The sequence below is a fragment of the Caretta caretta genome, chromosome 20, assembly GCF_965140235.1.
Source record: "Caretta caretta isolate rCarCar2 chromosome 20, rCarCar1.hap1, whole genome shotgun sequence".
Taxonomy (NCBI): domain Eukaryota; kingdom Metazoa; phylum Chordata; order Testudines; family Cheloniidae; genus Caretta; species Caretta caretta.
Window position 1 is genome coordinate 20,729,842 of NC_134225.1, and position 249,900 is coordinate 20,979,741.

The 249,900-nt window shown below is 57.3% G+C and overlaps 3 protein-coding genes and 1 long non-coding RNA gene across 20 annotated transcripts; 2 read left to right on the forward strand and 2 right to left on the reverse strand.

Annotated features, from left to right (window-relative positions):
* Positions 1 to 2,511: 2,511 nt before the first annotated feature.
* On the reverse strand, positions 2,512 to 13,792 carry ACP5 (acid phosphatase 5, tartrate resistant). 5 transcript variants are annotated; one of them, XM_075121456.1, is made up of 7 exons: positions 13,698 to 13,792; positions 9,517 to 9,664; positions 7,714 to 7,786; positions 6,621 to 6,890; positions 5,917 to 6,044; positions 4,572 to 4,917; positions 2,512 to 3,979 (listed from the first exon to the last, which is right to left on the reverse strand). In XM_075121456.1, exons 4-7 carry the CDS (start codon positions 6,888 to 6,890, stop codon positions 3,737 to 3,739), a joined length of 987 nt encoding a protein of 328 aa, XP_074977557.1. In that variant the 5' UTR covers positions 7,714 to 7,786; positions 9,517 to 9,664; positions 13,698 to 13,792; the 3' UTR covers positions 2,512 to 3,736. The 5 variants fall into 5 exon arrangements, with proteins under 5 accessions (XP_074977557.1, XP_074977556.1, XP_048687802.1 ...); XM_075121455.1 differs by lacking the exon at positions 13,698 to 13,792 and adding an exon at positions 13,494 to 13,600; XM_048831845.2 differs by lacking the exon at positions 13,698 to 13,792 and having other exon boundaries at positions 9,517 to 9,843.
* Positions 3,060 to 14,579, forward strand: LOC125627593 (uncharacterized). 3 transcript variants are annotated; one of them, XR_007354059.2, is made up of 4 exons: positions 3,060 to 3,198; positions 3,837 to 3,976; positions 6,661 to 6,878; positions 14,103 to 14,579. It is a non-coding gene; the product is annotated as an uncharacterized LOC125627593 (long non-coding RNA). The 3 variants fall into 3 exon arrangements; XR_007354060.2 differs by having other exon boundaries at positions 6,664 to 6,878; XR_007354061.2 differs by having other exon boundaries at positions 14,145 to 14,578.
* A 9,484-nt stretch (positions 14,580 to 24,063) lies between these two features.
* LYL1 (LYL1 basic helix-loop-helix family member) lies at positions 24,064 to 40,628 on the forward strand. 2 transcript variants are annotated; one of them, XM_048831846.2, is made up of 4 exons: positions 24,064 to 24,332; positions 36,858 to 37,278; positions 37,664 to 37,755; positions 39,676 to 40,628. In XM_048831846.2, the coding sequence occupies exons 1-4, from the start codon at positions 24,296 to 24,298 to the stop codon at positions 40,023 to 40,025; spliced, it is 900 nt and encodes a 299-aa protein (XP_048687803.2). In that variant the 5' UTR covers positions 24,064 to 24,295; the 3' UTR covers positions 40,026 to 40,628. The 2 variants fall into 2 exon arrangements, with proteins under 2 accessions (XP_048687803.2, XP_048687804.2); XM_048831847.2 differs by having other exon boundaries at positions 24,065 to 24,332; positions 36,861 to 37,278.
* A 4,987-nt stretch (positions 40,629 to 45,615) lies between these two features.
* NFIX (nuclear factor I X) lies at positions 45,616 to 197,709 on the reverse strand. 10 transcript variants are annotated; one of them, XM_048831830.2, is made up of 12 exons: positions 197,379 to 197,704; positions 173,322 to 173,482; positions 128,097 to 128,628; positions 73,235 to 73,297; positions 72,380 to 72,454; positions 71,357 to 71,477; positions 70,798 to 70,934; positions 66,373 to 66,495; positions 64,419 to 64,594; positions 62,516 to 62,663; positions 58,924 to 59,015; positions 45,616 to 53,140 (listed from the first exon to the last, which is right to left on the reverse strand). In XM_048831830.2, the coding sequence occupies exons 2-12, from the start codon at positions 173,346 to 173,348 to the stop codon at positions 53,126 to 53,128; spliced, it is 1,509 nt and encodes a 502-aa protein (XP_048687787.1). In that variant the 5' UTR covers positions 173,349 to 173,482; positions 197,379 to 197,704; the 3' UTR covers positions 45,616 to 53,125. The 10 variants fall into 10 exon arrangements, with proteins under 10 accessions (XP_048687787.1, XP_048687788.1, XP_048687789.1 ...); XM_048831831.2 differs by lacking the exon at positions 197,379 to 197,704 and adding an exon at positions 196,508 to 196,637; XM_048831832.2 differs by lacking the exon at positions 197,379 to 197,704 and adding an exon at positions 173,616 to 173,699.
* Positions 197,710 to 249,900: the final 52,191 nt, after the last annotated feature.

The window sequence follows — 249,900 nt, forward strand, 5'->3', positions numbered from 1 at the left end:
TCAAGGTGGGACATTTCCAGCAGTTGACAAGAACGTCTGAGGAACAGTGGGGGGTGGGGAGGGGAATAAACAAGGGGAAATAGTTTTACTTTGTGTAATTTTTAAGTTTAAGTTTTAAGTGTACACCAGGCCTGAAACTAGTCATTGGGCTATCAGCTTCTAAAGTTTCAGAGGAACAGCCGTGTTAGTCTGTATTCGCAAAAAGAAAAGGAGTACTTGTGGCACCTTAGAGACTAACCAATTTATTTGAGCATGATGATGAAGTGAGCTGTAGCTCACGAAAGCTCATGCTCAAATAAATTGGTTAGTCTCTAAGGTGCCACAAGTACTCCTTTTCTTTTAGCTTCTAAAGTTGTAATCCTCATGCCCTTAGAGCAGTGCTCTTGACTCGTAGGTGTTTTTGTTTACTAGGCCTTGTTTATGGGAGACAGTTGCACCAGTTTTTCAAACAAGCACCTTTGTGCTTTCTCCTATGCAGCCCCTCGCAGAAACCTTGACAATGGTTAGGCAACTGCTGACCAGTGTTGGCTCCTTGCTTCCTTGTGCTCTATCTACCTGCTCTCACCAGTTTTGTACTTCGATTGGAAGCTCTTTGGGGCAGGGACCAGCTTTGTATTCAGTATTTGTGCAGCCTGTAGCCACCTGGGGTCCTGGGCCATAACTGAGGCTCCTAGATGGTACGGTAATTCAAATAATACATTGAACCGAAATCAGTTTTTAAACCAGTCTAGTTAAACTGGAGCAAACCCCCGGGAGGGTGCTGATTTTGTTTTTTTAAGTGGCTTATTTTGGTTTCATCTGAACCTGTTCCCTGTCTTAAACGAAGCTGAAAAGAGCTGCCTCCCTTCCTGTATAACACAGGTTGGAGAACAGCCCTGAGTTAATTCCTGCTAAAATTAGAGCCTGTCTTACGAAAACATCCACTCCAGTTAAAAATCCAGGGACACTCATGCTAAATGGGTCAGGTTGAAACTTTCATTCAAATCCCCTCCTTGTGCCCCAGAAAACCTCCATTGCTTTAATTAAAGTATAGAAACATTTCTGTTCATAGCTGAGCGCTGGGGACAGAGCACAGGTTGGACTCAGGAGACCTGGGTTCTATGGGGCATGCCCTAGCGGAGGGGTAAAAGTGGGGTGTTAAAGATGAGTAGGCAGCAGTCTTTCCCCCCCAGATTTGGTTCCCAGCCACTGGACTGATCCATGGGGAGTTTCTGTATGTTCTTTCCCTGACCTTCTGCCAGGGGTTGATTCTTTAGGCAGGTGCCCTCATTGTAGGTGGATGTTTGCCAGGGAAAATGCAGTATAGATTGGTTCATATGGGATTTCCTGGCAAGCGCCAAAGAAGTGGGGTCTGGTCAGGAAAGCAGCCTGCGCATCACAAAACCGTCATGTGGATCATCATTCCTGGGTCCTGGCTAGGAGAGGTACCGATAGCAGTGCCTAGCTCAGGGGTGGGCAAATTTTTTGGCCCAAGGGCCATGTCGGGGTGTGAAACTGTATGGGGGGCCAGGTAGGGAAGGCTATGCCTCCCCAAACAGCCTGGCCCCCGCCCCATCCACCCTCTCCCACTTCCCACCCCCGGACTGCCCCCCTCAGAACCTCCGACCCATCCAACCCCCCCTGCTCCTTGTCCCCTGACTGCCCCCTCCCACAGCCCCCTGTCCCTAACTGCCCCCCCAGGACCCCAACCCCATCAAACTCCCTGTCCCCTGACCACTCGCCCCCCCGAACCTCTGCCCCATCCAACCGCCCCCTGCTCCCTGTCCCCAGACTGCCCCCCCAGGACTCCCTGCCCCTTATCCAACACCCCCCACCCCCTTACTATGCAGCTCAGAGAAGCAGGTGCTCACCACCCGAGCCAGCCCCGCTGCCCGCGCAGCGGCATTGCAGCAGGGAAGGGGGGACAGCAGGGGAGGGGCCGGGGGCTAGCCTCCCTGGCCAGGAGCTCAAGGGCCGGTCAGGACGGTCCCACGGGCCGGATGTGGCCCACGAGCCATAGTTTGCCCACCTCTGGTCTAGCTACTATAGTGCTTGGTGTCTTGGGAATACTGACAGTATGTCAATGAGCCTGCAATAGCAGGGGGGCTGAGGGGCATCAGCAGAGCTTCAAGTGCAGGGAGCCTAGTGCTGGAACAGGAAGGGATGGCTGAGGGCCAAGATGGAGGGGCAGGGGAAGGGGAATGTGGGTTGGGATTGAGGGGCACCACCGGAGCTGTGTGCATGGAGGAAACGTGGGGCTGGAAGAACAGGGGGAAATACAGGTCAGGATTGAGGGGCGTTGGCAGGGGAGCCCAGGAGCAGGGGCTGTGGGGCAGGACTGTTTGTGTGTGGTACCAGCAGAGCTCTGTGTGTGTGAGCCCAGAGGTCGGGGAGCAAGGGGGCTGCAGTTCGGGAATGAGGGGCATCGGCTGAGCAACCGTCCTGCTCAGTCTCCCCCTCGGTTTCCCCAATGGGAAAACATGTCATTGTTTGCAAGGTGTGGACGCCGGGCTGTGGAGAGAGAAACAATCGGACTTTTTAAAATATAATTTATTGAAAATAGTCACAAGAAAGACACTTAGAAGAGTCTGTTCCCTTTGCAGCAGCTTCAGGGAGCAACAGATCACAGGTGCAATGCTGCAGAGGGTGAAGAAGAAGTTTCTCCAGAACTTAAAAGTCTTTGACAGGCACATGGGGCTCACACGCCCGCACGCCCGCCCCTTTTTACAGTTAGACTGGGAGGAAGCACACAGGACCGGTCAGTATGTGAGGGCGAAAAACAGTCATCTCAGAAAACACAAACACGAGCCCGAGGTCAGATTTGGGCAGTACTGCGTCCTCCTCTGGCACAATACAGTTTACTGGTCAGCAAAAACAAAACTCAGCTTCCCAGCCCCCTTGCATGTGGCTATGAGGATTTTGTACCTGAGAAGAGGAAGGAAGGTCACAGCGCCTCCAGGTGGCAGGATGAGGGAATAGCTCTCCTGAGAGCATTGGTTGTTAGGTCATTTATGCATTAGCAGCAGAGGAGCTGTTCAGAGGCCATCCCCAAGGAATTTACGGCCTCAGAAGGCAAAGAGGGGAGCGTGAAAGGGCCATTAGCCCCGTTTTACAGGAGGGGAGCTGGTGCCTAAAGAGAGGAAGACACGGTCACTCAGGGGACTCTGGCACAGCCAGGAGTCAAACCCGGATCTCCAGCCTGCCACAGCCCGGGGAAAGGTTTGTGTATTCCCACCCTTCTCCCACAGCAGCCATGTGCTGCCCCTAGAAGTGGGATAGAGAGAGGAGATGGCAGGAGACGGGCCCCAACCAACCCAGTGATATCTCAGTGGAAACCCACGACCTGGGCCCTCCGAGCAGCAGGGCGGGGAGGCGTGTGTGCAGCAGGCAAAGAAACGGGGACGTCTCACCAGGGACGTGGGTGGTGTGGATGGGAAAGGGAGCACAGACTCTGATTCCCCATGCCCATCTGCAAAGGGTCCTGGACACAGAAACCTATGGGGAGGGCCCCAAAGCCACCATTGGTTTGAGGGAGTCAAAGGGGGCTGGAATGATCTATTGAGGAGGGAAGAGAGGATCAAGCAATAAACAGGGCGGGGGGGGGGGTGGTTCTCCAGGGGAGGATTCCCCCAGAGATCGGATGCAGGAGCCTTAAAAATCAGACAGCTTCAATGCCTCTCACAGCGTTTCCCTTAGAGCCAAACGAAAGAGGAGTGAGCTCTGAACCCCTACTTCCTGCACCCTCCTAGATGGGGTCTCAGAGGCGGCTCCTCCGGGGGAGGGAGGTCTTGTAGAGGGACTTGCCGCTGGCCTCGATATAGGTGACACTCATCTCCTTGCTGTCGATCTCCACGTAGGCGAAGCCGCCCAGGGACGCCGGCTCGGCGTAGAAGAAGCGCAGGTAGCCCTCGGGGACCTTGTGATCATGCTTCCGTGAGTTCTCCATGAAGTTGCCGGCCCCGCTCAGCACGTAGCCCACGCCAGCCTTGTCCTGCAGGTACTGATCGGGGAAGATGGGGGCGGGGGGGGTCAGAGCAGATCCATACTCCTGCTGCTTGGGTACTCCCCCGCTCCCGCCCCGTGCTGGGGTGAGCAGGAGGCGTGCACGTCGTGCCCCCTGGGGCTGCTCTGGGGCAGGGCAGCACGTTGCAAGCTAGCGCCCCTGCCTGGCGGGCACAGAACAGTATCAACTGACAGAGCTGATCTCTGGAGAGGGGTGGATGGGGGAGGGAACTTAACTGTGCTCCTTCACTTCGGAACTGTTTGGGGTCTCGTGGATTAGAGCCGGGGGGGGGGGGGGGGGGCTGTTTGCCAAGACTCTTGGGTTCTAGTCCCAGCTCTGGGAGGGGAGTGGGGTCTAGGGGTCGGGTTGGGTGAGAGGCTGGGAGTCAGGACTCCTGGGTTCTAGTCCCACCTTTGCTGTTGACTTACACCCTTGGCTGAGTCTCGGCCAGTGCTGCCCAGGGTGGCTGGGGCGGAGTGCGACCGGCTAGCAGGGAGTTGATGGACATCTCCCTAGCAGGGGTGCTCAGAGCCCTGTGGAATAGACCAGAGGGAACAACCTTGCTCCAGTGTCCCCCACCCCCGCTTACCTGCAGGTTGTGATCATGGCCGCACAGGTAGGCAGTGGCCTTGTACTTGAGCAGCAGTGGCTGCAGGTGCTTCACCAGGCAATGGGTGGGCCCATGCTCGGCCACCGACCACACCGGGTAGTGGCCAGCCACCAGCAGGTAGTCGTCTTGGGAGGCAGCCATCTGCTTGCGGAGCCAGGCCAGCTGGCTGCGGGCCAGCCCCACGTCCTGGGGCTGCTGGGGCTGCTGGGACTGGAAGTCGTCCGAGTTCCCACACAGGGTGACAGTGTCGATCATGAGGAGAGCCACCGTGGCGTTGCTCTTGGGGACCTTGAACTTCAGGCTGTAGTAGTAGTTGGGGAAGTTCCTGCAGAACGGAGGGGGAGGGGTGTCAAATGTTAAACTAGAGCTGATCTCCATGCCCCCCCCCCCCCCCCCGCAGTCTCCTGGATCAGCATGGGGGCTGCAGGTCAGGACTGAGGGGCACCAGCAGAGCTGGGGGAGGGGAGCCCAGAGATGGGCTAGCAGGGGCTGCAGGTCGCGACTGAGGGGAGCCCAGAGATGGGCTAGCAGGAGCTGCAGGTCGGGACTGAGGGGAGCCCAGAGATGGGCTAGCAGGGGCTGCAGGTCGGGACTGAGGGGCACCAGCAGAGCTGGGGGAGGGGAGCCCAGAGCTGGGCTAGCAGGGGCTGCAGGTTGGGACTGAGGGGCACTGGCAGAGCTGTGGGAGGGGAGCCCAGAGATGGGCTAGCAGGAGCTGCAGGTCGGAACTGAGGGGAGCCCAGAGATGGGCTAGCAGGGGCTGCAGGTCAGGACTGAGGGGCACCAGCAGAGCTGGGGGAGGGGAGCCCAGAGATGGGCTAGCAGGAGCTGCAGGTCGGGACTGAGGGGAGCCCAGAGATGGGCTAGCAGGGGCTGCAGGTCGGGACTGAGGGGCACCAGCAGAGCTGGGGGAGGGGAGCCCAGAGATGGGCTAGCAGGAGCTGCAGGTCGGGACTGAGGGGAGCCCAGAGATGGGCTAGCAGGAGCTGCAGGTTGGGACTGAGGGGAGCCCAGAGATGGGCTAGCAGGAGCTGCAGGTCGGGACTGAGGGGCACCAGCAGAGCTGGGGGAGGGGAGCCCAGAGATGGGCTAGCAGGGGCTGCAGGTCAGGATTGAGGGGCACCGGCAGAGCTGTGGGAGGGGAGCCCAGAGCTGGGCTAGCAAGGGGCTGCAGGTCAGGATTGAGGGGCACCAGCCGAGCTGGGAGGAGCCCGGAGCTGGGATAGTAGGGGGCTGCAGGTGTAGAAGGGGATCTAACCCCCATCCCTCTGAGCCCCGATGTAGCAGGATGCAGGAGGGTTGAGCGGGTGCGGGGGGCCCTTACCAGCGCTTGGAGACCTTGCTGTAGGCGATCTGAGCCGAGACGTTCCCTGAGTGGTCGTGGTTCCCGGCCACCACATACCACGGCACCTTGCGCAGCGACTGCGCCTTGAACACAGCCTCAAAGGTGTCCTGTCCCAAGAGAGGGGATGGCAGAGAACGTGTTCACATTTCACCATCGGGGGGGAGCCGTGCCTGCCAGTCCTTCCCCGCCCCCCGCGCTGTCCTCACTGGACGGGGAGACAGGTCTCACTCATGGCTGTTATTTGGAACCCAGTCGTTCCCTGGTGGGGTGGGGAACCATGAAGATATTTACCCCTCACGTGCCATAACCCCTAACGCACCCACGCCCACCACTGCAGCCAGGGGGCTCACGCTAGCCAGTTTCCTTGTTGGTTGACGTGTGCATCCTGCCAGGGCCACACGGGGGCGCCGCCTTCAGTAAAGGGGCTGTAGCGGTGTAGTGACACCCCAAGATTTTTTGGGTGGGGAGGGTAGAGGGCTGTCTCTACCCAAGGTTCATCCTTCAGTTTCTAATGGAGATAGGAGTCTCCCTGGCCTAAACTCAAGTGCTGTGTGCAGTTAAATAGGTGCCATACCCCACCCCAGTGACGGCCACATCTCAGCTCAGGATGAGGGATCCCTGCATAAACAAGTGCTGGATCCCAGTCCTTGTGTGCTGTGGGGGGACCCCCAAGGACTCCCTACCTGGAACCTCTTGTCGTTGACATCCCGCACCCCGTTGTAGTAGAAGTTGTCGCCGAGGGACAAGATGAAGTCCGCGCCCAACGCTGCCACCGTACGGCCCATCTCCTTGGCTGTGGCCACCTCACGCACCGTGTGAAAGGGGGGATTGGACACCCCGCCCCAGTCCCCCAGGGCGATGAAGCGCAGGGAGGAGCCGGCGGAGAGCAGGCTGGCGTAGGGGGTCGGCAGAGCCACCAGGAGGAGCGCGGAGAGACACAGGTAACCTGCCATCTGTGGGGAAAGGTGGGAGATGCAACCACAAGCAACAGGAGGGGCTCTGCTCTGGGCCAAAGCATTGAACCCAGTCTCAGCAAGGGAGGCAGGGGTTAGGGCAAGGGATGAGCCAGGACTCCTGGGTTCTATCCCAGCTCTGGGATGGGGGTTGGGTCTGCTGGGTTGGAAGAGGTGGGCTGGGACCCAGAACTCCTGGGTTCTATTCCAAGTTCCAGAATGGGAGTGTATTTCAGTGATTAGAAGATGGATCAGAGAGCAAGGACTCCTGGGTTCTCAACATCACTCTTGTGTCTACAGCCAGGAAGTGCGAGCCAGGACTCCTGGGTTCTATTCCCAGCTTTGCCACTGACTCACTGTGTGACCTTGATCAAGTCCCTTCCCAGCTCTGTGCCTCAGTTTCCCCTCCCACCCAGCCTCTAGGCTGCAAGCTCTTTAGGGCAGGGATTATGTCAAGGTTCCTTCCCCACTCTGAACTCAAGGGTACAGATGTGGGGACCTGCATGAAAGACCCCCTAAGCTTATTCTTACCAGCTTAGATTAAAAACTTCCCCAAGGTACAAACTTTCCCTTGTCCTTGAACCGTATGCTGCCACCACCAAGCTTGTTAAACAAAGAACAGGGAAAGAGCCCACTTGGAGACGTCTTCCCCCAAAATATCCCCTCAAGCCCTACACCCCCTTTCCTGGGGAAGGCTTGATAAGAATCCTCACCAATTTGTACAGGTGAACACAGACCCAAACCCTTGGATCTTAAGAACAGTGAAAAATCAATCAGGTTCTTAAAAGAAGAATTTTAATTAAAGAAAAGGTAAAAGAATCACCTCTAAAATCAGGATGGTAAATACTTTTCAGGGTAATCAGATTCAAATCATAGAGAATCCCTCTAGGCAAAACCTTAAGTTACAAAAAGACACAAAAACAGGAATATACATTCCATTCAGCACATCTTATTTTACCAACCATTAAGCAAAAGGAAATCTAACGCATTTCTAGCTAGATTACTTACTAACTCGGAGAACACTTCAATCTCTCTGGTCACGCGATTACAGACATGAAAGTTGCGATATTACAACAAAAAAACTTCAAAACCAGACTCCAACGAGAGACTGTTGAATTGGAATTCATTTGCAAATTGGATACAATTAACTTAGGCTTGAATAGAGACTGGGAGTGGCTAAGTCATTATGCAAGGTAACCTATTTCCCCTTGTTTTTTTCTACACCCCCCCCCCCCCCCCGACGTTCTTGTTAAACCCTGGATTTGTGCTGGAAATTGCCCACCTTGATTATCATACACATTGAGTGATCACTTTAGATAAGCTATTATCAGCAGGAGAGTGGGGTGGGGGGAGAGAAAACCTTTTGTAGTGGTAAACACCCATTTTTTCATGCTTTGTGTGTATAAAAAGATCTTTTATACTTTCCACAGTATGCATCCGATGAAGTGAGCTGTAGCTAACGAAAGCTTATGCTCAAATAAATTGATTAGTCTCTAAGGTGCCACAAGTACTCCTTTTCTTTTTGCGAATACAGACTAACACGGCTGCTACTCTGAAACCTAACTAACAGTTGTAAGGCTGCATTCCTGATCTGTTCCTGGCAAAAGCATCGCAGGGACAGACAGACCCTTTGTTTCCCCCCCTCCAGCTTTGAAAGTATCTTGTCTCCTCATTGGTCATTTTGGTCAGGTGCCAGCGAGGTTATCTTACCTTCTTAACCCTTTACAGGTGAAAGGGTTTTGCCTCTGGCCAGGAGGGATTTTATAGCACTGTATACAGAAAGGTGGTTACCCTTCCCTTTATTTTTATGACAAACTATCTCTCGGATGAGAAAGCTGCAGCTTCCATGTGCTCTCAGCTCACCTGAGGAGGTCCGGGTTTGAAGCAGGATTAATGAATTAATGCAGGATTAATGCCCAGACTCCTGGCAGAGAGACTGGCCCTGGCCTGAAGAACCAGCAACCTAAATAGCTAAAATTGGGGCCCGGAAACAGACACAGAGCAGGGAAGTGTCCTGCCTCGCAGACTAGTGTTCTGTCCGCTAGGTTGTCTCCTCCCAGCACCCCCAGATTGCTGGGGTTGCTCCCAGTCCAGCACTGGATCAGAAGGGTGCAGTCCCAGCCCATCTCTGAGCCGTTCACACTCAAACATACCAGAGCGTACCAAAAATTCCCACCTGCGTCAAATCTAGCAGCCCAGTAGCCTGGGGCGGTTCCGAACCAATACAGATATAATAAAGCCCGAAAGGGGAAAAGTGCCAGGAACCCCATTTAACCCCCCCCCCCCCCAGGGACTTGGCAACTGCCATCGATTTGACATGCAAGCAGCCCAGATACCGCAGTGATGGGCAGCGGCTAAAACCCGGAAATAGAGTGCTAGCCGGCGCAGCGGGGCTGCTACACCTCTGGGGCGTCAGGACAGCTGCGGGCTGGAGCTTAGCTTCGAAGGGGGCGACGCACTGTAACAAGGCCAAAGCAGCGCCATCGCTGAACAGGAAGAGGGTGAAGCAGGAAGCAGGTGAAGGAGACAGAAAATGCAAAGGAGACAGAGGCAGAGACCCCGGCGGGGGCTGGGAAGAGGCCACCAGCTGCAACGCTGATGAAGCTGGCAAAGGAGAGTAACTTACGCTTGTCAGTTTCGCCGCCAGGCGCTGAGGGGAGCGTGGCGCTGTCAGGGATCAAACCCTGCCTGCTTCGGTCTCAGAGATGCCCCCGCCCGCCGTCGGGGAGCCCTCGTGGTGCCACCTGGGAGCTGTCCGGTCGCCACTGCGGACGCTGTGCCAACAGGGACATTTTATCAGGCCCTGAAAAGGGGAACTTGAGCGCGGGTGGGTGGGTGGGATCTGAGCACTTGTGGCTTTCTCCCTCCCCACACGTGTCAGAAGCAGCTCCAAGCAGCAAAGTTGATTATTAAGAGTGTGATGGAGAAACGGCTGCCCGATGACCCACGGCTCCTTCCCCCCCACCCCCGCAGTCATGTGATGTGACCGACCCATAACCAGCCGGAGGTCTAGTCACACTGCAGTGCACCCTTCAATCACGCCCCAGCTGATTAGGAAGCCAAATACAAGCCAGGCACTTAACCATGCGGCGCCTGACCCCACCCAGCAACCCTGGACTGCTTGGAAGTTAAAGTGAACCTGAGGCCCAGGACTGGAATAGCCGGGGGGCTGTGGGCCAGGATTGGCGAGCCCCAGCAGAGCTGATGCAGGTGGAGCCCAGGGCTGGGCTAGCAGGGGGCTGTAGGTCAGGCTTGAGGGGCACCACAGAGCTAAGGGCGGGGGTTGGGGGGGAGCCAGGGCTGGAATAGCATGGGACTGTGGGTTGGGACTGAGGAGCCCTGGCAGAGCTACCTGGCCAGGGGGCTCTCACGGCACCTGGCCACATGGCCAAACCCCCCCAGGCTAGTGATCAGGGGGCTCCTGTGTGGCTGCAGTGGCCCCAGAGGTCAGTCCCCTGGCGCACGGCATCTGAGTGAGGAGCATAGGCAGAGTTCTGTATTTGGGAGGGGCAGCTCCAGTCAGGCCAGTGGGGCCGCGCACAGGGGGACAAATTCCACACCTGCCTGAGACTTGCAATTCGGAGGCACAGCGCCCCTAACCCCCGCCCAGACTACACCCATGAGGAGGAGGGCGTCATGGGGACACCGGAACACGTGCCTGGCACAGTCCGAGACAGGGCAAAGGTCAAGGAGCTTCCCCCTGGACACAAGACCCAGGGCCTTGCCCAGGTGACATGGGGCCCAGCCGGAGGCTCCGTCCTCCCTCTGGCGCCCAATGTCCTTCACCATGAAGGAACGTCCTAGGGCCGCCCGCCCGGCTGCCCTGACACCAAGATCCAGAAGCCACTGGCCCGCTGGCCCCTGACAGTAGCCCAGCTGCAAGGAGTCACAGCCCAGAGGACAAGCTGGGATAATTAGAGAGCATTAGCTGCTCAGGGTCACCTGAGTAAATGCCCCTGAAATCCCCTTGATCTGAGTCAACGTTCCAGCCCCCCGGGCTGCGCCTGCTAATCCAAGATTCGCTGGCGAGATTCAGAGACGGAAAGTGGGACTTGGCAGGCGGGGAGGGACTGGGAGCTGAACAGACAGTGGGAACTGAGCCTCTCTGCCCCTGGAGGGGTCCTGCGGCCAGGCTGGGGCACCTCGGGTAGGGTCAGTCAGTAGTGGGGTGGGGGGAGGAGTGGAATCTCCCTGCTGCTCCTGTATAAGTTACGGATGGAACCCAGGAGTCCTGACTCCTGTCCCCCCGCTGTAATCACTACACCCTGCCCCTCCCCAGAGTTGGGGAGAGAACCCAGGAGTCCTGACTCCTGTCCCCCCTGCTGTAATCACTACACCCTGCCCCTCCCCAGAGTTGGGGAGAGAACCCAGGAGTCCTGACTCCTGTCCCCCCTGCTGTAATCACTACACCCTGCCCCTCCCCAGAGTTGGGGAGAGAACCCAGGAGTCCTGACTCCTGTCCCCCCTGCTGTAATCACTACACCCTGCCCCTCCCCAGAGTTGGGGAGAGAACCCAGGAGTCCTGACTCCTGTCCCCCCTGCTGTAATCACTACACCCTGCCCCTCCCCAGAGTTGGGGAGAGAACCCAGGAGTCGTGGCTCCTGTCCCCCCTGCTGTAATCACTACACCCTGCCCCTCCCCAGAGTTGGGGAGAGAACCCAGGAGTCCTGACTCCTGTCCCCCCTGCTGTAATCACTACACCCCGCCCCTCCCCAGAGTTGGGGAGAGAACCCAGGAGTCCTGACTCCTGTCCCCCCTACTGTAATCACTACATGCTGCCCCTCTCCAGTGCTGGGGAGAGAACCCGGAGTCCTGACTCCTGTCCCTCCTGCTGTAATCACTACACCCCTCCCCTCCCCAGAGCTGGGGAGAGAACCCAGGAGTCCTGACTCCTGACCCCCCTGCTGTAATCACTACACCCCGCCCCTCCCCAGAGCTGGGGAGAGAACCCCCTTCCTACACTCCAGAGCCAGCACTAAATACTCTTTGAATGAACGGGCTGACATCTACTATAGCTGTGCACGCTGATGTTCACGGGGCTTTGCACTACCAAATGACCAGGATTCTCTGTGCTGAGCCCTTCCCAGCCAGCGTGACAGAGACACAGGTCAGTGCGGACAGGAGTGGGAGTCAGGACTCAGTTCTATCCCTAGCTCTGGCATCGGGACCGGGGCCTAAAGGGTAGAGTGAGGGCCAAGGGGAGGGGCTGGGAGCCAGGACTTCTGGGTTCTGTTCCCAGGCAGTTGTGTTGCATGGCACATTTGAGCTGCCCTGTGAAGCTATGACACTGTCTGCAACTCTCAGCAGCCTCTCCAGGCTATTTCTAGGAAGCTGTGAGCCCAGAATAACCCGGCTCCTGTGAGATCAAACAATGATTCCGCCCACCCGGCTGCTGGCAGGGAGGAAATCAAGGTGGCTCAGGGAGGATGCGTTAGCACAGGGAGACCTCCCTCTGACTAAATATAATTCTGGAGAGGGAAGGTGCTTCCCAACCCCCTGCTCTAACCACTACACCCCACTCCCCTCCCAGAGCTGGGGATAGAATCAGGAGTCCTGGCTCCCAGCCCCCTGCTGAAACCATAAGACCCCCCACTGCCTCCTCAGAGCAGTGGAGAAAACCCAGGAGTCCTGGCTCCCATCCCCGCCTGCTGTAAACACAAAACCCCATCTCCCTCCTGCTCGCCTCAGACTTCCAGCCCCCCAAGGCAGGGCTTTCCCCACACCCAGGCCTTCTAGGCTGGCCTCAGGCCCCACCCTGCTCAGGCCAGAGAGGGCCCCGCTCCTGAGTCAGACACATGTGGCTGGGGAATGGAAGGGCTGGATCACATGCCACGGCAGGTCAAAGGCCTGCCGGTGCTGGGGGGGAAGGGGGGGAAGTACACAGTGTGGCCTCCAAGAGGTTAAATCCAATGCCACGAAACCCAGTCTGGCCCCTCGCTAATCTGGCCTCCCTCCCACCACTGTGGTATAAGAGAGACAGCATGGTCTAGTGGGGAGGGCAGTGAGATCCAGGTTCTTTCTCTCCCTGGCTCTGAGAGGGGGGCTGGGAGCCAGGACTCCTGGGTTCTATCTCCGGCTCTGAGAGGGGGGCTGGGAGCCAGGACTCCTGGGTTCTATCCCTGGCTCTGGGAGGGGGTGATATGGGACCTAGTGGTTAGATCCTCTCACTCTCCCCAGAGAGGATTTGGATGTGGAGTTTCAGAGACAAACATCTTGGTCCCTAGAGATCTCCCCACATCCCGCAGGCCCCTCTTGTTGGCAGGGCCTGGGTGAAACCAGCCAGGGTTACAGAGCCCCCAGGCCCTCTCCATAGGGGAGATCTTTAGACCCAACCCCTCCCCCAGCCCAGCAATAAATGTGTGTGGGGGGGTGCCCTAACAGCACATCTCACACTGGGGGAGTCCCTTTGGGGCAGATCCCCCTCCCCCACCACTCCCCCAGGTCACACAGGGCCTCAGATTCAAAGAGAACCAGGCAGAGCTCAAGGCTGCTCCATGTGAGCTGAACCCAGCACTGGGAAGCAGCCAAGTGGAGAGAGATTGACCCACTTCAGGGCTCCTCCAGAGCAGCCAGCGTCCCGTCACCGAAAGGGGTGTCCTTACCCGAGGTCCCGGGCAGCTCCCCTGCCTGCCTTTTGGGGGGAATTCAGCACCTCGCCTCTCCAGGAGCCAGAGGATGTTGTTGTATGTTGCGCTGACTAATCTAAAAGCCTCCCTCAGAGACACCCGCCCTCTGCCCTGAATGAATTAACCTCTGGTGAATCCAGACCTGAGCACATCCCAGGAGAAGGGAAAGGCCAAGCTCACCTTGCAGCTGGGAGGCGCCCCGGGAAGGGGCCGAGGTGCAGGCTAGGAAGGAATCTGGAGCAGTCTCAGCACTTGGTCTCGCTTCAGTCAGAAGCTGGTGGCTTTTGAGAGGCTCTTCATACTGAAAACCCGAGGGGGAAGTTGGGCTGGAGCTAAACCCAGGCCTTTCACACGTAGGCTGGGCCCCTGCAATGCCTGGTTCCAATCAGATCCACCCGGCTGGGGGAGAGGGTTTGCCCCCAGCCAGGGAGGGTGGTGTGAAAAACCCACCCGCCTGAGCGATGGGGCCATGCCAAGAAGGCAGCCACTGCCCTAGCTGGCTGGTCTCCCCTGGAAACGTACAGCAGCCCCTCCCACCCCCCCCCCGAGACTGAGGGAAACCGACCTCACCCCCTCCCTCCCCAGTGTAGACAGTGCTTGGGTGACAGACGAATTCTTCCATTGAAGCCGTGAGGCCGTCGCTACGCCGGTCGAAGCTCCGGAGCACAGACCTGGCCCAAGGCTCGGAATGGGCTGCTGGGTGGGCGAGCCCCCCGCTTCCGTGCAGAGCCCGCCGGCGTTCGGAAGAGGAGGCGGAAAAATCGGAGCAGTGCGGGAAAGCGGAACAAGAGCCGACGGCGGGACGCCCGGGGAAACGAGGCAGCAGCCTGTGAGGGTGCGGGAGCTTTGTGCCCGGGCAGCGGTGGGTCCCCCGGGAAGCGTCGTGAGTCACACGCAGGGCTCAGGGCGGGGGGAGCAGTAACCGGGAGACGAGACGGGCTCGTGGCCCTGGCGCAGCTGAGCCCCCGGATACTCGTGGGGTGGGGCCGCTGGAGCTAGGCCGGTTTCAGGTCTGTGCTGGCGGAGGGCCAGCCCCTGGGAGCCCCGGGTGCAAGGCTGCAAAGCCAGCAAGCCCCCCCCCCCCCCCCCCAGCGCCGCACAGCCCCCAGCACGTGTGCTGCGGGCTCCCCCCGGTGGCCACGTGGGAAACTGCAGCCGTTTGGACCCAGCGGTGACTTTCCACCCAGACGATGGCCCGCTGGAGGCTGCGTGACGCAGGAGGAGCAACAGCGCCCCCCAGTGGGAAAACTAGGCCCGCGCTGCTGCTGAGCGTAGCACAGGGCTGGCCTCGGGATTCCCGTCTCCCGGTCCCTGGCCCTAGCCGCTAGACCCCACTCCCCTCCCAGAGCCGGGGATAAAACCCAGGAGTCCTGGCTCCCAGACCCTCCACCCCCACTAGACCCCCCACCCTCCCAGAGCCGGGGATAAAACCCAGGAGTCCTGGCTCCCAGACCCCCCCCACTACACCCCCCACCCTCCCGGAGCCGGGGATAAAACCCAGGAGTCCTGGCTCCCAGACCCACCCCACTACACCCCCCACCCTCCCGGAGCCGGGGATAAAACCCAGGAGTCCTGGCTCCCAGACCCCCCTCTCCCACTAGACCCCCCTGCCCTCCCAGAGCCGGGGATAAAACCCAGGAGTCCTGGCTCCCAGACCCCCTGCTCTGACCACTAAACCCCACTCCCCTCCCAGAGCCGGGGATAAAACCCAGGAGTCCTGGCTCCCAGACCCCCCTCTCCCACTAGACCCCCCACCCTCCCGGAGCTGGGGATAAAACCCAGGAGTCCTGGCTCCCAGACCCCCCCCCCCCCACTAGACCCCCCTGCCCTCCCGGAGCTGGGGATAAAACCCAGGAGTCCTGGCTCCCAGACCCCCCCCACTACACGCCCCACCCTCCCAGAGCTGGGGATAAAACCCAGGAGTCCTGGCTCCCAGACCCCCCCCACTACACCCCCCACCCTCCCGGAGCTGGGGATAAAACCCAGGAGTCCTGGCTCCCAGACCCCCTGCTCTGACCACTAAACCCCACTCCCCTCCCAGAGCCGGGGCTAAAACCCAGGAGTCCTGGCTCCCAGACCCCCCCCACTACACCCCCCACCCTCCCGGAGCCGGGGATAAAACCCAGGAGTCCTAGCTCCCAGACCCACCCACCCACCCCCAGACCTCCCTGCCCTCCCGGAGCTGGGGATAAAATCCAGGAGTCCTGGCTCCCAGACCCTCCACCCCCACTAGACCCCCCTGCCCTTCCAGAGCTGGGGGTAAAACCCAGGAGTCCTGGCTCCCAGCCCCCCTGCTCTAACCATTAGACCCCACTCCCCTCCCAGAGCTAGGCTCTCTACTGGGGGATGTGCGTGTCAGGTTTGGGGTATCTCTCCCTTGGGGGGGGTCTCCCAGCTTTTTACCAAGGGGGGATGGTCCTGCTGACAGCCACACCCCATGGGGGCTGGGATCCCTTAGGGAGGGGCAGCTTGGCCTAGGACCCCAGACCCTGGACAAGAACAGGAGTGGGGAGAACCTGTATGGTGCATGGGGGCGCCCGGGGGGCTGCTGGGGTGTGTCACGCCAGGGACAGCTCTGCCAGCAGGGCATGATCCTCACTGGCACGGCACAGCCTCACCCAGAACCAGGGATAGAACCCAAGAGCCCTGGAGCCCGGACCCCCACCCTGCTCTGACCAGTAGACCCCACTCCCCTCCCAGAGCTGGGGCCTCTACTGGCCTGTCCTGGCCCAGCCCCTACCAGCTCAGCCTGGCCTAGACCAGCCTCACCCAGGCCCGGAATGAAGAATTTTGGGGCTTGTGCATGATGGAAACGCCCCGCCCCACGCATGCCCCGCCCCACAGAGGACGAGCCAGGCAGGTGGCATCAGACTCTTCATGCCTCTGGGCCTTGCCCCCAGGGGTGCTCACAGGTAACCCCTTGGGACCAGGGGATGTCAGTTTGTTAGGGGTGTACACCCCCCTGCACACACACCCCCCCCCTACAAAACAGATACCCAATACACACAGACCCCCCACACCCTGCACACACACATACTCCCTGTACACAACCACTCAACACAACCCACAACATTCAGTCTGGCCACAGACCACAACTAACTGCCCCCTCCCTGGCCCTCTGCTCTGGGGTGCTAGGCTGAATGATGATGGGCCTTGCTAATTAATGTGGGGGTAAGCTCCCCATTAACCCTTTGGGCACCAGACTTCCTGGCCTGGGTGTTTTCAAGGCCTTAGCCAGGAGCCCCCCATACGTGAGGGAGGCGTGGGGGAGGCTGCCACCTGCAGGGGGTCTCTGCCATGCGCATCCTGTTTGTGACAGAGACCACTTGCTGCACCCCCCATACGCCCTCCCTCACCCCCACCGCCCAGCAGGCTGCAGGCAGGAAGGGGCCGGAAGCAGATGGGGCCGGCTGCATCCTGCTAGGCTGACCAGGTGCATCCTGCCGCCAGGCCATGCCAGCGCAGGGGTGAGGCAGTGTGAACGGAGCCGGGTGTGAACCAGTGTGTGCGAGTGTGAACAGTCATGTGATGAGCGTGCAACTGTGTGAGGTGTGCAAGTGTGCACAGCTGAGTGATACGTGCGAGTGCAGCCCAGTGATGTGTGGGAGTGTGCACAGCTGTGTGATGTGCGTGCAAGTCAGCACAACCGTGTGATGAGTGTGCAGCCACGGGATATGTGTGTGCACAGCAGTGCGATGAGTGCACACAGCCTTGTGAGCGGGGAGTGTGCGAGGCAGTCCGGGGGGGGAGCGTGCGAGGCAGTCCGGGGGGGGAGCGTGCGAGGCAGTCGAGGGGAGCGTGCGCGGCGGTGCGGGGGGAGGGGAGCGTGCGGGGCAGTGCGAGGGGGTGCCTGCATGGCAGTGTGCCTGGCAGTGCAGGGGGTCCGCAAATGCCAGTGCGGGGGGAGGGCGTGGGGGGGGAGGGGTGCCTGGCAGTGCAGGAGGGAGCATGGGTGGCAGTGTGGGAGGAGCATGCGTGACAGTACAGGGGGTGCATGTGCGGCAGTGGGGGGGGGAGCGTGCATGGCAATACAGCGGGAGGAGTGCGGGGCAGTGCAGGGGAGAGCGTGCGGGGGAAGCGTGGGGGGCAGTGCGGGGGCAGCGTGGGGGGCAGTGCGGGGGGAGCATTGTGACGAAGCGGGACTGTTCTTAATGTTTCTTCTGAATCGTGTGGGGGTGCCTCAGTTTCCCCGATGCAGTTCTTAAGTATCTAGGGGGTGGGGTAAGGGTGTATGATCGTTGCAGAGCCCTGGAGGGCAGGTGTGTGCAGGGGTCTGGACACAGAGAATGGCCGACACCCTGTTTCCTGGCCACCGATGGCCTGGGCCCTTCCCCCCTGCAAGGTGAGAGCTAAAGGGTTGGAGAACAAAGGATCCGGTGACCTCCTGGCCCGGGAAAGGGACAAAGCCCAGAGGAGGAGGGGCTGGAGGGAGTTTCAGTTTGGGGCTGGCTGGGGACATGGAGTGAAGGGCAGACGGGGTTGTCTGGCTCACTGCCCCCCAACATGGACCCGGCTGAGGGGTCCTGTTCTCTGCACCTGCAAGCTCTGTGTTAGACCATGTTCCTGTCGTCTAATAAACCTTCTGTTTTCCTGGCTGGCTGAGAGTCCCGTCTGACTGCGGAGTTGGGGGGCAGGACCCTCTGGCCCCCCCAGGACCCCGCCTGGGCGGACTCGCTGTGGGAAGCGCACGGAGGGGCAGAGGAGGCTGAATGCTCCGAGGTCAGACCCAGGATGGTGGAAGCCGGGTGAGCTGTGTGTCCTGCAGACAGGCTGCTCCCGGAGAGGAGACTTCCCCAGAGTCCTGCCTGGCTTCGTGGGGAGCAGTTCCAGAGCATCGCCCGGGGACTCCGGGACAAGCGTGCACAGCAGTTCAAGCATACAGGGTTGTGCCAGACCCAAGCAAGGCTTGTGACTGAGGTGCTGCGCCCGGCCCCATCGCCAGGGGCTCGGCCCACCCACCCCCAGTGCCCAACTTGGTGTTGCTACAAGCTGGCATGATGGTGCTACCCCCGGGCCAGGAGCTGCCACCATGGAGACGCAGCAGAGTCCCCCATACGCTCGCACACAGACACACTCATGCACACACAGACCTGCACACACAAAGACGTGCTGGCAGACGCGCACACAGAGGCTCAAACATGGGGAATGGAGGGCTAAAAGTCTCACTGAGGCTCATTTTCCACCCTCCCCTGCCCTGTCTCACCCCCCCATCTCTTTCTGCCCGCTCCCCCTGAGGCCTCCAGACAAGCAAGAAAGATACAGAGCTGGGGGGGGGGGGAAGGGAACGACCCGGGGGAGCACGTGGCCAAGTGGGGAGCAGGGGCCCCAGCCCAGTGCTTTCCATCCCCGGCCCCCAGTGACTAGCTTTAAAGAAGTATGAAGGCCTGGTCCAGCTTGCTCTGGAGAACATCCATCACCATGGGGAGCGTAGCTATAGGGAGCATCTGTTGCCAGGGGCGGCACCCATCCATGGGGAGCATCCATCACCTTGGGAAGTGTTGCTGTGGGGAGCATCTAATGCTATGGGCAGTATCTGTTGCCATGGGCAGTGGCCATTGCTATGGGGAGCCTCTGTCGCCATGGAGAGCATCCATCACCATGGAGAGTGTTGCTATGGGAGTGTCCATCACCATGGGGAGCATTGCCATGGGGAATGGCCCTCACCATGGCTGAGTGGATGGGAGGGGGGCAATGGTGGGGGAGGCTTCCAGGGGGCAAAGCGGGGGCAGAGTTCTTGGCACAGGCCATGCCCTGCTCAGACTCAGAGCCTGGAAGGGGAAATGCATAGAGGGAGTGAAGCAGGGGCAGGGGCATTATCCCCCAACTCTCCCCCCCCCCCCCCAGAAGTCAAAGCAACAAAAACCAACTTCAGCCTAAGTCAGGTCTCCCAGCCCAGCCCCACGATCACCCCCAGCTGCCTGGGCGGGGTCCAGTTCCCACCTGCCAATTCCCCAGGGGTGCCCCAGACCACATCCCCCAAATCTTAGCTCCGGAGGGGGTGGTCACCCCCCCCCCACCACAGCTTGACACTAATAATAATAATTAACTATTACAATAGCTCCCTGTTGTGCCCTGCCCCACGGCTCTGTGTCTCCAACATCCCAGCTCCCCGGGGTCCTCCTCCCCAGCTCTCCCAGTGCCCCCCCAACTCCCTAGGTGCTGTCCCCATCCCAGCTCCTCAGACTCTGCACCTCCAATCCATCCATCAACCTCCGCAAACTCTCCATGACAGCAGATGTAACCCCCCACCCCCCGAAACCAGCCCAGCGCCGCCTGGCTCCGGGCCAGCTGGGGCTCCCCGCCCCAGCTCATTAAGGAGCCAAGCTGTGCGTGGAGCTGGCCGCGTCCCCGCTCCGGGAGAGTCAATTCCAGGACTGGCGCAGGAAGCAATGAGAGCTAAACAAGTCTATTTCTCTGTGTGAAGTGGCCCAATGGCTCTGACTAATATTTTCCTGAGCAGTGGCTCCAAGAGGAGGGGGAAGTGAGGGAATTTCCGGCCATTCTGGTTTTTTTTTCCCCTCCGTAGGACCCACCGTTATTAATAAGCACCCGCCCCATCCCCCTGCACCAGACCGACTGGCTGCCTCTTGCATCGGGGCTCGGTTTCAGCAGGGGCGAGCCCGTGTAAGATTCAGGAGATACGGGGAGCGAGTGCATACCCGTCTTGCTCCGAAAGCAGAGCCACAGCAGGCTAAAGGAGAATCCCAGGGAGGCGAGTGCAGTATAGGGCATATGGCACACAGAGAAGCAGTTCTGATTCAGTCTGCACCCTTCACACACGTACAGACGTCCCAACCAAGATCGGGGCTCCATCGTGCCAGGTGCTGCATGGACCCTGACCAAAATCAGGGTCCCCATTGTGCTGGCAACAGACCCTGTACAAGATCAGGACTCCCTCCCACCACTGTGTTGCAGACCCACAGTCCCTGCTTGAAGAACTCACAGTCTAATTAGATACAGGGTGGGAGGGGAAACTGAGGCACCCAGAAGAGAGAGGACTTGCTCAAGGCTGGGCCTAGAACCCAGGCATCCTAAGTCGTAAGCCAGCGCCCTCACCACTCAACCACCCTGCCTCTCACAGCAGCAGATAAGATTTTACAGCCCCTCGCACAACAGGGCCATATGACGAGCCAAGCAAGGCCCTGCACTTGGCCAGTCGGTAACACAACAGCTGTGGGACACTGCAGCCGAGCCGTTCCTAGTCGGGTGGGAACGTTGTGAGCGTTGATGGGCAGAGCCCTGAGGGTTTGGGGGGAAACCAGACAAGCCTGGTTGCGTGCACAGGTCATAGTCTCATGCTTCCATGCACCAACATGGCCACCCAGCTGGGCCCTTTGACCCCACTCTGACCAGTCCCCTCTGGAACCCAGGAGTCCTGGCTCTCAGCCCTGCCCCCAACCACTAGATCCCACTCCCCTCCCAGAGCTGAGAACGGAAGAAACCCAGGAGTCCTGGTTCCCAGCCTCCCTGCTCTAAACCTAGGCCCCACTCTCCCCCAGAGCTGGGGAGGCCTCCTGCCTCCCACCTTCAGCGACTGCATGACCTCAGAGGGGGAGCTGTTCGGGCATTCATGGAGGGGGCCTGTTTTCTCCTCTTCTGGAGCATCAGGTACGGGCTGCTGTCGCAGCCAGGATCCTGGGGGGAGGGCTGGCGGTTGGGGGCAATGATATAAGGCAGGAACTGGAAGGAACGTAGAGGAAACCCGAGTTCGAGCCCTGCGCCCGGATGAATCGAGGCCGAGAGGAGGAAGCTAAGCCAGTGACTCAGAACGCGCTGTGCCCCCAGTTGTTGGCAGCCCCCAGGGCCAGGAGAAGCCCCCCCCTTCCCACCACAGGAGGAGCCTGCGTGACCAGATGTTCCCCACCTCACGTGCCCCCAGCCCAGAACCCCCGGCTCACCATGTGCACAGGTGCCAGGCAGTCAGGGCACCAGGGCCAGGGGGAGCTGAAATGCAGCCAGAGGGGCAGCGAGAGCTCAATGCCTGGGTGACAGGGGAAAGGGGCTGCGGGTCAGGATTGAGGGGCAACAGTCGAGTTGTGTGTGGCTGGCTCAGCGGGGTGGGGAATGGGACATGGGGCCTTCCCCCACTAGGGGGGGTGGCTCCCGTCCAGCCCTCGGTGAAATAGGGCTAATAACCTTTCCCGGGTTAATTCGGAAGCATTTCCAATGTGCTTTGAGATCCCCAGGGGGAGGAGCTGGGCGTGGACCTGAGCATTGATTTAAATAAGTGAATGCAGCTGGGTGCTGTCCCCTCCCCAGCTTCCTGCAGGAAGCTGTCAAAGGGGAAGGCAACCCCCACCCCAGCACCGGGGACCAGGAGGGGCTGGGTTCTGCGCTCTGGGCAGGGAGGGGCACGGCTGGGAGCACGGTGCAAACATTCAGAGCCAGGGTAATGGGCTTGTCCCCCTGCTATGGATGGGGAAATGGAGACACAGAGTGGGCAGGGACTAACTGCAACCTCAGGCAACAAGTCAGTGACCGGAACCCAGGTGTCCTGACTCCCAGCCCACTGCTCTAACCACTGAGCCAGCCTAATATCGGGGGGCGGGCGGGGAAGGGAATAGAGGCCTCTGTAAAAACCTTCAATGTAAAATAGAAAATGAAACTCCCTGTTTTGCAGGAACTTCCCCAAAATGTCAGTTAGAGCCACTGGGTGGAGGCAGGGCCCAAACGGGCTCAGCTCTGCCCCGGCTTGTACCCCCCTGAGCCTGTCTGTGCTCCTCTGCTCCCCCCCAACTGACACACTCCAAGCAGCAGGGACATAGCGGGCACAGCAGAGACGGGCTCCTGCCCTCAGTTCCAGCCCTGCCCAGCAACCACGCAGGGAAAATCCGGCTCAGCCCCTGCAGCCCTGGGCTGGAGCATGCTCCGTGAGAGTGGGATCTTGGAGTCCTTCGCCCCCAAACGCCCACAAGCCTCTGCTGAGCATGTGCCCACCGATTTCCCCCCAAAGGCTCTTTAAGTTGGCCTCATGTGGGAGGCAGAGCTCAGTGGTTTGAGTATTGGCCTGCTAAACCCAGGGTTGTGAGTTCAATCCCTGAGGGGGCCATTTAGGGATCTGGGGCAAAAATTGGGGATTGGCCCTGCTTTGAGCAGGGGGTTGGACTAGATGACCTCCTGAGGTCCCTTCCACCCCTGTGATTCTATGTGGACACGTTTCCACAGGGCCAGCAAAAGGCACCTCCCTGATGCCAGGGTGATGACCCCCAGCCAAATTGCAGAGCCCTGCTCCAACACAGGGGGGTGCTAGAGCTTCTGACAGAGGTGGGGTTAGGAGTTTGGTTTTTTTTTAACTGTGGCTACACCACTGTAGTGTTCCCTGGCCGGGTTCTCTGGAACAGCTGAAACTTTCCAAAACAAACCCGTCCCGCCCCAGGCAAACCCCTGCCCGGAAAACTCCAGGCCGGGGGCTTAAAGTTGGGCCAAGTCAGACGCTGCGGAATACAGGATCTTATCAAGACAGGGGTCAGGTGGCCTGCGGCTCCAGGTAGATCAGTGTGTAGGAGGCTTGTCAGGCAGTTGGTGGGCATGGCTGGCCAGATAGGCCGGTGTCTTAGTGGTTAGGGAAGCAGCTAGATAATGATGATTATTGGGAGAGATTTCCAGACCCCCCAGTGCCATTGGGTGCCCGATGCACAGGGGGCGGTGGGGCGCCTCGCTCCTATTTGAGTCACTTACACAATTTTTGTAACCCCCCCCCCAACCGAGACGGGTGCCCCCTCATAGCCGGCACCACATAGACACAGTCCCTGCCCCAATGAGCTTACAGTGTATGTAGACTGAGGAGCGGGGAAACTGAGGCACGGAGTGGGGCTATAACTTGCCCGGGGCTCCCGGGAGGCCGGTGGCAGAACCAGGAATAGAACCCAGGAGTCCTGAGTCCCAGCCTGCTGCCAGGTCGGTAGATTTCGGCCCCCCTGCCCCTCGTTCCCCTGTGCGCTCTCTTCTTTCCCAGAATTGGTGCAAGCACCTTCTCCACTGCAGCCCCTGCGGCATCTCTCCCGCCCGCGCTGGCGCCAGGCCACCCCCCGGGATCCCTGCAACCCAGCCCGGGATTTAATCCCCAAACTATTGTTGAGAGTGTTCCCCCCCCCCGCCCCCGAAAACCTCTTGGCTTTTCCCGCGGAGCCGATCCTGGATTTCGGGGCGTTGACCTTTGGCTCCAACTCATCGATGACTCTGGGGCGAGGCAGGCCCGGTGTCCACCGGGCGCCCGGTGCCTTTAAGGAACCCCAAAAGCGGGCAGGGCCGGGGGGGGTCCCTTTCCCCAGATCCAAGGTTATTGTGCTTTGCAGACATGTAATTAGCGAACAGGCTCCCCGCTCCCTCTGTGAACGCTCCTGTTTGGTGGGTCATGCTCTGCCACGGCAGTTTCCTCTTGTTTTCTTTCCAAGTCTCCCGTTAGGTTGAGTCTGACTCGGGGTTTCCTTATCAGCACGGCGCAGGCGGTCCTTTGCCTCTTATCTACCAGCCGCAGAACATCCCCAGCCCAACGAGCAGGAAACCTCTCTCGGGGGGGGGGGGGAGGGCAGGGGGGGTGGACCAGACTTCTTCAAATCTTAGTGGCCACATAGTGCCTGTGGAAAAGAGAGAGCGAGCGAGGTGGCGTGTGTGGGTAAGGGGGGCTAGCAAGTAGGATGGGGGGGAGTTGAGGCCGGGAAAGACGCTTGACTCCAATCGCTGCCCCCCCCTCCAAAAAAAAGAACCAACCCCCAAATTTTCGCCCTCGCACCCGCCGAGAAGACGGAGACTTGGACCCCAGATCATGGACCCTGCGCATGGTGGCCAGGAACAAACATGTGGCCAAGTTGTGGGGTAAGGCGCGCCCCGGGCGCAGAGATGCGCCCATCGCGGCGAGGGGCTCGGCCGCTTCCCGGGGCTTTCTCGTCCTCCTGGGTCCCTGCCCCCGCACACCCCGCTTCACCCCACGGGGACCGGGTTCAGGGAGGGGTGATCTGTGGGGGGCATCCCAGGGAGCCACCTGCTTGTAAGGGAATTGCGTGGTGGGGGAGGAAAGATCGTTTGTCTTCTTTCCTGGAGGGAGAGGGGAGATGGGGTATTTTTTTCTGGTGAGCCTTGGGGGGAGTTTACCTGCGGGGTTTGTGCGGGGCTGTGTATTTCAGGGAACAACTGTTAACCCGTTGATTTAGCTCGAACGGGGATTAATTGGAGCCAGTTTCCCAAATACAAAACCCGCCGAAGGATGGAATGTCCTGAAATTAGACAAGTTTGGGATTCTTTAAACCAAGAAAGCCTCCCCCTGCCCCCCCCCCCAAAAAAACCCATTGCATTTAGGACGGGGAGCTGTCGCTTTGCTTCCCCTTTTCTCTGGGGATTTGTCTGTTGTCGACTGGAGCTAACCCCCAAAGAGAGCGCGAGAGGGGCCCGCTCTTCCCCAGCCGATTTGGGGGGCGCGGCGCGTTTCAAGCCCGGCTGGAATCGGTTCCCGGGTGCGCCGGACCCCGCCGGAACCCTCCGGCCCAGCGGAGCGGGGGACACTGTCGCCGGGCGCTCGCGGTCCCGACCGGCGCGGGGGAGCCGGCCAAAGCCACCCGCGCCCAGCCTCCCGGGGGCGCAAAGTCTAAACCTTGGACTTTTCCGGACTCTTCCCGCCCCCCAAACCCGCCCCCCCCCCAGACCTTTTAGCTTTGACATTAGGACTCGTCCGCGGGGCAGAGCAGAAGATCCGGCGGTCGAGTGAATGTGCCGACAACTCCCTCCCCGTTTTCAGCTCTGTTCATGGGGGTTATTTCTACTGGTTCATCCAGAGCCGTGTCCGCGGCTCCTGCGCCTCCATCCGCGCCGGGAAAAGCCCCTTTTTAAAATCTGTGCGTGGGCCAGAGCGGCCGGTCACTCGGGGCCCTGGCTTCGGGCGTGTTTATCGTGTCGGGTCTCCCGGCCCCGGCACTCGATGGCGCCGCGGGACCCGAGTTACACTCCCGGGGACAGGGAGCCCCGCCGCGCGGGGGATGAAGGGTCCCGGCTTGGCCCGTAGTTTGGTGACGCTCCAGAGCGGGGCCGCCGGGTGCCGGGTGCCCGGGCGGTCTGCGCTGCGCCCCGGGGCTGGCGGCCCCGGCCCTGAATCAGGGCTTCGCCCACGGTCCGCAGCGTGTGTGGGATTCTAGGGGCAGATACACACCCTGCCTGTACGGAGACCCTTTCCATAAGGGGTGTACAGATTAGTGCAGCTCCAGGCCTGCCATACGCCCCGCTGTACGAGATTAAATAGCTATGATTTGTGCATAATTACACACACACACACGCTATAGATATACAATGAATATGGTCTTATTATATACAGGATATTGGTCTGTAATGATATCATGTGTGATACAGATATGCATCTTGTATACATCTTGTATTTGTATTTCTTTATATTTAGTATATTTAATTTGAAATATTTTGTGTCAATTAGATAGATAGATAGAGGGGGTGTATGGAGATAGATAGATAGAAAGAAGGGGTGTGTGGGGATAGATAGATAGATAGATAAATAGATAGATAGATAGATAGAAGGGGTGTGTGGTGATAGCTAGATAGAGGGGGTGGGGATGGATAGATAGATAGATAGAGGGGGTGTGTGGGGATAGATAGATAGATGGGGTGTGTGGGGATAGATAGATAGATAGATAGATAGATAGATAGATAGATAGATAGATAGATAGATAGAGGGGGTGGATGGGGATAGATAGATAGATGATAGATAGAAGGGATGTGTGGGGATAGATAGATAGACAGGTAGAGGGGGTGGATGGGGATAGATAGATAGAGGGAGTGGATGGGGATAGAGGGGGTGGATGGGGATAGATAGATAGAGGGAGTGGATGGGGATAGAGGGAGTGGATGGGGATAGAGGGGGTGGATGGGGATAGATAGATAGATAGAGGGGGTGGATGGGGATAGATAAATAGAGGGGGTGGATGGGGATAGATAGATAGAGGGAGTGGATGGGGATAGAGGGGGTGGATGGGGATAGATAGATAGAGGGAGTGGATGGGGATAGAGGGGGTGGATGGGGATAGATAGATACAGGGGGTGTGGGGGGATAGATAGAATTAAGTCAGGGTCCAGTTGAAATCAGCGACAATACTTTCTATATAATATAACTGTAAGGTAATAAGTCCGTCTGGGACAGGTCCTTGGACGGTGTAACATGTTCACGGTGCCGTGCCTCAGTGGGGCTATGACACGCTAGCTGAGGTTCTGTCTCATAAAATGTCTGTGTATTTACAGTGTAGTCACCAATACACACACACATTTACTTCCAGTTTTTTTTAATGAGCAACTCGCGTTAGTCGGCAAGCTACGGACAGGGCTCGGGCTTGTCCAAGGTTACAATAGTTGTGTTGGCTCAAAGATCCACCCTGGGGTCCTTTCCGCTTTCATTCAGCCCCCTGCCCCTTGTGACCCTGGCTACAGAATCAGGGAAATTCGGGCTCTGCTGGGCCCGGAGGAGGGCTGAAGGAAAGGAGCCAGAAACAAGTCACTGGCAACCACAGGCTGCAATCGCTTCTGGAAAAATTAGCGACTTGTTAATTTTTTAAAATAGGTTTTATGTAAAATGAGCTCTTCTGCTGGGTTTTCTTCAGTGGCGGGGGGGGGGCTAAACCGATCGGGTTGGACGTTGCCTCAGATTGCATCGCTTTGGAAAGGCATTTTCAAAACCATTTCCTCTATTCCGCTGCGTTTTCATCACCCCGCCGCCCAGACAGAAGATGGTGTCAAGCCACATGAAACGGAACCTTGGTTTTACTTTTTCTCTCTTTTGCCGATTTCAGTCGCCTTCCCTTTGAGAAATCCCACCAGGCCGGGGAAGGGAACTCGAGACCGAAATATGTTTGGGGGACTGGGTCAGGACCAAGGTGGAGTGGAAATGCCTGGAAATCAACCCTTGGCAGGCCCTGCAGTTGCAGAACCAAGGAGGCGTGGGTGCTGGATTGTATTCTTTTGAAATCCGTGTTATTTCTTCAGTGACTTGGCCTACTGGGGCAGAGCTTATTTATTAGGTGTATTATGGTAGCACCTAGGGGCCCCAGACCTGGCCCCGCTGTGCAGGGTGCAGTACATTATTTATTAGTAGGGCGCTACCAAATTAATGGCTGTGGAAAACACATCACAGACTGTGAAATCTGGTCTCCCCCCATGAAATCTGCTCTTTTGTGTACTTTTACCCCATTTCTCAAGATGGGGATCCCAACCCAAAAGGGGGTCACAAGGCTATTCCTGGGGGGTCACGGGATTGCCACCTTACTTCTGTGCCATCTTCAGAGCTGGGTGGTGGGAAAGCGGCGGCTGCTGGCCGGGAACCCAGCTCCGAAGGCAGCGTCGCCATCAGCAGCAGTGCAGAAGTAAGAGGGGCGATACTATGGCCCCTCCTACTAGTCTCGGGACCCCCTTTTGGGTCGGGACCCCCCCCCACCCCCATCTGAGAAACGCTGACTTCGCAGGTTTATGTGTTGCCATTTTGAAATACATATTTGTGCTTTGTGACACCCCCATGAAATTTCAGATTGAAATATCTGGCACCATGAAATTCAAGCGTTTTAAGATGCTGCGACCAGGAAATTTAGAAAAAATGGAGCGTGAATTTGGTAGGGGCGTGTTTATTAGGTGTAGCGTGGTGCTAGGCACTGCACATTCCGAGCACAGGATTCAAACTGGCTACTCAGCCCCTTTGCAACCACATGCTTTGAGTGAGGTCGAAGGCGACGTGGGCGCCGGACTTTAGGAAAGATGGGGACAAACGAGAGAGCTACGAACGTGATCAAAGGTTTAGAAAACCTGCCCTCTGAGGAAAAGCTAAAAAACCCTGGGCGTGTTTAGTCCTGAGAAAAGTCAACTGAGTGAGGACCTGAGAACAGTCCCCAAATATGTTATAAGGGAGAAGACAGGGATCAATTGTTCTCCATGGCCACAGAAGTAGGCCAAGAAGCAAAGGGTTTCATCTGCAGCAGGGGAGATGCAGATTAGATATTAGGATAAACTTTCTAGTTCCATGGGGAGTTTAGCTCCGGACCAGGCGAGCAGGGAGGGCTGTGGGATCCCCATCATGGAGGATTTTAAGAACAGGTTGGACATGCACCTGGCAGAAATGGTCTAGCTTTGCTTTGTCCTGCCTCAGCGCAGGGGGCTGGACTTGATGAGCTCTCAAGGGATCTTCCAGCCCCACATTGCTACGATTCTGTGAGCCTCAGGTCTCTGTGCTATAAGACAGAAGAGAGTGGAGCCAGGCGTCCCAGGGGCCTATTCAGGACTCCTGGGTTCTCTCCCCAGCTCTAGGAGAGAAGTGGGGTCTAATGCTTAGAGCAGGGAGGGCAGGGAATCAGGACTCCTGGGTTCTGTCCCCAGCTCTGGGGGTGGGGTAGGGTCTAGGAGGGTACAGCTGGGGTCAGGGAGCAACAAAAATGATTAGGGGGCTAGGGCACATGACTTACAAGGAGAGGCTGAGGGAACTGGGGTTATTTAGTCTGCAGAAGAGAAGAATGAGGGGGGATTTGATAGCTGCCTTCAACTACCTGAAGGGGGGATCCAAAGAGGATGGAGCTCTGCTGTTCTCAGTGGTGGCAGATGACAGAACGAGGAGCAATGGTCTCAAGGTGTAGTGGGGAGGTCTAGGTTGGATATTAGGAAACACTATTTCACTAGGAGGGTGGTGAAGCGCTGGAATGGGTTCCCTAGGGAGGTGGAGGAATCTCCTTCCTTGGAGGTTTTCAAGGTCAGGCTTGACAACGCCCTGGCTGGGATGATTTAGTTGAGGTTGGTCCTGCTTGGAGCAGGGGGTTGGACTGGACCCTCCCGAGGTTCCTTCCAGCCCGGATCTTCTATGGTGATTCTATGGCTCTGTCCTGGACTTGCTGTGTGACACTCAGTGCCGTCCCCTCTCTGCGCCCAGGACGTTCTAGGTGACCCGTTTCTGTGACTTCCCCGGTAGGAAGCAGGCTGGGACCCAACAACTCACTGCAGCCCCCTGCTCCTCACAGGTCAGACTCCATTCGCCCGCACAGCCCCGAGGGGTGCGGCCGGGCTTCACCTGGCCACTTCCTGGGGAAAGCCGGGTGCCAGCAGGACGGGTACGAGAATGGTGCCAGGAACCCCCGGTCTCTGTGCAAGGAGCCTGATAGGCCAGGAAGGTGTCCCTGGAGGAGGCTTCCTCAGGGATAGTGACTCCAGGCTAGAACAGACCTTAGTCCGAGAGGTATCCCAGTAAAGGTACTAAAATGTGCTCGGGTAGAGTCACTCCGGGGGTACTGGGCACACTCGGGTAGAGTTACTACAGGGAGATGCTGGGTATAGTCACACCAGGGGGATACTGGGCATGCTTGGGTAGAGTCACTCCAGGGGTACCAGGCATGCTCAGGTACTCACTCCAGGCAGGTACTGGGCATGCTCAGATATAGTCACTCCAGGGGGTACTGGGAACGCTTGGGTATAGTTACTAGGGGGGAGGGTGGGGTCCTGGGCACACTTGAGTATAGTTACTCCAGGGGGTAGTGGGCACGCACGGGTATAGTAACACTTGGATATAGTTACTCCGGGTGGTACTGACCACACTCGGGTATAGTTCCTACAGGGGGTAGTGGACACGCTCGGATAGGGGCACTCCAGGGGATACTGACCAAGCTCTGGTATAGTTACTACAGGGGGTACTGGGCACACTCGGGTAGAGTCACTCCAAGGGGTACTGGGCACGCACGGGTACAGTTACTCCAGGGGCATACTGGGCACACTTGGGTATCATTACTCCATGGGGGTACTGGGGACGCTTGGGTATAGTTACTACAGGGGGTACTGGACCCGCTCAGTTATACTCACTCCAGGGGCTACCGGGCACGCTCGGGTATAGTTACTCCAGGGGCGTACTGGGCACACTTGGGTATCGTTACTCCAGGGGGTACTAGCCCCACTCAGTGTCCCTGAGTCCCCAGGCGATGCTCTGGAACTGCTCCCTCTGAAGCCAGGCAGGACTCTGGGGAAGTCTCCTTTCTGGGAGCAGCCTGTCTGCAGGACACACAGCTCACCCGGCTTCCACCGTCCTGGGTCTGACCCTGGAGCATTCAGCCTCCTCTGCCCCTCCGTGCGCTTCCCCCAGCGAGTCCGCCCAGGCGGGGTCCTGGGGAAGCCAGAGGGTCCTGCCCCCCAACTCCGCAGTCAGACGGGACTCTCAGCCAGCCAGTAAAACAGAAGGTTTATTAGACGACAGGAACGTGGTCTAAAACAGAGCTTGCAGGTGCAGAGAACAGGACCCCTCAGCTGGGTCCATGTTGGGGGGCAGTGAGCCAGACAACCACGTCTGCACTTCACTCCTCCTCCCCAGCCAGCCCCCAACTGAAACTCTCTCCAGCCCCTCCTCCTCTGGGCTTTGTCCCTTTCGCGGGCCAGGAGGTCACCGGATCCCTTTGTTCTCCAACCCTTTAGCTCTCACCTTGCAGGGGGGAAGGGCCCAGGCCATCCGTGGCCAGGAAACAGGGTGTCAGCCATTCTCTGTGTCCAGACCCCTGCACACCCCTGCCCTCTAGGGCTCTGCAGTGATCATACACCCTTACCCCACCCCCTAGATACTTAAGAACTGCATCGGGGAAACTGAGGCACCGCCACACTATTCAGAGGAACCATTAAGAACAGTCCCACTTCGTCACACTCAGTTATACTCACTCCAGGGGCTACCGGGCACGCTCGGGTACAGTTACTCCAGGGGCATAATGGGCACACTTGGGTATAATTACTCCAGAGGCGTACTGGGCACACTCAGGTGTAGTTACTACAGGGGGTACTGGGCATGCTCGGTTATACTCATTCCTGGGGGTACTGGGCATGCTCGGGTATAGTTACTACAGGGGGTACTGTCCCTGCTTGGTTATACTTACACCTGGGGGTATTGGGAACGCTCAGGTATAGTTACTCCAGGGGGGTACTGGGCATGCTTGGATATAGTTACTACAGGGGGTACTGGGCACACTCGGGTATCGTTACTACAGGGAGGTACTGGCCCCGCTCGGTTATACTCACTCCAGGAGGTACTGGGCATGCTTGGGTATAGTTACTACAGGGAGGTACTGGCCCCACTCAGTAATACTCACCCTTGGGGGTACTGGGCATGCTCAGGTATAGTTACTCCAGGGGGTACTGGCCCCGCTCCTTTATACTCCATCCAGGGAGTACTGGTTATGCTCGGGTAGAGTCACTCCTGGCTGTTTTCCTGGGCTTCTGCTGTGGCGGCTCTTGGGGGAAGCAGAGTTTGGTGTCGATCAATCCCTGTATAGTATGTGGTTCGGTGTATATGTGTGTGTATGGGGGGGGTGTTTTTGTGTCTGGATGTGTTTGTGTGTGTGTGTGTGTCAAAGTATGTACATAAGAACAGCTACACGGGGTCAGACCAATGGTCCATCCAGCCTGTTCTCCTGTCTCCCAACAGTGGCCAGTGCCAGGTGCCTCAGAGGGAGTGGACAGAACCGGACAATTATCGAGTGCTCCAGCCCCTGTCAGCCAGTCCCAGCTTCTGGCCGTCAGAGGCGAGGGACACCCACAGCACAGGGCTGTGTCCCTGACCGTCTTCACTCGTAGCCATTGGTGGACCTATCTTCCACAAATGCATCTCATTCTTGTTTTGAACTCAGTTATACTTTTGGCCTTCACAACATCCTCTGTCAAGGAGTTCCACAGGTTAACTGTGCATTGTGTGAAGAAGTCCTGCCGTGTCTTTGTTTTAAAGCTGCTGCTTATTAATGTCATTGGGGTGACCCTTGGTTCTTGTGTTAGGTGACAGGGTAAATAACACTTCCTTAGTCACCTCCGCCACACTGGTCACATGTTATAGACCCCTGTCATATCCCCCGCAGTCGTCTCTTTTCGAAGATTAACATTCCCGGTCTTTTCAATCTCTCCTCTTCTGGGAGCTGTTTCATCCCCTTAATCAGTTCTCTTGCCCTTCTCTGTATTTTTTCCAACGCTAACATATCTTTACTGAGTTGGGGCAGCCAGACCTACACGCAGTATTCGAGATGGGGGCGTACCATGGATTTATAGAGAGGCATTAAGATACTTGTTGTCTTATCTGCCCCTTTCCCTGTAGTTCCGAACACTGATCACCTTTTTTATTTATTTATTTTTGGCCTGCCCTGCACATTGAGCAGGTGTTTTCTGCGAACGATCCACGGTGAGTCCAAAATCTCCTTCTTGTGCTAATTTAGACCCCATCCGTTTGTACGGTTGTTGGGATTTTCTTGTGCAATGTGTCGCTTTTCACTTCTCGACACTGGATTTCGTCTGCCATGCGGCTGGCCACTCACCCAGGTCTGTGAGATCCTTTTGTAACTCTTCACTGGCTGCCTGGGACTTAACTATCTTGAGTAGTTTTGTGTCATCTGCAAACTTGGCCACCTCACTGGTTACCCCTTTTCCCGGCTCATTTATGAATCTGTAGAACGTCACTGGTCCCAGTTCAGATTCTCAGGGGTCACCGCTCTTTACCTCTTTCCAGTCTGAAAACTGACCACTTACTCCTACCCTTTGTTTCCTGTCTTTTAACTACTTACTGAGCCACAAGAGGACCGTCCCTCTTATCCCCTGACAGCTAACTCTGCTTAAGAGCCTTTGGCGAGGGACCTTGTCAAAGGCTTTCTGAAAGTCCAAGCACACGATATCCCCTGGATCCCCCTTGTGCACAGGCTTGTTGAGCCCCTCAGAGAATTGTAGTAGATTGGAGAGGCAGGATTTCCCTTTATTAAAGGCACATTGACTCTTCCCAACAAACTGTGCTCGTCTGTTTCTGATCAGTCCGTTCTTTACTAGAGTTTCAGCCAATTTGCCTGGTACCGACGTTAGGTTTACCAGCCGGTAGTTGCCAGGCTCGCTGCTGGAGCCTTTTAAAAAAGTCGGCATCCCGTTAACTAGCCCCTGGGCCTCTGGTCCAGAGGCTGATTTCCACGTGCTGGGTGCGGCCCGTTTGCGGGGCCAAATGGTGGGACCAGGTTCCCACAGTCAAACCCCTGTGTGGTTGTCGGATGGCCGGTGTGACAGCTCAGCTGGGTTGGGCATCTCATTCGTGTGGCCGACTCAAGGCCATATTTATGGCCGGCTAAAGCGAGGTAGCTGGTCTCACGGTGGCCAGGACAAACGTGGAAGCCGCTCAGGGGGACACCGGCAGCTGGGGAGCACCAGCCCACGACACAGCCCGGGAGGTGTGATGTTGTGGGCGCATGAACTGGGCCTGAGCCGCGCAAAGCCCGGCTGCAGCGGCCTGCCATAGGCCCTGGCGGGGTTGGCCGTGCCCCGTGGAGCCGCGTGTGCAGGGCCTTGCGCTGCTGTGACCCGGGGCTGGGTGGTCACCGGCTCTTTGCTCCAGACACCATCAGGTACACACGTGTGTTTGTGTCACTGCAGTGTGTGCACCTGGGTGCGTGATGGCACGTGAGCCATGGCTGTGTCTGGGTGCACTGGGTGGGTGTGTCTGGGTCCTGTCAATGGGGGGGGGGGGGGAGGGCGCTGGACGGCCCCCTCCCTGCCCCCTGAAGGAAAGTCTCCGCAAAGTTAGTTAAGAGAAAATAGAAAAATGCCCACCCCTGTACACACTCACCCAGCCTGGGACACACACACACACACAGAGCCTTGGACACACACACACACACTCACCCAGCCTCGGGCTAGGGTGACCAGGCAGCAAGGGTGAAAAATCGGGATGGGGGTGCGGGGTAATAGGCACCTATAAGAGAAAAAGCCCCTAACCCTAAACCCTATAAAATTGGGACATCTGGTCACCCCCACCTTGGGGACACACACACACAGAGCCTGGGACATACACAGAGGGCCTTGGACACACACACACACACAGCCTGGGACACACACAGAGGGCCTGGGACACACACAGAGGGCCTTGGACACACACACAGCCTGGGACACACACAGAGGGCCTGGGACACACACACACACACAGCCTGGGACACACACCCAGGGCCTCGGACACCCCCCCGCATGATGCCCAGGCTCCCTCTATGTCTCGCTCTGCGGCTGAGCCCTTTGCTGCAGCCGGGTCAGCGTCGCACCGCGGCCATCTCCCCCTCCCCCCACCCCCCGCTGCGGGGATCCCCCCCGCCCCGCACGGCTCTGACCTGCCAGCCGGGAGGCTGGGTGACCCCTGGAGCCAAGGGGGCAGCTGGGGGGGGTCTCTCCCTGCCACTGCCTGGGGCACCCCCCGTCCACACGCACTCTGAGGACCCCTAGGGGGCCACCAGTGGGAGAAGGAGCCGCAACGCCCCCTGGTAACATCCGGCTCCTGCACCACTTCGCCCTGGGCTCCCCTCAGCCCAATGGAGAGGAGGGGTGGCCTGATGCCTATGGCCCTGGCCTGGGACGTCCTGTGTGTGACCCTGGGCAAGTCATGCCTCTGTGCCTCAGTTTACCCATCTGTACAATAGGGGGAAAATAGCCCTTCCTGTGTCTGTTTAGACTGCAAGGGCTGCAGTCTGGGCAGCACCTGGCACAATGGGGGGGGGGCGGGTCTCAGTCCGGGTCTGTGCAGCGCCGGGCACAACAGGGGCCCCAATCGCTCCCATCCACCAAAGGCGTTTGCCTGGCAGTGACGTTGCCTACGGAGAAGCCAGACTCGCTGTCGGTCTCCGAGCAGGCTGCGTCCAGCCGCTGGCTGCTCCGTGACAGGCAGAAGCGGGAGAAATCAGCCGGGCTCCGCTCACCCTTCGGCCCGTGGAAACCCCACCGGGGAGCCGGGACACGCCGCTCCCCTGGGAGACCTGAACTGACTGCGGCCAGGTCACTGGGCGTCTGAGGGTTGATCCCGCAACCCCCCCCCGAATAACCGCAGGTATGAACAACACCCCCCCCCCAATAGTGCTGCCTGCGGGGGTGCCAATTTCAGGCTGAAGTCGAGGCCCGGGCACAAAACCCAATTCCGTGAACCAGGTGGGCTGGAGCCTTGTCTACACGAGAAAGCCAAAGCGATTTTGGGGGCGCGCCGGCACATGGTACATCCAGTCCGCGCCAGGGGACAAGAGCCGGGTTGGTCCCAGGATCCCAGCGGGGTGTGTGGGTGGGGGGGTCAAATCTGTCATTGGAGCAACAGCGAGACGAGCCGCCCCCCCTGTGCCGCTTAACTAAAGGGTTGAATGTAAACGGGGTTTCTTATCTGGGTGCAAAGAGGAGCCAGGAGACATTTTTCACACACCCCCAGGGTTTTTTTGTGAGCAAACGCAGCTGGCGGTTCAGTGAAATGTTTTGGGGCTTTGTGTCAGTTGCAGGCTGGGGAAAACCCCAACCTTGGACAACTTGGGATGGTTTCAGTTTGGGATTTTCCAGAGGAAATGCCCCTGGATTGTGTTGTAGGGTTTGTTTGTTTTTTTAAAAAAAGGGGGAGAAGAAGCTGAAAATTGGAGCGAATCTCTTTGTTCAGCCAGAAACCAGTTTGACTCCGGATTCGCCGACATTCCGAAACAAAACAAACGATTTTTATTTTTTGACAGAGAACCCAAAATAGCTAAACTGATCACTCTCATTACAGTGGGTATGGCAACACCCCTTTCTTCAGGCTCTCTGTGTGTATATAAATCTTCCAACTGTATTTCCCACTCCATGCATCTGATGAAGTGGGTTTTAGCCCACGAAAGCTTCTGCCAAAATACATTTTCTAGTCTCTAAGGTGCCACAAGGACTCCTCGTTCTTTTTGCACAACACTGATCGTGGGCTCAGTTCTGGGCCTTGGGTTTCCTATTCAGAGCTGGCTGGATCCGGTTGATTTATCACTTGGGAATCGGTTTGAACCAAACCAACATAAACCAGCTTTTATAGGGAAGCGGGGCCGTTCACACTGCATTTAGCACCAGGGTATCTAATCCAGTTTAAACGGCTCGGTTGCAGATTTGTGGATAGAAGAGGCTACAGACTTTACATCCAGCTGGTGAATGGAGCAGCCCATGGCCCCATCGCTGCAGGAGTCTTGGGGCCTGGTGTCCAGGGACCGTTTGGATGAATTTAGGAATCCTAATCAGCTTCTGAAATGACGGCTCCTCTAGTAGGGTTTCGTTGCATTCACATGTACGCGGCACACTGAGCAGCACAAGGGGCTGGGAGCCAGGACTCCTGGGTTCCGTTCCTGGCTCTGTTGCTGGCCGGTGTCACTTCCCGGCACCGTGCTTCAGTTTCCCCATCTTCAAAAACAGGCTCTTTGGTGTGATCAGGAGCAGCATGGATGGGGAGGAGAGATACCAGCCTGGACAGCCCATGGGTCTGCTCCGGGCCATCAGGGACGGGGGGGATACCAGGCTGGGGGGGCTCAGAGAGGGGCCAGGAACCGGGGCCCCTGCCTCGGTCTCACCTCACCTGTATTGTCCCAGCAGATGAGTTCTGGCCGCAGCCGGAGGTGCCGCGCCCCGCCTGGAAGATGATGGAGAAGCTGAGGACTCCCCTGCCCCCCTGCAGCCCCCTGCCCCCACCCTCACCCCCTGCCAGCCACTCACCCGCTAGCCACCCCCCTGCTTCCCCAACCCCTGCCTCGTCCCCGGACCCCAAGGGGAGCCCACCCCCCACAGCCCCTGCCCCGCTGCCCCCCGACGTTCCTGTCATCAGCTTGGGTCACAGCAAGCGCCCAACGCCGCCTGACGTGCCCACCACCGAGCTGACGGCCCTGCACCCCATCCCCTCCCTGGTGCAGCTCTCATCCCTGACCCCTGCGCCCCCCCCAGCCTCCATGACGCTCGCTGGCCTGCAGAGCCCACTCCTGCCCCCGCAGTATCACCCACACCCCTTCCTCAACAGGTCAGTGCTGGGGGGGGGTGTTGGGGGGCGGAAGCTGGGGGGGCTGGTTGTTTTTTGGGGGGTGAGAAAGTCACAGGGCTGATAATACCCCACCCCCATAGAGGGTCCCTGGGGGTGTCACCCCTCCCCCACAGCACCCCAAGGACGGATCCAGGCTCAGACCCAGTGCTGGGGGTGGGGGATGGGACAGTTTTAGGGGGTCTGTGACCCCCCTCCCCCCATGCATGGCTTTAATGTGCATGGTGGGGGTGTCAGGGCGGGGCTGGTTTACAGGGGGAGGGGCTACATGGTGACACCGCCCCTACCCTGCCCTCCCCCCCAGTAGGGTGCCCTGTGCCCCCTGCTGGCCAGGCCCCTCACCCCATGTCTCTGCCCCTCTCCCCAGCATCTACATTGGCACCCCCGGCTCTCTCAGCCTCCTCCCCGCCAGCCGCCTCAAGCGCCGGCCCAGCCACTTCGAGCAGGAGCTCATGGATGGTGAGTGCCTCCCCCTCCCAGCGGGGTGGAACCCAGGCGTCCGGGCTCCCCGCCCCGCCGTCTCCCGCTCTAACCACTAGACCCCACTGCCCGCCCAGAGCAGGGGAGAGAGCCCAGGCGTCCGACTCCCAGCCCCCGTGCTGGGCAGGGCCCTGCTGATGAGATGCCGATGTCACACTTGAAAAGACCAGCTCAGACGCACCATGGAAACAGGGGTCCAGTGTCCCCAGACATCCTGGTTTAAACTAGTGTGGTGTTAGGTGTGGCTGATACACAGCTCCCTGCCCCACCCCAGAGCTGGCTGCATCGCAGCGCCGGGCCAGGGCTCCCCATATAAAGAGCTCCGTGCCCCACCCCAGAGATGGCTGCATCTCCGCGCCGGGCCGGGGGTCCCTGGATAAACAGCCCCCTGCGATCCACCCCAGAGCTGGCTGCATCTCTGCCCTGGGCCAGGGGTCCCTGGATAAACAGCCCTGGCCCCACCCCAGAACTGACTGCATCTCTGCCCTGGGCCGGGGGTCCCCGGATAAACAGCCCCGGCCCCACCCCAGAGCTGGCTGCATCTCCGCACCCGGCCAGGGGTCCCTGGATAAACAGCCCCGGCCCCACCCTAGAGCTGGCTGCATCTCTGCCCTGGGCCAGGGGTCCCTGGATAAACAGCCCTGGCCCCACCCCAGAACTGACTGCATCTCTGCCCTGGGCCAGGGGGTCCCCGGATAAACAGCCCCGGCTCCACCCCAGAACTGACTGCATCTCTGCCCTGGGCCAGGGGTCCCTGGATAAACAGCCCCGGCCCCACCCCAGAGCTGGCTGCATCTCTGCCCTGGGCCGGGGGTCCCCGGATAAACAGCCCCGGCCCCACCCCAGAGCTGGCTGCATCTCCGCACCCGGCCAGGGGTCCCTGGATAAACAGCCCCGGCCCCACCCCAGAACTGACTGCATCTCTGCCCTGGGCCAGGGGTCCCCGGATAAACAGCCCCGGCCCCACCCCAGAGCTGGCTGCATCTCTGCCCTGGGCCGGCGGTCCCCGGATAAACAGACCCGGCCCCACCCCAGAGCTGGCTGCATCTCCGCACCCGGCCAGGGGTCCCTGGATAAACAGCCCCGGCCCCACCCTAGAGCTGGCTGCATCTCTGCCCTGGGCCAGGGGTCCCTGGATAAACAGCCCTGGCCCCACCCCAGAACTGACTGCATCTCTGCCCTGGGCCAGGGGGTCCCCAGATAAACAGCCCCGGCTCCACCCCAGAACTGACTGCATCTCTGCCCTGGGCCAGGGGTCCCTGGATAAACAGCCCCGGCCCCACCCCAGAGCTGGCTGCATCTCTGCCCTGGGCCGGGGGTCCCCGGATAAACAGCCCCGGCCCCACCCCAGAGCTGGCTGCATCTCCGCACCCGGCCAGGGGTCCCTGGATAAACAGCCCCGGCCCCACCCCAGAGCTGGCTGCATCTCCGCACCCGGCCAGGGGTCCCCGGATAAACAGCCCCGGCCCCACCCCAGAGCTGGCTGCATCTCTGCCCTGGGCCGGCGGTCCCCGGATAAACAGACCCGGCCCCACCCCAGAGCTGGCTGCATCTCCGCACCCGGCCAGGGGTCCCCGGATAAACAGCCCCGGCCCCACCCCAGAGCTGGCTGCATCTCTGCCCTGGGCCGGCGGTCCCCGGATAAACAGACCCGGCCCCACCCCAGAGCTGGCTGCATCTCCGCACCCGGCCAGGGGTCCCCGGATAAACAGCCCCGGCCCCACCCCAGAACTGACTGCATCTCTGCCCTGGGCCGGGGGTCCCCGGATAAACAGCCCCCTGCCCCACCCCAGAACTGGCTGCATCTCTGCCCTGGGCCGGGGGTCCCTGGACCGACGCCCCGCCCCAGAGCGGGCTGCTCCGGCGGGCGGTTGCCAGCTCTGCCCGTGCTCCCCGCAGGGCAGCAGCCGCAGAAAGTGGCCCGCCGCGTCTTCACCAACAGCCGGGAGCGCTGGCGGCAGCAGAACGTGAACGGGGCCTTCGCCGAGCTGCGGCGGCTCCTCCCCACGCACCCGCCGGACAAGAAGCTGAGCAAGAACGAGATCCTGCGCCTGGCCATGAAATACATCCGCTTCCTCGGGCAGCTGCTGCGCGACCAGGCCGCCGCCGGGCCCCCCGAGCCCCCCGAGCCCGAGGCCCCGCCGCCGGGCAGCCCGGGGGGCGAGGCGCCGCGGGGGGCCGCCCCCCGCCCCATCAAGCGGGAGCGCCGGACGCTGCTGGGGGCCGCGGCCGCGGGGGACGCCCGGTGATGATTGGTGCCCCCCCCTTCCTTCCCCCCCGCACTGGATTTTGGGGGGGGTGACTCTGGACTGGGAGGGGGGCGGGCCCCGCCCCCCCGGGGAATGGCATTGCAAGGGGGGGGCGCGCTCCGGATTCCGCCCGCCCCGCCCAGGTGTCAAGTGGGGCTGGGACCTTGGCGGGTCACCGCTGTGATGAGGTTGATCCAGTCTCAGCTGCTTCTGGCCCCCGAGGAGACGTGTCGGCGCTGGGTGGGAAATGTGGGGCGGGGGGGTGAGAGAATGGGGGGCAGCGCCCCAGCACGCGACAGAGCCCCCCCACCGTATGCCCCCCCCCATTGGCAAAGAGCCCCCGCATCCTGAAATGGCCTTGTCTGTGTTTTAACCCGGGGGGGGCTAAGACCCCCCCAGTGCCCTGGGCCCAGAGAACTGCTCCCCGTTCCGCCAGGGGGCGCAGGAGTGAGCAACGCTGGGGTGGGAGACCCCCCCCCCGGCCCCGTGTCTGGGGGGCGGGGGTCCTGCCCTGCGATGGGGGAGGGGAGCCGGGTGGTTTTTAATTTAACCCTGTCTGGGCTGTAGCCACGCGGCCCACGAAAGAAACACGAAGTGCGCAGAGCCGAGCCTGGGCCTTGTTCTTTTGGGGGACGTGGGGGGGGGCGCTGGAGAGACTGAACTCAAGGCGAGGGGAGCCATGGGGCAGAGGTGGGGGGGTCCTGGAAGGCCTTTGGGGGGAGGGTGCACAAGCGGGGAGATTTGGGGGGCGGTCCTAACACCTGGACACACACGTGGCCTGGCGGGGGGGGGGCTCCATGGTGGCATCATTGGGGGACCCCCCCCAGGAATGTGAACCCAGCGCCTGCGGGTGGGGTGGGGGGGTCTGGGAGGTCAGGGAAGGGGGGTGACTCAGCAATGGGGAGAGCCCCCCCCCAGCCAAGATCCCCCTCGTCCAAGCAAAGCGGAGGGGAGAGGGGCGATGCCCATGAAGATTCCCGCATGGAGACCAGCGCTGCCCGGAGAAGATGGTCGGGGGGGTTCCCAGGGTTCCAGCCCCCCCCCCCCCCCCGCAGGAGCTCGCTGTGCAGGGGGGGCGCACACAGCAATTGGGGGTCCTGGTGGTTTCCCTGAAGCCCCAAACCCACTGAGAACAGCTCAGCCCCCAGGTTCTGCCCCGTCCGTCTGGGGGGAAGGAGACCGGGTCGGGAGTGAGGGGCACCGGCGTGGGGGGGGGGGAACCCAGGGCTGGCACAGCCGTGGGGGGCGGCGGGTCGGGAGTGAGGGGCACCGGCGGGGGGGGAACCCAGGGCTGGCACAGCCGTGGGGGTCGGGAGTGAGGGGCACCGGCGGGGGGGGAACCCAGGGCTGGCACAGCCGTGGGGGGCTGCGGGTCGGGAGTGAGGGGCACCGGCGGGGGGGGGAACCCAGGGCTGGCACAGCCGTGGGGGGCTGCGGGTCGGGAGTGAGGGGCATCGGCGGGGGGGGGAACCCAGGGCTGGCACAGCCGTGGGGGGCGGCGGGTCGGGAGTGAGGGGCACCGGCGGGGGGGGAACCCAGGGCTGGCACAGCCGTGGGGGTCGGGAGTGAGGGGCACCGGCGGGGGGGGAACCCAGGGCTGGCACAGCCGTGGGGGGCTGCGGGTCGGGAGTGAGGGGCACCGGCGGGGGGGGGAACCCAGGGCTGGCACAGCCGTGGGGGGCTGCGGGTCGGGAGTGAGGGGCACCGGCGGGGGGGGGAACCCAGGGCTGGCACAGCCGTGGGGGGCTGCGGGTCGGGAGTGAGGGGCACCGGCAGAGCTGGCGTGGGGGGGACCCTGGAGGGCTGCAGCCCCCCCCCCCCAATTCCCGCCAGGGCCGCCCTGCGGAAGCGGAGCTGTTGCTCCACCCGGCGCTGTTGGTGGGGGGGGTCCTGGCCGCAGGGGGGTGGTTGGTGCTGAGTCAGCCCCGGCCTACCCCTGCCAGACCCCGCGGGCTTCCTGGGGGGAGGGACACAGCTGGGGGGTTGGCGATGGGCCGGGGGAGGCACAGCAGGGGGTTGGCGAGGGGTCTGGGGGTGACGGGGGTTGGCGATGGGTCTGGGGGTGACGGGGGTTGGCGATGGGCCTGTGGGGGGTACAGCTGGGGGTTGGCGAGGGGTCTGGGGGTGACGGGGGTTGACGATGGGCCTGTGGGGGGCACAGCTGGGGGTTGGCGAGGGGTCTGGGGGTGACGGGGGTTGGCGATGGGCCGGGGGAGGCACAGCTGGGGGTTGGCGAGGGGTCTGGGGGTGACGGGGGTTGGCGATGGGCCTGTGGGGGGCACAGCTGGGGGTTGGCGAGGGGTCTGGGGGTGACGGGGGTTGGCGATGGGCCTGGGGGCGACGGGGGGTTGGCGATGGGGTGGGGAGTGGGGGTGCCAGGCAGACAAGAGGTGGGGGTTGGGCATAGGATGGGGGTCAGGGTCTGCTGGGTGAGCAGCAGTGACCAAGAAGTGCCCCCCCATTGATGCCCTGGGGGAGGGTGGTACCCCAAGGATTAGCCCCCCCATGGAGCAGCCTGTGTGTCCCTTCCCCCCCCCCCGGGGTTTAGCCCCTCAGCCCTCCCCCCATTGTGCCCCCTCAGCTGCTTCCCCCCCAGCCTCTGGGTCTCCCTTGTAAGGAAGGGGGCTAGTGGTTAGAGCGGGAGGGCGGCTGGGAGCCAGGACTCCTGGGTTCTCTCCCCAGCTCTGGGAGGGGAGTGGGGGCTCGTGGTCAGAGCGGGGGGGGCTGCTGGGAGCCAGGACTCCTGGGTTCTCTTCCCAGCTCTAGGAGGGGAGTGGGGGCTCGTGGTCAGAGCAGGGGGGCTGCTGGGAGCCAGGACTCCTGGGTTCTCTTCCCAGCTCTAGGAGGGGAGTGGGGCCTAGTGGTCAGAGCGGGGGGGGGCTGCTGGGAGCCAGGACTCCTGGGTTCTCTCCCCAGCTCTGGGAGGGGAGTGGGGCCTAGTGGTCAGAGCAGGGGGGGCTGCTGGGAGCCAGGACTCCTGGGTTCTCTCCCCAGCTCTGGGAGGGGAGTGGGGGCTAGTGGTCAGAACGGGGGGGGGGCTGCTGGGAGCCAGGACTCCTGGGTTCTCTCCCCAGCTCTGGGAGGGGAGTGGGGCCTAGTGGTCAGAGCGGGGGGGGGCTGCTGGGAGCCAGGACTCCTGGGTTCTCTCCCCAGCTCTGGGAGGGGAGTGGGGCCTAGTGGTCAGAGCAGGGGGGGCTGCTGGGAGCCAGGACTCCTGGGTTCTCTCCCCAGCTCTGGGAGGGGAGTGGGGGCTAGTGGTCAGAGCGGGGGGGGGGCTGCTGGGAGCCAGGACTCCTGGGTTCTCTCCCCAGCTCTGGGAGGGGAGTGGGGCCTAGTGGTCAGAGCGGGGGGGGGGCTGCTGGGAGCCAGGACTCCTGGGTTCTCTCCCCAGCTCTGGGAGGGGAGTGGGGCCTAGTGGTCAGAGCGGGGGGGGGCTGCTGGGAGCCAGGACTCCTGGGTTCTCTCCCCAGCTCTGGGAGGGGAGTGGGGCCTAGTGGTCAGAGCAGGGGGGGCTGCTGGGAGCCAGGACTCCTGGGTTCTCTCCCCAGCTCTGGGAGGGGAGTGGGGGCTAGTGGTCAGAGCGGGGGGGGGCTGCTGGGAGCCAGGACTCCTGGGTTCTCTCCCCAGCTCTGGGAGGGGAGTGGGGCCTAGTGGTCAGAGCGGGGGGGGGGGGCTGCTGGGAGCCAGGACTCCTGGGTTCTCTCCCCAGCTCTGGGAGGGGAGTGGGGCCTAGTGGTCAGAGCAGGGGGGGCTGCTGGGAGCCAGGACTCCTGGGTTCTCTCCCCAGCTCTGGGAGGGGAGTGGGGGCTAGTGGTCAGAGCGGGGGGGGGGGCTGCTGGGAGCCAGGACTCCTGGGTTCTCTCCCCAGCTCTGGGAGGGGAGTGGGGCCTAGTGGTCAGAGCGGGGGGGGGCTGCTGGGAGCCAGGACTCCTGGGTTCTCTCCCCAGCTCTGGGAGGGGAGTGGGGCCTAGTGGTCAGAGCGGGGGGGGGCTGCTGGGAGCCAGGACTCCTGGGTTCTCTCCCCAGCTCTGGGAGGGGAGTGGGGCCTAGTGGTCAGAGCGGGGGGGGCTGCTGGGAGCCAGGACTCCTGGGTTCTCTCCCCAGCTCTGGGAGGGGAGTGGGGCCTAGTGTCAGAGGGAGGGGGCGGTGTCTCAGGCTAAGCCCCCCGCCCCAGGCGGGTGGGTCGTACAGACTTTAATTCAGTCGGGTAGCGATGGTGCCTCTGTAAAGGTTCACGCTGGAACAGACATGGCGATGAACATGCGTGTAGCACCCTGGTGGGGGGCTGCCCGAGGGGGTGCGGGGGGGTAGACGGGCAGGAGGAGCTGTGCACCCCATGGCACCACAGCTAGCGCCCTTCTCTGGGGGCGGCGGGGGGGGGGGGGGGCTGATCCCCTCAGCAGCCCCTCCCTCTGGGGCACCTGGGTTGCCCCCAGGCCGTGGGGGCGTGTGGGGGGTCTCAGCAGTGCCCCCGTTGGCAGGGAGAGTCAGAGCCCGAGACGTGGGCTGCGGTGGGGGGGCGGGGGGGCTGGACTAAAGGGGTCGATCGCCCAGGTTTGTTTCTCCTGAGGGGTTTTTAAGGCACTTTCCCTAACGGGGCGGCTGCAGGTGGCTGGCGACCTCTGAACATCAGGGGCTAAACGCTGCGGGAGCAGTGTGGGGGGGGGGGGGCAGCAGGGCAGGTTGCTCCAGCCCCCCCGGCCAAGGCTGCCGTGTGTGGGGTGGGCCCACGCCTGGCCCCCCGCGATGCCGGAGGCGGCTTTGCCGCGTGTGTCAGCGGCGCCAGATTTCACCCCGGGCGCCAGCTCAGCTCTGACCCCACCAGCGCTTGTCCCCACGCGGAAATCCAGCCCCAGGGGGCTGCACGCGGGTGTCTGGGGCATTCGTGCGATGACAGCGGCTAGTGACCCCTGCTGAGACCAGGGCCCCCGCTGGGCCGGGCCCTGCCCCAACGAGCTCACAAGCTAACTCACTGAAGGGCCAGCGGGGAAACTGAGGCACCACACAGGGCCGGGGCGGGCCCCCGGCTGGCTAGTGCAGAGGCAGGACCGGCCTCCAGGGAGCCCCATCACGCTGCGCACCACACGCACATAAGCAGGCGAGGGCTCCGCCCGCAGCCTCCAGGGCCTGGGGTTCGCCTTGGCCAGCGATGCTGGGGCTGGGGGGGGGGGGGGGGCTGGGACTGGGGCTGGGGGGGGGGGCTGCCGCGGTGCCCAGCACAGGCAGGGTTTCCAGTTTGGTTCAGTGGCTCTCAGCACCCCCCCCCCCCCACACATTGTTCCCCCCCCCCCCCGGCCTTGTCTGCTTGGGGGGCAGTGAGCCAGCGGGCAGGACACGAACATGGGACCCCCGGAGCCCGAGGTCTCCGAGGCCCTTTGCCAAACCCAGCCAGCGCCGGGCCCGGAGCTGCCCTTTGCTGCCGGGAGGTGGCGCCACACGAGACAGGGCGGGGGGGGTCTACGCGCCGTGTCCGCACAGCTCCTCCCAACCGAACGCCCCTGCCAGCCCCCCCCCGCCCCTTGCCCCCCCCCCCGGCCGGGGGAGCACGCGGCGGGAGGGGAACCGCGAAAGGAAGCACGACCTGAGCCGGTTGCCGGGTATAACAGGGTTTTTGCATTTTATTATTTATCCTTTTTTTTGTCTTTTGTTTTTGTCGATTTTTTTTTTTTTTTTTTTTTCCCGTGGGGGAAGCGATGCTGACGTGATCGGCGCGGCTGGCTAACCTGCGCCTGCTAAGACTGGCGGGGACCGGCGCAGGGACGCAACCAGACGAAGAACTACGCTTTATTCGCAAAGGCGGCGGAAGGAAGGAAGGCGCGTTCGCGCGAGCTGGGGGGGGGGACGGCGGGGGGGGGGGGGCACGGAGGGCGCGAGACAGAAGCACACTCAAGGCCATTAGTACTATATATATATACTGTACTGTACTCAGATATACTGCGTTTCTTACCCTACGAAGAAACTTGTTGGAAGGGGCAGAGACGGACGGGCGGGAGCAGCTGGCTCATTGCGATGCAGCCTAACGGGGGGGGGGGGCCCTAGAGCGAGAGGCAGTGGGGGTGGGGGCTGCGGTGGGTGAACCCCTTGGGAGTAGCATGGAGGGGGGGGGGGTGGAAAGGGCTGACCCCGGCCTAGCAAAGGGGGAGCATGCACTCAGCGGCCTGTTTCGGAGTGGGGCGCTCTGATTTTTTTGCGGGGGAGGGGGGCAGGTGTTGCCCCCATCCAGGGGCCCAGGTTGAGCCTGGTTTCCAAAGGGGGAGAGTGGGGGATGGGGAGGGGGAGAAGATGGAGACCAAACCAAAGATCAGAAGCCACTTTGGAAAATGTCCACCTCGGCTTCTTTCCCTGGCAGTTTTGGGGTGCGGGGAGGGGGCCAGGATCTGGATTGGGCCCTCCCAGCTCTTAGGGTGAGAGGGGACAGGACCCGCAATTTGGGGGGCATGGGATCCAGATTGGGCCCTGGCATTTTGGGTGGGGCAGGATCCAGATTGGGCCCTGGGATTTCGGGCAGGATCCAGATTGGGCCCCACGATTCCATGGTGGGGGCACAGGATCCAGTTTGGACCCCCTTGTGTCGCACCCCCACAGGCAATTAGCATCTTTTGTCTTTGTTGGTGGAAACTGGGGTCTTTATTGCTTTGCGTGGCCGTGTGGCACTGGGGGGCACGGCTGGGGGGTCGGCTGAGCAGCTCAGCCCCCCCCCGTCCGTCCGGGCCAGCAAGGGGGTGAAGGCACGTCGGCTGCCAGGCAGTGCGGGCGGGTAAGGCGTGGGCAGGGCTTGGCCCTTCCTGAACCAAAGGGTCCTTCCTCCAGTGGCACTTCTCTGTCACTGGGGGAGATGGGAATGGGGCCCCGCTCCAATCCCAGGTGTCTCCCCCCCCCCGTCCATCAGGGGAAAAGGGAGGGGGTCCCCTCCACCCCGCCCTGGAGAACAGAAAAAGGGGGGAACGCAACCAACTTTCTGAAAAAGGCTCCAAGACAAAATGCTGGTGAGATCAAAGTTGGCTTTTGGCTCCAAAGAAAAATCCTCCCTGGGGGGTGGGGGGCAGAGGGGGGGGCAAGGGGGAGCCGGGCCTGATTCCAACTAAAGTTTCTCCAGGGACCAAGGCGGAGGGGAGGGGGAATCAGCACAAAGGGGTTCAACCCATCAACATGGGAGGTGTGACACCTGGCGGGGGTGTGTGTGTGTGTGTGACACCCAGCTGGGGGGGGACCCCTTGGCCAAGGCAGGCCCCCCCCCACTTCTCTCGCTTGCCCCCCCCAGTAAGATCAGCAAAAGCCGGGTGCCTCTGATAACCGCAGTCCGTCCTGCCCCTTTCAGTTAAACATAAAGAAAGGATAATGTATGTTTCCTAAAATGTGCTTTATGATAACAATTAATTGGTTCATAAACTATGTATAATAGAGGGTTTTTAATGTCCTTTATATTGTAAAAAGCACCAGGATTTGTGGTTTTATATATCATTTTTTTTGTTAATTTTCTCTTTTTTATGAGTTTTTTTCATCATTTTTCTTTTCTCGCCGTCCTTGTGTCTTCACTTTAGGGGTTTTTTTTACATTTTTTCTCTCCGCGGTTTTGGAACCGAGATAGATATGTCTTTTCTGTTTTGCTTGAAAAAACCTTCCCTTCAGCCTCCCCCCACCCCCCCCCAAAAAAGAGAAACGAGAAAAAGGCAAAAATAAAAATAAAAATTAATAAATGAATGAAAAAATAAACAGGAAGAAGAAGAAGAAGAAGAAGAAGAAGAATTTCCCATACTTACAAAGGTTGGGTTTTCTCTCCCCTGTGTATTTAGAGTCCCCGGGAACAGGACATCTCAAGAAAAATAGATTTTTTTTCTTCTGCTTAACAATCTTTAACATACAAAGATATTAAAACTATGCAAGTCATTGCACTGGCTCAAAGAAAACAACATTTGTTCAGTTTTAGCCCCCTATATATATATTTGTAGCTTTTTTTAAAAGTTTTTTTTTTTTCCATTTTTTAAACACATTCTCGAGTGAGTCTCACTTTGCTGCAGCCAGCCTTGCTCACCTCTGGCTCCTGAAAGGGTCCCGCTAACCCCCTGGTTAGTTCCTCTGTCAGAGATGCCGGTGCCGAGATGGGACTACGGCTATACTGGGAAAACCCCCCACAGCAGCTAGTCTCGGAGCCTGGCTCATCCCCCTCGGGCTCATGCCACCAAGCTAGGAACAGCAGGGCAGACAGCCGGGCTCCAGCCTGGCTCCTACGGGGTGTTTCTGCAGGGTAGACGCACTCCATGAGCGTGAAGCATGTGCTTTAGTGCAGCACTGAATCGGGGCCTTGGCTGGAAACAGACGGATACGAACCGCCAGGGTTTTTAAATGCGAAAAGGGTGGTGGGCCCGGACTCAAAAGCCCTGATCTTACGGACACGTGTGGCTGGAGGCAGCTGAACGGTTCCAAGGCTGGAGCTGAGACACCCTGAATTCTTGTTCCCGACAAACGTTTGGCCTCTGAGAACAAGCCGGACCCTGCCTTTGTCTGGCCCACCTGGGAGAACGTTGCCGAATGCCACAGGGCTGCTCTGAGCGGCTACCGGGGACATAGCTTGCGGTAACTTTGATTAATATTTGCAAAAAATACCCAGTGCTAGGAATTACTGCTCCCCCAGCAGAGCCCCCCGGGAGCCGGGCAGCGGTACGGTAACACACCGGAGTGGTTTTAAGTGTGGCACTTAAGGGAACGTTCAGTGTCTCTCCGGGAAGGCCAGGGAGGGTTCCTGTGGGGTTTCCCAGCGAGCTTCCTGACCCATCCCAGAGCAGTTCTTGGCTCAAAGGGAAAGCGTAAGGCCGCCCTTAGGTGCTGGGGCGACAGCATCGGGTGGCGCTGAAATGCAGGAGGGGGCCCAGTGTGCAAAGAAAAAGTGGGTCAGGTCCCAGTGGTGTCTATGGGTGTCACTCAACTGGCTCCACTGACCCCACAGGCTTTACGCCCGCTAATGGTTTGGCCCCTGGCTTAGGCCCCCCGGGGCTTCGGCTGGAGTCAGCCTGTCCAAGCCCAGCGCTTGGGCTCTGCTTGAGAACAAGGGCTATGGACTGGGGCCAGGGACTGGATTCTGCTCTCAGCTGCCCAGGTGTAAATCCAGAATGACCCATCTGGAGTGACTCCAGATTAGCACCAGGGCAGTGGAGATCGGGCTACGACAGGCAGGCCCCAGGGAGCTTGTGTCCAAGCCAGTGACGTGCACTCACTGGGGGGGGTCGGGGGGGGCACAGCTTGCAGAGCACGGCAGGGCCTGCTCTGTGCACACGCCCTGGGGGGGCACTCGGCCTTCAGAGCACTGCAGCGTTCGCCCCGGGCACCAGCTAGTCCCGGTGGGCTGTGTCCGTCCTTGGAGCTCGAGCGCTCATAGGGCCTGTCACTCCTCATCTAGCAGACGGAGTCGCCCCCAGACAAACCGGCGCTGCCCAACTGTCCTGCAGCTGCGCGCCGGGGGCAGGGGGGACCCGGTGGGGTTTTAGCCCCTCCATGGGCTGAGGGGCTTTGCTGGGGAACGAGATGGAGGGGGTGGGGCCCTGCACCCCACTGATGCCCCCAGAGCTGGGGCCGGGGCAGGCAGGGAATTGTGCAGGAGGCCTCAGCCTGAAGCTGTCTGGTTTCCCACGTGGACCCTGCTTCTCCAACAGAACCGGAAACTCGGCATTTTCCAGAGTGCAGATTCCCAGCCCTCCCCCCTGAAAAAACCCTTCTGCTGGGGGGAGCATTTGTGCTGCGGGAGGAGGCGCCAGCCCCTGATTAGTTGGGCCCACAAGGGCTCCCTCATTTCCCAAGGCACAAGAGATGGGATCTGTGATTTTCTCTCGGGAGGGAGACAGGGGGTCCCAGGACAGGGCCCAAGTGGGGGGCGGGGAGGGGGCATGTACAGCCCTGTAGCCCCCAATCCCCGAGGGACTCTGCTGGGACTTTTACTACTGCTAGGGCTTTTTTGTTGTTGCAAGACTCAAGATCTGAACCCAGGCATCCGGGCCAAACTCCAGCTCAGGTGACCCCAATCTGACCTCCCTAACTCCCACCCCCTTCCTGGGGGTTTCATCCAGCTACAGGATTCCCCCATCCCCACTTCCGGTCCTAAAACTACCCTACAGCGCTGCTGTTACCAACAGCCGGCCTGCACCACCCCAGAGGTGGCTGCATTTCAGCATCGCAGGCCCTGGGCCCTATAACGGGGTGGAGAGGTGGGTCCCTGTGTCTCTAAAAAATATAAAGATAAAGACGACCATGTCGATGATTCAAAGGTGGGTACGAGATGGAGAGAGAGAGTTTTCAAATGGATTTTCAGAAGCGAAACAGACAGTGCGTGTGGCGGGCTGGGTGACTGCAAGGACTCTGTGTGCTCTGGACCAGCAGGAAAACCGAACCTTTCCCATGGCCCTGCAGCAAAGCCGCACCAAAACGTACCCGCATCTCTCTGGCGTGAGACCTACGGACTCCGGCCAGAGCTTTCCCGACGGCTCTGAGTGCGCGTCTCGAGTGAGTGCTGGCTGGGGCGTGGCGCGTTTGTTACTCTGGCCCTAGTTCGTTTGATCGCCTGTATGTACAGAAAGCCCCAAACCCTAAAATAACCACCAAGCTACGACGAAGGAAGAAAGGAAGGAGGAGAAAAGAGAAAGGATCCAACTATTTAAAACAAAAAAACCAACCACCAAGCAGCAAATCCGAAGGAAGGAAGCGAGAACAGATCGCGGTGGGGAGACGGGGAAAGAAAATAGCCATCAGCTGAGCTAGCTTAGACGCGACCTAGTCAAACCTCACAGATGCCCCCGCCCCGGCCCAAGCCAGCTGCCGCGGCACCCCCAGCACTTTCGCCGGGGGGGGCATTCGGAAAGGGAGGGGGGCAGCCACGCCCGGGGATTGGCAGCACTGGTGGGCATCCTCAGGTGAAGCTGATTTCCTTGGGGGGGGGGGGGTGTTAGCAAAGGGACCCCCCCCAACGCTGCACTTGCAGGGCTGGAGAGAGCCCCATTGTGGGGGGGAAAGGCGGGGCCATGCTGGGAGCCACTGGGAGAGCTGGGAAGGAGACTAGATGCCCTCTTCTCTAACATAATCTAACTGTTCCCCCCCAGGCAGAATCCCATTTCATCAGCCTGGGGGGGCTCTCGAGCGAGAGGCTGACGGGGGGGCTGGGAAGGGAGCGCGTGCGGCCCCCTCTGCCCCTGCAGCCGGGCAAGCCGGGAGCATCTCTGCTTAGCCTTCCTCACGACGCCCCGTACGGCGGGAACGAGGGGGGACAATCTCCGGTGCTTATGTTTGGGGGGAAAGAAGCTTATGTGCTGGGAGCCAACCTCAGTCCCTCGGCCACCGAGCATCCTGGGTAAACTCCCAGCATCCTCAGCGGCACCGCTCAGCTCCGAGAGCCGGTCCCTGCAGGCTGTGCTGGGCTAAGGTCCCGAGCTGCCCTGCGGCGGGGGGAGCGCTGTGGACGCAGCCCGAGGGCCAGCCGGAGCCAGCCGAGGTAGGGGCAGGGCAGCCACGAGGAAGCTTGGAAGTTTTGTAGCCTTCCTGGCTGCGTTTCTTCAAGGCTCCCAGCAAACACCCTGCCAGGGCTGGATCTTCCCAGGCACCCTGGAGAATCTGGCTGCCCCAGGATGAAGACGGACGGGACCCACCCTTGGGGCTCCTTGGTCAGCAGCCTATCCCCGGCCCGAGCGTACCGAATTGAACCGGGAAGGTGGCTCATTGCTGGGCACAGAGGGATGATTTCCAGAGCGCCAACGTGACTTGGATGCGCAAAGTTTGTTCCCTGCAAAACTGGCCTGACTTTAGTTAAACCGGTTTGATGGAACCTGTGTGGAAACACTTACATCAATGTCAAACCACTTCTATCGGCCCGGTTCACAGTAGGCCCTTTAAACCGGTTTAAATTCACCCCTTGAGTTGTGGCTTTAAAGCAGGTGAAGTTAAGCCAGTGTTGCTTTCTCATGCAGACGAGGCAAGTGAAACAGTGACAGGGCCGGTTAAGATCACTGACGTGAAAAAGGCACCGATTTCCCATCGCCCAGCGCTGGCCGGGAGTCTCTGACAAATCATTTTTTCCTTGGAAATCGCAGCTTTGCCAAAATGGAACCGTTCCCAGAACGGGCAGGTCGGCTGCGTCTCCTGATCGGGAACAAACATCTAGTTTTCTGGTTCGACCAGACTTTAAGCTTATTTGACCGAAAAAAATACAGTTAAAACCCCACAAAAAAAGGCCCAAATGGAAAAAACAAAATATTTCAACTGACGCCCAACAAAAAACTCGTCAGGTTTCCGGCTGGCGAATATTTTTGAGATTTCCATTTTTCAGCCCAATTTGAGACAGGAAAAAATTTTGAACTCTTATATATGTTTGTGGGACAGGCCAGTCAGTTCCGTTTGTGCTCTGTTCACCCCAGGAGCCGAACCAGTGCCGGCAGGGAGGTCCCGGCGGGGCTGCACCTCATGCAGACACACCCGGCTTCAGCCGAGCTATTGCGGGTGCCAGAGCAGGATGCCGCGGCTGGGTAATTACCCGGGGCTCACCCACGCTGCTGCGGCTTCCCGGCACCTGATTGCTAGCTCGGGTCGGCCTATGCGAGGTGCAATCACACGGCATGGCTGCAGTCTGGATGCCCTGTGAGGTCAGACCGTGCCCTGGGCTGTTGGACATTGCCCCGACCTGCCATCCTAAGTCACTTGCAGCTCTGGAAGATCCCAGCACTTCCCCCTCTCTCCTGGCAAACATAAGCACTCTGGGTGGTTTTCGGGAGATTTCAAACCGGGCGCGTCCGGGGCTGCCCCAGAACAGGGGAGAGGCGCTGTTCCGGAGCAGCCGACCTGTGGCGATCGCTGCAGGGCCGCTGGGCTTTGCTGTTTGTGACGTTACTTCCCAAGGGTGGCGCGGGGATTCCGCATCGGAGAGGACCAACCTCGTCCACGTCGATTCCAGTTGGCTCTGGATCGGGGCTGGGAGGAGGGGATTGGACTTTTCTCATCGGTAGTGTGAGCTGGGCACCCCCCCTGGTCTCGACAGGAGCAGCTCAGTGAAGATCCAGGGCGAAGGACGGACGCTTCCATGGGGGGGCTTTAGGGAGAGATTTCTCGTCTCTTTCTTGAAGATCCCATCAGAGGAACCAAGACTGGAAGAGAAACAGCCCAGATGTGGACGGGTTATTTTAAATAGCATCGACCACAGGACGAGTTCACTCCATCCCTCCATCCCCACCCCCGCATCCATCCCTCAATCCCCACCCCCCATCCCCACCCCACAATCTGTCCAACCATCCATCCACACCACTCAACCCCCAGCCATCTACCCCCACCCCATCCCTCCATCCATCCCCACCCCCCATCCATCCCTCCATCCCCACCCCCCATCCCCACCCCCCAATCTGTCCAACCATACATCCACACCTCTTAACCCCCAGCCATCTACCCCTACCCCTATCCCTCCATCCATCCCCACCCCCCCATCCATCCCTCCATTGCCACCCCCATCCATCCCTCAATCCCCACCCCCCATCCCCACCCCACAATCTGTCCAACCATACATCCACACCCCACAACTCCCAGCCATCTATCCCCACCCCCATCTGTCCAACCATCCCCACCCCCTCATCCCTCCATCCTCACCCCGCATCCATCCGTCCCTCCATCTGCATCTCTCCATCCATCCACACCCCTCATCCCTCAATTCATCTCCATACGCTCCCCTCTCTCCATCCATTCCCTCATCCAGCCTTCCCCACACACCCCTCTACCGAACTAGCCCTGTGGATGGGAATCTTTATTATTTTAAATCTGAATAAGTAAATTTCTCTAGCTACAAACACACATATCGAGCAGTTTTACCTCTTTTAATTTAGATGGTGAAATATTTATGCCTGTCAGTCCCGATCCGCAGCCCCTGCTACCCCAGCTCTGGGCTCCCCCCAGCTCTGCCGGTGCCCCTCGCTCCTGACCCGCAACACCTGCTAGCCCAGCCCCAGGCTCCCTCAGGCCCTATCTGGAGGGGAGGCCAGTAGCCCCTGTGCAGGGCAAGTCCATTCTGTTTAGCGTGGCTCTCCCCAGAGTCAGCCTGTCCTCGTGGGACAGACCCCACAGGCTGCGAGACCCCCCCAGCCAGGAGCCGCCCCCAACAGCACCACTAAAACAGGGCCGGGATGGACCAGGCTCCCCAGCTGGGCTCAGTGGGTGTCACTCCACTGGCCTCAACAGGGCCAGACCCCCAGCAGGTGTAACCGGGCATCGCCCCTTGGAGTCACTGAGTCCCACGAGGTTTGTTCGAACCCCCCCGCCCCCGCCAAAGGGATCAGCCTTGGAAAATTCACAGCGGCTCGACCCTTCCTGCCTGCCGCAAACCCACCCCCTCGCATGCTTAGGCACAGGGTTCAAAAGGCATTTAAGCCTTGCTGTGCCCGGCGTCACCTAATGGCTTCAGGAGCCCCAATCTCATTTCCCCCAAGGGATTTGGGCACTTGGAGTCGAGGGGAATTTACAAATCTGGGCCATTGTTTTTTGGCTCAGGCCGGCTGCTTCGTGCGCTGGACATCACGTCGAATAATCACTTTTAGCATATCCCCCCCACCGACTACAGAGTCGGGGTCCCGATCCTGAGTGCCACGAAATATCACGAAACCCAGCCACACCCTCCCCTCCCCCCGCAGAGCCAGTTTTGGGGTGACTTGCTGTAGAGCTTCCCACGCCCTGCCCCGTTTGCGCACCAGCTGCACTGTTCCAAGAAACCGACAGAGGCAATTGCAAACAGCCCTGTGGGACAGGGGGGAGGGGTGTGGGGGTGTCCTGGCTCCAGATCCCCACCTTGCGCACTTGGCAAACCCAGTTCCCACCAGCGGAGAGGTTAGGGGTGTCAGAGCAGAGGCGGTATCCCGGGGAGTGGGGGAAAAGGCCGCGCCACAGAGAGACTTGAGAAAACCTTGGTGGGAAGAGAGGGGAACGGCATGAACTGGCTGCATGTAGCTGGAGCCTGCAGGTGGGGGGATGTTCCACCAGGAGGCGCTCTCCGACCAGCCATCAGCGCTGCCCAGGGATTCCCTGCTCTGGGCTGGGGGTCTCACTGCCGGGCCGGTCTCCTCTTTCCCCTTCTCGTCTCTCTCTTCCCCTCTGCTGGGGCCCAGCGGCTCCTGGGCACGCGGCTCCCAGGCCCCGGCTGGAGCGGAGGCAGGTGCCCGGTGTTGGGCAGAAGGAAAAGCAGCTCAGGGGCCCCAAGGACAGGGGAGCTGCTGCCCGGGGGGGGCCCATTGGGGCCTCGGTTACTCTCCAGGGGACCTACCCTGGGACCTCAAAACACACCTGGACCAGCCATCGCAGCTCCTCAGAGCACCCAGTGACAAAGCCACGCTGCATCTCCAGGGCAGAGCCGGGAGACAGCCCAGGAGTCCTGATGCCCAGTCCTGCCCTGCTCCAACCACTACACCCCACTCCCCTCCCCGAGCCGGGAGAGAGCCCAGGAGTCCTGATCCCCAGTCTTGCCCTGCTCTAACCATTATATCCCACTCCCCTCCCCGAGCCGGGAGAGAGTCTAGGAGTCCTGATCCCCAGTCCTGCCCTGCTCTAACCACTATATCCCACTCCCCTCCCCGAGCTGGGAGAGAGTCCAGGAGTCCTGATCCCCAGTCCTGCCCTGCTCCAACCACTACAACCCACTCCCCTCCCCGAGCCGGGAGAGAGCCCAGGAGTCCTGATCCCCAGTCCTGCCCTGCTCCAACCACTACACCCCATTCCCCTCCCCAAGCTGGGAGAGAGCCCAGGAGTCCTGATCCCCAGTCCTGCCCTGCTCTAGCCACTACACCAGGGGTGGACAAACTTCTTAGCCTGAGGGCCACATCTGGGCACAGAAATTGTATGGCGGGCCATGAATGCTCACGAAATTGGGGGTTGGGGTGCAGGAGGGGGTTGTGGGCTGGGGGTGGAGCAGAGGAGTTCGGAGTATGGGAGAGGCGCCGGGTTGAGGCAGGGGGCTGGGGTGTGGGGCAGGGAGCTCCAGGCTCGGGCAGGAAGTTGGGGTGTGGGGGTCTTTGAGGGCTCCGGCTGGGGGTGCAGGCTCTGGGGTGGGGCTGAGGATGAGGGGTTTGGGGTGCAGGAGGGTGCTCCGGGCTGGGACTGTGAGTGGGAGGGGGATCAGGGCTGGGACAGAGGGATGGGGTGCGGGAAGAGGTCCGGGGTGCAGGCTCCGGGTGGCGCTTACCTCAGGCAGCTCCCGGAAGCAGTGGCATGTCCCATCTCCAGCTCCTACGTGGAGGTGCAGCCAGGCGGCTCTGCACGCTGCCCGGTCCACAGGCACCGCCCCTGCAGCTCCCATTGGCCGCAGTTCCTGGCCAATAGGAGCTGTGGAACTGGTGCTTGGGGAGGGGACAGTGTGTGGAGACCCCTGGCTGCCCCTACGCGTAGGAGCTGGAGTGGAGACATGCCTCTGCTTTTGGGAGCCACGCGGAGCCACAGCACGCACAGAGCAGGGAAAGCGCCTGACCCCGCTCCCCGACGGGAGCTCCAGGGCCGGATTAAAAGGTCTGACGGGTCAGACGTGGCCCCTGGGCCGTAGTTTACCCACCCCTGCACTACAGCCCACTCCCCTCCCAGAGCCGGGGTAGAACCCAGGAGTCCTGCCCATCACTCACTAGCCAAACCCTCAGCCAAGCAGGCACAGTTCACCCTCAAGCTAAAGTCTGATTGGCCAAGAGGCGCAATGATGTCTGACCTTCCCAGCCAATCAGGAGGCACCGGGCCAATAACCCCATCAGAGCCCAGTCTCCACAACCAAGGGAGGAGCATCTTTAGGCCACCCACTCTGTGATTGGTAAGAGCCTGAGACATGTGCCTCCCCTAAGCCAATCCTAAGGTAGCTGCTCAGGAATGGGCCACTCAGTCCACAGCACCATGGGCCAATCAGAGGAGAGGGATAAATCTAGGGCTGCCCCCTCCTTCCCCATGCCACGGGCTGGGCCACGGAGTGAGGGGGGCCGAGTCCCTGTGGGACTGCCCCCCATGCCCCGCCCTGACCCCACAGAGGAGGGCTGGGTCCTTATGGGGGCTGCCAGCCCTGAGTCTCGTGGGAGCCATGTGGGGACGCTCAAAGCTGAACGGGGAGATCCACATGCCAGGTGATGCCTCCTCCTGGTGGGACCCCGTGGCTACTCCCACGGCCCCTGGTTGGGCGAGGCCCGGCTCCCAAGCGTACCCCCCACAGCCTGGACGCGGCGACCGCGCGGATCTGCCCCCCAGGATCACACACCCCACCCGGGGTGCCCCCAACAGCAGGGCCAGCTTCCCCTGCCCCACCCCACCGACGCTGGAGTGGAAATCCCTCCCCCACCCGCCATCCCGGCCTGTTTTGTCCTCCCTCCACCAGCTGTGGAGTCACCAGTTACTCTGGGAAGAACGCCCCCCCCCGCCCGCCCCAGCGGAGCAGGGACTCCCCAGTTCAGGGACAGCCTGTGGCTCAGGCCGGGGGCACTCAGCTAAGAGACCCCCCCCATGCGACGGAGTCAGGGGCCGTGAAATCTCCACGCGTCCCCTGCCCGGGAGAGAAGGAAGGAGAAAATCACAGAGGCAGGGAGGGAAAGGGAGGGGGCCGGAGGGACCGAGGAGTGAGGGCTACAGCCCCCCACGCAGGGACCGGGCCGGGGAGCTGGTGAGGGCCCGTGAGGCCGGCCGAGCCCCGCCCCCGTCCCGCCCCCTCCTCTCTGGCCCAGCCCTTTGTTTCCCTTCGCCAGCCCCCAAGTCCAAGTTCACCAGGGTGTGACATCATGTCTGGTTGCTCAGGGAAACCAGACGGGTCAGACGTGACTCTGGTTATGGGATGGGGGCGGAGCCCCTGGTCCCCCCAAGTTCAACGAAGTTTGTGAAGAATGGAAAAGAGCCAGATCCTGCAGCCAAACCTCAGTCAGGGCAGACTGGCGGTGGGGGCGGGGGGGGGGGCACTGGAGGGGGGAGGAGAGTGGAGGGGAGGGGCTGTATCCCTGTCTCCCCCCCCCATGTCATTTTTCCCCTGGGGGTGCTAACACACAGCTCCACAGCCCCCCTTTGGAGTTGGGGGCAGCCCCAGGATTCCTGCCCTGGTGGGATGGGACAGTCGCTGGTGGGGGTGTGGGGGGTCAATTCTGAAACTCCTAGGAATGTGGGAGGAATCAGCTTTTGGGGTGTGGGGGGCTCACCCATAGGAGTCCATTGCACCCCTTCCCCCGCCTGCCCCACTCCTGGAGCAATTCAGGCCCCAGGGATGCAGGGAGCGGCAGGGGGTCCCTGGGGCCTGCCCAGGGTATCAGCACCCTCCTATTACAGGGAGGAGGCACACAGCCCCCTGCTCCCCCAACCCCCCTGTGCTCCCTCAATAACCCCCCCACAGAGCAATTCTGCTAACCAACCCCACAACTTGCCTTAACCAGGACCAAGAGAATAGGAGGGGGCAGGGGACCCTGCCAGCCACCAGATTTCACAACATCTGCCTCTAGTCACCCCATCAGTTTTACAAGCACCCAGAAGTGACCCCAAAACACACAGGCCCTTCCCCAGCCCCTTGAGGCCAGAGCCCCCCAGCCCCGCCTTGCCAAGAGAGGCTGGGCCCCTCCGTGGGCTGAGGCCACCTGCTCAGCCAGGGATTTACAGGCTAATTGTCCAGTTCACTTATTCCAGGGCTCACGCCAGAGGCCGGTGGGGGCAGGACGGCCTCAGGGACTCCACAGTGGGCCAGAGCCCTCCATGGGGAAAGGGTCACCTGCAGCCATGTGGCACAGTGAGTAGAACCCAGGGGCCCTGGCTCCCAGCCCCCTGCTCTGACCACTCCAGGTTTTGGGGTGGCTGCCATGGCGATGTGGGCACGGCCAATGCCCCCCGCCCTGCAGACAGGAGCCCCCGGTTGGGAACCCCCTTCCCCCCCCCCCCCCCCAGAGTTGCCCTCTCCTACCTGAGACTGCTGGGGGATGTTTAGAAAGTTGCCGTCCCGGGGTCCGATGCCGACAAACCGGTTGGCAGCGGAGGAGCCTGGCGCTGCGAATGCTGGAGGGGAGAGAGGCAGAGGGCATGAGGGGGCTGGGGGAAGGGCGAGAGGGGGCTGGAGGGAGGGTGAGAGGGGGCTCGGTGGAGAGTATTGGGGACTGCAGGAGAGACCGTTAGGAGGCAGGGGCTGGAGGGGGGAGGACACTGGAGTCTGGAGGGAGGGGAGGGCGTTAGGGGCAGGGGGAGGGTGTTGGGGGGAGGGCATTGAGGTCTGAGGGAGGGGGAGGGCTTTAGGGGTTGGGGAGGGTATTAGGGGGCTGGCAGAGAGGGCATTGGGGTCTGGGGGAAGGGGCAGGGCATTAGGAGCAAGGGGAAGGTGATAGGGGTGGGGGGAGGGTGTTGGGGGCTGCGGGGGAGGGCATTGGGGTCGGGGGAAAAGAAGAGGGCATTAGGAGCAGGGGAAGGTGTTAGGGAGCTGGGGGGAGGGTGTTAGGGGTGGGGTAGGGTGTTGGGGGCTGGCAGGGAGGGCATTGGGGTCGGGGGGAAGGGGCAGGGCATTACGAGCAAGGGGAAGGTGTTAGGGGTGGGGGGAGGGTGTTGGGGGCTGCGGGTGAAAGCATTGAGGTCGGGGGGAAGGGAGAGGGCATTAGGAGCAGGGGAAGGTGTTAGGGAGCTGGGGGGGAGGGTGTTAGGGGGCTTGGGGGAGGGCATTGGGGGCTGTGGCCATCACTGGGATGGGGGCAGTGAACATGGAGAGCATGATGTGGGGCAGCCACACCCCTGGCAGGGCTGAGATCTGCCCCCTTGCCCCATACAGAGCATTGGGCAGAGGGATCCATAGAGAAGTGGGGGAACTGGGGGGTGTTTGAAGGGGGCTGCTCCAGTTCCAACACCCCCAAAATAATTCTCCACCCACCTCAAGCTCCCCCCAAGAGCAAGTGACCTTCATGATCCCTCAGGAGATGGGTCAATATCAGGGCTGTGGGTCGGGACTGAGGTGCACCGACAGCACTTGGGGGGGTGGGGGGGTGGCCTAGCAGGGGCTGCAGGTCGGGAGTTAGGGACACCGGCAGAGCTGTGTGTGTTGAGGGAGGACGAACCATTGCCCTCTCGGGGGCGTGGGGGGAGGATGGAGTTAGTTTGCCCCCCGTGCTGTGTCCCAGTTTAGCTTCCCGCCGTGGGGGCAGGGCCACATGCAGAGCAGCTGCCCCAGGCCTCAGTCGCCCTCCCCCGGGGCGCTCCGGGCCCAGCAGATGCCCGTGTATGGGGCTGGCAGGGCCCTGCCCCATGGGCGGCGATCGGTGCCCTCCCCTGGGCCTTGCGTCCCTGCCAGAAATAACTGAGCTCAGGCCTCTGGCATTCGGGGCTGCGGGGGCGTCACTGGGCACAGGGGGGCTGGAACCTGGGGATGCTGGCAGGGGCAGCAGCTGGGGGCAGGGGGAAATCACAGCATGGCACATCCCCCAGGGCCTCCAGGCCGGGCCCCACGTACCCGCCAGGCTGGGCCCCACCTATCCGCCAGGCCGGGCCCCACCTATCCGCCAGGCCGGGCCCCACCTACCCGCCAGGCCGGGCCCCACGTACCCGCCACGCCGGCCGTTCCTGGGCACAGCGCAGAGACCGCAGCTGGGACCTGGTGCTGCATCCCTGGCTGCCGGAAACTGCAGCCAGCTGGGGTCACTTGCCCCCCATTGCCAGCCACTTCCCCCCTGCAGCCCTATGGCCGCTGATGTGCAGGCAAAGCTGCCCAGACACGATGGGCGGCCGGGCCGCCAGCAGCCCCTTGCCGGCCCCATCAGCCTCTGGAGGCTCCCACTCCCCAGCTGGGCTGCCAGCGGCAGGGTAGGGGGGACAGAGGCACCTTCCCTCCTCCCAAAGAGGAGCGGGACAGATCCTGGCCAGCAAGGGGCAGCATCTGGGGCAGCACAAATCCCTCCCCGAACCCCCAAAAAGCTGTGGATTCTTCCTTACCTGTCCTCCGCCCGCCCGCCTGGCAGGAGTGGGCGCAGCCGCAGCGGGCACGCACCAGAGACCCCCCGCCCACCCCCCACGACCCCCCCGGCTGGACTGAATGGAGAATGCAAACGGGAGGGGATGTCATGGGGACAGATGGAAAGAGTTCAAAAAAGAAAGAAAGAAGGAAAGAAAGAAAGACAAAGGAAAATGGAAGAGATGCCCCCCAGTACACACACCTAGTGTTGCCCCCCCCCATACACACACTTAGTGCTGCCCAGGAGAGCCCACGGAGCCCTGGGAACAGAACCCAGGAGTCCTGGCTCCCAGCCCCACCCCCTGCTCTAGCCACTAGACCCCACTCTCCTCCAAGAGGACCCAGGAGTCCTGGCTCCTAGGCCCCACTCCTGCTCTAACCACTAGACTCCAGCCCCTTCCTCCCCAGGTGGGGGATTGGACCCAGGAGTCCTGGCGAAGAGAGCCTGCTACGGAGCTGAACTGGGAGGGGATATGGTCGACACCCACTGACCCCTGACCCCTGGTGCCCCATTCCCCTTTCTCCCCACACAAACTCCTGGGCACTGCCAGTCCTGGGGGGTGTATTTTAATGGGTATTTTTCTTGCCTTTTGTTTAGCCCCGCCCCCGAGAGTTGCCACGGCAACCGACAAAATAATAATAGAACAGAACAAAACAAAGAACCCCAAAGGCGGCCAAGCCGGCGGCTACTGCATCTTAGCGCGGGTGGGATGGATGGCGGCGGGTGAGGGCTGGCAAACGAGAACGCACAACACTCGATGATGGCATGAAGCCCTGCCCCACTCGGGCCCGCTGGCAGCCGGCTACCCCTACCTACCCCCTGTGTGCCCCCCGCCTGCCTTCCGGCTACCCCCTACCTGCTCCTATATGCCCCCTGCCTGATCTCTGGCTACCCCCTACCAAACCCCTAACTACCCCCTGCCCGCCCTCCAGCTACCCCCTACCAAACCCCTACCCGCCCTCCGCTACCCCCTACCTCTCCCTGCCTGCCCTCCGGCTACCCCCTACCACACCCCTACCTACCTCCTATGTACCCCCTATGTACCCTCTGCCTGCCCTCCAGCTACCCCCTACCTACTCCCCGCCCATCCTCCGGCTACCCCCACCAAACCCCTAACTATCCCCTACCCGCCCTCCAGCTACCCCCTACCTACCCTCTATGTACCCCTTTCCTACTCTCTGGCTACCCAATGCCTACCCCCTACCTACCCTCTGCCTGCCCTCTGGCTACCCCCTACCTACCCCCTGTTTACCCCCTGCCTGCCCTCCAGCTACCCCTCCTACCCCTTATTTACCCACCTTCCCATCCCTCTACCACATACCCCCATCCATCCATCCATCTCCATACACAAATCCCCATCCATCCATCCATCCATCCATCCATCCCCATCCCCAGACACATCCTTACCCCCATGTATCTAAACTTTACCCTCCCCTTCAGCTGTCCCTTCTCCCCCCTTCCCCTGCCCCCCTCTGCCCGGCGGCCTGGCTGGTGGCTCCGTGTGTGAGGACCAGGCTGGGGGTGGGTTTGCCTGGGGGGTTGTGTTGTCGCTGTTGGGCGTCCACTTACAGGGTGATGTAGGTGTCGGCGCTCCGCCCTCTGGGTTAGTGCTGGTGGATTTTGTGTCAGGCATTGGAAGGGGCACAGGTCTGGCCACAGGTGGGGGCGGCGGCAGCAAAAATGAGCCCGTGACTTTGCCCTGGCCGCTAGCGTTAGGCTGCGAACAACATAAATACAAGGATGCGTGAACGGCGAGCCGAGACAAGGCAACGGTAAAGATGCAGTACCGGCCGGCGGCGCCGGGACGGGGCGCTGGGGCTTGCTTTGTTCCGGTGTTTTATTGGGGTGCTTTTCCTCCAAAGAATCCGTTTTTTACCAAAAAAAATGGACTTGTTTTTAAAAAAGCGAAGGGTGGGAAGTGTGTGTCTGTCCGTCCGTCGCTGGCCCGTCCCCCCACGCCCTGGCTAGGCCCTGCCCGCTGCCCCCTTGGCGCCCTCGACCTGCTGCCCCCCACCAGATCTCCGTGGGCTGGAGCCACGGCCGGGCTGTCGCTGTGCCTGGTTGTTTGCTCGCCGGCCGTGGGCAATGGCGTCTCCTCTCCATGCAGAACCTGGGGAAGTGCCACCTGGTGTGAACCGGCCGTCCCATCCCTCTGTCTTCGGGGGCTCCAGGCTGGAAAGGACAGGTCTGCGGTGGAGGCCAGGGGACGGTGCCGGGCACGCCCGGGAGAGGGACGGAGGGGGAGGCAGGGAGAGGAGCGTGATCTGCGAAGGCTGGCTCTGAGCAGGACCAGCAGGAGAGAGCCAAGGAGCAGGGTGCTGCAGACGTGTCCTCTCCGCCTGGCGTCCTGCCCTGGTTTCTTCCCGGGGACGTGACGCACGGCTGTCTCTGTGCTGGGCTCCAGATATTTAACATCAGCCACTTTGATGGGAGCGGCCCTCCCAACCCCGGTGCCGCCCCGGCGCGGGGCTGGGGCTGTGAGCAGGCCGTGGCGTGAGCCGACTGTCCATAGTGGCGATCAGTGGCAGGACGTTTCCTCTAGGCACGACGCTCCGGGGCTTCAGAGCCCCCCGCGGCCAGTGCCCGGGCAATGGCTGCAGATGGTCTCCGGTGGCAGGAGTTCGTGGGCCGAGACTGGGCGTCACGGAGGCACCCCGAGTGGCACCAGCCACCCTCGGAGGGCGGAGCTAATTGTGTCCTCGGCACGGATCACTGAGTGCCCCCGTCCCGTGCTCCTGGGGGACCCCTGGGGCCGAGCCCAGCACAGCTCCCCCATCCCGCAGGAGCTGGCCTGAGGCGCAGTCTCCACGGCAACGTATCACTCGAGCAGTCTGGCTTTGGGTGGAGAAAGTCGCCCGTGACGGACGCCGCGCTGCTGAGGCCCCGGCCCCAGGACCTGCTCTGAGGGGCCCCACCCCCAGGACCTGCTATGAGAGACCACATCCCCATCACCTCCTCTGAGGCCCCGCCCCTCGGACCTGCTCTGAGGCCCCGCCCCTAGGACCTGATCTGAGGAGCCATGCCCCTTAGGACACTGCGATGCTGAGGCCCCACTTCCTAGAACTCCACAATGCTGAGAGGCCCCGCCCCCGAACCTGCCCTGAGAGGCCCCGCCCCCAGAACCTGCCCTGAGAGGCCCCGCCCCCCCAGCATGTTGTCTTCTAGAACTCCTCACGTTCCAGAGTGACGCCGGTTCTAGGCTGCCGGAACCCCACTACGCCTTTGGTTTCCAGAACCTTCTACATACTGCAGGCTAGCGCGTCCCAGTCCCCTGGCCCCTTGGAGGGCGCGTCAGGCCCCTGTGCTACACTCAGCCCCCCGACCGGGATCACACTGCCTGTCCCGTGCCCCCCAGAGACAGAGAGAGAGACAGAGAGAGAGGAGAGAAGAGGAGAGCCGTGGGGGGGCCTTGTTCGCTGGCCAGCGCCCCCCAGGGGGCGGCATCCGGAGGGGCGTGGCTGGCGGCGCTCACCTGCCCGGTGCCCTGGCCCGACCCATCGGAGCAGACGAACTGCACGAACTCCTTGAGCGAGTCCTGGCCGTGGTGGTGGTGGTAGCGGATGGTCGGGTGGGTGAAGTAGGGGCTGGACTGCTGGATGATGGAGGTCGACGGGAAGTGCAGGGCCGAGGCTGTTGCCCGGGGGCTTCCTGGGACGGGGAGAGAGAAAGTGGGGCAGGGAGGTCAGGGATCTGCTGCTAACAGCTGCTGTGGGCCCCCTCCCTGCCCCCTGAGCCGTTCAGGCCCTGTCCTCTCACTCCCTACCCCCCCTCGCCCACTCACTGGGCCCTCCGAGCTTCAAGGACCACACGCCTGGCGGCAGGGCCATTATGGGGCTGAGCCCCACATCCTGGTCTCTCTCCCCTTTTACCGTCCCACCAGAAGGCAGGGCCAGGGGCGTCATTCCGCGGCTCCTCTCCGAGACACTCCCCGAGAGCTGGGGCCCTGGGTGCCCCGCCGGACCAGCCAGCGGGTGCCACCCGGACACCAGCCCCAAGGGACCAGCCAGCAGGTGCCACTCGGGTGCCGGACCAGCCAGTGGGCCCCACCCGGGCACTGGCCCTGACGAACCAGCCAGTGGGCCCCACCCGGGCAACAGACCAGCCCGCAGGTGCTATCTGGGCACAGTTGCCGCTATAGGGCTCGGGGAACTGGCAGGGGGTGCGGCACTGGGGGGCAGGGCTGCAGCTTCCTCCTTTGGGGGACCATCAGCCGGGTGCGTGGGGGGGCCAAGTCCTAGAGGCCAAGTCATAGTTGGCCCTTCGAGTGAAACGCCCCCCAGACAGCACTACCCCCTCTGACCCCTCCAGTCACCCCCCACCACCGCCGTCACCTCCAATCCCTCAAGTCACCCTCCTGCCACCACTGCCCCCCAGTCACACCACTGCCCCTTCATACCCCCCCACCAGTCACATCCCCACCCCCCCAATCACTCCCTGCCCCTTCAGGGCCTCCCCACCCCGGTCACCCCCCCCATCACCCACTGCCCCTTCATACCCCCCCCATCGGTCACACACACACCCCAACACGCCCTGCCCCTTCATGGCCCCCCACCCCAGTCACACCCCCACTGCCCCCAGAGAGGCCCAATGACCCCGGCACCTGCGTGAGCCCCCCAGGAGCTGCGCAGACGTCCCACCGGCACAGGCTGAGGAAGCCCCGAGCAAACCCACAGGAAGGGCTGGGCCGCCGGAAACGGTTTGAGTGAACCACACCTGCCACAGCTCTGCCGGCGCCCCTCACTCCTGACCCGCAGCCCCCTGCTAGCCCAGCCCTGGGCTCCCCCCAGCCCTGCCGGTGCCCCTCACTCCCAATCCAAAGGAAGCATTTCCTAACCCTGAGAAGTGCCAGGTGGTGGACCGGTTCCCCCAAGGAGGGTGGTAGGAGACCTGTCCCGTGGGGAATGGGCTGCTGGGGCCAGGGCTCACATCCCCCATTTGCTGGCAGCTCCCTGCCCCGTATGGTGCTAGCATGGGACAGTCCAATAGTGGGACCCAGGGTTCCCAGCCTGCGGGTGCTTTGGGACCAGTAACCACAGCTCCAGGAGAGAAAGGGACCCCCCGGTTACATGCAGCAGGCCAGCTCCCGAGCCCAGCAACGCCAGAGTCACTGCACCAAAATCCCAGCTAATCCAGATCTGTCTAAATCCTGGCTATTCTGGAATCACTCTGGATTAACTCCACCAAGATCCCAGCTATTCTGGAGTCACTCTGGAGTCACTCTAATAAACCCTACTCAGGCGATGATTGCTTAATGCAGCATAAAATCTGCCCTTTCCCCAGCATCTTCAACCCTTTAGCTGCCTCGACAGAGGAAAGACAGAGACAGAGAGAGGAAAAGCGAGAGAGACCGGCTGCCAGAACCACCATGGCTTGGAGGGACAGGGTCCCCGCCCTCCCACCCCCAGGATAGCGGCTTTGGTTCTCACCTGGTCTGACTCCTGCAAGGACCGGCAGCGGGTGGTGGCTGAAAGCCATTCTTGGGGAGGTGGTGTGGGTGGAGAGGGCGCTGCAGAAATCCAGCTTCCCTGACTTCTTTAGGGAAGCCGGTCCTGGCAAGGAATCAGCGAGAGAGGGCAGGTTTAACAGGCGGAAAGATGGATTAGTATCTGCTTGAGTCACCCCTGCTTGACCTGTGCCCCCAGCCGCTGCCCTGCCCCCTGCTGCCCTGGCATCCCTGCCCTGCCCCCTGCTGCCCTGCCCTTGGCTGCCCTGCATATCCCTGCCCGTAAGGCCCCACCGGGGGCCTGGATTTTGCAGGCTAACTCCAGTGTCTCCCTAGCCCTGGGCGTCCCCACGCCACAGCCAGGCCACGGCAATCCAGCCATCGGCTTTCAGGGCCCCCCTTGGCTACAAAGACCCGTGCGTTGTTTGGAAGCCTGGATCCACGTCGCTCTGATTTGCCTCCTGGGATCTGAGCCTCAGGCCTCTGCCTGCCAGACCGGACTCTGATGTTCATGTCTTTCAGCCGCAATTTCCCGCATTCACGTGACTCCAGCAGCTGGAGATTTACAGAGAGCCCCAAGCCCGGCGAGTAATGACACTGACCAGGTGTCGCTGCTTGGATCCCCCAGGCCCGGGCCAGTCCTGGCGCCCAAATCCCCCTCCCACCCCCGCTGCCACCCATCTTCCCTCGCCAGATCGGCATGTCCCACCTCTCCAGGCTTTGGGGTGTCTCCATTTGGAGGGGGTCCACGCGCCAGACCCCTGAGGCCGGATTTGCAGAGGAGCTGAGCATGGCAGCTCCCACCAATCTCAGGGCTCAGCACTGAAGGGGTCCCCCAAATGGCCCCCCGCAAACCTCCAGGTAGTGGGGTGCTGCTGGCAGGAGGCCTGAGCAGACAGGGCCCAGGGCTTTGACCCGGGGTCTCTCTGACCACAGTGGGGCTGGGGGGAGGATCAGGAGGTCCCCGACACCCCCAGCCCCAAGACAGAGGAAGACACCCCACCAGGGCCAGGAGCACTGGGGCTGGGTGGGGGGAGGAGTAGGCAGAAGACACAGGCCATGTCCTCCCCAACACCCCACTGCGTGCCACAGCGTCATAGGCCCTCGTGCCCACCCCAGAGGTGGCTGCATCTCAGCCTGGGGTGAGGGATCCCCGCACAAACAGCCCCCGCACCCCAACCCAGAGGTGGCTGCATCCCACTGTGCTGAGTGCAAATGACAAGAGGACAACCTGGCTGAGGGGGGAATGGTGGTCGGGGAACGGGACTTGGGGCCCTTCCCCTCTAGGGGGCGGCAGGTCTGATCTGGCCTCACCGGCAGGGGACTGGCTGGCTTGGGGCATGGAAATGGGACCTGGGGCCTTTCCCTTCTAGGGGGCGCGGGATCCAGCCCATCCCAAGCCGGCAGTGAGCACAGGGCCGCTGGCAGCGGGGGGTCTGGGATGGGGGAGACGCTGGGGTGGGCTGGGAGGTTCTCCCTGAAGCTGTCCCCCATCCAGGGACGCCCGGAGGAGTCGGAGGCCGGGGCTGCCAAGGGCTGACGTGGACGTGCAGGCGCTCTTATGTCAGCCCGTGGCGTGTGCCTGGGCACAGCTCCCTGCCCTTCTCTTGCGCCTTGGGCTCAGCTGGTTCCTGCTCCTCTCGTCCCGCCCAAGGGGGCCTCCGGGGCCCGGAGAGCGCGAGCGGCCCCATGGGGAGCCTGCCTTCTCGTGCCAGCTGCCTGGCCCCTGATCTCGGAGGAGCTGCCAGCTGCAAACACCTGTCCCGGTCAGACGGCTGCCAGGCCCTGCCTGTGCAGCCGAACGGGCCATTTGTCAGGGACAAACCTGACATGGCGGGGGGGTGGGGGGGACGGACGGGACACGCCGCACGATCCCCATCCTCACGCGGCTGGCTGGTGTGGGAGGGAGATCCCCATGACCACCTGCCAGGGTGGGCACAGGCCCCGGCGTTGGCTGCACCTAGAGGGTCCAGAGGTCCCAGTTTTATAGGGACATCCCGAGATTTGGGGCTTTGTCTTGTACCAGTGCCTCTTACACCCCCCCGCCGCCTGATTTCTCACTCTTGCTATCAGGCCCTACCTGCAGCCTCCGGGGCACTGTGTCAAACGGGCCATGGGGCACAGTGTGGTTTATGAGCTGGGCCGGGGGAGCCCAAGGCTGGGCTAGCCGGTGGCTGTGGGTCGGGAGTGAGGGGCACTGGCGGAGCTGTGTGGGGAGCCCCCATCTCTGTGATGGCCCAGTGCAATCTTGTTCCTGGGTTTGGTGCCATTACGCCCTGTGCCAGCTGCAGGTTGGGGGCAGCTGCCGGTGCCGCACTGGGTTGCTCTCAGGGCCCCTCAACCCTCCTTCTGCTCCGCAAACTGCCTCCCATGATGCCTGGTCCCAGCACCCCCAGCACTCACCCCATTGACAGTGCCAGACCCCGCCCCCTTTGCCCATGCTGCGGCTGGCATGGTGCCCATGCTGGCAAGCGTCTCTCCTTTGTGAGTGTGAGCTGGAGGGGGTGATGCCTCGCGAGCAGCACCCTGACCTCCTGGGTGGGCAGCATCCAGGGTAATAACCTGCAGGCCCAGCAGGGGCCGCTGGCCTGATGGGATTACATGCCTATGCCTCAGTTTCCCCATCTGATCTGTCTGCTGCGTGCTGTGTGTCTGCAGCTCCCAGTGTGGGGGGCACCTGGAGAACTGGCAGGACTTGGGGGTTATCATGGAGGGGCTCCCAGTGCCCAGAATGACGCCTGTCAGACACAGTGCTGATCAGAGACTCTAGCATGGACAGAATGGAAATCAGAATAACAATGCCCAGTTCACACAGACAGGGGAAGAGGCTCACCAAGGTCTCAGAGCTGGGAAAAGAGCCAACAGGTCCCGGCTCCCAGCCCCCTGCGCTAACCACTAGACCCCACTTCCCTCCCAGAGCTAGGCTAGAACCCAGGAGTCCTGTGTGACAAAGTGGGACTGTTCTTAATGTTTCCTCTGAATACTGTAGGGGTGCCTCAGTTTCCCCTAGGCATTTCTTAAGTCTCTAGGTGGTGGGATAAGGGGGAGTAATTGGTGCAGAGCAAAGGGCCAGGGTACATAAATGGCCAACACTCTGTCTCCTGGCAACTGATGGTCTGGGCCCTTCCCCCCTGCAAGGTGAGAGCTAAAGGGTTGGAGAACAAAGGAATCTGGTGACCTCCTGGCCCCGGAAAGGGACAAAGCCCAGAGGAGGAGGGGCTGGAGAGAGTTTCAGTTTGGGGCTGGCTGGGACATGGAGTGAAGTGCGGTTGTGGTTGTCTGGCTCACTGCCCCCCAACATGGACCCGGCTGAGGGGTCCTGTTCTCTGTACCTACAAGCTCTGTGTTAGACCATGTTCCTGTTGCCTAATAAACCTTCTGTTTTACTGGCTGGCTGAGAGTCACGCCTGACTGCGGAGTTGGGGGGCAGGACCCTCTGGCTTCCCCAGGACCCCGCCTAGGCAGACTCGTTGTGGGAAGCGCATGGAGGAGCAGAGGATGCTGAATGCTCCAAGGTCAGACCCAGGAAGGTGGAAGCCGTGTGAGCTTCTTGCTCTGAAGACAGGCTGCTCCCATAGAGGAGATCTCACCAGAGTCCTGACTGGCTTCGTAGGGAGCAGATCCAGAGCATCGCCCGGGGACTCCGGGACATCCTGGCTCCCAGTCCCTGCGTTAACCACTAGACCCCACTTCCCTCCCAGAGCTAGGATAGAACCCAGGAGTCCTGGCTCCCAGCCCCTGAGCTAACCACTAGACCCCACTTCCCTCCCTTAGAGAGGAGTTTTCGTTGTTCATACAGAACAGTGAATTGTTCAGAGACAGAGTGGGGTGAATGGAGAGAGATAGACGGACAGACAGAGATGGACAGACAGCAGCTCCCAGACAGCCTCACCACTCACTGCCCCCTGCCCCCGAATGAAGGGCCGTGCCAGGGTGACACTCTGGGGGTTCGCCAGCTAATTCTTTACAGTAGCCAAGATGCTCTGGCCCCCGGCTCCCCCAGGTCTGCCCTGCACCCCACTCTGCCGGTGCCCCTCACTCCCGACCCACAGCCCCTGCTAGCCCAGGCCTGCCACCCCGCACTCTCCCGGTGCCCCTCTCTCCCAACCCGCAGCCCCTAGATGCCGAATGACTCTGATGCTTCTGTGACTTGGACCAACCAGCTCCTGGCCTCCCCACAGCACAGCCCCCAGCCCCACATCCTGCCATGGCGCAGCTGCACGCCGCCCGGCCCAGCTCTTCCCTGCAAAGGCCAGAGTGCAGCCATGCCCCATGGCCTCCCAGGGCCCCGCACGGAGACACGGGGGGGCAGGAAATCTGGGGGGGCCCCAACCCCCTCACTCTGGGCACCGCCCCAGGAGGCCACATACCAGGTCCCTGCCCCGATCTGCGCCCCCCACCCCCGTACCTGCGTCCACATCGTTGGGCCAGCCGCTGGACTGGCTGCTGCCGGCGGCGGGCGAGCGCCCCGTCCCGGGGTAGAAGACCTCGTCCACGGGACTCTCCATCTCGCTGTCATCCAGCGACTTGGGGCGCTTGGTGGAGCTAGGGGGGGTAGCGAGGGGGAGACGTTGGGTGGGGTGACAGGCGGGTGGGGTGGGGCTCAGGGCCTTTCCCCTCGAGGGGTGCCGGCCCTGATTGGCCCCAGGGCAGGGTGACAGGCGCGGGGGGGGGAACAGGGCACGGGACTTTCCCCTCTAGGGTTGCCGGCCCTGATGCAGTCGCAGGGCGAGGATGGGCTGGCTCAGCGGGTGGGGAGTGGGACATGGGGCCTGTTCCCTCTAGGGGGCATCAGCCCCAGGGTGGGCTGGGAGTGGTGCCCGTCTGACGACAGAGCGGGTCGGCAGCCTGTGTGCAAAGCGAGTTTGTCGGGGGGAGAGGCCGAGGGCGGATGGAGCAGAGGGGAGAGAGCCCCCCAGGCCGGGCAGCACAGGGGCGGGGTCTCCCCTGGGCAGGATGGCGCGTACCTGGTGGAAGGAGGTGACGTTATGGACCGCCGGCCCAGAGTCACCTGGTTGATGTTGTAGTAACTGGGGCTCTCCAGATCTGCCAGGGAGAAGTTGGGACCTGATGCCGTGGCCACGGGAGCTGCGGGAGGAGAGACAGCGGGTGAGGGGCAGCGCAGGGCACCGGGCACACAGGCCTCCGCCCCGCAGCTGGCTGCAGGGGAACTATGCCCTGTACAGACCACCTGCTGGGCACAGCGACACTGCAGGCAAAGCAATCACAGGACACTCAGGGCCCAGCTAAGGCAATTCAAGGCCTACCCATAAGCCCGCCCCCGCCCCGTAGCCCCGCCCCCTCAGGGTGATGGGCTCAGGCTCTCTGCAGGCTCAGGCAGTGTGGGTCACGCTCAGGTCCCGTTTTCGAGCTTTTCTCCCCAACCGCAGGGGTTGGAAACTTTTCCCTGTCCCAGGAGAGCTGCGACTCTCCTGGGCCAGTGCCCCTCGGCGCCAGCCCCCCTGGCTCTGCCGACGGTGCCTAGGCCTTCACCTGGCCTGGGGCGACAGGCTCAGCTTTTCCTCAGTCCCCAGGTCGGGCAGAGGGGATAGAGACGGAGCCCAGCTTCTGCTTGGCCACGGGGCACGTGAGCCTGCTCTTCTGCAGTGCCTGCCTCCCCTACCCCCCAGCAGCCATTGGCATAGCTCCTGAGCCAGCCTGTGGACGTGCAGGGGGCTCCCGTGTCACGGCCGTTACCAACCCCCCTAGGATCCACTTCCCCAGGGGGAGCTGAATGAGATTGGGGGGCGCAGGGCAAGGGGGAAATAGATTGAAGGAGCGAGACGGAGACAGGGAGCAGAGCATGATTCTCCAGCCGAGCTGGCCAGCGTCCCCATACCCTGCCATGGGCGTCCTGTGCCAGCTGGGCACCCATCATGGGCAACCCATGCCAGCCTCTCTAGCCAACCCCCTGGAGACGGACAAGGAGGAGAAAGGAACCCCGGGGGGAATCTATGGCAGCTCCCCCGCCCCCCGGGCCCACCACTCACTCTGGGAGACTCGGACCAGCTCTGTCACGTTCCAGACGCCCGACGTCACAAAACAGTCCTGGAAAGTCAAATGCCCTGAAGGGAGGGAGGAGACGGGCGTCAGCGGGGCAGCAATCGGGGCACGGAGCAAGGTGATGGACTCAGCTGGTGCCCCTCACTCCCGAGCTGCAGCCCCTGCTAGCCCAGACTTGCCCCCCCAGCTCTACCGGGGCCCCTCACTCCCGACCCGCAGCCCCTGCTAGCCAAGCCCTGGACTCCCCACAGCTCTGCGGATGCTTTTCGATCTTGGGAGAGGGAATAGGGGGGATAGACAGAGGGCTGTGAGGGGCTCTCACCAGTGGGCAGTGGTTTGATGGGGGGCTGGGGGGCACCATGGGGGGCTGGGAGGGTCTCTCACCGTTGGGCAGTGGTCTGATAGGGGGATGGGAAGATGAGGGCTGTGGCGGGCTATGGGGGCTCATGGGGGGCTGTGGGGGTTTCTCACCCTTGGGCAGTGGTTTGATGGGGGGATGGGGAGATGGAGGCTTTGGGGGGACTATGGGGAGACTGTGGGGGGCTATGGGAGGTTGTGGGGTGGCTGTGGGGGCTCATGGGGGGCTCAGGGGGGTCTCTCACCATTGGGCAGTGGTTTGATGGGAGGCTGGGGGGGACCATGGGGGGCTGGGAGGGTCTCTCACCGTTGGGCAGTGGTTTGATGGGGGGCTGGGGGGCACCATGGGGGGCTGGGGGGGTCTCTCACCGTTGGGCAGTGGTTTGATGGGGGGCACTATGGGGGGCTGGGAGGGTCTCTCACCGTTGGGCAGTGGTTTGATGGGGGGCTGGGGGGCACCATGGGGAGCTGGGGGGACCTCTCACCGTTGGGCAGTGGTTTGATGTCCACATCTCCTTGCTGGTTTGAACTGTCTGATTGTCCGGATTCTGTAACACACAAACAGAGAGCGACATCAGGAGCTGGGCAGCGTCTGGCAAGGGGGGCCCGATCCTGGTGAGGTTCTGGGCTGTGCCCGGCACAGGGGGCCCGATCCTGGAGGGGGTCTGTGTCGTTACCATAACAGAGAACAACAAACCCAGACCCACCCCGGACCCTCCCCGAAGTTTGTCCCAAACTGACCTTCAGAACAGTGCGCCAGGTGCACCCAGGAGAGCCATGGCCCCTCCCCATTTCCCCCCTCCCCCCCCCCGCAGCCTTGGACCCGGGGCGGCCTCGGGGCTCTCGTAGCGCTGCTCAGCCCTCCCCCTTCATTTTCCACCTGGTTTCCAGTCCCCACTGATGGCCCCCCAACACTGGGCATCGCAGCCACCCCCCTCCACCCCTACTGCACATCAGGGCACAGCCCCGGCGCTGCAGGCGCACAGTTCAGGTGTTCCAGTGGCACAGCCCTGGAGTTGCAGTGACACAGTTCGGGCGTTGCAGTGGAACAGCCCTGGAGTTGCAGTGGCACAGCCCTGGAGTTGCAGTGGCACAGTTTGGGCATTGCAGTGGAACAGTTTGGGCATTGCAGTGGCACAGTTCGGGCGTTGCAGTGGCACAGCCCTGGAGTTGCAGTGACACAGTTCGGGCGTTGCAGTGGCACAGTTCGGGCGTTGCAGTGGCACAGCCCTGGAGTTGCAGTGACACAGTTCGGGCGTTGCAGTGGAACAGCCCTGGAGTTGCAGTGGCACAGTTCGGGCGTTGCAGTGACACAGTTCGGGCGTTGCAGTGGAACAGCCCTGGAGTTGAAGTGGCACAGTTCGGGCGTTGCAGTGGCACAGCCCTGGAGTTGCAGTGCCACAGTTCGGGCGTTGCAGTGCCACAGTTCGGGCACTGCAGTGCCACAGTTCGGGCGTTGCAGTGGCACAGTTCGGGCGTTGCAGTGCCACAGTTCGGGTGCTGCAGTGACACAGTTCGGGCGTTGCAGTGGAACAGCCCTGGAGTTGCAGTGACACAGTTCGGGCGTTGCAGTGGCACAGTTCGGGCATTGCAGTGACACAGTTTGGTGTGGCAGTGGTGCAGCCTGGGCTTTGCAGTGGCGCAATTTGGGCATTGCAGTGGCACCGGTCGGGCTTTGCAGTGACACTGCCCGGGCATTGCAGCTCTGGTGCCATGCGTATTTAGCAGTAACCTCTGCTTGGGTTAATGGGCCACGTGCCGACCCCCTTCCTCAGCCTGCATCCCCTGGCGAAGGCAGCGGCCCCTCAGCGGCAGGGTGGTGCCATGGCCCCGCGGCTGGCGCTGGGCACAGGACTGGGCCGAGGACCCAAGAGGTCGGCGCTGCCCTGGATTCTCCAGCTGTGCCCCGTGAGGCTGCCCAGCGGGAACCTCCAGGCCTGAGGCCTCCAAAGAGTTAATTGGCTCGGCCTTCCTTTGCCGGCTTGGCACAGGCGGCCGCCAGCCTGCGGGTTACCTATGTCAACAGCCCACGCTCTGCCCCCCTCCTGGCATCAGCCGGGGCGCCGCCCCCTGCCCCGGGTCCATCTCCTCCAAGGCCCGGCTCCCCAAAAGCTGGCTCAGGCCCCGCTCCCCGTTCGGCCCTGCCGGCTGCTGGCAGCCATCTTAAAACTTGGCAGCCATTTTAGTGCTGGCGGCTAGCTGCGGCCCCATGGCTGAGGGACGGACGGGGCTGGGGGCTGAGCCCTGGGACTGGGGAAACGCAGCCTTCAAAGCGATGGCGGGGGGGGGGGGCCGGGGGGAGGGGGCTGGCACGGGAAACATACAGGTTCTCGAGGCCTCCCCAGGCACAAGCTCCCGCCAGCTCCGGGGCCAGTGAGCCAGCCTGGGGTCAGAGTGGAAGAGGCCGGGCACGCTGCGTCTGGGTTGCAGGAGAGGAGTGGGGTCTGGTGGTTAGAGCAGGGGCCGGGGAGCCAGGATTCCTGGGTTCTCTCCCCAGCTCCGGGAGGGGAGGGGTGTCTGGTGGTTACAGCGGGCGGGAGCAGGCCTCCTGGATTCTATCCCAGAGCCCTCGTTAGTGCTGGCTAACGACCCAGTGGGGTGGGGCTCACAGTGCTTGGGGGGTGCAGGGCAGTGCCCTCCCTGGCTGGCCAGGAGCTGTGAGACGTCCCAGAGCTCAGTGCCCTCAGCCCAGCCTGGGCAGGGGCTGGATGGAGGCTGCTCCACCAGGGGCCCCGGCAGGTAACAGCTATGGGGCAGCCCCCTAACGCTTGGCCACACTCAGCTCCAGAGCTGGGATATAACCCAGGAGTCCTGATCCCCAGGTCCCCCGCTCTAACCACTAGACCCCATCCCCACTCCTCCCAGCGCCAGGGAGAGAACCCAGGAGTCCTGCCCCAGCCACGCCTCCCTCCATCAGTTCTGGTGGGGGGAGAGGTCCCCCCTCCCCAGCCTTTATCCAGCGACTAAACCCTTATCGGGAGACAGCAGCTGAACAAACACAAACCTGCCGCTGGCAGAGCCCCTACAATGCCCGGCTGCTTTATCTCACCCACACAGGCCGAGCACGGCCCCCCGCCAGCAGTGCTCGGAAGGGGGCGGTAAGCCAGGCTGGATTTTACTGGCCCCCCCGACCCCCGTGACAGCTTCTCCCCGAGGAGGCTCTGAGACGCCATCGGGTGCTGGGGGGGTCGGATCCACGGAGACGCCGTAATGCAAGCTAGTGCTAAGCCGGGATTCTGGTGCCCCTCACTCCCGACCTGCAGCCCCCTGCTAGTCCACCCCTGGGCTCCCCTCCCCCAGAGAAAGGGTGATGGAAGGACTGAGCCGGGAGGGGGCTGCCGGGGCTGCCCCTAAGCCTCCCCCTAGGCGAGAGCAGGGATCGAACCCCGCCTCCCCCCGAGCGGAGGGAGACTCGCCCCAGGCCAAGGGGCGCTATAGGGGCTATGACCTGCAGGCCGAGGGGGTGCTGCCCACACGCTGTAGCTCATAGTGCCCTGCTCGCCCAGGTTCGAATCTCAGCACAGACTTTCCAGCCACCCAGTCCCTGCCCAGGGCTCCCTGCCCAGCAGAGCTCATTAGCTGGGCCCTGCCCCTGCCTGCCCAGGCCAGCCCCAGAAGTTGGGGCGTGATTGGCTGGGGGGCACGGAGATGGAAGGGCCAGCGATGGCAGCCATGGAGCCCCCTCCTCCCTGGCCATGGGCAGTGCCCTCTCGGTGCCAGGACTGTAGCCCCCCCCCCCAGCTCCATGCACTCCACAACAGCTGCTCGGCTGTGTGATCCTGGCCGAACCTGCTCCCCCCCCACCCCCAGTGCCCCATGGCAGATCGTCTCTGCACTCCTGCCTGCAACTGGCCCATGCTGCCAGCCTCCAGCGCCCCCCTAGGACCAGCCCCTCGGGCTTCCTCCCACTGCCCCTCGTGCTGGGAGGCTCCTGGAAACCCCCGCAAAGCTCCTCCTTGTCCTGCCAAACCCTCCTCCAACCTCCCCTTGGCTGAGACGCCGACTAACCACCCCCCCCCCCCCCCGCCCCGACACTGGCCAGGCTGCTGGGGAGCGGAGCCCACTGCTGTCAAGCTGCCCAGAGCTGGCCCCGTAGGCTCCTCCATCCACCCATCACTCCGTCCCCACCTGCTGTCTCTGGGCTTGTACCTAGATCGGGGCAGGGACCATCTTTTTGGAGTTTGTACTGCACCCAGCGCCACGGGGCCCTGGGTGCTACCGTAATACACCTAATACGTAAGAACGGCAAGACACTAGAACAATCCCTAATCTCTTGATAGAATCTTCCACCATCCAAATCTTCCATTGATAGAATCAGCCTCCACCATCCAAAATCACTTGAGAGCAAAAGGGCATCCTATGGAGCGAAAACGCTCCAGAGCCAGCAAAGGGTTCATGGGAGCAGCGGGCCTCAATCACCCTTAAATGCATAGAAATGTCCATACACAACTGCCCGACCCCAGAGATGGCTGCAGCTCAGTGCCGGGCGAGGGGTCCCTGTATAAACAGCCCCCAGGCCCCACCCCAGAGGTGGCTGCATCTCAGCACTGGGTGAGGGGTCCCTGTCTAGCCAGCGTGTGGAGAGTTTGCAGTCCTGCCAGGTGAGCCAAGGCAGCAGGACTGTCCGATGTGCTGCTGGGCGAGGTTGGCTCCCTCCCTTCAGGCTCTGGGCTCTGCAGAGACCCCCGTGCCAGCGGCTCTGATGCTGGCCAGCACCGGACGAGCCCTAGGAAATGCCCGCTAGGAGCAGACCGGCAAAGAAGGGGTTAGAGCTGCCTGGTGAGCTGGTGCGTAGGGCTAAGCCACACCTGGGCAGAGGGAGATGAGCTCACAGGGCTCAGGAGAGAGGATGGCCCCCCCAGCAAGCAACCGATCACCTCCCCCACACTGCCGATCACCACCCGCAGCCCGAGCTCCCCCACACTCCGCTTTCCTGGTTCCCCTCAATCCCAACCCACAGCCCCCATGCCTGAGCGGATGGGCCGGGTCACCGCGGGTGGGTTTTGCCCTGTCCCATGCCTGGGTTTGGTTCCTACATTCCCCCAAGGCTCACCCAATGGGCCCCCTTGGACATGCTAATATACATGTGCACACTAACCCACCCAGTCTGCAGGGAGTGCACACGTGAACACACCCAAGGCACACGCCCTCACTACGCTCACACAACAGGCACAGCGGACGCACACAGCTCTCACCCGCCATGGACACAGCACGCAGACAGGCCCACATGCTACGCACATGGAACAGGCCATGCCTCGCACACTCAACATTTGTGTGACACACATGTAACACGACACACACACACACAGCATGACTGTAACGTGCACACATGGACAAAATACAGTCATGGAACATACACACACAATAGATGTGCAAAACACATGTAACACCCAGGTCACACACAAAATGCACACGTCACACACACATTCCCCCCCCCCCCCCCGACATCTCTGGTGCCTCCTGGACGGTCTAACCCCAGCTCACCCTGGCAGCGCCCCCATCCTCCAGCAGGAACTTAGCAAAGAGGGGGAACCTGCCTGGCTCTGGGACCCGCTTTGGGCACTGCAGCAGACCCCCCCAAACCGCCCATTTGCCTGCGGCACTTGGAATGGACCTGACTCCAGACCAGATTTGAATGCCCCCCACAAGCTCTGCCCGGCCTTGGGGTAGGGAACCAAACCCCTGCCAGCTCCCCCGGATCCTAGCGGCTCCCTGCTCCAGGGGGCTCATCCATGGGGAAGGTGCCAGAAAGAAACTGGGACAGTCAGAGCCCCCCAAGTGAGAGAGGCCTGTGAGGGCTGTACCTGTGGGGCTGGGGGCTCCACAGCACTGCCCCCAGCTCTGTTGGGTTTATGGGGAAGAAGTAACTGCCCCCGACCCACATCAGCCAGGTCCCCAGAATCTCTGGACGTGCTGGGTTGCCCCCTCCCCCACATCTGGAAGGCATGGGAAGGAGACACTGGCAGCCCATGGGAATATGGGGCCCCCCCAAATCACCCCGGTCCCCGACCCACCTCAAACCAGCCCCCTGTCCCCCTGAGGACCAGCCTCCTGACACTCCCCATAGGACAGTCAGCCGCCCCCCCAGGGTTGCTCAAAGACTGGAGGATTTAAGCCCAGCCCCGGTGGCCCGGAATGCAGCCCCCACCACCACCCCGGGGCAGGCTGGGGGGCGGGGGTCTTGGCAGGGATGAAAGCAAGCGAGAGGGAGATGGCAGCTGGACCCGGCCCCCAGGTCACACGAGCCAAGGCATTGTCTGGCCAGCCCAGCTGGCCCAGGGCCCTGATCCCTCGCGGCTCTGCCCCTCCCTGGGGCTGCCCCTGCCTCCCCACACGCCCAGGGTGGGGGAGCGCATGGGCCTGCCCCTCCCACTCCCAAATCCCCTTCTCCCCTCTAGGGGGTGGGGCATGGGGCCTTTCCTCTCCAAGGGGCACCGGTTCCCACCTGGCCAGCTCTGGGGGGTGGGGGGGATGTTCCCATCACTGCTCAAACCTCTCCCCGCTGGGCCAGCCCCTCCTTGCCCATCCCCTGCGCTGGCTGGTTTCTGCCAGGCCATGGTGCCCTGCCGTGGGTTATCCCAACTGCACTCCCAGCCAAGCAGGGTGGGGTTATGCCACTGTTTGGATGGGAGACTATTCAAGTAACCCCCCAGGGGGCACCAGGAGGTGGAGGGGCTCAGCAGGGGGTGCTCTGCCCCCATCAGTGCTGGCCCTGAGCCCCAGTGTGGCACAAGCTCCCCCGACACGTCTGTAATAGGAGAGCCCCCCAAACCCCAAGCAGGGGGTCCCTGCTATTTCCCCCACCAGCCCCTCTACCAGCCAGCGTCCAGTGGAGGCAGGATCCTCCTTCCCTTCCTGGCCCAAGCATCTGGGTCGCCCCCTGGGGGTCTGGAACCTGCTGCTCTGCCCCTACCCAGCAGTGCCCGTGCCTTCATGCCATACGTGGGACCTAGCACACACCTTCCCCAGCACCGGGCAGATCCTACAATAACAAACCACTGTGAGCAACCCAGTGCCTCCGGGAGACCCTACAATAACAAACCACTGTGAGCAACCCAGTGCCTCCGGTAGACCCTACAATAACAAACCACTGTGAACAACACAGTGCCCCCGGGAGACCCTACAATAACAAGCCACTGTGAGCAACCCAGTGCCCCCGGGAAACCCTACAATAACAAACCACTGTGAACAACAGGGTGCCTCCAGTAGACCCTACAATAACAAACCACTGTGAGCAACCCAGTGCCTCCAGTAGACCCTATAATAACAAACCACTGTGAGCAACCCAGTGCCTCCGGTAGACCCTACAATAACAAACCATTGTGAACAACCTGGTGCCCCCGGGAGACCCTACTACAACAACAAGCCAGCAGGCTTACCCGCCCCTACAGACACATGTGAGCCTGGTGCCAGGGGCACGGGGCTGGATAATAACCCCAGGGAGGAGATGCCCACTGCTGCCCTCTCTCTCAGCCCCACGCCACCTTGGTATGCCAGGCCTCCCTGCCCCAGATCCACGATGCCTGGCTTCGCCCCGGGCACCCCAGACCCAACACACAACAATGCTCGCCAGCCTGAGTCAGACCCAAACTTATTGTTATTAGGAGTATTACAGTAGCACCCAGAGCCTCCCATGGCCGGGGCCCAGCTGTGCAGGGCACTGTATTTATTAGGGGTATGACAGCACCACCCAGAACCCCCACACACAGCCTGCGCCCCGCTCAGCAGGGGGCAGCACAAACCCAGAACAAAGAAACACTGCCCAAGGAGCTGCCAAGCCTTTACTCCATATCCCCTCTGCCCCCCAGGATTTCATACCAGTGCGGGGCAAGCGAAGGGTGCTGTGCCAGGGTAGCACCCACCACCCCAGGGCTCAATCCAGCCCCGTGCCCCTCTGCCCTGAGCTTGCCCCCTGGCAGGGCGGGCTGGTCCCCCTCTGGGCAGGACTGTGGGATGGGGCAGGGGAGATATCCTGACCCTCCCCAGGACGCCCCCCTCCCCCGTTGGCAATGGCTGGGGGAAATAAATGGGGGGACTGGTACCGGGCTGCCCACAAACCCTAGGGGGGCTGGTATAATGCTGCTCATACACCCTGGGGGGGCTGGTATCACGCTGCCCACACTCCCTGGGGGGGCTGGTACCGCACTGCTCACACATCCAGGGGAGGCTGGTACCGCACTGCTCACACTCCCTGAGGGAGCTGGTACCACACTGCCCACACATCCAGGGGAGGCTGGTACCACACTGCCCATACACCCCTGGGGGGGGCCTGGTACCACACTGCTCACACTCCTTGTGGGGGGGGCTGGTACTGCGGTGCCCACAGGCCCGGAGGGAGGTGGGGCACTGGACACTCCCGCCACCAGGGTGAGCCCCCCAACAGCCACAGTAACCAGGCCTGGTCGGGGAACAGGTCACGGCAGCCAGAGCCTGGCACGCAGGGCGAGGGGCAGGGCACTGCCAGGGGACCCCTCCTCTGGGAGCGTCATGGGGCTACGGGGGTGGGGGGGCGGGGGCTTGGAGTTAGAGCTGTGGGGCTGGGAGCCAGGATGCTGGGTTCTGACTCTGGAGGGCCGGGGGATCAGAGGGCACCAGGGAACAGGCCTCCCCAGGAGCTGGAATCGAGGAGGGGGCCCAGCCCCGCCCTGAGAGGCTTCTCTGGGGAAGGGGGCAGCCCTGGATGGGGGGGCTTCGCACCCAAGCCCCCAGGGACCCCTGTGAGTGGGGGCAGAGCGAGGGCGGCCGGCCGGCCCAGTGAACAGGTTGGGGGCTCCCCCCAGACAGCTGGCTGCAGCCGGCCCCTAATCCCAAGCAGAGAGGAGGGCGTGCGTGTCTCTTTAAGAGGAGACTTGGCACTGCCCGGTGCCCGCTGGCAGTCGGGTTTACGAGCAGCCTGTGCCTGCTGCAGCCATTTGACGAAGGGGAAGAGGCAGCGGCAGAGCCAGAGTGAGAGGCCGCGCCGCCAGCCCCAGCCAGCCTAAGATGGCGGCACGGTAACAGGGCTGCCTGGCAACTGCCAACACCCGGCAACCACCAGCACCCGGCAACCACTGGCTCCTGGCTATCATCAATGCCTGGCAACCACCGTGCCAATGTCCGGCAACCGCCCACACCCAGCAACCACCATGCCGACACCTGGCAACCACCAGCACCCAGCAACCGCCAACACTCGGCAACCGCCATGCCAATGCCCAGCAACAGCCAATGCCCGGCTACCACTGTATCAACCCCCGGCAGAGACAGAGCCACCCACTCTGCAGGGACAGGCAGATCTGTCCCTGTGGGCTCCCGGGGCCAGCTGGGTGCCTAGGGCACGAAGCCAGGGCACAGCACGGGTTAATGACTGCCAGCGAGGGAGAATCCCCCAACCCATTGGGAGAGAGAGACACAGACAGACAGAGGGTGTATATGGAAAAAGAGAGCGAGAGAGAGATGGGGTGTAGGGGGACAGATAGATAGATAGATAGATAGAAGGGGTGTATGGGGATGGATAGATAGATAGAAGGGGTGCATGGGGATAGATAGATAGATAGATAGATAGAAGGGGTGTATGGGGATAGATAGATAGATAGATAGATAGATAGATAGATAGATAGATAGATAGATAGAAGGGTTGCATGGGGATAGATAGATAGATAGATAGATAGAAGGGGTGCATGGGGATAGATAGATAGATAGATAGATAGATAGATAGATAGATAGATAGATAGATAGAAGGGGTGTATGGGGATAGATAGATAGATAGATAGATAGATAGATAGATAGATAGATAGATAGATAGATAGAAGGGGTGTATGGGGATAGATAGATAGATAGATAGATAGATAGATAGATAGATAGTTAGATAGAAGGGTTGCATGGGGATAGATAGATAGATAGATAGATAGATAGATAGATAGATAGAAGGGGGTATGGGGATAGATAGATAGATAGATAGATAGATAGATAGATAGATAGATAGATAGATAGATAGATAGATAGATAGAAGGGGTGCATGGGGATAGATAGATAGATAGATAGATAGATAGATAGATAGATAGATAGATAGATAGATAGATAGATAGATAGAAGGGGGCATGGGGATAGATAGATAGATAGATAGATAGATAGATAGATAGATAGATAGATAGATAGATAGAAGGGGTGCATGGGGATAGATAGATAGATAGATAGATAGATAGATAGATAGATAGATAGATAGATAGAAGGGGGTATGGGGATAGACAGATAGATAGCAGTACTTGTGGCACCTTAGAGACTAACCAATTTATTTGAGCATGAGCTTTCGTGAGCTACAGCTCACTTCATCGGATGCACACCGTGGAAAGTACACAAGATCTTTTTATACACACGAAGCATGAAAACATGGGTGTTTACCACTACAAAAGGTTTCAGAGTAACAGCCGTGTTAGTCTGTATTCGCAAGGAGAGGGGGAGCGCTTGTGGCGCCTTGGAGACTAGCCGGTTTGTTTGAGCATGGGCTTTCGTGAGCTGCTACTGCTGTTACCAACAGGAGAGTGGGGTTGGGGGGAGAGAAAACCTGGATTTGTGCTGGAAATGGCCCAACTTGATGATCATACACATTGTAAGGAGAGTGATCACTTTAGATAAGCTATTACCAGCAGGAGAGTGGGGTGGGGGGAGAGAAAACCTTTTGTAGTGGTAAACACCCATTTTTTCATGCTTTGTGTGTATAAAAAGATCTTTTATACTTTCCACAGTATGCATCCGATGAAGTGAGCTGTAGCTCACGAAAGCTCATGCTCAGATACATTGGTTAGTCTCTAAGGTGCCACAAGTCCTCCTTTTCTTTTTGCGGATACAGACTAACACGGCTGTTACTCTGAAACCTGTCATAGACAGCAGTGTTGAGGATAGCTAGCCAGAGGGGGTGTATGGGGATGGACAGAGGATGTATATGGGGATGGATGAATAGACAGACAGGGGTGTACGGGGACAGACAGACATGGGGACAGCTAGCCAGAGGGGGTGTCTGGGGATGGGGGGACAGACATACAGACAGATGTGCGAGGGTAGCTAGCCAGAGGGGGTGTCTGGAGGCAGATGGGCAGCAAGGGCATGGGGGGATAGGGACAGAGATCTCGACTGGGGACACACAGCTCCCCTGCCCCCTCAGCCCGCCCCCGGTTGCCGTGTGCCCAAACACTCTCGGCGCCTGGTCCTCTCCCACCCCAGGCCGCTCACAACTCTGGCTGCCCCGGTGCATTGTGGGAGGCAGCAGTGGGTTTGGGTAATTGGTGTTCTCAGGACCGACCCCCCCAATCCCCGCCAATGGGACTCATCCCCAGAACTGCCTCCTTGGGCTTGACAAACAGAAGTGACCGCTGCCCCCTGCAGGGCGAGCTGGCGGGTCACTCCCAGCCTGGGAAACGTGCAGAGGTGGGAGGTCAGATTGGACAAGGAGGGGCTGGACCCGCACCCCAAAACACAGCACTCCTCCCACCAGCCAGAGCCCCAAACACAGCACCCTGGTCCACAGAAACACAGCCCCCCAAACATCCCCAATACAGCCCCCCAAACACCCCCAATACAGCTCTCCATAACCCCCAAACTCCCCAACACTGCACCTCACAGCCCCCCAAACATCCCCAATACAGCCCCCCAAACACCCCCAATACAGCTCTCCATAACCCCCAAACACCCCAACACTGCACCTCACAGCCCCCCAAACATCCCCAATACAGCCCCCCAAACATCCCCAATACAGCCCCCCAAACACCCCCAATACAGCTCTCCATAACCCCCAAACACCCCAACACTGCACCTCACAGCCCCCCAAACATCCCCAATACAGCCCCCCAAACACCCCCAATACAGCTCTCCATAACCCCCAAACACCCCAACACTGCACCTCACAGCCCCCCAAACATCCCCAATACAGCCCCCCAAACATCCCCAATACAGCCCCCCAAACACCCCCAATACAGCTCTCCATAACCCCCAAACACCCCAACACTGCACCTCACAGCCCCCCAAACATCCCCAATACAGCCCCCCAAACACCCCCAATACAGCTCTCCATAACCCCCAAACACCCCAACACTGCACCTCACAGGCTCCCAATCATCCCCAATACAGCCCCCCAAACACCCCCAATACAGCTCTCCATAACCCCCAAACACCCCAACACTGCACCTCACAGGCTCCCAATCATCCCCAATACAGCTCTCCATAACCCCCAAACACCCCAACACTGCACCTCACAGGCTCCCAAACATCCCCAATACAGCCTCCCACAACCTCTCCAAACACCCCAATACAGCCTCCTGCACACCCCAATACAGCTCCCAAACAAGCCCCAGTTTCTCTCTCTCTCGGTTTTAATAAGTTATTTCAAAGGCGGCAACGGACCAACCCAATAAACAGAACCGAGAGTGGGGTCAGGGAGAGAGCAACAGACAGAGGGTGTGTGGGGCAGACAGACAGGGGTCAAGAGGTGGGGCTGGAGGGGTGTGTGGGGCAGACAGATGGAGGGTCCGGGGGTGGAGCTGGAGGGTGCATGGGGCAGACGGACAGAAGTCAGGAGGTGGGGCTGGACAGACAGGTTTCTGTGGGGCTGGGGGAGCCTTGCTGGGGGTCTGACCCACATGCGAGGCAGCAGCAGGAAGGGGTGAGTGGAGAAGGCGGGTGATGGGGGCAGGAGGAGCCCAGGTCTCCTGGGCTCTGGGGGAAGCTTCCCTCCACCCTGCCTGGCACCCACGGGGGCAAAGGTTGCTGCCCGCAAGAGGGGCCTGGCACTGGCCCCCAGATGCTGCTGTTTCCTGGGCGAGGCTCGGGGGAACAGAGACCTGCCTGGGGGCCCAGCCCTGGGCCCGGGACCCCTGATATGTGTGCTGCCCACCGGGCCCAGATCAACCCCGCCGGCGCCCGCCAGGCCTCGAGGGCAGGGGCTGGACCCGCCCCAGGTCCGGCCGAAGGGAGGGGGGCACGGAGGAGCCAGCAGCGTGCCCGTGCCCAAATCCAGGCAGCCTCCCTGAGCGCTACCCCACCCCCTCTTCCCATGGGGCTGGCAGAAGGGGTTCGCTAAGCCTGGGGGTTGGGAAAGCTCCTGTCTTGGCTGGACCAGGGCTGGTCATGCCTGGCACAGGTGGGTGGGGGGTGTCCCTGGCACTGCCCCCAGTCAGCCATGCCCCCAAGAGGGCAACAGGCCCCATCCCTGCTCCAGCCCCACAGGACAGTCACTGGGGCTGCGTTTCCCCCGGCCAGAGCTAGGTGGCGCAGTGGGCTCAAGATGGGAGGTCACTTCCACCTTCTAAGGCTGGGGATAGGAAATGCATCCTTAGGGAGCCCGTCACCTGGGCCTCTGGGCTCCCCCCACTCTGCCAGTGCCCCTCACTCCCGACCCGCAGCCCCCTGCTCTCCCAGCCCTGGGCTCCCCCCGGCTCTGCCAGTGCCCCTCATTCCCGACCCACAGCCCCCTGCGCTCCCACCCGGGGGTCCCCCCAGCTTTGCTGGTGCCCCTCACTCCCGATCCGCAGGCCCTGCTCTCCCAGCCCTGGGCCCCCTGCAGGGGGTGCTGTGGGTCTGTCGGTGGCACCTTGGCAGTGTCCCCCCTGCCCCTTCACTTTCACACGCGCCTGCCTGGCTGGAGGGGAAATCAGACCCATTCCTTGCCCCGGGTGACACAGACCCCCTGGCAGGGAGCAGCTGGGAGGGGCAGGAGGGTTACACCCCTTTCCCAGGAAGGGCCGACGCCGCCCGGGGAGGTGCCGGGGGCCGTTACGCCAGCTCGGCTGTGGGCCGGCCTGCGAGGAAGGCGGGGGCGGGGGCCCAGCTGCTGTGAAAGGCCCTTTGTCTGCTGGCGGAGGTTATCCGAGGTAACCGCAGGATCGCGCCCGACCTTCTGTTCCACATTAGCACTGGGGGGCCCGGCTCCTGCCCATTCGCTCCCACCGCTGACCTACTTTCCTCCGGAGACGTGCAAAGGGGACCTGGCTGCTCCCGCTGCCCCAAGAGCCCTGAATTAGCTCCCGCGGGAGTGGGAGCAGCATGGGCAGGGGCCACCCGCCACCCCCGCTGCCCAGAGGCCCTGTTCCCGGAGCACGGGGACTGCCCCAGGCAATGTTCTACTCAGCACTTTGCTAATGGAAGGGTCATATCCCATTGCACAGAAGGGGAAACTGAGGCACAAGGGCAGGAATGGGTGTGGCCCAAGGTCACACAGACAGTAAGAGGCAGAGCTGAGGAACAGAACCCAGGAGTCCGGCTCCCAGCCCCCCTGCTCCAACCACTAGACCCCACTCCCCTCCTAGAGCTGGGAAACGAACCCAGGAGTCCTGGATGTCCCCACATGGCAGGACAGCCGCTGTGTGTTCTGTCTCAGCTGGGTACTCTGGGGGGTGATGGGCATGGGGCGGCAGAGCGGCTGGCAGAGGGGCTGGGGTGCCAGACAGCCTAGGCTGAGCACTGCAGGATCCGGGGGTGCCCATGGGGAGCTTCGGGGGGTGCGCAGGATGGAGCTGCACTCACAGCCCCAGGCACCGTCTGGCCATGCATCTCCCACCCGAGCCCAGCCCGGAGCCCCTGGGCCGCCCCGACGGGCCCTCAGTGCTGCTCGGAACAGAGCCGGGCCAAAACCTGCCCAGATGGACAGAACCAAGCCGAGCCCAGCCAGCCAGAATCGACCCACGAGCAGCCCCTTGCACAGACAGACCTGACCCAGGGTGGAGCTGAAGGGGGACCAGAACCGGGCCAAACAGAACAGAGCTGGGGCCAGAACCAAGCCCGGATCAGAACCCGTCTGGCCCCACGGAGCTAAACCAGGACTAGAACCCGCCCAAAGAGAGCCGAGCAAGGCCCAGAAAGGGGGTACCAGGACTAGAACCCCCCTGGCAGCTAGTGCCCAGTCTGGCCTGGCCAGGCTTCTGCTCCGCCACCAGGAGGAACTTCCCCACCTGTCACCAGCAGCAATAGCAGGGCCTTTATCTCCTCTCTGCAGAGCATGGCCAGGCGGGCACCCCCGGCCCGGGGGAAGGGCAGTGCTGGGTTGGCAGGGGGGTTTCCATGTCCCACTGTGGCCCCATTTTCTCCCTGCCCCCATCCCCATCCTGCAGGGGGCTAGGTGGGGGGTCCTGTCCTGCAGGCGGCCAGGCTGGGGGGTCCTGTATTACAGGGGGGCTGGGTGGGGGGGTCCCATCCCATAGGGGGCTGGGCAGGTGGGGTCCCGTCTGCCTTGCCACCCCACGTCTGGCGAGCCGCAGCCCCAACTCTCGGGGCAGGAGCTCAACGCCCGCCGGGCTCCCGCTCCCACACACCAGCTGCCTGAGACCCTCCCTGGGGACCCCGGCCGCTGACCCAGCCGCCGACACACGATGTCCTGCCAAAGCTTCTCCTGATTAATTCAGTTAAGACGGGAACGAACTTCCCAGATCCCCTCGTTTGCTGGCCGAAACCTCCCCATGCCGGCAGCCCCAGGCCCAGTGTCCGGACCTGGGGCTCGGTTCTCTATGCCGGGGCAAGGGGCTGCAGGTCAGGATTGAGGGGCACCAGCGATGCAGGGCTGAGCTAGCAGGGGGCTGTGGGTCAGGAGTGAGGGGCACCCGCAGAGCAGGGGGACAGGGCTGAGATAGCAGGGGGCTCCTTCCCAGAGAACCGCAGGGCTGCAGTAAAGGTTAACCGCAGGGCAAATGGGGGGAGGGGATGATTTCAAAGGGGGCGGGGGAGCCTCATGGGGGATTCCTGGCTGGGCTGGGACACCCCCTCCCTTGGCACAGCGGGAGGGGGGTTTGCAACTTTTCAGCCCACAAACTTTTGCTAGTGGCAACATTAAGAATAGAACCCAGGAGTCCAGATTCCTACCCCACTCCCACACTGCCACCAACACACCCTCCCACCTCAGAACCAGGGACGGAGCCCTGGAGTCCTGGCTCCCAGCCCCCCACTCTAATCACTAGTCCCCACTCCCCTCCCAGAGCCAGGCACAGAACCCAGAAGTCCTGGCTCCCAACCCCCCTCAGTGTCACACTCAGATGGGCTGGAAGGAAAGGGGATCGCAGGGGCTCTGGCCTCAGCCTGTCCTGTGCCAGGCACTGGGTCCTGGTGCTCCCAGCCCAGTTCTCCTACGTGCCCCACGGAAGAGTGCCAAACGCCTCTGCAGACACAGTGGGAGCAGGATCACGCCACCCACCACCAAGATGCTGCCACCTCTGGGCTGGGAGGCAGCAGCTGCTTGCCAGCTGCCCAGCGAGGCTCCCCATGCAGTTTGGGACAGGAAGTGAAGGCAGAATCCTGTCACCCAAGCGCCCGGAGGGGCTGCCAGCTATGGGGGACTCGTCTCCCCGCCGTGTGCCGACGAGCTGCCAGCTCCACCGCTCCGGGAAGGCAGCCAAGCAGGGAGGATTATTTTTATAAGCCAGTGAAAGGCACATGGGACTCAGGTAGACGGAGGCCCTATGTAGGAGAAGTGGACGCACAGAGCACAGTGGGGAAGGGGGGGAGCAGGGAGCGAAGTGAGGGGTGGATCTTTAAAGCGACCTTCCGAGAAATGTCTCACTGAGCTCCTTTCCCGCCTTCCCACCCCAAATTAGCAATTTCCAGCCCCCATGTGTCCAAAAATAGTACTTTCCAGGCCCCCATGGGTCTAAAATTAGCAGTTTCTAGCCCCCCATAAAATTTGTGGTTTCTAGTCCCCACACATGTCTAAAAATAGCAGTTTCTAGCCCCCCATGCATCTAAAATGAGCAGTTCCCCCCCAAATCCAAAAGGGACCATTATTCAGCGCAGTTCAGCTGAGCCGGTTCATGACAGCTGGTTCAAAAGCCACCCTTTTGAATTCTCAGGGACCCCCACACCTGCCTCCCCATATTAAAAGGGTAATATCACCCAATGAGAATTAACAGTTTCTTGTCTCCCCCATCTCCCCCTCCCGCAGTTGAACGTGGCAGTTTCTCAGCCCCCCTATGGGATGAGCTCTGGAACAGATCTGGCTGGGGGGCATTTAGCCCAGCAGGCCTGGTCTCCTAGGATGAGTGATGGGAATGTGGGGTCCCACACTGCACCCCTGGCCTGCCCCACAGCAGGGGGGCCGCCCGGCGCACAACGCCAGGCGGCAGAGCCGGAGCTCCCAGAGAACAGGTCGCACCGCACAGCTAATAGGAGGGTGGCAAACTCAAATTGCTTTTAATTAAGTGAACAACAGCGGCCCCACCTCCTCCCTGACACCAGGCAGGAGTCTGAAGAAAGCCATGGCCGCCTGCCATCACCCCAACGCTGGGGTGACCGGATCGGGCCCAAGATGCCTGGCTCCCAGCCCTGACCACTGCACCCCACTCCCCTCCCAGAGCGGGGAGAGAACCCAGGAGTCCTGGCTCCCAGCCCCCACCTGCTCTAAGCACTGCACCCCACTCCCCTCCCAGAGCGGGGAGAGAACCCTGGAGTCCTGGCTCCCAGCCCCCACCCCCACCCCAGCTCCAACCCCTTCCCCCCCACTCTGCCACGGTATCCCAGACATGGCTGAGGTATGGGGCCTTTCCCCACAAGCCAGCTCTCCCTGTGCCAGTCAGGTGGAAATGCGCAATAAACACCGAATTGAAAGGAGATGAACCCGGGGAGGGGGCCCCGGCGACCGGGGCAGGGGGGCGCGAGGTGCCAGCGGGGAGCCGCCGAGCGCACATAGGCACTGATGGGCAGTGGCAAGTGTGAACAGACACGGGAGCCTCAGGCAGCTGGCCAGGTTCTGGGCAATGAGCACCGCCAAGGGGCTGGCAGGCTGCAGAGTGGGACATGGGCCCTTCCCCACCAGAGTGGGGCACTGGCCAGCTGCGGGGACCGGGAGAATGGGACCCGGGCCTTTCCCCTGAAGGGGGTGGCAGCTCCGATCTACCCCCAGGCGGGGACTGGCTGGCTCAGGGGTGGGGAAAGGCGCACAGGGCTTTTCCCCACCACCTCACCATGGAGAACCCCAGCCCAGGGCCCGTGTTAGGGCCGCTCAGTGGCTCTTGGGTGAGACGAGTTTGGAGGGTCTCAGTCACAGCCACTAAAGAGGCAAGTGCCCCGCTGGAAGCCAGAGTCAGAGCAGGCAGCTTTAGCAGCAGCCTCTGGGTGGGGAATGGGATCTAGTGGTTAGAACACTGGGCTGGGCGCCAGGACTCCTGGGTTCTATCCCTGGCTCTGGGTGGGGAGTGGGATCTAGCGGTTAGAACACTGGGCTGGGCGCCAGGACTCCTGGGTTCTACCTCTGGGTGGAGTGGGATCTAGTGGTTAGAGCAGGGGGCTGGGAGTCAGTCCCAGCATGCGGCCAAGGCGAGAGAATGCAGCTGGCTCTGGGGAGCGGGGGCCACGCACGCCCAGGCACTGAGAATTTGCCTCTTCCTGCTGTGCGGCCCTGCAGGGGCCAGTGCCCCCCTGTGTCTGGAGTTCCCAGCTCTCCGCTGGCCCCATCCCTACGGCTCCCCAGCGGCTGGAGGTGTTTCCTGCTGCCGGCCGAGCGGCCCAGATTTACGAGCAGATGCTGGTGCAGGGCTGGTTGTAATTTTAACCCCCAATCGCAGCCTCCGGGGCTGGAAGCAATTTTCTCATTACAATCTCTGGGCTCCCTGTCGCTCCCCCCACTCCCCCAACTCAGCCACAGCCCAGCTGACCCACACGTGGGGAGCAGATTGGGCGGGGAGACTTCCCCCTGCAACCAATGTTTCCCCTCCCAGGAACCCCCCCTCTGTTCCCCCGCCCAGTAAGGTTTACTCCACGCCCGGGGCGCCAGCTTGAGTCCTGCCCGAGGCAGTGACTGATCCTACGGGGGCCAGCGCGTGTAATGAGCTTGAGGGGATCTCAGCCCGGTTCCTACATGGCCCCTCTCAAGTATCGACCCACGGCTGCTCCCCACCCTGCAGCCCCTGAAGCGGAGCAGCTGAGGGTGGAGGGGCTGGAAGTGGAGTGGCTCGTGGGGGTCTCGGGTCTGCGGGGGAAGGACAGGGCAGCCTGGGCCACAGCCACTGAGGAACCCACAGCGGATTGGGGTGTGTGGGGCACAGCACTTTGTGCAGTGAGAAACACAACTACAAATGGGGGCAGGGGGGAAACGGGGACCATCAGGCAGCTGTGAGATGGGGGGCCGGGCGAAAGACCCCAAGTCCCACTCCATATGCCACAAGCCAGCCAGGCGCCAGAGTGCCCTAGAGCGGAAAGGACACATGTCCCACTCTGCACCCCTCTGAGCCAGGCAGTATCCTGCACCACGGGGCCCTGGGCACTACCGTAATGTACCTAATACCTAACGTACAACGCCCTGCACCACAGGGCCCCGGGCACTACCGTAATGTACCTAATACCTAACGTACAGCGCCCTACACCACAGGGCCCCGGGCACTACCGTAATGTACCCAATACAGAACGTACAGCGCCCTGCACCACGGGGCCCTGGGCACTACCGTAATGTACCCAATACAGAACGTACAGCGCCCTACACCACAGGGCCCCGGGCACTACCGTAATGTACCTTATACAGAATGTACAGAGCCCTGCACAATGTGGTGCTGCTCTACCACTGGCATGCCCACGCGCTGCCATAAGACACCCTGCTCTTAGCTTGGTGTTTTCATCTGGAGAGCTGTAAGCACTTCCCTAAGGAGGTCGATATTTTTAACCCTATTTCACAGCTGGGGAAACTGAGGCACAGAGTGGTAAAGTGACTTGACAGAGGTCATGGAGCAGATGAGGCAGGACTGGGACTAGAGCCCAGCTGTCCTAGCTCACCAAACCGAGGGCGCACAGGAGGGAATGGCAGAGTAGGAGATAGAACGCAGGAGTCCTGGCTGTCCCCCTCTGCTCTCCCGCCACGTCCCTCTCGGAGCTGGGGATCGAACCCAGGCGTCCTGCAACCCAGTGCCTCCTGCCCCCCACCCCCGACTCTTTCTGCATCACACTCTTTGCTCACAGTCGGTGGGTTAAGTAAACCCCAGTTCCCCAAGGGCGGGGGCAGCCCAGGGCTGGGTGGTGCCGGGGCAGGGCCCATCTGCTGGAGGGGGTGTTTCCGAGCTTTGGGCTTTGTAAGTCTAGGGGCTTGGGCACTGGGCTGGGAGCCAGGATTCCTAGGGTCTAGGTCTGGCTCTGTCCCTGACCTGCTGGGTGTCCTTGGCTGAGTCCTATGCCTGGCCCGTGCCTCAGTTTCCCCTCTCACCCTGTGCAGCGACAGGGACCCAATCTCAGCTGAAGCTCTAGGTGCTGCCGTAACACATCTAACAGCAACAAGGCTGCGGTGCAGCTGTGCCCAGCCGGCGAGCGCCCGACGCTGGCAGATGCTCCGGACGCTAACCGGACAGCTAGGCCAGGCCCGTGGGTTGGGTCCCTCTGGGGCCTTTGGAACGGACCAGCCCGCCGCCCCCCACCCCATGCCTTGGAGCTCTGGGGTCAGGTAACAGGAGCCAGCCCCACAGAGGCCAGCTCAGACGCCCTTCATCTGAGCCCCATATACAGCACCCCACCCGCAGCCCCCTGCTAGCCCAGCCCTGGTCTCCCACACAGCCCTGCCAGTGCCCCTCACTCCCGACCTGCACCCCCCTCTCCCACAGCTCTGCCGGTGCCCCTCACTCCCGACCCGCAGCCGCCTCTCCCACAGCTCTGCCAGTGCCCCTCACTCCTGACCCGCAGCCCCCTGCTAGCCCAGCCCTGGTCTCCCACACGGCCCTGCCAGTGCCCCTCACTCCCGACCTGCACCCCCTCTCCCACAGCTCTGCCGGTGTCCCTCACTCCCGACCCGCAGCCCCCTGCTAGCCCAGCCCTGGTCTCCCACACAGCCCTGCCGGTGCCCCTCACTCCCGACCTGCACCCCCTCTCCCACAGCTCTGCCAGTGTCCCTCACTCCTGACCCGCAGCCCCCTGCTAGCCCAGCCCTGGTCTCCCACACGGCCCTGCCAGTGCCCCTCACTCCCGACCTGCACCCCCCTCTCCCACAGCTCTGCCAGTGCCCCTCACTCCTGACCCGCAGCCCCCTGCTAGCCCAGCCCTGGTCTCCCACACAGCCCTGCCAGTGCCCCTCACTCCCGACCTGCACCCCCCTCTCCCACAGCTCTGCCAGTGCCCCTCACTCCTGACCCGCAGCCCCCTGCTAGCCCAGCCCTGGTCTCCCACACAGCCCTGCCAGTGCCCCTCACTCCCGACCTGCACCCCCCTCTCCCACAGCCCTGCCAGTGCCCCTCACTCCCGACCTGCACCCCCCTCTCCCACAGCTCTGCCGGTGCCCCTCACTCCCGACCCGCAGCCCCCTGCTAGCCCAGCCCTGGTCTCCCACACAGCCCTGCCAGTGCCCCTCACTCCCGACCTGCACCCCCCTCTCCCACAGCCCTGCCAGTGCCCCTCACTCCCGACCCGCAGCCCCCTGCTCGCCCAGCCCTGGTCTCCCACACGGCCCTGCCAGTGCCCCTCACTCCCGACCTGCACCCCCCTCTCCCACAGCTCTGCCGGTGCCCCTCACTCCCAACCTGCACCCCCCTCTCCCACAGCTCTGCCAGTGCCCCTCACTCCCGACCTGCACCCCCCTCTCCCACAGCTCTGCCGGTGTCCCTCACTCCTGACCCGCAGCCCCCTGCTAGCCCAGCCCTGGTCTCCCACACAGCCCTGCCAGTGCCCCTCACTCCCGACCTGCACCCCCCTCTCCCACAGCTCTGCCGGTGCCCCTCACTCCTGACCCGCAGCCCCCTGCTAGCCCAGCCCTGGTCTCCCACACAGCCCTGCCGGTGCCCCTCACTCCCGACCTGCACCCCCCTCTCCCACAGCTCTGCCGGTGTCCCTCACTCCTGACCCGCAGGCCCTGCTAGCCCAGCCCTGCCCTCCCGCCACTCGGCCGGTGCCCCTCAATCCCGACCCGCAGCCGCCTCCGCCCCCAGCCCAGCCCAGGGGCCCCCCAGCCGTGTTGAGGCTGTGTTGGGGGTGTCTGGTGAGGGGGGGGGGGGCTCGGCCAGGAGCGCAGCTCTCTGGCTACGCGGAGGCCGGGTTGAAGGGGCCGGTTAGGGGGAGCCCGCGAGGGAGCTCAGCAGAGGAAATACGCAAAGAATTCGCCTGGCTCGGGGCCAGCGGGTCAAAGGAACAAAGAGACAATTGTTTATATTGGGTCCTGCAGGGCCCGCACAGCACAGAGCCCTTTCCCGACCCGGACGCCAGGGTCCTCTGGGGAGGCCTGGACTCCCCCGTTCCCCAAAAGAGCCCGAGGCTGTCCCCCCTCAGCAGCACAGGGAGCAGGACGGGGCTCAGCCCAGCACCACAGGACTTGGGGTGCTCAAGCTGTGTCTAAGGGAGCCCCCATCTGCCTCTCCCCCCACCCAGCCCAGATCTGAACCCCGAGGTGCCCCACACTGAATCCAGCTCATGCCGCCCCCACCCTGCCAGCTGGGGGAGAACCCCCCGAGAAAACTGCCCCAGAACCTCTACTCCTGGGGATCTCAGCATGCTGCAGCCCCCATCCCCCTGCGCCCCCCTTCCGCTTCCAGAGGGCATCAGCCCCCGTCCCCAGAGCCCAGCTGGCGCCTCCACCCGAGTCTAACAAACACAAAGCAGGACTCCTGGGTTCTCTCCCCAGCTCTGGGAGGAGAGTGAGGTCTAGTGGTTAGAGCAGGGGGCTGGGAGTCAGGACTCCTGGATTCTCTCTACAGCTCCCACTCACCCTGTCACCTGGACCAAGCCCATACCTCAGTTTCCCCTTCTAGAAAGGGGCTCACAGGACTCTGCCAGAGCTCTTAAAGGTGCCGTGTTCTTCTGTGCTGCATTTGGGAGTGGGGGAGGGGCCTTCCCACTAAAGTAGGGGGACACTGAGGCACCAAAGGGAAGACTGCACCTGATGCTTCAGTGGCTAGGCGTGGAACCCAGGTGTCCAGGCTCCCTGGGCTGAGGCTCACACCTCTGGGCTAGTGTGTGGGGAGGTCCAGGCAGGGGACTGTCCTGAGGCCCCCCACCCTGCTAGCCCAGGGCTCATGGGACTGGCAATCAAAGGGGCTGCGAGGTGGGGCAGGGCACAGGAGGGAGGGAGGGACCCCTAACACTCTCACACCCATCCCCCCCACTGCTCTCAGCTGGTCCTGCCCCACATCCCTGGCTTCCCTCCCACCCTGAGGAACGAAGCCTGGGGATTGGGTGGGTTCGGGCGGGGGCGGGACTGGGGGACTCCGGCCCAGCAGGGTCAGGGTTAAGTTTGTCAGCGGCTAATTAGAGCCCTTGGGTGAAAGAATTTGAATGCAGAGCAGTGGTGGGCCTGGCTGGGGGGAGGGGGGGGAAGTGCCTGGTTCTCACTTTGGGGGGCACATGGCTCTCAGGGGACATGGAGGCACTCGGGGGGCATTCTGCTCTCCCCAGTGGGACGGGGTAAAGAGGGGGAGGGAAGCAGGGCAGAGCAGACTGGCAGGAAGAGGGGGTGAGCAGCGAGCAAGGATGGGGAGCGGGACAGGACCCCTCAGCCCTTCCTGTCTGGCACCCCTGACACGACTCTGCTGAGCCTCAGCCCTGTGTCCCCCAAGCCAGGATGGGGGGACACAGAGCGAGCCCTCCAGCCAGGCGAGGGGACATGTGAGAAGGGAGAAGGTAGGGTTGGGGCAGGAGTAATACAGGCGGCATAGTCTAGTGGTTAGAGCAGGCCGGCTGGGAGCCAGGAGTCCTGGGTTCTATCCCCAGCTTTGCAACCTCCCCTTTCCATGACTCATCCCCACCACACACACACACTCCCATGCCCCACACAATGGAAAAGCTGCACAGCACCTGGGGATGAATAGAGGGAGGTGCCGGCGGATGGATGGGTACAAGGTTGTGGCTGGGGATGGATGGATCAACAGAGGAGTATGGGGGGGACAGATGGGTGTGTCAGGGGAGGGATGGGTACAGGGTTGTGGCTGGGGATGGATGGATGGATGGATAGAGGAGTATGGGGGGGATAGATGGGTGTGTCGGGGGATGGATGGGTACAGGGTTGTGGCTGGGGATGGATGGATGGATCAATCAAGGAGTATGGGGGGGACAGATGGGTGTGTCGGGGGATGGATGGGTACAGGGTTGAGGCTGGGGATGGATGGATGGATCAACAGAGGAGTATGGGGGGGATAGATCGGTGTGTCAGGGGAGGGATGGGTACAGGGTTGAGGCTGGGGATGGATGGATGGATGGATAGAGGAGTATGGGGGGGATAGATGGGTGTGTCGGGGGATGGATGGGTACAGGGTTGAGGCTGGGGATGGATGGATGGATCAACAGAGGAGTATGGGGGGGATAGATGGGTGTGTCGGGGGATGAATGGGTACAGGGTTGTGGCTGGGGATGGATGGATGGATCAATCGAGGAGTATGGGGGGGACAGATGGGTGTGTCGGGGGATGGATGGGTACAGGGTTTAGGCTCGGGATTGAGGGATGGATGGATAGAGGAGTATGGGGGGGATAGATGGGTGTGTCGGGGGATGGATGGGTACAGGGTTGTGGCTGGGGATGGATGGATGGATCAATCGAGGAGTATGGGGGGGACAGATGGGTGTGTCGGGGGATGGATGGGTACAGGGTTTAGGCTCGGGATCGAGGGATGGATCGATAGAGGAGTATGGGGGGATAGATGGGTGTGTCGGGGGATGGATGGGTACAGGGTTGAGGCTGGGGATGGATGGATGGATAGAGGAGTATGGGGGGGATAGATGGGTGTGTCGGGGGATGGATGGGTACAGGGTTGTGGCTGGGGGTGGATGGATGGATGGATAGAGGAGTATGGGGGGGATAGATGGGTGTGTCGGGGGATGGATGGGTACAGGGTTGAGGCTGGGGATGGATGGATGGATAGAGGAGTATGGGGGGGATAGATGGGTGTGTCGGGGGATGGATGGGTACAGGGTTGTGGCTGGGGATGGATGGATGGATGGATGGATAGAGGAGTATGGGGGGGATAGATGGGTGTGTCGGGGGATGGATGGGTACAGGGTTGTGGCTGGGGATGGATGGATGGATAGAGGAGTATGGGGGGATAGATGGGTGTGTCGGGGGATGGATGGGTACAGGGTTGAGGCTGGGGATGGATGGATGGATGGATAGAGGAGTATGGGGGGGATAGATGGGTGTGTCGGGGGATGGATGGGTACAGGGTTGTGGCTGGGGATGGATGGATAGATCAATCAAGGAGTATGGGGGGGACAGATGGGTGTGTCGGGGGATGGATGGGTACAGGGTTGAGGCTGGGGATGGATGGATGGATCAACAGAGGAGTATGGGGGGGACAGATGGGTGTGTCGGGGGATGGATGGGTACAGGGTTGAGGCTGGGGATGGATGGATGGATAGAGGAGTATGGGGGGGATAGATGGGTGTGTCGGGGGATGGATGGGTACAGGGTTGTGGCTGGGGATGGATGGATGGATGGATGGATAGAGGAGTATGGGGGGGATAGATGGGTGTGTCGGGGGATGGATGGGTACAGGGTTGTGGCTGGGGATGGATGGATGGATCAATCAAGGAGTATGGGGGGGACAGATGGGTGTGTCGGGGGATGGATGGGTACAGGGTTGAGGCTGGGGATGGATGGATGGATCAACAGAGGAGTATGGGGGGGATAGATCGGTGTGTCAGGGGAGGGATGGGTACAGGGTTGAGGCTGGGGATGGATGGATGGATGGATAGAGGAGTATGGGGGGGATAGATGGGTGTGTCGGGGGATGGATGGGTACAGGGTTGAGGCTGGGGATGGATGGATGGATCAACAGAGGAGTATGGGGGGGATAGATGGGTGTGTCGGGGGATGAATGGGTACAGGGTTGTGGCTGGGGATGGATGGATGGATCAATCGAGGAGTATGGGGGGGACAGATGGGTGTGTCGGGGGATGGATGGGTACAGGGTTTAGGCTCGGGATTGAGGGATGGATGGATAGAGGAGTATGGGGGGGATAGATGGGTGTGTCGGGGGATGGATGGGTACAGGGTTGTGGCTGGGGATGGATGGATGGATCAATCGAGGAGTATGGGGGGGACAGATGGGTGTGTCGGGGGATGGATGGGTACAGGGTTTAGGCTCGGGATCGAGGGATGGATCGATAGAGGAGTATGGGGGGATAGATGGGTGTGTCGGGGGATGGATGGGTACAGGGTTGAGGCTGGGGATGGATGGATGGATAGAGGAGTATGGGGGGGATAGATGGGTGTGTCGGGGGATGGATGGGTACAGGGTTGTGGCTGGGGGTGGATGGATGGATGGATAGAGGAGTATGGGGGGGATAGATGGGTGTGTCGGGGGATGGATGGGTACAGGGTTGAGGCTGGGGATGGATGGATGGATAGAGGAGTATGGGGGGGATAGATGGGTGTGTCGGGGGATGGATGGGTACAGGGTTGTGGCTGGGGATGGATGGATGGATGGATGGATAGAGGAGTATGGGGGGGATAGATGGGTGTGTCGGGGGATGGATGGGTACAGGGTTGTGGCTGGGGATGGATGGATGGATGGATAGAGGAGTATGGGGGGATAGATGGGTGTGTCGGGGGATGGATGGGTACAGGGTTGAGGCTGGGGATGGATGGATGGATGGATAGAGGAGTATGGGGGGGATAGATGGGTGTGTCGGGGGATGGATGGGTACAGGGTTGTGGCTGGGGATGGATGGATAGATCAATCAAGGAGTATGGGGGGGACAGATGGGTGTGTCGGGGGATGGATGGGTACAGGGTTGAGGCTGGGGATGGATGGATGGATCAACAGAGGAGTATGGGGGGGACAGATGGGTGTGTCGGGGGATGGATGGGTACAGGGTTGAGGCTGGGGATGGATGGATGGATAGAGGAGTATGGGGGGGATAGATGGGTGTGTCGGGGGATGGATGGGTACAGGGTTGTGGCTGGGGATGGATGGATGGATGGATGGATAGAGGAGTATGGGGGGGATAGATGGGTGTGTCGGGGGATGGATGGGTACAGGGTTGTGGCTGGGGATGGATGGATCGATAGGGCAGGTGTGTGGGGGGGATGGACGGGTAGAAGGGGTGCTTGTGGGATAGATGGGTAGAGCAGGGGTGTCAGGGGCTAGACAACCACCTAATGTATTTCAACTCTGGACCCCTGGCAGGGGGGTCCAGCCCCGCCCCGCTCCCCAACCCAGAGCGCTGCTGGAAGTGGGGCAGCGCGCAGCCCCCGGAGCGGCAGGCTAATCGCTGGGGAACCTGGGCTCTGGCTCGGAGGCGGCCGTCACGTCTCCTCAGCCCCTCGCTAGACGGCAACAAGGAGATAATTCAGTGGCGGGGGCATGGCAGGGGACTGGGCCGTGGAGTCTCTACCAGCCAGGACGGCGGCTCCAACCCACCTCACGGTGGCAGCACCCTTAGGCTAGCAGGCCGGGCCTCCGGGCCACCAAACAGCCCCAGACTGAATGGCGCATGGGGCAGGGGCAACCACAGGGCCTAGGGCACCAGGTGCTGGGAGCCAGGACTCCTGGGTTCTCATCCCAGCTCAGGCAGGCCCTGGGCTCCCTGCAGCCGGGCTCAGGCCGACGGGGGCTGGGCTCTGGGGCAAATCCTGATCTTTCAGGCTCCGAGTTCACGCTGCGGCTGAGCTTGCGGAGCGCACAGGCCGGCTCGCCGGAGGGGAGAAATCCAGACCCCCACTCACGGGACCACGCATTTTATCCCCCCCGGCCGCTCGCCCAACCAGCCCGCCTTGCCCCCAAGTCAGTCCTACCGGCCCTCGGGCCCCGGGGGGTGCAGAGCCGCTGAGAAGGGGCAAAGGGGGGGACGAGGGGGAGACAGGGAACGGGGGAGGGCGCATCAGGGGTTAACGAGCTTGTTCCCCTCCTCCGCCGAGGGCTGTTGCTCTAACCTGGGGCCCTGTTGACACGGATTAGGCTGTGGGGTCAGGGGTCGCAACCTCGACAAGTGGAGCAATAAAGCCGCACGTGGCAGGCACGGGGCAGGGGTGGGACGAGCCAGGCCCAGCCCCCAGCCCAGGGGCCCACAGACCCTGCCCCCACCATGCCCCTGTCCTACCCACGCTGTCTTGGCCACCAGCCAGCACCTCCCCAGCCGCGGCCCAGGCTGGATTCTAGCCGGCTCTGTGGGGGGAGCAGGGTCTAGTAGTTAGAGCAGGGGGGGCTGGGAGCCAGGACTCCTGGGTTCTATCCCTGGCTTTGGGAGGGGAGCAGGGTCCAGTGGTTAGAGCGGGGGGGCTGGGAGCCAGGACACTTGGGTTCTATCCCTGGCTCTGGGAGGGGTGTGCAGTCTAATGGTTAGAGCAGGGAGCTAGGATGTCTGGGTTTCACTCCTGATTGGCTAGGTGGCCACACATAAGTCCTAGTTCCTCCCTGTGCCTCAGTTTCCCCTTCAGTAAACCAGGGGATAATGACACTGACCTAAATATGCCCCAGATGCTGATGTGGTCGAGTGCCAGCCCAGCTGGTCTCTGCCCCAACCCCCTGCCCGCTGCTACCCCAGAGTCACCCAGCCCCTGCTCTGCCTTCTACCCGAAACTGCCTCTGCTCCCTCCCGGCCAGCCTGAGTCCCTGGGGGAGACACTGACAGCCCAGCCCAGCGTCCGGAGCCACCGCACGGGGCCTGGGTGCCCAGGGCACCTGGCAGAGTCAGCCTGCTCCCAGGGCTCATTTACTAACAGCCTGCCAGGCCATGGGGAAACTGAGGCAGAGAGATGGTATGACTTGCCCAAGGGTATGCCATGAATTGGTGACAGGGCTGGGAACAGAGACCAGGAGTCCTGACTCCCCGCCCCCCACTCGACTCCATTGTCCTCCCGGAGCTGGGGACAGAGCCCACTGCCCCCCATCTCCAACAGCTCTGAACACTAGAGGGCACACTCTCAGCCCAGTCCCCAGCACAACCAGTGTCGACCTGGACAGCATGTCCCCGACGGGGCTGCTCAGGGACATCCCCCAGGCAACACCAGCACAGCCAGGCCTCCCTCCTGCCAGGCTGGGCAAAGACCCCGAATAATGGATCACCCTCCTGACCTGCAGCCCCCTGCTAGCCCAGCTCTGCCGGTGCCCCTCAATCCCCACCCTCAGCTCCTCTTGCCCCCAAGTGGAGAAACCCTGTGGTGCTAGATGCCAAAGCTGCCAGGTTGGGTTTAGACAGAGAACAGTAAACTCAGTGCACTTGTGATGGGGGCAGATGGGGTGCCGGGTCCGAAATGACAACAGTCTTGGCTATCCCCCGTCTCCCCCACGTTTCACCCCCTAGTGGCCACCTGCAAAGCTGGCTCGAGAGCCCCAGTCGTCTCCAACTCGGGGCAGGACCCGCCCCCCCCGAACTTTGCATCAAGAACGTGTCTGAAACTTGCCTCCATTCCTGGGCATCAGCCACCGTGCGTTCTCCCGAGCCTGGGGCAGCACGTGGACACCCATAACCGCATTCAGGTCCCCCCCGCAGCTGCTAACCCCTCCTGGCCGGGGCCCGAGGGAGCGGGGAACTAAGGCAATGGCAGCAGGTGTCACGGCGGTGAATTCTCAGATTCCCAGAGTCAAAGGCCACAAGGGGTGACGGTGCTGGGGTGGGGGTTGGAGGGGAGGCCTGTCACTGCATGCCTCTGGGGCTGTGTTGTTTGGCCTGTTGGGTGTGGCGAGGGGGCCAGAGCAGCGGGGAGGAAGGAGGGGGGCGAGGGTGGGGGACGGACGGACTCGGCATTTTCTTACACTAGCACAAGTGGTTTTAACATTGTCTCATCAAACCCGCAGCCCTGCCCTGCACACAGCGCCCCCTAGTGCCCTGCTGGGGCAGTGGGTCAGCACTGACTGAGGGGAGAGCGCCCCCTACCCAGCCCTGCCCTGCACACAGCGCCCCCTAGTGCCCTGCTGGGGCAGTGGGTCAGCACTGACTGAGGGGAGAGCGCCCCCTACCCAGCCCTGCCCTGCAGCACAGCGCCCCCTAGTGCCCTGCTGGGGCAGTGGGTCAGCACTGACTGAGGGGAGAGCGCCCCCTACCCAGCCCTGCCCTGCAGCACAGCGCCCCCTAGTGCCCTGCTGGGGCAGTGGGTCAGCACTGACTGAGGGGAGAGCGCCCCCTACCCAGCCCTGCCCTGCACACAGCGCCCCCTAGTGCCCTGCTGGGGCAGTGGGTCAGCACTGACTGAGGGGAGAGCGCCCCCTACCCAGCCCTGCCCTGCAGCACAGCGCCCCCTAGTGCCCTGCTGGGGCGGTGGGTCAGCACTGACTGAGGGGAGAGCGCCCCCTACCTAGCCCTGCCCTGCCCACAGCGCCCCCTAGCGCCCTGCTGGAATTTGTGGTGTTATCCCCAAGGGAGACATCCCCCAAATCCCCTCCCCTCCCTCCTCCCAGCAGGCGCCTGCCTGTCGCCGGCAGAGCTCAGCAGAGGGGACGTGTGTGCGAGACCCCAGTGCCAGGGGATTGCGGCTGCATCACCGGGGGGGTGAGAGCCCAGGGCGGCATTGGGGAGCCCCGCACAGGACACTGCGGCACTTCCGGGGGCCGAGGTTTGAGAGGCTCATTGCCGGATCAGAGACGGGGCAGAGAAGAGCCACAAAACAACTCGAGGGTGGAGAAAACACCCACCGGCCCTGCTCAGTGCTGCGGCTGGACGGAGAGGGGCCGTGACCGCAGGGCGTCAGCAACTGCCCACGGAGGAGACCCCGGGTGCAAAGGGTCCCGGGGGACAGCGGAGAGAAGCAGAACAAGAACCAGGGCTGGAGGCTAAAGCCAGACCCGGCTCAGTTACAGACCCGGTGCCGGCTGGTGCCCAGGCGAGCGATTAGCCGGTTGAACAGACCCCCAGGGAGCGGGGAGTCCCCCCCCTCAGGCCGTCTCCAGGCCCAGCCCGGCCACCTTGCAGGAAGCTGCGTGACCCAAGGCAGGGCCCGGGGCTCATTCGGGGCACGTGGGTGGACGTCTCTGGCCTGTGCCAGCCAGGAGGGGCGACTGGACTGTCTCTGGCCCCTGGTGCCTTTGACTCTGGCTCTCCGGCACGCCTCCTGCTGGGCAAGTGCCGAACGCTCCATCGCGAGCGGGTGCCAACTCCCTGGGCTGCAGGGAGGGGCCTCTCTCCACGCGGGCAGGGCCAAGTGCCAGCGATGCCCTAGCCCCCCACCGCCTGCCTCGCCCGCCCCTCTGGACTCCCAGATGGCCCCTGGTGCAGCCCAGCAGCTGCTGCTCAGGGGAGCCGAGTGAGAGGCTCCCCGATGGCCCCAGATGGACGGCGGGGGGAGGGAAGAGCCTCAGCTCAGGACCTGCTTCCTAGCATGGGTGGGGAGGGGCACGGTGGCTGCCCCCACACCCCATGCCAGCTGCCTTATGGGGTCAGGGGAAGCTTGGTTCCCTCGTCCAACTCCCTCCTCTATGCTCCCCCCGCTCCCTAAACCCCTTCACAGCAAAACGTGCCCCCACCCCCGAGCTCCCTCCTAGCTGGGCTCCCCCGAGAGACACAGGCCGAGCAAGCCCGCTGCACCCGGGACTATACCCGCTGCATTCGCCCCGCGCCCGCTGCACACACACTGTGCCCATCCGCGCCTGCGTTCCCTCTCTAGTTGGCCCTGCCTGTGTCTCCACACGTGTACTTGCAACAGCCAGCCAGGGCCCTTGCGCTGGGCAGGGTGGCTGGGAAATACCCCCCCACTGGCATCGTGGCAGGCACAGACCTGCTAATGAAGGGGAATTTTCTGCCCCGAGTCGAAAGGGGACGAGCGGCAGAAGCCAAAATCCACCTCCCCTGGCACCCAGCAAGCTCCAGCCTGCTCCGCCAGCCCAGATCCCCACCTCAACCCACTGCTCTGCCACCTGGCCTGACAGCAGCAGGCTCTGCCCAGCGGGGCTCACAGGGGCCTTTGGTCTGGAACAAGCATCAGAATCCCAGGGAATGGGAAAGGCTCTTCTCCGGTCTGTCCGAGGTGAAGGGGGTTCAGGGAAGGAGGCCTGGAGCTAAGGCCAGCTGGAGGGTTTGGGGAGGGAAGCTGGGCACTAGGGGGAGGTCAGGGGTGTAGCCCCCTGCTGTCCCACCCATGGCTCCCCGCAGAGCTTTGCCACCTTAAATAAAAATACCTCACTCCCGACCCCCAGCCCCTTTCCCCCCCCAGCTCTGCCAGTGCCCCACACTCCTGACCCGCAGCCCCCCCACTAAAGCATCCAAATGGCGATGTCAAACTAGGCTGGTTTTGCACCAACCAGGAAACAGGAGGGTCTCACCCTCTCATTGCCTCTTGTATCACTCAAACCGGTAGCTCCGAGTTCTTTCCCCAGAAGTATCCTGGCCAGGACATTACCACCCATCCCCACAACAGCCCAGCAATAAAACCTGCCTTAAGAATATACCAACTTCAGAAAATATCACTACCTTACACATGATCGACGAAACAAATAAAAATACCACCTTAACAACGAAGGCTCCAGTTTTCAAAGGAGCCGTCCCAGACTAAACACTGCCTTACAATGTAAAGCTTCACCTTTAAAAAACAACTGCCTTAAAAAAATAGCATCTTTCTGAAATAAAAATACCACCTTAAACAACTAAAATACCACCTTAAAATAATAAAATACCAACTTTAAATAGTCTTAAATGAATAAAATATCACCTCAAATTGTATAACACCTATACAATTAAAAATACCACCCTAAAATACCTCCTTAAATGGATAGAAATAGAACCTTGACATAATATACCACATTGAAATACCTCTTTAAATGAATAAAAATGCCACCTTAAAATACCTCCTTAAATAAATAAAAATACTACCTTAAAAGAATAAAATACCACCTTAAAATACCACCTTAAATAAAAATACCACCTTAAAATACTGCCTTTAAAAAAACTAAAAAGCCAACTCCAAAATGATTTTTTAAAACACCTTAAAAAGCCGCACAGGCACAGAGGGCACAGCCAGGCGGGGGTGAGGGGTTGCAGCTGTGCCCGCTCTGCATTTGAAGCATCTGAGCACTGGTCTTTTTGCAGCTGCTGGCTCTTCTATGCCCCTTGCCCCTCTGCGGCCAGCCTGGCACGGCTGCCCAATAGCAGCCCTTGTGCCCGGGCGTGGCCTCCTCGGAGCAGGTCGATGGCAAGGCTGGTGGGCTCAGAAAGGGGAGTCGCTGTTTGGAGAGCACACAGCAGCCTCTGAGCCCCCTGCAGAGACACGGGGGGGCCTAAGCCGGCACCGGGTCGTCAGCACAGCAGGGCGCTGCTGCCCCCACCCATTTCAGGTGCCAAGCAGGGTGGGGATTGGGGCGGCTACACAAATGCGAGGTTCCAAAATTCAATGTAAACTTTACCAGGGACCCACCTCCCGGGCTCAGCCTGAGCCACAACCCAGTTCCCACGGGACTGCTGAGCACAGGCCCGTCCTTCCCTGACCCATTCACAGGTCTGGACAGGGAAAAAAAGGGGTCGTGGGGGATTCTCTGGCCCTGGGAATTTGGCAAACAAGGTGGGACGGTTCCCAGTGCAAACTGGAACGAGCTCAGAGCCGTTCTCTGGCCTGGCAGCTCCAGCAGCTCAGACTGGCTGATCTCTGGCCTTCGTATCTAGGAATCGAACAATTCCTGGCTGCCCTGCTCTCCAAGCCGATTGCAAACGTGGAACACTTGGCAGGGGGGCCCAATGCATGGGATCTAGGACAGTCACCGGGGTTCAGGTGACCTTGCTTGGCACGGCCAGGTTAGGAGGTGTAGTTGTGAGGGGCAGGAAGTACTGGTACTCCATTGGCAAGTGACGCTTGGCAGCGTAGCCTAGGAGACAGAGCACTGGACTGGAACTCGTGAGACCCGAGATTTATTCTTGGCTCGGCCATTGGCCTGCAGGGTGACCTCGAGCAAGTCGCTGCCCCACTCTGTGCCTCAGTTTCCCCACCTGCACCCCCTTTGTGACATGCTTGAGACCTCCAGCTGCTCAAAGCAAGGGGTGGTTGTTATTGCAAGGTCTGAGCCCCAGCAGCGCGATCTCCGCTCTCCCCGAGAGAACGCCCCTGACACACACGCTCGTGCGGGCACCATTCTCCCTGTCCCGCTGCAAGCCGAGCTAGCAAGGAGCCCGTCTGCTCCGGTGCCCGTGGCGTTCCAGGGCCGCAGACGGCGCATCAGGTGGCGGGGGTAGCTGCTCGCCCGGGAACTCTCTGGGGGCCGTGTTCTCGCCACGCACCTCTGCTGGCAGCCGGCGCGCCCTGGGAAAGGGGCCTGCCACTAAGAGCAGCAGCAAACACCTGCTAACAGCCCAGCTCCGGCTCGCCAGGGCGCTTGTGTCACGGAGTCCCTGGGCGATGCTCTGGAACTGCTCCCCATGAAGCCAGTCAGGACTCTGGGGCAGTCGCCTTTCTGTGAGCAGCCTGTCTTCAGGACACGCAGCTCACTCAGCTTCCACCTTCCTGGGTCTGACCTCGGAGCATTCAGCATCCTCTGCCCCTCCGTGCGCTTCCCACAGCGAGTCCGCTCAGGCGGGGCTCCTGGGGAAGCCAGAGGGTCCTGCACCCCAACTTCGCAGTCAGACGTGACTCTCAGCCAGCCAGTAAAACAGAAGGTTTATTAGACGACAGGAACATGGTCTAACACAGAGCTTGCAGGTGCAGAGAACGGGACCCCTCAGCTGGGTCCATTTTGGGGGGCAGTGAGCCAGACAACCACGTCTGCACTTCACTCCATGTCCCAGCCAGCCCCAAACTGAAACCCCCTCCAGCCCCTCCTCCTCTGGGCTTTGTTCCTTTCCCGGGCCAGGAGGTCACCTGATTCCTTTGTTCTCCAACCCTTCAGCTCTCACCTTGCAGGGGGGAAGGGCCCAGGCCATCAGTTGCCAGGAAACAGGGCGTTGGCCATTCTCTGTGTCCAGACTCCTGCACACACCTGCCCTCTAGGGCTCTGCAATGATCATACACCCTTACTCCACCCCCTAGATACTTAAGAACTGCATAGGGGAAACTGAGGCACCCCCACACTATTCAGAGGAAACATTAAGAACAGTCCCACTTCGTCACATCTCTCCCCCCTTCGAGATCGAACTGAGCGGGGTCACTTTAGCCGGTGACCTGGGGAAGTTCGAAGCCACCAACGTTCCCATGGATGCCCCAGCATCTCTCCCATTCCTTGGTAGGAGTTACACCAGGCCCTTCCAGTTTCACGCCCTCCCTTAGGTCAGGGGTGGTCGATAGCACTCGCAGGCCGCATGTGGGAAGGTTTATGCAGCCCATGCCCTTTGGCCACCCCAAGAATGTCTCCCCATTGACCATCACCTTCTGCTCCCACTGGAGGTCCGGGGGGCCTGGCCCCAGGAAACTCCACACAGACATATAGGTTGGGGTCAGGAGTGGGAGCCTGTCCACATCCCCAACTATCTGGCCGACGGAGTCTATGGCGTTGGGACCCAGCAAGGGAGGTAGACACCGGGGCTTTTCCGCAGGGTCCCCTTGGTTCAAATCGCCAGCCTGCTCAAAGGCAGTGAGGTGGGCATCCACACACCCCCCCCTTAACCAGGGGCAGCAATTTAGTCTCGAGGTTCCCTGCGGAACTGGCCCCCCGGGATCTATCCCCACTCACCCCGGGGAGGTCCCCTAGGCCTCTCCGCTCCCCCACCGCCAGTTCATCCTGCTGCTGCTTCTGCAGCTCTTTCTCGGGCTCTCGCTGTCTCCCACGGTCCTCTTGCTCTCTCAGACTCAGCTCCAGTCCCGTCCGTCTCGATCCCCCGATGGGGAACCCGATCGTGAAGACCCTCATCTGGTCGGGGTCAGGAACCTTGGGAATGCCTGGCTCCCACTCCAGCTGCTCCCAGATCCTGCTATAGCCCCAGTTGGGGTCAGGAATCTGTTCCTTAGAGCGGTCATCCTCCTCCAGCTGCATGATTAACTGTGCTTTGGTGAACTTTCCAACGCTCAACCCTCTCTTTTTGCACAGGGTTACAATGTCCTTCTTAAGGAGACGGTGACAGGCCATCACGCCGCTCCTCCCAAGTTGTTGTGGACTCACAGGCCCGTGTGTTCTCAGCTCCCCATGGTTTCCAGGGAGAACCCCTAGTGTGCCAGCCCTTCTCGAGGTCACCACCTCTTTGCCAGGGTCGAGCTGCAGACTCCTCCGCCCCTGAGACTGCTCACTGCAATCCCCAGGGGAACCCTGTTACTGCACAGTCCTTCTCGCTGGTCACACACTCCCAGGGGTTAACCGCCCCCCGAAACCGCTCCTCTCTGAGCCTTCAGCAGGCCTGGTCCTCAGCAATCCCCCTTCGTGTTACTGCTCCCCAGTCACTTACTGCAGGAAGCGCCATCCACGGGGTGCAGTACATCCCACCGCTGCCACCAGTTGTCACGGAGTCCCTGGGCGATGCTCTGGAACTGCTCCCCATGAAGCCAGTCAGGACTCTGGGGCAGTCGCCTTTCTGTGAGCAGCCTGTCTTCAGGACACGCAGCTCACTCAGCTTCCACCTTCCTGGGTCTGACCTCGGAGCATTCAGCATCCTCTGCCCCTCCGTGCGCTTCCCACAGCGAGTCCGCTCAGGCGGGGCTCCTGGGGAAGCCAGAGGGTCCTGCACCCCAACTTCGCAGTCAGACGTGACTCTCAGCCAGCCAGTAAAACAGAAGGTTTATTAGATGACAGGAACATGGTCTAACACAGAGCTTGCAGGTGCAGAGAACGGGACCCCTCAGCTGGGTCCATTTTGGGGGGCAGTGAGCCAGACAACCACGTCTGCACTTCACTCCATGTCCCAGCCAGCCCCAAACTGAAACCCCCTCCAGCCCCTCCTCCTCTGGGCTTTGTTCCTTTCCCGGGCCAGGAGGTCACCTGATTCCTTTGTTCTCCAACCCTTCAGCTCTCACCTTGCAGGGGGGGAAGGGCCCAGGCCATCAGTTGCCAGGAAACAGGGTGTTGGCCATTCTCTGTGTCCAGACTCCTGCACACACCTGCCCTCTAGGGCTCTGCAATGATCATACACCCTTACTCCACCCCCTAGATACTTAAGAACTGCATAGGGGAAACTGAGGCACCCCCACACTATTCAGAGGAAACATTAAGAACAGTCCCACTTCGTCACAGCTTGGCCCAAGCACAGAGCCCTGGGAGGGGAGCTGACGCCCAGCCAAGCAGAAAAATTCACAGGCCAGGCATGGGAAAGCAGGGGGCTGCTGGGGAGCAAAGCGGGCAGCAAGGACACCTGAGGGCATTGGCTCCCCCCCTTAACTTGGGACTGAATTGTGGGGGCTCGGCTGAGCTCACCCCATGCGAGGAGGTTTGTGTGTGTGAGACACACACAGATGGGGCGGGGGGGGTGTCTCAGCAGCTCTCCGTGTGCATGTGAGGGTGTGTCTCAGGGCAACCCTGTGCACCCGTGACCCTGCGCATGTGTCTCCACCCTGCCGCTCCTCAGCCAGCGTGTGGCGCGTCTGCCCCTCTGCGGCTTTTGTCTCTGTGTCTTTGTGGGCGTTGACGCACGGAGAGCTGTGTCAGAACACATGACGTTAGCGTGTTAGCGCGTGTGGTGGGCATTTCTCTCCACGGCATCTCTGCACGTGTGGGAGGTACCCCGGGGGGATACTGCCCCCTCGTCTGTACAGCTCCCAGCCCAGACCCCATCCACCCCCGGCCTCACGCTCCCCCACAGGAGAAGTCTTTGCTTGGGTTTAAACTAGTGATGCGGGGCACTTTTGAAGCCTGGCTCTGAAATGCACCACCTGGACTTTCCCCTGCAGGTGGCCAGTCCAGCTCCGACCCTGGTGGGCGCTTCTGAAAGTCGCCCTTTGTCTCGGACGAAGGGAGGTGAAACAAGTTGGTTGGATCTCAGTCCAGCTCCCAGCAAGACAAGGCAGCCAAAACGCCGTATCCCTGCAGCAGCGAGCCCAGGGCCAGCTCCGCTCTCCCTTGAGAGACACACGGAAGCTTCCATCCCCGAGCTACCGAGCCAGCCCCTTTCGCCAGCACATCCCTGCTTCAGATCCTGTCCTTAACAATACACCCGCTGCTTCTGAGACTGACCCAGATGCTGGGCATTTCACAGCACCTCTCTCTGTGTCATTTCCTTCAGTGCCCAAAGAAAGCTCTCTAGGCCGGCTGATTGCCCCCCCAATTACATGAAGCACCTTCGGGGTGCCAGGATTCATCGGGGAATGCACAGAGAATGGCAGGGATCTTTTATAGCCAATATTCTTACTTCTGCTTTGTCAATAGCCGAGAAACCACAGCCCCACGTGCTAAGGGGGCCGCTTTCATCACGACTCTACAGGAGTAGAGCAAAAAAATCATAACTCGTAGGAGGGGCCAGATGTATAGAGACACAACAGCTCTGATTTCCATCTCCGTTTACATGGGGGTAAATTTGGTGTCACCCCACTCAAGCCAAGGAAGATCTCCCAGGATTAAGGCTGGTGTGAATCTGCCCCTAGTGTTTCATTCCCATCTCGTGCCGGTTAAACACATGCATCTCCATTAGCTTCAAGGCAGACCGTCCTAATTTACACCCTATGCAAAGGTTAGATCAGATTCTAGATACAGATTTAACCCGCAGCAGCTTTTCATGGCACTCTAATGAGATATTGAGCCACACTGTCGGAGCTCTTTCCGTCCGGAATAACAGCAATTTTGTGTCATGATGCTACTGGGCTAGATTTGTGGATAGATTTGGATACGGGACACCTAGTGCTACAGAAAGGCGAATGATTTTGCATAAAGCTGGCCATATCTTTCGTGTTACAAATTATTTCTATGGGATGGTAAAAAAGGGATCAATAATACGTACCAGTACATAATGGCCGCATTCTAATATAGAGATGATATTTTTGTACCATACCATACTGTATCAGAATGTTTCAACATTACCCCCATGAAACCATATCGAAATTAAACAATTCAACCAAAACATTCTGATGTTCCCGAACTGAAATTTTTTGGCCTTTCTGCTCCACAAGAAATTGCAAATGTCCAACTTTACATTCTGATTCAGAATGAAAACAACTTTTGGAACGTCAGAACTTCCTGCCGAATGAAAACTCCATTTTCCAGACAGCTTTAATTTCTCTCCCTCTCTCACACACACACGCACACACACACCCAGAGTACACGAGGAAGGTATTATATGATTCACAGCTTTTGTCTCAGACTTGTGATCTGTATTATATCACTGAAGTAGATTCTAGGGGTAGGATCTACTGTATCAAATTCCTGGTCCATTTACCACCACACTTGTGGGTTTGAATTGTGTTGGCGTTCTGATGTCGGATTTGATTCTCACAAGAAGCATGGCAGAATTATTGTCTGCCGTGGTTTCTTCAGATGGCAGATTTCATATCTGCCGTCTGTGTTTTGATCAGCGGCTGCTGATACCGCCTGGACTCGTAGGCTGATTTAGTGCATCAAAGCCATAGAGCGTGCGGACCCTATCGGCAGGGTACTGGGCTATATTTTTAATTTGCCACGCTCAGCATTATTGTGGCTTACTCATGTATGCCCCCAAAGATATACTTGGAACTTCAGAAGGCGAAAGTTTCTACCTTAAAGAACCTAATAGCCTGACCCTACAAACATTTCCCACCCGGATTGATAGAACTGCTCAGCCCAGGAAGCACTACACCTGGTAAGAAGTGCTGGACCCCTGAAGACTGGCTTATGTTCGGGATGATACTAACGCACCTGGCAAAGACAGAGCCTGAATCTGCCATGCTCTTGCACTCCAAAGCCACTGCAGTGGCATTCAGGCATCCCACCCTGCCTGCCTGGAGGGTTGATCTGAACAATCAACCCAGCGCCCGCCTGCTGCAGCCAGATGTGCCCACGAGGTGCACTGCATCCCAAGCAGGTGGTGACAGAAGCTACCTTGCTCTCCCACCAGGCTGCCGGCGTGGCTCAGGCCTGGTGCTGCCACACCGAGCGGCTGAACTTAGCCCTGGATGGAATGGGCTGATCGTCAGGGAGCACCCACTGAAGCCAACGGGAGCCGCAGATGCTCTGAAAACCTGCCCATTTTATTCAGGTGTCTCACTCAAAGCCCCCAAGTTCGATCTATGGAAAACCAGGGACCAGCGCGGAGAATGGCATCACCCGCTCAGGTGGGGCCAGAGGGCCAAGCGGCTCTGAGCGCCCAAACCAGCAGAACCAGCCTATCTCGGGCCCTGCATCTTCAGAAAATCCAGCCATTAAGTGAGATTCAGGAGCTGTGGGGCCCAGGGGAAAACCCGGCCCTTGCTTAGAAGCCTATGGGGAGCCGGGCTCTTTGGAAGATTCAGCCCTGACTGTAGAAGCTGAGAGCTGGGAAATCAAGCCCCAATGGGGCCTTTTACCCAGACATCTGAGCATCCACAAACCCCGGCCGATGCCCAGGGGAGTCGCTCCACACTCCCCAGATCCAGCCCACGGTGCTCCTTGGACAGGAAGACGCATAGCAAGTTCAGCTGCAAAGTCCGGGACTAAGGCAATTTACACGAGTGATCTGAAATGTACGCAGTGGTGTAACCTATGGTATGCACCCACCACAGGTTTAGACACAGAGCGTCCGTGTGCACATCTGTAGACATACGCAAACACACATGCTAGTGCCAAACTGGAAAGAGTCCCAGAAGAGCACCAACAAGGGATCTGAGGTTCAGAAACGCTGACAGAATTGGGCTTGTTTAGTCTGGAGAAGACGGAGCGGGGCTGATAACTCGCTTCCCATATGTGAAGGACTGGTATAAAGAGGACGGGGATCAATTGTTCTCCAGGGCCACTGAGGGCAGGACAAGAAGCAGTGGGCCAGGGAGATGAAGGTTAGAAATTAGGGAAAACTTCCGAACTCCAGGGCTAACTGAGCAGTGCCCAAGTGGCCGAGGGAGGCGGCAGAGTCCTGGCATGGGAAGGTTTTCAGAGCAGGCCAGAGAAACCCCTGTCAGGAATGGTCAAGATTTATTTGGTCCTGCTTCGGTTCGGGGCCATGGGCTAGGTGGTCTCTTGAGGTCCCTTCCAGCCTGGCATTTCTATAGCGCACGCAGTTCTAGGCACACACAGACCATCGCTTCTTGCAGAGACCCTCAGGGCAGATCAGTGTGTCCTTAACTCAGGTTAAAACAGCAGGGAAGGTGCAGCAAGGGAGTTTGAACTCGGGTTCATGCCTGTAGGGCGGCCTGGGGTTGAACATGAGCTGCCAAGTCTTCCCGGCTATTTTAACCTGAGCTAAGAACACACGGCTGGCTGTTTGCAGACGCCCCTCCGAGATGTCTCCCTCCTCTTCCCCAGGTCTCTTATCCTCCGCTGGCCTCTGGCACAGGAGCTCCGTGGATTGCACAGGACACACGCCCGCTGAGGATCTGGCCCTGGGAGGCCGAACTGGCTGCTGACTTGGGGAGTTGCACGTCATACCAGACCCTTGCTCTGTGCACAGTGCATGTTGCTACAAGGTACAGAGCTGAGCTAGACAAAGCAGCCGCACAATCCACCGTCACCATCTCAGGCCCACAATAGAAGGGAGGAAGCGCTGCGGCCCTCCGTGGCACGGAGAGGAAGGGGTTAACACCCAGCTCTCAATCTTAACAAACAGCTCCCCCTGTCTGGTGATTTTCTTGCGGCCCCAGCTGCTGGAGTCATGTGAGGATGCAGGAATTGCAAAATACACATCATAATCACGACCTAGCGCTTATCTAGAGCTTTGAGGCCATAGATCTCAAAGCTCTTTACAAGGGAGGCAGGATCGTTAACCCTCATGTTACAGATTGTTAAACCTCATGTAAACTGAGGCACAGGCAAGTTTAATTATTTTCACTTCCAGAGAGAAAAGCCAACAAACCCCACAAACCCAGCAGTGCGGCCAGTGCAGGGCTGAGAGCTCCTAGGGAGACTATTAGGGAGGGAGTGGCCTGGGGTTGGGGCAATCCACTCTACTCCCCCAGCTCATCAGCCCTGGCCATGGCCCAAGGAGTATCAGCTAAGAGCAAAGGGCTGGACAGAGAGGTGGTGGCAGGCTGCAGAACGGCCTATTACGTGAGACACTGACCCAGCCCTGAGTATATCACCAGAAAAGGAACAGCAGGGGACAATCCGGCCCTGGACAAGCTAATCCAACAGGTCTTTGCAAGCTCGAAGCAGCAGTACCCTGAAATACGACGCTCACCAGGCGAATTCCCGTCTCCTGGCACCGCAAAGAAAAACAAGGCTCCCTTGGCTATTTTTACAATTTGATGGATTTTTAAATTTAGCTGCCTGCTCCCAAGTGCTGGCTGGGCCTTTTAAAGAATTTGTCTGTTGTTTTTGTCCTTTTTCTTGGAAATTCATGAGGTGATAACACAGCGTTCTCTCCACCCCCACAGCCGGCTGAAGAATCAGAGATACAAACAAAATCTCAGTGCAGCCACCACTCACAATTTTATTGTGAGTCTGGCCCTGGCTGGTGTTTCTCTAAAAGCCCCAGCTGCTGGAGTCATGTGATGATGTGAGAATCAAAGCTTTCATTACAAGGAAACTATAACAATAATATTAATTCCCTAGCTCTTATCTAGCACGTTTCACCCAGCAATCTCCATGTGCATTACGAAGGAGCATTGTCCCCATTGTACAGGTGGGGAAACTGAGGCACGGGAGGGCAAAGTGACTTGCCCAAGGTCATCCAGCAGGCCAGTGGCAGAGCCAGGAACAGGACTTGGGAAAAGTTCACCCAGTCCCAACTTGCTCAGAGGGCAAACAAAGGGAATCCCCAGTTTATTATTTCTTAACTTCATCGATTGTAAGGGACAGACAGGATCCCGTGAGCATCTAATCATCTTCCCACATTGAACCCATCACTTCAAGCCATGGTGTTGCCAGTGATCTCGCTATACTGGGTGGGTGTTTTTAAATCTCCAGCTCCTGGAGTCCTGGGATAAAATGAGGGTCTCGGCTTTCATCTAACCAAAAGCAGACGTTTCTAGGCCTTGTCAGTGCAGAAAAAAGCTTGAAAATGTGTGTTGTCTGCAGCTGTAAAGGCCCAAACCCCAAAGGGAGAGAACCCCCCCCCATTACTGATTTTTAAAGAAATCTTGTGATTTTAATGCCAATCTCACAATTTTCTGATGGGGAGTCCCGCAGCTGGGGCTGGGGCTACCGGGCTTCCACAGATCTTCTAGAAACACGGCCAGCCGGGACTGATTTTAAACATCTCGTTATTTTTTGAGGGCCTTACTCACGACTTTTGATCACTTGGTGCAGAGGACACGGGAGTTTGGGGCCCATTCTCCGGCTCTCTCCTCCTGATCTCAGCGGCACTTGCTTTCCACAGATCCAGAAGTACAGTGCACCCACGAATGATATATCAGCATTCGTTATAAATAGGCTTGGCAGAATTCAGGGTTTTGTATAATTTTCGATAGAATATGAATGTTTATTTTTAAGCCTTTTTTCTGTTTTTTATCTATTTAAATGTTCACAGTTGTGCAAAATTAAGAGTTTTAGCATTTTCTCTTTATATTTTCATCCATTTAAATTTTCACAGTTGTGGGAAATCGGGGGGACAATTGGGGGGAGCCCAATCAATAATTATATAATGACAGGAGACGCTAAGATTCAAAAAGTTAAAGCTTTCTAACCGTTAAAACACAAACTGTCATCACCACAAGTCCACATCTCCAAAGTAAATATCCTTAAAGCAAACTTTCATATGTTCTCACACAGCAGTTCTCGTACTTTGCCTCGCTGCCAATTTTGATTATCGTCGACAGAAACATTTTTTCTGCGAAACTGACATTTACCGACACTTGCTGATAAAAGTCATATCCTTCCAAGTCTAGTTGTAAGCCACGGTGGCAAGCGCCCGCATGGCCGCAACCCATTCCTCTCGTGGCCCCAGGAGCTCTCAAATCCAGCAACCCAACTTAGATATTTTAGTTAACATAATTAAACAAGAAAAGAAAACTAGCCTGGATTCAGGAAAGAATAAAGCAAGCAGTTAGGGATAGAGAGCAGGACAAAAAATCAAACCACAATTAATCTAATTTGTGTCAAATATAATTAATAGAAACCAAACCCCCAGGTAATTCTATTAATGCAATAATAACACTGCTCATGTTAGTAGCATGGATCATTTTCCCCCAGGCATTTGAAATTTATGGGGTAATTGCAGCTGAGTAGGAGAGGGATTTCTGCTGGATTATTGAAAATTGCTACACTTTTGATGCATTTTGAAGTCATGTCACTGGCACCTGGAGAATCTGGAAGGACATATTTGGTAAATCTAAAGGAGTGAATCAATGCAAGTCCTATAACGATCATTACTGGGGCCAGTCTTGATGAGCTACACCTGCATAGATCCGGACGGATGCTGCTCTCCCATTTACACGTCACAAAGTGTAGGAGAACAAACCAGGAAGACATTAAAATCCGACAATGTTACATCAGTGCAAATGAGAACAAAACCGGGAAGGAAGTTTGTATCTCTTTAATTTTTCCAAAGAGCCTACCCCCAGTCGAGAGAACGACACCAGCTCCACCAAGCTGCAAGCCACTGGGAGAGCGCATTTATGTTTAATAAATATTACCGTCCGTTCTGCTTCATTGGTTCCTGCATGAGAGAAGGGGCAATCAGGGACAAGGGGGTTTCTGGGAAGGGCTGATCGGGATGGAGCCGCAGATCCAACCCACGATCAACACTAATTTCTGAGTAAATATCCCACTGGACATTAAAAGGGACCAGGCGAGACTTTGATTTGCTAAGATCAAATGCGTCTCTGTCCTCATCGGCCCTTTGGAGAATCCGGTTCAGCGTCTCTCCCCGAAGCTTCCAGGGCCGACAGCTAGGCAAGAGGTGAGGCAGAAAAGCTTCTGGGAGCAGCACAGATTAGTGGGCCCTGATCTGGGCACCCCCCAACCTCAGCCCATTAACCAGAGGGTTGGGCTTAGGATCTGAATTTTGCAGCTTCGTCCCGTTTTCTTGTTAGAATCTAGAATTGAGTCAAAGGATCAGAGATGTGGGAAGGGGAATGAGCCCAGTAACAGGTCGTTTGGTTTCTCCAAGCAACTGAGGGGGCTGGGGACACGGAGCCCTGGTAACCCCCTGGGTGGGGCCGGTTGGATTCCCTCCCCAGAACGGGAACGGCAAATCACAAACAGTAGGGAGAGCTTTGTAAAACTTAACCAAACATTCTCAACACAAACTGCAGATCCTGGGGTGCGGGTCCATTGGTATCCTGGTTCTGGGTACTTTTCACCCCAGCTGCGTCCCCCTGGGAAACGCTGCCCCAGTCCCTTTTCCCAGTAATATTCCCAGAGGCTGAAGACAGCAGCCAGGGTCAGCTCAGAGTTGGGGAGGAGGAGATCTCCCTGCACAAGGGAGCTCCACCAACCCGACACAAGGCACCTCAGCAAGGGTGGGCCCGAGGCGCCTGGCTCCAGCGAGGCTGCAGGTGGGGAGACGCTGGGTCACAGGCTGCCAACCCCTCCCAGCAGTGCTGATGACCACGTGATGGAGATCAGGACGCCCGGGCCAGCTGAGCCGGCTGCATTCTGTACCGTGCTCAGCGCCGTGGCAAGCGAGCGCCATGCTGGCCTGCGGCCCAGCCCCACCCTGCGAGACACAAGGCTGAGCCCAGTGGGGGAGGACAGTGATCCCCAGAAGGGCAATTCCCTGCCCTTCCTCTCAGGCTGTATTGCCGCGGAGTGCAGGGGGCGTGGGGCCGCCTGCTCCATCCTTCCAAGGCCCCTGTTCTCCACAGTCCCGAGACGCTTTGCAAAAAATTAACCCTCCCAGCCACTCCAGCAGACAGGCTGGCAGGGGATTGACCCCACCACGGTCTCTGAGCAAGCCAGTGACACCAGGGAAAAGCCTAGTATTTTCCTGCTTTAACCCACTAGGCCCTACTGCCAGATTAGGGAGAGAACCCAGGAGTCCTGACTCCATAGCCCCCTGCTCTACCCAATAGACACCTCTCCCTCCCCTCTGAATAGTCGTAGATGGCTCCTCCCTGGGCTCCCCGCTCCACCTGAGACGGGCTGTCACTTCATGCCGAGCGCCGATTATTGGGTTTTGTTACCAAAACTGCAACGCCCGTTCTACGCGGTGTGGCTCTGATGAGCCCCCTGAACATACCGAGGGCCGTTTGGTTCCCCCGGGCAGTTCTTGTCACCGTCTCGAAGGTGGCCACGCTAACGCAGCGTTAACCAAGTTCCACTTTTCTCGATGCGCTGCGAACCGGTCTTTTCAAAACTGATAAGCAGAGCCCCACTCGTCTGCCTGCGACACGGGCAGGGGCACAGGCAGAGAGCTCCAGCTGTGGGAAGTGGGTCTGTGGGGGGCTGAATCGGGGCCCACATTCAGAAGGCGCTTTTCCCAAGCTGCCTCTGCCCTGGGTATCACAAGATGGCGGCAGCGTCTCCACCGAGAGCCACCGCGCTCCCTTTCAAGATGCCTGGTGCCAGGCACCAGATTGAAATGCCGGCAGTTACATCTCCCCCTCCTTCCCGGCACCCAACTACCGAATCCCAAACTGTCAGGCCAAGGCAGCCGCTTGCCGTTCATTTTCGGAGCAGCCTGTCCCAGGGGGGTCTATGGGCACTGGCCAGGCCGCGCCAGGGGTGTCTCTGGGGGCCGGAGTGGTGTCACGCCGTGTCCCACGCTGGGTACAGAGTCACGACTGTCTGGCATCTCCACTCCCTGAGCCAGGGGCATAGGAAAGACTGGCCATTACGCAGGCCACCCCGGCCGCCCTGACATACAGCTCCCAGATGGTGGCAGCATCCCTTAGAGGGCAAAGGGGAGTTCCCCTGGGCGGCGTTTTATTTCATGCCAGTGGCTGGCACCCGTATGACCGGGCACAGCTGGAGGGATGGTTACCTAGGCAGGTGAGTCGCCCAGCAGCGTAGCTGGGGTACACAGAGATTATCCACTTCTCATGTGGGGACCATGGATGTGAGGTCAGTTCCCCTGGGTCCTGGAGTCACCTCGAGCCCGTGGTCGGCAGGTCTGGAGCAGCAGGCTGCCTCCTGGCCTGCCCCGGCGGCTAGCAGGCCCGGGATGAAGGGACGCGACTCCTGGAGATGCCAGCCGTTCAAACCGAGCGGGGACGCATGGACTCAGAGCCCCAGAGCAATCAGGTGCCAAGTCCCTGGCCATAGGACACGGCCAGCACAAGGGGAGGTCCTTGGGCAGCTGCCTCGTGACCTGAACAGCGACAGACCCGGCCGGCGGTCATGTCACTTGGACAACATCAAATTGGGACCCCATGGGACTTTAGAAAGTCAAACTCAGTGACCTCCCTTCCCCCGCCACCCCCACCCCATGGCCAGATCCGCCCCCACCCTTCTGACAGCCTGGCCGCACTTCCCAGCTCCAGGCCTGGGGGCGTTCTGCCGAGGGGCGCGGCCATCAGCCCCCAAACAAACCCCAGAGGGTGCGACTTCAAACTAGCGTCACTGGCTGGCACATGGAACCGGGTCTTCCCCCCCCACCGGGCGGCAGGAACTGCCACCTGGGGCCGGGCACTGATTCGAGGCCGCGTTAACCACAGAAGAGCTGGTCTGGGGCTTTTGTGCCGGCCGTGAGCGGAAGTCACAAGCCTTGATCGTTACGGTTAATTTCACGGATGCAGGGCAAACGAAGGAAGTGAATGGGTGAGTTAGCTCCGGCGGGTGACGTCCTGCCGGCCGGTTTAGGAACCCGCTCTTCCGACCCGGAAAACCCGGATCCCGACACTTCCGGCACAGGACGCTGAGGGCTTGAGGGGCTGCACTGCAGCTGCAAACTCTCCCCTTACCCCAGATTCCCGCACCCCCCGCTGCCCCCCAGCCCCCCTCCCTCCAGCCCAGCGAGGCCCGGGGAGAGGCGCTGTTACAGCCGGCTGGACGGCCGACCTGGGGGCTGCAGGCTGGGGGTGAGGAAGAGGAGGGACAACCCCCCCGACCCCCTCCGGGCAGCAGGGGAGGGGCAGAGCCCTGGCTCACGCTGGGAGGGCTCCCCCGGCACAGCCGGCCTCCCGCCTGCCTTGGGAATGAAAACAAACAAGGAATAAAAGAAGGCTTTTGTGGCGCGGTGTTGACACGGCCGGGGCCTGTGAAAGGACCTTTCAAACTGGGCACCTAGGCAGGGAAACCAGCCGAGCCCTGGCCGGGCAGCTGATTCCGGGCAGCTGGCGCATCACACGTAGCGGTCGGGCCTGGGGACCATCGCATTGAGAGCTACAGCCAAATCTTGCCAGGGCACAAGCCAACTGGGTACCAGCCCCCAGCTCTGCCCAGTGCCCTGCCAGACCCTGCCCGCCCTGCGCTGGGTACCAGCCCCCAGCTCTGGCTGGTGCCCTGCCAGACTCTGCCCGCCCTGCGCTGGGTACCAGCCGGCAGCTCTGGCCGGTGCCCTGCCAACCCCTGCCCGCCCTGCGCTGGGTACCAGCCCCCAGCTCTGCCCGGTGCCCTGCCAGACCCTGCTCGCCCTGCGCTGGGTACCAGCCCCCAGCTCTGGCCGGTGCCCTGCCAGACTCTGCCCGCCCTGCGCTGGGTACCAGCCCCCAGCTGTGCCTGGTGCCCTGCCAGACCCTGCTCGCCCTGCGCTGGGTACCAGCCCCCAGCTCTGGCCGGTGCCCTGCCAGACTCTGCCCGCCCTGCGCTGGGTACCAGCCCCCAGCTCTGGCCGGTGCCCTGCCAGACTCTGCCCGCCCTGCGCTGGGTACCAGCCCCCAGCTCTGGCCGGTGCCCTGCCAGACTCTGCCCACCCTGCGCTGGGTACCAGCCCCCAGCTCTGCCCGGTGCCGTGCCAGACTCTGCCTGCCCTGCGCTGGGTATCAGCCCCTAGCCCTGCCAGACTCGGCTATCACTGACATGGGAGTTAATCTGGAGTCACTCCGCTGCAGTGGTTAGGGCGACTCTGGTTTCATGCTGGGGGAAGGCAATGGCACTCAGCTCCCTAACGACTCCCAGGGCTTTCCCCATCCACAGCACCCAGGAGCAAGCGGGGCTCCCAGCTCACGCACTGGGGCTAGGAGAGGAGCCAGGCATGCAGGGCCGAGCCCAAGGGCAGACGGGAATGCAGGAGGGAGGAAGGGTGGCTCAGTGGTTAGAGCACTAGCCTGGGATGCCTTAGCTCAATTCTCTGCTCTGCCACCCCCTTCCTCGGTGACCCTGGGCAAGTCCCTTAGCCTCTCGGTCCCCGTCTGTAACCCGGGGGGTGGCACTGCCTGGTTAGTACATCAAGCGGCAGGGGAGGGTCCTAGCAGCTGCAGTGGGCAGGCCCGGTAGCGAGGGGCCGGCGGGGAGGGGGCGCTTGGTGAAAAAGACGCCAGGCAACGCCCGCGCCAAGCTCACGGTGCCAGGCTCGCGGCCCTGGGGGAAGCTCCGACGGGTGCTGGCAGCGATGCGGGAGGGGGCCACGGACCCTGGCCGAGGAACAAGCCAGCCAGGATCCAGGGCTCCCCCAGCTGCAGAAGGGGATTCCCGCCCTGCCAGGGAGCAGGAGGGCCCCGGGTGGGGGCCCTCCCTGGGCACAGAAGGGCTCCGAGCGGATGGTTAATGAGCCCAGCTTGGTGCCGGCGCCGCCCATCACTTTGCACCATGGCGCCCTGCAAGCCCCGACGGGCGGTGCCGCACGCCCGCAGCTTTCCCAGAAACTGGCACCTGGGATGGCAGATGGGGGTGGGGAAGAATTTGCCGGGGGGGGGATGGGCCAGGTGCCCAAAATCCCTGGCTAATGGCTCTCCCCACCCCACCCCGCCCTGCAAAAATTCAACTGGCAGGCGGGTGAAGCTGCACCCCAGGGATGGGCTGTCGGGAGAGCTAAATGACAGCAGCATGGGGGCCCCCAGCGCTCTGGGCACGCAGCGAGGGCACGTGGGGCACCGTGTCCCCCCCGAGCTCTGGGCACGCAGCGAGGGCACCTGGGGCACCGTGCCCCCCCAGCGCTCTGGGCACGCAGCGAGGGCACCTGGGGCACCGTGCCCCCCCAGAGCTCTGGGCACGCAGCGAGGGCACCTGGGGCACCGTGTCCCCCCCGAGCTCTGGGCACGCAGCGAGGGCACCTGGGGCACCGTGCCCCCCCCGAGCTCTGGGCACGCAGCGAGGGCACCTGGGGCACCGTGCCCCCCCCAGAGCTCTGGGCACGCAGCGAGGGCACCTGGGGCACCGTGCCCCCCCCAGAGCTCTGGGCACGCAGCGAGGGCACCTGGGGCACCGTGCCCCCCCGAGCTCTGGGCACGCAGCGAGGGCACCTGGGGCACCGTGTCCCCCCCGAGCTCTGGGCACGCAGCGAGGGCACCTGGGGCACCGGGTCCCCCCCTGAGCTCTGGGCACGCAGCGAGGGCACCTGGGGCACCGGGTCCCCCCCGAGCTCTGGGCACGCAGCGAGGGCACCTGGGGCACCGTGTCCCCCCCGAGCTCTGGGCACGCAGCGAGGGCACGTGGGGCACCGTGCACCCCCTGAGCTCTGGGCACGCAGCGAGGGCACCTGGGGCACCATGCCCCCCCAGCTCTGGGAATGCAGTGAGGGCACCTGGGGCACCGTGTCCCCCCCGAGCTCTGGGCACGCAGCGAGGGCACCTGGGGCACCGGGTCCCCCCCTGAGCTCTGGGCACGCAGCGAGGGCACCTGGGGCACCGTGTCCCCCCCGAGCTCTGGGCACGCAGCGAGGGCACCTGGGGCACCGTGTCCCCCCCGAGCTCTGGGCACGCAGCGAGGGCACGTGGGGCACCGTGCACCCCCTGAGCTCTGGGCACGCAGCGAGGGCACCTGGGGCACCATGCCCCCCCAGCTCTGGGAATGCAGTGAGGGCACCTGGGGCACCATGCACCCCATAGAGCTCTGGGCACGCAGTGAGGACTCCAGAGGCCTGGGGCCCTGCACCCCCAAGCTCTGGGCATGCAGCGAGGGCACCAGGGGCACCAGGCCCTGCACCCCCAAGTTCTGGGCACGCAGCAGGGGAGGCCTCGGTTACATTGGTGTCTCCATTGTTCTAAGCCGAAGGGGGGCACAGAGCTGAAGTGAATCAGTGGCAGGGTGGGAACCCAGGCGTCCTGACTCCCAGCCCCGCCTCCCTGCTCTGACCACTAGACCCCGCTCTCCTCCCAGAGCACAGCTCAGCAGCTCACCGAACTGGGGCTGGGGGCTGCAGTTCTGAAGCAACACCTCCCTCAGCCAGAGGCCAATTCTGCCGGGAGGGAGGACGCACCGGGCCCCCCCATCACCCCATCCCAGAGTCGGACACAAGCGGGTAACCCGTCTCCGAAGACCCCTGCAGAGCGAACAAAGCTGCTAGACCAAACCCATTCACTGGCTCATTCTGCCAGGAACCGGCTGAGGGGGACCCCCGGCGTCCCCCCCATCCCATGGCCGGGGCGGGATGGCTCCCCCAGAGAACACAGCAAGTGAAGCATCATGGGACACCTGAGGGGAACCCAGGAGTCTGAGTCAAATTCAACACAGCCCCAGAGGAGGGAGGGACAGGTAGATTTTAAGGCCAGAAAGCCCTGCTGTCAATCTAATCTGAGCCCCTGGACACCCTGGGCCATAGATGGTCCCGAAGTGATTCCTGCTTGAGCTAGAAAAAGGTCCCGTCTCGGAGTAACCATTTCCAGTGGGGCTTGGGGGAGTCATGCCAGCGGTTAATTCCCTCCCGCTGAGAAACCTGCTCCTCCTGTCTGGTCTGCGTCAACTGCCAGCCACGGGATCTTCTCACACCCTGAGTGAAGAGCCCCCTGTTACCAAACTGGAACTGAGGGAGAGACAGAGAGAGGGGGGTGTGAATGGGGGTGGACAGAGATAAAAAGAGGGGTGTGAATGGAGAGAGAGAGGCAGGTGTGAACAGAGACAGACAGAGCAAGAGGGGTGTGAATGGAGGACAGGGCTGGAAAGGGTGTGATTTGAGCCTACAGGGAGTGTGAATGGAGCTAGAGACGTGTGAACAGGCACAGACAGAGCTAGAGTGAGGGGTGTGAATGGGGGAGAGGTGTGAACTCAGGAGGGGCTGGGGGTGTGTGACTGGGGCCTGGACAGGGTGTGAATGGGGCAGCTATAGAGGGGTGTGAATTGGGATCAACAGAGAGTGGTGTGATTGGGGATAGAAAGACATAGGGCTGTGACTAGGGAGAGACAGGTAGATCCTGTCTTCTGCTACTGACCAGGAGACCTTGCGGGGAAGGTGTAGGGTCACTTTATCTCAGAGGCGCTCAGGGGCCCCTGCCCTACCCGGACGGCTGCCCCCCCACAGGGGCAGAGGCCCCCAGCCATACACGCTGGCGCTGCTGCCCCAACTCAGCGTCGGCGCATCTGCCAGCGGGCAACTTCCTCCGCACCCCAACATCGAGTGCAACAGGCCCAGGCCCAGCCCCGGAAGAACCAGGCCGGCGGGGGCTGGGCGTCACGCACTCTCCCAGGAGATGTGGGAGCCCCCGCCATTCACAACGGCGTTTTAACAGCTGCCAAGACGCTCGGGCCCAAGGCAGCATCCGCCCTCGTCCCCCATGGCGCAGCACGGGGCACCAGCAGCCAGATCCCGTGCCCGCTCTGCCGCAGAACCATGTGGGTTACAGAGGCCGGGGCTTTGCCTTAGGGGGGGCGGGTACCTGCTTAATCCAGAGGCACAGGGGGTGGAGGGAGCGCACCGGGGGTCCAGTAGCCCGAGGGGATAGGGCCAGGCTCCTGGGGCCTAGGAGAGGCCGCACTTCAGCCTGGCCTTGCTGTGGGGAAATCCCTTCCCCTGGGTGCTGGGGGCTGGCGCCCTGTGGGCAGGGGCCAGAGGGGGGCAACTGAAGACAATCCACGTCCCGGAGATCCTGGCCTGCTAGACTAAAGGGCCCCCAGGCCCCTTGGAAGCGAGCAGGGTAGAAGAGAGGCGCTGGTGTCCCCAACCCCCTTCTGCCGCCTGCAGAGAGAAGGGCCCCACATTTCACACACCTCACAGGCAGGTCAGCCCAGCTCCTGGCCCAGCAGCCCTCGCGGGCCAGGTGGAGAAGGGGAAAACACAAAGCCTGCTCCCTGGTCTGTGAAAAGAGGGGTGGAGGGACACAGGCCTGATCCCCCCAGGTTAGGGCCCATGGGGTAGGCACTGCCAGCTCCCCCCACACCCCGACACATCCAGCGCCCCACAGCAAGTCGGCGTTAAATGAGCCCAGCCTCCCCATGTTGCTCAGCAGGGTATTTTGCCAGCTCTGAGCCCGCGAGACGCTGGGAAGGGAGTGCCGGAGCTGCGTGGGCAATGCCCAGACATCGCTGAGGGGGCACATGCAGGCACTGGGGAGCTGGGGGGGGTATGGCAGTCCTGGAGGGGGGAAATACATGAGTCTGGGGAACAGGGGTCCTGTGTGTGTGCGCACACGTGCATGCATTGGGGTTCCGTGTGCACTGGGTTCCGTGTGCGCATGCATTGGGGTCCTGTGTGCATTGGGGTTCCATGTGCGCTGGGTTCCCTGTGCGCTGGGTTCCGTGTGCGCATGCATTGGGGTCCTGTGTGCATTGGGGTCCTGTGTGCGCTGGGTTCCGTGTGTGCATGCATTGGGGTCCTGTGTGCATTGGGGTCCTGTGTGCGCTGGGTTCCGTGTGTGCATGCATTGGGGTCCTGTGTGCATTGGGGTTCCGTGTGCGCTGGGTTCCCTGTGCGCTGGGTTCCCTGTGCGCTGGGTTCCGTGTGCGCATGCATTGGGGTCCTGTGTGCATTGGGGTCCTGTGTGCGCTGGGTTCCGTGTGCGCATGCATTGGGGTCCTGTGTGCATTGGGGTTCCGTGTGCGCTGGGTTCCGTGTGCCCGCTGGGTTCCGTGTGCGCTGGGTTCCGTGTGCCCGCTGGGTTCCGTGCGCGCTGGGTTCCGTGCGCGCTGGGTTCCGTGCGCGCTGGGTTCCGTGCGCGCTGGGTTCCGTGTGCCTGCTGGGGTTCTGCGCGAGAGCGTCTGTTTGTGTGTCGCTGCTCTGTGAGTGCACGTGCGTGTTGAGCGTTAGTGTGCACACACACACGTGTGTAGGGCGGTTGTATGTGCGGATCTACAAGCCTGACCCTTCCCTGTTTCATTCCATTTTGCGGGTTTGTTCTTTTTTAAACCCACCCAAAGCCGTGTGCAGGGGGCGGCTGGCAGCCTGCCCTCTCCGTGCCAAGCCTGGAGATGCCCTGAGCGGTGTGTCAGCAAGCTTGCAGTCCTACCAAGCCCGAGCACACAGACGCTGTCCTGGCACACGCACACAAACCAGGGAAGAAACAGCCTCCCAGCAAGATCAGATCGGGGAGGGTGGCAGAGGATATAAAATACAAACCACTCGGGAGACAGGAGCTCGCAAGGAAACAAATTTGCTAAGAACCAGCAGGGCTAAAGACCAGATCCTCCACAGGTCTGCCTGTGTCCCTTTCTGCTCTCTAAAGACGAGACAGTGAGAGAGAGCTGGGGAAGTTTGGATGCTGAGACACAAGGAAAGAAGACAAGAAAGAGGAGGAAAAGACAGAGAGAGACAAGAGGAAAGAGAGAAAAGATCAGAGAAAGAAAGACAGAGAAAAACAGAAGAGAAAGAAAAATAGAAAGAGGGAAAGTCACAGAAGGAAAGTCACAGGGAAACAGGAGAGAAAGCCAATAAAAGACACAAGGGGAAAGTTAAGAGACAGAGGAGGAGGAAATTCTGGTCGACCTCTTCATTACAAGTTAGTTGAGCAAAATGTAAACACAGAATCACACTCCACCAACCAGTTTGGATTTCAAAGTCTGCAGCAAATTGGGCGTATCTGGGCAAAGGCTAAAAATTAACCAGGCATTTCTGTTTCAATTGGAAAGAAAACAAAACAAAACAAAAAATACGCAAAGGGAGGAACTGAAAAACAAACCAACCCACCCCCCAAGAAACACCCACTTTCAAAAAAATAAAATATAAGAAAAAGGAGACAGAGGGGAAAATCTGAAAGACATCAAAGCGTCTGGGGTAGGAACAAATGACAAGAGGGGTTGAAAAGAACCGAGTGACTAACCCTCCGAGAGAGAGAGAACGGCTTCCTGCCTGGGACAGTGCCCACTGAAATTGCAGGATTATTTCCACCGCCACACAGTGTAAAAGTGCCCAGCGCTGCCGAGTTGTATGTTCTGCGGTTTACATGCCATCGGCACAAACCCCCAAAACCTCGCCGACAAAAGAAACCGACAAAATCCAGACGGGGTCTCGGTGACCATCAAAGCGAAAGGGAAAGGAAAAATCCCCTCGGAATGAAATCAAGTCGCTTTCCCTCCCACATCTTAAGTCTTTTCTCTTTCCATTTTTTTTTTTAAAGTTGCCGTTCGCACAGTAGTGGGCATTTCACAGGCACGTGTGCACAAGCACATCCCCCGTGCAAAACGGGGCTTTTCACCAGGGATCGTGGGCATGAAGATGAGGGCAAGCTACGAACCACCCCAGATTGCTCAGTCTGTTGAGGGTGCCGATGCTGAGGGTACATTTGCACGATAAACAACAGAGACCAATTTGTTAATTACGGAGACAAAGGTTCAAGGAGGGAATTAAAAAAAAAAAGGAGAAAGAAACAGCTCGATCCCTTGGACAATTCAATCTCAAAACAAGCAGCAGTGATGGGGGATGGTTGTTAGAGGGGTGGGGGGAGGTTGTAGGACTTACCAGGAGTGTGAACAAAATACGCCAAGTAAAGATCCAGTTCTTTAATTGTGACTCCAATGTGGTGCGGCTGGACGCAGAGGCCTGGGTTGGAGCACTGTGGTGATTTGTACAACCGCTCCCCGTCAGTACTTTCGAGCGGGATCCCTTTGAATAAGATGACCATTACAAGATCCAGTCTCCAAACCTTGTCGGCCTGCCTCAGACAGTCAATCCTGCGGATTTTGCCCTTCTGGTCCGGGTTGGAGAGGACGCAGCACGGGGCTTTCTTACCGGTGATGGTCAGGACGAAATCCTCCCGGAACTCGGGGCGGATGTCTTTGCGGAGTTTGGCCAGTAGCCTCGATGCCCATTTCTGCTTGATCTCTGGTTTTTCCCCCAACAGCTCATCCTTCACGGCGCGCTCCTCATCCTTGGACATCCGCTTCTCGTGCTTCTTGAAGTACTTTCGCTTCCGAGCTTGCAGGTTGAACCATGTGTAGGAGAAGGCACGCACATGAGGGAGGAGAGCTTCGATGAAAGGGTGGAATTCATCCTGGAGGGGGTGGTGGAAGAGGGTGAAAAGAGGGAACGAGACAAAAGGGGGGGAACGTTAGAACGAGAAAACGGAGGAATGCTATTTTTAAAAAAACCCACAACCTTCCCGACCAGTCGCGCCAGCTGACGCGACTCACTCGATCCCGAGAACAGAGACGGCGCGGAGAACCGAGTTCAGAGCACGGCCGAGCCAGCCACACAACACAAGACCAGCCCGGAAGACAATCCACCTCAGTTGGGACAGCGGTGGGTGTTGATTTTTTAAATCTTTTCCATCTTCTGCCTTCCCCTCCCCCAGCTGCAAAATAAATTTCAAAAAGGCCAAAGAAAATTCACCATCAGAACTAGAAACTCGAGATTTTGCTACTTTTTCACTAATAACCACGATAAAGTTTGCCTTGGCAAGCCCGGGGTTAAAGACAAAATTGGCCCCTGGCCCCATCCTTGTCCCCCCCCACACCCCCCATACCTCGATTCTCGGGTTAACTTCTTTGCCGGCAGGTGTGTATGTGGGGTTATTTGGAAGATCTGCTCTTCCTAAATCTGCCTCCCCCTCAAACAAAATCTGACAAAAAGGAAAATAATTACCATTGCTCCGTCTCATTCCGGCAAAGCTAAGCACCCGATTCGGAAATTCTGGACTCAACAGAGTTGCGGGGTGAGGGGGGGAGGGAAAAGGAGGTGGGGGCTGTGAGATGGAGGGGGAGGAGGGGACAAGGAGGAGGGAAGGTAGAAATTTTACAGGGAGGAGGCAGGGAGGGGAGAATGGGGGGCCGAGGGGCTTGGTTGGTTGAATTCTCGATTGCGGAGGGAATATAGAATTTAAAAACCTGGGGGGCAGGAGGGATAGAAAGGAAGGAAGGAAGGAAGGAAGGAGGCTGACAATGGAGGTGTGGGACACAGTGGGGGATGGATCTAGCACCCCAATAATCTATCGGAGGAACCCCCCCGCACGGCAGATCCAAAATAAATAAATCAGAAATTCGCAGAATGGCCCCTATCGGAAAAAAAAATTAAACAAACCAACAGAGGAAGGAAGGAAGAAAAAACGCAGGGAGAGGGAGAGGAGCGGCAGGCGGGGGGGGGAGGGCTTTTCGGCGCTGGTAAAGGCGCAAAGATGCCAAGTTAGCTGTTGGTCCCTCCGCCCGGGTGGAGGGCGAATGCAGGCCTAGGAGAAGGGACGGACGCTGTGCTGGAATCGACTGCGCTCAGCCGCTGGCAAAACCCGAAGTGCTCAGGCTTTTGGGCTGGGTTTTGTTTTGGTTTTGGGGGGTTTTGTTGTTGTTTTCCTCCCTTCCCCCCCCTTTTCCCTTTTTCCTCCTAAACTCTCTCGCTCGCTCCTTTCACGCTCGGTCCCCAACCATTTGCCTGTGCCAATGCCAGCAGAAGAGGGGGGAAAAAACAGAAAGAGCGAAAGAGAGAGGAAGGATCCACGTATTTGGCAAGGAGACACATTTCCAGACCAGCCAATGGCTGCATCAAAGCGAAAGGGAGGCGGGGGGTGGGGAGGATTGGCGGAGCAGAAACTGGGGGGGGGTGTATTGGGGGGGGGCTGGTGGCACAGAGAGACTGTGCAGTTAAGAGACTGAAAACAATTTGCCAAATCGACAAGTTTATATCTAATGAATAAGCAAAGTCCAGCCGCGATTCTTTTTTTTTTTTTTCCCGGGCGGTGGATATTTGGCGTGCAGGAGCCTGGCAGAATATTGCTAAATAAATAAAAAACTCCGTTCTTCACCGCCCCCCCCACCCCCACCCCGACAACCAAAAAAAAAAGGCAGTCCCACAAGGCCTTGGAAAAAGCAGCTGTTCTCTCTTTCCGTGTCTCTCGTTCCCGCATTCTCTCTCTCCGTCTATTTATAAAAAAGGACAGAAGAAGATTTCGTTCCAAATCTGCCCCCCCCACACACCACACACACAAGGTTCGGATTAAAGGCACGGATACTTTTTTCTAAGCAGCGGAATCGTCAATTTCAAACCCGCCCATCCCCAACCGCACATAAAAACACCATCACACTAAAGGGTTTTTGCATCCTAATGGAGGGCCCAATCCGACAGCCGCCGAGGGTTTCCTGCAGGCACCCGATCGGGCCCTCTCCCCTGCCAAGCTGGACGATTACTTTTTCCAAACAAAAACAATTTAGTTGCCAACTGACTTAACTCCTTACCCCCGACCCCAGCGTGTAAAGACACTGCAACGGGTGGCAAAGGGACTTGCCAATATTAGCACACAGCCCAGATCCCTAAAGGGCCCTATTTACTTTTTAAGAAAATCCGAGGAAGCAAAAAACCCCAAATCTTATTTTTGGGGGGGGACGGGAGGGGGTGCAAATGTATGATATTTTTAAAGTCCCCTCCAATGCCGAGCTAGTCTCTTCGAAAGACGATCCCTCCCGATGTTGCCTCTTTTCGAGGCAGGACTATTTATTGTCCGTGCTGCACGCTCAGCTGCATCGAATGGAAAAGCCGCCTATGAAAGCAGGAGAAGGTGAGGGGAGAAGGGGGACCGGGGAAGATGAGGAAAAAGGGATGAGAGAGGAGGAATGGGAGAAAAGAAGGGGGAGGGAAGGGAAGGAAAAGAAACGCAGCCAGAGGAGGGGGTTCAAAAGAGAAATGAAACAGGAAGATTGAGAAAGTGGAGGAGAGAAGACGACACCCGAGGGGGGGGAGAGGAGAGAAAATTAAAAGAAACAAACCGGGGGGGGGGGGGGAGAAAAAATTGCCCTGATTTTCGGGCCTTTCTGGCTGCGCCCCCAGGCAGCACCCGGCTGTAAATCCAGGCGTTGGAGGGGGCGCAGAGCAGAGGTGACAACAGCCGAAACGGCAGCTCTTTTATCCAAAGTGGGGGGGTCGATGCCAGCCCCCCCGACGGCCTCCCCAATCTATCCATCCAGGCACTTACACGGCCGCCGTCGCCGTAGTACCGCAGCATCCCCAGCCCGCAGAGAGACCTCCGCCCGCTGGCCTGGCAGAGCTCCGGTGACAGGTAGAGCAGGCACGCCGGCTAACCCGCCGCGGCTCTATCCCCGACGCCCGCAGGCAGGCCCAGGCCCCGCTGCCAGCTTTCCAGCTCCCGAGCAGGCTGCCAAGGAAGCGAGAGCGGGGATTGTGGGGGAGGGCCGAGGTGGGGGGCGACGGCTGTCATTTCCCCGTCTCCCCCCCGCCCCCAATCCCAAACCTAGCCGCAGCCCAGTAGAGCAGGGTACGGCAATCCCTAGGCTCCAATCCTCCCCTTGCACACAACGCACAAGAAAGCTACGGCTCCTAAATACCCTGCTTGCTCGGGGAGAAATTCAGGCCTCCCTGCACTTACACCTGTGGCCAGGCCCTGACCTGGGCGGCATGCCCTGTGGGGAGCCAGACAAAGGTGGCTTGTCCCCTTCCCGCCCTCCTGCTTTGTCGGGGGAGCCAAAGGGGGTGTTACAAAATACCTGTGCCTGCCCGCTCTCCTCCATCGGAGAGGAGGAGGATGTGGACTGGTGCCATGGAGGCAGGAAAGCTGAGTCCAGAGGGGAAGGGGGGAGAGTGTGGAAGTTGCAAAGAAAAGGGAGAGCGAAGAAAGAGAGAAAAAAGAGAGAAGAAAAAAGTGAAAGCGAAAGAGGAAGAAGAAGAAGAAAAAAAGAACGAACGATTTTCTGCAAGAAGAAACTATTCCAAGTTCAAGTCACCAGGGTTTAGACCCTAATCCAGAGCTTTCACTTACGGCAGGGGATTTACTGGTTCCTAGCTACTCAGAGCGGGGATCCTTCCCCGGATCGGGGATGGTTTCCATAAGGAAAATACAACAACAGTTTAAATCTAAAACACACACACACACATACACACAGAGTCAACGTGTAATTAACGCCCAGTCTGAGTGTAAAAGCACCCAGCAAACGAGAGAAAGGAGCTGCTGGCAGCCGTCGGGCTTTGTGGGGGAATATCAAATGGAAATTAAACAGCCAGGGGGGAGGAAAAGAGAAAGCAGAGGCCGAAGAAGGAAAATGGAAATAGAAAGTCAGAAGGGGGGGGGGGAACAGAGAGAAGGAGAAAACCAAGGGATGAAAGAGAAAATGGAACAGAAATCAATGGAGAGAAGACGAGAAAGTGGCAAGGGAGGGGGAGAAAAGGAACAGGAAAAACAGAGCAAAGCTGGAGAGAGAGAACGAGAAAAGAAGACTCTTTTTCTAAGGGTGCTTGCTCGCCTCCAATGACCCGCCCGCTCTACTGGGCTCGTGTCAGTTTGACTCCTGCTCTGAGCACCCCTCGGGAATGGGCCCGGGCAGGCATCGGTTGGCATCTGTGGGGCTGGCCTGGGGCCACCCTTGTGAGTTTAAAAAAGAAAAAAAAAAACGGGACTCGGGTACATGACAGCCCCAGTCCGCCATGCCCCAGGAAGAGGCCTGCTCAGCGCAAAGCCCGCGGCCGTTCCACAGGCAAACGCCCCTCCGCCGCTGGGTTGTCGGGTGCTTTCTCCTCCACGGCGACGACTGCTGTATCTCAGCCAGTCCTGTCGGGCCCTGCAGTGCTCCGTCGTCTAACAGGGGTGGGTTGCCCTTAGTAAAATACCCCCGTGGATGGCAGTAACAACATGAAACACGGCAGCATCACTAGGGCACAGCACCGTTACTGGAGTCTCTAAAGGGAGGGTGGCAGAGGAAAGAGGGCAGAGATACTGGACTGGATGCCAACCCCCTGCGGGTCCTCGATCTAAGCACAACCTCCACCCCCTTCTATGGCACAACTCCCCACACATCTCTGACAACACACGGACTGCGGGTCTACGGCTGAGCCGGGCCTCTGCCGTGCACAGCTGCGCCGGAGGGGAGGCTATATTTCCATTGGGTGTGTACGAGGTACCCCCCCCCGGGTTTGAGAGGGGTCAATACACCAACGCCAGGCAGCGTTCTCGAGCGGTTGGTGTGGCGGGCCGAGGGTTCGGTCTTTCTGGGTTCCGTGCCCTGGCACCCGCAGCTGGTAGCGACAGCCGCAAAGAAGGCGGATTATTAGAAATGCCTCTCTCGGAGAAAGAAAGAAGTAGAACAGAAGAGGCTAGAAAAGACGGGCGGCTTGGCTGAGGGATTTGGGGGGGAAGAGAAGGCCTGGGAAGGAGACAGAGAGGAAAGCAGGAACTTGCGGAGAGGGGAAGAAAGGATGAGGGGAAAAGGAAGGCCAAGATCCAGGTAGGGAAAATAGCCCAAATGCACAGCTAAAGCTGGCTGTGGGACTGTGCCCAACTGGCTGGACGTCCCACCCAGCGGGGGATGCGCCCTGGTCCCCCGACATGCAGAGACACTCGGGGCCGGGGGGGGTGGCATTTCTTTCTCTGTTGCCCCCAGCCAAGCTCATGCCAGGCGACCCACACCTGCAGGACTTGGAATCTTTTTACGAAAAAGGATTTTTTTCACTTCGCCCTCCCAAAAGAGGAGGTCGTTTTTAAACCCACCCCCACCGGCCGGGTTACAGCCAGCAAACTCCTGACGCCTGCTTCTTCCCAGCTGGGGGGTTGCGGGGGGGGTTCCCCAAGGCCTGGAAGATAGTTTATGAGTTTTAATAACTCCAAGTCAAACTTTCCGACTCCTGATCTTATCTCCTCCCCCCTTTCCCCCGCCCCCCCCGACACACACACTCTTTTCATTTTGGGTCTCTCTTTTTCAGCAGCAGCATGTCAAGCTTTCTCGGCGTTGCCATAGAAACAGTCACTGGCACCCTGGCAAACTATTGCCCCGGTGAATGAATAGCACATAAATTTCGTCTCCCTGCAGGGCGAGCAAGACCTGGGCTGCCTTGGCCTGTGGCTTGCACTTGCAGTGATGGGGGGGCTTTTAAGAAACTGGGGCATGACTTTTTGGGGGGGGGGTATTCCTGCTCAGTTCTGCAGCAGCAGGACATCTGCCCCTTACGTGCTGGGGAGGTAGTTTTGAGGGAGTCCGCCAATATCTTCTACCACCTTTCGGGGGGCTCAGAGCTGGAATTATTTTGCCCCCCTTTCCCCGCCCTGCATACACCCAGAAGCTGTGGACTCCCCCAGCCACAATGCAGATTAAAAGCAAACAAATCTTTTTTCTCAACAGCCTGAGCCATTAGTGTAAAAAATGCCCTCCCAGAGCTGGGCTGGCATAGACTGTGAGGAGAGCTTTTCTTTCTTTCTTTCTTTCTTTCTTTCTTTCTTTCTTTCTTTCCTTCCTTCCTTCCTTCAGTGTCTCTCCCCGTTTGCTTCACGCTCGGCTTCCCCAACAGACCCAATGCTGCTCAAAGCCAGAGTCCAGTTCCAACCCTTCCGAATGAGGCGTCACGAGTTTGCCTGTCCTTACGATACGGACGTCCCATACAAATATATCTCTAGGAAACCCCACACATGCAAATATGCAGCCATGTAATAATGATATCGCTCTGTTTTCTCTCTGCATTCTTCTGCTCCAACACAAAGTGTTTGCTTGGTACAATTTTCCCTCTCTGACCCGATTTAGTCCACACAAGAGAAACCTGTCCAGCAGACTCAATGTCCTAACGAACTTGAGTTAATTAATGCTGAGGAAGAAAGAGGCTCCCCTCAGACACTTGAATCATGGGTCACTGGCCCTTTCAGTTTTCTATTTGCAAAAAAAAAAAAGCCCGCACTCAAATATTTTTTCATGTCTGAGCAGAGAACACAAACAACGCCAAGAGCTGCAGAAGGGGAAAATAAAGAAGTTGCCCAGGATTCAGAGCACAGAGCTGAGCAGAGAGAGCTGCAAATATAACACGAAAGAAAAGGGCTGATTTGCGGTGGACTTAATTTTTTTTTTTTTTGCTGGGCGACTGCTGGCAACAGCGAAACGCAACCGCCAGAGCAGAGGCGAAAGAGCAGCGGGGTCCCACTGCCCTGTTTGCTATCAACTTTAACAAATTAATAAATGATTTTAACGCCAAGCCAAGCGCTTGGAGGCAAACGCAGGGAATAAGCTGGAGTTCTGGAAACGGCACTGCACCCGAGAAGAGTCAGAATCCTTCCAGCTTTGTGAAGGAGAGGAACAGCTGGAGTTTGGATTGCCACATGCTGGCCCCGATCCTGCCTGCGCGCACAACCAAAACTCTCTTTCAGTGCGGTGTTGTGCCCGCGTTTGGACCCAGCTGGGAGCACAGCTAACAAGCAGGAGTGCCTTGTACCCGTCCGCTCTGGGGGTTCAATTCTGCACATGTGCACACACGAGTCTGTCTGCTTCTGGCTACACCTGCGTCCACCAGGAATAAGTCCCCAGAAGCTGAGGGAATCACTGGGCAAAAGGGAAATCGGAGGTTTCGAATCCCCGTGTCAATCGACGGAGTGCCAGCAGCACAGAACAGAAGCAGAGAAGCAAGGACTCGGGCCCAGCCAGCCACCAGAGCCGCTGAAGTTTCCCCTGGCACCTGCAAATGCTTGCATTGCCTCCCCTATTTAAACGTGCCGTTTGCCTCTCTAACGATTTCAGTGGCAAGAACTGCAGCGAAGTATCCGGACTCCCCCCAAAATAAGCTGACTGCCCCCCTGTCGGTCATTACGGATCTCGCTGATTCAGATTCAACCCACACGTGGGTCCCTACCCCGCACCATACAGATCTCTGCAGGGCCTGAAGCCCCAAGGACAATGGATCTGAGCAGGAAGTTTGACGTAAGCCCACTTTGACTTTCAGAGGCCACAGGAAGCCCTAGGCAAGTGAGCAGCAAAAACGAGTTCGCCCATCTCATTGTCCGTCCCCAGTCAATAATGACCGTAAAGGGCTTGGCGGGTGTCGAGAGCTATATAAATATTATCACTGGAATTATATTATCAGAGGTTTCTTTAGTGCCTATAATGAAAGGACCAAGGAGTCTGGTACAATCGGTCAGGGGCGTGCCAGGGCGGAGAAGAAAGGGGACAAAAGCAGGCCACGATTGGGAGGCACTGGCAGAGCTGGGGGACACATGAACAGCAGATGCTCTCACGGTACCTGGCTCTTGTTGGCTCTATCTGCCCTTTGTTTCCACCAGCTCTCAACTTCACTCACCCCCGGGAGGGAGGGGGGCACCACTGACAGTAAAACACCTCCTGAGCCAGCTCAACTTCTAGTGACAAAAAAAAGTTTTTATTTCTGTAAAAACTAAGCAAAGGAACCGCTTGGCAAGTGGAAACGCACAACCACCAAAGGGGGAAAAAAGGAATTTCATTAAAAGGAAAACATCTGACAAAAATAAAACAGGAAAGCAAATTTCTCCTTGCTGGGGCGCAGGTGGTGAGACCAGGGCCAGCACCTTTTGGGGGGGTGGGCCGGGGAGGGTCTTTTGGAAATGCAACAGCGTTTCGCTGTTTCTTTTTGCCTTGCTCAGGAAAATCCTTGTGGCAGATGTCTCCCACCCCACCGATTCAAGGAGGCGAACCTTTTCCAGGGACCGGTGTAAATCCAGACAAACCCGATGCTGGGTTTACACCAATTCTCTTTCCTTTCCAGCCGTTGTTGACTTGTCATCAGATTATTTTTTCTGATAAAAATACCCAGTGGGAGGGAAATATTCCAACTCCCCCCAAAGCCAGTGAAAAGGCTCCCGTCGATTTCCAAAATGTAACAAAGGGAGAAATTCTGGAGTCTCTTTGATGGAAGAACAGTCTCATTTATATATATTCATTTTAGAAAATATTCTTTAAAACCAACCCACACCGCAGATCCTTTTCATATCTGCATCCTTGCTCCTATGAAAGTGAATGGGAATACGGAGCGACTCCGGTGACAGCAGGATCAAACCCATTTTAATAAAATAAAACTGGGTCTTTTCCCTCCCCTTTTTCCGAACAACATTCTCAGTTCACCCCACCCACACCTGCCCTGGCTTCCCAAAACTGGGACTGGAGCAACACCAGAACTGTACAAAAGGCAGGGAAGGTATGAAGCAGATTTGACGACGTATTATGCAAATAATAATAGATCCTGCAGAAAGATAATGGGTAAGATTAATCGAGGTTCAGATAAGCACAAGGAGAAGTTTCCCATATCACTTTAACCGCAGTGGAGAAAGTGGTTTGTGAGCGGTAAGTGGGGGCATTGCTTACAGGTTTCCGGGGGGTAAATACAGAGCAAGATTTTTGCTGCAGTTTTAGGTGCCCCTGAAAAACCAATTTTGAAAGGCAGTGCACAGAGCAGGGAACGCAGCCCGGCGCTGGCCAGCAGCCCTGATGGACTTCAGGGGCTTTTCATTTAATATTCTGCCCGTGTATCCTGTTGAAAAAAAAAGAAAGTCTGGGGCCGTGAGGAAAAAAGTTTGAGTGCCCATCCCGTGCGTCGGGCTGCCTGCAGCCGCAGTGAGAAGCCAATTCGCGTCCTAACAGGGAGGAAGGTGAGAGGCTGACGGGGGAAGACGCCTGGAGTTACTCGCATTTGCCAGTTTGCTGGGTTTGTAACTCAGGCTGCAATAAAATTAAGAAGGGGGGAGTGGGGGAGTTCACTCCAAAAAGAGGCAGAAGTTGCCAGCGCTGGAGGAGACAATGCATGCCACGGGAAAGAGCAGGGGCAATTTACTCCTCACACTTTAATTATCCCCGTCTTGAACATTTCTTTACAAGAAAAAAAAAGCTATCCTAGCACTTACAAAAAGCCCCCAAATCATCACAGACTTTCACCGCCAGGCAGAGCCCAGCACTTGCCGCCAAAGGGAGGGGAAGAAAACCTCGCTTTTCACCGAAAACCACATTTGGATTCAAATTAGGATAATTCACTCCCCTACAGCACCGCTGCAGAGGTTGCGGGCCCGATCCTGGAAAACGCACACGGCTGTGGTGTTACTTCCACAAGGAGGCCTGTTGGGAGTAACGCGTAAATGTTTCCTCAGGATCGGGCCCTATCTACGGCGGGTGCCAAGTCTGGCTCTTGTAGTCGGCGAAATCAGGAGTTTTGCCCCCAATTTGAATGGCTGCAGGATTGGGCCCCCCATAGGTACATTTCATGCTTTTATTCTGACCCATTTTTTTCCATACGTCAACAGGAGCTGAATTAATTGTTGTTTCAAGCAGAGGTTTGGAGTTTTGCAGCAGACAGGCAGGGACGTTGGCCTATGGAAATCAGGGCTGGAACACAGGGCCTGAAATTACAACGGGAAAGCTGCCTGTCTCAGGGCTGGGAAGGGACCCAGCGGAGCGAGGCCCCCACCTAGCCCCTCTCTCTCCAGCTGGTACTGGGCAGCACAGCTGAGCTCCTCAGAAGCTGCCTTACCTTCCCAAAGAGGTATTTCGCTGCTGTTATTTCCCCAGCCCTCCTCTCACACATGCCTGTCCCTTAACGTAAAGCAGCTGTTTAAACCCCCCCCCCCCAACAACCTGTGCAATTCTCTCTGCAGAGGGAAAATGGCTCAGATCCTCCCAGGGGAGTTAGGCGCCTAAATAGCTTGGAGGGTCTGTGCCAAAGTTCTTAGAAGTCCTCGGCGACACAATCAGTCAGAAGGCTCCATTGATGAATGGCTTGTAAAGGCTAATCCAGGGTGATGACCTGGGCCGGGCAGGTTGCTGAGGGAAAGGGTGTTTGCTGTACGGATTCAAAGCACATCACTTTAAAGGTCTTATATGAGATTCGCTGTGACCTACTGACGGCCGAACCCTTGATTAACCCTTTGCGAACTCTTCCGAAACAGCCTTCTGATATAGCCGGGACTGCGAAATCAAACCAAGGGCCTGATTCAACCAAGTACGAAAGCCAGGCCTGCCTTCCCGCACGCACAACGGGCCCGCTCACGGGCTTAACGCTAGGCATGTGCTAAAGAGGCTGGTGGTGCCGGAGCCTGTAGGGCCGGATCTCCAGCGGGTGTCAGAGGCAGAGCTCAGTGGTTTGAGCACTGGCCTGCTAAACCCAGGGTTGTGAGTTCAATCCTTGAGGGGGCCATTTAGGGATCTCGGGCAAAAATTGGGGATTGGTCCTGCCTTGAGCAGGGGGTTGGACTAGATGACCTCCTGAGGTCCCTCCCAACCCTGATAGTCTATGATAAGCCAGGAGACAGCTCTTCAAAAGAACCTGGAGGATATAGGAGCACCAGCCCTGCTGAAAGTCAACGGGATTTCAGTATCTAAGTCCTTCAGGTCCAGACCCTCACCCGTGGGAGTCAGGAGCCCGGGGATCTGACAAGATTAGCCCGGCACTCCTGCACTCTGCCAGGCGTCTGAGAACACTCCACACTGACCCAGCTCATACTTTTACAGTCACTCTGAGCCATCTCCTTGCAAGTGGCTTTCCCTCAGTGGGAGTTCTGCTTAAAAAAATAAAGCCAGTGACACAAATAAGACCCCCGGCTTCTATAGTAACTCCCATCCGCCGTTTCGCCACGTTTCTTCAGCGAGAACAGGGCACGAGACTCTGCTCTCGGCTTACCCGGAGGTAAGTCTGGCAGGATGGCAAGAGGATTGCTCGAGACTTGCTGCCGGGCGGCTAAAATCAGAATCTGGCCCTTTGTTCTGCTAAAACAAAACCTCCCGAAACTCAACCTCGCTGAGCTACACCCGCGCACAGACACCCAGCCCAGCTCAGGGGAATGAAGCAACATCCACTGATCAGAACTCATGGACCCAACCCCACGGCCACAACCCCACGCGAGGAAACTTTCCTCGCGGGACCTGTTCCACTGAGATGTCCTTCTCAGTAAAACCATTCTTGGCCTTAAGCATACAGCAGGACCAGGCCCTATGGCTGTAATTCGCACACTGCAAAGAGAGGGGAGGAATCGGACACAGCCCCTAACACTTGGCAGCAAGAGCAAAATTGCAGGTTATAAACGGGGGCGGGGAGAGATTTCACACAATCATTTTCACCCCCCATTAAAGAGCAATCCGTGGTTCTGCTCCTCTCTGGATGGGTACAAATGAGGAACTAAAGGGCAGTCATGGCCAGCACATGGCCCATCTTCCCGCGAAGAAACAAAGATGGATTTTTATCCTGGGCAGTGCTTAATTTGTGCCACGGGTTGCCAGGGGTGAGCCCCAGCACCTCTTGGCTTGAGCCCCAGCACCTCTTTCATTACAAATTAAGCCCTGCTCTCGGCCCTCCGCAACCCAAAGCCTGGAAGCTGCAGAGAAGTAATGTATCGATTATGTGCTTAGGTGGGGCGGGGGGTGGTGGTTTTAATAAGGACAAAACATTTCAATTAATGAAGGGTGACTTACAAAGAATGAAAGACAGAACGAACGAAAGGATGAGTGTGAAAGAAGAACAGAATGATGAAAGAAGGGAAGGGAAAGAGAAAGAACAGAGAAAGAAAGAAAGCTAAAATGCCTAGCACTCTCTTCCCCTTTGGGGACTGGGTTAGGTTAACATGCACAGCTGCAAAATCCCTTTTCCAGCCCCGGTACTTTAAAAAAATCACGAGCAGAAATAAACAGAGCATCGGCCTGTCGATGCTGAACGTGCTCCACAAAGGGTCCATGTTAGCCGCTGGACAAGAGAGAAGGGGATTTGGGGAAAGGCCCCTGGATCCAGTTCTTGTCCGATCCAATGGGGTTGGGTTCCAAACTCCAAATACACAGCTTGGAGCCTGGGGGGTTCGCCCCATGGTGCTCGGTGTGAGGTACAAAAAGCCCCGCTGGGATTGTGTTCAGATTGGTCACGGAAGGAGAAGACTCAGGCGCAAATGAGTGGGAGAGAGAGTGGAAGGAGGGAAAAGGACAAAAAGAACAACAGAGAAGGAAAGAGAAAGGGATAAAGCAAGTGAAGGGGGACAGGCTCTATAAAGAGAGACCCTCGAGTGCCCACGCTGGGCACGAAGATCCAGGCACCACAACTATCGAAAGGGTTAAAAGCAGAGCAGGGGGCTCCAGGCTGGCGGGAGAAAGGAGAGGGGATGAGGAAAGCCATGTCGCCTTCTCCTTGGCAGCCCGCTGCATGCCCACGCTGGGCCGCACTCTGCCCGCTCTCTCGCAAGTCCATGGCCAGGGCCAGGGCCCCACCTCCTCTAGTTTAAGGAGCAAAATCTCACGGCTGCTTCCTTGGTTCCAAAGGGACCCCCCGCTCCCGAGGGCAGGAATGCCATAATCGCACAAGGCCGGACCCCAGGAGCAGAGCTCACTGCGGGTTTACATCTCTCCTGCAGACCCTGCATTTCCCCCTATGGAGCTGGACCCCCCCCCCCGGCATCTCTCTCTTTCAAATCCACCCAGCACCATGGACGATGCCTGAGGCACCTCATCTAGCAGGGATCCCCGATTCCCCTGTATCAACACAAACCCTGCCTCCCCCCAGATAGTAATTATTTGTGTTTAATTTAATCCTCCCATCCGCCTGCTTCTGGGCTCTGCTCAGCTCCTAGAACCTAGGCCAGCAGGTTCCTGTCTGGAAAACTTTCTCCCCTGCCCCCGCCAATACAGCCGAAAGAACTCAGCACTCAAATGTCAATGAGACCCCTAAATAAGAAAGGTGACTTTTGCTGGGGCTAGGGGGGTGTTTTAAAGATCTTTGTCATTTTCTTTGCTTGTGTTAAAAAAACCCCAGCTTGTGTCGCACTTTCCGCAGAGAGAAAACGAGGGGAAGCTAGAGGAGAAAATGGAAAGAGAGAGATAAAGAAGCAGATCCCCAGCTAGTGTCAATCGGCAGAGGCCTATTGAAGCCATCAGGGCCAGCTTCCCACCTGGTGTAAACCCAGAGATCCCTGTCAGCGCTACACGCATTTCCAGGAGCTGGCACAGAGCAAGAGAACAAACCTGCAGCTGCAAAGTCTCCAAATGGCGACGATTTTTGCAAGTAGAAACACCTATTTAGCCACCTCAAACGCCCATCTCGAGGTGCCATCAAATATAAGCCACTAGAACAATGAGGAGTCCGGTGGCACAGACTGACACAGCTTCCCCTCCTATACTATAAGCCACTAGATCCCCCTAAAACCCTGCAAAAACAACTGCAAGGGAAGCGTTTTTAAGGCAGACAGTACAAAACCAACAGTACAGAGGACTCTATTTGCCATTTTATTTCTGACCCTTGCATTAAGTAGGGCCTGCTTTTTCTAAAAAATATCACTTCTTTATGGCGTGATCTTAGCAACCATACATGCACAGGGCTAAAGCTTCCAGAAATGGGTGCTCAGTGGCTGCCAGGGTCTTCAGGAAGGGATCTCACATCAACAGAACAAGTGCTCGGCACGTATGGAAAATGAGACTCCTTTTACGGACTCTGCAGCGTAACCTGAGTCATTCATTTTTAACACCCCTTGCAGATATGAAATATACCTACATATTATATACAGTGTACACACACATTCTGGTCGATTGACAGATACACCCCCACACATACTGATCACTCAACACACACTATCAATTGAGTCACACACCCTCATCAATACACACACCCAATGGTTGATTGATACACACACGGCCTCAATCAATCAATACACACACACTGTGATCATCTGATACACACACACGTTTCTGTCTCTGCATCTCTTTCCATTGCAGCATTAAATGGATCCCAGAGCAAATTATTGAGATCTGCAGGTATTTTTTTCCCCAGTGGTGCAAGAGAGACCCAGGCCATCAGTTCATGGGACCATGCACCACTGACTCCGTGCTGATGTGCGGCGAGGCGGGAGGCAAATTATCCCGATTTCAAAAAAATCAGCTTCCCATTTCTTCCCTCTCCCATAGCAGGATCAAAGCACCCCAAACCCATGGATCTGTGGGATGGGAGTCTCTGGGCTTTGGAAGGAACATTCAGATTGGCAAATGAACAAGGACAGGCTGAGTCCAAACTAGCCACCAGTGCATCTCAGGAGAGAGATGAATTGGTCCGAATGTTCCCAAGGGCCTAATTAAACGAGTGGGTGACATGGCCCTGCACACAAGCCCACAGAAAGGGGGGATCCTGAACGGTGCTGAGTCCCTGCAAAGCTCACTGATTTCAATGGCAGAGCAAGCCCTTGCTGTTATTTGTCGAGGCCCAACAGCTCGCTGGGCTCTGCACCCGGCACAAAGGTCTTGTCTGCTGCAGGCTTTCCTTTAAAAAATTCCCCCCTCCCTCCCCCGCTGCCATGGTTAGCACCACTGGCAGCTGGGGCAGGAAATGTGGGGGGTGGGCACAGCTCCCTCTGGCTTCAGATGGAATTGGGGGTGCTCAGGAGCTCCGGAACCCAGGCCCGCGGTGCTTCACGTCTAGCCCCCTCCCCAATTCAACGGCCACTTCTGAAAAACTGGCCCTGGTAGAAACCAATCCAGAGCCCTGGCCCTTGTCCCACCCCCCAGCCCCATCACTCTGGAGCAACCCTTATTTTAAAGTGCGCTCACAAGTCCTAAAGATTCGGGAAATAATCATTAATCATCAGTTTTTGCCCGCCCAGGCTCTCATCTGGACAGTGCAGGGCGAGGTTACCAAGGACCCTAGCAGATTTTCAAAAGAGCTCAGCTCTGAACTAAGGGACTGATTTGTCCAGACTGCTCCATCCCCAGCAGCTCCCTTTGGGACACTCGGGGCTGGGTTTTTCTCAGGAGCGCACGCACCGCTTCTGAAAGGCCAGCCACCGGGAGCTGGGACCAGAACGCTTTCCACAGACATCAGGGGGGCAAGATTTTCCAAATTGCCTGGGGGATTCAGGTGCATTTTTGTTTGTTAGTTTCTAAATCCCTCAGGCAATTTTTGTAAATCTGCCCCTCAAAGGCATTCTAAACATAATCTCTAATACAGGCACTGGGTCCTGGAATCCGATCGGCTCAGGTAAATGCCCTGTACCGGTGCATCCAGTTCCAAAATCTGGACCCTATTTCTCCACCAGACAATGCAGCGAGAGGGATCGGGACGAGAACCTAAACTGAAGAGATGTAGAACAACGGACACAGTTGTCGCTAATGTCACCGCTGCCTCACCCAAGGCCTGGTCAGTTGCCCTTTTGTTGCTGGTCAGTTTCGGTGCCAGGTGTGTCTTTCTGTCCCTCCCCCCACAACTCCAACCCATTTCTAGGGCAGCTGCACCTCAGACCCCCGGTCCTCCCGCATTAGCCCAACATGGCAAGCGGAGTTATGTGAACACCGGATTTTGACGTTCACTGACAAGTCTGAAAAATCGAACTGAAATGAATCCTCCCCTCCCTCCCAGAATGGAACATTTCAATTTGAGCTTTTTTTCTTGTTTTTTTTTTTTTACATGTGCTTTGTAACAATAAAATGGAAGGAAATTGCAAACTGAGAAATTGAAACATTTTGCTTTTCAGCATGTTTGTGGGGAGGGGCTGACACACACAAAATGGCAAAACCAATGGGAATTTGTGCCAAATCTGCATTTTTCAGAGGGGGAAAAAAAGTTTCGGACAAAACATTTCACCTGCCTCTAATTGCAAGATCTGGACTTTGCAAACCCTGCAAGAGACTGTTTAAAATCACACACACACACCCCATCTGTCTCCAGAAAACAATCAAATCAAATCTCTTTTCACGTCAAATCTATCACAAAAATTTGATATCACTTTTTTATTATTAATAAATTCCCTAAATTTGGGGCCTTGATTAGCCAGCTGGGCATGTGCACACACACACACACACACACAGAGGAAGGAAATGTGCTCTCTTTTTGTCAGGCCTGCGAAGAGGATGCTTCTGCTTCCTCCTGCTGGGAGATAGGGCACAGGAGCAGGTAGGAGTCGGCGGGAGTGGGAGGAAGACAAGAGAGGAAAAGCAGGGCTGCCGACTGGCCTGGGTTGGAAGGGCAACCCCCCCGCGCGGCTTCTTTCTCCGACCCATGCTGGGAGGGCAAGAAGAAGCCGCAGTGCCCAGGATACTGGCCCTGCTCCACAGGAACAAAGGGGGCCAGCTCCCAAACTCTGCAGAGACTCTGGCCCCCTATCAGCTGGGTCAGAAAAGGGGGGCATCAAACCCTGCACTGGGAGTGATTCCGGGCCAAGGAAGGGGGAGGTTTGGGGGAAGGCCGTCAGCAGCCACTACAGAAGTGCCGACAGCTCTGTCCCACTGAGGGCCAGGGCCAGGGATCCGCCCCACAGCCAGGACAGCCATTGGTTCCCCTAATCAGCTCCCTGCTCACCCACCCAGACTGCAGCAGACAAAGGTGACTCGGAGGGCAGAGGGGGGTGTATCTGGGGATCGCTCTGAACAGACCCTGCTCTCAGCAGAGGGCTTAGTAACTGGGACAGTCGCTACAGGGCACCATCTCTGGGCTCCCTTCTGCCCTGTTACCGGCCCACCTAGAAACACCTTCCCCGGCCGGCAGAGGGATAACACAGCACAGAGCCCGCGGGAGACTTCACTGAGTAGGCATATTTCAAGGTCTAACATGCCAAACTGATTCAGTCTCATTTTCCTCTTTCGCTCCCTGCCCCGCCCCCACTGTGTCTGCCGGTCAGTCTGTCCGTCTCTCTGTCTTCACTAAGGGAAGACCAGAGAAGGGATTTAAACCATAGCCTGCCCCTCTGCAGAATCGCACGGCCAGCCCAGGGGCACGAGGACGGGAAGGGCTCTTGTGTGGAACGGATCAAGATGCTGGACCCTAAGAAATCCTGCCGCTCTTGGCTCAGGACCCAAGCCAGTGGAGCCGTGTGCTGGCTTTGAGGCCTCAGAACGGCACTGCCAGCCTCAGACCTTCCAAAATCGTGGGGCCAGCCCCCCAAAACGTCCCGAGAGTGGCTTCAGAATGACACGTGGCAGAGTTCTCCGCCGGTTTTCGGTTCTCAGAGGGGTCGTACTCCCAAGCTTTGCTCCTCAGCCAACTTCCCTCCCCTCCAGCAGGGGAAGCTCAAGACCTGGCCTATTCCCCTGACTCCCCGAGCCGGGTTTTGAAGGAAAACACCATGCAGTGCGAGACTCACCATCAAATCACAAGAGTCAGAGCGAGGTGGTGGGGGCATTAGAGACTCAGGACACTCGCTAGGGTTAGGGCTGAATTCAGGCACCAGGAATAAGCACGCGCTTTTCAGCAGGAGATCTCAAAGCCTTTGACAAAGGCGGGCGGGATCAGGATCCTCCTTTTACGGATGGGGAAACGGAGGCGTGGGGAAAGGAAGCAAGTTGCCCAAGGTCACCCAGTAGAGCCAGATGTAGAACCCAGAACCTCCATCCACTAGACCACGCTGCCTCTCTACAGAGTGCGGGGGCGGGGGGAGAACTGCCATACCCGCTCACCAGTAGGTTACAGGAGGAATTAAACCTCGATCTCTCAAGTCCCAGGGCAGAGCCATAACCACAAATCCAGCCTACCTCACTGCTCCACCCACCCTAACTTCCTTCCTCCCCCGCTCCACACACATGGGGGGAAATCAGGCCCATGAAATACCTAGTGGCCTCCGCCTGGTGTCCCTTTGCTTCTCGGTTCTTCGCCCTCATTAAGGAAAGGGAAGCCGTCTTCTCTGTTTCCCTCTACATTCAGAGGAAAATCAGAGAGTGCATCTTTCCTAGCTCTGTAACCACAAAACACAAGTTTCCACAGGGCAGGTTTGGGCAGGAGCCAAGATGTCCTTAAATAACATTTTAAATCACTTTGCAAACTTTCTTTTGTTCGCAAGTAACACGCAGGAAAGGCATGGGGGGAATGAACAACCAGCTGCCCTGTCGCCGTCCTGTCCCGTCCCCCCCCCGTTCCTAGCACAGATCCACCCCGCCAAACACACACATCGACCTCTACGGCTATCACGCTGAGCCCATCCGAGTGGGATTGTGTGCAGTTGTGTGACTCGACACAGTGGTGTGTGCAAAAATGCAAATATTTGTGCTCGACTGCGTGTGACTGGGCATACGAGAGTGTCACTGTGCTCAACTGTGAGTGTGAATGGATTGTGCACTATGGGCCCGTGCGAGGGCCAGTGTGACCGTGCAATAGTGGCCGCGATAGTGCGTGTGAGAGCAAGTGTGACCATGTGTTAGTGCTCATGGCAGCGTGTGCGAGAGCACGTGTGGCCGTGTGATGCTGCATGCGAGCGACTGTGCCCGTGTCCGACTGTGCCCGCGTCCGAGGGGGTGTGTGCCGGAGAGGGGCGGGGGTCTCTGTTCTCCCCTCGCCAGGCACGGCTGCAGCCCCAACTGTTCCATTGTCGGAGAGGTCAGCCACGCCAGCCGGCGCTGCTCACCTGGCCTCTCTTCTCCCCCCTGCCGTTAAATGCCAGCCTTCGTCGCTTTAACCCGTGTCACCGGCAGGGCGGCTCCCGTCCGCCTGTAGCACGGGGAACAGGCGCCGCTCGCAGGTACAACTGAGCAACTCCACAGCCTCTGCTCTAAACCCAGCCCAGCCGCTCCAGGTTCACACCCAGGTCCTGACTCTCACCACTAGATCCCACTCCTCCCCCAGAACCGGATCGGAAGGGGAGTCCCAACTCCACCCCCTGCCCCAGGCCCCACTCCCCTGGCAGGCAGGGATGAAGCAAAGTCTGGACAGGTCTGAAGGGGAAAAGTCACTTGGGCAAAGCCCAACTCGTTCCTGGAAGCACAGCCCAAAACGTTCAAATGTTCCCGATTGCTCCAGCCTCCCCACCCCCATTCCTCCCTCCCTCCCCCCGACAGGGCTGCGAGGGCCCAGCCGGGGACCAGAAGCTCCACGGGGGAAGGTTAGTTGTGGGGTACCACAGGCCTGGGCAGAAGCTAGGTTGACCAGACACCACAGCCAGACCAGGGAGAGACGCAGCCCCTTTGCTACTCAGACAGTTTGGTGCCAGGTCCCCAGATTTCTGCCAGATTTCCCAGGGTCCCCACCTACTCCTGCTCGACCACACACCTGGCCTCCCATTCGAGTCTGGAACAAACACAGAAACTGGATACATGTGGCCTGGTTAAAATCTCCCACTGAGCGGGGTCCGAACCGAATCCCTGGAATCTAAACTGCCCCAAACTTAGACTCTGGCTGCCACAGCTCTGGCCCATCATCACAGCGCTGATCCTACGTTCTTAGTTAGCTTCCCTGCTTGAACCACAAAAGCAAAGCAGAGCTCGGTCCAGAGGTTTGCACTAACTGCTCCATGCACCAGGGCCGTGCCCTGGACCTGTCGCACCCGCTTTGCACACAGCACAGAAAACATCACACAATTTCCAGCATTATTTGCTGTCTCTGCTCAGGAGGATCCTAGGGCTGGGACAGCCGGGGGCTTGTGGGTCAAGATTGAGGGGCATCAGCAGAGTGGGATGGGGGGGCAGGGCTGGGTCTGTGGCTCAGGATTGAGGGGCGCCGGCAAAGAGGTGTGAACGAGCCACTAGACAATTACCCAATGCCCGGCACTAGCTGGAGCTGTGCATCTCGCTTTCAGAAGGCGCTTTAAAAAAAATAAAGAAAAGAAAAAAATTCACCTACAATTTTTCAGAGTAACTTAAAAAAAACAAACAACAAAAAACCCGAACCCATCAAAGAAAAGGATGAAAAATGAAGCCAGGCTTCAAGCCGCAGGTCAGGACAGAGATGCCAAATCAACCGAGAAAAAAAAGACGCCATTCTGGAAGGGGGTCGATTTATATAAGGGGGATAAAGAAGTCCAGCCATTTCGGAAATCGAAGGCAAATGGCTTTTACATCTCACCGTGGGCGGCTCCTCCCCAAACGCTCACGCCCGCGCTCACACACACACGAGAAGGTCATTGTAAGAATGCCTCGGAAAAAGCCAGCCAAGAGATCCCAAAATTCGAGGCTGCGAGAGCCTGGCTTTCGTCCGGTTTATTGCAAAATGGAAACTGACATGGTACAGTGGGGAGCCGCACAAGGGGCCTCTCCCCTCCAGCCCTCCCCGGGCGGGGGGGGGAATCGTGGCGGCCGCTCTCCCCAACGAGGCTTCAACCCCCTTTTTGCCATTGCTCCCGGGGGCGGCGGGGGCTGGGAGATACCTGGGTGACGGGAGACGGGTACAGGGACATCTCATCAAGCCAGGAAGAATGATTCATTTGGTTGCAATTAAGGCTAATGCTGACACCGGTACGGGCCAACCGGTGAGCTCAGCTGGCCGGCTGTGCCAAACAAAAGTAAAAATAACCCCGGCGTGTGCTGGGCCGAGCCGTGGGCGGCGAGGGAGCTAAATAAAGCTTTCCCCAGGTTCGGGAAGTGCCAGCCCCAGGAACACCGCCCGCAGCGAGACGGCAGCTAAACCCCGTTTTATTGTACTCAGTGGGAGGCACCCCGGGTCTCAGCTCAGTCGCCCAGCAATGGGGGGGGGGGCTGGTTTGCATATGCAAATCCAGCTGCTCTGAGCGGCTCCCAGGGTGGCGGTCACAACAGTGTAAGCCTGACTCTGCAGCCTGGTGGGGAGGGAGCCCCATGGAGATGGGGACACAGGATCCAGGCGCCCGGATCCACTGGCTCAGGCATTATTTCCCCACCATGGAACAGGCGAGACAGAGGCAGCCCGGAGCTGGAGCACCCTCCGCAGAGCTGGGAGCCCCCCTTTAAATCTTCTCTCGCCATCAACTTGAACCAGGAGCAGCCCCAACGTGCCACGGTCACTGCTGGATGGGGGGAGCCAGGCGCTCCTCTGCCTGCCGGGGTGGATCGCGCTGGGGCTCAGCCAGGCCTAGCAGAAGACAGCCGTGCGCGGACCCAGGGGCAGAAACTCAAGTGCTATGAGGGAGTTTAGGAACCTACGGGGCCGACGGAAGCTGAGCCAGGGTTTTGCATACCACTGCACTGCCTACAGCTTAGATGTGGGGGCCAACGCAGCTCTGCGGGCCTCAGTCGCGGGTGAAAACCAGAGTAGACAGTCTCAGGGCACCAATCAGGGCAGGGGGATACTTGCCACTCCTGGGGAGGGAGTATCCTCATTTTACAAAGGGGAAACTGAGGCAGGACAGAGCCACCGTTCCCCCGCTCACGCAGCCAGTCACGTGGGGCTAGAACCAGCTCTTCCCCACTCATCCTCTGGCAGCTGTGGCCACGTGTTGCTCGGCACAGGAGAACAGAGCCCGGTTCTGCTGCGCACCAGCTGAACGCTGAGAATATTGGTTAAGCGGCTGGTCAGGGCCTTCAGCTCAGGGGACCTTGCAGCTCGTTAAGCCAGAGGAGTGGGCAAGCTCGTTAGCAGCCCTGGCCCTCGCAGCACAAGGCCTGGAATGCAGGGGTCGGTCATGGAAAGAAAGCCCTTGATTTCCCTGGGTACAGACCCGCTGGACTCCCCTTAGGTTTGGCCAGGGGCAGAGGCCCAAGGGGGGCAGAGGCCCATTGGGGGGATGCTGGCCTGACTGCTGGCCTGGGCAGGGACCTAAAAGGCTACTGAATCCTTCTCCTGATCAGCATTTCTCCTGATCAGACTCCTCAGGGCTCTAAGCAACCACGCCCAACGCTGACAGACGGCACATGGCATCACCTGAAACACCATTATCCCATTTCACAGAAGGGGAAACTGAGGCAGGGGGCTTGACACAGCAAGCCAAGGGCAGAGCCAGGATGAGAACCCAGGAGTCCTGGTTCTCAGCACCCCACCCCTGCTCTAACCACCAGTCCAGGGAGCAGGCCACTAGACCCGGTGGCTCTCAGATGTTTTGCTATCAGGCCCCTCATTTATTAAAGCAACTGCTCCCAGGGCCCCCATCCCATACACTGGAGGCAATAGTCATCTATATGGACCCCCAGAGCACACATACGGCCACACCAGCCAGCAGCTGGACGCACATCGCAGAGTGTCAGAGGAGCTTGTGTCCCTGCTCTGAGCTGACCTGGCCCACGAGTCCTCATGGGAGAAGAGTAGGTCCCCCTGGACTGTCTTCCCAGAGGCCCTGTCCCCTCCTCTGTCTCTCCATCTGCCCCAGCCTGTCCTCACTGAGCCCCCATCCCCCTCAGTCTATTCCCCCCCCCGCCAAGCCTGCACCCCTGAGCCCCCATTCCCCCCTCAGTCTGCCTGTCCTACATGCCAGCTCCAGCCTGACCCTGTCCCCCACGGCCCCAGCCTAAGGCTATCGGTCACCAGCTCCCCCTGCCAACAGGCGTCATTGCAGGGCTGCCCCATTTGGCCCCTGCTGGGTGTGGGAGGGAAACTGGGGCAGGAACAGGCCACCCCACAATGGGGGGGTACCCACAGGAGTCCCAGCCAGCTGCTGCCTTCACTGCGTGTCCACAAATGCCCATAACATGAGAAAGTCAGTGCGAGAGCCCACCCCCTCCCCAAAGCAGGAGTGCAGCCCAGGAGCCCTGGCTGCAGTCGCCCGCTAGACTCCACTCCCCTTCCAGGGCTGGGGACAGAATCCAGGAATCCCAGCTCCCAGCCCCCACCACTCTAACTGCTAGACCCCACTCCCCTCCCAGAGCTGGGACGAGAACCCAGGAGTCCCAGATCCCTGTGCCCCCGCTGTAACCGCTAGCCTGTTCCTCTCTTGCAGGGCGGTTGATCGGATCCACACTTCAATCCACCAGCCCTCAGAGCCCGGCTCTGAGCTAAGGCAGGACAAAGGCGAGGGAACGCAGACAGCTCCCCGCCTTTCTTACAAGTCACACTCCACTGCAGACCAGGCACAAAACCCCCAACCCACAGCCAGCCCCCCGCCCCCGGCTCTCCCACTCCCTGCGGCGAGGCATATGTCAGCCAGGTGAGCTGCGTTATTTACAAGCCAGCCAGATCAGGAAGGGGCCTCTGACTCTTAAAATACCTGGTCCCCCTCCAAACCTCAGGCAGCGCAAACCGACCAGCGCCCCCGCGTGAAAAATGCAAGGTTCGGCGGGAGAGAAATGTTAAACCGCACAACGCCTGGGAGGTACAAGGAATAGGAAACCGCAGGGAGACGTGGAATCTGAAACAATTCAGAGGGAGAGAGACTGCCGGCGTGAATCACAGCTCGCAGGGCTGGCTGAAAGGACGGCAGAGTTTCACGTGGTTCTTCGGCCAACGCCCAGAAACGCACTTTTCCTCCACTGATCTCCAAATGCTGCCCAAAGAGGTGCAGGATCACCCTCCCCATTTCACAGATGGGGAAACTGAGGCATGGGGCAGGGACGAGACACTGCCAAGCTCACCCAGCAGCAGAGCAGAGAATTGAACCCAGGTCTCCTGAGTGCCCATGCAGTACTCTACCCACTAGGCCTCTCCCTCACACAAACACATGGTGTACGTAAGTTCACCAAGTACTGAAATGCAGCCCGCTCTGGGGAGGGAAGAAAGCAGCTGTTTGTCCCATTTACTGCCACGGCCACGCTGCGTCTCCTTATAGCTGCCAGATTGTTTTTTCCTTGCAAAGTCGCGGCGGCTGGGTTCGCCAGGAGCCAGGCGAAATGGGGTTGAGGGTTGAACCGAAAGCCAGGCTGAGTTTCCGGCGGGGGAAGGGGACTCAGAGACCTGACTGAGGGGTTTGGAGAAGAGGCCCAGATCCCACAGAGACCAGAATGCTGGAGAAAAGCGCAAGTGCAGAGGGGAATTTTTCTGGCCTCAAATCAGAGTTTGGGAAAGCCAAATCTAGCTGAGGCACTTGTCTGGCCCCATCATTGAGGCGACTCATAACCCCCCAGGCAGGGCAGGATCCCATTTTATAGAGGGGGAAACTGAGGCACAGAGAGACAATGGCCCAAAGGTACGTCAGCTCCTAACTGCCTCTGGGCCAAATGACTCTCACCAAGAAGCCTGTGACTCAAACCCAAAGGCCAAGGTGACAGCCCTAACCGCCAGCCCCCTTGCTCCAGAGTCAGGCACTCCCCTAACCAGGGAGGGAGCCAATCTGCACTCGGGCTCTCAGGCCGCATCTCCTGCCCAGCCCAATGCCAGCTCAACCCAGAGAGAAGGGGAGACTCACGCTTAGAGCTGACCACGAATAGAGCCCATGAGACCTGGACTCCTGCACTCCAGCTGTAACTGCTAAACTCCCCTCCCAGAGGTGGGAACAGCCTCCTGCCCTAAGCCACTAGACCCCGGTCCCCTCCCGGAGCATGGATTCTGAACCCAGGAGTCCTGACTCCCAGCCCTCCCCGTTCTAACCACTAGACCCCACTCTCTCCTTGCCTTTTCTCCTCTTTCCAGGCCCTCTCCTCATCTGCAAAGAGCAGGCCTAGACCCCATGGCACCCCGGCTTGGGGTGTCCATGAGTCGCCAACTGCTCTACCCCTTTCCCCAGCACCTTGAGGAAGTCCTGCGGCCCTGCAGGAAGTCAGCCTGGCCTTGGAATCTGTGACCACGGCTTTCCGGGGCTGGCGAGGCAGCCCGCCCCCTGTGCCTGGGGGCGGTGGGGTAGGTAGGAGAACAATTTTGAAGCACTGGGGATAACAAGGGCGCCTTCAAGGGACAGTGTGAACTGTACCTAATAGGATTAATGCTTCAGATTCATGTCCACTTTGCTCGGCACAAAGCGGAGATAACTCATTAGAGGTCTGCAAATCCCCAGGGTCATGTTCGCAGAGCCGTGCTGTGTCAAAGGAGCGGCAGGACACTAAGCTCCCGAACTCCACGGGAAGGGGGTGGGGGAAAACTCTCCAAAGGTTTAACTCTGGAGCCTAGCATCCTTCAAGGAACCAGCACGTTTGGGGGGGGCCAACGCGGGCCCGTTGCAATGAAACCTCGTTAAAGCCCCTGGCTCTGTAGAGACTGCAGAGTGCTTAGAGTCCCGCCAGGAGGGTCAGGGCTCCTGGTGTCTAGTCCTGGCTGTCACTGATCTGCACTGTGACCTCAGGCAAGCCACGTCCCTGCTCTGTGCCTCAGTTTCCCTATCTCCAAAGCAGGGATAATGCTGCCCTCTGCCCCAGGAAAGGTGGGAGCCAGGAGCCTAAATTCAGCTGGGGCTGTAGAAGAGGGACACGCACCCAGCAGAGCGAGCCCACAGCAGCCCGGGAGCATGCTTCCTTTTACCTAGCAGGCCGCCCACTTGGGGACCTCGGCCCAGGCAGAGCGGCGAGAAGGCTGCGCTGGGAGACTCCGCTCCCTCCCGGGCTGAGGGAAGGGATGGGTAATTAGATTAACGAGGAGCAGGCCGCAGCTCGTTAAAGAGTGGTCAGCTCTGACTTGTGGTCAGTCGCTGGAGCGCTCCGGCAAAGATAACGCTAACCGGCCTGGCTGGCTGCCTCTCCCACCCACGCACCCCCTCTCACTGGCCCCTAGGTGGAGGACAAGCCACTGCGCTAGAGCCAGGCAAGGGAAAACAGAGCCTGAGTGGGTCCTTGGCCAGGGGCTGGAGAAACAGACTGGGGAGTCAGGACTCCTGGGTTCTGCTCCCGGCTCTGCTGTGAAGCCTTAGCTGAAACAGTTCCTCGCTCCGTGCCTCAGTTTCCCCCTTAGCATCATGGGGGCAGAGAGATCCATGAGGAGGGCCAAGCAGGTCGTGCCCATGTGACGTGAGCTCTGCTTGGCTATTCTCCCTGCAGCTAGTTCAGAAAGACAACCCTGCCCCTGCCCGCACGAAGCAGGACTGCTCGCACGGAGCGCGGAGAATCCCGGAGCAGAGCCCCTCAGCCCCGGGGTCCCAAGGCGGACACGCCACCCCTGCTTTCCGCAGCCCTTAAGGGCTCCTTTGTGCCCTTCGCCAGGCCGCTCTGAAATCTGCCCCCCGCCTAGCCAACCCCACTGGGGCGCGGGCCGGCCCAGCTAAACCTGCCTCCTGATTGGCTGCCGCGGTCCGCATTGCTGCTTCGCACTGCAGCATTAGGCGTAGCCATGCTGCCGAGCCCACAGCTGTAGCCGCCCGGCAGCGAGCCAGAACCCCGGCTGCAGGCAGGAGCGAGCGCGGGGGGCTCCTGATCCCCCCCCCTGCCAAGCCCCACGGCACCGCAGCCCCCCTAGCACCTTGCCCCCGATGCCCGCCCCCGACTCCCCGGTACCCCCCTTCTGCACTTCCCTGCCAGTGGCAAACCCAAAGCAGCCAGTCCTCCAATCCCCCCACCCCTCCCGGGCCCTCTGCCTGCCAACGCCACCCCCCCCCAATATTGCTGTGCTCCATTCCCTGCCCCCCCCCACCGGTGAGAACAAAGTTTTTCTGCAAAGTGGCTGCCTCCGTGGGGTCAGGGATTGGCTCGGCACAGACTCAGCCCCAGCCAGAGCCAAAAACCCAACGGCTGGGGGCGGGGGGGATTCATTGGCAGCCAAAACATGGTCGGCAACGGGACAGCGAGAGAGAGAGAAAAGGAGGCAGCTTCCCAAGCGAGCGCATGGGCCCCGGCCAAGGGGGCCAGCCTGCACTGGGGGGGACGGGTGGCCCAGGGGGTGGTTTTGGGCCCTGTGGCTCGAAGGGAAGTGGCAGCGGGGCCAGGGTGGGGTGGGGGAGGACAAGGAGGACAAATGAACGAAACAGCAAGAAAGAAGGAGAAAGGCGATGGGGAGAAAGGAAGGGCGCGGAGAGCGAGTGAAAGAGGGAGAACGAGTGAGCGAGACAAAGGAAGAAGAGTGGGAGAGCGAGCAGGAGAATCAAGATGGCCGCCAGGCTGGCCAGGGAAGGCGCCGGCGCTGGGGAGGCTGTGTGGAGCAGACGGGCAGGCGGACCGGGCTCTGTCCCCACCACACACACACACACCAGCCCGGCTGTCCGGGGTGAGCCAAGACATTTATTCCACCTGCTGGGGAGAATTGGCAGGGGACTAGGCAGTTCGTACCGCAAGACTGTAAGGCAGGGGGCTTGCTGGGCAGACAGGGCCCGGCCCGCTGTGTATGGGGGCAAGAGAAAGTTCAGTTCCTCACATTAACCCCCTAGCTCAGCTCCACTCCCCTCCCAGAGCTGGGGAGAGAACCCAGCCAGTCCTGGCTCCCAGCCTCCCTCCCCCGGCTCTAACCACTAGCCCTCACTCCCCTCCCACAGCCAGGGATAGATCCCTCCTGACTCCCAGCTCCAGATGATTAAACCCACGTCCCAGTCAGGACCTCGATGAGTGTCTTCCCCCTTCCCCAAGCCTCTTTCAAACCAGCACAGACCTTGCCCATCCCGTGGGAAGGGCACCCCCCCGGCACCTCCCGATCAGGGTCCAGGCCATCAGCAAAGAGCAGCCAAAGGCAGCGCTCCCATGGGGTAGATCCCCGGGCAGGACTGGCAGAGTTACACCACTACAAGTGAAGGGTGAATTCAAACCGCAATCCTCTCTGCGCTCTCGCCTGCGACCAGCCCACTCCGCCACCCTCCAGCGCCCCCCGGGTGGTTTCAAACCAGCCCCTCAGGCTTCCTCCCGCTGCCCCTGGAAACCCCCGCAAAGCTCCCCCTTGTCCTGCCAAACCCTCCTCCAACCTCCCCTTGGCTGAGACGCCGACTAACTCCCCCCCCCAGCCCCCCGACACCGGCCAGGCTGCTGGGGAGCTGAGCTGACCTGGGCCACGGGCGCTACCGTAATACACCCAATAACATACAGCACCTAGCGCCATGGGGTTCTGGGCGCTACCATAAGACACCTAATAAATGACATCATTCTAGCAGTAAAACTCCCCCTCCACACACTTGCTCTGGAGAAGAGGGGACTTCTTCCACTTCAGTTTATGGCACTTTGGAAGTGGCGCCCCCCTCCCCTCCGCCCCAAGCCGCTCCTACAGTGGACTACGGCTCGTCTCCATTGGAGGGCTTTGCCGGTGGCACTATCCCGGCAGACTCCCTCGCGGAGACACGGCCGAGATCTAACACGGGCTTTGGGGTGGCGCCTCCAGCAGGCCCCAAGCAGAGCCCGCTAGCTGGGAAAGGGCCCGTTTGGCCAGGATGAGGCTGGGGCTTCTGCCAGCAGGGTGAGCGGGGCGACCTGTTTCCCAGCCGGCTTACGGGTCAGCTGCCCTGCATGGCACGCTAGTGCTAATCTGGCTAGCGCAGGCGCCCACCAGCCGCCTGCGGACAAGTCCTGGGGCTGCGGGGGTTGGATAATTTTTTTGGGTGCAGGGGAGGGGGAATCTCTCTGGAAAACCTCCCCTCCCCCCAGCTATCCCCATCAGATCCCCGCCCCGTCCCTGCATTGCCACATTTCCATCCAATGATGCTGAATGCCCTGTGTCCACAGGCTCAGAAGCCTCAGCCAGCCCTCCTGCACTGACAGTGAAGCTGAGCCCTGGATGTTACCCCCCTTTCCTCTGAACCCCCCTCTCCCCCCGCCCTGAATTCCCCACCTTGCAAGAGAAACAGATCATTACGCCACGTTCCTAGCTGCTGGTGATGCTTTTTAGATCAACCCTAATGCACTGCTAACCATCTGATGGAGCTGTGATAATTGACATGTGGTGACAAGGGATTTGAAGGTCATGGGTCCCCCCCCCGCCTGATAATTCCAACGCCAACAAAGCTGTGAAGGGTTATCTGCAGCCATCTGGCTGGAGGGATCCCGAACCAGGCTGGATTTGATGCCCCTGAAATACCCAGGAGGGGCACATGCACCCCAGCTGTCTCTCCCCACCCTGCCATCTCTCTTGATGCCCTCCTGGACCACCAGCCCCAACCCGGTGCCTTTCATTCAAAGGGCTTTGCAAAAACAAAGGGCCAGATTCGGCCCTGGCCCAACTCGGGTGCCTCTGGCTAAATGGGGTCATGGAGCCAGACCAGGTCAGGGCCCCATTGTGCCAGGCGCTGCACAGACAAAGCCGCCCCCCCCCCCCCCCAGAAGGCCAGTCATTATTATTATCCCAAGAACCTGAGAAGGGAAGCAGAAGAAGGGACATGACCCGGGAGTCCTGATTCCAGCTCTAACCGCTACACCACACTGCGCTGCCAGATAGAACCCCAGGATTCTGATCCTTTGTCCCTGTCCCAACCACTAGACCCCACTCTCCCACAGAGCTGGGGAGAGAACCCAGGAATCCTGGCCCCCAGCTCCCCCTGCGCTAACGACTAGACCATGCTCCTTCCCTAAGAAGAGATTCTTCCCCACCCAACAAAAGGCCATGTCTCTGCACCCATGGGGAGGGGGGCGCTCCATTTCAAGGCCCCCAGATTGGGGCTGGGACAGACACACATCTCCACCCTTCAGAGCCCAGCTTGGGGAAAGTTTATTAAGGGGGGGGACATGGGCTAAATCCAGAGCTGGCTCTCACCCCCGAGCCACAATTGGTTGCGCCCTACCCAGCCATGCAGGGTGCTCGGACCCTTCCCTCCCCAGTCTCATCACTGGCTGCCAGACCAAACGGAACAAGCGCTGATCCCAAACCCATGAGCCTCGCCGCCCCACTGACCGCCCCACACCTCCTGCTGCCAATTCCTGCTCCCCCATCCCCGCACCTAGCTCCCCTGGGATCGGCTTGCAAGTGGGCCAGCCACCATCTTAGCTGATGCAGCCAGGATTGAACCGGGGACCTCCAGAGCGAAACCCTCCCTGCTGCTACAGCGTGAGCTAAAGAGCCAGGCCTCTGCCACTGGGCACTGTATCAACTCGTATCCTCTGTGGATCAGTGCAGAGGGGGTCCCAGCCCAGCCCAGCCCCACGCTGCACCAGCTGGCTACGTGAGCAGACAGCCACACACTGGGGCAGGGTGAGACCATAGTTAAGGCTCAGTCAACCAGCGATGTTTCAAAGTGCTCTAAAATCCACAAGCATGCTCTGCTTGTCTCGAAAATTGCTGTAACTCCCCAGGGTAGGGTGAGCAGTGGAGGCGTACAAAGCCTGGATGTTTCGGTTCACTGGTGAGTCTGGAAAACCGGGGGGTGGATTCAGCCCAACAACTAAATTTTTCCAAATTTTGGGGTTAATCAAAAAGGCAAAAGAATCATTTGCTTTGGGTGGAACAGAAGCATTTTGCTCTTGCAAAATCAAAATGTTCTGATCAAGACAAAATGACATTTTTAGACTTTTTCATTCATCAACTTTTTACAAAAATAAATTAGTTCTGATTTCAACCATTTCTAAGCATTTTGAAGTAGATAAAAAATAAAAGTAAAAGAAACGTTCAAACAAAAATTCACTTTGAACGGAAAACCTGGGCCATCGCCTTTCGAACCTGTCAAAACCACATTCCGCCCCCCCCCTTTTTTTTTTTTAGCTTTTTCCCCTCTTTAAACCAAAACAATTTGGTGAAACTGATACAAAGTCACAAAAGTACTCTCCACGAATGTACATTTTTTGCCAGAAAAGAGGTTAGTCTGAAAGTTTTCATTCAGCTCATGTGAGTGGGGCAAGTTTGGGGTCAGTTGGTCCAGCAGTTCCAGAGAGAACCAGGCAGATAAAAGATCTAGCCAGTACATGGTGCCTGTTCTTATCTCGTTTTGAAAGGGTGACTGGAGCTGTCCCTGCAGCACCAACCTGAACTTATCTCCGTGGACTGAACCTCGGGGGCTGCACCCACTCGGGGGTCTGAGCAGCATGGCTTTCAGAGTTACTGCACTGGGCCTCGGTGTGTTGAAACACATCAGGAGCACACAGCAAAGAAAGGTGCAAAGCGCAGGTGCCTGGGGACTCGGGGACTGGGTATCAGCCCTCGAACCTGGGTCCCGCCGAGCCGCGTGAGGTGTTCGTTCTGCCAGAGCTCTTTTTGGAAGGCTTAACCCCGAGAGCAGAACTCTTGGCCGAAAAGCCCATTGCTCAGAGGACTCTACAAGCCGACAGTTTGGAAAATGGCTGGGGAGTGGCGGGACCGCCGGGGTCAGTGCACCCAGTCCCTGCCATTGCAGGCCACCCGTCACAAACTCACCCAGCTCCAAACCAGGGAGGCCCTTTGCTCCTATGGGAGGCTGCTCCAGACCCTCCCGGCTCTGGAGCTTCGAAACCGTCTCCCTATTTCCAGCCTCAGTTTATCCCCATTTGTTCTTGAGCCAACATTGTCCTACAGCTTCCCTGGCTCTTCCCCGTCGCTGGGCTCCCCCTCCCACGTATTACAGAGCGCAATCAGCCCCACTCTCAACCCGCACATGGCCTGGCTAACCACGCCAGGTTCACCATCCCCGATTGCCCCAGCAGCCTCATCCGGAGCCTGCTTATCAGGCGCAAGGGCCGAGGGATCAGCACAAGGTTGGGGTGATTTGCTCAAGGGGTTCCTCGGCCCCACCGGCACATTGCCCTTGCTCCTGTCACATCCTCAAAAAAACTAGAGAAAGTCACTGGTAAAGCCCTGTTCCCGAGGAGTTAGGTTAACGGGCGGCGACTCGTAGCCTTCCTGAGATCACCCGTTGGCCTGCTTTTTAGAGGGTTAATTATAGGGGAACTCAGAGCTCTGAGGGCTACGGCACTGGCCATTGAAGCTTAACAGCCTATTAGCAACGGGTTTGGCAGCGAGTGCATATGAAATGGGAAGGTATTTGCCACCCTGTGGAAACGAACCATGAGCTCCAAATCCACCCCTCTGCCCAGAGCACCGGACCTGAGAAATGCCTCGCTGTGCTCTCCTGGTATTCTAGTGGCAGCCCAGATGCCGCGGAGATGGGCAGCTTATGAATGCATGTAGTAATAAACAAACATAAAATAGCGCAATGTGCTTTAGAGACGGCAATGGCTGGAGGGTATTTAAGTCGACAGAGATAGAGGAGATAAAACAAATTAATGGAGTTCAGGCTAAGCAGTGGCAGGACATTCTAGCTATAGAAATCAGACAATTACATGCACCCTCTGACAGAGATACAGTGATTGTAACGTGGCAGCCCGGCCTAGGTGGTAGAGCACTGGACTCAAGACCTTGGGTTCTGTTCCAGCTCCGCTACTGGCCTGCTGGGTGAACGAACGCCTGCTACTCACGTCTCTCTGTGCCTCGGTTTCCCCAGCTATAAAACGGGGATGATGATACTGACCCTCGGTGTAAAGCAGTTTGAGATCTACGGATGGAACGTGCTAGTTAAGATTTTTTCGAGAGAGTCTCCTGTATATAATATATTTAGACAGAAGAATATATTATATACACTCACACAGAGAGAATTCAGACTGCAGAATATTTGCGCTACAGACGTTTATATACCCACTCTTACATAAACAGACTGTATGTATATATTCCCTCATCCAGCCGGTTACAGAGTCTATACATTATATTTGCAGGCACCTGGAATTCAGACAATGACCACTGGATATTTATCTACAGAGAGAAGGTAGACACACAGACTCATGCTCCGGTAGAGATGGCCATCTATACTGCACAGTATATTCACACTCAGGATTCCAAAACATTTCCAATGCCCCCCCCTCACACACACACACACAAAGGGGTCTTGATCCATAACCCACTTGTATTCTGTTCCATCTAGATTCTTAGTCTATACCCCTCACCACCACCTCTGACTCTCATTCACTCCCCCATGCACCCGGCACAACGACAAGCTCTCGCTGTAAATTAATTGCCTATTTCCGGATTTAAAAACAAATCAGCGCAAAGGGACAGGAATCGTTTCCAAGGGCGGGGCAGCCAGCCCCGTTTTTGCCACTTTTGTGCTCAAGCTCATTCGCCTCTGTTTGGATTCTGAGCCCCGGGCACTCCTACAATGCATGGAATCAGAGTTTAAGGGCAGATCCTCCAGGCTGACCTCCTGCACAGGCCACAGACCCCACCCAGCACCCGCACACTAAACCCAACAACAGAACCTAGAGTAGACCAAGGTAGTAACAACCGTCAGGAATCTAAGCTACCAGTGCACCACACCGAGCCTCTGCGGCCAACCTGCTTACGGAGGACGCTGGCACCATCATACACACACGTGCGAGACCCAAAAGCCGCAATCTGCCTTCGGGGCAGCAGAAGCAAAGTCGCTCTGTGGCACCGACTAACTTCACGCCAGCGGCCGCTGCACGGCTGCAGATTATAAATTTAGATTCATTTGCCGCTTCCCACTGGCAGCATTTCTTCCGTGTCATGCACCGCACAGGGAAACCATCCGCAAAACTTGGGGGGGGGGGGGGGTTAGGAGGGGAGGGCTCTGTTAAAAGCCAGACAAAATCCCCCCCTTTTCCAGAAGGGATTGAGTTGGCATCCAGCTTTTTTCAAGAAAGCTTTTTGCTTCCCATCAATTATTCAGATTCCCATTCCCCCCACCGCACCTCCCCCCAATTCTCTATCCCCTTTACAATTCCAGGCCTTTTCAATAATTTAATTTGCTTTAAAAACTCAACAAAACAAAAGCATGCCAAGTAAAAAGAATCAAAATATATCCGTGATATTTAAACCAAAAAAGCTTCTGATCCCAGACAGATGCTCAAACAGGCCCCCAAATCATTTTTCTTTTGCACCTTCCCTTATTTGGACGGACTCTCTCAGTTTCGCAATGAATGCCCCACTTCCATTTAACTGAGGCTGGTGAAGAACCAAAGAGAGCGGCTGATATTTTGGTGGGGCCATGGGACCGGAGGCCTGGGAGGGAGCGGGGGAATGCTATTCCCAGCTCTTTCTCTGTCGAAGGCAGCAAGGAAAGTTTGAGAGTTTGTTATAGAAATCAAGTCCAAGTGAGATCACTAGTGGAGGAGGAAAGGAGAGGGGCAGATGGAAAAAAGGTCAGTTTCAGGAAAGGAGTTAATAATGGACAACAATAAAAGCAACCTAACGAGTAATTAAGGACTTCCAGCCCATTTTGCTAATCCAATGTGGGGGGGAAATCCTACAAGGGCTGTTTTACACCTTTACACCGTGTTTATAGACTCATCCTAAATGCGTACTAATGAAAGCAACAGAGTAAACAGCAACTACCCTCCTCCCCATATTGGGAATGTTTTCACTTGGCAAATGCCTCTCTCAAAGGAGAAGGAAGAGAGTAAAGACAGAGACATGTTGGATCTGGGGCTGGATCCTCAGCTGGGGTCAATCAGCCTAGCTCTACCGACTTTGGTGGAACTAGGATGACAGACACCAGCTGAGGCGTCAGCCCCAGGCTCCACTCTGAGATTTGGAAACACGGTTTGGGAAGGAAAAGGCCAGCGGAGCAGCCTGAAATCCAGAAATCCTAAATGAAGACAAGCCAACCGAGCAATCACACATTGGACACACATTGTGCCACGGAGAGACCTTCGTTCCCCAAACCACACAAGGGGCCGGGAATTTAATATGGATAAGCAGAGGCTTGGATAAGCTGGGGACTTTCTGACGTTGTTAGCATACACGGGGGAACATGACCTCATTCTGGATAAAGGAGTTATTTGGAGAATCAAAGCTCAAATAAACAAGGTTTCAGTGTATAGATTACACACAGACGCACAAACACACACATGCACAAACACACACGTTCTCTATACAGATTAATACCCGAAGAGTGGAACACCAAACAGTCATCACACTTTGTTTGTAAATCTATATCTGAGCACACCCAGTACACTGCAGCATCTGTGGAAGGGATAGCTATAGTGAAAGTTGAAAGCATTTCCCTGTAAATATGTATTTACACACTCATATGCCATACACACATGTAAAGGGATACATATTATGTACGTGTGTATAATTATATCTATAGCTACATATTATCTGTGTACTTTATATACAGCTACTAATACATGTATGTAAAAATACACACAAACAGCAGCTAAAGATATTGTGCATTTTTATAGCAATAAAACACAGAAAAACACTTATTTGTATTGTTAAGTTTGTGCGTGTATTTACTGATCTTTTACTTTGTATTAAAGTGCTGCTGTGTGTGTGTGTTTGTGCACACACTCTATATACTTATATAATCTAAAAATGACAATCAGAAATCCATGGTAAAATAAAATTTTTGTGCTTGTTGTGAACAGCCGCACCCCTCAACATACTATAAATATCTGGGCTTAATTCTGATCCAGCAAACTCTCCTTGAGTTCAGTAAGTGATGTTCCTAAGTAAAGGCCGCAAAATTTGGCCAGCAGCCGTGTTTAAAATCCTCATCCTTAATGCTGCGATAAAGCCGTCCTTATTCCACAAAAGTTCCTGGACTCGGCAGTCGGACAAGACTCATGTGAGTCATTGATCCAAGCGTACCCACCATCCTAAGACCTGTACTTTCACCACAGATTCCTCTTTGGCACTTTTAGATCGTATAAACTTACAGGGTCAGATCCTCAGCTCTATTGATAGTTATGGATCTACAGTATATAGAGCTCATATATAAATATATATTGTATTGTTGAGTGTGAGTTTGCATTGCAGATATTCATGCCTTGCCGTTTTGTCTATGAAATATGCACAGAGAGTAGTAATAATACACAGATATGTAGACATCTGTAGTTTATAGAGGAACCTAAAAAATTACATCTGCACTGGCTGGCTAACTTCTCACTGTATAGACCCTTACTCCTTAAAAAACAAAATGTGGAGTGTATTTGCCTTCAAAATTAAAAAACTATATCCCAGTTCCCAGAGCACATTAAAATATAAAAATTAACAAAACAAACAAACAAAGACTTTCAGAGGAAAGTTTCCACTTTAAAAAATCAGCAAAAGAAAAGGAAAAAACAGTCAAACTGACCTTTCATTTTTCCATTTTCTACTGTAAAAAATTTTTTTTTGCTCAGTAAGAAAACCGAGAAACTGCCCATTTCGTAAGCCAGGGGCTGGCATTCCAATGAGAATGGAAAGTTGTTTACAGTTTGTAATTAAGTTTCTATTGATAGCCCCAAACTGTGAAAGTTTATAAATATCTTAATGAATTGTTTGTAAACTCACCTGAATACTGTCTCAACACTGCATAAATGTTTATTTATAGGCTTCGCTAATTTCACTCTCCCTGTTCAGCTCATTGTTTCATTCTTTGTGTGTGTGTGTGTAATATTTTTATGCTTTCATTTCCCTTGCAAGTACCTTAACTCCTTCAACAGTCAGACTCTTTTACCACCTCCTTCCCCAAAGTCTGAAAAACCCACTCTTTGCTCCAATCTTTCCAATGCCTTTTTTTAGAAAAGACCACTGGTAAAACTCCCATGGACTTCGGCTAGAGCCCGAACTGACTGAAATAAGTTATCGTCCTGAATTCTTTTTTCCCCCCAAAAGCTCCTCGTGTAACAAATTCTGCTCTGAAGATCAGGAGGGAAGAGTCATACCCGTGGGGCAAAATGTCTCACAATAGCGTTTTGGATGGGGCTGCTTTCAAACGACCTGTAGGGTTTTTGTTAGTCGGTTTGTTTGGTTGGTTGGGTTACCCAAAGCAGGCCACATCTTTCTATGATTTTCTAAATAAATGAGGTCCAACGCTGCCAGGGCTTGCTAGCAGGCACAGCGGTAACACCAGTCAGGTCAACAAATGACTGCATCCAATAGTGAGGATTTACAGAATCAACCTGAGGAACAGTCAAGGAAAATTGAGAGAGGAAAAGGTGAGCAAGGATTTGCTATATAAAACCCATTCGTGTTCGGGAGGCTCCTCCAAAACAGGCCAAGATAAGGAGTAAGCGAGCTGGATTTTCCATCTGCACAGCTACATGTGTGTGCAAGCAAATATCTTTCAAAATACAACCAGATGGAGGAATAGGGACTGATGGCCCAGCTAACCACACTGATTGTCCAACTCTCCGGCCAGTGAAAATGCACTTCCCCAAAGATTTGCCTGCCAATTTTAGGTGGGTCAGAAAGGCCCAAACTCTGTCCCCTTTATTAGAAGGCCGCCAAGTCATGCAAGCAGAAAAATCCCCCCTTAATTCCCAACGTTAGAAAACAGAGGGTTCAAAATGCATTTGAAAGGGGGGTGAAAAGAACGCCAACTTATTAAGGAAATTGGATTTGGAATGTGTAACGAATAATTGCTTTAATGGCTGACATGTATAGCTAGGCTAGATTACACATGCACACATATTAGACACTGACCCAAATACTAGATTCATTTTATACAGTAGGTTGTTTGTGTGTGTGATTGGATATATTCGAATGCTAGAATCACATATAACATGATAGCCACACGCTGATAGAGAACATATAGGATATCTGGAGGCACAGCTACAGGGGTGCAGGACTGCACACCGCAAGCCTAAATTGGAGTGATTTCAGTGTGCAACACAAGGCTCCGCACAGAGCCTGATCTGAAAGTGTGAAATGCCTCAGATCACCGGTCACTTTTACAAACATCGGCTGATGTTTTTATGTGTGATGTATACATATGTACACACATTATGAGGTATGTGTAATTTGTGTGTGTATTATACATAATGAGTATAGTGTGTATATTCAACATTCACATATATACACGCACACACACACACACACCATACATACGATATACAAACCTATATTATACATACATGAATAGTGGGTCTATACATAATACACACACGATATATAAACAGACCCATCTAGTATTATGTGTGTGTATGGCATGTATATATTTGTGATAAACATACACAATATATATATCATATAAAATCTGTATATTGCATATGCATTATTATACGCAAATCCATATTATACAGTAGAACCTCAGAATTACGAACACCTTGGGAATGGAGGGCATTTGTAACTCGGAAATGTTTGTATCTCTGAACAAAACGTTAGGATCGTTCTTTCAAAAGTTTACAACTGATCGTTGACTTAATACAGCTTTAAACTTTATTATGCAGAAGGAAAACGCTGCTTTTAACCATCTGAATTTCAATGAAACAAACACAGAAACAGTGTCCTCACCTTGTCAAATCTTTTTTATTTAAACTGTCCCCCTTTTTTTTTTTTAAAGTAGTTTACATTTAACACACCCATATGTACTGTATTTGCTTTTTTTTTTTTTTGTCTCCAAATGAGGTGTGTGGTTGACTGGTCAGTTCTTAACTTTGGTGTTCATAATTCTGAGGTTCTACTGTATATATGCGTGGTTAGGATGTATATGTGATTAGACTATATAAACGCATCATACGTACTACATATAGGGCCACATATTATCTACAATGTGTACAGTGTACACACAAATATTTAATATATGATTCTACATAATATATGTGTGTGCATGGATGTATACTGTATATACTTGTATATTACAGACACCTCATATAACATATACACACACTAACCACATACAAAAACAATATTGATTACACATTCCAAATCAAATTTAAGAAGTCTGTGTATATATGTAATATATATATACACGTACGTACGTGTGATATAGATATATAAAAAATGGATCTATAATACACGTGTGTGTGTGTGTGTTTGTCTATATAAAGTGCTTTGAGACCTAAATATGACAAGCCCGACATAAGAGTTAAATATTATTAATTATTATTATTATATAAAAACATGTATACCCACTTATATATACACACATACATTATATCAAACACACACAAGATTGCTTATCAGCACATAAAGGCCAAAATGAAATACAAATAACCTGCCTGATTTAAGTCAGTTATCAGAATGGCAAATAGTAAAAAAAAAATAATAATTTTTGCAATGACTCGAAAGTCCCCACCAAAATAGCGTTGGCTTAAAAAACCAAAAACTCAACGCCTTGGCTCTCTTTCTCGGTCTTCTCTCTATGTATTTCAAACATGCTCCTCCAACTCCTCCTAGCTAGCAGATGTGTATTTTATTTTATATTTGCAACGTCACAGGGATCGGGGGGAAAAAAATCTTTGAAAAAAATGAAACCCAGAGCTGATTGTTAGCAAAAAAAAAAAGAAGAAGAAGAAGAATACGAACACTTAGGAGTGATGGAATTGGGCCAGGTGAACTGCAGAACTGTTAGTAAGCAGACGAGAGTTCTCCTTCATCCAACAATAAAATAAACACTTACAGAGCAGATGCCACTTAAAAAGCAAGTGGCACCAAAGACATGCGACATGGAAGGTAGTTTGATAGTTTTTTCGCCTCCATCATGACAACCCTGCACCCCTCCTGAAAAGCTCTTCTGTGGATTCTGCCCCTCTTAAGTCTCTCCCACCAACTTCAGCCAGGCCAGAACTTCCCCACTTCTAGCACATTATTTCAAACTCGGGGTCCCAGACTGCTTCCGAGGCCAAGCTTTTGGGGCCAGATTCACCAATAGCGTACGCTATTATCATGCAACAATTTACACCAACAGAGGATCAGGCCCTCTGTTGATCGGGACAGCAGGATCAGGCTTGCCGAGTGCTAAGATCGAGAAATCCAGTTCGAGGGGCCGATATGGGAGTGCCCAGGATCGGGCCCTACAACAATAACCTCGTTCAGAACTTCTCTTCAGCAAGGCCGCAGGTCCAGTCTTTGGGACTCTCTCCTAGGGAAGGGAGCGGGAGAGACTGCACTGGTTGAACTGGGACAGGGGGTGATTTTAGATTGCAAATAACAGGAAAGGGGGGAGGGGAAAAAAACACTCTCCTCCAGGAACTGAAACCAGGGAAATCAGTTCAGAAGTGAGCCAGGCAGGGGCAGAAGGGCAGTGGGGAATCTGCCAGGCTGGATTTAATTCACTGGGCACAAACAAGGGGTGACTCCGAAAAAGAAAGCTGGGTTTTCCCTCCCTGAGACAGAAACGAAACTGGTCGCTCCAGGCTGGCAGGGTCCCAAGGACGGGACGAACACAGAGGAACTAAAGAACAAACAGATGCAAGAAAATAACCCTCCAAAAATATTCCAAAACTTATCCCAGAAATGGCAGGCCTTGCTAGAAAAGTTTGTGAAAAATACAGACAGACCGACAGATAGTGTGGAGGGGATAGAGAGAGACAGAGATTCTCATGCTGTTTCTCTAGTTATTAAGATACTAGCCAAGTTTGTAATGCTACCTATGTAGAAAGACAGGACCTAATGTGAGGTAGATATATAGCCATTAAAAATGTAGGCTCGAATGCTAGATAATTATACAGAAATCTGGGCACATACACACACACATATATGTAAATAAAATACAGTACCTAATGCTAAAAATATTCTTTCCAAGCCTGTGACATTACAAAAAACGCAGGTTTTGGCCTGGAGGAGGGGGGGAGGAATTATGACGCAACATTACAGCCTAACTCTCCCACCCTTCCCCAAAAAATGGATTCCTGGCCAACTAACAAAACATCGTGAAATTATAACGAAGTTGACTGTTGTCACTTCACTTTTTCTTTTTTCTTTTTTTTTTTAATTAAGTGACCCCACTTAGTTTGGCTTTGGTTTTTTAAAGCCTCTTTGGTTTGATCTTTTTTTTTTTTTTAGGGTTGTTTTTTTTTAGGTTTGAATCCCTGGAATGATGTTGTAATTATTGTTTTATTGGTAACAACTGTCTTTTAATTGTTCACATAGCACCCCAGAGCATCGTGGGGAGTGGTGGAGTGACAAGAGAGATGCCTTGATAAATAAAATCATCATGACCAACAACGCTGCTTGTGCAAAATACATTTCTCTGGACACATACGAGTACTATAAGCTATCCGCTGTTAGTTGCAGTGGGCAACGCAATATATCATTATGTTGCAAAAATATGCAGGCCTCCAACAGACATGTATGATATTTTATGTATTGCATGTGTTATACACAGAGGTGCACGATTTACCTACACACCAATTCATATGTATCACCTATATATGACATGCACACACATTGGCTGGTATCACATAAATGACTGAGCATGTGTATACAATATACACACACACGTATCTTAGGTGTGGTAGTTATATTTTAGAGAAATTAAATACGAGGTATTTTAGGTATAGTGTGTGTGTGTATATACAATTGATATCATACTATGTAAACTCTTAAATATAAGTTATCTTGAGTACAGTATGTGTGTGTTCACACACGGTATACTATATTATATAAATGTTAGATTCAGTGTCTGTGTACGTATTTGTATTACACACACACACATTATACCTAAGAAAAATATATTTATAGCTGTATCACACACTCGTAGGTACACGCTGACGTACATATGTGTGTATATATAATTATAGAGATGTACATACTATGCCAGATACCTTATATTTATAGAGACATTTTCATCCATAAACATTAGGCGCTAGTTGCTTATTTCCATACCTAAAACTGCCAATCATTTGTTAGGTATTGATAGTAATTGCTACTGAAGTGTAAAGGACCTAATAGAGCCCATCAAGAGCCATCATCACCCCTTTTTACCAAAACAAAACAAAGATACTGGGACCACATTGTTCCACCCGTAACTCTCCAGAGTAACTTGCACGAGTTAAAAAACACCCCCCAGAAAGGTTTTGCCCCTCTTTCAGAGTCAAATGCTCTTTCAGAATCAAATGCTCATTGTCATTGTAATAATTCTCCTGATCTCATGTCAAATCCAAAATTAAAGAAGGCAAAACTAAAGTGAATTCATGATATTCTTCCATAACCAATAATAATAATAGTCCGCTCCATTTATTACTTACTGTTGATTAAGGAAAGGAACACTTTCCCAGCCACTGAAAAAACTTGTATCCCCCCCAAACCATTGTTCCCACCAAATGAGCAAACAGATATGCAAAGTTTCTTCACTGTGCTCTCCAAAAGTGCCCCAAACCACAGAAATTACAGCCAATTAGAAAGATCTATCCATGGCAAACCTCAAAAATGTGATTCACATTATTTGCAGCCAGCATGGCAAAAAGGAAAGGAAGAAAATAGAACAGAAAACAATGCCTTGCTAAGAAGCGACTCCCATTTCTGTGTATCCATGCTGCTCACAAGCCCATCTATGTCCTTGGCTTGCTGCTTAAGCAAAAGTCATTTAAAACAATAAAAGTGCAATGTCATTTTAGGGTTATTATTTAAAAAAAAAATAAAGCCCTGGTTTTCCTTACAGCTGAGTTGCTTTATGTAAAAAATAAAAATAAAAAATGCCAATGTGTAACTGACAAGGACTTTAAAATATTTAAGGGCACTGAACTACACAAAAGGCCTTTAAAAAAATAATCAGATCTTGGAAAGGACATAAATTATACCCTTCTTACCAAAAAAAATGAAAAATATTTCAACATAAGAGGATTTGTTAAAGAGCATCAAATAATGACAAAATATTCCTCCGAATGAGGCATGAAGTTAGGGTCAGTTAGTGCAGAGTTTAAGGGGAGCTCGGCTTGCCTGCCCCACTCTTAAAAGCAGACCTGCGAAAGGTCTGTCCAGGAGTCCCCTGCCCTGTCCTCCGCCGTGCCTAGGGATACCGGCTTCGCAGGGCTGTAGATTAGCTGGGGGGCAACGTTCCCTTTCAGAAGATGAGCTGGGAGATGGAATTGGAGCCGTTACTTTCCCCCACCTGAGTCGGATCTAGAGTCCCTGGTAAAACGCTTCACAGCTATGGGACAGGTTGGGGGAACTGGAAAGTTGAAACAGACAAAAGTCAAAGTGTGTTCGCTTCACGAAACTTCCTTCTGGGGGCATTAAAAAACATACCGATGTCCAGCTTTCCCCCTCCGTGGGTCCGAACCCCCCTCCAAAGAAGTTACATGATCGGCTCCAAAGACCTGTTTTAAGCCGGTTTCACCCCCTTTCCCAGCAGCAGCTGGATTTGTCCCTCACTCAATTGCAAAGTGTTGGTTGGTTGGTTTGTTCTTAATTATTTGAGTGGAAAAATAAAAAAGCGTTTGGGTGGTTACAAAATAATTTCTTAGCTGCATTTCAAGACAGTGTCCCGTCCCGTGTCCCCCCCCCCCCCGACTCAGAAATGTCACCATATTAAATTTGACAACTTGAATTCATCCAGCAAAGCTAATTATATGAAATGCCTTTTCAGGGAACTCTGAGCTGAAGAGTTAAGATAATTCCCCGGCCCCCCGCACCAAAAAAATCCACCGTTTTAATTAACAGCAAAATCCAACATTTCTTTGCTCCACAAATTGTATACCGGGGGGGGGGGATCAAATCTATCACCAGAAGACCATCAATTCCACACCTCCAAACCAGACAGCGATCTAATGCAAACTGTGCCCTCCTTTTTCTTTCCTGTTTTTGCACGGTTAGAAATGTTGCACTGATTAACCCCCCCGGCTTGCAGCTTGTAAATTTCAACGCCTTTCCCCCGCTCAGCTCCAACAGCTCAGCGACCGTGTAAACAGCTCCCAACTCTCCGCTTTTTGCAAACTTCCTCTGCTCCAAACGCCCCCCTTCCCCGCCGCCCCGTTTTGCACCATCCACAGGCTCGCTTCCCTTCTCCCTCGAGAAATTGCAACCCCCCCCCAGCCCCCCGAGAAATAAAGCACCGGTTTGGGCTGCGGTGGAAGGAAAGTGAGGAACTTTCCCACCCAAGAGAGAGAAACCCCCCCCCCCTACCTGAGCCGAGCGGGGCGAACGCAACAGGCGAGGGAACCAGGCAGCCACCGAGAACCAGCCAGGGCCGATGCTTCCCCTGGCATTTCGGAGCTGCCTGGATTTAGCTCCCGCTCGGAACTGGGGGGGGGGGGGGTTAATTTACTTCAAAACAAAAAGTCGAGTTGGGCTGGGGGGGGTTGCTTTGAGGGGTGTTTTTGTTGTTGTTGTTTTTTTGGAAACAAGCGAAGATCTCCGCTCCCAGCAGCCGCAAACCCAGACAGGCAAAATCCCCTGCAAGTGCGAGCAACTCCTCGCATTGGCGACCGACCTTCGCGGTAAACCCCACGGCCCAGGTCATAACAGTGCAGATCCATATTAAAATCACTTCGACACGGGTACACTTCCCTCCCCACGTCCCCCCCAGCTCCCCCCCCCACCCCCCGCAAAAAAACAACCCAACGACCCAGCAGAGCTGCATGCATTAATCCGGCAACCCCCGCTGCCCTTCTCCCCCTCCCTCCCTTCCTTTCTCTCTCGCTCTCTCTCTGGTTTTTAATTCTTGAAATAAATTTGGGAGAAGCGCCATTTTCTGAGCTAAACCCATGTGCAGTGAATCTAACAAAGAGCTTGGAAACATGCCATCAAACCCTCTTTCTCTGCAGAAAGAGAGAGAGAGAGAGAGACAGGGGAAGAATTTTTGTTTCAAACAAAAACCCAGCACAGACAGACAGCAATAATCCTCCCCCCGGCGACCCCGCCGCCGCCCGGTGCCTGGCCCACACCAACATTAAACCGGGAGCAAACCCGACAGGAAACTTTCACACACACAAAATGCAATGAAAGAAACAAACAGAACTTGCTTTTCTCTCTCTCTCTCTCTCTCTCTTTGTTGTTTTTTTTTGTTTGTTTGTTTGTTTGCTTGTTTGTTACCTGGGTCAGGCAGTATGGGGAGTACATGGTTATTTTTGGAAAACAACTGTTGCAGAATTTTGTTTCATATGGAGAACAGCTGGCTAGCTGGCGGCATGTCTAAAGCGCCGGTGGCTCCCTCTCTAATCCATGCTGCCGAGCGGTAACCCCGCCTTGGAGCTCTGAAAGTGAAAGTTTAGACACAGTTTGGAACCGAGAACACTTTTGCCTTGAGAAAGCTTTTAGCTCCCTCCCACTCTCCCCTCCCCTCCCTCTCTCCTTCCCCCCCCCCCCCCGCCCCCAGCACATACACACTTTGTATTCGGAGCTCTTCCCTCCCCTTCGCACCGGAGCCCGTCGGGGGGAGCGAGTGACTCCCTCCGATTCGGTTCTGCGGGGTGTGTGCACGGCGTGGGCTGGGAGCAGCCTCGCACGGGAGCTGGGTCATTGCAACAAGAATCAACTTTTGCAACCTTCTAAGGGTCTAGGCCCCCCCCCCCCCCCCGGGAGTTAGAGACGTGCTTTCACTGCAAACCCGCTGCTCTTGAGCCGAGCCCAAGCACTGGAAGGAAGCAAATCCGAATTGCTGGGCAACTCGCTTCATTTGCGACCAGTGAGACACAGCCTTTGATTTGGAGCCGGAGAGGAGCTAAAATCACTGGCCTGGCCTGCTCTGCCATCATCTCACCCAGGCTCTGTGACTCCCCCCTTCGACCTGCTTTGGCCAGGCCCGTCACTTTCCCGCAGTGCGGGGCTCCTGGCCAGGGTCTGGGGGGGGGGCTTATGCCATTTGCAATGGGATGGGCGCAGGGCTGTACAGATCTTTGCCCCCTAGCAAACGAGAGCTCGGCTGGAACCCCGCCTGAGAACAGAGAACTGGGGCGGGGGCAGCTCTCAGTCTGCCATGGGACACAACGGAAACCGGGGCGGGGGGGTCTTTGGAGGAACTGACCCGGAGAAAATGTACACGCTGGCAAAGAGGGGGTTAAGGTTTTTCCCTTGGACTCAATCCTGTTCCGCATAAACTCGTTTTTTAAATGTCCTTGAGTTAATTTATTTTATTGCTAAAGAGGTTGGCTTTATTTTAACAATACACCCGAGTGTGGTGCAAAGGGGAAAGTGTGCTTTAGCATGTGATAGAGGAGTGGGTCTGGAGATCAGATAGATACATAGATAGATGGGTGTGTATGGAGATTAGATAGATGGATATAAAGATAGATAGATGGGTGTGTATGAAGCCAGGTAGACTGACAGACAGGTTGTTTAGATTAGATAGATAGATAGATAGATAGATTAGATGATTAGATGGATGATGGGGTGTATGGGGATAGATGGGTATGGAGACGGATGGGTGTGTATGGAGATGGATGGGTATGGAGACGGATGGATGGGTATGGAGATGGGTATGGAGACAGATGGGTGTGTATGGAGATGGATGGATGGGTATGGAGATGGGTATGGAGATGGATGGATGGGTATAGAGATGGATGGGTGTGTATGGAGATAGATGGATGGGTATGGAGACGGATGGATGGGTGTGTATGGAGATAGATGGGTATGGAGATGGATGGATGGTTATGGAGATGGGGATGGAGATGGAGATGGGTATGGAGATGGATGGATGGGTATGGAGATGGATGGGTGTGTATGGAGATAGATGGATGGGTATGGAGATGGATGGATGGATATGGATACGGATGGATGGGTATGGAGATAGATGGATGGATGGCTATGGAGATGGGTACGGAGATGGATGGGTGTGTATGGAGATGGATGGATGGGTACAGAGATGGATGGATGGGTATGGAGACAGATGGATGAATATAGAGATGGATGGATGGGTATGGAAATTAGATAGCTGGATAAGGGCTGGCAGGTGACAGGTACATAGCAGGCAGAGGGACAGCTTCCCACTCTAGCCCCCGGATCCCCAGTTGAGTCCCAGGGACTGCCAAGCCAGGCCCTGTCTGACCTTCTGCTGGGTTTCTCTATGATGTTGTTTTTCCAGCTGGGTGCGGGGGGTCTTTCCTGCCCTTCTGCACCTGCCACTGAGCAGCCCTTGCCCAGCCCCTGGTTGCACTGGGCGCCCCGCTGGTGAGCCCCATGGGAATCCAGCGCTGGAAGCCAGGAGACCCCGTTCCCCGCAGCCAGGGTGTGATGGGGCAGCCAGGGGGCAGCTTGGGCCCATGCACAGCAGAGAGCAGTCAGGGGCAGGGCTGAAGGCAAGCTTGTTAATTTCACCCTGGGCTGAACCAGGTGTCTTCTGCAAGGGGCACCTGGCTGCTCTCAGGGCTTAGCCTGGAAGGCTGGCTTGGGGTTCAGGGGGGTCAGTGGACTTGTGAGGCATCAGCCCCCTTCATGCCCATCCCCTTCCAGAGTGGCATCTCCTGCAATCATGCCCTCTCTTTCCAACAGTGCCCCACTGCTGAGACACTCGCTAACCTCCCCGCCACACACACACACACACACCATTTGCTCCAGGAGACAACAGTGCACTTGCAACTCGAAGCAGGGCGTTTAGAATTACCAGGAGGGAAGAGGGCTAAAGTTTCATCTTAATATCCCCAATTGAAAGCCCTGCTTTGTTTCTGAGTTGCTGGGGCAGAAACTGGGGAGGGGGGGGCAGGTGGGGGAGCTCAGAGATAGAGAGAGGGTTTCAAGCACAGATCCAAGAGCTGCCAAGGTGAGCGGGTGGGAGAGGGATAGGAAGGGAGAAAGGGGAAAAGGCTACCCCCACTCAACAGGCTGCAGCGGACAGGGGGAGCGGACAGGTCCCTGTGCTGCCCCTTTATCCAGACTGGACATTTTAACTAAATCGGGGGGGGGGGGGGGAACTTGAGGGAGTGTATGTTTCCCTGTATGTAAAATCCTCACTGCAGTTTGTTTGACTTTACTCTCTTGAAAATGGATATACACACACAGGACAAACAGGGGATACACACACAGACAAGACACACACTAGCTATGCAGGCACACACAAGATACACACAAACACACACAGACACAGATGACACCACACACACAGAGTATACACCCAAAGGCGGGATACACACAAGATACACACAAACAAACACGCACAGGATACACACTAGATACACACCCACACAGCATATGCAGAGTACACCCAGAAGATACACCCACAATACACAACACACACATGCACAGGAGGTGTCCTAGAGACACACACAGGTGTAGAACAGGTTAGGAATTTTCCAATAAAATGATGTTTTGTTGGAAAAAACGTTGATTTGTCAACAGCAAAACATTTCCCAGGAATAGGTTGCTCTGGACAAATTCCCCATTCTGTTTTTTGGGGGTTTTAAAGGCATGCCATTGGCAAAATGCAACGGTCCATTTTTAAGTTCAAAACCACTTTTGTATTTTGCAATGGTAGTTAGTTCACAGTTCAAAAAATTTAAAGCTGGTTTTTGAAAAAGGCCGACATGGGAAGGAAACGATTCGAGCTTTTACCCAAAGATCTCCTTTCGCTTGGCCCAACCTCTGTGATTTTTTTCAGATTTTCGGTTCACGGAAATTTGCGATTTTGACTTTCCGTGATGGGAACACCTCCCAAAATCTGGCGAATTCCTGCCTTATGGGTAAGCCCATCTCCCTCCCAGTCCCCCAGGGTACGTCTGCACTGCAGCTGGGAGCAACCCTGGAGAGACAGATGCAAGCGAGCGAGGGACAAGCATTGTGTATGTCGCGGTTCCGGTGGCAGCTCGGGCCCACCTGACCTCCAGGCAGCTACCGTGAATCTGGTTACCCTGGCTGGGGGGCTTGCTGCCAGCTGCAGTGTAGACACACCCAGAGAGGCCACATGAGGTGCCTTTCATTTGGCACAAGACCAAGGACCTGAGCACTGTTGCCTCCGTGCGTTGGGAAACGTCCACCCAGACCTGGCTTGGCCTTTTGGTCTTTCAGGCTGGGTTCTGTGCTGGGGCTGAAGGCACCAAGGTGCCTGGACCTGCTTGGAATCAGGTCCATCAGCCCCTCTCCCAACTCCCAGCCTAGGTCTCAGTTTCACATGGGAGGCAAGTGGCCTGTCAAAGTCCTGGGACTATGCACAGAGAAAAGGCAATCCAGATATAAGATGGGCAACCGCCCACCTCTGTCTGGCTCCTTATCTGCCCCAAGCACCTCAGCACCAACCCCCACACACACTCTCACAAAGTAGGGAAAAATCAGTCTCCTTTTACAGATAGAGAAACTGAGGCAAAGAGCAATGAAGGGATCACAGTGAGTTACAGGGCAGAGCTGGGAAGAGAACGAAAGAACCTTGACTCTCAGCCTCTCCCCTCCCCCAGCTCTACCCCCGCCCCCAGCCTCTACACCCCCCAAGAGCTGGGGATAGAACCCAGGAGTCCTGACGCCCAGCCCCCTGTTCTCAGCTCCAGACCCCACCCCCCCCTTCCTACTCTTTGCAATAGAATCCAGTTTCCTGCCTACCTGGGGTCAATGCCAGTTCAACTGGCCTGGGTCCTCCCCATCCGCCTCTTGGGCAGTGAGCTAAGGGGGGAGGGACACACCTTAGAGTGGAAGGTGCCAATCAGGCTGGAGTCTAGGGGAACAGGTTGGGAAGCGAGGAATGAGACATGGGGCCTTTCCCCTCTCAGGGACACTGGCTCCAATCTGGCCCCACAGCAGAGGGACTGGGTGGCTCAGGGAGATAGGAAATGGGGCATGGGTAGGGCTGCCACCTGTGAGATACAGAACCCCATTTTATCCAGGACAGCTACGTCCAAAAAGGGACAATCCTGGGAAAACCTGGATAGGAGCTCACCCCACCTAACACATGGGGCTTTTCCCCTCTAGGGGGCGCTAGCCCCAATCCCGATCTGGCCCCAGGGACTGGCAGGCTCGGGATGGGAGGAATGGGGGTTCTCCCCTCTAGATGGCACCAGCTCCAATCCAGCCTGGCCAGCCGTGACCCAGGCTCACCCCGACCCAACAGGCTGTCTGGTATCCCCCAGGAGAGGAATTTGCTGGCATCAGGCTGCCTCCATTGCCGGGCCCAGCTCCCCCAATGCCCACCAGCCACCCCCGCCGACCTGGGGGGCTGAGGCGGGGGAGGTCTCAGATACAAGCCCCCATTGAGCTACCTCCTTTCCCTGGCACCCAGGCATCACCCTCTCCATTAACTCTACTGCAAGGCCTTGGCACAAAGACGGGCTGCCCCCACCTCCTGGCGGCCCCATTTTCCAACTGCGAGCCCAGCTGTTTGCCACAGCACCAGGCAGTGCCCGTGCCAAGCAATGCGCCCCCTCTGGGGAGGGGCTGGCATGCGGCTGTTGCGCCTCCCTTGTTCTATTGAGCGCCTTGCCGCGGCACCAAGCCCGCCAGGGAGTGGGGCTCAGCTTTAATTCAGGCACCCGGCCCGGTGAGCCGGGGCAGAGTGGGGGGAGCTGTTTCCCCTGCCATCTGTCGCCACTCGGTGCCGAAGGAGACACGCCATGCAGGGACTGGCGCATGAGGACAGCAATTGGAGGGAGCTGTCCTGGCTCAGCCCAGCCAACAGAAGCGGGTAAAGCTTTCCTTGTTGGTGCCCCAGTGCCCACGGTCTGTAGGACCAGGGTCGGGACATTCGGCAATGCCACCCCAACGCTTGCACAAGACAGAGGGCCCTGTGCCACGTGGCGGCAGTCGGGGCAGAGGGCTCCCAGGCAGCATTGCCCAGGGAATAGGAAATAGGTACATCTCGAGGGGCGGGGGGGAAGGCCAATAAGGTGCACAGAAGGACCCACGCAGCAAGGGGAGATGAACGAGGTGCCACGGAAGGACCCACGCAGCAGGGGGAGATGAAAAGGTGCCACGGTAGGACCCGCACAGTAGGGGGAGGTGAACGAGGTGCCACGGAAGGACCCGCGCAGGAAGGGGAGATGAACGAGGTGCCACGGAAGGACCCGCGCAGGAGGGGGAGATGAACGAGGTGCCACGGAAGGACCTGCGCAGCAGGGAGAGATGAACGAGGTGCCACGGAAGGACCCACACAGCAAGGGGAGATGAACGAGGTGCCACGGAAGGACCCGCACAGCAGGGGGAGATGAACGAGGTGCCACGGTAGAACCCACGCAGCAGGGAGAGCTGAACGAGGTGCCACGGAAGGACCCGCACAGCAAGGGGAGATGAACAAGGTGCCACGGGAGGACCCGCGCAGGAGGGGGAGATGAACGAGGTGCCATGGAAGGTCCCACACAGTGGGGGGATCGGGAATTTCCCCAATCTTGATACGATCCCAAGGCAGCCCCCTTCCCCAGGTGTCTGCGGGGACACTAATGACTCTTGGATCAACTCAGTCGCAATTATCCAGCCATTGCGAGGAACCTGTGATTACCGGCATGCCCCGGCGCAAGGGGGGCACTGTGCCAGGTACCTCCAGTGGAGTGAGCGATGGAAAGATCCCTGAGCCAGAGCCATCCCAGCATCCACACCCCCAGCCATCCCAATCCCACCCAGGGGGCTGCAGGGCTGCTCCCTACCCCCACCCCATGTGGATCTGAGCCTGCTGGGGGGAGGGGGCACTGATCTCAGGTTTAAGCCATGGAATTAGCCAACCACCCAGATCCCAAAATTTGGGGTAACTCCCCAGGCCCCTCCAAGCCACAAAGGAGCCCAACCAGTAGAACAAAGCAGGGTGCAGGGCCTATGAGAGCCCCTCTGGGGCAGGCTCCAGGGGGTGCACTTCCCCCACAATCCCCCTCATGCATCGCAGCGCCAACTCAGCCACCAACCCAGCTGCAGACCCCCAAGTGCCAGTGCTCTGAGTTCAAGGGGTCTCAGTCTTACCACCCAAAGGCTCCCCGCGCTTCCCCACTGGTGGAGAGGCCAAGGAAAGAATGAACCCTAGACAGTGACCCCTCCCGACCCCTCGGGAGTGGCTGTGTGTGCCCCGCACCATGCCAAGCTGGTATCTCAGGTCTGCCGCTGCATTAACACCGGGCATAAATCAAACCCAAAGTGACAGTGGTTCCAGGCCGGGGCTCGGCCTCAAGTCAGGACTCCTGGCCCTGGAATGGGAGTGGGGCTGAGGGTTTAGAGGTTCTGGTCCCAGCTCTGGGAGGGGAGTGAGGTCTATGAAACACACCATCTCTTAGTCCAGCCCTTACTACCATCTGTCCCCACCTACAACTGCCAACAAAGGGGCCAGGAACAACCCTTCCCTCCCCCACCCCCGAGGATAGAATGTGCTGGGGTGTAACCATCATCCCTTTGCACCAGTCGATCTCAAAGCACCTTACAAAGGAGGTTAGGAGCATGATCCCCATTGTACAGACAGGGAAACTGAGGCACAGAAAGGGGAAACGACTGGCCCAAGGTCACCCAGCAGGCCAATGGCAGAGCCAGGAAGAGAACCCAAATGTCCTAAGTCCCAGTCCAGCGCTCTAGCACCCGAGGAAATGGGGAGCTCAGGGCTCGGATAGCAGTGGGGCTCTGGGTCAGGATTGAGGGGCACTGGCAGACCACTGTAAGAAGCTTTCCCGATGCCCGTCTACACTAGCCAAGCCTGTCTCTCCCCCCAGCTGAGTCTGGTTTCAGGGACCTCAACGACACCCCCCACCCACGCACTCAAAACGACTTCAACTTTCCACAGGCTGCTCCCTCTGCTCCTCCTGTGTGCGGGGGGGGGAGGGGGGCATCCTCAGCTCTCACAGCTGTGCCCCTGCCCAGCTCCTCCTAACTGGGCTGATGCCCAAAGAATGCCCAGCCATGCCAGGAGCTGCCGCCGGCTGGGGGATGGGGGGCAGCTGGAGGCCCGGGAAGGGGCGGGTTTTACAACACGCTACGGAAGGCGGCAGGGTCTCTCCGGCCCACCCCTCCCACCCACCCTCAGTCTCCAAGTGGCATGACTGCCAAAGGGGGAGGCCACTGGGTAACCCTCTCCCTTGCCCGACTTGTGTGAGCCGAGAGCACCCCCATTCCAGGCCTGCCCCGCCCACCTCCTCACCTTTGGGGGGGAAAGAGAGACCATCTGTGCCCCTCCCCCCCAATCCCTCTTCACTGCCAAACCTCTGATGCCAGTGTCTGTTTCATTGTGCCCAGACCTGCCAGCTCCGTGCCATGCTCCTGGCGCCTCCCCTCCCCGCCCCGCCCCCCACCCCCAGCACTTTGTGCAGTGGGGGAGGTGGCTCTTTATTTTAAAGCTCTTCATCTCGGGGGTGAATTGGAGATTCCCAGTAAAGCAGCCATGGCAAAAGCCATGTGGATGTGGGATTCTGAGAAAGCAAATCACCCATGCAGAGCTCAGCCGGTGCCCCTCAATCCCGACCCGCAGCCCCCTGCTAGCCCAGCCCTGGGCACACACAGCTCTGTGGTGCCCCTCAACCCCGACCGGCAGCCCCCTGCTAGCTCAGCCCTGGGCTCCCCCCATACACACAGCTCTGTGGTGCCCCTCAACCCCGACCCACAGCCCCCTGCTAGCTCAGCCCTGGGCTCCCCCCATACACACAGCTCCATGGTGCCCCTCAATCCCAACCCGCAGCCCCTGCTAGCCCAGCCCTGAGGACACACAGCTCCGTGGTGCCCCTCAATCCCAACCCGCAGCCCCCTGCTAGCCCAGCCCTGAGCACACACAGCTCCGTGGTGCCCCTCAATCCTGACCGGCAGCCCCCTGCTAACCCAGCCCTGGGCACACACAGCTCTGTGGTGCCCCTCAACCCCGACCCACAGCCCCCTGCTAGCTCAGCCCTGGGCTCCCCCCATACACACAGCTCCGTGGTGCCCCTCAACCCCGACCGGCAGCCCCCTGCTAGCTCAGCCCTGGGCTCCCCCCATACACACAGCTCCGTGGTGCCCCTCAATCCCGACCCGCCGCCCCCTGCTAGCCCAGCCCTGGGCTCCCCCCATACACACAGCTCTGTGGTGCCCCTCAATCCCGACCCGCCGCCCCCTGCTAGCCCAGCCCTGGGCCTTTGCTGAACAGAAACTGTCACTACCCAGACAATGAAAACACCCAAGCTTTCCTCTCTGAAAGGAGCAGCAATTAACGTTAGTCAGCACCCAGCATGGCCGGAGCAGACCTGAGTAACTCCGTATTAATTATTAATCACATGTATTACAGCAGGGTAGTCCCATGGTGGGGTTCCCTGGGATGGGGGGCAGGGCCCAGGATGGGGAGCGGGGTTCTCTCCTTACCCCAAAGCATCAGGGCTGGCCAGGGCTCTGAGGTGGCACCTGGCAGTCTCTCTCTCAGGTGCTGGCTGGGTGGTTCTTGCCCCCATGCTCAGGGTCTAACTGATCCCCCTATGCAGGGCAAGGGAGGAATTTCCCCCCCAGGTCAGATTGGCAGGGACCTAGGTGGGGGGGGGTTAACCTCCCTCTGCAGCGTGGGGGGCAGGTTGCTTGCCAGAGTTCGCTGGGTATTTCCCCCTTCAATCCCTGGGCCCCTCCTGTCCTTTTCCTGGGGCTCTACACGCATAGGGGAGCCCTTGGACCCAGGCACCACGCAGACCCCCTAGGCTCCTTCCAGAGGCCTCAAGGTGCTTCACAAATGAAGGTGAGGAGCCTTGTCCATTATCCCCAGGTCATAGCTGGGAAACTGAGGCACGGAGCGGCACCGGGCCCTGCCCGAGGCCACTCGGCAGGTCAGTGGTGGAGCCGGGGTTCGAACCCGCGTCTCTCGCCTCCCCTTCCAGCGCCCCACCCGCGGGCGCGCTCTGCCGCTTGCCAGCACTCCCGCACGATGGTGCTAGGAGCGAGCGAAGCACGTGGACAGACAGACGGACCGACAGGTGGGCATGGGGTTATATAGAGAGCCGGACCGTCACTTTTGCGGAGTGATGTGCACATGGGAAACGCCGCCTAACTGGCGAAAAGCCTGTCAAGTTTTAAGAAGCCTGGGGGCTCCTGGCAGGTTGCGCCAAGGTACATATTCACTCGCATTCAGATGAGAATTCATTTGGGTCCAAAGTTAAATTCACGGGCAACCAATCGACCGATAAAGGAGCCAAAAGCCCGGCACCGTTCTCCCAGCTGCCCCTCGTTCACCCACGCACTCAGTGCTGCCCACTCTCCACCGTGATTTGCCTTAAAGCCCCAGCTCCGGGAGTCGTGAGATTACAGGCGTCAGTCGTTTTTCAAAGTCCGTTTCCAGCCCCTGGGGCTGCAAGAGAGCCCCCTTCCCACCCCCTCTGAATGGCGCCACGCCCAAAAAGCCAAGCACTGATTGTTTTAAAGCCGAGCTCGTGATCTTTAAGTTGGTCTCGCGATTTCAGGGGTGGCATGATCAGGCACACTCGGGACCGGCCCCGCTGCCCCACTGCCACTTCCCCGCGCGCTGTTACACTCTATCGGGGGCATTTGTCTCAGTAACTTCAGGGACGCCCCGTGGCCTTCAGACTAGATGTTCATACAGGGTCCCGGTCCGTGGCCGGGGTTCCTCGCTGCGGCCATCCGGCGCCTAAGGAATAGATAATAAACCCAGCGGGGCAAATGGTGGACTATTTGCTTCGTTGCCAGTCCTGAACAATGAGGTTTTGAACATGGGTTGGGGTCAAACCTGACACACCATTTCTCAGCATTTTCGGAGAATCCCAAAATTGAAAAAAAAAAATGACATTTCAATTTTAACCGAGAAGAAGTTTTGGTTGCAAAATTTTGCCCAGCCCTGAACGGCCTCCGGTCTCCGCTGACCTCCGGATCAACGACCCGGCAAGTGAGACCAGCGACCCCTTGGAGGAGCCGGGCCGAAGCGACTGACTTGAGGTCGCCCAGCAGACCGGCGCCAGAGCTGGGAATAGGACCCAGGTGTCCGGGATCCCAGTGCTCTTATCCACCAAGCCGGACAGCCTGGGAGCTAAAGCTTCAGGGCTTAACCTGATCTCTTAGGAGAGAACAAGCTCATCTGCCCCCACGAAGCTCTTACGCCACATCTGCGACTGCGGGGCTCTGAAATGGAGAATATTATTTCCTTGGACGGGACAAACGAGTGAACCCCCCCCCCCCCCCAGTTACAACGGAATATTGTTCGTTTCTCTCTCTCCAATATTTTGATCATGACGAGTCATTAACGGAGCTGGCTGGACAATATTTCCACACGGTCCCTGATTGTTAAATCAGGGCACCCCCCACTTCATGAAAAAATTCCACATTTTCCGGTGCGGGGAATCAAGCCTGTTGGGGGGGTTGGTTGTTGGGGGAGCAGAAGGGAGGGGGATGGCTTTTTTTTTTTTTTTTGGCCCCATCAAAACTTCAGAAACTGACCAGAATGAAGCTGTGGGCCGGGGTGGGTCCAGGACATCAGAGAGAGGAGGCGGGGGAGGCCCCAGCTTTGACTGGACCCTCTTCTGCGCCTGGGGGGGAGAAGGGAGAGGAGCTGCCCAGCGGCCCGGGGCTCCAGCGGCTCAGTGGCCAGCGCCAGGCGGTGTCTCGAAGGGGAAGGACGTTTGGGGTGGAAAATGTCGCCGAGCGGCTCTCCTGAGACGGGCTCCCGGCAGCCGCTCTCCAGCCGGGACCAGGCCGGTCCGGGTCGGAAATCTACCAGCCCCGGCCGGCACCGGGGCCTTCCCGGCGAGCCCTTCCCGCTCCGGATTCCCGCCGCAGCGGGAAGGAAACGCTACCGGGGTCTCCGCGCATGGGATTTGTTCCACAGACGGGGGGGGGGACAGTCCCGGGCCGGGCCAGGTCACATATTCGAGCCAACCCTTCCTCCGACAATATAGCACTTGGCTCGGGCTCCTTATTGTTGTTGGGAGCGGGAAAATATTAAATCTGAAACCAGGCTCGTCCAACATATGGAACAGATTGAAGGCCCCTCCACTTTGTTCCTCCCCCCCCCCCCCACTTAATAAGAAAATATCTTTACTAGCAAGGGGGTGACGGGGGAGCCCCGGGGACTGGGGAGGGACATCGCTCGACTCGGAGCCGGCTCCGCTTTCGAACAGAGACTGTGCCGGGCTCAACTGAGTATGGGAATGTGGGGGTGGCGGGGGGGGGTCGAGTGATCGTGTGCAGCTGCAGCACTGAGCGGGGGGGGGAGGTGGGGGAGCAGAGGGGCTGTGACGGTGCAGGGTTGGGGGGGAACTGGGGCGCAGAGAGGATGGGGGAGCAGAGGGGCTGTGACGGCGCAGGGTTGGGGGGGAACTGGGGCGCAGAGAGGATGGGGGAGCAGAGGGGCTGTGAGGGTGCAGGGTGGGGGGAACTGGGGCGCAGAGAGGATGGGGGAGCAGAGGGGCTGTGAGGGTGCAGGGTGGGGGGGACTGGGGCGCAGAGAGGATGGGGGAGCAGAGGGGCTGTGACGGTGCAGGGTTGGGGGGGAACTGGGGCGCAGAGAGGATGGGGGAGCAGAGGCGCTGTGAGGGTGCAGGGTGGGGGGGACTGGGGCGCAGAGAGGATGGGGGAGCAGAGGGGCTGTGAGGATGCAGGGTGGGGGGAACTGGGGCGCAGAGAGGATTGGGGAGCAGAGGGGCTGTGAGGGTGCAGGGTGGGGGGGAACTGGGGCGCAGAGAGGATAGGGGAGCAGAGGCGCTGTGAGGGTGCAGGGTGGGGGGGACTGGGGCGCAGAGAGGATGGGGGAGCAGAGGGGCTATGAGGGTGCAGGGTGGGGGGGACTGGGGCGCAGAGAAGATGGGGGAGCAGAGGGGCTGTGAGGGTGCAGGGCGGGGGGGAACTGGGGCGCAGAGAGGACGGGGGAGCAGGGAGGACTGTGATGCGGCACAAACAGGGGACTGTGTATGGGAAAGCAAAGCGATCCCCACAGATCAGACCCCCACCCCCCAGCTCCCCCCCCCAGCACCAAAACTATCACCAGTTGCACCACTTTCACTAACCGCCGCTTTTACACTGCAGTTCCTCATTCCGATCCAAGAGTGGGAAACCCCTGGCCAGGCGACCAGGAACAAGCCCGTTCCGGGCCCCAATCCCGCCAGACGCCCCTGGGGCACGTCAGGCTGGGAAGCAGGGGATCCCCATCAGGTGGCCGAGATGTGAAAACTGCAGCGGGTGGCGGGGCTGTTAATGGAGGGGCAGAATCTCTGAACTGAGGGGAAAGGGGTATTTGTATTGAGCTGGCCGTTTCTATTCACACCGCAAAGGAGAGCCCCACACTTTGAACCCCTCTCTGCCAGAGGTAGCAGTAGATCCACCAGTTTGACCAGCAGCGAGCAATCGATGTGGGCCTGTTCCCCCTGTCCTGAGCCCAGGAACCAAAGCGCCTCCCAGAAGGGCAGCAAGAGATGGAGAACCCGCCCCTTTCCTGCGTAATTCCCCCAGTTTACAAGTGGGGAAACTGAGGCATCTGAACGCCGGTCTCACGCCCACGGTGGCATCCTCACAGCTACACCATCTTTCCTCCCATGGGGAGATGGCACAGCCCGTCCCCAACTAGCCAAAGCTGCAGATCAGTAACTCATGGTTCGGTCCCGCCGAAACACTGCGAGCCAAGCCCCGGCACCTGCAGTAACTGAGTCCCTCTGAGGCAACTTTCTCACCAGTCTCTGCCCAACCAGCCCTGCCCAGGCCTGAAATACAGGGGACAAATCTGTCAACCTGGTCTAATGAACACAATAAATCAAGGCCCCCGGGGGATCCCCTCTGCACAGAAGACAGCCAACCCTTCGCAGACACCTTCCCTCTGCCCGGCTCAAAAGCTCTTCCCTGGGTTTAACTAACCCCTCCACCACACCCCTCCTCGGCCATGCAGCGTCCTCGTCCTCTTTAGACATGGGGACGCTGAGGAACGGGGAGCCGGCGGACCTGTCAGGCCCTCGGAGGTCACACAGCGCGGCAGCAATGGGGCGGGAAGCAGACCCTAGCCCCCTTGCACCCCCACTCTAACACACGAGACCCCACTCCCCTCCAGACCTTACAGACTGGGCGTGGGATCAGGTTGAACACCCACTGCCGGCCAGAGAGCCAGCGACGTGTGCTCTCCAAGCCCACGCGTGCCAATTAGCCCCTAGACCTGTCTTATGGCCCGGACTTGAAATTCCCTGTCTTCATCATAAGTGACATCAAAGGCTCCCACTCAATCTGACGTCCTCACCATGCTAATTCGGGGCTGCTGCCGCGGGCCCTGAGGGCATGCACCCTGGGACAGATGCAAAATGTCTCTCTCCCCATGATTAAGCTCCTTGGGAAGCCCTTATTCCCCATGGGGATCCAGACATTTAGCACAGCTCTAAACCCGACCTGCAGGTGGAGCTGGGTGACACAAGGGTTTCTTGCTTCACTCCCAGTTCTGAAAACGCGGAGGGAGGAATTCATTTGGGGCTGAACCGAAAATGACATTTGCCCCCCAAAAAATCTAAAAATTTGGGGAGGGAGAAAAATCTCATTTTAGGTCCAACGAAATGGTTTGGTCAACTCGAAATTAAGCATTTCGCTTCAAGTTTGAGCCTCTTTGAACTTTTAAAAAATCAAAGGAGGCCATTTTGAAACAAAAATTTGTTTTAAATCAAAAATCTGAAGCATTTAGGTGTGTGTGGGGGGGGAATTTTTGTTTTATTTTTTTTCCCCAATGGAAATAGTGCCGCAAAACCAACACAAATTAGCAAAATGTTGGAGGGTCGTCAAATCTGTATTTTTCACCCCCAGAAAGTTTAGATCCAATAATTTTGCCCAGCTTTTCACCTCCTAATACGCTCACCCAGCTTCTTCTTCTTATAGTAGGATCAGACCCTCAGCTGCAAAGACACTGAGTAAAAGACAGTCCCTACCCAGCTCACACTCAATGCCTGTGAGGGGAAACTGAGACTCAAAGTGGTTTGCCCAAGGTTGCCCACAGAGGTGGGCACAGAATCCTGGTGTTCTGACACCCAGAGCAGGGCCCATGTGTAAGATCACACAATCTCTCTGGCTTGCTGCCTCTCCCCCATTTTATCAGTGACCCCGCCAGCCACTCCGTTTGTTCGTCATTCATAGGACCAGGCCTTGGTTGTAAACAAATGTAACAGTAAACTCCTCCGGGCAGGGACTGTCTCACACTGTGTGTCCGTACAGTGCTTGCCTGGCACAATGGAGACCCTGATCTAATGCTAACAATCATTATTAAATGGGCACTGAGAAATGGCATAGGCCCCAAATGAAATTTAACTTTTAAAAGTTAAATTTAAAAAAATCACTAAGACTTTGTTTTTCTTAATCAAAACTGTTCTTTAGCCCCTTTGAACATATTGTAACATTCACTGGGGGTGAAATTCACCCATCTTAGGGTCCCAGTACTCCATAAGCCCTCAAACCAGTTCTTTTATTGGGAGTTAGTTGGGGGACAGACCATAAGCTGGGGGTCAATTTTACTCTTTGGCATCAGAGAGTGAAAACAATTCAGAGACAGAAAGAGTGAAAATGACCAGACGCTGCCCCCTACAGAGAATAAACACGGCATAAATCTGGAGGCAGACCCTGCCCTAAAAAACGGGGAGCTGGGCTTTAAAATCATGAAATGTTTTAAAGAAAATAACAATTTGCCTTTGGGGTCACGCTTTCAAGATTTTCTGCACAATCAATAGGGCTAGAAATGGGTATTTTTCCCCTCTCATTTTATTTAAATTTCACTTTTGTAAACGAAAGCCAAGATTCCACCGAAATTCCAAGATGCCAGGAGATGGGGCTTCCAGCAAAGGATTTTAAGCGAGAGATTTTTTTTCCAACCAAAGCGCCAGAGTCGGCAATACTGGTCAATGGGGGAGAAGAATAAAATAACAACAACAATCCCTAGCTCTTCTATCGCAGTTTTCATTAGCAGATCTCACACTGCTGTACAAACAAGGGCAGCATCATTCTCCCCATTTTGCAGATGGGGAAACTGAGGCACCCAGCAGGCCAGTGACAGCGCCAGGAACAGAAGTCAGCTCTCTCAACTCCCTTTATAACACCTATTGTATCACGCTGCTGCTTATAAAACACATACTACGATAATGAGAGCACGAAGAGCTGGATGGAGAGAAACGGAGTGAGAGGGATCGAATGAACCCAGCCCAGGTCTCCTGAGAGTGACTAAATTAGTTTTGTTTTGTTTTTTTTTTAGTTTTGGTTTCAACCACTTTAAGAAATGTTACTTCCTAACATGGGAGAAAAAAGTTAAATGTGAGTTTTCACTGGGGTAACATATTGTAGTTTTGTCTCCTAAAAAGTAGCTGCAAACCCCCCCCCCCCAAAAAAAACCCACCCCACCCACAAGCTCAGAGAAATGGTATCTAGTTCATGGATGTTTACAGCCAGAAGGGACAGGACTCTCTGCTCCTCTGTCCCCCGCACCCGCCTAGCGCGGGCCACAGGATCCCGCACACCAATTGCTGTAGCAAGGCCATAAATCCTGGCGTTATTAGAGCCTGTCCTTCAGGAAACCGTCTCCTCCCGATTGAAAGCGATGGAGAATCCAGCGCGCAACTAGCCACTCGCTCCAATGGTTGATTCCTCTCCCTGTTAAGAATCCGCCCCCCATTCCCGGTCTGAACGGGTCTCAGTTCAACTTCCAGCCGCTGCCTCTGGCTGAGCCTTTGTTTGCAGGACTGAAGTGCTTCGGAGGCGGTATCTAGTTCGGGGGGGCCCTCTGGACGCGCTGTGAGGAGGCCCCTCGTGACTTTACATTTATACTGGAGCAGGGTGAATCACGGGGCGGCAGGTTCGTTGGCACCGTCGGGGTGGGGGAAAGAGTTTCGGGGCAGACCGAAAATGAACATTTCCAAAAACGCCCAGCCAATCGAGAAGCTCAGGGGCAAAATAAAAATCTAATTTCAGGTCAAACAAAGCATCTTGTGTCGCCACCATCAAGAGGGTTCATTTCCATTTCAGCCTCTTTGAAACAATTTCGACTTGTATTTTTTAATAAAATGCCAGGCACTTTCGAAAGGAAACGCCCTTTCAAGATGAAAACATTGAAATGTTTTCATTTTTTCTGACCCCTCCCCCCCATCAAACAATTCGGCAACAGCGCTGCAAATTAGACACATCTTCGACACCACTGAAAGGCAGCCACCTCTGGGGAGAAACAAAAGCAGGTGTTCTGCACCATTTCCTGGGGCAACCCGAAATGTAGCTTCTCCAGAGGAAATCCTGGAGATACTGTATTATTAGAGGCTAAGTCCCCATCCCACCTTTTCCCTGGCAAGGGGAAGGACTGGATCGAGAAAACTTCAGACCAGCCAGAAAAGGGGAAATAACTTGGCAAATTGTGAATGAGGAGGGGGGATGCCAGCCCCGATGTTGCAGGGTGCCTTGGCTGTTCAAACGCTGGCCCGTACAAGTGACGGCGATGAGCCTGGTATAAAAACCAGACCAGACCAGAGGCTCATCAAAGGCCTAAGGTCGGGGGGCGCAGGAAGGCGACTGGGCTGGCTTTTTGGGGAAGGAACGCTCGGGGTGTGCCGGAGCGGCGCGGACACACACAGGCCTGTGCCCCTGTCAGCGCCGAAAGCCACGAAGCAGCCATACGGACGCTTGGCCGTCGTTTTAAAACCTGAGACCGGGAGCCAAATAATTTCGCAACAGGCAGAAGGGAACGGGCCGCCGACGATTGCAGCCCGGCACTCACAATGGAAGCCTTCGCTGCCAGACGCTGAGATCCGAAATCCCAGCCTTCTCCATCGACAGACAGATTCCCCCCGCCACCCTGGCCTCGATTTTAAAATCCCCTTGGGCCCTGGCTGGGTGTGAAAGGTGGGCCAAAGCCAAAGCCACCTTCTGCAACCGGCTCCTGCCTTTCTAACGAGGGGAGCATGAGGCCCTATGTTGAACTGTCCCCGAATTTGGGGTGACAAATCTTCCCACCTGCGCTTCACAACTTGAGCCCCACCTCTGGAATGTTTGAGGCCAAAAAAACATTCAAAGCAAGACAACCTAAACCCAGCTGCAGGCTGCAATCCCTTATTTGCCCTACAATAAGTCCTAGAGAGACTTTTCAGCAGTAGGTTTCACAATGCCTCACTCTCTTTACTGTATTTATCCTCCAGCCTCCTTGGAGGGCGGGGCAGGACTATTATCCCCACGTTACAGATGGGGGAAACTGAGGCACAACGCAGTTAAGCAACTCGCCAAGGTCACACAGGAAGCCGACAGCAGAGCAGGGACTTGAACCCGCATCTCACAAGTCCTAAGCGAGAGCCCTAGTCCCAGACCACCTTCCTCTGCTTTCAGCCCCCTTGCACATGATTAGCCATTCAAGCCAATATTCTGCACCGGAGGGGCGCCCGCTGGAGTAAATGTACGTGCATGAGTAAGTACTTCCAGGCTCAAGACCCAAACTGGACCTGCTTCTCAGAAGGTTTTGAGCACCCCCAAACCTCACAGAAATCTGTGGAACTGCTGAGCGTCCAGCTTCTTTGGGAAAGGGAAAAATCAGACAGGTTTTGTTTCAGTCCTTAAATATGGATTTTAAGAATGTAAATGTGGTTCTCCTCAAGCTGAGATCTTTCAGCTTTGATACAGGGGTGACCTCCTGGCCGTTCTGGTCATCTAGCCTGACACAGCTTTCGTAATCGAACAAGCTGGGGCTGTGTTACACAAATGTGCCTATTCCCCCCCTTAAAAAGGCATCTAATTTATTTTGCTAAAAAAATACATAAAATCGCAAGGTATTTGGAATTTTACAACTCCCACATACCCACATTTCTAGGTGTTTTCGAGCTTTTTTTGGATTATATATATATAAAAATCGGCTTTTGCCAAATCTGTCGAAAATCCACACACACACACACACTCACACACACACACTCACACACACTCACACTCACACACACTCTCACACTCACACTCACACACACACTCACACACACTCACACTCACACACACTCTCACACTCACACACACTCACACACACACACTCTCACACACACACACACTCACACACACTCACACACACACACACCCCGCACTCCATTAGGGGCAAGGCTGTTTTGCAACTGACGCAGCCTCTTGAACTTTGCTCCACTCAGATTCACACTAGCACTTGCCAAGAGGGGAAAGGCGGGGGGGGGGGGAAGTGTCACTTTTGTGTGTGTGTGTGTGTGAATCCAGGCAGCTCAGAGAAAGAGACTTCTGTCAAAATACACTGGGGTTGCATATGCTTTGAAGGTAGAGCCAGGCAAGAGTTCGGGAGGCAGCAAAAGTTACTTTGCAGGGAGCAAAATCTCAGCTCTGTTTAGATTCGGCTCCTTGGAATTGCTTCCACCCCCCACCCCGCCAATTTCTAAGAAACCTCTCACTCCCTCCAGATCTGAACTGGATATTCCGCTTGTTTTTAACAGCACTGGTTGAATTCAGATGTTCCCGTTTTAAAATAAGAAATCTTGGCTTCCCAGCACCTAGCGGTGAGGCAGAGCTGCCTTTCCCCCCTGCACAGGTCAGCTCTACTCCTGGTGAAACCCACCCCAGCAAACAAGCCCTCCATCGTGCCCCTTCTGAGCCAAGGAGGGCGCGGGCCCTGGTTAATTTCACAGCTCACGAGGTCACTCCCTACAGCCCAGGCCCGGATCTGAACGCACAAGCGGCCTGAATGCGCGTTCAATTCTGGCCGCTCCTCCCAGACCAGACTCCGCTCTACACCGAGTTTTGCCGCATCCGGCGCTGCCGTAAGCCAGTTCTGCCGAGCACTTGAGACCGGACACCTAGAAGCACCAGGCTAGTTCCTGGTCGGAGATGCTTGAGGCAGGTATGCCGGCGGGAGCCTTGCCCAAGCAAGGACGGCAGGGTTAGCCCCATTCATTCATTCACCTTGCAAATTTCACTCCCTTGAGCAACCTCAGCAAAGGCTTTTACAGGAGTAACAGGTACAGCATCAGGCTGTTTAAGAAGGGTGTTTAATAGACCAACAAGCCATTGTTGGCTACTGCCTTAGTGAACCGCGCTGGGGTCACTGCTGTAAAATCAGTTTCTTTTCTAGCCACCCACACCCAGATCCACCAAGGTATTTGGGCTCCTAAATTCTACTGGATTTCCTCTGATTGCTTTCAGCGGACATTAGGAGCCTCAATAACGTGTGGGATCTGGGCCCCAGTTTTTAGTTGTCTTCTGTCAGTTGACATGACCCTATGCCCTCATTTTTGCACCAATCTCCGCAGGAGGCTGGTGCAAAATTTAACACGCGGGCCCAGCGCACAATCACAGGATTAACCCAGACAAGATTCATCAGAACCGAGGGGACCTGCAACATGACACTCAACAGCAACCAGAACCTCGAGCCCCTGATCCACCTCTGGCTACAGCACACAGGGACCACGGCTGCATATAGAGAGTCCACCACAGAGAAACAGCCAACAAACTTCTCCCAAAAAAAAAAAGGCCAAAGCCCACTCTCTCAGGTTATCGACCAAGCCCCACTGACTGCCGTGGGGCCACCCCACATGAAGTGAGGAGAATCTGACCCTGTGATTTCATCTAGGCCTCAAGCCTGCAGCACCGAGTTTCAGAGCCTGGGTCAATTGACTCCAGCTCAGGGGACTCTGGCTGCAAGGTTAAAAATGGCCATGTAGACGTTTGGGCTTGGTCTGGAGTCCTGACTCTGAGACCCTCCCCACTTGCGGGGTCCCAGAGCCCAAACAACATCTCCATTGCGATTTTTATCCCCCCCGCAACACAAACCCCGGGAGCCTGAGTAACCGGACCAGGGCCAGCCATGGCCATGCTGCGGCTCTCTGCTTGCCGCAGAGATGTACTCTAGGTGACTTAAGAGCTTAGACCAATTGTCAAACGTGATTTAAGCTCTTAGACCCCTAAATGCTACTGGCTTCCAATGGAACTTTTGTTGCAAAGGACCATATTTCAAATGTATTTAGGCACCTCCCAATGCAGATAAAGCAACTAGCCCCAAATCCTCCCAAATACTGAGACTCCCACTGACTTCCAGCTTTTGTAGCTGCCCGTCTGTGTCTGTAAGCACCAGAATACCTTTGGAAATCCGGCCCTTAGTAGCCTAAATCTCACTGAAAGCCTATAGGATTTAGGATCTTAAGTCATTCAGGCACTTTTGAAAATGTTCTTCTTGATGACTTTTCAGAAACTCTGTTACTGTTACCAACATCTCAGCTTCCTGCCAACTAGCCAATGATCACTCTAGGCCAGATCTTCCCTCTAAACAAAGATTTCCAAACAGCCAGTCCTATTCCACCTATGCAATATGCAATGGGTTTATGAGAGCTCAGTGCATTTGTTCGTTAATATCAATGTCTTCCGTTCAAATTAACACCCCCCCTCCCCGCACTCCCCCTCCCCGCACAATGTGCTGGGCTTTATTGCAAGATGGGCCAAAAGGAAGATTGTTGGCAAAAGGAGAGGTATCTGAATGGATATGAATTATTTCACACACCTGCAGCTGTTTTCCTTCAGATGCATCAAGGCATTCCCCCAACCTCTGTCTCCATTCCCAATATGAGCTAAAATTCACATAGCTACAAAATAAAGCAGCTTTGCAAAAACTCATCCATAGGTTTACCAAGATATAGGAACACAAGGTGCATCTGCTTCCTTTGTGTTTGCTTATTTTACATTTGTTCTCTATCTGCAATATGAAATGAAATTAATGTGCCAAAACGCAGTGTCTCAAACGAGGTAGCTTTTGGTTTGCTTCACATATCTGTCTCTCTAGACTACAGGTTAAGGCACTGGGACACACAGGACCTTCGGGTTGAATCCACAGTCCCTGGGTGACCTTGAGCAAATCATTGAATGTCTCTGGGCCTCATTTTCCCCTCTTCTCAACCAGGCTTTGTCTGTTTTGTTCATTAGGCCCTGATCCTGTCCTACACAGGAGTGCATTAACTTCCTGCTGGGGACAATGCGTCGCATTAAGCACGTGCACATATCTTTACAGGAAGAAGGAATTTTCTCTTGTGAACTGACCCTGGCCATCTGCACAGCACCTCGCACTGCAGGGGGCCAACCTCAGATGGCACCTTTGGAGATCCAGCTAACCCTATATAGACACCGCAGTAAAGGCTGCGTCCTTGGCCAAGCCGTACCGACAACATCTCTGCTCAATCTTCAGTTCAACCGGGAAGGAAGTTCACTATTTTAAACACAGCTCAGCCAAGATTGAATTCAGCTGTCGGTATTTTCAAATCCCCATTTTTATTCTCCTCCACGAGACAGGCAGGAAAGCCACGATCCATTTCTCCCCCTCCTCACTGCCTAGCAATCGGACAAGCAGCACCGAGGACGGGGAAGACGTAGATCAAAACGGCTGCCCCCCCCCGATTTTTGTTAAATCAAGTCCCGCGGCATTACTCCTTTGCCCCGAAACAGAGCAGGGCGAATTGTCCTGCTGCCGTCCCCAAGGCGGCCCGCAGTCGCTCACGAGGTATCACCTCTCTCCGAGCCCACGGCACCTGGGGCAAAAGGCTTTTTTTGCAATCCGCAGTTCAGAAAAGGACCTGGCTACGTGGCAACGACGCTTTACAAATAATAAGTCCTGCCCCTGCCATTGCAATAACTAACTAACTAACTAACTAACTAACTAACTAACTAACTAACTAACTAACTAACTAACTAACTAACGGCTTTGTTCCAGTTCTGGCTAAAAAATCCCCCCTGGCAACAGGACCTTAGATTCCTGGCCACTGCTTTGAAGGTGTGCGAGCCTGGTTTCTTCCTGAATTCACGTACCCGGGGGGATTTTCCTGCAGCAATCTGCCACTTTCCTTCATACACACACAGCCAGACCCTCTTCGCTGACAGCTGACATTCCACCAGCCCAAAATACGAATAAAACCAATCCAGGAAAGTAAATCTTTTGCGGGTGGTTGCTTTTCTTTCCCTCTTTTTCTTTTTTGTCCTCCCTAAATTTCATTTGCTTTTTATCTCATTGGGGAGAAATAAAAAACAAATCCACACATTGGAATAAAATTTGGCTTTATACCAAGTGCTCTGGACTTTATCTAACTCACCCCAGTATAAAAATATTGCTTAATTGTGTTCTCTTAGTTTATTTATTTTCGTAAGGGGGGATGTGGGCTTAGCGCGCACACACAAAAAAGGGGAAATTTAATTTTTGTTAACAGTGCTAAACCTGAAATTCAGACGGTTTCCCTGGAGCTGCAAATGCTGTTAAATTAGAGGTTTTCTCACTGGTAAGAGAGGTTTTCTCATTCAAAAAAAGGGGAACCTATTCCTTGATAATTCTTCAGTATGGGCTATAATAACACAACCTCTGTCTTATTTCAACTGTCCAGGCCACTCGATTTATCCCCCCAAAAGGGCTCCCACTTGCTGAGAAATCAGAGTCACGGCAGCACGATCCCTGCTGAAGAAAACACCCCCCCCACACACACACACACACTCACCAGTGTCCTAGAAAATGAGCAGTACCCTATTGACTCCCAAGCCAGGACAGGGTAGGGTCAATTTAGTACAATTCTCTTTTCAGGCAATTCTCCTCTTCTCTGAGCAGCCTCTCCAAGCATCTGATCTCTTCACCCGACAGCTTTGTGGTTTGGGGGTGTCAAGCTGCCCTTTAGAAAGAGGCTTGGAAACATAGTAGCCCTTTTGTTTTTTTACGAAGCCCAAGCAATTGCCGAACCTCCCTGTGACACACACACACACAACGTCCTGTCATCTCATATGTGATCTTTCCACACTCTCATTCGGCATCCACACGGACTCATTCAAGACAAGTAAGACATTTACTGTTACAATATTACATTATTCTGTCTATGGAAACACCTACCCAGATTTGACCTGACCACTGGGGTTGGGGGGGTTTTTAAGGGAAGGGAGGGGGGGTTATTTTGATGTTGTTTCGGAAGAGTTCTTGTGTGGTGACATTTTTTTAAAGCAAATTCATCTTAAGGGGTTAAGGGGACTAGACCGGTTCAATTTTTAAAGCCAGGAGCTACAAGCCCCCAAAGCAAAATCATTGAGAGTCGGTTGGTCATTTCTCTCTCCCTGGTTTCTCCTCCCAAACCCCTGCCCCTTTTGCTAGGATCTGGCTCTGCCCATCACCCCCTTCTCGATTTTGTAAATCACACTCACCGTCAAGCCACCATCTCTAAATCCTCCCCCTCCCTCCCTTCCCTCCCTGGAGTTTGTAAAGTAAAAGCAGAAGCAAAATGCTCAAGCAGAGTTCGATGTGCAGAATACAAAGAGCTCTTGTTCGCTGCGTTGGAAGGGAAAGTATTAATAAGAGAGGAAATTATTGATTCTCATGGCACGTACCATTATGGTGCAGGGAAACTGGCCAAACATCAGAAACTCATTTTTCCCCCTCTCGCCTAAAAAAAAAAACCAACCAAAAACAAAAACAAAAAACACACACACAGACAGGAAAAAAACCTGCTCTCAAGTTTCCACAAAACCCTTCGACTTCTTACAGCGGAAGCAGGAGAAGGAAAAATACTGACGAGAGCGGCGAGCGAGCCTCGCGCAGTTCCCGATCGGCCCGGGAAGGAGGGAAGGAAAAACCGGGGGGGAGGGAAAAGGAGGAAAAACAAATGGGGGGGGGGGTTCGCCTGACGTTGGGAAGAAAATCGCGATCGGCGCGTCTCGGGCTCTCGCTCCTTCCTCCTCGGCGGGACCCTTTTTTACTCTAACGCCTCGCTCGAGTTGGAAGGAGATTGGCCTGCAGAGCCTGGAGCCGTGCCACCTTCCGTGCGCCCGGGTTTGCAACCCTTCCAGCTCGCGCGGCGCACTGCCGGGGGGGGGCAGAGCGGGGAAAGTCTCTGCACGTGAAGCCTGCAGTAAGTTTGCTGCCGAGCTGTGTGGCAAGCTGGCCGGGGGGGGGGGCTTTGTTTAGGTCCCCCCCCCATGGGTTTGGGGCGCTTTATTCGGGTCCCTGGCGCGGCTGGGGGGAGAGGCCAGGCCAGGGCAGGGAGCGAGCCCAGCACCCTGCTTTGGGGGCGAGCAGCAGCCCGGGCGGCGGAGCTGTGGCCGTGAGTGAATTGTTAAGAGCCGGGCACTTGGGGGCTGGGAAAGCAGCAGCCCCGGGCGGGGAGTCAGGAGAGGAGAGAGAAGGAAAAGCGGCCGGGGGGAGCGGAGAGAGAAGCGCAGAGCAGAGGAGCTCCGCACCTCCCCCCAGCCAGGGCCCGATCCTGCACTATTGCAATCAATGGAAGGGGAAAGGATCGGGCCCTGAGCTAGGGGTGGGGGGGGTAATAAATAAAAATATTGTCTGTTTTTAATTAGAAAGCGGGGGGGGTCATTTTATTTCCTGCTGGGGGGGGGTCAGAGGGAAATCTTTACAACGTATCCAGAGACACACACTCCGATTCAGTCCCGCTGGATGGGGTTCGGCTGATTTCTTACTAACCCCCCCCGCCCCCAGCGCCGCTCCCCTGGAGGGGTACCCAGGTGTGACCCGCAGCCGGGCGCGCGCTTCTCCCTCCTCGGAGCCGAGCGGCTTGTCAAACACGGGTTCGCTCCCCGCCGCAGGCAGATCCGACGCTCGCTGGTCTTTCCTCGGCTTAAAACCGGGGCACCAGCAACCAGAGGCGCTAGATGGCCCGAGACACCCTGTGCAAAGAAGTGAAGTCTGGAGATCCCCCCCCCCCAAGACTAATCCGGACCCCAAATTTATTTCAGTGGCGGGGGGATGAAAGACCCCGTAGAGTTGCAACATTGCGGGGGGAGAAACCCCAGTCACCTGCTCGGAGCTAAAGCCCCCCCGCCGCCACAGAGCCATGCCTGGACACCCGCGGTCTGGCCTGACTCTCCGCAGCGATTCAGCGGCCAGGGTGGTGGTGGTGGGGGGGGGCTGGTCTGTTTATTTACTCAAACAGGTGGTGAGGAAAAGCCCCTTTACCTTCATCTAGCCCGGCTAATCACCGGCACATCCGCCCAGTGGCTGAGCGGTGTCATTCATTAGGTTAGTGGCTTATCAATTGAGTCACCAAGGGAGTGGATGGATGGGTGTGGAGCTGGCTTCTTTCTGGTGCAACAAGAGGGACAGGAGGCATTGGGTTATAAATTAAACAGCAGCTGAGTTTATCCCTTCTCTAAATACTTGTCAGGCTGTGTCTAACCTGTACGCTGCCTTCGGAAAACCGGCATGTACATATACAATGGTGGCTTATTTGTAAAGGTTATCTCTGCCTGTTGAAGTGTATCTACCAAAGCTCTTCGGGGCGGGGGAAGGAAGCAGCCTGCTATAAAAAGTCCCCTCAGGATCCAGTATCGAACTTAGTCACCGAGCTACAAAATGGGATGCAAATAGAGGGGTTTGCATTACTTGTGCAAAATGGCAGACGAGACTGGTAGCTATTTGGGGAGGAGGTTGGGAAATTCGGTTCCACTCACCGCTGAGTTTTCAGTAAGAAAAAGCAAATATCTTGGCTGCATTTGGGTGGGGGTTTGTCTGTGAAAAGACACCGCCCCCCCCCCCAGCAGCTAGAACCGAGACATATTTTTGGGGGGCCGACGGTGCAAAGATTTGAAACAATTCACTTTGCAAGGAGCACTTTAAAGAAACACCCAAGGAAACAGTTCTGGGAAGCGGTGGGGTTTAAAGCAAAACAAAAAACCACTCGGGGGAGGTGTAATTTAACCTCTTGGTAAAACCCCTCCACTGTGAATTTATCTCAAGATCCGAGGTGTCACCCACTTCGGGCTAACTGCCGAAGTGCCCTGGTCGCCCAAGGAGAGCGGATAATGCACCGAAACATGACGAGATCATGCAGATTTCACCTTCGTTTATTGCAACCTCAAACTGGGCTCTCTGGGCCAAGGCGATGTTGCAAATACCCAAGCAGGTCTTCACCCTGGACGGTGCCTGCAGCAGCCAGAGGGGAAGAATTGCTGCACGACATAATAACAGATTGAATCTGCTGGTTAGAGGCATTTTATTACATGTCACCCAGCGGGATAATAACCTTTATTTAAAACAAACCTTTCCCTTGTTCTGATACATCCTGTGTTTATCCTCAGACGCGGTTAACAAATGGCTGTTTGCATTTTCCCCAATTTGTTTGAGTTTCTAATTAAATTGCCATGAAGATCCTAATCCATCTTGACATTCTAACTTTCCCAAGTTAAGTAGGCAGCTTGGTAGTAGTTTGGTGTCAGCCTTAATAATACTAATTATTGCAAATAAGGCTCTGCTTTGCTGCTCCCAAAATATTTTTAAACAGCTCCCAGATAAAAGAAGCAGATTCCATTGTTGATAGGAAACAGTCTTGAGCTGAAATTTGCAAAGCAGGGCTGCATAGGCATCTAGGCAGGCGCTAATTCGCGTGGCACACAATCGCATGCAATGCGGGCTTGCCTCACGCAAGCATGTGAATCTGTATGTTTCTTTGATCGGTTGCAAAAATACAGGGTGGTTATTTTTGTATATTTTTCTGAAGAGAAAAACACTTGCAGCATTTTGCAATACACTGTTCACGTGTCCACTCCCTCCAAACTCCAACACCCCCCCCCAAAAAAAAATTCGATGTTAATTCTTTTTGAGGGGGGTCAATGAATAGACATGGGTTTCCTTCCCCTCTTTCCGCAGTTTTGGGTCGCTGGCAAGTTTGAAGGGGCGCGAAAAGAAGAATTCAAAAACCCTGAAAACTGTCCCTCCAAACCTCGCACTCCTTTGGTCTGAAAATAGGTTTGCCTGTTTTTTTTCTGAATAGGGCGCAAAGCTAAAGCGAGAGACTAGAAAAAGGCTACTCCTTGGAAGGGACAGAACGAGCTATTTTGAAAGCTAGCGTCAGAGAAACACATTCCTAACTCGGGATCTCTGGGTCTGTCGCTTCCAAACCCTAAATCTTCCTACGGAATTCTGATTTTTAAAGATTAACCTGCTCGCAATCCATGTAGATCCCCGTCTGCCTGCAGTGACTAATGCGTGAATCTAAACGCTCTGGAGAGCCCCTGAGTATCGATGCTCGAGCTGTTCGAATTGCACCAAATTCACATGGAAGTTTCACTCCACTTTAGCGAACAAGTGTGTCTGAACCGCACAATGCGGTTAATGTGGATAACTTCGAAAATTAACATCTGCGGAAGCACAGATCGCAAGTCCAGATCAAACCAGCATTTCAATCCGAGATCGCTGTGTTTTTAATTCGAGCTGGTATATAACTAAGAAGGGTTTTTTGTGGCTTTGCCATTAAACCCAATAAACAAATGTCAGCAGCATAACAAAAACCCATGAGATGGGGAAAAGCTGCTCCTAGTCCTCAGTGAAATCCGCACAAACCAATACACAATCAACTTCATTCTGCTGGATAGGCTTTCGTCGTTTTTCTAAAGATTACAAAATAAAAAGACCTGAAACTGACGCGCGTTATGTACATGATGGATCTTCAGTCTTGCTGAAAATGCCTAAACAGGAAGAAATCAGTTTGGTTTAATAGATGGCAAACTATGGATCGATCCTCCTAATAAGTTTGAAACTGAGAAGCTAACGATTCTCAGCCATTCAAATGCAAGTAATTGCACTTGTTTTTCTGCCCAGGAAAGCTTTGGTAGATCTTTTCACGCTAAAACTTTGCTATTTTTTTTCGCACTGCTAAAATCAACTTGCTTGTAAATAACAGGGAGAAAGAGAGATGACTTTTCCTCATTTGCTGATTCAGAGATTTCTCTGTGCATCTAGACAAAATTTCTTTCAACCCTAAAGAAGGGGCAAATGTTGCATGTTATTTCTGAAGGAGATTTATTGATAGGGCAGGTGTTATATTTCATTACCTGAATTAGATCTTGGCGTTTTGGCTTATTTTAGAAACGAAATTGCATTTTCCCCCTATACGGTGTGATTTTTTAAAAACAAATCTATAATCTAAAAAATAAACAAAAGGAGAGATTTGGATGGCAATCGTTTTATTTATTTGGAAACATTTCTGCATCAATCTACAAATTGGATTGGATTTTGAGCAGTGAATTTGGATAATATTTTGACAGACAATTTCTCAAAACAAAAATTGCAGTTTGCATCGTAAACATGTCAAAGAAAAAAGAGGAAAGGGGTGAAAATAGCTTTGATTTTTCTCTGTAACAGAACAATTGGATTTTAGACTGATCAAAGAGTGGTTTTCACTTACACTGCACCACTTCAACCCATAGGTTGCTGGTTAACATTATAGATATATTTTCTCTAAGTGGATCGAAGTGTTTACATTCTCCCCTCTGAGGAAATTCTGTTCCCAGCTTGCCAACATTTTTGTAGCATTTTATATTGAAAAAAAAATCGAAATAAGAAACGGCAAATGAATCTGATTTATTAGACAAGGAGGAGATGCAATATACCAAATTATAGATCTAAGAGGTAAGACAGAAGGGCATTTTGTGGGATCTGGAAATGTAAAAACAAGCCAAAAACACATAAAACAGGGGAGTCCTGTAAATAAGTGTTTTATAAACTCAAAGGGAAAGAATATGTTGATTTTTTGGAACAGATTAGAAGAAGTTACCTGAGAAATAGCCCTGTGTGTATATATAAATCTGCCTACTAGTATGTATCAGGCAACGTTTCCTTTCTAGTTAATCAGTCACAAATCAATATATTCTGTCCCTCCTGAGTTTATAAAACGTTCTATTTCTAAACCATATCCATGCAGATGGAGATATTTGTGCATCTATCACTTAAGATCTCAAGAAGAGCTCTAGGAGTACTTGTGGCACCTTAGAGACTAACCAATTTATTTGAGCATGAGCTTTCGTGAGCTACAGCTCACTTCACGAAAGCTCATGCTCAAATAAATTGGTTAGTCTCTAAGGTGCCACAAGTACTCCTTTTCTTTTTGCGAATACAGACTAACACGGCTGTTCCTCTGAAAGAAGAGCTCTGTTGAGCTGGAAAGCTTGACTTTCCCCAACAGAAGTTGGTGCAGTAAAAGGTTTCCCTCGCCCACCTGGTCTCTCTCAGATCCTAGGACCAACCTCTCTCTCCCTAGACCTATGTGCAGGCAGATTTCTGTAGTGTGTGTACCTACGTTCTCACCCAGGACACTATGCCCCCCTCCAGGTATACGGTAGATGACAGCAATGGCTTGGTCACTATATTTCACTCTTGTCAGCATGGCAAGGTCAGAAATCACTCTGCAAAGGCGAGCACGTGTCACTCCCTCTCTTTCATCAGTGGGGAAACTGAGGCACCGAGGCGTGAAAGAAGCTTGCCCAAGGTCGCCCAGGCCGTGGGGCAGGGGGTAGAACCCAGGGTTCTGATGCCCAGCTCCCCCCACCCCTGCTCTAAGCACTAGACCCCACTAACCAGTACTAGAACCAGCAGTCCTGTCTCCCAGTATCCTGCTCTAACTACTAGGCCATGCGGCCTTCTCTTTCTGACTGGTGCAGAGCTGACCGACTTAGGGCAGCAGCATGTTGAGTGAGCAGTGCCAAGAGCCACCTGCTGTCTCTCTCTCTCCCCGCTTGCTCTCTCTGGGCAGTGCAGAGACACCGGCCCCCCCACTGCCCCACTCAGCACCAGTGCCTGGCACATGTCTCCGGTCAGCAGCTGCACAGCCTGCTCCCCTCCCCCTCTCTCTTAGATCCTTCCCCCGCCGAAGAACTTCCCTTGGCATCCTCACCCCCAGTGCAGTGTGGTGCACGCTTCCCAGCCATGGTAGTGGGATGAGGGCAGGAGATGGGGCTGCCCCATCCTCCAGACCTCACCAAAGGGTACTGCTTTTCAACCCACCCTCCCTAGAGGGGCTGGAGGGATCCTGCCCCACCTGCCAGCCAAAGAAGGGTGGAGACCTGAGCTGGATACCAGGCGAGAGGAGCCCAGTGGGTATAGTACGGTGTCCCCTGGGGCTGTGGGGGGGGGGCAACAGCATGTACTATTACACCCACCAGTGTGCCCCCCCAGGGGGCACTGTGGGCAGTGTCATCCAGGCCCATGCCACAGCTTTAGGCATGATCCCCAGAGCCTTAATGTTCTAGGACCCAGAGCGTAGGTCTATGCAGAGATGAGAGTTACCGTGCTCAGGGAAGGAGAGCCAGGGAGCCTAGGTTCTATTCTGAGGCTCTGGGAGGGGATCGGGGTCTAGCGGTTAGAGCAGGGGGGGGCTGGGCGCCAGGACGCCTGGATTCTATCCCAGCTCAGGAGGGGAGCGGGGTATAGTGGATAGAGCGAAGGGGGGCTGGGAGCCAGGACTCCTGGGTTCTATTCTGAGTTCTGGGAGGGGAGTGGGGGCTAGGGGTTCAGCGGAGACTGGTCAAGTGCCGTTGGTTCTGGGTGCCTGGGGCTTCCCCCTCCAGGGCTAGCAGTGAGATCCACATTTGGGCTCCCGCTCCCTGCGGTTGTCCCAGCCCCATTGCTTCACTCTCTGTGGTGGGTGATGGGTGTGCTCGGCCCGTGGCTCAGGCTGCCAGCACAGAGGGGCCAGGGCACCCTTTAACCTTTGCCCTGCACAGTGCCTGGCTCCCTTACCAAAGGACCAGTCTTGGGGGCAGGGGAAATGTGTGGGCAGACAGCACCTTCACCATAGGGCTGGGGACCAGGAACACTCGCTGCCTAGACAAGCTTCCGCGATTAGCTCAGAGCTGGGCAGGACTCCTGGGTCCTTCCCTGGGGGTAGTCACTCCCCATCCGCCTTCAGCTCACCCCTGGGTGAATCGGAGATAAGGTACCGAGGGGAGCCATAGGACCAGACTGGTTAAGCTGCCTGGAAGGCAGGCAGGGGAAGATGAGGAGAATGGAGGAGTTACCACATTCAAGGCAAACAGGCATTTGCTGGCATCAGCCTCGAGGAAGGGTCCGTGGCACAAGAACCATCAGGTGACAGGGCCTTGTCTCACCGGAACTAGCTCACCCAGCTAGCCCCCAGACCCCTCCCAGAGCCAGGGACAGAACCCATTGTCAGCACAGAGTCTTGGGAACCTAGAAGATACACCAAGCCCCTCACGGCTGCGCTACGAGGAAACTGGGCCTCAATATGCAGTAAAAGAAACATAAAACGTGTCTTGAGGGCTGGCCGGCTCAGGGGCAGGGAATGGGAGACGGGGCCTTTCCCCTCTGCAGGCGCCAGCTCCAATCTGGCCTACTCCAGTCAACATCTGGGCCCCCTAGTCATATGGCGCAGACCCCCAAACCCTGGTGCCCCCTCCCCCACCACCTACCTAATCCCTCAGCACCTGGAATCCTGGGCCAGTAACATTTCATTCCCTCTTCACTTCCTCCCTCGGGGCCTCTGGATTTGCAGACTCGGGGGAATGGGCGAAGGGGTCTGGGACACTGTGTGATCTCCCCCCCCTTTACCCACCATCCCCTGTATTTAGGGGGAAGCCCACCATTTTTAATATTCCCCCTTTTCCCAGTGCCTTCCATTGTGTGGGATTGTTTTAGGTCTGACAGAACAGTTCAGTTAGTGTCTGTTCAGGCCGTAAGCTGGGTCAGCTTCGGGGTACCCCCACTACGCTCAGCAAGGCAGCACGTTCCGCTTGCCTGACTTAGAGAGGGTGTCCACCTGTCCAGAAGGGACTGTTGTGACCCTCTAGTCTGACCTCCTGGCTAACACGGGCCAGAGAACGGCCCCAAAATAAGCCCTAAGAGCAGAGCTTTTAGAAACACGTCCAGTCTTGATTTAAAAATCACCAGTGATGGAGAAACCATCATGACCCTCGGTAAATTGTTCCAGTGGTTAATTACTCAGTGTTAAAATTTATGCCTCATTTCCAAACTGAATTTGCCTAGCTTCAACACCCAGCCGTTGGACCGTGTTCGATCTCTCTGCTAGACTGGAGAGCCCCTTATTAAATATTTGCTCCTCATGAAGGTACATATACCCTGGGATCAAGTCACCCCTTAACTTTCTCTTTGTTACACTAAATAGATTGAGCTCCTTGGGTCTCTCGCTATCCGACATTTCTAATCTCTAATCATCCTTATGGCTCTTCTCTGCCCCCTCTCCAATTCAGCAACATCCTTCTTGAATTGTGGGTACCCGAACCGAACACAGGATCCCAACAGCAGTCACACCAGGGCCACATACAGAGGTGAAATCACCTCTCTGCTCCTACACGAGATTTCCCTGGTTAAGTATCCATGGTTTGCATCGGCCCTTTTGGCCCCAGCATCGCATTGGGAGCTCGTGTTCAGCTGATTCTCCACCATGACCCCCAAATCATTTTCAGAGTCGCAGCTCCCCAAGACAGAGCCCCCCAGCCTCTAAGTACAGCCTAGGATTTGTTCCTAGACAGATACACTTATACTTGGCCGTATTAAAAGGCATTGTTTGCTAGCAGACCACACCGCATCACTGATCTGTCCTCTTATTTATCACTCCCAGAACTCTGTGGATCAGCTGCAAACTTTCGCCATTAACACTGGGGCCAGCTGGGATGCTCCAGTTCTCAGACAAGCAAAAGGCGGACCAATGGCAGCCTCAGTGGTTAGTCTCAAGCCCAGAGCTTGGTCCTCCCTCCCCCAAGTGCTAAAACTGGCTGCCTGAAACGCCCTCTCAGCCCTGCAGTTGGCCCCTCCGTGCCTGGATGTTTGAACAGTAGGTCACAGAGCAGCATGGTCTTGTGGGTAAACAACTGGCCTAGGAATAAGGACTCTTGGGTTCTATTCCCAGCTCTGCCACTGAGCTGTTGTGTGACCTTAGGCATGCCCCATCCCTGCTCCATGCCTCAGTTTCCCCTCCCATCCTTTGTCTATTTAAACTGAGCACTGCCTCTCGGTGTCTGTTCAGCGCCTGGCGCGTGGGGGCCACAACCTCCAGTGGGATGGCTAGATGTTAGAGTAAGACACCTCACAATAGCAACGAGCCTGGAGAGGGCAGACAGCAGAATCTCCACCATAATCTAGTTGCAGCCTCTGAATGGGCAGCAGTCATAGAGCCAGAGCTTGGGAGAGGTGAGGGAGCGTCAGAGCCATCAGTCAGGCTGGAGCAGCTCAGGTTACCAAACCTGGGTGTGCGTGGGAGTCCTGAGCCCCAGCCCTCCACTGGTACTCCCCAGCTGGTGCCCTTCAGACCCGACCTGCAGCCCCCTGCTATCCCAGGCCTGGGCTCACAGCTCTGCTGGTGCCCACAGCCTTATCCTCATTGTCCTGTTGGGCCCTGGAGCATGTGGACCACGCCTGGCCTACAGCAGCCCCTTTGCTAGGTGTTATCACTGGGACAGGATGGAACAAGAAGGCTCTGGCGGGAGCAGCCTGGGCGCCATTAATTATTTAGGCTTCGTTAGAAGACAAGTATTGGCTTCTCGGTACCTGGCCCAGGCTGACTGCACCACCCACCTCTCCCCAGCCGATCCTGTGCCTAGGCTGCCTGCAGATTTCCCGCTGGCCTGGGGGGCCAGCTAAGGAGAACCTCCCAGCTGCTGGAGCAGGTGTAGAGCTCCTGGGTTCTAGCCCCAGCTCCAGGAGGGGAGTGGGCTCTAAAGCAGGGTGGGCTGGGGGTCAGGACTCCTGGGTTCTAGTCCTGGCTCTGGGCAGGAAGTGGGGTCTAGTGGTTGAAGCAGCATGGGAGGCACCTGGACTCCTGGGTTCTCTTGTCCTTCACTGGAGTGGCTGCTTAGAAGCTCAGGGTTTTCTCATTAACGTGTCCTTTCCAAAATAAATACAATTCAAGCTCCTCCTACTCACACAGAATGCCTCCCCCAGCTGCACCGTCCCCAGAGGGGAGACACCTGCCTGCCCGGAGGTTCTGTTCCCTGGAATGCACCCTCGGAGCAAGGTGCAGGGCACGGCCGGCTCCAGCTGGTGATGCACTCAGAGCGCCCGGCACAGTGAGGCAGGTGGGTCCTGTGGATTGGGCTGGGGACAGACCAAGGACCAGCAGCTCGGTGTTCGCTGACCTTCCACTCCTGTAAAAAGTGACAGGACGACAACAGCCCTGTCCCCTCGCCCTGCTCTGCCAGGGGTCCTCAATGCCAATCTGCAGCTTCCCTGCAATCCCAGCTCTGGCCTCCCCCCAGCTCTGTCACCCACAGCCTATGTGAGCCCTGGGCTGCCCTCCACAGCTTGGCTGATGCCCCTCAATTCAAGCCCCCAGCCCCTGCTAGCCCAGCCCTGGGCTCCCCCCTCAGCTCAGAAACCAGCCCTTTAAACAAAATCAGCTGGATCAATGTTGGTTTTAAGCCAATTTTAACCATAGCACACAGCCTCCCCACCCAATTTCTCTGAGCCCTGCCCTGGGTGGGGAAGCAGGGGGTTAGATCTCCATGGTCCATTCAGCCATCAGCCTCCATGGGCCCTGGTTAGTGTCCATAAATCAGAGGGCATCTAGAGCTGTGGGCGGGGCTAGGAGTCAGGACTTCTGGGTTCTATTTTGGGGTAACCACTGGGCTGAGACCCAGCAAACTTGTTTCATACAAGGGACTCCCAGTTGTGAGGCAGGGACTGAGGCAGATCTGTTAGCAATATCCTGCTCTCTCACCACTCCCCCCAGCGCCCTGACAAACAGCTGGGTCAGTCGCTCACAGTTCCAAGGGGCACAGGCCCTGGCAGCCCCAGGAGATGCCCATCATGGCTGGGATCTCATGGCAGAGACCGCCTGGTTCCAGCTCCCCTCCAAAACTCCCCTTGCCCCACAATCAGCTGAAGGAGCCAAACCCAGTGCCAATGAGTCAATAACGGAGGAGTCTTAGAGGGATCTAGTGGATAGAGCAGGGGGCTGGAAGACAGCGCTCCTGGGTTCTGTTCCCAGCTCTTGGAGGGGAGTGGGCCTAGTGGTTAGAGCGGGGGGGGGGGGAAGCTGGGAGCCAGGGCTCCTAGGTTCCATTCCCAGCTCTGGGATGGAGTAAGGTCTAGTTACTGTTTGCAAAGCATAGGGAAAGGGGTGTCAGACTGGATCCACCAGATACAGCCCCAGGGTCCCAACCTCCCCTCCAGCCCCCACTCTGTGCACACCCAGGCCTCAAGCAGGGAGCCAGGGCATGGCCCTGAGCCTCCTGCTCTAACCACTAGACACCACTCCCTCACACAGCCAGGGATAGCTACGTGCATGAGGGGGAGCCGATGCTGGCAGAGTGGGGGGTGGGGGCAGAAGGTGACCAGTCACTGCCAGCAAAGCCCCCCATCCCAGCCCCTCTACCCAGATGTTTCCTGGCACCAACAGCTGGGAGGCCATTTGCTGCACAGAATGCTTGGTGGGTGGGATCATGAATGTTGCGGGGGGGGACGGGACTGTCTGGCACACGGGCCTGGGCAGCTGCACCATCCCTCCCACACAGACACACCCTTGCGGCATGGGACTCAGCTGCTGGCAGGATTGATCTGCACCCCAGGACAGACGGACAAGGATAGACGAAGCCTCATTTGGGGAGGGGGCTAGTGATCCCCCTTTGCCTGGCCGATCCACATAATGGTAAGGTCACTCCTTCCTGCCCTCGTTAATTACCCCAATTAACCCCCTTGGCTGGAAAGGGCAGGCAGCACTAGTGACTAGAGCAGGGGGGCTGGGAGCCAGGACTCCTGGGTTCTATCCCCAGCTCTGGAAAGGGAGAAGCAAAACATTTCAAAGGTCAAACCGCCCCACCCCCCGTTTCCTCAGGATCCTGTCCCCCAGCCCCACTCCTCCCCGCTCCTGCTACCAACCAGCCTGGGGATTGCTGAGATGCCAGCAGGGGGCAGAGGGTAGGGAGCGCGGTGGGAGGGGGAGGTCTGCCCAATTCCTGCATTCCCCACCGGGGTGGGGCAGGCAGCAGTGATGCCTGGCACAGCCACCCCGCCCAGGTTGCCCAGGGAGCAGACAAATAGGGGCGTTGGGCGGGGCACCTTCTGCCTCTTCTTCCACAGATGGGTGGAATGAGGGGAATCTAGGCCCCCCTCTGCCAGTCCCAGCATCCTGTGAATTCACAGCCCAGCCCCCACTCCCAGGGCCTGCTTAACTCTCCAGTGGAGCGTATTTGCCGAGTCGCGCGATCCCCTGCACTTGTCCTCTCCCAGGGACACTTGCCCAAGCAGTTTAGCAAGATCGGTGCCAGCTCCGGGTAACGCCCCCCGAGCTGGAGTAGCGGGGTGGGGGCTGCAGGTCAGGATTGAGGGGCACTGGCAGACTTGTGGCAGGTGGTGCCCAGCGCTGGGCTAGCAGGGGGGCTGCAGATAGAGACTGAGGAGCACCAACAGAGCTGGGGGTACAAGGAGGCCAATGCCCCTTCCCTGGCCTGAGGCCTGGCAGCAGCGTCTGGGGAGGCGCAAGACGACTGTTCCCCATTTCTGCTGCTGGAAGCTATGGGGAGGTGGGGGGATGGGAATGGTTTATAACTCCCATGCAGAGTATGAAGCCCAAAGCAGCCAGGTCCCTAGTAAGGACAAGGAAAGGGGAGATCTGGGGGGGGAGAGACCCCAGAACAGCTAGAGATGGCACAGGAAGTGGGGCATCATGTGGGTACAGGGCAAGTTTAGATGGGCAAGGCTTGGAGGCCAGAGTGGGGGGAGTGGAGCAGCTGGGGGGCGGCTCAGCAGCGCTGTGTCGGGATGACTCACTCTCTGGTCGGGCCTTTGAAAAGGTCTAAAAATAAATCCCTGAAGGACCAAAATAGCTGAGTTTTCTCCCTGGCTTCCTGTCCCCAGGCGCAGAAGAAGGCTACACATGAGGAATGGTTTCAGCCAGCACTCTCCCCGACAGGACTGCCTCTGGGGTGGGGCATGGCAGCTGTTTCTACAGGGATTCCTCGCCTGGCCACAAGATGCAGCAGCCTCTGGGGTGGGGGACGGGGGTTATTTATACAAGGCTCTCAAGGGGGGGCACAATAGCTGGAATTTGGCTAGATTAATCCTCTCCTTATGGAAGGTGCCATGGAAGCTTTGATGGCCAGAATTTGTCAGTTTATGTCACTCTAGCACATTGGGGTCAGCACTGACTGGGAGGGGAGAGCGCCCCCTACTGAGAGCCCCCCCTCCCCCTGGCTCTGGGAGGGGAGCAGGGTCTCGTGGCTGGAAGGCTGGGAGCCAGGACTAGCGAGTTCAGGGCCTACACCTCCATAGTCAAGGGGCATTACCAGGAGCAGCAGGGGGAGTGAGAATCCAGCAGGGACCCATTCGAAGTGGAACAGCCCCCCGCAGCGAGGAGCTGGGGTGGCCAGGGATGGGGCGGCAGTGGGGCTGTGGGTCAGGCTAGATAGCATTAGCTGAGCTGCGGGGTTGGGGACCTCAAGGGGTATATGCAGAGCTGCAACCTTGTCCAGCCAGACACCCTGCAGCCCCTCTCCCCCTGCCCCAGAGCGCTCAGCGGAGTCGAGGTGCGGCAGGGGCTGATGGCGGGGGGACAACGCAGCCTAGCTCAGGCGCGCCAGGGAGAGGCAGCTATGGCGCAGCCCAGAGCCTGGCAGAAGCTGGCAGCAGCCCTGGGCCTCCCGCAGCAGATGGGATGGCTGGAGGACAAACAGCTACTTCGGGGGGATGGGGGCGGGGTGGTGGCGAAGGGCCCTCCCTGGTTCTGAATCTCCTGTGCCAGCCAGCTCCCCACTCCTCCCCCCAGCTCATTTTGGAAAGGGGAGGGGGTCTGCTGGATTCCCCAGCCCCGGAGTTAATCGCTTTGTAGCTGGGGGAGGGGGGAGGAAAGCAGCCTCCTGATGTTCTGTTCCCCCTGTAGATAGGGAAAGAGTCAAGTGGAAGAGGGGGGCTGGCACAGGGGCACATGGGGGGAGCTGCTGGCTGCTTGGCAATCCGTCAGCAACAGGATTTGCTGGCTACTGCCAGCTGCAGCCGTTTGCAGGGAGAGCCATGCGCCGTGGCAGCCTAGAGCCTTGTTGGGGTGGGCTGTGGCGAGCTCATGCAGACATGGGGGGCACAGCACAGGTGGGCACAGCCATGCTCTCCAACCCTCCCTCAGAGGCTGGGCTTCCTGAAATCAGATGGAGCCTGGATGGCCAGCTGCTTAGGAGTTAGCCTGCCCGCCAAGCTGCCAGAGCTGGGGTGAGAACCCAGGAGTCCGGGTGCCCCCTCCGCCATTCCCTCCCTCCCTCTGATATTAGCTCTTTGAGTCCCAAACGCCATTGATTTTTCACAGCTTCCTAGACCCCAAAGCCAGAGAGGCCTGTTCTGGGTGGCTGGTTCAGCCCCCTGCACCTTCGCCTGGGGCCCATCACTGCTGGCAGAGCTAGACAGATGAGACACTCGTCCTTGCGTCCCTTACGCCACTGCCTCTGTGGCTAAGGCCCCTCCCTGTGTAAACCCAGCACCTTATTTCTGCTCTGAATTGGTCCATTTCACACATTCCTTGCTGTGGGACCTCGCGCTGCCTTTGGCTGCTGGCCTGAGGAGCCCTTAACCCCGTTCCCTGTCATGCTGCACCTTCACCCACTGACCCAGGGCCCCCCACAGAAGCTGCATCAGTTTCCCTGAAGGGGTTTTGGCAAAGACGGAACCAGTCTCGGAGCAGGACCGCACTGGGGCAGACCTCCCAGGTTTCGCAGGCTTGCCCCGCTTTGACCCCAAAATGCCTTGTCCCGGCTGAAGGGCAGTTCACTGAAGGCCCCCAGACCCAGCAGGGGGTCACAATGCCAGTCCAATGTAGCCTGTCCGCCCCTCCATCTCCATCGGGGTGGATGGGCCAATCCCGAGTGGCACCCGCTGTAACTACTCGAAGGGTTGGGAGGTCCGGTGCTGAGCAGACACACCCAAGGGATGGCGTCGCCCAAGAGCCTTCTGACGGTGCCCGGGGCGGGGACAGGCAGACAGACACAAGGAATCCAGGAGCCAATTCTGAGCCCTGTCTGCCTGCCCAGGCCCACTTGTTTTGTGGGATCAGGGAAGAGGAGAGCTGTGAAGAGGGATCCAGGGGGCAAGGAGACGGCTTTGCCAAGGGTTCGTGGGGCCAGGTGCTGCACAGACACAGGGAGGGACAGTCCGGAAGAGTTTCCAGTCAGAATTGATGGAGGGCAGGAGAGGAAACAGAGGCAAAGGGAAGGGACTTGTCCGTCACCCAGCAGGTCAGTGGTACAACTGGGAATAGAACCCACGAGTCCTGGCTCCCAGGTCCACCCCCCTGCTCTGACCACTAGACCCCACTCCCCTCCCAGAGCTGGAGAGAGAACCCAGGAGTCCTGGCTCCCAGCACCCCTGCTCTGACCACTAGACCCCACTCCCCTCCCAGAGCTGGAGAGAGAACCCAGGAGTCCTGGCTCCCAGCACCCCTGCTCTGACCACTAGACCCCACTCCCCTCCCAGAGCTGGAGAGAGAACCCAGGAGTCCTGGCTCCCTAGGGAGTGGCCTCGCCACTGGTTTGGTGCCACATTTTTGTACCAAATGAAATCTTAGTTTGACCAAAGGGCAGGAATATTCTCTGTATTCTGTTCTATCTGCACTGCACTTCACCCTGGAGAATCTAACAGCTCTCGACAAATGGGTATTAATCATACACCCCGTCCTCCACCTGCCCTGGGACTATTTTTCTCCCCCCACTTCAGAGATGAGGAAACTGAGGCACAAATCGGGGCAGCGATTTGTCTGCACAATGAGTCAGTGACAGAGCAAGGAGGGAAACCCAGGAGTCCTGACTCCTACTCCGCATTGCTCCCCCCCCCCCGCAACCACCTCCTGCTTTTGGGGTCTTTCTCTCCTCCTTTTGCAGATCTGTCCTTCCCTCGCAGTCTGGTGGCAGGCTGGCCACCCTCCCCCACCTGCACCCCCACCGCCAGCAGTGGGTTGGGGGGGGCGCTGGCACCAAGGGGCTGGCAAAGCAGCCAAGCGAGGGCAGACTGGGTCTGAGCTGTTGGCATTCAGTCTCTCACAGCTCTGTGAGCTGCATTAAAGAGACAGAGGCAAGTGCCCCTCTGGACAATAAAATGCACCCCCTCCCCTCGCCCCAATCCATGCCCTCCCCCCCTCCCCCGCACCATCACTGCCACCCCCTCTAATCCGGTACCAGAGTTCCCATCGCTGGGAGAAAACAGATGCCACCTTCTATTCATGGAGCTGGTATACAGCACAACAATAAGCCGCCCCGGAGGCCGTGCCAACCGAGGGGGGCGCCCCATTGAGCACAGCTCTCCCGCCCAGCCCAGTCACTGCTTGGCAGCCGGAATCTGTGCCAGCCTGCGCCAACCCAGGGGAAGGGGGAGGAAGGGATGCTGCCCCTTTAAGGGGAGTGCCCTCCCTGGGGGGCAGACGGTTGCCCGCGTCGGCGGCTTGGATCTCCGCATGCCCCTCGGGCGTAACCATGGCACCTTCTTGGCACACGCTGCCCCTGCAAGACGGAGCCGGCGTTGCCATGGCACTGGTAGCGCCTCCTCAATCGGGGCTTTGTTCAGAGGCTCTTACCCCTCGGAACCTCCCGCGAGGGGATGGCATCCGAGACACAAGGGACATCGGGGAGCAGACCCCCCACTCCTGCAGGAGGTGAACATCCCCCCTGGCCCCCAGAACAGATCAACCCCCGCAGCCGCTCCTTGGGGTGGCTCCCGTGCCCCTACAGCCCCCCCAGTTACCCCATAGGAACGGATCACCCTCCACCACAATCCCCCCGAGCGGATCACCCCACCTCCATGGGCTCTCCGCAATTCCCCACGTCCCCCCCTCAACTACCCTGAGAGCAGACTGAGCCCCCCCCTTCCCCAACTACCCCCACAGAGCCAATCACTGCTTCACAGCGCCCCTCAGAAGCAAATCTCTGGGCCCAGCCCCCACAAAATACACCCCTCAGGAGCAGGCTGTTGCTTCCAGTCCCACCCATTACCCCACTGGGGAGCACCTCACTAGAACCAGCGCAGCCAGGGGAGAGCGCCCCCTGCTGACCCCCTGCCCCACTCCCTGCAGCACAGCGCCCCCTAGCGCCGCCCTGGGGCCAGCTCTACCTGCCAGGGGAGAGCGCTCCCTGCTGAGCCCCCCCCACCCCGCTCCCTGCAGCACAGCGCCCCCTAGCGCCGCCCTGGGGCCAGCTCTACCTGCCAGGGGAGAGAGCCCCCTGCTAAGCCCCCCCACCCTGCTCCCTGCAGCACAGCGCCCCCTAGCGCCGTCCTGGGGCCAGCACTGACTGCCAGGGGAGAGCGCTCCCTGCTGAGCCCCCCCCACCCCGCTCCCTGCAGCACAGCGCCCCCTAGCGCCGTCCTGGGGCCAGCACTGACTGCCAGGGGAGAGCGCCTGCTGCTGAGCCCCCCTGCCCCGCTCCCTGCAGCACAGCGCCCCCTAGCGCCGTCCTGGGGCCAGCACTGACTGCCAGGGGAGAGCGCCTGCTGCTGAGCCCCCCTGCCCCGCTCCCTGCAGCACAGCGCCCCCTAGCGCCGTCCTGGGGCCAGCACTGACTGCCAGGGGAGAGCGCTCCCTGCTGAGCCCCCCTGCCCCGCTCCCTGCAGCACAGCGCCCCCTAGCGCCGTCCTGGGGCCAGCACTGACTGCCAGGGGAGAGCGCCTGCTGCTGAGCCCCCCTGCCCCGCTCCCTGCAGCACAGCACCCCCTAGTACCACCCTGGGGCCAGCTCTACCTGCCAGGGGAGAGCGCCTGCTGCTGAGCCCCCCTGCCCCGCTCCCTGCAGCACAGCGCCCCCTAGCGCCGTCCTGGGGCCAGCACTGACTGCCAGGGGAAAGCGCCTGCTGCTGAGCCCCCCTGCCCCGCTCCCTGCAGCACAGCGCCCCCTAGCGCCGTCCTGGGGCCAGCTCTACCTGCCAGGGGAGAGCGCCTGCTGCTGAGCCCCCCTGCCCCGCTCCCTGCAGCACAGCGCCCCCTAGCGCCGTCCTGGGGCCAGCACTGACTGCCAGGGGAGAGCGCTCCCTGCTGAGCCCCCCCACCCCGCTCTCTGCAGCACAGCGCCCCCTAGCGCCGTCCTGGGGCCAGCACTGACTGCCAGGGGAGAGCGCTCCCTGCTAAGCCCCCCCACCCCGCTCCCTGCAGCACAGCGCCCCCTAGCGCCGCCCTGGGGCCAGCTCTACCTGCCAGGGGAGAGCGCTCCCTGCTGAGCCCCCCTGCCCCGCTCCCTGCAGCACAGCGCCCCCTAGCGCCGTCCTGGGGCCAGCACTGACTGCCAGGGGAGAGCGCTCCCTGCTAAGCCCCCCCACCCCGCTCCCTGCAGCACAGCGCCCCCTAGCGCCGTCCTGGGGCCAGCTCTACCTGCCAGGGGAGAGCGCCTGCTGCTGAGCCCACCCCCCAGGGCTCTGGCTTTTCGTTGCAAGTGTCCCATCCAAGGTCTGAGCAGTCCCAGCCCTGCTGAGCTGCTGATGCCACGGGCCTCGGGGCTGGCACTGCTGGGCAGGGAAGATCTCAAGCCTCGCTAGTTAGTCTGGAAGTGGAGAGCACCAACAGCTTCAGCTAGTGAGTCACCTGCCCGGCCTGTCGTACGCCCTGGCCCTAAGGGGCACCACATGCCCAGGCCAGACTGATCCAGCTGCTCCTGTGAGACCGGCCTCTTGCTTTTCCTCCTGGGACGGTCCTGGCTTCAGAGGGCCCTAAGCACTGGTCCTCCCTCGTGGGCCACAGGGCTGGTTTCTCTGCAGGTGCTGCTCCATCCTGCCTCCACGTGAAATGAAGTTCAGTCTCTCCTGCAGTGAGCTATTCTGGCCACCGCGCCCTGCCCCCTGCCCCCATGCCCTGGTGGGCTGGTCTTGGAAGTTTCTGCTGCCCCAAACAAGGTCTCAGCTGCAACCGTGCCCCCAGCTGGTCAAGAGAGCCACAAAAATGGCTCCCACTGTCACCAATAACTCCCGCTCCGCCACCTATCAAGGGAGACCCAGACAGGCCCTGCCCTGACCCAGCAAGGTGCTGGGGGGGGGGGCAGGTGCAGCGCTGCAGGGAGAACTGACATAGTAGGGGGCGCTCCCCTCACAGTCAGTGCTGACCCCAATGCCCCAGTGGGGGGGGGGGGCACTGAGCTGCAGGGAATGGTGCGGATGGCTCAATAAGGGGTACCGTCCCCTCTCAATCACTCACGACCCTCACACACTAACTCTTTCCCTTCCTGCACGTGCACTGCAAAGATGATACAATTTTTAAGTACACAAATACTTCGCCTCAAACCCCGCCGCGCAGCACCACACAATTCCGCCGACAACCTTTGAGGCACATGTTGAGTCTCGTAGTCTAGCGGGGTGGTTTTTTTAAAAGCTTTTGTAGGCAAGAATGAAAGAAAGGATTGCAAGACGCTACACGTATGTACCCGAGACTGCGGAAAGAGATGGCCTGATACGATCTTGCCGAATGTAATTAAAGACTGTATCAAAAGAATTCATAGGCCCAGAAGGGGCAGAGTTAAGGCTGTAACGTTTTCTTCACTATGTTTTTTGATGGAATTTCCCAGGTTTTATTATGGGAGGGGGGGGCTCAGGCTTCAGCTTCAGCCCTGGTGGTGGGGCTCAGGTTACAAGCCCCTTGACCAAGGCTGAAGCCCTTAGGCTTCAGCTTTAGCCCCCCAACCCAGGGCAGCGGGGCTCAGGCTTCAGCTTTGGCCCCCCCGATGGAGCGATGGGGCTTGGGGGGCTCCGGCTTCAGTCCTCCTGTGGTGGTGTAGTAGTAATTTTTGTTGTCAGAAGGGGGTCGCGGTGCAATGACATTTGAGAACCGCCGCCGTAGCACATAATACATTCCAATGGCACCACAATCTTCATCAGTAGATCTCAGAGCATTTTATGTGTCATTATCTCCACTGCAGATGGGGAAACTGAGGCACTTCACCTCTCTGTGCCTCAACCAAGATCACCCAGCAGCAGCACTAGGAACAAAATCCTGGTCTTCAGAGACCCAATCCAGTGCTCTGCCCATTAGACTCCCCTGCCTCCAGCCAGGCATGGCACAGACACAGAGAGAGAGACAACCCCTGCCCTGCATGGCTTACAACCAAAATACAACCGCTGCGGGACGGGGCAGAGAACATACAGGCAGAGAGTGAGTGGAGCAACAGGTTTCAAACATCAGGCAAGGGGGTAGGGCAGAAGAGGCAGCAGAGGGAAGGCACCATGCCAAGGTATCAGATGTCTGGGCTTTGCAGATCATCTGCCCCTGAAGCAGGGCTCAGCGGGGCGGAGTCTGTGGACTGTTTTATTGACACACACCAGTCCTGGAGCAGAGGTGCTCACAAACAGCATGCAGGCCATTTCTTCCCAGGGACCTCAGCCCAACACCAGTGCCTGGCTCCCACGAACCAATTCCACTCAGAGCTCAAGGCAGAGAGCAAACCTTCCTGCTGCATCCTCTACCCATCCTAGGGCCACCAGGCTGGCTGACAGCCTGGGGATTGAACCTGGAGCCTCGGAGCTAAAAGCAGGAGCTGCTACAGCTTGAGCTGAAGAGCCAGGCCCCCATGGCTGGGGCTGGACAGACTCATTGCTAACTCTGGGCAGGAAGTGGTGTTTCCATTTGGCAGGAAATGACATGGCTTTTTAAGTTTTTCCCATTCCAAAACAGAGTGGTTATAGGGCAAGCTGCCTCCTGCACAACCCCTTGAGGCCTGAGGATGGCCCAGCAAGGAACCTTTGCCTCAGTTTCTCCCTTTTGGTTCTGCAAGAACTCACAAAAACCTCATGTCCAGTAACAATATACCTGCTTGGGGTATAAACTCACAAATAATACCTCTTCTGGCCCAGTCTCAGAGTGGGCCCAACTCCTCCCTCCTTTCCTCCTTTCACCCTACTCCCAAGATGGGCACAACCCCTTCTCCCTGAGGGTCTGAATTCCTGCTCTCTCAGCACTTCTTACCTAGACTTACCACATCTCAGCTTTCTCTGCTGGCATCTACTGATGCCCAGCAACCACCACATCCCACCTGATCTCCACCCACTCTGCAGCTGCCTGCTGCTCTTTATAATGGAATCAGTTGACCCCTGCTCAGCTGTGCCAACTAAGTAACTAGGGTTGGCCAGAGGCCTCTTGCCCTTAAACGCTTTGGTTTTGGGGGGATTCCCCCAAGACAAATTTTCTTCACATCTGACACGTTTTTCTAAATAACTCAATTTTGACCAAAATTTGTTGTTGAAAAAACATTTTGATGAGAATTTTCCAAGCAGCTCTATGCATGGCCTCTGCAAATCTGGGCCCTTTAACCCACCCTGACCAGCAAGTCACGCTTGCAAAACCTCAGGCTAACATTACCATGCAGCAATTCTCCCAAGGCTAAAAATTTGCTCGCACACTGCCAAAAAAGACCACGCAACAGCCCCACCTGGTGGCGTTTACCATCACAGTGGTGCGCTGGTGGGGAATTTTCCAAGTGCTTTGCTTTTGTATGCATGAGGCCATTCCAGTGTCAGGAGCTGCTGACCCCAGCCAGCACAAAAGTCATGCCAAGCCTAGGCTAAGGGACACGTATGATCTTTACACGTAAGATCTTTATTGCTCCATTTGGGTTGTTTTTTTTAAATGGCCCTTATTTGGCCTGGCTGGCTCACAAAGCACAGTGTTACAGGAAGAGTGCTCGCTCTCGCTCGCTGTAATCAGAGAGGTAATTCTGTTTTTCCTGGCAGCAGCCAGGCCCCGAGACTGCTGTGCGCGATGTATGGAACAGATTCTTTATTCGGAGCCCTGCCAAAGTGACCATCTGCTTCAAGCTTCCCCACCCCCATTCCTACCCCCTCCCCTTCTCCCTCTGATCTGTGGCTGTTTGCTGAGCCGTCTCCCTCCATGTGTGTGCGCACGCGCGCACGCGCACGTGGGTAAGGCTGGCGTGCCTCCCACTCCATTCCCTCAGGTTGTCCATCAAGCCTGGTGGATCTTCAGCTGGAGGCCCAGGGCACAAAGGAGATACCTGACCTGTGCTGGCCAGCAGCAGCACAGAGAGCTCCAAGTCTCTGGGTTGAGATGAGGAAGAATCTCTCTCTTTCTTCCTTTACAAACATACCCTGATCTCCTGCCTGCTACAGCCCCTTCCACAGGAGTGTCTCTCAAAACTTGGTCAACATCAAGCAGTAAAGAACCCAGGAGTCCTGACCACGGCCTAACCACTAGCCACCACAGCCTGCCCGGAGCTGGGAGTCCAGACTACACTCTAACCATTAGACACCACAGCCTTCCTGGAGCTGGGAATAGAACCCAGGAGTCCTGACTCCCAGCCCCCCTCTTGTACCCACTAGACCCCACTCTTCCACAGAGGTGGGAACAGAACCAAATGTGCCCCAGATCCCCTCCTCCAACGCAGTGGCAAACTTCCCCTCTTTGATGATTCCAGCACAGTCACAAGTTCTGATTGAAACGAAGGCCCAATCGTCTCCTTCAAACGAGAGCACGGAGACCTCCCTGTTTCCTGTTCATTTGGCCTACTGGGTCCTTTGCAGGGGAAATCCCTCAGGGGGGAGCTGGCAGGGTGCTTATACCTAGCTTAACAAGCAACCACCACATGCTGGGAAACACGGAGAAACTGAGGCAGGAACCAGGACGTACAATCCTTGGGTCCCTTGGATGCCACAGGAGTCCAGACTGTCTCTTGGCTCTGTGGTTGTACAATGCCCAGTACAGTGGGGTCCTGGTCCATGGTTCGGGCTCCTGGAGGCTACCGTAATAAACCTAACAAATAATGTACAGCACCCAGCACAATAGGGTCCTGGCCCATTATTTGGGCTCCTGGGCACACCCATAATACACCTAATAAATAACACCACCTAGCTCTAATCTAGCACTTCTCATCTGTAGCTCTCAAAGGTGCTTTACAAAGCAGAGGGGCAGAATCATTCTCCCCATTATACAGATAGGGAAACTGAGGCACAGAGCGGGGGCATGACTCACCCAAGGCCATGCCTCTGGTCAGTGGCAGGAATAGAACCCAGGTTCCAGTCTAGTGCTCTATCCACTGGACCATGCTGTCTCTCCAAAGAGACAACTGCCTCCAGTGAAAGGCCTGTTATACTGAAGAGCAGCTGAAGCCATGCACTAAGAGCCATACTAGAAGGGAGAACCTGCCTCACTGTAATCCAGTGGTTCTCCACCCATGGCCCAATCAGCACACAGCTGCAGTCCATGTGACATCCTCAGGGCCATACAGGTACATAGTGTGTGGATGTGACCCACATAACACACAGAGAGCTGCATGTGCGGCCCACAACGGTAACTAGGTTGAGAACCACTGCTCTATCCCTGCTAGCCACGACTCGTCCATCTGTGCTGAAATGCAGCCATTGCTGGGGCAAGCTGGCTAACAGCACACAGCAACAGTGGGAAGGAGAGTCCTGTACCTGAAACAGCCTGCAGGCGGGGGGATGGGGAAGGCCTGTCATTACTGAGCTGGATAGTTGGCTGGAATGTCGGGATTCACACGCCTATTCTTGCTGTAAAGTGCCAGAGGGTTATTGCCAGACAGGGCCTGGGATTTCCATCTTGTCTGAGAGATGGCAAGTCCCGCAGTACAGGGCCCCCTAGTGCCACGCTGGGTCAGCACTGACTGCGAGGGGAGAGCGCCCCCTACTGAGTCACCCACCCTGCTTCCTTCAGCACAGCGCCCCCTAGTGCCATGCTGGGTCAGCACTGACTGCGAGGGGAGAGCGCCCCCTACTGAGCCACCCACCCCAGCAGTTTAATGCAGAAGCAGAAGGAGATTGGTAATGAATACTGGCTACATTTTCAACCTACATGGAAATTTTAGCCTCCACTGAGCATTTGGGAGTTCAGTTTTTCCTGATGGTAAATGCTCTAGTAGACAGACAGACGGGGCGTATGCGGATAGCTAGATTGATCCATTCATCTCCAGTTTAGCTGCAAACACCACTCCAATTGGCCCATCAGACATTCCAAAGGGACTGAGCACCAGCGTGGGTCCCCTTCTGTTCACCAACGATCATCAAGATACGCAGTCTGTTACGCCGAGCCAAGGCCTGCTGCTGGTCTGCGGGGGAGGGAAGGAAAGGCTGACGCTAAGAGTAGGGGAGAATGGTGGAAGCAACAGGAGGATGGGACATACAACACGCAGTCACTGTCCAATATCTAAAGGCAGGTCGGGGAGACCAGACCCAGTCTGGGGCAATGAGGTCTCCTGGGGCCTCCAGACTCCCGGGGGAGAGAGAGCATATCGAAAGCAACACGAACAATCTAAAGTGGGTCAGCCAACACTGATCCAGGGGCATTTGGGGCTGCCAAGGGGCTTGGGGGCTGGGGAGTATAGTGCGTGCGTATATGTGTATGTGTGTGTATGCGGATGTGGCTGTGGTGTATGTATGTGTGTGCAGGGGGTTTATACATATATGTGGATGTGTAGCTCTATATGTGTATATGTATGCAGCTGTAGTGCATGTGTGATGTCTGTGTGTGTGGTGTATATGTGTGTGCATATGTTTGGTGTATGTACATGCGTTTGTATACATGTATGTGTATGGTGTGTGCATCTGTGTATATGTATGTACATGTGTTTGTATACATGTATGCCTATGGTGTGTGCATCTGTGTATAGATATGCATGTGTGTATACACGTATGTATATGGCATGTGCATATCTGTATATGTATGTGTGTGTGTTTGTATACATGCATGTGTATGGTGTGTGCATATGTGTATGTGGCTACAGCGTGGGGTGTCTGGCTGGGGGGTATATACACGTATGTGGGGGGGTGGGGGTGTTCATGGCTGTAACGTGTATGTGGTGTATGTTTAGGTACGGGGCGTATGCATGTAGGTGGGTGTATACGTATGTGTGTTTATGTATGCGTCTACTGTGGGGGGGGTGCACACATACATGTATGTGGTTATGGTGGGTGTTAACAGACCCGTGTGTGGTGTAAGTGTGTAGAGGGCGGAGCGTGTGGGGTGTTCGTATGTACACGTATGCCTGTGCAGATCTATATGCGTGCGTGAGGGCTGTTTATGCCAGGAGACCGTCAACCTGCTGAACGCATCCTGCTCAGCGGCAGCAGAGAACTGCCAGCACTGGGAGCTAGTCTTAAGTAACGTCCATATGCCTCCAGTTATCCCAGAGATGGATCTGCTTTTTCTCCCCAGACCCAGCACACAAGAAGAAGAGGTAGGGGAAAAAAAAACCACAACAACCCAAACCCTCTCTCCAGATGGTCAGAGCCGGCTGTATTTGCACTACAAGTCTCAGAGCCAACAGATGTGCCAGGACGCCATATTGTGAACACAGATGTAGGAGTCAAGTGCTGTGTGAAGATGCTACATCTTCTTTGGGAAATGAATTCAAAACCACACACACACGGCTACACAACCGGCCACGCTGGCCTCCGAGGAAAGCGAGCGGCAGCATTTGCATGGGGTGGGGGGGGCTGAAAAGTTGTCTTCGTCACACCCCCACACAGCCACCTCTGCAGCTGACAACCGTTTCAGGGCATTTTGGATGCCGTCCACTCAGGATCTGCAAAGGCAATTAGCCGCGTGAAGAGCAGCGGAGGGGGTTTTTTTTGCACACAGCACCGATCTTCTCTCTTTCGAGCCTTCCCGTTCCCAAGCCCACTCAATGAAAGTGAAACACCAGGATGAGCCACGGGCGATCCATTTAATCTGTTCATCACGTTCAGCGTCGCTCTCATCATAGACTTTGGTTAGATCATAGGTTAACAGAGATCAAACACCAGGCTAGGAATCAGGACACATGGGGTCTCTTCCCAGCTCTGCCACTGGCCTGCTGGGTGACCTTGAGCAAGTCACTTAACCGCTCTGTGCCTCAGTTTCCCCCCACCTCTCTTTATCTGTCTTGCTTATTTTTATTATGAGCTCTTAGGGGCAGGGGCAGCACCCAACATGACCAGGTTCTGCTCTTTGATTGGAACTTCTACATACTACTGTAAAAAGTAATGAATAATAAAAATATTGTATATTTTATAGCATAAAATATACCTGAGTGGCTCCTACCTGAGGTCTCCAAGGAATCTTTCATCTTGAAGAATGGATCCAGCAGACAGCTAGATCACCGTTCCTTTACTCAGCTCCGAAATGCAGCCACCTCTGGGGTGGTGCGCAACAGGCAGCATGGAGCAACACCAAGAAACAATTCAGGATACGAGGGGAAGAAGGGGATGGCATGCACCTGAAGCAGCACAGCTGGCGAAATCAGCATATGTTCAAAACACTGGGGCTGATGCCGACGCCAGGTTCTGTAAGGCCCCCAAAGACTCATTTTATTTCTCATCAGAAAAGCAGTAACACCAGCAGCACAGCGCCCCCTAGCGCTGCGCTTGGGTTCACACAGACGCCAGGGGAGAGCATTTCCTACGGGGCTCCCCACCCCACGACCTGCAGCACAGCGCCCTCTAGCACTGCGCTTGGGTTCACGCAGACGCCGGGGGAGAGCATTTCCTACGGGGCTCCCCACCCCCACGACCTGCAGCACAGCGCCCCCTAGCGCTACAATGGGGCATTGGGACCGGCACTGACTGCAAGCGGGGAGAGCCCCTCCGATGGAGCCCCCTGCTCCATTCCCTCCACCCTTTTGTGACATTTTGGGGCACTGTGGTCAGTACTGACAGCAAGAGGAGAGCGCTCTGAGCCCTCCACCCCACTCCCTGAAGTACAGCACCTATTAGCTTGCATTGGGGCCAGCACTGACTGCAAGGGGAGAGTGCCCCCTATTGAGTCCCCCCCAACCCACTCACTGTGATGGGTGCTGCACAGACCCCAAACAACACTGAGGACCCCGTTACACCAGGTGCTGCCCAGACTCTGACCAAGACTGGGGCCCGCATTGTGCGAGGGGCTGCACAGACAGTTCCTGCCCCCCAATGGCTCACAGTCTAAACAGACAAAGGCTGGGAGGAGAAACTGAGGCGCAAAGCAGTGCCGTGACTTGCCTAAAGTCACCCAGCAGGCCAGTGCAGAGTCAGGACGAGAAGCCAGGTTCTCCTGAGTGCTAGTCCATGGCCTAAATGACTAGGCCAGACAAATGGACCATTAGAACCACCATTCTTATCCTTCCCCCGAACCCACCTTGAATAGCCCCTTACTCAGAGAAGAACCCGACTGGGCCCGATTCACCACGCTGTTCCACCCAGGCAAAATGGGATTGACAGAGCAGACACTCAGGCCCATACATTTTAGACGGCCGGGATCTGGGCCTGGAGAATTATGGGACAAGAGCAAAAAGTACACAGGTAGGGACAAGGAAACTGACAAAGAGAAGACACAGGACGCAGACAAAGAACAGACACAGGAGAGAAGAAAAGCTGTCACCTTTTCAAGTGAACAGGCCCAGATCCATAGGCAGGGTCCCAGTGTCCCTAGGAAAGTTATGGTCCAGTTCTGAATCTTGGGGCTACCTACTAACTCTGTAGTGGACCCACACGAGAACGTGGGATTCAAAGCCTAGGGGAAGTTCTGACCCGATTGTGAAAGCTGGGGTCAGGCTCCTATTAGAACAGCCAAGTTGCATTCTATCTCTTTAAAAAACTTTTGAAGAAACTCTAAAACCCATCAAAGTTCCAGTCAAGACGTTAGCCAAGAAAAACGTTACATCTTAGCCATTCCCTGTGTTCCAATGTATATTATATAGAGGATATAAAATGAACCCTGAATCAAAAATAAACCCCAGCCCGGGGTGTGTTTTCTACAACTGCAGACTTTTGGAAGCAATTTGCAAAAATGTGCCTTTAAAAAAAAATTGGCAAAACTTAAGAACAAAGAGAGAGAAAGGTTGAGAGGGAAAAAATGGCAGCGGTGGGGGAAATACAGAGAGATCGGATTGTAAGGGGGGGCCATGACATGGGCTGAGATTTATGGAGTGTGATATGAGCTGGGAGAAGAGAAGGCTTTTGGAATGGCTGGGTTTGAATTTGGGAGCTGGGCTGGAAAGCCACAATTAGTTCCCTTCGATGCTTCGCCTCCATTAAAAGACACCGAGAGAGCTCGTAAATATCGCCTGAGGCAAGGCTGGGAGGAGGTCAAAGTTCAGCCGATCTGAGCAGATTCACCCCGAAAATGACCCCCCAGGCGGGGAGACGACACGCAGCAAACGCTTTGTGGAGGAGGTTTGAGTTCAGGCAGGTTTTCGCAGCGGGAGCTGGCCTAGCTGAAGCTGCGGTGGGGTTTTTTTGGAAGGCGTCTTGGCCGACACGCAGCACCGGGGCCTGGGAGGGGGGAGAGAGAAGCTGGGAAGAAAAGTGTGTTTCCACTTTGGGGTCGGTTTAGGGCTTTCACTGCAGCGCAGGGCTGGGAGCGAGAGGTTGACAGGGGGCAGGAGCAGCTGCACCCTATAGGATACCCACACTGGGGCAGGGGACAATCGCACTGGGGGATGCCCTGCCGCCGAGGGCCAAGCTCAGCTCCCACTGTCGTAGGGCAGCTGTGGAGACAGGCCCACCTGCATCATGCGGGCAGGCTCTGGGCTGCACAGCGGGTCTGGGGTCATGCACCTCCCACAGCAGCCGGAGGGTTTACTCTTCAGTCCCATTGTACAGATGGGGAAACTGAGTGACGCGAGAGTCAAGAGGGATGAGGAGCCAATCAGAGTGCTCTGATTGCTAGGCTTCACCCCCTTGCAGAGCAAGAAATAGAACTCAGGAGTTCTGACCCCCAGCCCCCCTCCCCTTCACTCTAACCCCTAGACTCCACTCCCTACCCAGAGCTGAGGATAAAACCCAGGAGTCCTGGCTCCCAGCCCTATACCTTTAGACCAGGGGTGGGCAAACTACGGCCTGGGGGCCATATCCAGCCCTTCAGATGTTTTAATCTGGCCCTCGAGCTCCTGCTGGGGAGCAGGGTCCGGGTCTTGCCCCACTCTGCATGTGCCGAGGCTCCGCACGGCTCCCAGAAGCAGCGGCATGTCCCCTCTCTGGCTCCTATGTGTAGAGGCAGCCATGGGGCTCTATATGCTGCCCCACCCCAAGCGCCGGCTCTGCAGCTCCCATTGGCCAAGAACCGCAGCCAGTGGGAGCTGCAGAGATGGTTCCTGCGGAAGGGGCAGCGTTCAGAGCCGCCTGGCCGCACCTCCGCATAGGAGCCGGAGAGGGGACATGCTGCTGCTTCCGGGAGCTGCTTCAGGTAAGCGCCACCCAGAGCCTGCACCCCTGACCCCCTCCTTTACCCCAACCCCCTGCCCTAGCCCTGACCCCCTCCTGTCCTCTGATCCCCTTGGTCCCAGCCCAGAGCACCCTCCTGCACCCCAACCCCTCATCCCCAGTCCCATCCCAGAGCCCGCACCCCCAGCTGGAGCCCTCACCCCCCCTGCACTCCAACCCCCACCCCAGTCCAGAGCCCACTCCCACACCCTGAACTCCTCATTTCTGGCCCCACCCCAGAGCTCTCACACTCAAACCCCCAATTTTGTCAGCATTCATGGCCCACCATACAATTTCCATACCCAGATGTGGCCCTCAGGCCAAAAAGTTTGCCCACCCCTGCTCTAGACCCCACCCTTCTCTAGCACTAACCTGTCACTTTAGGGAACTTCTCCCTTCCTATCAGTCATGCAGACAAAATGAAGACACAGAGCTCCATCCCCAGTTACATTTAGGGCCCTTCAGGATGCGCTGACAGTGAAAACGGGGACAAAACAGGGGGAGGGCACCCTGAAAATACCTTCTGCATACAAGGGCATCCTGGCTGGAGTGTGAACCCTACATTATCTCTCTCCCAGTGTAAGCAACAAGGCCAGACAGCCCTGCACTGTGGCTGTTCTCTGCTCCCTAGGTGCTGTGGGAGTGGGCCAGGGTCTCAGCCAGACAGCCCTGAGCTCTGGCTGTTCTCTGCTCTCCAGGGGCCATGGGGGTGGCTTGAGGGCTTGGCCAGACAGCCCTGCGCTGTGGCTGTTCTCTGCTCGCCAGGGGCTGTGGGGGTGGCTCGGGGACATGGATGGACAGACAGCCCTGAGCTCTGGCTGTTCTCTGCTCCCCAGGGCCCGTGGGGGTGGGTCAGGGGCATGGATGGACAGACAGCCCTGAGCTCTGGCTGTTCTCTGCTCCCCAGGGCCCGTGGGGGTGGGTCAGGGGCATGGATGGACAGACAGCCCTGAGCTCTGGCTATTCTCTGCTCCCCAGGGGCCGTGGGAAGCAGAGTCTTAGAACAAGCGGTCCTCGCGCCAATCTACCATCAGGCTGTAGATCCAGGGACTGTACTAACACAGGAAGGGCCGGAAGGAAGTGAATTGCATCAGGACCTTCTCATACCTCTGAAGAGTTTGAGCTCGGGTTCAATTCGAGAATGAAGGTTTGTGGGGAAAGGAGCAGGTTTCGGATAGGACCTTCCCTGGCCACCCCAAGTGGAGACACCCCAGAAAGCCACTGCATGAACTAGTGGTTAGAGCAAGGGGCTGTAAGTCAGGACCCCTGGGTTCTGTTGCCACTTCCACTGCTGACTCACTGCGTGAGCGGCTGTGCCTCTCCCTGCCTCGGTTTCCCAATCTGTAACACAGGGATGACAATGACAAGGCCTCCCCTCCTTCCCTGATTGGAGCGCTCTGATTTCCACCATGAGCAGCCCTTCGACACCTCAGAAATTGCTGGTCCCAACTGTCCGGCGGGGTGGGCTCTGGGGACGGTGCTAGGAAAGCAGGACCATTGAGAGTCCCTTGCAGTACTTCTAGGGGGTCGCCTCCCTCTGTAAAGGGCGAACCCCAGCATAGCAGGGTTCGTCTCATGTCTCCCTTGCAGTCAGCCCACAACCTCCTTCCGTGCCTCCTCTCTCGCTCCCCGCTCAATTCTTTCTTTAATTAAAACCGGGTTTTTCCCCTGGCCGGCCCAGGAGCGAGGCATGGAACCCATTACGCTGCCTCATTATTGTTCCAAACTTTCCCAAATGGCAGGTTATTAGGAGCAATAATCTTTACTCGGCGCAAAAGCGGGGAGGCAGGGGGATATTAACCCCCTGCCTGACCCAGAAGCATGCCCATTGAAAGTGTGTGTCTGGGGGTGCATGGTAGCCAGGTCATGTGACCAAGTCATGTGCTCTACCCTGGGTCACACGGGTGGGGGTTTAGGGGTCACACTCCTATTGAAGTTTTGCTTTTCAAGCTCTTTATATGTATGGGGGACTGACCCACACCACAGTCAAAGAGGAAAGAAGATCCAATTGGAGTGCTCTAACCACAAGACCCCACTCCTCTCCCAGAGCTCCCTGCTCTAACCACTAGACCCCACTCCCTTCCCAGAGTCAGGGATAGAACCTAGGTGTCCTGACTCTCAGCTCCTGCTCTAACCACTGGACCCCACTCCCCTCCCAGAGCTGGGGACAGAAGAACCTAGGAGTCCTGACTCCTAATCACCCTTGCTCTAACCACTGAACTCCACTCCCTTCCCAGTGCTGGAATAGAACCCAGGAGTTCTGCATGATTCCCATTTCCCACTGCTCTAATCACTAGACCCCACTTCCCCTGCATCCCCAGGTGACCCTAAAGAGCATGGTCCAGCAGCTGCAGCTGAGATTTTAGAAGGGTGGGATGGGCACAAGAAGCCCAAGTCCAATGAGGTTTCAGGTACCTAACCCCCTTAGTCTGCTTTGAACCCCCTGGGCAAGGAGCCCATCTGTTTCTTCTCATCTCCAAAGAAAGCAGAAACAGATCAGCCAAGCGGGGCGAGCGAAGGGTTAAACCACCCAAGTGAGACCTTGGCTCTAAGCCTCGGAGATTTGGCTGGGTTTGAAAAGCCGGGGGGCGGAGGGAGAGGGGGGCAAAAGCAGCTACTGTCCCAGCCAACGGGGATTTTTTATGCTCCAGCGGGTGAAGAAGCAAAAGGGGACAGAGCCTCCTCCAAGCCTCACTCACCCCCACCCCAAATGCAATCCCAGCCAAAAAAGAGGGCAGGATCTAGGAGCAATATGGTAGGAATCCCCAGTCATTAGTCTCTTTGGGAGAGACTGGCCTCTAGTGGATGGAACCCAAACTGCACATCTTTGTGTCCCAGACCCTGTACAGCTTATAGTGAGAGTCTCCTTTAGCTCGGGGGGGGGTTACACTGTACCTCAGAATAGCACCCTGGAACCCCCATATTCACCATGGTGACAGGCATATGACGTTTTTTGTACAATGCAGGCCTTGTGAGGTATCGTTTTAAAAGTCTTGATCTGGTGAAGCTGAGTACCCTGTTGGATTGGCTGTGCGATCGTTGTACGGGGAGTTAAGACTTGTTGCTGTATGTGCTACTGAAATATGTTGTGAGGTTGGGAGACACCACAGCTAGCCTTTCAGTCACAACAAAGGAGCAGCCATCGCTGGCCAGAAGGACGTCGATGGCCCATCAAGAAGAATCCCCTCTCCCAGAGGCTCCTTAGAGAGGGCACATAGGCAATGGGGACTGCCTGACCCATGGGGACTGCCTGACCCCCACGTCAGGGCAAGGATCTTTCTAGCAGCTGGAAGAAAGTATAAAAGAGGGGCAGTGACATCATCACTTGGCCTCCTCCCTCCCCCCACCCATCTCAACAACTGGAAGATCATCTGGAAGAAAAAGACTTTGAACTAGGGAGATTGGTCCCAGGCTGGAAGGGAATCCAGCCTGTGTATGGAGAACTGTGAGCTGCCTGTAACGTCTGTTGGGGTGAGAGACTGCTTGATTCAAACCTTGCTTAGTCTGTTAAAGTTAGATTTAGACAGCGTTTCTATTTTTATTTCTTAGGTAAACAATTTTGATCTCTATGCCTGCTACTTATAATCACTTAAAATCTATCTTTCTCTAGTTAATAAATCTGTTTTATATCTTACCTACAACAGTGTGTTTTTGGTTGAAGTGCTAGGGGAATCTCAGCTCAGACTACAAAGGCTGGTGCATTTCCTCTTGCCTTTGAAGAAATGGCAAACTAACTAATGAGCTTGCACTGTCCAAGGGATTCTCAAGCAGTGTAAGATGGTATATTTCTGGGGTGCAAGGCCAGGGCTGGGGTGACTGGCTGGTGCCTCTCTCGGTATGATTCATGAGTGGCTCAGGGAGCATTAATGCAATTTCACTGGGTGTGAGGCTCCACATACTGATGGCTGAGTGATCACAGTGCCTGGAGGGGTTTGCAGCTTGTCACTGGCATAGCATTGTGTGAGACAGCCCAGGCTGGAGAGTTAAGGGAGCACAGAGGTCCCACAGTTCCAGGTTGTGCCTGGGGATCCCATCACAGGCGGCCCGGGCTTTTGAACGGAAGGGGCCGGATTCTACTCTGACTATTACTGTGAAATTCCCAGCTGGCCATGGGATTGCTACAGACTCATTAGTGCTATACTAGAGAGGGGGAAACTGAGGCATGGAGAAGGAAAGTGGCTTGAAGGTCAAGTAGCAGCAAAGCTGGGAGTAGACCCAAGAAGTCTTGGCTCCTAGTTTCACCACACACCCTGCTCTAAGCACTAGCCCCTCCCCCCTCCCAGAGCCGGGAATAGAAGTTCTGCTCTAACTGCTTCTATGGGCCAAGATCACTCCACAAGCCAGGGTTTCCTTGGATCCCTACACTGCCCCCACACATGAGCTCCCTGGTGCCACTCTCCTATCCCCCTCTATTTCAGGAACTCCCTGCAACCATCCCACCCCTGCCCTCACTCCAGGGGCTCTGTATCCCCTCATATCCCCCCATGCCAATGATTCTGTGTGCCCCCATTCCCTACCCTCCACACCAGGCGTTCCCATTCTCCCCCACCCTATGCCAGGGGCTGTGAGTGTGCCCCTACTTCTCCCCCTTTCTCCCTTCCCCCACTGTTCTTATTCTCCTTTTTCTTTCTTCTTCATTTTCTCTTTCACAGTACCAACATTTTAAACCCCACTGGGGCGAGGGGCAGAGCTAGCGTGTTAGGCTGCAAGGTGCTAACTTCTGCCATCAACCGGTCCTTTGACCTATAGAGGACTACGGAGGTAGCTGAAGCTGTGGCTATGCAAACCAGAGGCCAGGGGCTCCATGTGGCCCACATTTCCCCTGTTGTGGTTTTCCTGATTTCCCTCCCCCTCCAAATATCCATAGGGCTCTGCCCGTGGATGCCTGGAATATTCCCTGAGATTTTGGAAGTGATCGGATGCAATGTTCAAAAGTTATCGCATTACATCCAAGCAGAGAAATGCTACCCAGGTGCTTGTCAGGGCCTCACAAGCTGGGCCAAATATTAATTTTATGACATAATATTCTCTACAACGTATAGTGTATTTTGTATGTCATGGTATAATGTTTTGACATGTTTAGTCTAGAGAAGAGAAGGCTGGGGGGAGCGGGGACATGATCACAGTCTTCAAAAGGTTGTTCTAAACAGTGCTCAGCTGTTTTCCACTCCCACAGAGGGGAAGACGAGGAGTCAAGGAGTCAGCTCATGGAGATTTATGTTCAATAATAGGAAAAAAAAATCTCTCTCTCTCTCACGCTAGTTCAGCTCTGGAACAGGTGACCTAGGAAGGCCGTGGGATCCCCGTCATTGGAAGTTTTTAAGAACAGGCTGGACACACACCTGTCAGGGCTGGCCTAAGTATATTTGGTCCTGCCTCAGTGCGGGGGGCTGGCCCAGATGACCTCTCGAGGTCCTGTCCAGCCCGACGTTTCTGTGATGGAAACGTTTTTACCTTATCGAAACGAAACATTAACATCACTCTGAATCAAACAATTCTGGAATGTTTGTTCTATGGGAAATTCCAGCTCCTCGTCCTTTTTCAGAACAAATGTTGAAATGTGGGAATCCCCAGCAGATCAGAAATCCCATTTTCTCTGCCACATCCCTGTGCCTCGTCTGCACATGCTAATTAACCTGCACTAAGGTAGGGAGGGAATTTAACGTGCATTACTTATTCCTGCTCAGCTCCAGGTAAGGGTGTATTTATTCTGCAGTCAGAGAACCTTACTCTGAATGTGCTTAATGCAAAAAGCTGGGAGCAGCTGAGTCCTGAGTCTGGCTACGAGGGCACAGCACCCCCATGTGTGATTGTGACAATGCCTCTGGCCCAACACCTGAAACCCCAAACCTTTCTTGAGCAAACACAATCTGCAGGGTGAGGGGGAATCCGGGGGCTGGTGGCATCTGTGTGTCTAATTTGAAATGGACCCAGTTAATTTCCTTCTAACTGCAGAGAGATTCCCCTCGGCCCACAGCCTGGGCAGGAGAAATTTCAGGCAAAAAGGGGGCAGGATTGGGGTCTGGGGGAGCTGAGGAACTCGAAAGAGGATTGAAATAGACCAGAGCTCCTGCAGCATTAGCCCCAACCATCCCAGCATGGGCCATCTAGGCTGTGCAGGAGACCCAGCCAAGGGCAGAGGGATTTCCCATGGCCCCTATGGGCGACTGCCAGCTGGTTTCATCCCTCACCGTGGCATGGGGGCTCAGGGAACACAGGCAGGGGAAGCAACAGGAAGGATGAGCAGCACTTGGGGGGGGGGGGAGGGAGGAAGCGTCTTCCGCTGCTCCCTGAGTGAGAGCCAAGGTAAAGTCACAGGTATGGGGTCAAGCTGAGCTGGGCGGGGCAATGAACTCCCCCCTCCACCGCCCTGGGCTGAGCTAGTCTCAGATCACCCCACACCAGGCTGAGTCCCCGGTCTCCATGTGTGTAGTGTCGTCGTCCCCCCCCCCCCCCCCCCCACACACACACAGAGCCAGTCTCTATGCCAAGGACAAAGGAGAGCCTGGTCTGTGGGGGGGCCCTTTACCTTAGCACACAGGGACATTTCCACTACGGTTTCTGACACACACACACCCAGCTACCTTCTCCCCAAAGCTTGCGGGAGCCCAGCCCCCTCCCGCTGCCCCACAGGCTCCTGTTCGGATACCAGCGCTGGGCTGAGGTGGATACAGACTCACACTGGAGCTGCACACACCTCACCGGGCAGTGATCAGCTCCGCCAAGAACAAAGGCCCATTGCGAGCCAAGAGTCCTTATCCGCAAGGGGGCACCTTGTCTGTCCAGGCCTGGCATTGTGGGGATGGCTCCATACGGTGCTAGCAATGCCAGGGGCCTGGCAGTTTGCAGATCAGAGCAGGTGAAAGGATCAGTGCATGCCAGACAGGAGGGGTGTTTAATACCAGCACCCTGCCCACCCCAGCGAATGATTTCCATTGGATGAGCCCAGTGGGGCAACTGGATCGAGACAAATCGGATCAAACAAGGAACGTTCCGTTCCTGGTTAGCTCTGCCAAATAGCCGGCAAGGTCCATATCTGCGCAAAAACAGGAGATAAGGAGAGGTTTCCTTGCAGAGCTCTACCAGTCCCCCACAACCCTAACCTGCAGCCCCCCAATATCCCAGCCCCGGGCTCTCGTCCCCCAGCTCTGCTGGTCCCTACAATCCCAATCCACACACCCCGGCTAGCCCAGCCCTGGGCTCTGGCTCCCCAGCTCTGCCAATGCCCTACAATCACAACCCGCACCCCCTGCTAGCCCAGCCCTGGGCTCCCGCTCCCCAGCTCTGCCGGTGCCCCTCAATCCTGACCCACACCCCCTGCTAGCCCAGCCCTGGGCTCCCGCTCCCCAGCTCTGCTGGTGCCCCTCAATCCTGACCCACACCCCCCTGCAAGCCCAGCTCTGGGCTCCCTGACCCCCCAGCTCTGCCATTGCCCTACAATTCCAGCAGCCCCCTGCTATCCAAGCCTGGGCTCCCACCCCCCACCTCTGCTGGTGCCCCTCAATTCCCACCTGCAGCCCCCTGCTAGCCCAGCCCTGAGCTCCCTGACCCTCCAGCCCTGTTGGTCCCCCTCAGTCCTGCCCCCTGAATGAGGGAGGGCTGGTCAGAGCGGAGCTGCACATTCTGCTTTTGGAGGCAGGCTAGGGATGCTCCTTTACATGGCAGTTCTGCCTCCCTCTGGGGAGATCCCCCACCCTCCTCACTCCGGGGGCAGAGAGAAGCTGAAAGCAGGGTGCGAGCAGCTGGGAGCTTGCACCCCCTGTCCCCCAATCCTGCTGCAGGAAATGGCTGCTTCCCAGGGACGGAGGCTGCCCAAACCCCACTGTGCCAGCCACAAATTGCTGGGCAAGGGCGCCCCCTGGTGCTCAGCCTGAGCACACGTCTGGAAGCAGGGACCTGGCCTTGCCAGGACAAGCCATCGCTCCCAGCAGGCGTTCCCATGGGCTGGTGAGTGACTGGGGGAAGGAGCAACAGGCAGGGCACCGGTGCAGGACCCTCCAAGCAGCTCCAGCTGGGGGTGTCATGGGTAACAAGACTCCGGGGCCAAAGGGAGAAATGTGCCTATCTGCCTGCCAATCTCTCTCAAACTATCTATCTACCAGCCCTACCTACCAACCGATGGACAATTACAGTGCCATGCAAGCTACAGCTGCAATGCTTTTCGTTCCCAGCATCTTGTCTCAGTGGTGGTGTTTGGCCCCATCCCTCCACCCTGTCCTCCCCAAACAGCGGGGCAAATAAAATACGTTCTGGAATTGGACGTCCCGTCGGGGCTCGGCCAGAAACCGGGTTTGCCTCGGCCAGTTGGTGAAGCTGGCAGCACGGCCTCCTGGCCGGGTTCAGAATCATCTGAGCACAAAGAGAAAAAAATCTGAACGACCCAGAAGTTTTCCCTCTAAGGGGGGAAATGCTCCTGATCCTTGTCGCTGTGCTCTGAGCAGGGACAGCGTGAGACTCTCAGGCGTGGAGCATCCTCCTCCAGGAGGGATGGGGTGGTGCTAAGCCTCGGGAAGGGACCAACACACCCAGTAGGATGGGACATTATTTTCTCTTCTGACCCAAAGAGCCACACAGGTGGCAGACGTACTCTGCATGACACACACATGCCTGCTCTCTGCCACCAAATGGGGATCCACAGGTGTGAAGCCTGGACCCATATCAGCTTGTTGGCAAAAAAAGCCACCCACACAGGTCCCGGCGTGGTGTTGCTTCTACCGGGTCCCAGATCTCCACACTTCACGTCTAGTATGCTCAGTGGATGGGCCTCTGACAAGGAGTGAAATTTCAGTCCACCCCTTTCCTCCCCATCCACCCCTGCTTAGTCAGGTGGAGCAGCGCAGGTGAAAGGGATCAGTCTCGGCCAGTCCAAATAGCAGCAAAGTGAGCCACCCGCATGCACCACCCCCGGACATGGGGCTTCTGTTCTTTCCTGAAGGGATCACACTAGGGAAGCTCAGCCCCCATAACTTGCCAGCTTCTGATTTAGGGGCATGGATAGAGCCTGAGCCACAACAGTCCATTGTTAATGTGAGCTGGATGGAGAGATTCCCTGGCAACAAATCCCCCCGACAGAGACAAACAGATCCTTCCTACAGAGACGTGGAGACCCCTGACACCAGACTCACACATCCACCATTACCGAGCCGCAGATCTCCTGACAGGCGGATCACAACCACAACCTATCTGAACCCGAAACTTCCATAGTCCAGTGTAGCAGGGCGGTCACCCACTCCTGCCCTGTCGGGCTTAAGAGCCAGCCCTGGGAGAGAGCCGGGCTGAGGGCAAGAGGAGCCAGGCTGATTGGGGAAATGGCCACAGCTGGGCCGATAAAGGGGCTGCTAGGCTGAAGCTTAGCCAGTCTCTCTCTGTGTTCACAGAGGGAAGGGCCTGGCTGCAGGGACCTGAGGGAACACTTAGAGTGGAGCAGGGCTGAGGGGGAAAGGCCTTGGGAGCAGGGGACCTCCAGCCTGAAAACCCCCAGGCTGCTAGGCCTAGAGTAGGGCCTATTAGGTACTGGGGTTGCAAGGGGCCAGCCCACGGGTAGACAGAGGCAGCAGGTCCAAACCCCCTTGCCTGTGATGAGTGGCTGATAAACTGCAGTCTGCCCTGGGGAGCGGGGCTAAGCGATGACTGGCAGTAGCCAAGACTGAGGCAAGGTGGGGGTAGTGGGTGGGGGTTCCCCAGGGAAGGGAGACCCTCAGAGATTGTTTACTGCCAGGGGGCAGCACCCCAGTGGTAGGAGGCACCTGATCCTGGGAGGGACTGGGGCCGGCGATAAGGCGGATCACCAGAGTGCGCTCCAGAGGCTGATGAGCTAATTCCCAAGGACAACCAGCAGGAGGCGCCGCCGGATGAGTCCAGCTCTATTACACCCAGAAAGGGAGAGGGGACGGAGATGCTATGAACTATGCCAGGGTCAATGCTATTGCCAATCTACCGTGAGTGGAAGGCAGCGCAGCTGCTATGGTGACAGACATCAGTGCAAATCCATCAGATAGCTAGATAGAGGGGGGATATGGAGATAGACAGATAGATAGATAGAAGGGGTGTATGGGGATAGATAGATCCCCTTTTAGTATGTACACAGCTATCCGCCCGCCATTCGATGCTGTGTTAGGACAGCCAGCCAGGCAGGCTACCCCGCAGACCCAGACAGAAGCACCGAGCAGGTTGATAGACATAAAAAATAAAGATCGGGTTCCAACGTCAGCTGGGGAGAGGGTAGCAGGAGCCGCTTCCAACTGCAGCGGCACGGCAGCCTGGCGCCTTCCACCGCCTCGCCCAGGTGCAGGGGCCTCTGCTCTAACACCTGCTGCCTTGTCCTCCGTCGTCCCTTCCCGCTCCCTCCATGTGCAGAAAACAACACCGGTGCGGGGGAATGGGGGGTGGGGGACAACCAACCCCTCCCTCCAATGCACAAGAGAAAGGCCATCTGTGCTAGGCAGTGATGAGCAAAGCGCTCCTCCAAACCAATCTGGAGCGGGGGGGCCCGGGGCGGGGGTGGCGCGACGCGCGACGCACTGAAAGGGAGTGCAGACCCTTTGGCAGTCGTGAATCAGTGAATTATTAAGATCAAATTAGTTCCATTTATCAACTCGCCCAGCTGAGCTAGCGGCTCGCTTCTCCCCCAGCCGGGCATTTGCACTGCTGCGGCGGCTGGTTGCAGTTTAATACAGATGCCAAGCTCGTAATTCTAACGAAGGGTGACAGGGTCACCTTGACTCCCAGATGCTCACATTCTGACAGATGGCGCTGGCAAACCTGATTAACTGCCACCGTGCCAGCTCTGATGCCACCTGCATCCCTCTCCCCACCCCCCCGTGTCTCTCTCTCTCCCAAAGTAGTCATTACCGAGCCATTGCTCAGCTTCCAAGGTGGGCGCGGCACAAAACGGGGGTGGGGAAGGCTCTGGAGCAGGAAGCCACAGGATCCGGGGGCTCAGTTGGGTCCTCGTGTCAGTGATGTGAAAGGCAAAGGGACCCTCTGAACACAGGGGGTCTGAGAGCTCTTCTGAATTCCCCTCTGCTTGCACTGAGTCATATGATAGATAGATAGATACACACACAATGTCAGACACCTTATTTGCCCTGCCTCAGTTTCCCCACCCTCTGTGAAATTAGGCTGACGCTGACCTTCTTCTCGGGGGGGGGGTGCGGGTGGCGAGACTCAATGAAGGTTTGGAAGTTGCTTTGAGCTCTCGAGCAGGACAAATGGTTAACACGAGTAGCGCCCCCATGCATCACCCCCTTGAGGGATACGCTATCATTCCAAGAGCAAACCTCTGCCCACCCAGCCCCTGTGAGCAGCAAGACTGCCCTTGAGTTCCTCCTTCCAGTCCACATTCCAAACGGCAAGCCCCTCAGCAGTGTCAGTGCGTTCTGCTTCCCCCGGGCGTCGGGAAATGGAGGCCCAGATCCGCACAGGCCCTGGGAGTTTGGCATCTAACTCCTCGGAGGAGCCGGGCCCGAGAGATTACAGGACTCGTCCACAGGAACTGAACCCAGGTATCTGACCACCCAGGCAAGCCCCCTAACCATTGCACCATCCTGCCTCACGAGCTTTCTCCCTTGGTAAAACTGCCCAGGAGGCAGCTCTTCCACTCAGTCACTGCCTTCACTAGAGTTCGTCCCCATTTACAAAACGGGGACCAGAATCAGGCCCTTTGATTTCAGTGGGAGCAGCATCAGGCCCAATGGTGTCACAAGAGCATCAGATAGACTGGCTCTCAGCCAACGCCCTACATACAGCAATATTGTGAGTGGAGAGCTGCGTAGCATTAATGGATCAATATGTCACATCAGCCACTGTCCCAAGCGGTTGGCGCTAGGGACGCATGGTCAGGCGTGTTTACAGAGCAGGGCTTAGGGCCTGTACTGAGCCACTCAGCCCCGTGCCCAGCTTCAGAGTCAGACCCACACATCTGACCACTCGCAGAGAGTCCTCCCTATAGCTAAGCACTCAGCATGTTGCTACATGGGTTGGTTTGTGCAGCCTGTGTATGGAGTAACTGATTCAAAGTCCATTATACAGGGGTAATGTTGGTTGTTACTTTGATATGTGTGTGTGGACAGATAGAAAGATAGATCAGACAGAAGTGTGGCAAGAGAGAGAGATGGGTGTAAATGGAGATAAATAGATGGGGGGGATAGACAGATAGATAGATAATGCAATGTTCACATTACTCAAGTAGCAAAGCGGCAAATGAAACAGTCAGTCCACTCCAAACCCATGTCAATGAACCCTTTGTCCCCTCCCATGAGGCAGTCTGTCCGCACCACTTGATATGCAAGAAAACTTCTTTTTAAACTGTTTTGGGACTTTCCTGACATATGCTCCAGGAACTATTTTTCATATCACTCCACTGGCAAAGCCAACCAAGAGGTTTGGCTTCACCAGGGCCAGTGTTTTCCAAAAGCGGTCGCTGAGCTTGGGTGCTTCTGTTTTGGGGGAATCGAGCTGAGACCACACACACTCCCCTGCCAAGTTTTCAGAGCACCCACATCTCCGTTTGGAGCTGGAGGCCCCCCACTGTCCCAGGATACACAGGTGGATTTCAGGGTGAAGACAGACATCGCCAAGCAGACATGATGGGACCAGAGGGAACTGGCTGCACCCAGTGACCCATGACCCCTAAAAGAAGATGGGGAGTGGGGCAAGAGACAACCAAGTGGCCTGTAGAAGACATGGAGATCATTACCATCAAGTTAGGGGAAGGTTTTGTTGACCTGTCTGGAAGCTGTTAGAAGCCCAGGAGCCAGGTCTCGTGAGCAAGTGGCTGTTGGCTGGTTATTGCCCGTCAGATGGCTTGGGATATTTAGACACCTGAGACTATTTCTGTCAGGAGGGGAGAGCTGAGAGGGAGAAAGACAGGCTACAACTTCACCAGATGGGCGCAAACAGATTGTCTGCGAATATGGAACAGTCCCTGGGCCAGCTCTGCGGAGATTCAGTGCGGCCGGCACTGGCGGGAGAGGAGAAGCATTCTGAGAGGGACCTGCCTACATCCCAGAGTACTGACAGGAGCAGGCCTCAGGACGACTAGGTTCTGTTCCCACAGGGGCCTAGCGCTCAGAGCGCAGGATGGGGCATCAGGAATCAGGAGGTCTGTTGCTACTTCAGGAAAGGTGTGTGGTCCAGTGCTTAGAGCAGGAGGCTGGGAGTGTATTTCCAGCTCTGGGAGGGGAGTGGGATCTAGTGGTCAGAGCAGGGTGCAGGCTGGGAGTCAGGACTCCTGGGTTCTTTTCCCAGCTCTGGCAGGGGAGTGGGGTCTAGCGGATTAGAGTCAATATTCCTGGGTTTTAGTCCTACCTCTGTTTGGCAGTGTGGTACTGGGAAAGCTACTGCCCCTCTCTGTGCCTCAGTTTCCCCATCTATAAACAGCGACCAGGTTATCCCATTTTCAAACTGCCCCTTATTGCGCCTCATGCAGCCATTTCATCCCTAGGCCCAAGGTTCATGCCCTGCCCTCCCAGAAAGATAGAAGTAGTGAGAGACTCCCAGATCTCAGGAGTCTGATTCTCTCCTCCTCCCCCTATCCCCTTGCCAGCTCCAAAGTGACATCCAGTGGCCAGTTCCATTAATCACAGGGGTAGCTTACAGCCCCTGGAGGCGGTAGGGAGAACCCAGGCATCCTGCTGCGATCTCCTTCGCTCTCGGTGGACAATCTGAGCCTGCGGTCATGTCCTGTGACACGGCCAGCTCTTGGAGAGGGGACATCTGGGAGCGGGAGGTGATTTCACAGGTTGAGGGGTCTGAACTCCGCTTTGTGGGGTGGGGCCCAAACACAGCAGAACCAAGTCAGATGGGGCGGGAGACCTCTTCCCCCACTACTGCTGTGTCTGGCGCTATATCAAAGCCTGCGGATGCAGGGATCAGGCTCTAAAATTCAGCAGATCGGGCCTATCTCTGGCTCACCCAATCAAAATAATGGCTGGGGGGTAACAGAGCAGCTCGGAGAAGGTGCGCCAGTCCCCAAGCCACACGGATGCATCCCCCACCCGGTACAGGAGCCCTCTAGACATGGATCCTTCAAGAGTGGCAGGCCAGGCCTGGAGTTACCCCTGTCCTGGTAGCGGGGGTCCGCCAGGCACCCATGGATGGGCCCCCCGGCAGCTTGGATGGCCTGCCCCTCTCCTCCCCAGCAGGAATGGAGTCCTGCTGCAGCCAGGCCTGGCTCAGAGAAGAATCCGCGGCAGGATGGAGGCGCCCAGGTGACAGAGTGCCAGCTAATGCCATCTGCCGCCGTGCCAGCCACGGAGAGGATTCCACCCATCTGTTCACTCGCTTGGATTAGGGAGAAGAAGGGCTCGGACTGGATTCCGAGGGGGGCCGTGCGTGCGGTTCCTTCCGCCCGGGGGAAGAAGTGGGACTGGGTCCAGACCCCGCTGGAACGGGCTCAGCAGGGCAGTGCTTAGCACCGAGGAGGAGGATGAAGAGGAGCTGTGCGGAGGAGAGAGGGGGAGGAAAAGCCCAGACGTGACCATTGTGAGCTCCTGTCTGACCCGTCTAACACAGGCCTTCCCTGGGCCCCGCTCCCTGCCTACAGGGTGAAGCTTAAGGAAAGGATTGGGGTGGGGCTGGCCCCCCAACTCCCCTATCCTCGTGGGGCAGACAGGCAGACCCCACTCCGGAGCTGAGTGCCATGAGCAGTATTAACCCAGGCCCACTGGGGCCTGGGAGTGAACAATGGGTGCTAGGAAAACTCCCCTCTTGGCAGTCAAGGCTGCAGCATCTGCTGCACTTCAGAGCCTGCGGCCAGTGCCTGCTGCGGTGACACCATGAATCTGCACATGCCCCGGCCACCCACTGGGCCCATCCTCCCAGCCCCCTTAAAAGCCTCTAAAAGCCTCAGTTCCCCGTGGCCTTTGCCACTGTTATTCCTGCCTTCTCCATTTCAGCTTCTCTGCCAGCAGCCCCCTGCTATCCTGGTTCCAACCTCTCCAGGGCTGGGATAGTGGGGGCTGTGGGTGGGGAGTGAGGGGCACCAGCAGAGCTGGGTGAGGGGCTCAGGGCTGGGATGGCAGGGGGCTGCGGGTCGAGATTGAGGAGCACCGGCAGAGCGGTGTGTATGGAGGAGCCCAGGGCTGGGATAGTGGGGGCTGCGGGTGGGGAGTGAGGGGCACTGGCAGAGCTGGGTGGGGGGCTCAGGGCTGGGATAGTGGGGGGTGGGGGTGGGCTGTGGGTCAGGATCACGATACACTAGCAGGGCTGCACTGAGAAGCTCACTCTGCACTTTGGCTTCCTCGGCCTGACTCTGCCGCCCCCCATCACCCTGTGTCTCAGTATAAATGAATGTCCCAACCCCCACCCCCGCAGAGATCCCCCAATGCCTCTGGGATACACAGCCCCTCACCGCATCCCCTGATCTAGCTTGTCATCCCAGCAGCACGACAACAAGCACTGGGGTTGGGACAGGCCCACGCAAACACATCTGCCAAGACAATGGGACCAATGCCATCCGGACAGGCCGCTTAAGGCCCGGATGCCCCCTCCCCCAGCCGGGCTTTTATTTGTGCGTGCAGGACTCCATGAAACCATCCCCCTGCACACACCCTGTGATCCTGTTTGCTCCCCAATTCCCACGCACCGCCCGGCGCCCCCTTGTCCTGCGGCCATCTCTGTTCAGCGGCCTCTTGACACCTGCCTGGATGGCTTGGCAGCAAGGGGAGCTCACAGCCTGAGGGGGAGTAAACATGCTCAGCCACGGGCATGGAGCCATGGGCTTGGAGGCCACACCACTGGGGAGGGGGCCACACAGGATCTAGAAGGTTGACGTCACTTCCAGCCGAGGAGTGATTTGTCACCGGGCTGCTCAGAACAAGGCCTGACCGAAGCACTGTGGGGAACATAATGTGTTTATGTGGGGGGAGTGAAGGGGTTGTAATGACCTGGACATATCCAGTGGCCCTGGAGTCTATTCCTGGCTCTGCCACTGACTTGTTGGGTGGCCTTGGGCGAGTCACTGACCCACTCTGTGCCGCAGTTTCCCCTCCTGCACTTTGTCTTGTTCATTCACTTGATAAGCTCTTCCGGGCAAGGAGTGTGTCTCACTCGGTGGGTACATCTACACGGGATCTGGATGATGGAATTTCCACTTCGAGGAGACATACCCACACTAGCTCTGACTGAGCAAACGTGCTAAAAACGGAAGTGTAGCCGCAGGGCGGGAGGCGCAGGGGGAGCTAGCCACCCGGAGTGCGATCCCTTCTGCAACCTTCGGGATGTACTTGGGCAGTTAGCTCTGTGCGCCACCACTTCTGCTTTCAGCCCCCTATCGAATCAGAGCTAGCGCTGGAAAGACCCATTCCAGCTCCAGCACGGCCCAGCCCTGAGCTCGGCCAGGGGCCTATGCAGCACCTGGCACAAAGGGGGCCTGATCTCCTTTGGGGTCTGCACCCCACCTGCCACAAAGGGGGCCTGATCTTGGCCAGGGTCTATGCAAACCCCAGCACAATGGGGGCCCTGATCTCAGTCAGGCCTCCTAAGCACTCCTGTAGTACAGCAGAGTTTAGTCAGATCAGGGCCTGGTGGGCTCACACAGCTGGATGTTTACACGGGTAAGGCTGAAGTGTGAGGGCCACGGAGACGGACCCGCACACCTCCCTCGTCCCCCGACAGGGCGGATGCATTGTTGGGGGGAGGAGAAGCATGTCTTGCTGAGGGCACTACTAGCAGCCACGCTCCCATCACGCAAAGGGAATGAGGAAATTCCAGCTCCTCCATGTCTCTCGCCCCGCCCCCGCCTCGCCTTTGGCTGCACGCTCCCTGCAGATGGTAGCCCAGGGCACTGGAGCGCTGGCTTCCTGGGGAGCTGGGGTTTGGAGCATGGGCAGACTGGCTCACCAGGGAGCTCCACAGGAGGAGCTGGGATCCGGTCTCTCTCGGGGCACCAGAAGGCTGATCCTGGCTCCAAAGCCTGGGAGCTGCCGCCTGTTTGGCGGATGAAGGGGAAGGGGAGGGGGATGCAGAGTGCAGTCTGCAACGTTACCAAATGTCCTGGCTACCATGCCAGAGCCGACCATCTGCCTCCCCCGGCCTGCTCCCTGCCCAGCACTGTGGCTGCCTGCCATGTCCAATCCCCACGAAAGCTACTCGGGGCCCCCCCGTTCCAGCACATCCAGGAACACAGCGGGGAGAAGACCCCCTTGCGATACTGCCAGCCGGAAGCAGGATCCCCGCTTTCCCAGCAGGGCTGCTGCTCATGGGCTAGGGAAGGAGCTTTTAATGCCAACATCCCCTGATTGCCAAGCAACCAGTTAGCTCATGCCCTGAGCCCCCAGGACTAGTAAAATCCCCTGGCACTTTTGGCAAGACTCAGGGCTGTTGCCAAATTCAGTCCTGCCTCCCTACACGCCCCCTGCTCCATTTCAGCTGGATCCAGCTGTCTGCCTCGCTTCCTGCCCCTGGCACGACTCACCCCAGAGGAGGCTGCATCCCAGCCGCTGGCAAAGGGAAGGGACTGCCAGGTGTGTCAGTCGATAAATAAATTAAGAATGGCAGCACTTATTTCAATTCACACACCAGAGTGTTTTCACCCCCAAGCAGCGGGAAGGGTCATTACCCTCGTTTTATTGATGGGGAAACTGAGGCCCAGGAGAGAGGCCGTGATTTGCCCAAAGTCGCTTGGAGTCAGGAACAGAACTCAGGTGTCCTCGACGCCCAAGCTAGTGTTCTAACCACTGAACTCTGCTGCCTGTCACCTCAAGCACTTCCAAGAGATGGCACCTGAATCAGTAAGAATCAGAGAGGGGCCCCAGGAGCTCCTTGCGCCAATTCTCCGCTGCATTACAATAACCAAGGAGAGCCAGAATTTACACTTCTACAACCTGTTCCTCTGCCCTCCCCCAGATCAGAGCCTGCCCCCCAGACCCCATAACCAGACAGACATCTTTTCCCATCATCTTCTGCTCCTTTTCTGCTGCCAACGTACAGCTGAGGCCTGTACGCTCTGCCATTCTGAGCGCACACACTGGGGATGGGAATTAACATCAAGCCAGTTTCACTGGAATCAGAGAAATAATTTACCCCAGTGCAAAGTGAAGTCGGATAATGGCAGGGCTCAGTCATCACGTGCCACCATCTGCGCCACCCTGATGCACCCACCCACCCCTCCCTGCTCCTCCTTGGGAGCCTGGGGGCAGGTCCAGCCACAGGAGCAATCCAGAAAAAGTCCGAAGGCTCAAGCCGAAGTCCACATTCCTTTCCCCAGGGTACGTTCAAAATCTAGGGCAGCCCTTCCCAGCTCGTACAAAGCACCCCCTTCCTGACCACAGCTCTCTCCAATAAACTAGCCTTATGAATGGCTCCCTGGAGGTCACGCCTTGACCGTGGCCATGTGACAGCAGCTCCCCTTTATAAAGGGCCCCCAGAGCCAAGTCCCACCCCTATTTCCGGTTCAACTGCATTTTCACGAGGAACCCCCATCCCTGGACATTTTCAAGATCAGGTTAGACAAAGATCTGTCCAGGATGGTCTAGAAATGCTTTGCTTGGTTCTGCTTCAGCCTAGGGAGGCCCTGTAGTTCTGTAATTCAACGCGTGTGACCCCACAACCGAACTCAGGGTCATCTGGAGGATTTTCTGGTTGCAGGGAGACCTGGCATAGGGGACTCAGAACCCCCTCCCCCCCCCACAAACACACACACAAAACAAAAGCTAGAGTCTGACCCCAAGTGCCTGAAGTTAGGCAGACCCCCCCACCCCACCCCCCAAAAATAGTCCCTGTTCTGGGAAACACAGCCCACTCCCTAATTAGGAGGAAAGGAGCCAGCCTTGCTACGTTCCCGTCGCCGTCATTGGGGGCTACTTGGCCGCGGATCAACCCGCATGCCTAGTAAATATTTCATCTCACGGGGCTGTGGCGCTGATGAAAGATTCAGAGAAAGCATCTGAGGTGAAGGCAGCAGGCAGGCAGGCTCAGGTACGAAGGACCAAAGCCCGTGGCAAGCTGGCCCTCCCTGCCCCAACCCGCGTAGCTTTTATCTGTCTCTCTTGGCCCTGCTGCTCCTCACTCGGGCCGAATGGAGGTGACGCAGGCCGAAGCACAGCCAGTAGAAAGGTCCACAGGGGAAGCCCGTCAAGTGCAGGAGATGGGGGGGAGCTGTCTGCGAAGAGTTGACGTGAGTTTTGTTATTTGTCTGCCAGTGCCAGAAGCCATTAAAATGTCGTCCTGTTTCAGAGAAGGGGGGTCTCTGAAGACAGGCACTGACAGGAAACAAATAGGCTTAAAGAGAGCAAAAGCGAGCAAAGGAGGGACGGGGGGGAGGGGAAGAAAGCCCCAGCCGGCCGCGCTCCTGCCACTGACAAATCCACTCATCTGAACCAAGGCGTTTAATTAGCTTGAAAAAAGGGATGTTGAGTTTCACTTATAGTGTTCTGGCTCGGCCCAGCTAGAGGGGGCCAGGGCAGGGGAAGCCAGAGAAAGCAGGGGAACCAGGGAGAAGTGAAGAAAGCAATTTGTCCTCCATTCTCTTCCACCACGTGCAATTCAGCAGGGAACATTATGTCATTAGTGTGGCTCTTAAGCTTCCCCGGCTCGCTCCCTCTCTGGGGAGAAAGTGGAAGGGGATGCCAGTGAAACAATTAAGTAAAAGGCAGTTTAAAGTTGGCAAACGCTATTCGGGGAGCCGGTGTCGGATCACGGCTGGTGGGAAAGCTCTGCCAGAGGCTGACGGCTGAAGGGTATAAAGAGCAGGGGAAAGAGAAGCAAACAAAAGATAACGTGGCCTCGAAATGGCACCATTGGAAACGGCTCCGGTTGTGCCAGATTAGGGGCTGGAGGCTGAGCTAGATGAAGGGGTAACAGTGTCAGATTTGCCTTTGTCCTCCCTGCTAGCTGTTGGGTAGGATGGTCCCGGGGCTAGGGCAGGGGCTCAGGACTTTGGCAAGCCAGGTTCAGTTCCCTGCTCTGTCACAGATCTCTTGGGCATATCATGTGGCCTCTCCTCTGTTGCTCACCTGTACAACGGGGATAATAATATTTCCCTACTTCGTGGATGGGTTGTGAGGATAAATACTTTAAAGATTGTGAAGTGCTTTTGAGATCTCCATTGCTGAAAAGTGCTATAGAAGAGCTATGAATCATTATTCATTTTCCAGTCACTAATAAGATCCCATATCTCTGTCACTAGGGGGCGACAGGGATAGTTCTCTGATCCTCTTGCCTTCTGTTGGATGGAATCAGGACTGTTCTGCCATGTGTCATATGCCCTGTACTGTTATGGCTAATGAAGTGACTTATTTTTGCTCAGGCTATTAGCGCTTTGGGAACAAGGAGGATCCAAGCACTAGTGCATTGGAACAGCTTACCTAGGGTTGTGATGGATTCCTCACTGGCAATTTTTAAATCAAGATTGGATGTTTTTCTACCAGAGAGGCTCTAATTGAAAACAGGAATTAATTCAGAGAAGCTCTCTGGCCTGTGTTATGCTGGAGGTTAGACTAGATGATCATAATAGTCCCTTCTGGCCTTACAAGCTATGAATTCCTGAAGGTATCCCAATGTGCGGCATAGCCACAACTCCAAAAGCCCCAAGAAACCACCAATTTTTGTCACAGTATCATTCGGAAGCATCTTTCACCTGAAGGTGCCAAGCTGCATATGCAGGGCTCGTTCACTGGCTGCTGAAATGCAGCCACTTCTGGTGGGGACAGCACATAGCTTCACACGGCAACCCCCCAAAACATCTTCAGATAGCAATAACATTTGCAACTGAAATCACAGTGTGGAAAGTTCGGGAGGCAGAATTTAATTACCAAAGCTGGATACAGGCCAGAACACCAGGGTTAACACCTTGACTTTTAGGAAAAGTGCCTTGGGATATTTAACAACCACGGGTGCCCACCCTCCTCCCAACTAATTCCAGCACTTAAAACCAGTACAAGTAAACTGAGTGCGAGAAAATTCCTGACATGAGTTAACACTGACTCGGAGGGGGCTGTGTGACAATCAGACCCCAATTATAGACCTGCGGAGGGGCAGGGGGGAGTCTGAGTTTGGATCAGCTTAGCAAAGGGATCATTAGTATTACACTCCCATAGAAAGGCACAATTTTTCCAGCACAGCGGTTCTGGTGTCTCATTAAAAGTCATCAGGCTCAAAGCAAACAAACCACTGCATGTCAGTTTGGGTTTTATGGGGAGAAATAATTGTTCCCACAGCCCAATATGTGTATAAAACTCACTCATAAAACTCGACCTAGCTTTCCAGAGGCTGCTCAGAATAAGGTGTGAGGAGGAGGAGGGGAAAGCCATTGTTCCATTGTTAGTTTCATAATAGGGAGAAGGAAGAAAACCTTAAAGGAAGTGGAAAAGCGAAGAATGAAATATCTAGGAAGGGAAATCAACATACTAAGGGCTCATCTACCTGAGGAAATTTACAAGCATTTAAGTTTATAAGTACCTGCCTGGGGAACACAACTTTGATATTGGGCTCTTCAATCTAGCAGTCAAAGGTCTAGCAAAGGCTGGAAGTTGAAAAGCTAGACAAATTCAGACTGGAAATAAGATGCTAATTTTTAACAGTGAGGGTTATTAACCATTGGAACAATTTACCAAGGCTTGTGGTGGATTCTCCAAGGCTGTAGATTTTTAAATCAAATTGGATGTTTTTCTAAAAGAGATGCTCTACATCAACAAGAAATTAATTCAGGGCAATTCTATGGCCTGGGTTATATAGGAGGTCAGACAAGATGATCATAGAGGTCCAATCTGTCTTTATAATCTATTTATACTTACACTGCTATAGCTCTCCCCGTATAACTCCCTGTTCAGGGACTGAGCTGTAGCTCAGGAAAGCTTCTGCTCAACTAAATTGGTAAGTCTCTGCGGTGCCACAAGTCCTCCTTTTCTTTTTGCGAATACAGACTAACACGGCTGTTACTCTGAAACCTGTTCAGGGACTCTTATTCCTAAAGAGGAGGGTATCTTTTTCCGGTTTAGCTATGTTGCTTTGGAAGCAGGAGTTATGTGGGTAGATCTATAATAGTATAATTATATCTGTATAGCTATGCCGGTAAATTTCCTAGTGTAGATACGCCCTGACAGTTCACACTGGATTTGCACTGCCACTGTGATATCACTTTCTCTTAGAACGGCGTTGGATGAAGCTCCAATGATGCTATACACAGGGTGTTAGAGTGGAGCTGATGACCCATTTGCAAAGGCCCAACGGTGTGGGTAGGTGTGGGTGTGTATGTGGGGGTGCGTGTGCATGTGCATCTCTCCTGTGTGTTACAGCAGAAGAAATGCAACACAAAACTTTTCTGGGGTTCCCTGAATAGGGGCCTTACCGGTAAACTTCCTGAGACAAGCTGGTACCAGCTGTGCTGAGCCTGGGAGTATCTTTCTTCCTGGCTGAGGTGGCAGGAGCTGCACCTAGGAGCTGCTCATGGCAGGAACTGCAATCCCGGGTCGGAATCAAGTGTATCCATCAGGTTACAAGATATGACATGGTGACATTTCGTGAAGTCATAAAGGTTAAAGTCCTTTCTCCTTTTCTCCTTGAGGCTGGAATACTCCAACACACTGGTATCTCAGACCCTGAGATACTGGTTCTTGATGTGACATACTTTGGCACTACACTGCCAGCTTGCATAGCAGGGCATCAGCTGGGGGTCAGCATAACAACACAACATTGCAACGTGCCATTGTCACATCGTCTTGCGAGGCACAGTTTAGCGGCGTTGTGGGGCATCGACTATTCAATTAGACACTAGCGAGCTGGTGTTTCATCTGGACACTGTGTGTCGCAGCCAGGACGTGGCAGGAGGCCGTAATGGTGCATGGCTGTTTCATTTCAATGGCGTGCTGTTGCACGAGGCCCCCACATTGTGAGGTGCTCGGTGTCCCTCCGATGCTGTTTCTTGTGACACCATTGTGCCATGAGGTAATGGTGTTTCATCTTCGTGCCCCATTCAGACAGCAGCCCACGCCATCCCATTGCCTGGGTGCTCGCATGTCATGCCAAGGCCACTTTCTGACCCAGTGCCCCGGCCTGAGCTCATGCCGTGTTCTAATGTAAATGG

Coding starts and splice junctions, on each gene's coding strand:
- NFIX (XM_048831829.2), bottom strand. CDS start 197,408: ATGTTTGGCCAGTTTCCCTGCACCATAATG. Junction 66,496..70,797: donor GCCCAACGATGTGGACGCAG/GTACGGGGGTGG, acceptor ATTCCTTGCCAG/GACCGGCTTCCCTAAAGAAG. Junction 64,595..66,372: donor CCTTGCAGGAGTCAGACCAG/GTGAGAACCAAA, acceptor TCCCCGTCCCAG/GAAGCCCCCGGGCAACAGCC.
- LYL1 (XM_048831846.2), top strand. CDS start 24,296: ATGGTGGCCAGGAACAAACATGTGGCCAAGTTGTGGG. Junction 24,333..36,857: donor ACATGTGGCCAAGTTGTGGG/GTAAGGCGCGCC, acceptor GTATTGTCCCAG/CAGATGAGTTCTGGCCGCAG. Junction 37,279..37,663: donor CCACACCCCTTCCTCAACAG/GTCAGTGCTGGG, acceptor CCCTCTCCCCAG/CATCTACATTGGCACCCCCG.
- ACP5 (XM_075121456.1), bottom strand. CDS start 6,890: ATGGCAGGTTACCTGTGTCTCTCCGCGCTCCTCCTGGTGGCTCTGCCG. Junction 6,045..6,620: donor TCAACGACAAGAGGTTCCAG/GTAGGGAGTCCT, acceptor CTCTTGGGACAG/GACACCTTTGAGGCTGTGTT. Junction 4,918..5,916: donor AGCAAGGTCTCCAAGCGCTG/GTAAGGGCCCCC, acceptor TCCGTTCTGCAG/GAACTTCCCCAACTACTACT.